Source organism: Pteropus medius, unplaced genomic scaffold, assembly GCF_902729225.1.
Source record: "Pteropus medius unplaced genomic scaffold, Ma_sr-lr_union100, whole genome shotgun sequence".
In the NCBI taxonomy this organism is placed as follows: domain Eukaryota; kingdom Metazoa; phylum Chordata; class Mammalia; order Chiroptera; family Pteropodidae; genus Pteropus; species Pteropus medius.
In genome coordinates, this window is record NW_024346062.1 from 14,559,979 (window position 1) to 14,848,336 (window position 288,358).

At 36.7% G+C, this 288,358-nt stretch overlaps 6 protein-coding genes, 2 long non-coding RNA genes, 1 other non-coding gene and 1 pseudogene across 14 annotated transcripts in view; 6 read left to right on the forward strand and 4 right to left on the reverse strand.

Annotated features, from left to right (window-relative positions):
• The window catches only part of ERAP1 (endoplasmic reticulum aminopeptidase 1), a 31,834-nt gene extending 13,184 nt beyond the window's left edge, over nt 1–18,650 (reverse strand). The window contains exons 1-10 of one of the 2 annotated variants that reach the window (XM_039875151.1): nt 18,522–18,650; nt 12,827–13,367; nt 10,925–11,063; nt 8,239–8,373; nt 5,908–6,028; nt 5,036–5,190; nt 4,575–4,688; nt 3,268–3,399; nt 1,127–1,258; nt 916–987 (exon numbers count right to left, since the gene is read on the reverse strand). In XM_039875151.1, the coding sequence (XP_039731085.1) occupies nt 916–987; nt 1,127–1,258; nt 3,268–3,399; nt 4,575–4,688; nt 5,036–5,190; nt 5,908–6,028; nt 8,239–8,373; nt 10,925–11,063; nt 12,827–13,353 (1,527 nt within the window). In that variant the 5' untranslated portion in view covers nt 13,354–13,367; nt 18,522–18,650. Of the gene's footprint in view, nt 1–915; nt 988–1,126; nt 1,259–3,267; nt 3,400–4,574; nt 4,689–5,035; nt 5,191–5,907; nt 6,029–8,238; nt 8,374–10,924; nt 11,064–12,826; nt 13,368–18,493 lie in introns of both variants that reach the window. The other variant, XM_039875150.1, reaches the window with a different exon arrangement.
• Nucleotides 15,842–21,562, forward strand: LOC120612596 (arf-GAP with GTPase, ANK repeat and PH domain-containing protein 2-like). Its single transcript, XM_039875187.1, has 3 exons — nt 15,842–15,865; nt 18,166–18,778; nt 20,563–21,562. The coding sequence occupies exons 1-3, from the start codon at nt 15,842–15,844 to the stop codon at nt 20,598–20,600; spliced, it is 675 nt and encodes a 224-aa protein (XP_039731121.1). The 3' UTR covers nt 20,601–21,562.
• Nucleotides 21,563–61,215: 39,653 nt separating this feature from the next.
• Nucleotides 61,216–99,085, forward strand: ERAP2 (endoplasmic reticulum aminopeptidase 2). Its single transcript, XM_039875167.1, has 19 exons — nt 61,216–61,446; nt 63,407–64,103; nt 67,612–67,750; nt 71,276–71,410; nt 73,026–73,146; nt 75,052–75,206; nt 78,050–78,163; nt 79,630–79,761; nt 79,990–80,121; nt 83,145–83,213; nt 84,058–84,233; nt 86,613–86,692; nt 86,840–87,023; nt 90,770–90,926; nt 91,406–91,590; nt 94,034–94,195; nt 94,713–94,853; nt 96,612–96,693; nt 97,381–99,085. The coding sequence occupies exons 2-19, from the start codon at nt 63,547–63,549 to the stop codon at nt 97,522–97,524; spliced, it is 2,865 nt and encodes a 954-aa protein (XP_039731101.1). The 5' UTR covers nt 61,216–61,446; nt 63,407–63,546; the 3' UTR covers nt 97,525–99,085.
• Nucleotides 99,086–107,151: 8,066 nt separating this feature from the next.
• On the reverse strand, nt 107,152–109,565 carry LOC120612570 (uncharacterized). The gene is made up of 2 exons (XR_005655492.1): nt 109,431–109,565; nt 107,152–108,385 (listed from the first exon to the last, which is right to left on the reverse strand). It is a non-coding gene; the product is annotated as an uncharacterized LOC120612570 (long non-coding RNA).
• Nucleotides 109,566–109,577: 12 nt separating this feature from the next.
• LNPEP (leucyl and cystinyl aminopeptidase) lies at nt 109,578–197,094 on the forward strand. 2 transcript variants are annotated; one of them, XR_005655490.1, is made up of 19 exons: nt 109,578–109,709; nt 141,570–142,410; nt 146,749–146,887; nt 148,306–148,437; nt 156,449–156,569; nt 157,219–157,373; nt 159,351–159,464; nt 160,909–161,043; nt 166,872–167,003; nt 168,745–168,905; nt 169,146–169,234; nt 175,391–175,574; nt 176,694–176,850; nt 183,613–183,797; nt 185,278–185,439; nt 187,220–187,360; nt 188,040–188,121; nt 188,755–188,965; nt 193,115–197,094. XR_005655490.1 is itself a non-coding variant. In XM_039875166.1 (18 exons), the coding sequence occupies exons 1-18, from the start codon at nt 109,691–109,693 to the stop codon at nt 188,884–188,886; spliced, it is 3,081 nt and encodes a 1,026-aa protein (XP_039731100.1). In that variant the 5' UTR covers nt 109,578–109,690; the 3' UTR covers nt 188,887–197,094. The 2 variants fall into 2 exon arrangements, 1 of the variants encoding a protein (XP_039731100.1); XM_039875166.1 differs by having other exon boundaries at nt 188,755–197,094.
• Nucleotides 144,118–145,152, forward strand: LOC120612569 (uncharacterized). The gene is made up of 2 exons (XR_005655491.1): nt 144,118–144,197; nt 144,306–145,152. It is a non-coding gene; the product is annotated as an uncharacterized LOC120612569 (long non-coding RNA).
• Nucleotides 197,095–201,661: 4,567 nt separating the features above from the next.
• LOC120612671 (uncharacterized) lies at nt 201,662–201,784 on the forward strand (annotated as a pseudogene).
• Nucleotides 201,785–226,321: 24,537 nt separating this feature from the next.
• LOC120612705 (5S ribosomal RNA) lies at nt 226,322–226,440 on the forward strand. The gene has a single exon (XR_005655518.1). It is a non-coding gene; the product is annotated as a 5S ribosomal RNA (ribosomal RNA).
• An 8,286-nt stretch (nt 226,441–234,726) lies between these two features.
• Nucleotides 234,727–286,334, reverse strand: LIX1 (limb and CNS expressed 1). 4 transcript variants are annotated; one of them, XM_039875172.1, is made up of 6 exons: nt 286,257–286,334; nt 262,638–262,801; nt 246,681–246,821; nt 244,456–244,551; nt 237,033–237,110; nt 234,727–235,467 (listed from the first exon to the last, which is right to left on the reverse strand). In XM_039875172.1, exons 2-6 carry the CDS (start codon nt 262,785–262,787, stop codon nt 235,180–235,182), a joined length of 753 nt encoding a protein of 250 aa, XP_039731106.1. In that variant the 5' UTR covers nt 262,788–262,801; nt 286,257–286,334; the 3' UTR covers nt 234,727–235,179. The 4 variants fall into 4 exon arrangements, with proteins under 4 accessions (XP_039731106.1, XP_039731103.1, XP_039731104.1 ...); XM_039875169.1 differs by lacking the exon at nt 286,257–286,334 and adding an exon at nt 279,127–279,429; XM_039875170.1 differs by lacking the exon at nt 286,257–286,334 and adding an exon at nt 272,890–273,372.
• A 1,475-nt stretch (nt 286,335–287,809) lies between these two features.
• Nucleotides 287,810–288,358, reverse strand: part of RIOK2 (RIO kinase 2) — a 20,825-nt gene continuing 20,276 nt past the window's right edge. The window contains exon 11 of the transcript XR_005655493.1: nt 287,810–287,964. The gene's annotated coding sequence lies outside the window, so the exon portion shown is untranslated. The remainder of the gene's footprint in view (nt 287,965–288,358) is intronic.

Sequence of the window (288,358 nt, forward strand, 5' to 3'; positions counted from 1 at the left end):
TAATTATGCTGGCTCGCAGACGAGGAAGGTGGGAAAAAATGTTCAGTCATGAGCCTGTACTTCCAAAGTGATAACACCCAGATGGCCCACCCTCAACTGTCACAAACTCAAAAGAGAATATAGTCTGATACTAAAAAAGCTTTTCGGAAATATTTAAGAACTAGTAAAAGGATGAAATATGCTTGAGAACAAACCTAGAAACTACTGAATAAAACCATCTCTAAAAACAAAAAAAGCCAAGAAAAATATAGAATTCTGTTAAATCTTTAGACAATCCCTTAGCTGCCTATGAAAATATTTGTCCAGATAGACTCAGACTGTTTTGTAACTAAGATGTTATGAATTCTTTACAGCTGATTCATTAAAAACACGAGTTAGATCTAAATTCATATCCCCACTCTGAAATTTACTAACCATATGCCTTTGGATTTCTCATTCTCATCTGTAAAAATAGGGATAACAGTACCCTATTCATAGGTTTATTGTGAAAAGTGGTGGAGATCACACACATAAGTGCTTAGTATGTGCCTGATACATAGTAAGTGCTCAAGAATTCTCACTGTCATTTTTTTTCACAAATAAAGAGCTATGAAAACAATTGACATACCCCGACTGATACAGCCCTAACCTCCCACAGAAACGTGTCATAAATTCACTGCTTTACAGAGAGTGAAGCTGAAGAAACTAGTGTCAATTAGACATGTTACCAAAGAAGGCTGTGCAGCTCCCTTGTGTAGATAATTTTTAAGAAAAATTGATAAAGGTTGTCAGTCTGGCAGAGTTTAAACACAGTCTTATCTAGGGTGAGAGTGATATAATCAAGGACCTCAGAAAGACTGGCACAGAGCCATCCTTCAAAGGTTATGGAGTAAAAGCATGTGCTGAGGGGTAATGTGTACAGATGGAAAAACTTACTGAGGACAAGGATGAACGATGACTTCTAGAGCAAAAGCCATCCATCCTCTGTGCGCTATCTGTAGGGCAAATCTAAAAAGCAAAAATATATACATCACTCTCAATTCTGTAGAAAACATTCATGGTTCTTCTCAGAAGGATTAATACCATGCAGAAAAAAAATCATAAGCCTGTCAATTCCAAACGTAGAAATACACAAAAACATACTCACACTTGCCATACTATTCCACAGGTCCTCGTTTTTTGTGTTTTTATAGCTATACTTCTGGAGGTACTGTATAATACCATTTTTAAATGCCTCGGCACCAAGATAATCCCTTAGCATATTCAAAATACAAGCTCCCTGAAAAGACAATATAAATAAGTATTAGCTATGGCTTAGATTTGATCTAGTCAACCATCACACTCTATTGTGGAATAATTCTTTTAGTGTGAAACATTTTAAATGGCGATTAAAAACAACTAGAGAAAGTGAGTTAAACTTTGTCCTGATGAGCCATGGGAGAGAACATGACTATTTAGTCTTAATCCTCTGAGGACTGCTATTTTCTATCAATAACCAAGCCTTCCTGTGAGACAAACTAACACTGTCTACCAGCTCCCATTATTCACAGGTGAGTGGACCTTGAATCACCACGTGGCCACTCCGGGACGGGAGTCAGGGGAGTTGGTACAAGAAGAGGTGAAAGCAGCGGTGAGTACCGGCTAAGGAATGGTGGAGCCCAGGCAGCCTGGAGCACAGAGGACTGGGAGGGCAAGAGCAGCAATGAAAAAGGGAGCAAGATATTCTGTATTCCAGTGTTAAGAGCTCTTTTCCCCTCTCTCATTACTGTTGATTGTGGGTCACACATTCAAATATCTCCAATGGCCAGAGTGGTGACATAATGAAGTAGTCCAAAGTTAAGAAAATTGCTCTTTGATATTTTCCCCCTATTTAAATTTCTATTTAAATAGAAATTTCTAAGCGTCAGGAATTTCCTTTCTCTTTCCCTCTTCCCCTCTTTTAACATACCACCTTCTTTTAAATCATCTTTTTCTAAGAAATTATGATTCCTTCTTCCTAGAAATCCCTTCCTACTTCTTTTTGAGAAATCCTCAATTTATCTTTTAAGATATAACTTGAAGTCTCCTTTCTGGGGGAATTTCTTAGGTTCCCTCAGGGTAGAGGTAGTCTCTCTCTCTCTCTCTGGCTGCAGAGGATGGTGGGGTCACAAGACAGGCAAAGCCTGGATCCTGAATGTCTACAGGAAGTGCATATACCTGCTAATAAGATTGATACTTTCATTTTATTGAGATATAACTGACATATAACATTAGTTTCAGGTGTACATGATTAAATATTTGTACCTATTGCAAAATGATGACCATACGTCTAGTTCACATCTGTCAACATATACTTACAAATTTTTTCCTTGTGATAAGATCTTAAGATCCTCAAGATCTATTCTCTTAGCAACTTTCAAACATGTCATTCTTCATTAACTAGTCATCATGCTATACATTACAAACCCATGACTTTTATAGTAGGAGTTTGTACCTTCTGATTTCCTTCACCCATTTTGCCTACCTCCCATGACCTGCATCTGGCAACCACCCATCTGTTCTGTGTCTATGAGCTTATTTTTTTTAATAGTCCACATATAAGTGAGATCATAATATTTGTCTCTCACTTATTTCACTTAGCATAATATCCTCAAAGTCCATCCATGTTGTCACAAATGGAAAGGCTTCATTCTTTGTGGCTGAATAATATTCCATTGCGTATATATACACACCATACACCCTTTATCCAGTCACCCATCAATGGACATTTAGGTTGTTTTCATATCTTGGCTATTGTAAGTAACGTTGCAATGTGGAGTTAGTGTCTTCATTTCCTTTGGAAATGAAGTAGAATTGCTGGAACATACGATAGTTCCATTTTTAATTTTTTGAGGAACCCCATACTGTTTTCCACAGTGACTTCGCCCAGGGTCTGGGGACCCAAGTTAAACAATACAAACCATTCCTGAAGGCACTGAAAGATAAGCTACACAAGGGCAAGAATTTTTGCCTAGTATAAAATCAATGCTCAATACAGATTTGTTGAACAATAAATAAAAGGCAGGGTTCTTGTAGGCATGAATTTTCAATTTATGACAGAGTAAATGAAGAATTGACTTTAGATTATGAGCCAAATTGCAAATTAGACCTAAATGAGTGAACTCCAGCCAGCACTGGTCAGAATAGAAGGCATTCCTTCTGGGGTGCTTCTTATGAAGGGAAAGTCACTCCACAACACTGTCTATAACCTCTCTATCCCAGTATTTATAAGTTTAGTGTCCAAACTGCACCCTTATAATCCATTTTTACCTTTTCATAAGAAACATCATCAAACATCTCCCGAATCTGAGCAGGATTCTCTACAGGTGTGGACACAGGGTGTGAGGAATTCAATGCATCTACTTCCATTGCATTAAAACACTTGCCAAAGAAATAATCTTCCTATTGAGACACACAAAAAAAGACAATATCACCTATGATTTATATTTAGATGAAAAACATGAAAGGATAGAGGTTTGATCTAGGGTTATATGTTTATACTTCAAACTTCTGGTCCAATGTATTCCATATTTATAGAATTTACATAATGAAATAAAATTTGTCTTCTAAAGAGCATCCAAGAAACAATGACTTTAGGTAAACATTTTAGGTTTCTTTTATCTTAAATATTTACTACTTTAAATTTCATATTAACTTAAAAACCATTATGCCTATAGATAAACAGCAACAAACCAAGAAACTAAAATGTATAGTGATTTCAACATCTCCAATCATCATTTATACTATTTTAAAGCAAAGGAATTTAGCTTTAAAACTGTGTAGTCAAAGAAAAAAATGGAAGAACAAATTCCAATTATAACCTGTTTAGGGCATATGATTCAACAGAATAATATACTTACATAATCATTTTTAAAGATTATGTAGAGACATAGAAAAATATTTATGATCCATTGTAGTATAATAATTATATGTACATTATAAGTACATATAACTCAATTATGCATACAAGAAGATGAAAGTTGAAAAAATGAATATGCATAAATCAAAGTCATTATAGTAAGGTTTTTTTTTTTACATAGTTTACGCAGTTTTTAGAATTTTACTGCATGTGATTTTCACAAGTTAAATACATGATTTTTAAAATAAACATGTAGAGGTTCCAAAGCATTAAATCTGTGGCCCATATAGATTCTAGGTTCATATACAATCAAATGAGCAGTTACCCTAATTAAGCATAATCCATTTGATTTGGCAAGTAGGATTCTCTACTGAAATAATAAGAATCTGTACCTAATATTTCTTCAGTGAGTAGCCTGGAGGTTGGGAAAATGATATGGAACAGAGAGGCTGTAATTATTTCTATTGCTCTGATTATTAAGGGAGGACAAAATTTAACACTCAATTTGATAACAATCATAGATTCACAATCCAGTTTGGAAATTAGCCTTTGAGATATGTCTTTAAAGTTCTCTAGCATTTTGAAAACAATTCACATCTAAACTCCTAAGGAAGTTATTAATCTACAAATTCTATAATCAAAGATCAGTAAATATTTTCCAGCAACACTGAATAAAACAACGGATTAACCTAAAATGTAAAAAAATACTACTTCTTACAACTTTCAGTTCTGGATGAGTCACACTGACAGATACGAACTCCATAAACTTGGCAAATCCTTCGTTTAGCCAAAGATCATTCCACCATTCCATGGTGACCAGATTCCCAAACCACTGAAAGGAAAACATTACTCAGATTATTCACACGTGTCTATAGAGATTGGATTACATACCCAGCCATAAACGTAAGGCCTTCAGAAGGAAACATTTTTTATGTGTGATATCTGTTATAAAGATGTCAATATATATTTATATAATAGTTTATCAAAGTAAAAAAGAAAAAAAACCTTTCAACATGCATTATAAAACATGGGACTTAATGTTTAAAGAAATAATTTTCCCTACAGAAAAAAGACAGTAGAAATCATCAGTAAAATATTTGAATAGCCTCACATGTCCTGTAAAAGCGGTAACAGATGCAGTAAACAACACTTTTTAAAAAGTGTGATTGAGCTCTATACCTGGTGGGCGAGTTCATGAGACACAATCATCGTGATGCCAAGCTTACTGGATGCAGAAGACTTTTCAGCATCAAACAATAGTGCAGATTCCCTATATGTTGTCAGTCCCCAGTTTTCCATAGCACCAGACTGAAAGTCAGGAATAGCAGCAAGATCTTGGGAAAGAAGCAATAAAAATATAAGCTACACATTGCCAAAACACACTAACTTTCAGAATGAATAGATACAGAGATCAAAAGAAAATCTAAGCTGCATATGCAGAATCATGGAATTCTAGGCTGGAAGAACCTTTCACAATGGAGAAAAGGGGCTTGGTGACTCATTCAGTCACTTTGCTACTGTGTGACAAAGTCAGACTTGGGTCTCCAGACTCCATTTCAAACTCTGACAAGGAGTTTGGGATTGAATAATCTTAACTGCCTCAAGAACCCACCATACTTTGAATGCCCAAGACCCCCATTCACTTAAAAACTTCAAACAATAGTTTTAAGGGGGTCTTATAAGAAAGAAATGCAGATTTTCTTATTCTGTGTAAATTTATTCATTCAAAAAAATTTATTGAGCATCTATGTTCCCACCAAGTATGTGCTGATAATAAAAAAATTGCAGTATAGTTGAGTTTCTCTTTAAAGTCCAAAGGCAAATTATTTCCATGCCTTGTGCCTCAGGAACTGCATCAAGATCTGCTTTTACTATCATAAGTTTATTGTATAAATCAGGGGTGAGTAGGATTGACCCAATGGTTGACACCTGCCAGGATTTTAATGACAAGGTACTGCTGAGATAACCACAGGGATGCCAATTAGGGTGATATAATCAATGACTGGGGTCATTAAATACCAAAATTTATAATATCTGTGCAAAACCTCTACCTTGTTTGGGTAAGGGATATGGAATGCTAAAATAATCCTCGTAAAATTCTAGAAGAGTCACTGCAGCATCCAGTGCATAATCTGCCTGGTTTATCTTGTCTGGCACAGCATACACAGAAACCTGGAGAGTAAGGTACAAGAAAGTTATTCATATATCCCAGTGGCCTCTCTCAACTATATAGAAGACTGATCACACCCTTACTATAAGGGTGAACTAGAAATAACCACCCCCTTCCCCAAAATGACTGCAAGGGAAAAAATCTTATTCAAACCTTGGTCCCATATGGGAAAGAATGGGAGACCTCCTCAGAAAATTTGTAGCTAAAAGTAAAACTTCAGGCCATTTAGCAGCTGGGCTCACAATAACCAGGTGGTCCAAAACCTGGCCAATAATGTAAAGTGGTTCCCAGGCTGGTAAGTGCCCCCAGTCACCTGACAAGAGCAAACAAAATTCTCTGTGAAAGAATCCACCTTCAACTCAGGTACTAAAGTTCACAGACATAAATCACAATATACACAAAGGAACAAGACACCACGACCAAGAGCCAGTAGAAACCAAAGACTAGAACCAGATACACAAACACTTCAGCCATTACTATTACTAGACAGAATATAAAATGTATGTTTAATATGTTTAAAGATATAAAAGGACCAAAAACATTAGTATGTTAAAGGGTTCTGGGACCCAATCCCGATGTGGGTGTGTGTGAAGGAGGTTCCTGCACATCAAACAGTTCAACACCAGCTGGGTACCCTACAATTAAACTCAATTCTGGCACTAACTGGAAATAGCTTCAGATTCCACAGGTTAGGGTTCAGTTCTATAAGACTGTCCCCTCCCCCCACTTCAGATGCCAGTTGCAAGTCCAGGTTGTCACCTGTGCTTCTGAATTAAGCCAATATAAATTGGAGGTTTCAACACCCCCTAGTTGGGTTCGATTAATTTGCTAGAGCAGCTCACAGAACTCAGAAAAATGGTTTACTTACTACATTATTGGTTCACTATAAAAGGATATAACTCAGTAACAGCCACATGGAAGAGATACATAGGACAAGATATGGGGAAGGAGAGCAGAGCCTCAGTGCCCTCTCCTAGTACACCACTCTCGCAGCACCTCCACATGCTGACCAACACAGAAGCTCTCCAGACCATCCTTTTAGGTTTTTATGGAGGCATGGACACAGGCATGATTGATTAAATCATTGACCTTTAGTGGTTGAACTCAATCGTCAGCTAGAGGTAAAGGGGGTGGGACTGAAAGTTCCAACTCTCCAATCATAAGGTTGGTTCCTGGAAACCAGCCCCCAACCTTAAGTTACCTAAGGACTTTCCAAAGATCACCTTAATGACATAACAAGAGACACCTTAATCACTCCCTTAGGAAACTGAGGGTTTTAGCTCTGTGCCGAAATCTGGAGGAAGACCAAATAGGTATTTCTTATTATAAACCTCGATATTACAGTATGAAAAAGACATTACAAAAAGAATCACTCATAAAAGATTCACAATAGTTGGCAAATTGAGTGAGTGTTTTAGCTGAGTTTCACTGCTCAATTTAGACTACGCCCTACATCCAAGCCTCAAGGACCACCTTCAAATCCCCAGGCAAGTAGAGATCTCTCAACAAGCATAAGAAGCCTCAGCCCTACAGGAACAAAAGGCAAGTGAGCATAGAAACCCTAACTATTCGGGCCTTAGTGAAAACCAGCACAAATAAATGAGGTATCTTCAAATAAAGTGTCCTGTCCCTACTCGCCAAAAAGACTTATTTACATTCAGCCCACAGCATACAGTGAATAGGTTGCTCACTACACAATGGTACAAAGACAAGGGACAAGTGCTCCTTGAAATCTTTTTCTCCAGTATTTCCTGGCCCAAAGGCTCCCCCCAGAGCCATTTAATACCCTAAGCAGACTGCTCTATCTTCCTTTCTTCCTTCAGCCAGAAATCTCCTGCTCAGATAGTAGCATTCATTTCCAAATTGCAGAGCCAGAAGCAACTTTGGGACCAGAACCCACTGCAGGATCTAGTCCAATTTATACTTTAAAGAAGTATAAATAAGTTCCAAGGGAGCAGGGCCAAGGTCAGAAAGCCAGTTAGTAGTGGAGCCAGGACCATGGCTCAGGCCAGGCCAAGCCTCTCCATGTGTTTTCATTATTAGAAACTCACCGTATATATGAATGAGCATCTGTGGCAAAAGGATGACCAACTATCCTGGTTTGCCTGGGACTGAGGGGGTTCCCAGGATATAGACTTCCAGTTTTAAAACCAGGACAGTTCCAGGCAGACCAGGACAAGCTGGTCACCCTATATGGCAATCACAGGTTTACCTTGACTCCGCTCTTGGTCATCTTGCTGACAGACTTAAAATCTGAAATAATGAAGGCCACCAGGTAAGTGCTCATCTTCACAGTGACATCAAAATGGTCTTCTATGAGTCCTTCAGCAACAATCACGGATTTAACCTAAAATTAGAATAACTTAAATTATCAACTAATTCAATTATCTAATATATCGAAAACATTTTATAGAGATTTCCTATCTACCAGGTATAATATTAAAAGTATGTGGCATGACATTTGTATAATTATTTTAAAACGTCTCTATCCAATATCTGATTGTAATTTAGGTATCAAGGCCCAACTCTTCAATTGTTTTTTACTGAGATATAATTCATATACCATAAAATTCGCCATTTTAAAGTACACAATTCACAAGCTTTTTATTATATTCACAAAGTTGTGCGACCATTACCACTTAATTTCTTTTAAATAATCCAGATAACTGTAAACTGACTCATATTTGGTACATGGGGATGGAGAATATGAATGGGACAAAGCAAAACTGAGATTGCTGGTTTTGCCAAGATGTAGTCCACTTCCCTTAAATACAAGTATGAGAATTATCTGCAACTGCAATATCTAATTTAATTATGCAGTAACCATATGCAACCTAAAAAGAGCTTCTGTTTTCCAAACAATTGAAAGTAACCCATACCTGGTCCCGACCCTGCAAAGCTCCTCCGAACTTTGATTTGCTTCATTGGAATCAGCTTTTAAGTTCAACCAGGAAGCAGCCTTGCAGAGTAGGGTGGTGGTGATGGAGGTACAATCTAAGAGGTCTGCTCTCAAAGAAGAAAATCCAATACCTCAGCTAACATAAGGCACTGGGGCAGGATCCCTAAGAAAGGACCCTCCAAAACTAGCCTGGGGATCCATTGTTAACACATGCGTATTTCTTGTAATCTAATTTCCACCTCTATTTCTGTACCCTGGTCCTTCTTAATACCCACCAGCTGGTGATCCACTGGTCATTCAAACTCTAACTCTGATAGCCAACCTGAGTTTACACTTGAAGGAGCTAAAATTAACTTTTCTTTTTAAAATGCCCTCTGCCCCCTTTAACCAAAATTTCCATTCCTGAAGTTGTGCTAATTATTAGGAAAGTAAACTAATTAAACTGATTCAAATTTAAGTGTGATCAACTCCTGCCCCAAACACTTATATCTTCCAATCGTATATTTTCTTTTCTGCCTCCAAAAAGATCCTTTGAGAATCCATTGCTCATCCCCTCAACTCCATGTCTGCGGCCTGAGTTCAGGCCACACCTGTTTTGCCAAGGTGAGGGCTTTCCTGTCCAAGGGGCAAGATTATGTTAGAGGTTTTCCTATTCTCAACAAGTACGTCCTGTATATCCATTGAATTAGACTCCAGTAACTTCGTGAAGCCTCTGGAGCTCCTGGCCTTCCCCCTGCAAGCCTATGAATTTCTCCACCGATCTTGTTCCCTCAGTCTCTCCTTGTTCCTTTATTCTCCTAAGACTGTAATTTCCTAATTACAGACTTACTCCCATTCCAGGGAAGCAATACCATAATACTGGGGGAGAGAACCATAATTTAAGAAAGTCTGTTCTCTATCTCGGATTTGTATTAGCAAAATGGCAATTGTTTCTCATCTTTTTACATATAAATACGGTAGTGGGAAGACAAAAGTTCTTGTCTGACAGGAATCTGCAGAAGGACTCTTTTCACAGGGGACGGCCCTCTAGGGGGCCTGTTGGAATCTTGTTTGAGGAAGGGATCCTTAAGGTATTTAGTGGGGGATATCGAGTTTCAAAGGTCGAGAAGTACTAGAGGCCGGTCTGTAGTGCTCTGGGTCCCTTCACGAGAAGATATTGCACGGGGATGAGGCGGAACAGCCTTCAGGACTCTGGGGAAAGCCTAGTCCACCCCGAGCCTCATCCACAGTGAGCCTCTCTGAACAAAGGACGCGTGTGCTTCAAGAGCTGATATGCTTCCATTGCAGAATGAACTCAGCTGATGTTTTTTCTAAGCCACCGCAATCATAAAATAATGGCATTTACTGAGTTTTATTCATTTGGCACAGTCATCTTCTCACCAAATTCAGAGGAAACACTGTCCACAGCTGCTTTGAAATTGGAGAACAATGGTTTCTTTAAAGGAAACTGAGCTACCTATCATTACTTAACCTTTAGTACCATAATATTCTGAAAAGATCAGTTTTTTCCTTTTTCTGTCTGCCCAATTTCATGCAAATGGTTAAATTATATAGTTAATATTAGTATATAGAAATTATAAAACAAAAAAAAACACTATATACTAGAAATATGGCCTTATTCGACAAAGCTTTCTTTTCAAAGTCGTTTTAAAAGATTATATGAGAAAATGAAGGTGAAAGTGTTTCGTGAAGGGTGTTCACATTTAAACCTGACCTGAATTCCTTATAAAAAGTCCCTCCTATCAGCATTGATGGCCTACAATGTCACTCATAACTGAAATTTTGCATGTTTTTAGGGATAATTTTTTCTATGACTACAAATAAATTGTTGCTTGAAACAAAAGCATGAGTTGAAAATGAAAAAGAAAAGTTAGCAATTTGTCAGGCAATAAAACAAACAAAGCAGGTGCCCTGAATGTTGACTATCACTGGGGTAATACAAGTCACAGCCAATCAATGGATTTTTCCTGTGAGTAGATGCACAGGAGTTCAGACTCACCAATGGCATATTGGAGATGGCAAAGTGCCTTGGCTCCCTTCTGATCTTGACTGAAAAACTTGCTTTGAAGGCAGGTTCATCAAAGCAGGGAAAGGCCATTCTGGCTGCAGTAGGTTCAAACTGTGTTGATGCAAGTATCCTAAAATTATAGCAAGTGAAATAAAAATACAGCATGAAGCGCCAAAGACTCTAAAATAGGTGTGTGTGTATGTGTTAATTCTTAAATCTACCATAGATTTATAGATTTCACCAGTAAAGAATATCTTTTCTATGACAAAGCTATCAAAAACAAAGTTAAAATACAAGTAAAAAGCTGGCAAAATTGATCAAAAGTTATTTGACAAAGGGTTAATAGCTTTAACAGATAATGAGCTCTTAAAATGAGTAAGAATATACCCAGCAATCAAGTGGAATAGCAGGCACAGGTCATAAAAAGGCAACTCACAAAAGAAGAATCTTTACAAATAGTAAATATATAAAAAGCTACTCAACTTCCTCAATAATTAATGTTAATTAAAGAAAGATATCCGTTGGCTTTTTGTCTCTAAAAAGATAACAAAAATACACAGAATTGGTTAGAGGTAAGGAATATGTCAAGGGATATCAAATATTTATTTATAGACCCTTCGACTTAGCAATTTTACTTCTAGGCATTTATTCCAAAGAAATGATTTACAAAGATGTTCGCCCAAGTGTTGCAGATGCTGAAAAGTTGAAAACAACCTAATCTCCATCTATGGAGGATTAATTTTAAAAAAATCAGTGAACATATATTTTGATAAAGTCATTAAAATGATGTATAGGGATAGTCATTTATGTAAAACATCTCATTAACATATTTTAAAACTCTCTTATAAAGCAAAAAACCTAACAACTCCAGTTACATAAACTATGCATATTCAGAGAGAAGTCTAGAAGGATGTTCCCCTAAAATACAAGTAGTGGTTACCTTGAGAAGCTATCAGGGATAAATTTTATTTTTTAAAAATTCTTTTTGGTAGCATCTGACTTTTTTTAACCTCAAAAAAAATAATATGAACTCAGAAAAATAAGTAGTGTAATCTATTAACAAATAAAATTATATTTTAAAATTCAGTACAATATCTCCCCAAATAAATTACCTCCTTAAAAACAGAACTAAAGCAAGACAAGTGTGGATCCCTAATAAAGTTTTCACTGTGAGAAAAGTATTTCCTCTATGGAAACTATTTCTTGTTCTGGATTGAATTGTGTCCTCTAAAAAGATATATTGAAATCTTAATCCCTGGTATCTGTGAATGTGAAATATTGGGAAACAGGGTCTTTGCAGATATAATCAACCTAAGATGAAGCCATCAGGTTGGGCCCTAATCCAATATAACTGGGGTCCTTATAAGAAGAGGGCAATTTGGAGAATGGCCATGTGCTAACAGAGGCAGAGACTGGACTGATGTAGCTTCAAGACAAAGAATACCAAGGAACAATGGCTACCACAAGCTAGGAAGAGGCAAGAGAGAATTCTACTCAGAGAAAGCATAGGCCTGCTCACACCTTGATTCTGGGCTTCAAGCCTCCAGAACTGTTAGACAATAAATTTCTGGTGTTTTAAGCCACCCAGTTTATGGTACTTTGTTACAGCAGCCCTAGGAAACTAATACATAGACCAAGAGAATTAAAATTAAATAAACAAATAGGTATTTACTCTGATAGAATTGGAAGCAAGAAAATTGGTTAAACAGAATGAAAAAAGATTGAAAAAACAAGGAAAATAGACTATTGCCATTTCTAACTCCGCAAAGAAGATCCAAAAGGAAAACCAAAGGAAGAATTGAACAACCCACAGAATTCTAAATGAATCCATCTCAAATAATGTAGTGTGGGCGGCAGTTGAAGCTTAAAAAAAGAAGAAGAAAAAAAAAATACCTCACTTCCCCTTCCTTGGTTCTGTAGGTGCTTTTATAAAATCCATGAAAATTCTCAGAAAGATTGCCAGCATAATCAATGACAACTGTGTATGGGAGCCCAACAACCAGAGGCTCGGGAGCCAGAAGTGCGATTTGCTCATGAGGTGGGTATTCCAGGACTCTCAGTGGTTCTTCAGACTGCCTCTCTCCAGCTCCATTCTTGAGGGTGGCCTTAGATATTTGCAGGTGGTTACTATGCAAGATGATGGCACTGGTAGGCTGGTTGACTGTGATTTCTACTGCTGTGGTTCCCTCAAAAGTCAGAGTGGTGAGATTTGCGTGGATCATGAGATTATAATGAACTGGGATGATGTGCTCGGGAAGTCGCATTTTATTCCAAGGAAATGGTGTTCCATTACTAGCCTTTGGAGGTGTAGTTTCAGTCCCCTGACACCAGGAAGAAGTTGATGCAGTTAAGAGAATCAACAGTGAAGAGAATAGATATGACATGGTTCCAAGTGACCATTTCACGGGCAGAAATATCATCTTCTTTGCTCAAACTACCTCAAAAAAAAAAAATAATAATCACTAAAATATTATCAAGACAGCATACTTTCAGAATGTATCCACCCAGAATTAGCAAATATAGATACGAACTTTCAAAGGTACTGGGTCTTTTCCCGAACTTAAAATTACCTTCCCTATGTTATTGATTCACAGAAGAAGTTAGTTCATGGTTAGCAAAAATCATTGGCACTTACTAAAAAGCATCATCAGTTTTCAAAATTAAAATTAATGTTATCAGTAGGGTTCTTGGTTGAAAGTAACAAAGCAAGCTCTGGCTGAGGATCCTGAATAGCTCATTAAATAGGTCACAGAGTTACCAGGACATTTGGGTAACCAGGTCCATAAAAAGGCAAAGATGCACAGCCAGTACCACATCAGAGAAACATCCGACCAGGTGACCACTCCCCACCCACACTGGACCTTAGAGGATGCTGCCCTATTGCCCTGGAGATCAGATGCTGACACCACCACAGGCCCCTCTAGAATGAGTTCTCCACTGGCCCCTGCTAATTTACATTACTTGTTTCAGCGTCAGAGTCCCAACTTTGTACTCTGATTGTCCGAGCCAAGGTAAGGTGTCCATACTACCAGGCAGAGAGGTAGTGAAAGCAAGAATCTGGACTTTGCAGCTTCTGCAGTAGGGAACAAGCCTTGCTTTCCACCCATCAAATCTAGAATTTCTAAAACAAAAGAAGTATACCAAGGTGACAAAGATGCAGAGTAACAATGGGGGGTGGGATGGGGAAGCAAGTATCCATAACGGTAACCTTTAGAAACATCAGTAACTTTGTCAAATTGTCATTCCAAAAGTTAATTTAATATTTATTTAGCTAGGAATTACTTAAACAGTTTATGGTGATTTTCATGATTATGTGTACAAACACAACAGTCACCTGGATTCTCTCTTACAATCAATCTGACAAATGTGTTGAATACCTGCTACATAGGAGGCCATGTGCTGAGCATTGTGCAGGATATAATAATACACAAGACACAAATCCCACAATCAAGAACTTCAAAACCTGGAAGGGCAAAAAACATTCATATACAAATAACGAGACAGAACAGAAAAAGTGTGGGGTGTTTTAAGAAGAATGATAAAAAAGAGTGCGAATGGAATGATATTTCTAAAGGGAGAGCGATTTTGGCTGAAGTGACTCTGGGATGCTACCATGCAAGACCAGCATTTGAGTAGGGTCTGCAAGATTAGGTCAGATCTGGAAACAAAGGGAGAGCACTAAAACCATACTAAGTGGAGCAAAGCTGGGAAAGAGCTTAAGCACAAAGGGAGAAAGTAGGGGGCTGTTCGGGCAACCAATGTGGACAGAAGGGAACCCCAGCAGAACATGACAGAACATGATTCAAAAAGCAAGGAGGCAAGTGACTACAAGACTACGCTCAAAGCATGCTGAGAGTCATGCTGCATACCCTGTTTTGCACTTTATTTTAAAGGCCACAGGACACAAAAGGAATGTGAATTTCAAGAGAGTTGGCAATCCATGCCCCGAGAACCTAGACAACTTCTTTCTCTCTCTTAAGACAAAGACATTTTTCTAATGGGTGTTTTCCAGGACAGGTCCCTGCCAGGTGAGCCCAGGGAATTGTCCCTAATTCCCTCAAGCTCCTCTAGCTCCTGGACATTTGGATCAGATGAGAGGAGTAGTAATGCAATGTGGATCCCTCAAAATAATCGTGGTACATGAGATTCTCCCTCCATGTCAGTGGTTTTCAACTCTGGCTCCATATTGATGTCATCTAGGAAACTTTAAAAATAACTATTGCCTGGATCCCTCTCTAGAACAATTAAACAATAATCTATGAGGATGAGGTCAAAGCATCATAATTTTTTTTTAAAACTTCCCAGAAATTCTATTGAAGAGCCAGATTGAGAACTACTAGGTAATCCTTGCTAAACCCTGGTTTTATCCCTTGAGACCTGCGTGGGGGGATACTAGTTCAAGGTAATTACTGACATGCTTTCCTGACCCCTCATTTTCCATCCTGACCAAACATAGTTAAAGGCACCTACCTCCCCCTCCCCATACAGCAGATCCACAGGCTGAACAGAAAGAATACCAACACAGTAGACACAGGCAACCAGGAAACACCATAATCCCATTTCAAAAGGCACCACCCAAATAAGACAGAAAAGAGACAGGACAGGAAGAACAGGTTTTTTTGTTTTTGAGTTTCTTGCTTGTTTGAATTTTTTTTTTTTTTGGTCTAGGAACCAACTAAAGGATGCTTCCAGCCACAGAAGATTGGAACAATTTGGAAATGAATAAAAATTAAACACCAAAATAGTAAAGAGTTCCTGCCCCTACCTCCTCAGGCAGAATCTCAGGGCAGGGGGAGAATGGTAGGTTTCTCTTGAAGTTGGGGGACCAGACATAAAGAGAACTTGTGTGATGCTTCCATTTGGAATTTCTGATGGCAATAGCTTAGTGGGTGTGGTCCATGCCACAAGATGGTTGAGAGTGCAGTGAAGGTGGTAAGTTCAAGCATGTGAGGATTCTGAAAGTCCCTGAGTGTTCTCCAACAGCCAAGGGGAGATCTAAAAATTCCAACTGGTTCTGAGCTGACAGCAAGGCCCATGGGCTGCTGAAGGGGTTGGCAGTGGGACCTTGCATCGAAGACTTTGCAGGGTTGAGTCCATGGGGGAAGGGGGCCAAAGAGAACATGGTTGCATCTCAAGGAGGATGCAGTGCCAGGAAACCACAATGGAACATGTAATACAGACAGCATAAATGGCAGAATACATATATGCATATACATACATATATAACTACCTTAATTATATATGTGTGTATATAATGCATAACTATATATTATTTGATACACACCTACACGTACAAGGCTTACAGTCAGAAAAGCAAGCCTGGCTTTGAGTTCTTACTCTGCCCTGTATTGTGTGACCTTGGGCAGGTGATTTAATTCCAGTTTCATTTTCTTCATGTGTAATATGAGTTAACAGCTGTCTCACAGATGGTTGGGAAGACTGAGTTAAAATATTTTCAATCACTCATTCCGCAAATATTTATTGAGGGCCAAGAGTTTTGCTGGCCACTAGCAGTACAAGACAGCACAGGTCCATGACCTTGAAGAGCTTACAATATGTGTGTGGGGTGTGGGGTGAGGAAGAGATTTTTAACAAGTTGACACAAATATACACACACATATATAGCTACCAACAATGATTAACTATAAAGGAAAAAGCATACACATATACTGAAAGAGAATAACAGGACACACCAATGTACACTGGGGTTCTCATATATTCAGCTGAGATTTTAAGGACAAATTCATGTTAGCTAAGAAAAGAGTTTCCCAGACAGAGGGAACAGCAATCATATTTGCAGGCTCAGAGGTAGTAGAGAATGCTGGTTATGAAAGCCAATGAACCTGATGCACACAGCATGCAGCAGGAAAGATGCACCTAGAGAGTTAAGCAGGGGTCAGACCACCATGCAGCCTTGAAGGCCAGTGAAGAAGTTTGGATTCTATCCTAAGGGCAATGAGAACCCAGAGGGTTTTGATCTTGGAGATCTTAGGATCTAGTTCACACTTTAAGAAAATCACCCTGGTTGCCGTGTGGAACAAGGAGAACTGGAAAGGAGAAAGAGTGAAGAGTGAAGCCTAAGCGACCAGTTAGAAAGTAGTCTAGACAAAGTAAGTTAGTGGTTTATACTGGGGTGGTGCCAACAGAGAGAAGGAGAGGGGGCTGGGGAGGGGAGAGACACAGAGACACAGAGACACAGGGAGGTGGATGGATTCAACATCTGAAGTGGGAGGTAAGAGAAAAAACGCATCAGGATTGCTGCCAGGTTACTAGAAAGAACATCTGGGTAGTCATAGGTGCCCTTTACATTGATGGCAAAGATCCGACGTGGAAAAGATTTAAAAGGAAAGAGAGGGAATCAGGGGTTCATTTACTAGTATGTTTAATTTGTGCTGATGTCTATGAGATATCCAAGGGGAAATATCAAGAAGGCAGTTGAATACACAGATTTAGAGTACAGACAGGGGTTTAAAGGACTTTCCTGCACTTGACTGTACTTCTTTAAAAAAATTTTTTTTAAATTAAGTTTATTGGGGTAATATTGGTTAATACAATTATATTCCTTTAAAATTTTTAAAAATATTTTTCTTTGGCACCTGATCTTACCAAGGCATCTTTCACAGTCAGTGTTGTCAATGAAAGTGTAATAATAGCAGAGTACCTAAATATACTTACAGTCAGGAAGAGTTCCATTTACTTTAGAAACTTTATTTAGTCTGCCTTTGGTAATTCTGACTTTTCCCACTCACACAGGAAGTGAGGGGCAACTAGTTTTGGGTTAGCTCACCATTCCCTTTATTGGGACACTATGGAATACGAAATCGATCATCGAGAGATAATGGACTTTCTTCCAAAATGTTCTGAACAATGAAATTTAAAAGCACAGATAATAACTTGTCACTGCTGGTAAACAATAGGTAGGAAATATGAATTCGCTCAAACTTGAGAGCTTTATCTCAATAGAACCCGGCTAGGGCCAGAGTGAAATAAAAACAGACAATCGCTGGCAAGAAGTACAGTAGCAAGGAGAGAACTGAAGATTCTTAAGACACGGACGCTGATCTCGCTCCCAACCCCGACCAGCCCAATAATAAACCCAAAGCCATGTTCATCTCTCTGGCAACTATTCGCAAGGTGTCATCCTCTGCTGGACCCCACCACCTACCCAACCCTCCAACTGGCCCTCCTAGGAGTCTGGAGGACGGGGCAGCTGGCAGTAACCCACCCACGAGGCGGAGCGCAGAGGGAGGCTGCTGCTTGTCAGGAAGTGGCGTAGCCAAGAGAGCGCTCGAATTAGGCGCGCCGGCCCTGTGCTCTCTAACTTCTGGTGGAGAGGGACCCCGGCAGGCTGGCTCGGCCGCCAACCCCGCCGCCCTCCCCTTGGACTTGGGCCGAGGCCCCACGACTCCACCCTGACACGCGTTGCAGTTTGCCAGCCCTCCCCCCTGCCCCCGCGCCCCAGGCCTCCCGGGAGGAGACTGGTGGGACGCCGCGGATGCGCCCTTCTCCGGCCAGGCAGCCTCCTCCCCGCTGGGCGCACCGGGCATGGGCACGCAGTACCTGGGGGTCTGGGACCCCGCCGGCTCACCCTCGCTCCACCGCCGCCTGCTTCTTCCGGCCCAGGACCGAAAGTGAAAGTGGAACCGGGGGAGCGGCAGGCGGGCCCTAAGGGCGCGTGGGCCCGACCTCTGGCAGCTGCGCGGGGAGCCCCGCTGAGGTCGGAGCTGGGGAAGGGGAGGCCCAGGAATGGTTCCGCAGGAGGAGACCACCGTTCCCAAGAGGGGAATTCACGAATGAGTGCTGCACACCAGGGAAGCAGTGAGGTTGCAATACAGGGGGGACCAGGTGGGAAGGAGCACCCCTTTCTGAATGTGGATCATTTTCTCTGCGTGTGTCTGTGGGTATTTTTTTCATTAGTGGCCTTTGGTGTGGCAGCGGTTGGAGACTTGAGAGGGCGGGTGTTTTGGAGGAGACCAAGGCCTTACTGGAGCTCGCTTCCCTACCAAGCCAGGACGGGCCCCACCCCCATTGGACACAACTGGTGTCCATCATCTCGTCTTTGCAAATAGGCTGAGAGCTTTAGGCTTGCCTCGGAAAGGCACGCGAACCCAGACAAATGCTTTGATCCTGAAAAATTCTGAACCCTCTGGGCTTTGGGTAAAGGATTTCACTAGGAAACCCCTCAAAGGAAGAAGCATTGTTATAGATGGCCCCCGGAACTTGCCCACCACTCCCCAGGGGGATTTGGACCCCCAAAATTTGCTACTCCCCACATTAAAACGTCTCGTTTTTTCAAATCAAATAACCATTTCTACCCTGCCCCTTGTTTAAAATGTACAAAAAAAGTTTGTCTTTAAACAGTTGAGTGTAAATGAGGTAACAAGCCAAGAAAACAAACGTGCATACTCACCAAATGCTCCAAGTTGGTGAGAGTGCCGTGCGTGGTCCCTCTGGGACTTTCTCCTACTATATCCAGGCTTTCTCCTGTCACTTCCCTCATACCTTCCTTCTCTTTGAGAACTAGTGTTTCAAGTCACTGAAACAGTATTTCTCCATTCTTTTTTCTCTAATCTTATACTTCCTTTCAAAAAACATATTTTGTTCTGCATACTCCCTCCAGTCAAGGACATTTTGTAATATAAAATTAACACCTTGTCTCCAGGCCCAACCAGAGTGGGATCAAAGAAAGTTGTTTTTTGTTTTGTTTTGTTTTGTTTTGTTTTGTTTTGTTTGTTTGTTTGTTTACTAAAATTCAACAAAAACCAGGGCATTGGGATCAGGTAATTTCACAATTGTGACAGGGGTGTCAGTGGTTAGCTATAGCCTCCAAAGCCTCCAGGTGTCAGTGAGTGATCCCAATTTGCTCACATGAGAGCTTCTTATCCAGTAAACTCTTGTATTTCTTTGCTTTTATATTTATATATTTTTAATGCGATAGTTTCCTTTAGTTTTGAATACAGTTTTTAAAAAGATTCCGGATTTTAATCAAGAGGGGTTCAGTTTTGCTCTAATTGATCAAATCAGTTCTGCCTTCATTAGCTTTTAGTCGATTCATATCAGCACTTGGCTTATTTCTTCCCTTTTGCTCCCAAAGCTGCTGCCATTTTGATATTACTATACTCCTTTTTGATATATTATCTTACTTAGAATCATGATACAGAAAACACACAAAAGCAGAGCTGCTCCAATTAAGTGGAACAGCCCTACCCATTCAGTCTTTTCCAGCTGCCTCCCAATGCCCGCCCCCCACACACCCCTACCTCCCCACTCCCTGCCAACATACACTGTGGTCCTTGAGACACCTCCACAGGCTCCTTTGGCCCCAGAACTCAATTTTTTAAATATCAGTTTAAAAAGGAATAGCAATGCCCCTCATACTTGATATTCTTGGTACAGAAGATGACACCTTTTTTTCCTATATGTCAAATTGCAGGACAGCTCTGCTCAATAAAATCTATACTATTTTATTAATAATCAGAAACAGGAAAGACGATATAGATGCCAAGTTAAAAGACAGACTGTTCTAAAACAGACCACTGAGCTTATAACGACTAATAAATTCTAATAAATTATGAAATAAATTTACATAATATTCTTTCTTACTGGATCTTTGCAATGTATTTGTGTAGTTATCTTGGAGCTCAATTTTTCTAGAGTGAGGATTTGAAGATGGAAAGTGACCTACCAGGAGACACCACAGGGAGAGAGCCTGCTCTAAAGTTAAGCTAATTCACAGGAAAGCAGAGGTGACAGAGACAGAGACAGAGACAGAAGGAGTAACCTCACTGAAGTCCTCGGATCCAGCTGTCCTGAGCAAGTCCAACTCTTGGACTTTCCAGTCAAGAGAACCAATGAATTCATTTCTCAATTTAGCCAGTTTGAGTCAGGCTTCGGAAAGAGTCCTGAGTCACCCTTATGGCAAGCACTAAAGAAGGAAGCAATGGGTGCAAGCTTCGTGGAAAAAACTAGATTTCTTACCAAGTGGCCAAACCTGCTGTCAGGCTTTTGGGACTGCTGGGTCCTGCAGAGAATTCTGGGAGACTGGAGGACTGATCACATGTTTCTCGTTTTCCCTCCCTCCTCAGACATCTGTTAGATAAACTGCCACCTAAGGTAACCTGAGCATGTCTCCAGTTCTTGCAGCCTGATAGAATCGAGGGGAGAGTGGGTCCTCTTCCCTCCCTCCTTATCACTCTGTATTCCTATTGCTGTTCCCTTTGCTCATTTCAGTAAGAAGGTAAATCATCATAATAATATATTTTAAAATTGGCATTTCTTTCATTGCTAATGAGACTGATGCAGATTAAACATGTTGATTAGATGTTTTTACTTATTTCCTCTTTTGAGAATTATATGTTTATGCTCATTGCCCATTTATCTACTGGAAAATCATAGCTTAGTTATATAAAAATTATCTATGACACACAAGAGAAAACCATGAATCTATTAAAGATGTAAAGTATCACAGTCAGTAAGGCTCTGTTGTTTCAAAGCAATCTCACAAATGTCTAGATGAATCATGTCAAGTTTTTATAAAATCCAGCCCTGTGCCTATATTATTTGAGATATTAGAGTTTACCTGATATTGTCAAACTAAACATTAAAGCAAATCTTGCTTCAGAAAACCTAGTATTCATGCTTTATCTTGTCTATGTCACCCTCTGCCACAGCAACTGCACAAAGAATGAGTTATCCAGCCAGGAGTGAGTATAATTTTGTATATGCAAAAAGGAATAATTAGAATATTGGGATGAAAAAATAGATTTGTCTCCTGTTTTTTCCTAAAGAACCACAGCCTCATGCTATCAAACAATTCTCATGCTCTCTCACATACTGAGGAAGGATGGAAGATTCTGCCTGCCACATCAGTGTTACTGCGCACTGAAGATATTTCTGTTATTTTAACCAAAGGATGTGAACAGTCTATGTCCTTGAGGCAGAGAAGGATATATAGATCAGGAAAATAATTGATGAAGGAATAATTGAGAAAAAAACTGGAGAGATCCAAAGAACTAACCAGCTCCAGAAGCAGGGCTAACCCAAATCCATCTCAGGATGGAAGTTTGAGAATCTTGGCTGGTATCCATTACTCACCAATATTATGAGGAGGGAAAGCATCTAGGACTGAGCAGGTGGATCAGCCAAAGATGTAAAAATGAAACTCTAGTTAAATTCATGAGAAATCCAGCCCTTCTGTTTCTGTAACATTGTGCTATTTTTTTTTTTTCTCTTTGCTTCCCAGTCCTGGTGGTAGATTGCTAAACATTTATAGAATCCAGTCCAACATTTCCCGCTCTACAGGATAAAAATTATAAAATCATAGTACTGTATAGTAAAATTTTATATTATTCATTTAATCTCTATAGTACACTGCAAAGCAAATAAAATGCCCAAACTATTGAAGGCCTCTCTCTCTATCCCCTTCTCTCTTGTCAGTTACATATTAATAGCTGCAGTGAGTAGAGGCAAAATAATGTACCAAAATAACTTAGTGAACTTGTTTAAAAATATTTATATATTTGTGATCTCCACCCTGAGAAATTCAGATACTATAGATCTTGATTGATATATACTATAAAATTCAAGGGCTAGTATAAGCTTTTGTTGAGGGAAAAAAAAAAGGGGGGCTTGATCACTGCTGCTCTCAAGAGTAAAGGATATTCTTCACACCTTAACCAGAAAAAGTGGGAGGATTCATGAACTCCCTAGGGCTGGCCCTCCAAAGCTGGTGGTATCAGCTGTTGGAGTTCTGGAACCTATAAGGAACTACTGGAGACAGTGCAGATAGAGAAAGGAAGAGAGGAGGACAGAGCCTGGAGTCTGCCATGGTTGTTAACAACTGTCAAGCTCATTCCCTCACACTCTTCTTCTTAACCAGCTAAGAACTTGAGAAGTGCAAGCTTGAAGATCAAAGTAGGGAGACAGTGCAAGGAAAGGACTAGAGAGGCCATTCTGTTTGTGGTATTTGATCTCCTGAATCCTCAGTTTCGAAAGAGACTGAACAGTGAGAAATTAATAAATGTTAACTGTTTAAAGAGTACGAACTCTAAGGAGAAAGATGGCCCATAGATAGGAGAACTATGGGATCCTGCAGCTGTGGAGGGACAGATTACTAGCATAAACCGGGGCTCATAATTAGTAAAGCAGAAGGCAAGGAAGCTCACAGTTGCTGGTCAGTCCAGAGCATGTAATGGGACAGAGAAGGGTGGAGAGTGGGTCTGGAGGGCAAATAGAAGATCTCCAGTATGGACATTTTGAATAATAGCAGGTATTGCCTAGGAATCTAACTAACCACATTTCACTTAGGGACTGTGATCACCTCCCAATTCACCTGTTCATTGAAAGCAATAATTCCAGCTTCACTTCATGTTTTGTATCCATGTAATTACAAAGAAAGCGGGGGGAAATAAAACAACCAAAAGGCCAGTCAGAATTCATTCACAGAGAACAGAATCCATTTAAGCCATTTAATCAGAAAAGGATTTATTCCAGGCTATTACATGACTTTCATAATCATTGGGAAGACTTAAAAAACACATGCTAGAGAGAGCTTCCAGGAACAAATCCCAAAGCCACAATATAGAACTTGGCCACCACTGATGCTGCTTCTTTTGCCATGACCCAGAAGCCATCTGTTAAATTGGGCAGCTGCTATCACAACTGCTGGCTCCAGAACCAGCCATGGATGCTACAGTCTGTCCCAATAAAGTGAATATCTCAAGCCCTGCTTCTCTTCCCACTTAACTAGTTCCAAATTCAAGCTCTTACTAGTGCTTCTGTTTGGCAGAGCCCAACTCACATCCAGAACCTAGGAGCAAGGGAGGCTAGGAAGTGAAGTATTTGCTTTCCAGACTGTGTGGGGTGAGGAATTCTGAAAGGAGTTTAGAAGATGTACTCAGTGAGCTAATCACATAATCACCACAAATGTTAAACTGTATTGAAGCTGAGCAAATAAAAAAAGAAATAAGACAATTATGAGGAGGCCTCAAGTAATTTTGAATGTTTTTATGGACAAGGAATCTTTTGGGGAGAAATCAATTGTAGGTTTAGATTATGAGAGGCCTGGGACACTCGGGAAAGTGATAAATATTTAAATTCGTGATATAACTACATTACGAAGCATCAAGTTATGATTTGGTATCTTTTAAATGTCTCTCTAGGGGCTCTTTGTTTTCCCCCTTTGGTTGTTCAGCACCCCGTCTTTCCCTCCTGGTAAATGCATAGTCACACGACTGAATCTCAGTCTGGGATGAACATGGCACTCCCATGCTCTAGCTACAGTGATCCATCCAAGGATTGGCACATGAGCAAAGCTAGAGCAGAGGCCTTGCTCAGGATTAGTCTGGCTGAAGCTAACAGGGAAGCTTTTTTTTTTTCTTTGTGATCCCAATACTGAAAGAACGTGGCCTTAGAGTTAACCCACTGTTGGACAATGCCTAAGAAAGTGAAACCGACAGCAAAGTGGAAAAGAGAAATGAGAAGGCTGAGTTTGAGACAATTCTTTGTTGTATGAATTTTCAGATTTCACCCTTAGGATCTGGAGCTGTCTTTTTCCTGCGGCTGTTTCTACATTTTGTGAGCCATCCAGTATCCTTCTGATAAATTCGCTCTTTTGGATTAAGATCATTTGGTTGATTTGGTTATCAGTGGCAAGCAATTTTAAGAGTTATAACAAGTGGCAGTCTCAAGTTTATAACCTACTAGTTCCACTAGTCACTTGAAGAAAGGTAGTGTCTTTTGTGTCCCATGGAAAAGTGAGGTGCTTTTTTTTTCTTTGCTTCCCAAACATTGTTTGAGGTTGACCTAAAATTCCAGTGAAGCCTTAACTTGCACTATATTTCTAATCAACAAACTTGACTTAAGTAATTTTGATGTCACTCAATTTTAGATAACCAGCTCCATTTTTAAAAGACTCACTGACCACTGTCGCAGCACAATCACCATGTCTTTACAATCACCAGCTGTGTAATCTAGAGAACCCCAGAAATGTCACTGATGATGGAGAAGAGCCAAAGAAAAACTACTGTGAGAACAGAAAGGAAAGAGAGCCTATGGATCCATGGGGACAGACTTTGTGAGTGTGTGTGTGTGACAGAGAAAAAGAAAGGAATAAACTTTTCCTTCTAATAACACTCAGGTGTGGTTTTTTTACTTGCCTTTATGCTCCTTCGAAGCTCAGTTATATTATAAGTTTGAAATAAGAAAAAATCTGCCCCAGATTTGTCTTTTTGAACACTACAGGACCAAATCAGATCGGCATTAGAAATACGGCACAAAACAATCACTCTTAAGGAGGACTTAAATAGGGATGAGTTCTCAGGATTGACGTGCAGCTTTTCAAGCACCATGCACATTAAGAACAGATTCTGATATTCTGTGGGCAACACTGTCACCTTCCAGGACATCATAAAAAAAGAACATATAGTACACTTTAATCAGTCATGAATTTAATATCCACTGTTTTGACTATTTTGAGGTGACCCGAAAGTCTAGAACTTGAATAGTTTGTAATTTTACTGAGTCATGAATTGGAATTACATGAATTGATGTGACAGAAGGAGCCAGTTGACCCGTGAGTGTGCCTGCCTAACCATTCAAAGTCCACCCCGCAATTCAATTCTGCTGTTGTCCACTCATCATTACAGGCACAGTCAATTTCTGAAGTGATAAAATCTAAACAAAAAAATTGAAGCTGTATTTCTAGAATTTTAGTAAGAATCTTAATTCTTAAGATACCACTTAAAGTTGTAAAATTCACTTGACTGCATTTTATGGGAGAAAATATGTACTTAAGTAGTATTTGAGATTAAAGTCTTGGAAAATTCTTGCAAAAGTCTGCTGTAATCTAAACATTATTAGTTTTTCTTAAGTTGTTAAAGGTAGTATAATATGTGAGTGAGACCATGGAATTTTTTAGAGTGAGTCCTATAAAACTGCTACTAATTCTGAAAATGAGATTTTTTCATTTGTGCTCTGGCATGACTAAGAACTCAGCCTCTGCTGTAGTTCTTAGTCATGCCAGAACTAGTACAAAAATGCCTCTTCTGAAGGCCCTGGAGTTTTGTCTCTACACATAAATCGGATCCTGCTTGCCTGATTAAAAACTGTTAATGGCTTCTCTTGACACTCCCCATGTAATCTAAGGCCCTATGTAATCTAACTGCTGTCCACCCTTATAAATCATCTCGTATCTCTCTTTCCTTCGCTGGGTTTCTACCATAACAACCCTGTTTCATTCCCACAAACATGCTAAGCCGTTTTTTGCCTCACACATGCTATTCTCTGAGCCTAAAACCTTTCCTCTTTTGCCAACGATTAGATTTCAACTTGAATATCATTTTCTCTTGTTGCAGAAAATCAGACCGGCGGGAAAACAAGCACCACTCAGAGAGTTGGAGAACTCAAGTTTATTACACCGGCAGTCCCAGAAGAGCTAGCACTCTGAAGATCTGGGCCCTGAGCTCAAGGGTAACCTTTCTTTTATAGGGCTTATCCACAGAGTTACAGTTGGCATGAACAGATTGGTTAATTTGTCCTTAGGCAGTTACAGAGCACGGGGATTGCTATGGGCTACAGGCAATTAGATAGAACAAGCAAAGGGGATACATCTGTTATCTCAACAGAATAAGCAAAGGGGAGGGTGAGTCTTCAGTTGATCTCGAGATCACCCTGCCCTTCCACCTATGCAGCAAGCATATCTACAGAAGCAGAACAGAGAGCTGCTTACAAGGTTAGCCATTTGAGTGAAAAATTCCTCTTCATTCTGACCATCTTAACAAAAAGTTATCAAATACTCTTTATTCTTTAACATAGCTCTAATCACAATTCTTTATTCTTTAAAAAAAAGTTTTCTGTTTCTTTGGTCTTTGGTCAGTCTCCTCAGCTAGTTTGTAAATTTTATGAGGCCAGAACCTATTTGTTTGTTTGTTTTTCTAAGCACGGCTTTCACTGCATTCTGCAAATTTCGATAGGTTGTATTTTAATTTTTATTTTGTTCAAAATACTTTCTGATTTCTCTTGAGACATCTTCTTTTACTTGTGTGTTATTTAGAAGTGTGTTATTTGGCCTTTAAATATTTTGAGATTTCCAGCTATCTTTCTGTTATTAATTTCTATTTTAATTCTATTGTGGTCTGAGAGCATACTTTGTATGATATTTATTCTTTTAAATTTGGTAATATGTGTTTTATGGTTCAGAATGTGATCTTTCTGGCAAATGTTCCATGTGAGCAGAATGTGAGCAGGATTCTGCTGCTGTATTCTAGAAATGTCAATTAGATCCAGTTGATTATGTCTCTTTTCACCATTAAATTCTCAGAATCTAACAGGGAACTTGGTCTATAAAACGTGCTCCATAAATGCTTTTTGAATGAGAGGTGAGAGAACAAGCAAAAAGAGAAGAATAGATACAGGGATCTCACATGTTTATCCCCAACTAAAAGCTTTCAATAGTTCACTATTATTTGCACAATACATTTTGACTATTGCTCTTCCTACTTAGTAGTAATATGTCAAAATCATTTACTATATTTCTTCTGTTGTAACTCACACAACTATTTTAAGTACCACTGTAAAAGAGAAAAAACACTGCCAATAAGTTGTAAAATGCCATCAATTTCAAAGATGTTTAAATATGAAAAACGTGAGTTACAGAGTTGATGAAATGTTATAGCTATCTACAAATCTGTCTTACATGCTGGCTGAATCCATAGCTTATTTATGTTTGCATCCCCAGCACCAAGCACAGCACATACCATACATAGAATAATGCTTAACAACATTAGCTTAGTTTCTTGATGTGTCATTCACTCCCCACCACTAGCCACCTGGCCATCCTTCATTCCTCAACCCTGATACTTCCTATGCTCTAATGCTGTCAGTGTTCCTGACTGTCCAGAGAGTTTAATTTCTTTTGAAATGCATTTATTGCACAAAAATCTGATGCTTTTTCATTTCTCTCTTGACCTAGCCAAAGGCTGTCAGCTATATTACAGCTAATTATCTGTCAAGTTCACATGTATGCTCTTGAACATACAGTGATAAATTGACGTCCTCTCCTACTCTCTCAGCTCCTTCAACGTAAATGCATTGAGCCTAGCTGACGTTGCCAGTGCCATTGTAGATGCTGTGGCAAACAAGTGAGGAAGAGAATCTGGGCAGGGAAAACTTTTGGAAGCTTCAAATAAGTTGCTAATTACTCCTGTCTATTCTCTGGGCTGGCCTTTCCCTAAGCTTTATTTATTTTTAATATATATTTAGGAAAAGCTAAAAGAAGGGATCATCACCCCAGTCAAATAAACCTTATTCCTTTTAACCTTTTTATATAGGACTTCTTTAAAATAGGATCCCAAGTGGATATCATGGGGGAGTGAATGTAGCCACTCAGTTCAGCCATTGTGGTGTTTTTTATATCATGTGAACTGTCTGTGCAATCTCAAATTGGCCATCACATCATTTTCTAACCATTTTACTGCAGTAGATTCATATATTCCTATTACCCGCTGGACCCTTGAAAATATCTGAATTTTTGACCCCTGCCTAAAATGTGTGGTTTTTCTTCTCTAGGAGGCCCTCCAGTTCATCATGTCCCCTTAATTTTCTTACCCTCATTTCGAGATTAATTGGCCATTAGACATGGGTCAGTTTCTCTAACTGTAGAGAAAATTATACCCTGGAGTTGAAATAAAGTGGTTATAGAAATGTTTATTAGATATACTTATTGGTATAGGGTACTGCTATAAAAATAATCTTTGCCTCTATTCCCACAAATCTCAATTACCCATGGTCTTTACGAGGCAGTATAGGAGAGGCAAGGAGGATTAGAATTTTTTTAAAATGTCATAATGTTAAAATTGCATCAAGAATTTTGGAATCTGAGACCTCCCTCTAACCCTGGCTCTAATTCACACCTTCCAAACAGATATTGCCTGTGTTTTTGCATGGTATTTAATAAGACACAGGCAGAAGAAGAGTGTTGAGTCCTTTTTTAATTCATGGCCACAAAGAATCATGTTCTTTTTTCTCCTTTATTAAGTCAATTTGGTATGGAAGATAAGTGACTGAGAAGTTAAAAACAAAACTGAAATGCTTTCCTCTATTTAAGGAATAAAAATATAAAAATGTTTTCTGGAATTGGCTGCTTTTAATCTCTTATTAGTATTTCCCATTTCACTTTCCCCCTCCTCCTCACCTTTTCCCCTTCCTCCTACCCCCCACAAGGTATTTATCTCCCTGAAAAAAAAAATCGAAGTTTCTAAGTGCTTATCTGGAGAACTCTGAGACCCCTGTATTGGTTGAAAGCCCATCAAGGTACTAGAAAAGTAGTGCATCCTGAAACAACGACCATTATTTTTTCAAATTTATTACATTTAATCATTATTTTTCAAATATGACTTTTTAATTCACAGGCTAAACTATTTAAAGCTACTGTGATAAATTAGGCCTATTAGAAATGAACCACACTCACTTTGTAAATTATTTTAAACTTGAGACTGGAATTATCTTATATTTATATAAAAGTAAAAATTTTCTGCTAAGCATAGAAAGAACAGAACCACTAAAAATATAGACACCATCTCTGCTGCCTTTTGTGATGCATAACACCAAGTACCTTCTATTTTCTATTATAGGGTCAAGACTTTAATTTATAGGTCTTTTTCATTGAGATATAATTGACATGTAACACTGTATAAGTTTAAAGTGTATGACATGTTGATTTGACGCACTTATATATTGCATATTGCCAATGTAGTGTTACCTAACATCTCCAATCTCCATCATGTCACATGATGGGGACATTTTTTATGGTGGGAACATTTAAGATCTAGTAACCTCTTATCAACTTTCAAGTATATAACACACTGTTCTTAACTAGAATCACGCTGGTGTGCATTAGCACTTATTCATTTTCTAATGCAAGTTTGTACACTTTCACCAATATCTACCCCATCCCTCTACCCCTTAGATCCTGATAACCATTATTCTACTCTCTGTTGCTATGAGTTTGGTTTTTGAGATTCCACATATTGGTGAGATCATACAATATTTGTCTTTTCTGTCTGGCTTATTTCACTTAACATAATACTTTCATGGTCCACCTATATTGTCACAAATGGCAGGCGTTCCTTCTTTCTCATAGCTGAATAATATTCCATTGTGTATATGTATGTATATATACATATATATATCACTATCTTAATCCATTCATTTATAGACAGATACTTAGGTTGTTTCCATATCTTGGCTATTGTGAATAATGCTGCAGTAAACATTGGAGTGCATATATATTTTTTATATCCTGTTTTCATTTATTTGAATATATACTCAGAGTGAGATTGCTAGATCATATAGTAGTTCTATTTTTAATATTTTGAGGAAACTCCATACCGTTTTTTATAGTGGCTATTCTAATTTACATTCTACCAACAGTGCGCAGGGGTTCCCTTTTCTCCGTATCCTCAACAACACTTATTATTCCTTTCCTTTTTGATGACAGCCATTCTAACAGATTTGAGATCATATCTCATTGTGGTTTTGATTTGCAATTTTCTTGTGATTAGTGACATTAGTGACGATGAATAGCTTTTCATGTATCTGTTGGCCATCTGTATGTCTTCTTTAGAAAAAATGTTTATTCTATTATTCTGTTCATTTCTTAATCAGTTTGTTTGTTTTTTTTGTTATTGAGTTATATGAGTTCTGTATATATTTTGGATGCTAATCCCTATGATAAATATGGTTTAAAAATATGTAGATTGCTTTTTAATTTTAATTTTTTTTCTGTGCAGGAGCCTTTTAGTTGGATGTAGTCTCATCTGTTGATTTTTGCTTTTTTGGCATTATATAAAAAAGTCATTACCAAAACCTATTTCAAGGAGATTTTTCCCTATGTTTACTCCTCGAAGTTTTATAGTTTCCAGTTTTATGTTTAAGTCTTTAATTTATTTCAGGTTAACTTTTGTGAGTGGTGTAAAATAGGGGTTCAATTTCACTTTTCTGCATGTAATTATCCAGTTTTTTCCACATTGTTTACTGAAGAGACTATCATTTCCCCCAATGGGTATTCTTAGTTCTTTTGTCAAATATCAGTTTACTGTATATGCAAGGATTTATTTCTGGGTTCTTGTTTCTCTTCCATTGGTCTATGTGTCTATTTTTACACCAGTACCATACTCTTTTTTTTAAAGTTTTTTTCAATTTTATTTTATTTTATTAGTTTCAAATATATAGTACATTTGTTAGATATTTATATAGTTTATAAAACGATCTCCCTAATTTCTCTTTCTCTCCTCTGGCTCTTCACCTAGCCATTACATTAATGCTAACTGTATTCCCTATGCTGTGCCCCTCATCTGTGTACTCTTGATTGCTATAGTTTTATCGTATAGTTTGAAATTAGGAAGTGGGATGCCTCCAGCTTTGTTCTTCTTTCTTAGGATTGCTTTGGCTATTGGACTCTTTTATGGTTCCATATAAATTTTATAATTGTTTGTTCTATTTCTGTGAAAAATGCTATTGGAATTTTGATAGAGATTGCATTGAATCTATAGATGGCTGTGGGTGGTATGAACATTTTTAACAATATTAACTCTCTTAATGAACATGCGATATCTTTGAACATGTGATATCTTTCCATTTGTGTCTTCTTCAATTATTTTCATCAAAGTCTTGTAGTTTTTAGTGTACAAATCTTCTGCTTCATTAGTTAAATTCTTAAGTATTTTATTCTTCTTAATGCTATTGTGAATGAGATTATTATATTTTTTCAGATATTTCATTGTTAGTCTATAGAAATACTGTACATCAGTTTTCTATTCTGCAACTTTAATGAATTTGTTGACTAGTGTCAACAGTTTTTTGGTTGAGTCTTATAAGATTTTCAATATATAAGATCGTATCACCTACAAAGACAATTATACTTCTTCCTTTCCAATTTGGTTGCCTTTTACTTTTTTATCTTGCCTGATTGCTCTAGTTAGAAAGTCTAGTACTATGTTAAATAAGAGTGGTAAGAATGAGCACCTGTGTCTTGTTCCTGATTTTGGAGGAGAAGCTTCAAATTTTCACTGTTGAGTATGAGGTGGATTTGTCATATATGGCACTTATGATGTCGAGGTACATTCCTTCTATACCTGATTTGTTGAGGGTTTTTTTTCATGAAAGGATGTTGTATTTTGTTAAATGTTTTTTCTGTGTCTATTCAGATGATCTAATTTATAGATCTTTTTACATCATTACATTTTAATTATTACTACAAAGACTGATATATTTCAAAAAGCTTTTAATCCAAAAATTGAATGTAAATGGGTTACTATGTATATAAAAAACTCTAGATTTAGTATGAATGTATATTAGTCATAATGATACCAACATTTATTGGTCACTTAGTAGGTATCAGTCTTTTTCAATATTAATTCCTCAATTAAAAGCATTACTTAAGTATGTACTAAGAAGAAAAATTAAACCAATAAGTGAGAATTGATGGCATTAATAGTTCATTTCAAAAATGTTATTTATTATAGGGATATCCTCTAATTAAGCAGTTTTGCTACACATCCAATACAGTGGTTCACGCCTCATTTTGGGGGTGGGAGAGCACTTAGATCAGGGTAAAAAGAGATCAAGAGACTTTCAGAGCCATCCTTCTGTGTGAGAAGAGAGTCATATTGACATCGTCCTGGATGAATGGGAATCTATCTTAGTTCCGAACATGTTGCATTCAGCAGTTCTAGCCACCCCAGGTGGGGGAGGGGGAAGGCCAATAAGCTTCAAAATAATCTAGATTTTAAGAAAATATTCACTTGCCGGCAACTGAAATTAGCAGTATTCTTCTTTTTTTAATTTTTTAAAAATGTATAATTTATCTTGACTATATTCTCTGTGCTGTACATTACATGTCCATGACTTATTTATTTTATAACTGGAAGTTTATACCTCTTATTCCCCTTCACCTTTTTCACACTCCCCACCTCTCTGGCAACCATCAGTTTGTTCTCTGTTTCTATGACTCTGTTTCTGCTTTCTTTTATTTGTTCGTCCTCCTCCCCACCCTTAGATTCTACACATAAATGAAATCATATGGTATTTGTCTTTCTCTGTCTGACTTATTACACTTAGTATAATGACCTCTAGGTCCATCCATGTTGTTGCAAATGGCAAGATTTCATTCTTTTTATTGCTGAATAATAATATTTCATTGCGTGTGTGTGTGTGTTTGTTTGTTTGTTTATTGATTTATATACCACATCTTCTTTATCCATTTATCTATTGATGGACCCCTATGTTGCTTCCATATCTTGGCTATTGTAATGCTACAGTGAACATAAGGATGCATATATCTTTTTGAAGTAGTGTCTTTGTTCGCTTCAGATAAATGCCCAGAAGTGGAATTACTGGGTCGTATGGTAGTTCTATTTTTTAATTTTTTGAGGTGGTTCCACACTGTTTTCATAGTGGCTGCAACATTTTGAACCCCACCAACAGTGCGCAAGCGTTCTCATTTCTCCACATCCACGCCAATACTTTTTATTTGTTCACTTTGTGATAGCAGCCATTTTGACACGTATGAAGTAATACGTCAAACTAAAAGGCTTTCGCACAGCAAAGGAAATCATCAACAAAATGAAAAACAACCTACTGAATGGAAGAAGATATTTGCAAATGATATATCTGTTACGGGGTTAATATTCAAAATGTATAAGGAACTCATACAACGTGACATCAAAAAACAACCAATCTGATTAAAAAATGGGCAGAAGACCTGAATAGACATTTCTCTAAAGAAGACAACAGACATAGGAAAAGATGCTCCGTATCACTAATCTTCGGGGAAATGCAAAACAGTATTCTTCTTCATGACATTTTAATTCTTAATTTTCATGACTTTAAACAAACACTGCAGTCTCTAGGGTACCCCCCAACACATGTCCAGATATTACTGCCCTAATAGGAGATTCCATGTTTTTTCATATGATAAATAAAAGACAATGGATTTCCAAAATTTAGTATGAGTTTATTTACAATATTGCATCCTACAGCATTAGTACTACTGGCATACTAACCTGTTTTGCATTTTACTAAATCCAAGAATGCCCTTAATGGGGAAGAAATTGTAAACATAATTTTCCCCATAGCAACAAATGAACTACTCATTTCTCCGATATACATTAAGGCTTCTGATTGAATTTTTCCCATCATGGTGATCTTTTGAACCATTCTAATCCAGCGACACTAACCATTTTAGATTCTGTGAATACAGATATTGTCATTTATAAAAATAAAAAAATAAAAAAAAAATTCCTGGCTGACATAGCCATCAGCTCAATATTGAATTAAGGAAAACAGTAGGGAACAGAGTTAAGCAGTTATACCATGTGGTTTAGTTTCCTTGAGGGCAAACTGTCTCCCAAATTAATGGTGCTTCCCTCTTTTTCTTTTTAATGATTTTATATGTACTTTTTGAATAAGTAATACATGCCCAGAGCACAAAAGGCAGAGAGTACAAAATGATATGCATGGGAAATTAAATATCTCTCATCAGTGGAAATGCCATTCACTGTTAGTGGCATTTTGGACAGTAAATTGACATTAGCTGGTAATGTTGAAAGTGTGAAATTTCTACTTCTGTTAATAAAAAACTAAGTAAATTGAACCAATTCTCTCAAATACAACAACTGAAAATCTTCCAAGTTTTTTAAAGGAATCTTATCAAAGGGTTAACAAGATATTCAGGACGGACATTTGGGATCACTTTGAAAGAAATGTTGAAAAAGTGGGTGTCCAGGGCTGCCCAGAAGTGGGGCCCCTGGAAAACCTATCTCACTATGAAATGGGACCCTAGAGTTTTCAGCCCCCTAGCGTCCCATCCCACAGTGGGAACTTTGAGCTTCTATCAATTCCCATCAGTTAGATACAGCTTAGCATATCCTTTTTTCTCCCAGGATTACCTAGAGCAGCATTTGTCTGGCCAGGGAAATGCTACTATTGCTTCTTCCAGAATCCAGGCTTAGCAAGGGTAGAAGCAAAACATGGAAATGTAGAGAAGAAGCTACCCATGCCCACCCGCTTTCCTACAGCAGAATTCCCTCCTGGAACAGGATCTAGCTGGGGCTGAGGAGAGCTTTATCATCTTTACAAAAATGGACAGAATTCACAAAATGCATTCATTTCTAAAAATGTGCTGCAGTAGTGGATAACTTTGTACATGCAAAGGGAAAATGATGCTATAAATAACTTAGGTTTTAGATTTCTTGATATAAATATTCTTCCATACTGCTTGAATTGCATTCATAATCCCTATAGACTGATAAACTTCTGGACCAATAAAGATTTCAACAGATTTCAAGCTTAATATTGATTGTATTATTTATTCTGTCAAAGGTGAAATATTTAGGATTGCTTTTGTTTAATATATATATTTTTAATGTCCCTTCATGCTTCTCCAGTGAGTGGTGTCCTGAACTTTATGAGTACAAATTTTTATTACTGTGTGCTTTGATCATATAAATATTCCTCAATAACTTATTTTAGAAATGTAGATTTGTTCATTGAAGTTGAAAGTGTTTTTGGTATGTGGCTATTTTTGTAGGTGGTGGCGATAGCAGTAAAATAAAAAGAAATACTTTGAAGGACATATGTGTTCTCAGTTATAAACTCAATTCAAAATGTTGGTTCATCGAGGGCCTACTATATACAGATCACTATTTTAGGTACTGGGAGTATATGAAAATAAAAAGAATGTGGTCATGTGACTCCTGACCTCATCTTGTATAAGAAAGTAGATTGACAGGGTTTTCTTTTTTACAGGTTAAGTCCTCCAAGTATCTTCTATTTTTCCCATCCATATATCTTTGTCTTTGTATTTGTAAATAATATAAGACTCTCCCAACATTAATGTGGTAGTAATAATTCATTGCTGATTGTAACAAAATTCATGTCAATTGGAGTAAAGTTGTTAATGGGGTATAGCACCAAGTAATTAGATTATGAAAAACTGAAATTCAAAATCTTTGCTATAGCTTCACAGAATGAATAAATTGTCTTAAATTGTTAGTGGAGTTTTGGTTCCTCAGTAACTCAAGTACATCCACAATTAAAGTGAGATTTCATTAAAAAATGTTTTTGATTACCTCACTCTATTGAGTCTCCTTCTCTAGTAAATTAGTTTTCTGTTTGCCAAGATATGTGTGTACTTGGTCGACATACTTAACTCCTGGGTTTGCCGTTAACAGACTGGATTTCTATTACAACTCTGCTACTTTCTGTCTATGAAAGACCATTAAGCTTTCTAGCCCGGGTTTTCTAATCTATAAAACAGAAAAAATAACCCCAGTCATAAACAGTGTTGTATATAGTGAGCATATCATTAATGTTGATTCCTTCATTTCAACACAGTTATCAGACCATGTTCAATTTGAGGAATTTTAAATTAGTTGCTAAACTGTGATATGGTAAGTGAAGTCCTAGGTTTGATGTATGTTGACTTACACTGAGACAGAACTTTCACATTTGGCTTGGTTCACAGTAAAATGAACTAGTTGAAGAAGAATAAAGAAAGATGGGAACACAATCAAACTAAAATCAATCCAAATCAGCGGTGGCTGCAATTTGCTGATATTCTTCAGTAAAGAATGTAGAAAATAGACCGGAGAATGTGATCATTGTAAGTGTTTAATGCTGTATGAAGGAATAACTTTTCTATTTCATTGTTATTACTAAATCGTTGCTGCCACATGTTTAACCTATACTGTGTAAATCATTTAATGAGGATTCATTTCTATTTTTTTGTTATGAGGTACGAATGTTGAGAACACCAAGAAATATGAGATAATAATTACCTAGTAATAGGCAGTTTATCAGATCTACTGAATCAAAATCTGATTCAGAGACTATAACTTTATATTTTAAAGAAGCACCCGTATGTTGTTCTTATGCACACAAACAGGTTAGTATCACTAGCATAAGGGCTTTCAGTAAGCACTGTATGTTGAACCCTTCCAGATTTTAAGGAATCCTATGGAGTTCTTAGGAGTAGTCTATTGGTTTAAAAGTTTGCTTTGGTATCAGTGGAAAAGGTAATGGTGTGACATCATTAGTGAATTAAAGTAAAATTATGACATTGCCTATTGAGAAAGGCAAAACCCTTCTGTTGACTGTCATGGAATTCTCAAGAATAGCTGGAGTTGCCAAGTAGGTTATGACAATAGTTGCTTTGGAACCACTTTGGGGCTTGCTCAGTGATTCTTGCCATGTGATAGGGTTCTCAAAGACCTGTCAAGTTCTGTGAGAACAGGACACTGCCTCATTAAATGGCATAAATTGCTACAGAGTCCTGAAAAACACAAATTAAAGCCAGATAGAGGGTCAAACGCTGGTCTCAAACATCAGTCCTGTGGACAGAATTTCCTATCGTACATATCTGAACAAATATACCTAAGTATAGAGAAGTTTATTTGTATGAAATCATGTAAAGGAACATCAGATGTTTTTTAGATGCCTTTTTTTATTGCTGTTTATTTTGTTATTTAGTATCTCTATGTGTATATTTTAAAGTCTAAGTTTATAGTGTGTGATTTTTTCGGTATAATCATGTTTTAAGTGGTACTACGACAGCTAAATTTAATTGTAGAAACATGAGTAAATCCTTCAAAAAGCCTGCAGTAGCAAGGCTCACAAGTAGGGAAGGCTCATTCTACTTGTCAGCTACCACAAACCTCATTAGCTAGGTCAGGGTCTTCAAAAGGAGTAATCAGGCCTCTGGAAACACACCAAGACTTTCCAAGAGGCACCAGGGCCTACAGGTGGTTCTCAGGGAATCAATTTCCAGACCCCAAACTTTAGACCTACCTTACCTAAATTTGATCTGAGAACATTCATGTGGTTAGAGGTCATTCAGGATCTCATTTCCACCTTTGCATTCACTTCACAAAGATGGGCCAACCTCTCTCCGTGGCTAATTCTACTATGAAGCAATTACAGGGTTGAGAAAGCCTCCATGATGCAAATACAGAGAAATGTGAAATATTGCTATTGGTGTTGAGAAAGTGAATTCCTCTAATGACTGGGTAACTAATCCTTTTTCATTTCAAAATGATTTCTAAATCTTTGCTTTCAACAAAATTAAAGGAAGACCTAATAGATAATTAAAAATACTTCTTGTTGATAGATTGCTATGTGATTTTTGACATATAAAGTGGCAAGGGATTTAAAGAACTAAGTGATATTCCTAGAACAAAACTCATTACATTTCTGACTACTAACTTATGTGAACAAGTTACACATTTACATAAAAATAGGAATAAAACTGAGGCTGAATCCTGACTCATTTTAGCAATAAAGAGTTATATACAGATATATCAATTAAAAAATAAAACATTCATTTCCTTCAGAGATACATAATTAAATAATTTAACTGTCAAAATTTGTAACATTTATGTTGTTTTGATCAATTATGTATCAATAATGATTGTAATGATAGCACAAACCATAAGACTTTTTAAATACTAAGCCTTATGGCCACTGGAAATTAAATGTTTATTTCTATTTCCATTTATATATATCATTTTTGTTTCAGGAAATTTTGATAAGGTAAAGACATTAAATCATAAAATATATAAGGTTAAAAATCTGGGGAAGAAGTGAATTTGGGAAGGAGAAATTTCAAACTACTATAAAGAATATGTTCATCTTTTTAGTACAGATATCGCTACCAAATCTTTATGGCATTTACATTCTTATATTATATTACTCTTAAAATGTAATATAAGAGTTTTAAGTGTCAATATTTATAATATGCCAGAAATTATATCATTTGCAACTATTAAAAATATCTAAATATTTTAGATATTTAAAATTTAGGTATTTATTTAAATTTTTTAAATGTTGGAAAGGTACATAGTTTTTCAAAATTACTTTATAGGACACAGCAGCAAAACATTTAAAGACTACTGGTAGACCAGTGGTATTGTGCAAATGTCTGCAAATGCTGTATCTGCAAATCTGCAAATGTCTGGATTACTAAATGGTTGCAATGACTGAAGAAGTCGAGGTCCCAGCCCAGCCAGAGGTTCACAGAGAGTAGCTAGAAGGTAGACCAGATTCCTGAGATGAAACAGGCAGCCCTCAAGGGGATTCTGATGCAACATGAGAATTACACTTTGATCTAGTCTTTCTTTCTCTCCAGTTTTGGGAAACATGGTGGTTCAGAGGTGTAGATTTATCTATGTGCATATGTAAGCAATATAACATTACTTGAGGGATAAAGTTGCCTGTTTTTATGCTTTCTTAAAGCTGTTCATGTATTTCCTCCCAAAGCCCATCCATGACAACAGCTCGATATCATGTAAAATCCATAAAAACTGCTGAAGTTCAGTGAGCAGGGCTTCACCTCTATTGCCTTCCACCTGAACATTCATTCGTTCATTCATTTGAGGCCTAGGATGGAACCTGAGAAAAATCAGAGGAGCTCTCTATCCTCAAGTAGCTCCCACTCAAGTGAGTGGTCCAGCCACATGAACCAAAACTTTGAATATATTAGGCAAACATCAAAACAGAAAAGAACTAAAGGCTTTAGGAACACAGGTAATGAGCTATGAACTGTGCCTTGAAGTTGGAAAGGTTTCACAGAGGAAGCAACAAAGCTAAGCTTGAGCCTGAAACAGCAACACAGGAGAAGAACTGAAAGAATCACTCACAATAAAGCACAAACATACATACCTAGTTCGCAATGCAATTCTTACATTACTAATTGGGGTTAGTGCGGACTTCATAGGTTAAGGGCACAGCTTCTCACAAAATTTCTCTCACTCCAGGTATCAGTCACAGGTTGGGGAATTCTCTACCACCTACACTTCTGACTAACTGATTACAAATTCAGGCATTCTCATGGCTCCCTCAGGTTTGATAATTTGCTAGAATAATGAACACACAAAACTCAGGAAAGCACTATACTTACAATTACAGTTTTATTGTAAAGAATGCAAATCGGGAACAGCCAAACGAAAAAGACACTTGGGCAAGGACTGAGAGGGTCCCAAACATGGAGTTTCCATGTCCTCGGGACACGTCACCATTGTTGGTAATGTGTATCACCAACCAGAAAGCTCACCTGAGCTTTGGGCAGCCAGAGTTTTTATTGGAGTTTTATTATAGAGGCATGATCGCTTAAATCATTGGCCACATGACTGAAGTCAAACTCAGGCCTATCCCCTCTCCCCAGAGGTCCAGCTGATAGCTTGTGACTCAAAGCCCCAAACCTCTAATCACATGGTTGGTCTTTCCAGTGTTACCAGCCCCAATCCTGAGATATCCCACTGGCATAAACTCAGGTGTGGTTAAAGGGGTCCACCATGAATACTGGTTTTTGTTTTGTTTTGTTTTTGTAGCATTTGCCAATGTCCTTGGTATAAATACATCATGGCCAATTTCAAGCGCCTAATGTCATTTCATCTGGTTTGCAAAACTCCTGAAAACTTAACAATGGGCTCTCAAGCCACTGTGAACCATCTCTAACATACCCATGGACATGAGTCACTTTAGTGTCAGCCCCTCAGTTAAGATTCAAGCACACTTCTTGCCATGTTTCCTGCATTTCCCAGGGCTAAGTAGTGCAACTCTTAAATTCTGAGACACCCCTCCCATTCATTTCCTTCCGGACTCTTCTTTTATATATACATATAAAAATTTTTTTTTTTGCTTAAGCTGGTCAGAATCAGGTTTTGATACATATGATAAAAAGAACCTAAAATAATATGATTACTCATTAATGTAGTAACATTTTAGTTTGTATAAGTTTATCAGATGCTCAAGTCCCTGAGAGAAATAGGAAAACATATTAGAGGGCAGGCCTGGTAGAAGAGTCCGGTGAGGAAATGCTGAGCAACCAGATGGCAGCTCAAAGGCATTGTGTGCTAACTGGGAGACAGTGAAAGAGAGGGTCACAGGTGGAGTAGAGGACAATGGTGAGCTAAAAACAAACCTTATTTTCAGAATTCTGCCCAGTGTGGCTTCTGGCACTCTCTACCTCCTTTGGAGAGAATTGCTCAAATATTTTAAAGGGACTATCGATCTACATGCTATGGAAGCCAGGTTTGTTTATTATTTAAAGTACTCATCTTTGATCCTGTAAAGAAGCTGAGATACTGAAGCTTCAAAGAGCAGATAAGAGAGGCAGAGGGGTAAGGACAATGACGTCTGAGCCACCCCTCAGAAAAACCTGGGTGCTAAGGCGCTCTATTCCTCCAAGTTTACGAATCTGTCTACAGAACAGTGTACATATCTAATATGACAAACTGTGTGTTACTGGGGGAAAGACTAAGTTCTACTGCTGATTATGTATAATATAGAGTCAAACTAGGAATAGAAAAATTGATAAAAATAAGGATGTCATTGTAAAAGTAACACTAATTATGGTGATTTATTCAAACTTACTATTTTGGCTTAGCTATGCTGCAATTTATCAATTATATGCACATTAGTGAAAATATTACCTATAAACTTTGTCTTTTTATTTGATTAATTTATTCTCATAATACTCAGCCCACATAGTTTAGGCCAATGTGGCAGGTTTGCCTACTTAAACTTTTAAAAATTATCGGAACTACTGCTCATATTCTACCATTTCTATGTGATCTGCTCATTATCGGAACTACTGCTCATATTCTACCATTTCTGTAATCACTCACACCTTCTGGTCTTCTCTTCCCTCAACTGAAAACCACAAGTAAATTAGGTCATCTCTAAGATCCACTTTAGCTCTAAAAGTCTAGAAATCTAAATTTACACATGCAAATTTTCATGTGTGGTCTGCGAATAGAAGGAAAGAAATTCTATGAATATATGATTTAAAATCTTTGGATTTTTTTCTTTGAAGATCACATATAAAAAAATATTTTTAGTAGTACTAGTCTAGCAATTAGGGTATAATGTAATCCCTGGAAGAATCAGTTCTTGATACATATAAGGTGCTAAAGTAGGAAGGTAATAGAAGGATGGCAGTGATGTTTGTATCAGCATTCTGAATAATAAAAAACAGAACGCAAGGGAGAGCTCTAGGAACTTCAAAGAGGCCCTTAACGCTGCCCGGTGATTACATATACTTTCCTGGCCCAGAGGTTCTTAAAACGTTGGTGTTTGTCAGAATCAGCTGGGAATCGTGGCACATACAATGGCTCAGGGTCTGTCCTACTTCAGTAGTCTGACCCTCTGTGCTGCTTTATTGTTTTATTTGATGGTGATATACAGCAAAGGTTGAGAGACACTACCCTGGTCTGTTTACCCTTCTGCTCTCCTTGACCAGTGGTTCTCAAAGTTTTCTGCATGTTAGAATGACCTGGAGAGCTTTTAAAAATCTTGACATCTAGGCCAGGTCTCATACCAACTGAATCAGAATCTCCACAACGGGAAGCCAGGCATCAGTGTTTTTTATAACTCTGGAGATGATTGCAATGTGCTGCCAAGTTTGAGAACTGATGTCTTCTACCGATTTTTCATAAACTTTAATATGTATATGAACTTCCTAGGAATCTTGTTAATATGAAGATTCTTATTTCGTGGATCTGGGATGGGGCACAAAGATCTGCATTTCTAATGCGCTCCCAGGTCATGTTGCTACTGCTGTCTGGGATCACTCACTGAGTATGCAAGTCGTGATGACAGTTTTATATATCATTCTCTTTTCCAAACCTCCAGCATCTCCTCTTCGATCAAGCCAATGAGTAAATGAATCAAAGTTAGAAACCCAGAAACAGGGAAGCCATGGTAAAAGAACGAGTGCTGCTGGCAATGTAAAGAAATTTGAAACTGGAACAATTGGTTAACTGAAGGTCCTACTTGGATGGTACAATCAGCTGGTGACTGAAATGGCATAATTCATGTCCAGGAAAATGACATTTACAAGTTAAGTCTAAATGAGACAAACCTTTTTAAAAATGTGCTGGACAAAAATAACCTATCAACAAATATTTATAAATAAGAAGAGTTGAGAGAAATAAACGGATGCTAAAATATTGCTTGTGAGAACTATTTTCTGATAAAACTTGGCTATTGTAATAAAGAACTCAAATTTTGGGAAGAGTACCCTATGAAATCTTTAAGCTTAATTTTGTAATTACTATCTATTGGAACAGTGAGATAGAAGTTCTCACAAATCTATTTAAATAAACCCTTAATGGCTTGAACAATAAGAAGAAACTAAACAAGATTGATTTCTATTAAATCTTGCTGATTTTTAAAATAATTCATCTAATTTTTTGCTAAATATGCACTTCAATATTGTATCTTTAGTTTAGCAACCTAAAAACAGTGGCAGGACTGATATATGTATAAATAGATTCTGGTGAAGTCGTATCGAGTATAATTGCTTCACTATAGCTCTTATTTCCTAGTGTTGCTCTGCTATCAATTTTTAACTATCCTTTTAATGTAAGCAACACATTTAAATGTGTCCTGACAATTACTTATATTACTTACATAGTGTAGACTTCCAAGAATGGGTTCCATAGAACCCAAGATAGCATGATCATCTACCATTCTGTTCAAATAACCCTAGGAAATGCTACATGCATTTTCTTTCTCTTTGAGATTTATAGTACATATTAGTATGTGACTAAAGGCTCTTGAAAAAAATTAAAATTCAAAATTAAACTTCTTGACCTTTCTAGGCCACTGCTTTCCCAATTTATTGGTCTACGGAAACCTCCCCTTGGTCTTCCCCACCACCACATATCAGCAAACCAGAGTGCAAATTTTGTAAAATGCTGCTCTATGTCTAGATACATAGACGTAATCGCAGAGGTTGAGGGAGTCAGAAAACATTTTGGTGCGCTCAGTCTCTTTTGCTTTCTTTTCTAATCTCTCAAAACCATCTATTTGAACTTTTTTCACTTTTCTTTCTATTCCCTAAAATAACTACCTGAATATATAAATAGCATCCCTGAAAATTATTTCCAATAAGAAGGGGATTCATGTTATTAAAAGCCCAGGATAATTAAATTATGGTCTAGATTTAATTAATGCTTTATAATAATTAAATAAACTTTTCTTCTAATTGAAGACATGACTTTGAGAGTTGATTATCTGAAGGTGATTTTTAAGCAATAATTCTATTTCTATTGAAGCATCAGTTTGAGAAGTGGGTGAACTCGGTTTCCTTAATCAGACTGCACCGGCCTTGCACCTGTGTCCCCTTTCATTGATGAAAAATAAGCAAGGACACCAGAATCTATGAATTAATTAGATTGTAAACTAAACCCTTAGGAGAAAGAAATCTAGAGCCCTCTGCAAACTTGGAAGAGAGATCAGTGTTTGTCATTGTCTATGACTGTAGTTAGCCTGGACTGGTTGTTTGATATATAGTGTCGAACATTTTTCTGATGCTGTTTTACTTTGGTTTCTTTCTTTTCCCAGCCTGGGTCCTATAGGGTTGTGTCAAACAACCGGCAGGCATGACATAGGAGACCTACACGTAGATGCTGATTTTGTTTTATGTATTTGATCCAGGACAGTGAGTACAATCTCTGTTTTCTGGCAATCTGCCTCTTGAATCTTGGTACTGGAGCGATTACAATGAAAGACATTCCAGTACTGAAGCAGCAGATGCACAGCCAACAGGAGCCAAAGTGCTGGGGCCATGTGCCTTGTGCTGGAGCCAGGAGTGTATGATTACTCTGGCTGAAAGTGCTATGAGCCTTGTGCTGGGGCCAGGCGTGCATGATTACTCTGGCTGAAAATAGCAATGAAATATTAACCTTTTCTCAGGAAAGCTGAGGCACGTGGGAAAAAGGACAAGAACCAGAGGAAACAGAAAAGAAAAAAAAATAGGAAGTGTCAAGAAGACCAATGGCAAGGACAGCACTAATTAGAAATGGTGGTGAGGAGAGCAAGCAGCAAGTCCTCTGACAGCTGAAGAGAAGAGAACAAGCGATGTAGAAACTTAGAGCACTTCTGTCACGTGGAGAGAGAAGAAAAGAGGGTCCTGGCCCTCAGAAGTATAGCAACGAAGGCATTCTCTGATTCATTCACTCAGTCATCCAACAAATATTTATTGAGTTCTCTCTGTGGGAGAAAGCTAAACTTGATTCACTTCGAAACTCCTACTTCTGTTACAATGGTCCAAGGAGATTAGATTCTCTGATTTGCTGCAACAGCAAGAGTGTTGCTAAATTTTTCTGGCCTTGTATACTCAGGAGCATGAAATCTGGCAGAGATAAGACGGGTGAATAGCCCTGCTTTTATGAGAAGGGAATGCAGCAAAGATGAATGCTGACTGAGGACCAGGTCCCTGACTCCAACCTCCCCCATCTGTATGTAACGTAAAGTTCTCTTTCCACCTCCAGGTAGTAGATAAACACTGAAAGAGAAAGCTAGAATCTTAGAATTCACTAAAAAAAAAAAACCCTGTTTCGACTCCTAAATTGCTAAAAGGAAGTCTCCATTATTGGGTGAATTTGGGACTCAAGATAAAAGTCAGTCATAAAAAAAATTAACAGTCAACTTATTTTTGCATAGCTAGGTTTGTACCTCAAGAAAGTTATATTCTTAGGTTTGTTTTTAAAGAAATGTTGAAAAAATTTATTCTTCAAATTTTTTAGTTAAAATTTGAAGACAAAATATAGTACATAGTACCTCTATTTAACAACAAAATGGCATTGGGTTTCCATAAATATAATTTAATGTTTTTACTTTTGAAAATATAACTTATTTTAGGTACAAAATCTCATATTTAAGTCTGACAATTAAAATAGACTTTTCAAAAAGCCGTATTATAATCCCATAGTTTTTAATTTAGTTTTACAATGTTCAGATGGTAATGTGAATGATGAATAGATTCATTTTCTCCTGACAGGGAATTATTATTGCCTTAAATTTAATCTTAGTTCCGCACATGCTGCAGGGACTTTCATGGCAAAACTGTTTTCAATTATCTTATGATTCATTCACCTTGACAAATGACTGCACTCTACCCACAATAAGGCAGAATGATATGTAGTAGACTTTAAATTTGATTTTCTAGAGATAGTTTATTAAAACATTTCTCTTAGGTGGTTAAAAATCATGCTCCTTGATTCATTTCCGGGGCAGGGTTGGAAGACTGGACTGAGTTGGCAGTATGGTGCTTGTTCATACATTCAACAAAGAGAGTTAAATAGGTAAGGCACCATGGCCAGAGGCTCCGCTAAACAAAGACAAGAAAATTGGTTTTCAGAGGAAGGAGGGGCCAATCTTGTACTCTAAGGATGGGACCGTGGCCACTGATTCCAGGTACAATGTTGTTGGCTCTCTGCTTTGGTTTGAAACAACCTGTGGGCAGAAGGTAGAGAACAGGATCTAGACTACAGTAGAAATAAATCAGTAGTCTGCAGGTAAATCTGATTAAATGAAGCCAAGACAGAGAAGCTAAACTTGCCAATTAGCCTCACACATATTAAGAATAGGTATACTACAGAGTTCAAAAGATTATTCAAAAATCAGTATCAATGCCTTGTATACTAATCTCTAGTTAGAAGTGTGTACAGATGGACAAATGCCAAGAACTGGGAAATATAAAGGCACCTGTTAGGTAAGAGGGGCAGCTACAATCAATCTAATTTGGCCCAGGGGGCCCATCTGCCCTTAGCAAGGGTTTGGATAATAAGAGTTGTATTTAATCATGTTGTAAACTAGGGAACAAAATCAGAAGGGCAAAGTTCCTTTTCCATGCAGGCCAGTGCAGATGTAAATTTGGAACGCACAGTAAAATGTGGCTTTGGAAAGATTGTCTTCTCCATGTAGTATTTTAAAATTTGTTTCGTGAGCAGAGTGCCTAAGGGAACAGGAAACAGTGTTACAAGTCTGAAGACAAATCAGCCTCAATGTACTTACAAGTTCTGAGAAAAGATACCTTTCCAGTACCTGAGAAAGGTAAGCAAAGTAGTACAGACTCTTAATAGTAGTTGCAACTGCATTCGTGCCCAAAGGGGAGAGAGTATTTACTTATACAAGACAGTGAAAGATGGGTTTTTGAAGGACATCACCTCAGTGGAAGAAATCTGTAATCATAGCCATTTCTGAGTTCTTCCTGAGTTAAATAATCCTGCCCTAACTATTGGCCCCTCAATCTTGAACACACACACACACACACACACACACACACACACACACATACCACACACACACACACACTTTTGTGTTACCTGAAGTAATTACTTAACCTTCTTAAACTTCACTTTTTCTATCTATAAAATAGAAGTGATTATATCAACCTCTTAGTTCTGTTGTGAGAACAAATAAGATGAACATGAAAAGCACTCAACATAGTGGCTATCCAGCAGGTAGTAAAGGTCTGCAAAAATTGTAGTCATTGACACAGATTAGCACTATGTTTATTATTCAGTAGATACCCCACGTATATAAACAGAGTTTGATGAAGTGGTCTAGGCCCACAGTTTCACTTAGATTTACAAATGAATCAGATTAAGCAGATTTACGCACTCAAATTATTGAGGGCTGATGTTGTAAAAGAACTCTGAGCCCTCGGTTTTATTTTTATCTTTTTTGTTCAAATGATAAATACAGTATAGGCACTTACAATAACAACCATATATGTGTTCTTGAAAAACTTCACCTTTTGCAAAAATTGCACACTAAAAATAATAGGGTCTATGGAAAAAAATAATATTAAAGGCAGAATGTTCAAAGCCAATATGACTTTGATATCAGCACCCTAACAAAACCAGTTAGAATCCTAATAAGAAATTATATGGTATCATTAAATTTCCATGGGCATTTGCCAGAGAATCTGTCGTTCCAACCTTGTGGCCTTTTACTCTAGAATCATGCTTCCTTTTGAAATGAATGTCCTTAAAGACAGGCACTTCCATAGAAACCAGTTTAACCAAAATATAAAATATAATAAAAATCAGCCTTCTTTATCATTAATTTCCCTTTTAACATGGGGTAAATATCCTTAGGCTTCTTCATCTTTACTGGAAAGTCCCAAGAGAGCCTAACATGGTAGAAAATGTAGTGGTTCTTTCTTTTTCTTTCTTTCTTTCTTTCTTTTCTTTTCTTTTTTTTTTTTGCTTTTTATTTCATTTTTTAATTTTTTTAAAATTAAAATTATAAGGTGACATTGGTTAATAAATCAAATAACTTTCTAGTGTACAATTCAACAATGTGTCATTTATATATTGTATTGTGTATTCACCACCCAAAATTAAATTTCCTTCCATCACCAAATGTAAAGATTTTCGAAGCCACCAAACAGGCCACATTTTGCACAAAGAAAAGGCATTTTAGCTTTTCTCTTAAATTCTTAATATACTGTGAAGTTTTTTCTCTATTTTGAGAAAGTTGGGCTCTAATGGCTTTAAAACATTAACATGCTGGGGAAAATTATGTATGAACCCACACAACTTCTGTAATACACTGACCTCATTCTCCAATTTACAAAGCACATATGTTAAATTAATTAAACAAGGAGGTCATTAGCCTGAGGTGGTTCTAATACCTTAGCAGCCAAGGTAAGCAGACCAAAATGTAAGCCCATAAATGCCTCTAGGTTAAATCAAAACTTAAGGACAACCAAAGACTAACAGCCAACTAGGCTTTCCTAGATAATGCAACCACTTACACTATAGCCAATCAAATAATTTCCTTGTTTTGCTCCCTTCTCTATAAAAGTCTTGCCCCAGCTTCTGTTGGAGTGCTCCTAATTACTTCCAATGATTTGATGCTACTGCATTCAAAGTGACTGTTGCTCAAATAAACTATAATATGCCTCAGTTTATCTTTTAACACATGCACAAATCAGCATTAAAGAAACACACAGTGTAAAAGAACAGGCTGCATGCTGCATCATCATTATTGCGATAACAAATGTAGTGATGTTACTAAGCCTTCTTATCTACAGAAAACTATTTTCAATCACTGATGAGGAAAGTTGAATAAATATCAACACTGAGCTGCAAGAATGTAAACAACTCTGTCAAAACTACATTCATAGGATGCATTGTATCTCTCATTCTTGAAACAGTTGTGTATCAGGAAGGCTTTGGAGAAAAAATCAATCCAAATGGGTGGGCAGAGATGTGACCACATCAATATCCCAGTGAGGCTTCCCTAGTAAATCTCACAGTAACCTTTGATTTTAGGGTAAAGACCATCGTTCCCTTCCATGACTCACAGAAACCAGGCACTTTGCTCCAAAAAAAAGTATGTGGGGAGGGGTGGGGATGGGGGAGGTGACATTTTTTAAACCATGGCTCACCACTAGTAGCAGTTACAGCAGAATTTTAGCTGCTCTTGAATTATTTCCACCTCTCTATCACTTACTCAACAGCTTGAGCTACACTTATATCTGCGTTCACAGTTAAGTGAATTTAAGTCCCCAAATATCTCCCTCTTGCTCTTATAGGTAAGAGAGAATAGAAAGACGCAGAGAAAAGGGATTCTTAGTTAACTGGTAATTAGTGCAAATACATGTACACGTGCACACTTGTACACACATATGTGTTTGTGGTATGTTTTCCTTCTCAAGTATAAGCCCAACTTGTCACATGCAGACTACCTATGTGCCTTTCTACTCCTGAACGTCTCTCACCATCACGGAAGTCCAGAGCTGTACTCAGAAATAGGAGAGCTAAGTAGTTTTCCAGATCACTCACCTTTGATGAGTGTCAAAATCTGGGCTGATAGTTAATAGATATACACAGTGTAGTTGTTCCAGTTGCTAAAATGTTAAAATACTTCCATACGGTTTTCCTTAGTCACGAGGCCCTAGACCATCATCTTGGTCTCTCTAGTTTCTCCCCTGGGACTTCCAGAAGTCTCCTACCCCACCTCATGCCAGCCCACTCTGGACTTCTTCACCAACCAGAAACAAAGATTTAATGCCTGGCCCAGCAGTGCATACAGGCCTTGCTCTGCACTAAGGCAGCCGCTATTCCGATTGGTCTGTGGTGTCTGTGCAGTACTCATTATTAAATATTTTTTTATATTACCCTTAACTAAAACATCACTGGAATTGTCACATAATTAAGAAAATTATGTTTGCTGCAACTTCCATCAAGAAGACCACTGTATGGATTCAGAAGGAATAGGATTAAAGTTTCTGAGGTAGAAAATAGGATGAGACCTCAAGGAACATGTTTAACTTGCTGCTATCTAAGAAAGAGTGGGTCTTGTTAAGTGTGGTGTTGGGAATGACTGTGTGTGGCCACAACTGAATTGCTGGAACAATTGAGGGAAAGTGATTCTCCCTTTCTCAGGCAGTAGTCAACTTGCCCTACAAATATATTTTGAACAAATATTTGAAGAATATTAGTTTGAAAAAGGACAGCTTGTATCTGAGATATGAATGTGTTTTAGTCTAATATTGTTCAAGGAATTTGACAGCATCCTCCACCTTTCAGTAAGTTCAAACCCTAACTCTTATCCTGGTGCCCAACCTGCTCTCAGGAACATTTAAAGAGCTAGCTCACTGCTGTAACTACTCATATCAAATTTGCTGCTGCTCCTGTTCTGCTGCCCCCATTCTATTAATTGACCTTTGGTCATACACCTATGTCTGGCCTTTCCAGCCATGCTTGGTCCATTTCACCACTTCTCATCATGGGCATAGTTCTCAGTGGGGCATTGTCTTCACTGGTCTCCTCCATTTTATCATATCAAATGAGTACCACCAGCTTTCTGACACAAAAAAAACCTATTTTATCCATTCCACTCCTCTGCTGGGTTCTCCATCTATTACTTCTTGCTGGATCTTGCAGACACTGATCGTCCACTTCTCTAATCTCCCTTCTCTCTAGATACTCTGATCCCATCTGGTCTTTCTGCATCCTAGCGCCCTTAGTTGGGCTTCTTCCCTCAGACTCTCATCCTAATATATCTATGTCTAGTTTAGGCCCCACCTCAATCACTTCACTGAACTACTTACTGTTCCCCCAAGTGTAATCTATTCTTTCTTCTGCTTCTAGGCCTCTGCACATGTTCTCTTTGCTTAAGATGTGATCTCCACCCTTTGCCTGACTAACTCTTTCTCATCTTTTAGGATTCATGTCATGTCACTTCCTTAAGGGAGCCTTCCCAGATTCCTCAGGGTCGGTTAGGTTAGCCACCAATGTACTTCCAAAGTATCTTGTCTTACTTCTCCTACACACCTTATCACACTGGTTACTGTTGCCTTTTTGTTTGACCGTTTCCCCCACTAGAAGTGAGCACTTTGAGAGAAGAAACTACATCTCGTGATCATTTTATCATCGACATCTAGCACAATATCTGGTATATAGAAAACTCAATAAATTTTAGTGTAATGAACTACAACAATAAAAATGTAATAAAAATGCAATTCTTTGAAGCAGCTATATTATTATCATTCCCATTTTACAGATGAGGGAATGGAATACGGAAATTAAGACACTTTCCCAAAGACAGTCAAGAAATACAGACGTGAATTTCAAATCCAGGTAGTCTGTCTTTAGACCCTACATAATTGCTACTCTACACTTTATGCCTCTTGCTTTTGAGTTAGGGGTAGAACCATAGCAGTTACATTTTCCATCACTTCAAAATAAGCTTAAATTTAAAAGCCACGTGCTGGGTGAGAAATCATGTTTTACACTCAATTTATTTTAATCCTGACTGGTGGAGATATTTTATGTCCAGGCATAGATGGCAAAACTTTAGAGACCAGGGTAGAGAGTAAGGAAGAAAATAAGTGGGGCCAAAGGGAAAATACCAAAAATCACGTCCAAAGGATAAAGCCAAGGTCAGGTGCCAAAATGTGTTCAAATGGGTCAGATAGTGAGCGTTGGGGTGGAAACCTGAGACAGCAAGAACAAGGAAAAGTAGGTGGCAAGGGCAAAGAGGCTTAACTGTACAGAGTCTACTAACATACTTTGGTTGTTAAGCCACAATGGGAGATAGTTTCGTACCTGATCAATTTGGTTATAGCAAACATCAAGCCTACTGGTGCAATTGTAAACGTTCTCTTCACTAAATAGCACCTGATAAATTTGAACTAATAACTTCATAGTCAATTACAGTCATTTGACTTGGGAATTCATGCCAAAGAATATTGAGTATTTCTGAGCTATCTCTGAGCCTTAAGTTTGGGTGACAGTATTTGTCTTCAATAATAAAGTTAAATAGATTTATATTGCATGGCCACCCATGCCAGCATTTCACCTGTTATATATGCTGCCTTAATAGAGCCCAGAAAACCCTCTAACTTAGATTAATTATGGTATATAAATAGTCAATATAGCTAATATTTTATGCCCAGAATAGAAAACTAGCAAGGGAATAAAAGTGAGAAAACAAAGAACAACAATGTGGGAATGATAGCAAGATAATCATCATTTTAAAACTTCCCCAAGTCCTTGGTTCATATGCACACACAAATCAGACAATATCTGCCACAAAAAAATACTAAGAAGCCTGCCTCTGAAGACTGTTCCTTCAAAACATGTTACAGGCTGCTGCACTTAGAAATAAAAAAGGTGAAACTCATGTTAGACCAGCCCCCTCTCAAACATTGTGGGCAACGGATGTGCTCTATTCATCTCTGTATCCCCAGTGACTAGCACAGGGCCTGGCTTATTAGGCATTAGATGTTTGCTAAATTTGGTCTCTGAACCACACAGGAGCATTCTTCTTGTGTCTTGCAGACTATACTTGGGCTCTCTTTCGCATGGGCAAATAACCAATCAGAGACAGGGAACAAGCACACCAGTGAGCCAAGCTCTAGGTTCACATTCCCAACAAGCCGCTCTTCTGCGAGTACATGTTGAGTTGAGGGAACACTTCTGTTGGCTAGAGTGCTGTCTCGGGCTTCCAGACTGCTCTGTGATACAAAATTGGCTAAACCAGGAGGGATGTTCTCTTCTGTAGGTAAAGGGTTCCCTGCTCATATCTTTCCAGAATGGGGACAATCTGTGCCTCAATGTCACTCTAGCTGTGTAGTAACATGGAGAATGCCCTGGACAGAGATGGAAGGCTAGAGCCCATAATTATTTTTTGTGTTTGTTTGCATAACATGGCTATAGCAGAGATGGCTGTCACACAAGCAGGGAGTCCTTTGGCTACTGGGTCTAATTCCTGACTATAATATCCTATAGGTCTATGATGATCTCTGTGTTTTTGAGTTAAAACTCGTAAAGCACTTTCTTTATTTTCATGTATAAAAAGGAATGAAGTTTATTATTAAGATGTCCCAGAGTGGGAGTTGTAGATAATACTTCCTGTAGGCCTTCTTTAGCTTGTTTCTCTTTGTTCTTCTAAATGTTCCTTCCTCTTCTTGATCTGTACTTTTTTCTTTTCAGAATCATCTACTGTCATGACTTTATTGCCATTTTATGTGATTTCCAACCCTGAATTTTTTCATGAATTCCTGCTCATATTTCTAATCATCCACTAATTTCTATGTGGAAATTCTTACCAGTTCTTGAGAGCTTTTTGGAGGTTCTAGCAGGGGAGCGTAACTACTCCCATACCCTTGATGGAAGAACAGTCCTCTCATCTGTAGGGGAAGGTCGTCCTCTTTGACAGAGCATGCAGCTTTGGGCGGGACGCACCTGGAGCGGTGCCTGAGGAAGACACTTGCCTAACCAGCTAGATCAGCCAAATCAACCCTGGCGATCAGTGGGGAGACAGATGTCATAGCCAGGTTGCCCTCACATCCTCTTATCAGTTCTTTAAGTCATGAACGATCAGGATCTAATCACAGCTGTCATTCCTGTCTACTGCAAGCCCCTGATTTGAAGCAGGCAACTTAGAAATCTCATCTAAAAAAAAAAATCTAATCTCAGTCACTTTGGTCCTTTAGTATCATTTCTTCATGTGTCCTCTTCCCCTTTTCGAATTCTCATCATTCTTTAAGGCCCAGTTTTTGTTCTTTCTTCTTCCCAAATCCTTCCTTGATGCCAGGTATACTGTAAATTCTGTACTATAAATTTTAAGGGCAGAGACATGGGTTAGACAACATTATATTTCTCATTGTATTCATCTCCCCTTCCCAATGCCTAACACTTAGTAACCTTTCAAAAATGTTTCTTGAGCATTAAAGGAAGAAATGAATTGAAAATGAGTAAAGAAAGGACTTCAATATTTGGGGAGATAAATAAGAAAATTTAAACTTGGCACATTTCTCCTGGAAATATTTACATAGTCACAATACGTAAGTATACTTATTGATTTTCAACCTTTAGAAATGATCTATAAAGAAACAACAGATTTAAATATTGTTCTATGACATATTATAAATATTATTTATCTTAACACTGTAAAAGCAAAGGTCTGGTTGATAGAAGATAGGAGTGGAAGTAGGGAGGAGACTTAGGGTGATACTAATCCTCCCATTGGGAGGCAGTGGAGTTTTATGGGTCTGGAATCAGACTTTCTGGTCCCTCTGCCACTTAATTGACTTTGTTATCTTAGGCAAGTCATCCCCTACCCCTCGTGCCTTAGTTTTCTCATTTGTAAATTAGAAATGATATCTCATAGTGTTGCTGTAAAGATTAAATAAGGTAATTAATGTGAAAAGCTTAGAACTGTGTTTGGCATATAGTAAATACCCAATAAATTTTAGTCATTGTTATTTTACATATTTAAGCATTAAGATATATTGTCTAAAGTTTATGGAATCAGAAAACAAAGTTTACATGTATTGTATAAAGATAACAGAGGCACTAAAACCATAAAAACTTGGAATAGAAGGGGAAATTGAGGCGAGCAAAAATGAACTGAATCTTCACATTTAAAACCAGGGAGTCAATAGACTCTATTTTATGGTATAGTGGTTCAAAATATTGTTTAGAATTAGGGAAATAACCATCAGAAAACAAAACAGAAAAGCTTACAAATGGTTGCTTCTGGGAGGTGTGACTGGAAGTAGGAAGAAGTTGTTTTCGTTGTAACTTTTCTACTATTTGATATTTTTTACTATGTGCATATATTATGGTGAATTTGAAACGGTGTATACATTCACACACATATTCAAATTTACATGCACAGGAGATGCTTCCAAAAGGGGCAAGAGTTGTGTCATCCTCTGGCAGCATCTAATATGGCAGTTTGCCAAAATGGATACACAGTCGACATCTGTGAAATGAATAATGTTGCCACTTTCACCTATATTTAAGTAAGGTTTGATGGTAATTCAAAACTGTTACCTTCGAAAGCAATAAGATTGTCTTATTATTAATACAATAGCTGAACTGAGTGCTATTTAAATAATGCGAACTATATCAAACCTGTGTGTCTTTATGTTTGCCCTTATGCTATTTAAATTATGTGAACTATGTCAAACCTGTGTCTTTATGTTTGCCCTTAGATTGGCAAACAGATGCTTCCTTTTTCTCTAACAGTAACACTCAATGTTCTGAGCACTTCAAGGAAAATGAATACACATTGAAAATGACATCTTTCTTAGTACAGAAAAGTGATAGTGGAAAAGTCCCAGATTTACTGCATTTATATGCATCAGTTTGGTACAAATTGCACAGAAATGTTCTATCGCATGATAAACAGACATCTTATTTCAGCTGTGGTAGAAGGGTTTAAGTTTCCCCCCTCCCCCCACAAAATATAATTATAAAGCAAATGCTAAGAATCAATTAATTATAAAAGAGACTTATATAAATGCTTGGGGGGAGATACAATGTTTTGAAAAGGAATTCTGTCTTTCTGTCAACTATCTTGTATCTAATACATTGGATCTGCATCTCTTAAATATGGAAGTTCAGTAGTAATTTCCTTAAAACACTGAAAGGATTTGATAGGTTGAACAAGGGAACAATACTGTTTTTTTTCAAAGTGACTTCCTTAAGTGTAGGTTAAACTATAAATATTTTCTTATCAGAGGTTTACCTTATAGAAATATTTATGTGTTCAGAGGGAATTTTATTAATAGACGTATGCAAATCTAAGGAAATTTGAAAGACATTTGGGAATTGAGCAGAGAGCTAAAAACATTAAGAAAAAATCCTGGATTAAAGTTATTATTTTATTTTAGTTTTTTACCTTTTCTGCTCTCTCTTTCTGGAATTCTTTCTATGGACTTTTAGTCAATAATTAACAGGTAAAATTGGCATGATGAGGGTTTGGTCCCTAATGGAATGCTGGTTTTTTTCCCCTTCAACTGATATGTGAAGTCCTCAATGCCCCTTTTATCTTCTAAACAAATAACATTTTTATCCAAATAATGAGAAAGGTCTGTGAATATTCTTACAGACACAGAAAAATCACTCAAAATATGCATCTCGTAGAAATTTTTTTATTTAAAAAATGTGATTAACTTGAAAGCACCCAACCAGGACATGTTTGGAGGGGTGGGGCAATTCCTCCATTTCTAATGTCCCCGCTGACACAGTGAAGGCCATACTTCCAAGGGACAGTTTTCAAGCATCCAAATTAGATTTAGTAATGCAATCCTATGAGTTTGACCCCTAAATTTTACATATCAGACATCTAAGCCTACCTATAAATTGGATTATCTTAGGTCTGGGTTGTGTATTACACGAACGTGTCTAATTGCTTTTGAGATTTGTATGATTTGCCATAGGATGTGTGTTTGCATAAAGGGCTAGTCCTGTGACACATGACTCTTTGCAGTTAAACTTGTCACCACTAGATGAAGCTCCCAATACTTTTGCTCTCCTTTCAGGAGAATTTGTTCTATTCGGTCATCAGATGACACTGGTGTGAAATTTGAAATCCTTATCTTAAGGTTGCTCAAAGTTGCTTTGTTCTGAGAGTAAAGCGACCAGTCTATTTTGCTAATTTCAGTGAAATTCAGAGAGCTAAGTGTTAAAATGCTCATAAATGGCCTTAAGAGTATAACCCATGACTTCTCCTGTTAGTAACTCTTTGTTTAAAAAGATATACCCACCGTCCCCTACTTACACTGACTAGTTTTATAGCAAGTATTGGCTTCAGACAAGAGACATCAGCAGAAAGAGAAAGCCTCTATTTCCTCCTAGGTAAGAGTTAGGGATTAGCTCACTCAACATTTCTCTCTTCAGAGATCGCTGCCTTCAGATGCCTGATTTTCCTGGCCTTACACAGTCTTTTGTCCATTGTTCTGGTTGTTTCAAGTGAGAAGATAAATCCCAATCCCTACCCTATCTTGGCCAGAGTGGAAGTTCTTACAGACTTTTAAGCTAAATCTTACAGTAATGGGAAGCCAAGTAATACCCATTCAGTTTAATCAGCCTGTTTTATCAGTTGGAAGCATAAAAATTTCCCTTCAAGATAAAGTATTTAACAAGTTCAGAATCATTCTGATTTATTTCGTAACCATTTTTTTCTGTTTGAGAAAGTGTCACCAGTTATATAAGTAACCTTTAATTGGAAAATGACAGAAGCTCCAGAATTTTTCATTTAACTATGAAATAAATTTTTTAAATGTGGTAGGTTACAATTTCAGTTGTCTAATGCTAGGTTTGCTTAATATTTTGTCCTACATTAACAATCTGAGATTTTTATTGTTGCATTCATCTGTTTTTATTTTTAGCGAATGTTGTGGAAGCCATGCTGAAGATATCAATGTTTGAAAAACCATCTTCCTGTCAGTTACTGACTTAAAATTCTGACATTATATTGTTTTAACTTTCTGCTGAAACTGAATGAGTTTAAAAGGAGCTATAGAATGCATTTGCTGGGTGAGTTCTACCCCCTGCCATATTTTGCATAGGACCTGGGTCTTTGTACTTTCAGAAATTTACTTTTTTTATTAAAAAAAAATTTAAACCATATTATAGACTCTGCCTCTATTTTATTTGAAAATGTACAGAAGCTTAGCAATAATTCTGTGAAATACTTTTAATAGATTTTTAGAGATCCTTTTGAAAAGGAATGGGAAAAAAAAGAAGAGGAAGTGGTTTCTAAAACTGTAAGCTAGCAGGGTATTCAGAATGATAGCATCTGGCAGGGACAAAGGCAATCATGCTTATATTAAGAGGATAAATTCAATAGCAAAAAGGGAGAAGGAGATTCAGTAATGTTTAATTTGTTAGGAGGCTATTTATCATTTTGTTTATCTTGAAATCTCACCACCTGCAATGCTACCACCACATGCATTAGGAAATAAATTTTAAGGTATCTGAGTGCCTGAAATCTTGTCCAACTAGATTTGTTTGCTAATTTGTCAGCTTGCAGCACATTAGAAGGAACGATCTTAAAAAAGCTCTAGGGTAGTGATTGGGACTAGTTGAGGTAACAGCAGAAAGTAAATACACATTTGATAATAATGGAGAAACTGGAATAAACTTTGTATAGTACCCACGGAATTCAAAAATATACAGTAACATGGGGTTATTTATTATATCTCATATGCCTCAAGAGCAGCATTTTATTACAACGTAGCATAATAATTAGTGATGATTATTCATGTAGAGGAAACCAATACATGTAAACAACTTTAAAGTTTATAATACATTTACAAACTGTTTTCACATATGTAATATCTCAAATTCATTCTGAGATTGATAATAATCCTCTATAATAATTAAAGAAAGTATTATTGCTTCTAATTTAGAGATGAAGAAGTGACCAATATTAAGAAGACAACTTTAAGTTCAATTCTGAACTGTTTGTAATAAAATAAACTTGAGTCACTAAAATTTAAATCTGTAGAGAACACCCAAAGGAGATGAAAATATTTGAGAACTATTTCCATTAAAATTAGTAAAAATCTTTGAACATTTTATCAAATAAGTCAGTTTTAACTTTTTGGAAAATTTATTTTAATTCATTCATTCTTGCCTGTTTGCTCAGGGCCTATGAGGTGCACAACGCTCTGAGAAGTGCCGGAAAGAGGTGAAGGCCTGGTGTTTGGTACCTAGCCTTCAGGAATTGATAATTTAAGGAAGAATATAAAGCATAAACATGTTAGCATAAGGTATGGACCAGGATAAATGACTAAACAAATACCTACAGTTAAGGATTGGAAAGGAAGCACGTGTCATTTCCAAGGTGGCTTCCTGAAGGAGACATTTGCCTTGTGATGGTAGGTTTACACAGGGGGGACACTGAGAGAGATTTATTGCACATAGAGTGGCAACCTCAGTAAAGATGAAGAAATGCGAGGCTCACCTGGAAATGAAAATTGCTCTGATTAGCCTGAAGTATGGAGCAAGTGTAGGAAAATCTAAAAAGAAAAAAAGAAAAAGCTTAAAATATTGAAAATTCATTCACCCATTCAGCAAATATTTTTGAGAGTTCTCTTATATGCCAGGCGCTCCTCTAGGATATAAGCACTTGGTGGTGAGCAAAGCAGACAAATTCCCCACCAGCAAGGAGTTTATGTTCTAGTGGGAGATAGATACATAAATAAAGACATAGTGAAGTATCAGGAATCGGTAAGTGCTAAGAAGTAAAAAACAAAGCAGGCTAAGGAGATAGACACTGGGTGACGGTAGGGGTAGATTTAGGGAAGAGTGCTACTGTTTTAGATGGAAACCAATAAGGGGAGTCTTTCTGAGCCAGAAACAGTTCAGAATACCAGGATGAAGCAAAAGAGTGAGACATGTAAATTCCTTAAGCAATGAACATCTCAAAATTTATTCTCTTATCAGGAAAAAAAAAATTGGAAATCCCTTTGGTGAGAAACAGTTTTAAATAATAAGTTATGAAGTCACCTGGATCCTCTCCTACTTTTTCTGCTATGATTCTATAGCTCAATTCGATCGCTCTGTTTCCTCATTCTCCGCCATCACTTCTGTTCTAAAGGGCAGGAGAGAATTCTGAGAACTCACAAACACACAGACACAGACACACTCACAGCCAGGCTGGGTCTTGTGACAAGGAATGTTGCAGAGCTACACCTAGCTTCCTACACCTCCTTTATCTTTCCCCTCTCCTGCTGCAGAATTAGATTCCTAAGAATTGGCTTCCTCTCCTTTGTCCCCTTTTCCCCACTCACCCATTTCCCATCCACTCCATGGTGCCCCTGTAACTTCACAAAATGCCATTCTAAGGGACCTCACTCAGTCTTGTGTCCCTGGCCATACGTATTGGCTACTTTTCTCCTTTTTGCTACTTCTTCTTTATTGAGTTGTTTATCTAGTTTGAAATAATAAAATATAGAAATAGAAAAGGAATTAAAACTTGAGAATTAACTAAGACCTGATCATGGGAGCATTTGAATGTTGAGCCAAAGCACAGTTTGCAAACTCAAATGGTACAGCAGTGCAAGGCATGTGACACCAGTGTATGAAAAAGAGTCTGTAAAACAATAAAAGCCATGCTTACGAATTTCATTCGAGAACAACATGTGTATGGATGCATTTCCCTTTAAGAAACTAGGATCTAAACAAAACAACAAGATAGAGCATGAGAGGGTTCATGGGGCACATATACTGCCAGTTTGCAGTCCACAGTCTCCACACAGGATCTGCTTCTCTGTGTGCACAGAGGAGACCCTTGGAAAGACTTTGAGCCGGGGAGTGGCATGATCAAGCAGCAGTGGAAAAGATGGATTTGCTGGTACCATGCAAATTACCTGCAGGGTTAAGCCTTGAGAATGCAGCAAGACTTGTTTGAAGGTCATTGTGAGGAGTGATGAGGACTTGGACTACTCTAATGACTATGGGAATTTTTTTAAAGCTGGATAAAAGGAGAATAAAAAAGAACTAACAGGACTTAGTAAGAAACTGGTGCAGAATCGAGTAATTATATGGTCCAATCATAGCTCATGGAGGAAGGCTTGAAGCAGATGAAGTTAAAGCAAAATACGCTGATCTGGGGAAAGAAGACATTGAAATGTCAGCAGCTCATCCATGTAAACACAGTCCATCAGGCTGCTGGAATTGCATCAGCAGTGCCCTGGAAGGAGAAATTAGGAGAGAGAAATGTGGGATAAATGAGGATAAATGAGAAATATCTGCACTTGAACATATTCTTCGAGAGAAAAAGTAAAGAGCAGAGGGCAGAGGTGGAAGGTCCATATTTAAGGTGTGAAAGAAGACACCAACTCAACCTGGTGGATAAAAAGAAATGGAAAGACAGGGGTGAGGTACAATTCCTTTATGTCCAAGATGCAAGAAGTTACAGACATGGAAAAGCTAAGGATGCTCTCCTCTGATAAGCTGTAGAAGCTGACTGGGAGGCCATCGGTAGTCTTGGAGTTACTTTTTCAAGAGTGGATGGACAGAGGTCACACTGAATTGCAATAAGGGCACAGTGTAGTGAAGGATTCAAGACTATGTCTTAAAATAACTTGGCACTAAAACACAAGCTTCTGAGGTTTTACACATGAGGATAAGGAAGGGGAAAGATAGAACATCAGGAGTGGCAGCTACTGAAATGCTGGTCTGGCATTTACTGACTTGCCATGGTGTGGCTTTTACTCTGAAGCCACTTGTTGGTTTCTTGTGCTTCCTCAACTAAACCTTTTGTGCTAAGCTTTATTTATACCTACGTGATAATGAACCAGCTAGTGCTATAATCAGGAAGTATGCAAAGTTCTGAGCCTTACCAAACAGAAAGTGAAAGCAAAAATGCATTCCCCTCCATTCAAAGCTGCAACAGCGTGGATGAAGGTAACACATTAACATTTCTCTTGAATTTATCTTTAAATTAAAAATTTTCGGTGAGAATAATGGCTATAACTTAAGCTGTAAAACTGCTGTATTGAGGAAGTCTGGTAATCGAAAGTGAGGCTCTGGAGAAAGGGAGTGAATCTGACATTACTGTATTAAAAAGTGTGTGCAGTTAAAGATGAGACTTGACTTAAAAATCATTCTGCTTAACCGACTCTCTCTATTTTGGAAATCTTTTAGCCTTTCCCAAATGTTTGCTGCAATTCTTGGGCCTTCAATCCCAGGATGTTTTGTTTATTGCGGTGTCACTGAAGGGACAGTGTAGCATGTTGGAAAAGTCCCCTAGATCAAGGGTCAAAGAACTACATTTTAGTCCCGACTCTGCTTCAAACTTCCTGTGTGATTTTGGGAAAGTTACTCCCCCTCGGTTTCCTTATCTGGCCTTTAAAGTCCTTACTGGTTCTAAAGTTAAAGGCTCTTGTGAATGAATATCAAGGCCTTTACTTTTCATTCTTATAAAAAATATATATATATACACTTTTCTTGGGGTGTGTCTGCTACAAGTTCGGACAGAAATACTTCCAAATTTAGGCAAGAGAATGCAAGTAGTAATAACTACAATAATGTAATATTTAACATTCATTACATGCTTGCTATATGCTAGTTCCTGTTCTGTGCCTAATTCTTCACACGAATTATTTCATTTAAGCCTTTCATTGTGAGAGTGGTATAATTATTACATTATTTTATAGGTCAGAAAACTAATGCTCAAAAAAATCAGGTGTGGATGAGCTAGTATTGGAAACCAGGCACTCTGATTCCCAAGCCCAGGACCTAACAAATAAGCAATTTCATTTTTCAAACCATCAGAAATTCGAGCTAATAGACCAATTTTAGTTTTATGTATCAGAGGTTCCTAAAACATTGAGATTTGGTAGCCATAATTTCATGCTTGTCTAAGAAAGAGGGAAATATCATTATTTAACAATTATTTTATGCTTATTTTTCTGTGGTCCTTTAACAATACCTGTTGATCTGTATTAATATTGCAAATTGGAAAATTGAAGTAATTGTTCAGATAATTAATTCTGAAGAACTTGTTAATGATAAAAAAAAAGAGGAAAGGAAACTATTCATGGGTTTAAGTTGGAGCAGGGAGGAGATAGGTAGAGGCAGGTGGCAGGGTGGGAGTCAGAGTCGACTCACCTATATTAACTATATCATTTGCCCTAATCTCATATGTTTGGTAGCTTTACCTTCTAATAAGAAGAAATCATCTTGGTTCTATTTACAGAGGCAGTGAATTCAGTTTAAGTCATGTTTTCAAAGGTAGCCTAAGGTGAAGAGGACCAAAATAATTTTTTAAATATCCTCAGAAAGTTATAAACACAAATTTTATTTCCATAGCTTTTAATATATTAGAAATAATCTGAAGATAAACATCTAGCTTGACCAGCATCCTTTATACCAGTAGCGATAATAAGGCCATTCAGATGATGTTATTTATTGAAAGAGGTAAAGTTTGATGCCATTAATGATAATAATATCTTGTATACAAAGAATATGGAGTATTATTTGTGACTTATTAAGACAAAAATAGAGATAACTATGCAGTTCACTTTCAGGTGCTCAGGATACTCTTAGAATGATGCAGCCAAATGTTAGAAACATTCAACATGTGATGAATTTACACTCTTTCCTTCTACTCATTGCACAGTAATAGAGGGGATTTGTTACATACAATTTTAAGGCAGAATTCTTTCATTTGAGCTCTAAAGAATTTTTATGTGTAATAACCACATGATAGCTCAATTTCCACTTTATTTTGTGGATATTTGGCCTGATTCTTACAGAGAGCATGTTTTCCCCATTCACATACATCTTATTTTTTTCTTAATTTTATATTTACAAGTTGAAATCTTTTCCTTTATGCAGTAAATGTTTTTTTCTTTTCTTTTAGATTAAATCAGTTCATTAAAACATTGTTCAGATCCTGTGAGACATCGCTGGAGCCAGTACGGTGCTATGAAGAACTATGAGATTTAGCCTGGACAGTAACTTGTTTCCTGGAGAATAGATTAAGTATTCCATTCTTCTGCAATGGTTAATCTACTCAGAAAACAAATGTTTAGTATTCCCATAGGACTTTACTGCTCAGCAATCATCCTGCTTAAAATATGTATTTGTTCTCAGTTCTCAATGCCATCTAGTGACCAGTTCAATAAGGACCCTGGGGCTTTCCCAGTAGCCACGAATGGGGAACCATTTCCTTGGCATGAGCTAAGGCTCCCCAAGATGGTCATTCCCCTCCACTATGACCTTTTAGTCCATCCAAATCTCACCTCCCTGGACTTTGTTGCATCTGAGATGATCGAAGTCTTAGTCAGAGATGCCACTGAATTTATCATCTTGCACAGCAAAGATCTTGAAATCATGAATGCCATCCTTCATTCAGAGGAAGATTTGAGATACAGGAAACCCGGGAAAAAGCTAAATGTTTTGAGTTATCCTGCTTATCAACAAATTGCACTGCTGGTTCCAGAGAAACTCATGGCTGACCTGAGATACCATGTGGCAATTGACTTCCAGGCCAAGCTAGCTGATAATTTTGAAGGGTTTTATAAAAGCACATACAGAACTCTTGGTGGTGAAACAAGGTAAGACATTGTTCCAGCTGTTTACAGTCTCTCGTGATATTTTCCTTATGTGTTACATCTCTTTGCCAGGAGCATGCTTCAGCAGTCGCTTATTAAAAGCCCAATAAACTGTGGCAAACTAGGAAGAAGGAAAAGCTCCATCATTTTTTAGGAAAGTCACAGTCAACCTGGGAAGACAGCATGCAGAGGCATAAACAGCTGAAGGGAGAATAACTTGGAGGAGAGGCCAGTATGTGAGTGTGATAAGACAGACATGTTTGTGTGCTCTAAAAATGGATGGTCAATGCAGAGAGAGCTAAAATAGGGAAGGCTTCTCAAAGGAGATGAGCCTTGATCTGAGACCAGAGAAAATGTGAGATTTGGGTTAAGAGGAAATGAAAGTATGTAGGTGGCCCAGGAAATAGCATCACTCAAATCTAGGAGGCAGGAACAAGTATGTTTGGAGAACTGAGAAACATGGTCTATTAAATCAGCTCACATTTATTGAGCATATACTATGTGCCTGGCACTGTTCTACACTTTGAATGAGTAATGGTGAGATTTGGACAAGGTAAATAATAAATGCTATGAAGGAAATAGAAAAAAGGTGCTGTAATAGAGAGTAAATGTAGCTGGAGATTGGCACTAATTTAGCTGAGATGTCAGTGAAGTCCGTGTCAAGGAGGTGTGTTTAAACTGAGACCTAACTTTTTCTTTTTTAAAGAGACAATCATGAGGACATCTTAGGACAAAGTGTCCCCAGCAAAGGAAGCAGCAAGCGCAAAGGCTGTAAGGCAGGACCAATTGAGATAAAAAGGTCAGTGTGGCTTGAAGAGCATGAGCAAGAGACAGAAGTAGTTTAAAGAGATCAGATCATGCAGAGACTTAAAGCCTCTTGCAAGGAGTGTAGGCTTTTACTCAAGTGCAACGGGAAGTCATTGAAATGCTTTGACCAGATCTGTGTTTATAAAGACCAAGTGTATGTTGAGGATCTGATATACAGAGGAAAAATTAGAAGAGTAATCATTTAGGAATCATTGCAACAGTTCAGACAAGACATGATTATGGCTAGTGTCGCTAGTGGTGGTGCTTGTCGAATGAAGTGATTGAACTTGGCATTTCTTTTGGAGGATAAAACAGGCAGAATTTGCTGACATATTGGTTTTGTGAAGTGAGAGAAAGAGAGGAATCAGAGTGGATGATTTGGTTGTGCAGTGCTAAGGACCATCTGGGAAGGAAGAGAGTCCTGCTTTCAGGGCTATTCCATCTTTTATCAGTTGTATTCAATTGCCAGTTAGAAAAAACCCAAACACGATGGCTTAACACACACGGAGTCATTTTTCTTATGCAACAGCAAGTCCAGGAGCAGGGCAGTGCAGGCTTGCTACAATGCTTCTCAGTGTTATCCAGGACTCAGGCTCTTTGTATCTTTCTGCTCAGCCATGATTTTTTGTACCTCTAGGCATCAAGTTCACATTCCAGGCAAGAAAAAGGGGGAGAGAAAAAGGCAAAAGGAAATATTTCAGCTGAGTCTGACTCCTTGTACAAAGCTTTCCCACCCAATGACTTCAACTAGATCACAACTAGTCCAACACATCAAGCTGCAAGGGAGTTTAAAGAAGTATTTGTTTATCTGGATACATTGTTTTCCTGAACAAAACCAGGATGCCACTGGAACTGCAGAAGGGGAATAAATGTTAGTAGGCAACTTTAGCAGCGCCTGCTACATACCTCCTCTTTCCTTCCCCACCTTAGGTACTGCCGGCTTGGGGCTCACGAACACACCCCTCAGCCCCAGCAGTCCACTTAAAACAGCCCTTCCCCAATCCCATCTCTTTCCCCCTCATTGCAGTTTCAATTCTATGGGGCCTGTTCTCAGGTCCAGCATAGTACTGAATAGAAAACTTTTCAACTTCTTCTCTCTAAGGCACTATGTGACCAGTCCTGACTTTCTTTTCATTTTTTTCAAGTCACAAAGTCTCTACTCAAAGGAAATACTTTTTAAAGACATCGTTTTGGAGATGTGGGAGACTCGAGGGGGAGATTTTTGGGTGTAAGAGCTGGAGGACTTCCAGCATGCCTCTCATGATTAGCTGCAGGCTATTTTTGACTCTTGTTATGATTAATTAGTCAGCTTTCCTCATCCTCATACTAGTAGGTCTAACATGTAGGATTATTTAAGAGACAATATCAACAGAATCTTATCTCTCTCTCTCTCTCTCTCTCTCTCTCTCTCTGCTGCACACACACACACACACACACACACACGGGCAACTAAACCTAAAATACAAAAATAATTAAGTCAACAATAGTTCTTTGAGAAATAGGAAGTCACTACATTGCATGTGGAAATAAAATTAATCATGTTTAAGTAGCAAAGAAAATCTTAATTTTCTTGCTTTTCCATATAGACTTACTATAATCAAAATTTCTTGTTAGTGAAAACTACTCCAGCCACTTGGAATTCCTTTACATTTGCAGCACCTGTTACCAAAATCCAAATAAAACCCTGAGGCCCCAAGCAAATCATTTAGATTCTCAGCCTCGTTTTTCCAGTCTGAATTACAGGAATAAAGCAAATAGAAGAAAAATTATCCTGACAGCTTCTCTTTTTTCCCTCCTGTCTTTTCTCACCCTTTTTCTGACCCTTGAGATTTCCTATTCTCCCCTTCTTCTCCAATCAAAATCTGCTCTCCAGCTGTGCTTTATAATTGAAGTTTTAAATCCAAATGATAAACCTGTAGTTATACTATTTTAGGCAGTAGTAAGGTGATGTGATATAGAGATTTGTCAGAGTATCTATCTACCTCTTATAGTCTAAAGACTGGAGCTGCTGTGCCAGTAGGTAGGGGGAGCTAGAATTGTTTTGGGTCTTAGGTCCCCCATGGAGACCCCTAGCCAACCATGATATAGGAATATGAAAACTCAGTTTCTTGCTTGCAGTAGAGGAAAATTTGAAGATGGGGCTTCTATTCCAGAGCCCCCTGGGAAACAGGCTGAAGCTGGGACCTGATCTGGCTTCCTCCTCTTCCCTGTTTTGCTTCTCTCATTCCCTTTTCTCTTGGTAGCCTGTTCTGAATGAATCAGGGTCTGCTTCCTAGGAACATACCCTAAGACATTTCCCATATACACAATTGTTCAGACATCTGATTGAGGTCCCCACTAATTTCCTGATCAGTTTTGACCTGAAATTGACTGGGCATGCATGCCTACCTCAGCCATACTAGCTAAGGATCCTGGAAAGATCACTCCAATTCTCTGAGCCTTAATATTCACGTCTGTGATGAGTATGACGATCATATAAGTAGAGTGCCCATCGTCGTGCATTATTCCCAGTTGGCAGCTATTAAACAAAATTTTACCTTTTTTATTTTTTTCAAAAAGGAAGCCTGAATTCTCTAAGATTATAGTGTGAGACATCAAGTATGTCACCTCTAGGTTTGATAAGCTGTGTTCTGAAGGTACACATTTATTTCTTTTCTTGGTTTCACTTGTGTATTTTGGCTGGGGGTACTTCTTCTTTTCACAGAACAGTTGCAGTAACAGATTTTGAGCCAACTGATGCACGAATGGCTTTCCCTTGCTTTGATGAACCTTCGTTCAAAGCCAACTTTTCAATCAAGATAAGAAGAGAAAGTGGACACATTGCACTATCCAACATGCCAAAGGTACTGCCACTTTCAGAAACATTGGAGAATCATTCTCCAGTTGAGCTTTGGTCTTCGTTGTGTTATTTTTAAAAATATTTCCTTTGTTTTCAGGACTTAAGCTATTACTTTGTTTTATCTATCTACATAGTATGTAACAAACTTAATCCTTCTAGATTTTTTAACATCACTCTGGGGAATTGTCACACAAGAGGTTTTGTTTTGTTTTGTTTTTTAAAGAGATTTAGAGTTTCTTTGTGTTTATATGGAAACATTATTCTTTTAAATCAGGGGTACTTGGCCAACGATGAAATCATATAGAGCAGCACTTCTCAAACTTTAATGTTTAGATGAGTCATCTTAGGACTCTGTTAAAATTTAGGTTCTGATTCAGTCAGTCTTGGGGTGAGGCCCAAAATTCTGCCTTTTTAACAAGCTCCCAGGTGATGCCACTGCTACGAGTCCAGGGACCAAATTAGGAGGGATAAGGGCCCCCCTGGAATTTCTGATCTGGCCTTCCGTACTGGAAAGAAGAAATCCTTTTTATTTTTTTAAGTTCCATAAGTAGTTCTTAAAATTATTTATAAAAATTATTTATTGTGGTTATATACTTTTTTTTAATTGGAAGAGATCTTTGAACACTTTTATTTGGCTCACATTTATATTCAAAATGCGGAGACTCTGAAAGATACAGTAGACCCTGAACTTCATTTAATATTTCCTCACTAATGATGTGCTTACCATTTGTGCTGTTGAACAAAATGTAAACCATTTCTCCACTGTTGCTTGGAAAGTAGGACAAAAATAGAGTCTCTTCTGAAAGCGCTTCGGTAGGAGGAGCAGCACAGAAAGCAGCCGGGTCACAGTAAGCCGGCAAGTGGCCCTACCTGCTTTTCCTCTCTACCCTGCACAGTGACTTGCCTCCGTGGATGAAAGGGAGAAATGAGTTGATAAGCTAGACACTGAATTCCCTCAGATTTCTGTTTAATGTTAGAAACAATATTTGCTCTGAAACACTGGCAGAGCAGATCAAGGGGGAAAGTGACAACATTCTATGTGACACATATCCCACAGTTTTTCGAATACTGTAAAGATAGCAATTTAATTGTCCCTCTCATTTTTAGGTAAAAACGATCTGCTACCTTAACTCAAAGTCTTCTCTTCAATAGCATGTTCATTTAAGAGTAGTTCAGTCCCTTTCCTGGCAGCTCTTTATTAATAGAATTGTTCATATGAATAATCATGGAGGGTAAAGTGAAAATACAGTTCATAAAGCCTTTTAATTAAAATGAGATGCAAACATAAATTGACATTTTGTTATATTAGAATTTAAATTTCTATCTTTAGAAACCTCCAATACTTCTCATATTTAGAAAAAATAAGTGAACACTTCGCAAATACTTTATACGAACTTTGAATCTTTGTATTGCCTCAGTTGACCAGACCAGTTGTCTGGATCACACTGTTATTAGCAAATACTGGCCTAGCCGTCCGCTTCTCATTTACATACCCAGCCGGGCTTTCAAGGCTGGCCAAAACAGGAAAACTGAACTAATGCTACAATCATGCTCTCTGGATAATAGCTGCAGCACTTAAGATGGGTTATGGACTGGTGGGGTGAAGCAACACATACTAAGTTCTCAATTTTTTAAGTTAAGAATACAAAATTAAGAGAAGTGAGGTGGCCAGCCAAGTACTAGTAGAGACAGCATATCTTTTGGGCACGTCTTTGTCCTCTTAATTCTTTAAAGGAAAATATACCTGCTGGCAACACTTGCTATGTGCAAGTAGAGTCCTGTCAATATTAAGAAAACAGTGAAATCTTTAACTAGCAACAAGTGTTTTATACTTGGACCTTATATCACCATCCTGGATGAACTTACGCTAACAACCTATACACCTCAATTTAAGGCACTGTTAGTCTACAAAGGTTGCTCCAGGTTCCTGAACAAAATTTAGCCTCCAAGGGCTTCATTTTTATCCTGGGCGGTGGGGGGCGAAAGGGGGATGTAGATCAGAGGGAATGCCCATCTGTCTCCTAACCATCTCTGCCACCAGCTGTCTAGTGTCACAGACTCTCATTTCCCCATAATACTACAGCCTTGCCTCTTTTTCCCCTCACCCCTTCACCCACTTGACTAAATGGTTTTGGAGTTTGGTCAGAAGACTGCAACCATAATGCCCTCTCCCCGGGCCCCACCATAACCCTCTCTTCTGCTAGGAGTATGTACCCATAGAACTGTGGTTGAATCAGGCTCATAAATAAAAAGATTATTGTTGGGCAAAATTAATTTGCTGGACAGAGGTAAAATTTACAGCCCTATATATATTGCTAACTTTCTTAGAGTATTTGGTCAGTGTCTTCTGCTTTATTGGAACTTACAAATTGATTTTTTTGATAGAAATCCATATAAATTCTACAGAATTTAATAGCAAAAATATTTGTCATCGAAATAGACTAGGCACTTTATGGTAATATTTCAAACTATTATCTCTCGCCAAAGCAAACTGAAATCTTAACCAAACACATAAAACATGCTCTAGAAACTGTAGTTAGCTCTGCCACAAGCCTGACACCTTGGAAAGGTGGGTAGACAGGGTAGGAGCAAGCTAGTCTAAGAGTTATTATCACTTTGAAGAAAGTGGTATTTTCAGGTTACCATATCTGATCCATTCAGTATTTAGGGGTGTTGTATAATGGTGGAGATCATCTCTGGGACAAGCTATCCAGAGCAAATGAAGATAAAATTCAGTAATTATTCAGTGAATTTGATAGATGCAGCTGACAAGTCTGTAGGCTTAAAATTTTTGCTTCCTCAGAACATAGGCAGAAGCTTAAATTACTAATGACCTCCTTGGCCTGACTGCTTTCATTGCTGAATCAATGAAGCAAAGATAAAAATAAGACTATGACTCAAGCTGTCACACACTGAGTGAAAGAATGAGCAACGTCTTTAGAGTCATATGGTCGCATCCACATCTTGGTCTTGCCATAGAACTCAACGTGTGATCTTGGATAATTCAGTTACCATTTCATAGACTCTGTTTCCTCACCTGTGAAATAACACCTACCTCACATACAAATAATAAGAGGATTAAAAGATAATGCAAAGCATCTAGCACAGTTTTGCTTCTTGTTTCCTTCTGCAACAGAGGTTTGTTTATTATATAACAAAAAGAAAGGAGTTATTGTCTGGTATTTTTTTCCTTAGAAGTGCAGAACTTAAATTTATGCCAATTTGGAAATTATTGCATTTCAAGAAGGTAGAAACATCTAAAATGCTTTTATGCTTTCAAGCAACAAAATAAGATTTGGCATAATTTTTAGATTCCAAAAGTAGTCCATTGTGTCTTCAAGGAAGTCTGGGAATAAAAGAAATCAAGGGAGGAGAGGCTACAGAATATTATGAGAGGCCATTGATCTCCTATAAGGACATCAAGTGTCCTTCAGAATGTCAGGCTTTCCTCTAATGTACCTGGCTTAGGTCATAGGCATTGTTGTAAAATACTCCAGTTTTCAAATACTGATTCTTTTCTTTCCTGTAGGTTAAGACAATTGAACTTGAAGGAGGCCTCTTGGAAGATCATTTTGAAACTACTGTAAAAATGAGTACATACCTTGTAGCCTACATAGTTTGTGATTTCAAGTTTGTGAGTGGGACAACCTCATCAGGGATTAAGGTGAGACTGAGATCTAATTTTGTACATAGCCCAGGATAGCTTCCAGAGGACAATGAGTTTTTCTTTATTTTCTTAAGCTTTTTTCCTTATTATCAAAGTATCATGTTTATTTTACAAACTAATGATAGGTAAAAAATAAAATAGATTACTTGTAATCCTATTACCAAGAAATAATTACTCATAATATTAACATTTATCTTCTAAATATTTTTCTATGCATGTCAGTATGACAGTATTTAAAGAAATGGTATATACTGTATATATATACTTTTTACAAAATAATATATGACTATTTTAACTTAATTTTTACCATAATATGTAATAAAAATCAAATGTCACTAAATATTTTCCTATAATACTATATTAATAATTGTATAACACTATGCTGCATGGAGGTACCATAAGGATTTTTTAATGAGCACCTTATTTTTAGATTTTCACATTGTTTCCAGTTGTTTCCTATAACTTTTTTCCTCAGTGAAAAAAGGTATTCATAATTTCTAGAGTCTCTGTTATTTGAAAAAATTTATAATACCCAGTAATTGTTTTATAAATTTTTGCAAACCGATCAGTAGAGATATTAAAAATAAAAGTAAAAAAAGAACTCCTTACCTTGAGGAACCAAATGATCAACATAAAAGCATAGTCAAAGAACTATAAAATAATGCTTATGAAATATAGCTATAAAATGATTACAGTTTATATACATACTATACCTACAGATATGTAGAGATATATTATGAACAATGTATTTATTTACATATGTGGCATCTCTGCACATAGGTTTATATGTGCATAGATATAAATGTGTGTAAGAGGTCAGATGGCACTTCACTTCAGAGGACAGGTTGCTGTCAGCTTCCTTGGATTCACATCCCAGCTCTACAGTATTTTATATGGGTGCCTTGGATGAAGTTACTTAATCTCCATGAAGATAATAGCAGCTACTTCATAAAGTTGTTGAATGAATTAAATTAGAGTTTACGTGTATGCATTTAGTATGGTGCCTGGTAAGCCACCAAAACACGGTGGCCATTAACATATCTTTCCTATACAAGTTCTAAATGACATCAGTTAATTCAGAACATACAAGCAGATCACAAAAGGAAAGTAGCACTAAACTTTAAGCCCAAGAAAACCAGAATCGAACTTTATTCTTTCCATTTAATGGCTAGTCACTTTGGAGGAAGTCAGTGAACATATTTGGGCATTTTTGAGTAATTATTTAAAGTAAGCTAGATGGGGAAAGGGATGGATCCAGTAAGTTCTTGAAGACGTCCTTACCTCATAAAACTATGTTTTATTTGAATTGTGCTAGTAGTCATGATTTTGGAAAGCTAGTTCTCAAATGTTGGAGTATATGATAGTGATGAGTTCAAGTAGACTCTCATAATATAATGGGCAATATAGTTTGAAATTTACAGATTAGCACCTAGAGAATGAATTGTAACAGAAGATGCAGGATCGTTTACAATTCTCAAGACTGACGTTTGCTTTAATATTTTACGGAATTTCTTGAAAGATGCAGTCTGTCTTTCTTTGGGTAAGTGTTGTTAGGAATGGAGTTGTGCCAAGGAGCTATCATTCAAAAACCACTTCTGATCAACATTTCCAGGTGTCCATCTATGCATCCCCAGACAAGTGGAGTCAAACCCATTATGCTTTGGAAGCATCGTTGAAGCTACTTGATTTTTATGAAAATTACTTTGATATCAACTATCCACTCCCAAAACTGGGTAGGTTAAAACTCCACATCATTGTCTATATGTGATTTAAATGAGCACAGAAGTTTACTTAGCCCCAGAAGCAATAATTTGTACCTCTGAGTTTTTCCTTGAGTGTAGAAAATAAAGAATTATGAGAAGACATAATAGATCATTTCTCTATTATCAGGTTTAATGTTAAAATAGCTACATTGCATATTAGATTTGGTTGAATGAATTTTCTAGAGCATAATTTTTTCTATACCATATTTGTTTATACCAGCAATCTTTATAAAAGTTGCTAAAGCTTTACATAAACAGCTGAAACTGTCCCTTCATCTGTTATCCATAGTGCAATTGAGGTTGGAAGAAAGATTATAGCACAGATTTTTAAAAAAATATTTAGAGGAAATAGATAATTTGAATATGGTAGCAGTAGATCTTTATTTAAGAAAATACACATAGTCTCTCTTGGTTTTAATTTTCTATCTTAAATATTAAAAGTTGTGATTTTTATAATATTGCAGAACACATAAGAACTATGACTTAATTTTATAACTCATATAGATTACTCTTTAGAGCTTCTGACAGTGACAAAACATTTATTTTCCTTTGGGATGTTAGGAAATACTCCTTATTATATCCTTCGTCTCTTTTTCCACCCCCAAACTCCATGTGAATTTTTTAAAGAGAAGGTAAAATGGCCATCAAAAGACATCTCCAGGTGCTTATTCCTATAGTGCCTGAGTCTCACTGTATTATTAGAATGCTAATTCTATATACCCATTAGCACAGATCTACTAAATTCTGTTTACCCATAATCCACTGCTGTCCTACGTCAAAAGTCGAGGAAAGATCAAATAACAGCCATCGATAATTTCATGTTCTTGAAAAATGTGGCCTTGAAGATTAGATGAAAAGTATTTCAAAACTAACTGAAAAGAAGCATGCAGCTTAAGAATAGAGCAGATATAAGCATCTCTAATGGCTATGGGAAATAATCCATAGCATAATCATGGGAAATAATCCAAAACATAAAATCGTCACTGTATTTAGAAAAGGAGTCATTCCAACATTTGAAATGCTAATTAATATTAATATTTATTGGTGCCAATTTAGTATTTTATTTTGTTATAAATGTTTGCTTTTACACACTGGAGTTAACTAGTATTAGTTAGTTAATTAGGCAATGCAATTACAAACCAAGTGACTTGGTTTATTTCAAACTTAAAAAAAAAAAATTACCTTTCCTTTCAGTTGAACAGTACTTCTTCCAAAATGTCCTGGCAGAATAAAAGAAAAAATTCCGAGATTAAATATTAGCCAGAAATTTTTTAACCTATGTGAAGTCATTGGCAAAGGATGTACATGGATATAATATAAATTAATATTTATTATACCTGAGTTCTGTAAAGATAATTAAGTTTTACTTTACTCACCTAAGACTTTGTTAAGAGGTAGAGGAAATATCAATCTTGTTCTCCTGAAACTGAAATCCTGTATCTTTCTCTTTTTGAAGGAATTAGTTCATTTTCCTTTGATGGATCTCAAACATAATTATTCAATACTTTTTATTTTCAAACTTTTCAGTATAATAATATAAAATACAATATTAGTGTTTTTAAATGAATTATTTTCTTAGCGGTAAAACACCCATGGTATTTTCAGAATCTAATACTTAAAAAAAAAAAAGATCGAATATCAAAAGGTTACTTTAGCTACAATCAAAACTGTATAGATAAAATTTATCATACTTGATATGGGTGCTGATTATTTTTACTGCAACTGCAAGACACCATGTCAATGTTAAGATATTCTTGATGTTTTCAGAAAGTCTGTTTATATATACTGAAAGCATCATATGTATTTGAAGAGAAAACAAACCCCAGTTCTGGTGTAGAAGTCATAATGATAAGTGTGATTCTTCTTATTTTTTAGATCTAGTTGCCATTCCTGACTTTGCGTCTGGAGCCATGGAAAACTGGGGCCTCATCACATATAGGGAGACATCACTGCTCTTTGATCCCAAGACCTCTTCTACTTCTGATAAACTGTGGGTCACCAGAGTCATAGCCCATGAACTGGCACACCAGGTACTTGGCACTCGTGACATTCTCTTAGTATCAGTCCTAAAGAGCATTATACAGCACATTACCAATCTTCCTGAAACAACATAAAATCATATCATTTACCTCTAGAAGGGACCTTAGGGATTATCAAACCCAATATAATATGTTAAGTAGCAGAGGGCTCAAGCTGTAGACCATGGGACTCCTAAAGGAATTTTATCACAAAAGAAGCAGTCATTATAGTCTCCACAACTCTTCAAAGTAAAGCCTTCAGATGTCTTTTAGTAAAGAATAGTGTGGACTGTGCATATACATAAAGCACAGAATTGGAAACCCTCCAAATAGAGATTTCTACTAAAAATATTTCTCCTTATATCCCCTAGAACTGTAACATTCCAATCTAGGGCAAAATCAACCTTCCTTCAGCTGGAACCTATGATTATGCAAGTACATAATGCAGTACTTCCAGTCTAAGTATTCACAGGCTGCTGGCCCTGGGCACTATACCTAACTCTCTCAACTTCAGAGTCCTCATCTATAAAATTAAGTTAATAGTAGCTCCTGGTTCTTGAAACTGTTTTGAGGATTACAGAGAGGTGTCTGTGCCTGTCATATAGTAGGCTCACTAAGTATTAGTTATTAATGATGACAACAATAACCACTGCTACTGCTACCATTTCTTGCATGATAAGGTTTCCAAGTGCCATCTATCAACACTGTCTTACATGCAAATATGGAACTGTAAAACTAGCACTATAGATATCAGAGATGATTTCTACTCTATTTCCGTTCTGAAAATCCCCAGTAACAAAGTGAATTATTAAGGGTCCCAGAAATTCTCTTTCACCAGGTAGGTAAATATCATGCCATTGTAGAATCTGGTAATGTCTCTTAATTTTAATTTTTACCTTTCCCATTTATCATCACCATAATAATAAATTCTGTTTTTCTTTTTTGAAACAGTGAACTAAGTACCCAATTACACAGGAGCCATGCTCAGCATTGTACTATAAGAACATATGGGCAGCCTCTTCTGGTTTAGAATCTCCCCACTGGCCCATCTTAGGGGTTTTGATGATTAGTCACTGGTAGATCTAAAGTACTTAACACTGCCTGGGAATTCCTAATCTTTCTACCCAGTGTTCGTCAGGAAATTGGAGAGCTCTACCTCTGAAGCTCCGTGCTGCCTCTGAGCCTTCCTTTAATAGCCTCTCTTTCATAGAGATGTAGAGTATAGGGCTAGAGCAGCAGGCCACAGTGGTTTTTGCCTTGACTGTTTTGTCTCCATATGACCAGGTCACACCTCTGTTAAAAACCCTGACAAAGACACCCAGTGCCAACTGGGTAGGTCAAGGGTCCATTAGCAAGGCATGTGAGGTCCCCATGATGTAGCTTCTCTCCACCTCTCCAGCCTCATCTCTTACTATCACCCTAAGCTTTAGCCATCCAAGACTACCTGCCATTTCCTGAACATGCCAGGTTGTGTTGCTCCTCTATGCTTTTACTCCTACTACGTGATCTGCCTAGAGCACACATCACTCACAACATACTTAAGGACCACTTGCAAGTCTTAGGAAATGAATCATTTCTTAACTAATCTACAAACTCTCCAAGCAGAACTGATTCTTTCCTCCTGGAATCCTCTCTGTCTCTTGTACAGCCATTAATCATGTCATCAATAATGCTTTCTTGCATTTATCTGTCTACTGGTTGACCTCTATCATTTGTATTGAGGCAGGAGCTGTATTATATTCATATATATTTCTAACATATGGCACAGTGCCAGGAACATAATAGGTTCTCGATAGTCCCTGAATGAATGAATGAATGAATGAATGAATAAACCATTCTTGCTAACTGGAAAAGTGACCAGAACCAGCTCAGCCTGTATTTCTCATTTTTATCACTTCTCAATTTGAGGAAACAGCTTCTGTCTCTTCTCATAGATGCCCTTGGGAAGATTGATGTCCACTTGCAAAATAATCTGAGGCTCATCAGAAAAGGAACAGAGCTCAGTTTCTAGAAGCTACAGATACAGCTATTCTGCTCTAAACTGTAACAAGGCTCTTCTGAATCTTATTTTAAGTTTCCTATCCTTCTGGAAATTGCAATCCTATAATAGATAAACTCAATGCATGGTATTGGGCACATGGGCTAAATAAATTAAATGTAAAAGTACATGAAAAAATAGTAATATTTAAAAATGGTGTTATAGAACAAATATAGGTCAAAGGTGAATTTCTATTTAGGTTATCCTTATGCATCCTTTTTATTTTGTTTATTTATATTTAAAATCTTGGACCTTTATTCACTTTAGTGACCAAGTTAATTCCTGGGAATAAATTAGGGCAGAGGTTAACAACAAAATTTGCTCATCAGTAATATTATGTAACAATCTGCAAGTCCTGAATGAATTCTTGTGATTCTCTTAAATACCTGCTACTTAATATAAAGAGATAACTTTACCAAGGATATTTCGGTTTATATTTTGCCTCAGATCACCACCATATATCAAGGATGAGCTGAGATTTTACTTATTGTGCAAGAAAGAAAAGACTACCTCTACAAAATATTTTTATTTGCTTCTTTAATATTAAATCTAGTAGCTAGGAAATCTTTGGAGAATAAAATGGAAGTTGGAGAGTTGAGGGCAATAAGGACACAAAGAAAAGTGAAGCAAGAAAAATGTGGTAAGACGAGAAGGCCAGGACAGCAGCAGGAAGAAGCTGTGCAGAGAAAAGGGTAGCAAAGATAGAGGAAAGGCCTTAACTAAAGGAAAGAGTTAGCATCCATTATACTAATTACTATAATTAACAATTTTCTATTTTTTTTTCAACTTTCAATAACATCGAGTTTTTACCTCCTAGTGGTTTGGCAACCTGGTTACAATGGAATGGTGGAACGACATTTGGCTCAATGAGGGTTTTGCAACATACATGGAACTTATCTCTGTTAATGCTACATATCCAGAGCTACAATTTGTAAGTTCACGGTTTTGTATGTCATACCATATACCCTAAGGAATCACCAATTTGCTGTTAAAATTTTTAATGAGTGTTAAAGAGAAAACAATATAGCATGGTATTTTTGAGCCTGTGGTGTTTTGTTTGATGTATGAAACAGACTGTATTAGTTTGCTAGGGCTGCCATGACAAAATATCACAGACTGGCTAGCTTAAAAAAGAGAAATTTAGAGGTTTGAAATCAAGGTATTGGTAGACTTGGTTTCTTCTGAGGCTTCTCTCCTGGGCTTACAGATAGTCTCTCTCTCTCTCTCTCTCTCTCTCTCTCTCTCTCTCTTTCTCTCTCTCTCTATGTGGTCTCTGATGCTTTTGTCCAAATTTCCTCTTCTTATAAGGGCACCGGCCAGATTGGATTAGAACTCACCCTAACAGCCTCATTTTAACTCAATCCCCTCTTTAAAGGCCTTATCTCCAAATACAGTCATATCCTGATGTGGTGAGGGCTAGGGCTTCAACATATAAGTGGCGGGAGGGAGCACACAATTCAGCTCATAACAGAAATCCCTCACCCAAAAATTTGTGAACAGAGAACTCAAATAGCACATGTATACAGCTGTGTATTGAGAGTGAGAGAAAAGAATGTCACTGTCCTCATACAATAATGTAGGACAAGGCAATGCCCATGTCTATAGGTCCTGTGCAGAGTTTAGGCATGATTAGGGGCACACTCCTCTTGGAGTTCCAAAGGACCTATTTACTTCCCCAAGATGTGTGAAACGATTTCTTCAAACATGCTTTTTTTCACAGGCATAAGTAGGTCGGAACACCACCTAGCAAGGTGGTTAGTACAGGTTAATTAGCTCTTTGAGGTAGGCATTGGTTCAGTACAGTATAGACAGACGTGGATTTAAAGTCAGTGTCATTTTATTTGCTCTGTGTTAAATCTGTGTTTTAATCTCAAAGCTTCATATAGTCTCTCTAGTAAAAGGCATGTGATACATCTATCTCACATGCAGGGTATTGAAAACCTGGTAGATGATGGATGTCAGGTCCTGGCATGTAGCAAGTATTCACTAAATGGGAACCATTAGTTTTAGTTCTGTATCCAAGGCTTGGTACATGGTAAACATTCATGCAGTGCCTAAGGGAATGTGGATTTATACTATTATGAAGGAGAGAATTGGTGAAAGGGGAATATGTAAAGAGAAAGAAACTTATAATCAATTGTAAGAAATATTGATTGAATACTTATTTCTCAGAATATTGGAAGGAGATTTGACTTTGGGTAGTGAATACACAATGCAATATACAGGTGATGTATTATAGAATTATATACTTAAAGCTATATAATTTTATTAACCAATGGCATCCTAATAAATTTAATAAAATTAAATATATATATATCTTATTAAACCTAGCATGTTTTCTATTGTTTTGAGAGTGTCAAATTGAAATTGAAAAAGTAATTCTTCTCCTCTGTTTAGGATGACTACTTTTCGAATGTGTGTTTTGAAGTAATTACAAGAGATTCATTAAATTCATCCCATCCTATCTCCAATCAAGCAGAAACTCCTACTCAGATACAGGAAATGTTTGATACAGTTTCCTACAACAAGGTAGTAAATACTGTGGGCAGTGGAAGCTCTGCTTTCAGTAGAAATATGAGGAGGTCCATAAGATCAACAAGTTAAGTTTTTGCTGCCAGGTTACTGCCACGTGTTTCACTTTTTATTTTATTTGCTTCGTATTTTTCAGACATTATACATGTTCTATAAAATTAAGGTTTCCTGTAAAAACATATCATACTATCTTTTCCTTTAAATTTTTTCTTTTTCTTTTTTTAGGGAGCTTGCATTTTGAATATGCTCAAGGATTTCCTGAATGGGGAGAAATTTCAGAAAGGGATTATTCACTACTTAAAGAAGTTCAGCTATAGAAATGCTAAGAATGATGATTTGTGGAGCAGTCTGTCAAATGTAAGTCATGTGTTGGGTTACAATAGACTGTTGTTAAGCTTATAAGGTGACAGGCTAATTATGAATATTTATAAATTGTTATATTGTCAATCAATAAATATTTATTCCATTGCCTCACTGCCAGGATCCATAGAAGGCAGCACCTACCTTTTTCCTCTCACACCATGATAAACCAGGATGCCACACTAGGTTAGCTGTACGGGTTTGATACTTGACCTCCTTCTCTTTAGTTTTCTTTGTATGATTAACCGTACACTTTATCCTCGATTTTCCAGAATTTGTAATAACTTTATAATTCCTAACACCTAATTACATAACACCAAATCTGCCCAAATTTTAAGGGTAAACTCTACTTGCTCAAATTTATTTCCCAGCTTGTATTCTATACTGAGTGAGACACACCTTCTCCTTCACAGGAAGAAATCCTTCCCAATCTCTGTCATCATATCTTTGCTTCTAATGATCTCACTACCTGAAATGCCCTTTCTTATTTCCAACAATTTAAATGCTATCCATCTTTTGAGATCTAGCTGAGATTTCATTTCCTCTTCACAGATTGCTTCAGCCCTTACTGGTGTGCCTTTCTGCTAAATAACTAGAAATGCATTTATGTGTCTGTTCCACACAGTGACATTTTCTTTTCTTGGTTTATATGGGTCCAATAACAATGCAATAATAACAATAATAATAATAATAATAATAATAATAATATTTGCTTAAGAGCAAGAATCATGCCTATTCTTTCTTTTTACGCCATTGAACTAGCATACTATTGATCCTATAGTCTAACTGTGATTAATAAACAGTTAATGACTGATTAAAGAACACACGGTAACTTTGTCATTGGGATTTATGTAGTATAATAGGTAAGACAAAGCAGAAAACATACAGGAAACTCAGATAAAATGATTCTAATAATTATTAAAATATTCTTGAGGGAGGGGGTAGAAGGGAGGTAGATGGGGTAAAAAGGGTCAAATATGTGGTGACAGAAAGCAATCTAACTATGGGCGGTGAAGACACAGTACAATATATATATGTATCTTACTGTTAAATTGTATACCTGAAACTTACTGGATTTTGTTAACCAATGTCATAAATAAATAAATAAATAGATAGATAGATAAATAAATAAATAAAAACTAAATAAATAAATAAATAAGATAGAATCCCTTTATACACTAAAAAATTCTTAAATTTTCAACTGCAGGATATTTCAAGTATAAAATCTTTTATAAAAGTATTAAGCTGGCAGAGCTTGTGCCTCCAAAGAACCCTGTGCCATTGCACACAGAAGACTTTCTCTTTTCTTTATAAGTACTTATGTCCCAGAGAAAGTAATAATATTGTTCAATATTTGTGTAGCACTTTACAGTTAAAAAAATTCATGTGCATTATCTCATTTGATTTTTTTTGTATGCTTTTGTAAAATCTTGACCCTCATGGTCTCATCTGCATGTCACTTTGTGGTCAAAGAAACAAAGTAAAGAAACTAAAACGTTTTTTGAGGTGGCTCATATCTTTTACTCACATTTCTTGAAAATCATAAAAAGGATCGAATTACTAAGAGTCCTTAGTAATATTTATAAAAATGCTCCTTATCCATTTCCATCACCTCCTGCAGAATATGCAGATGCTCACTCTCTACAAGTCCTCCTACACTTCCCAACAAGGCTCACATTGCTTTTCTCTCCCTTCCCTCTCTTTTCCTCTCTCCTTTGCTATTCATGTATGATTGAGTGCGTGTGTCGTGTGTGTGGGTGTGTGTGTGTGTGTGTGTGTGTGTGTGTGTGTGTGTGTGTGTGTTTAAACATCAACCTGGCCTTTCTTCAACAAGGAAGAAACTGTCTCTGGTGTATGTAGGGGGTGTGTGTGTAGCAGGGAGGGTTAAAGGAGAAATTTGGCCAACAATAAGAGGATTTTTTTAGGCCAACTAAAAAAGTTGAACAGTCCTATGTTAATGTTTGTCACATCATGCTTATAACCACCAAGAAGGTAAGGCAGGCATTCTTACCTCATTTTTACAGATGGAAAAATAATACTAAAGGAGAGATTTGCTCAAAATCATATATTACATGAGTGATAGAGTCAATACTTGAGTCTTCTAACTCTAAATCCAGTATTCATTCTTTCAATTACATCATAGCTTCTTCCTAGTTATCAGGAAAGTCTCCTATCTAACCTTCCCTTAAAGGTCCTAAATTCTAGTTGACCCCCTTCTGATACCAAATGAAACTGGTATGAACATGATAAATTCCTGAAAATATCTTACTCAGCATTGTGTCATATATGTCAATTCCAATACATGTCAATAGCAACTTGGAAATCAAGAAATTCATGTCCATAAAGTCATCTAATAGCACTTGAATGTCTTAGGCAGTGTCTATGTCATTTTTTCCATCTATAGTTCCCCTTAGAGCATTAACTCCTGATTATTCAAGTGTTGATTGCCATCTTGGTGATTTTCTTAGGTCTCATGCCAATTCTGAATTCAAAATTTGTTGTTCATTCATTATATGTTACTGTGATAGTCATTGGGAATAGCTAGGTAAGCAAAAGTGTTTCCTCCACTGTCAAGGAGTTTATGATATGATAGGAGAAAGTTAATACTAGATACAGTTGCCCACAGGGGCATGAGTAACATGCACAATAAAATAATAAAGTAGGACCTTTCCCAGGGGAAAGAAAATAAATGAAAGGAAAATAAAACAAATCGATTCATCCCTAAAAGTTATTCTACCATATTGAACTTCTTTAGCAAACTTTAAATATATATATAAATATTAACTTCATCTAGACAAGATAAGGAGCATGGTAATTCATGAAGTAACTTTTATGTATTTCCTGTGTATCACTGCAAAGATGCCTTTTTTTCATTTCATGAATTGCTATGCTCATTAACACATCTAGATGAATTAAATTTTTATATAGCTATGCTAATAAATGTCTGTATTCATGTCTAATATGCACATTCAGCCAACTATCAATGCCCAAATAGCAGTACTCTTTTTCTTGTTTTATAGGGTTGTTTAGAAGGTGATTTTACATCTGGTGGATTTTGTTATTCTGATTCCAAGACGACAAGCAACACAGTAAGTATAAAGAGGCCTATAGAGTAGAAGAGATCTGGCCCATCACCTGACCCAAGTGTGTAGAGTAGCCCAGTTGTCCTTTTAAATTGCTGGAGAGGAAGAGAGACTCCACAATTTTCTTTGAAACAATGTTGACTAAAGGAGGAATGTTTGGCCATTTAGGGGGATGCTGCTGCTGTTACTACTATATTTTTGTTATAATTCAGCTTTTCCACAAAGCCCGCTGCTAACTAAAAATATTTCAGTGCCAAATTCCCCTGAGTGATTACTGCTGCATTGGCATCCTCTAGGCTCTGAAAAATGTCAAACAAAATATGTTGTTAGTTTTGGAAATAGAGTAAATGGCTTTCTTCAGGCTCTGCCTTTTTGTTTACTTCTGTGAAGTTTTTTTTAGCACTTTAGGAGAGATAAAAGAAGGTCATCAAGAAAAAAAAAACAAAACTCTTTTTTTAAAGAGTATCGGTAATCGCATAAATTATGATTTCTAAAGGAAAATTCAGCATCATCCAGCGATCAGAAATTCATACTAGAAGCTAGGAAGCTAGAGGTTTTGTTCTTTCGAAATATCTCTATCGATACAATATTGTTCTCTTGGAATATTTAAAGCTCTCTCTAAAGACAGACATTTCTCTCCTCAGTCACCCTCCTGGATTTCACCATTATTAAAATGGAGAGGAATTTTTTTCTCTTTGTTTTGAAAGAGAGCAGGCTGGAGGGTCCAGCCTGCATCCACCTGTCCTCCGCCCCCTGCCTTGTTTCTGGCATCCCAGGAGATCTAAGTGTGTCACATCCCTTTGTTTTCTCTCCTCTGCCTCGAGTTAACCACAGTCACTTGTCATTTTAGCTCACCTTTCCAGGGGAAAATATGGAGGTCAAAGAGATGATGACTACGTGGACTCTGCAGAAAGGAATCCCCCTGGTAGTGGTTAGCCAAGAGGGGCGTTCACTCAGACTACGACAGGAGCGCTTCCTGAGCGGGGTGTTCAAAGAGGACCCTGGCTGGAGGGCCCTGCAGGAAAGGTGGCTGCTTTTCTTCTGTTGCTGTAGTTTACCTCATCTCGGTTTGCTTGTTACTGCATTAGCTTTCTTTCCGCTTCTCTGGCAACTGTGGGTTGCTATTTCTCTATACAGGAATCAAAGCCTAAACTAGCAAACTTTAAATATATATATATAAATATTAACTTCATCTAGACAAGATAAGGAGCATGGTAATTCATGAAGTAACTTTTATGTATTTCCTGTGTATCACTGCAAAGATGCCTTTTTTTTCATTTCATGAATTGCTATGCTCATTAACACATCTAGATGAAACCTTGGTAACAGGTTTCAAGAGCTTCAGGTGATCCAGACAGCGTTGCTCCACGGCTGCGTTCTTAGTAATTCTGCAGCAACTTTTAGAACCTTGGTTCTGATGCAGAGGGTGGTTGGTTCTATTTCTATTATGCTGTCCCCAGACTCTTCTCAATACTAGATTTCTAGACTCTAATAAATTGTGTAACTGGCCTATACCTAGGAAGTGTTATGACAGCTGTACATATTATCAAAAGAAAAAAGATATTCTCTATGCGATAAATTGGATTCTAAGACCTCCTGTTGCCTTTTGTTTTTCAGTAATAGACTATAAATGTAATGTCTTAAAACGTGATGTTCTCAGTAATAATAAAAGTAAATCCAATTAACCACACTGTTGCCTTGTTCATGAGCCTATCCTGAGGAAAATTAGAGGCTTTACTGAAATCAAGAAACATAACACTATTTACATTTCTCTGTTTTTTTAGCCCTATTAATAAGATGAATTAGGTTAATTTCTTTTTTCTTTTTTCTTTTTCTTTTTTTTTGAATTAGGTTAATTTCAAATGAAATAATCCAAGTGAATCTGTACTGGTTCTTATGATTATTATTTCCTTTTTCTAAGGATCTAGGTGTCTAATAACAAGTCTAGAATTTTTCTGAGAATCAGAAGTAAATTCAAGGTCTTTAACACATAAAATATACACATAGAAAGAGGATGTTTTCTCTTTTTCATCAGTTACCTATTTCCAATCGAACAGCAGCTCTCATGCCACTTCCGTAGGTGAGGTACATCTTGCCAATTTTTCGTATGTCCTGAAGCTTGAACCTCAGAGAACTTAGACAATTTGTAGCTTGGCAACAATGCCTGGAAAATGTAACGTTTGATTCATTATTGGGAAAACAGGACTCACAGTTTTGTAACTTATCAAAATGTCATGAGAGAGTTCGATAGTGTGGGTGGCCCAGAATAATGGTGGCCCAGATCTATAACGATCTACATTTTCCTCTATTTAAGGCAGCTTTTAGAGTACTATTATAAAATGATTACTTCCTGATTCATGCCTATCCAAACTAATGAAATACTACTCACCCTTTTTTTAAATTCCCAGATATGTTTATCTGGAAAAATCTCCTTCCTTCTAAAGCCAAAATCTACCCGAGAATCCCAATCCATTAAGTTTTGGCAATATCTATTGTCTATTTTTACCTTTTTGTATAAGTATTTCAATTGCTTTGTTAATTATCTGTATTCTGTGAGTTAGCAGGTAGATGATCTTTTCTCATCCTTTACTAGATGGAGTCTGTTTACATTGTTTCTTTCATTCTTTTACATTTTTTGAGAACTCATGGGAATATCTTCCATTACTCTTCTTTCCTTTTTACACCCGTTGGTATTTTCAAGCATATGGTTTTACATGTGCAGGATTACTATAGCTATTATGGCTTGATGTGGTATAGGAAATAAATTCTAGAAGGTGCTAGGAAGTTAGAAAAAAATAGCTAATTTCTGATGTTTACCATAATAGGGCCAATGAGAAGTAACTGAGGCCTTTTGCTCCAGTCCATTCTGCTTCTTTGCTCTCTGGACTGGGCTGACCTGCAAATCCTGGACTTGGCATTGTTGACCACTTACTCACAGTCATTTAACAGCTGAGCAGTTGGATGTGGGTAGCTTTGTTGAACAAAAAAAACCATACTAGAATAAGATCTATACCTGTTAGGCTTTTTTTTCTATAGCTTTCATTCAGTTATTTGAATTAGTATCAGGCTGTCAGAGTGTTTGGAAATGTGAAAGGAAGATTGAATTTTTTTCTCCTAAAGAAAACAGTCAACAAAAATTATTGTGATATGAGATTTAGACAACGAATGGCACAGGTAGTTATGATAGAGTTCAACTAGGTATGTATTGCTGTACCTTCATAATCATCATGGAAGAATTTTTGCATACCCAAGGATCTACTAGTCTTGGCCTATAAAATTTATAAGGCCATTGATAACATAAAGGATGGGTGATTAGGTGCCTTTTGCAATTTGTCTGAGTCTTACAATGTGAAAATTGAAATGGCCATTCATTTAACCTATCACGGTCTTTACTTTCTAACATAGGTACCTTTGGCACATCCCATTGACCTACTCCACGAGTTCCTCTAATGCGGTTCACAGACATATTCTAAAATCAAAGACAGGTAATGAACTAATTGGCTGAACAGGTGTTTCAATTCTGAAATTAAATACGTTCTTTTGTTAATAATGGTATGGAAACTAACAGTTTTGGAGATGTTTTTGGTGTGTATGTTGATAACGAAATGCTTATGCCAATTTCATTCTCTTAGATACACTGGATTTACCTGAAAAGACCAGTTGGGTAAAATTCAATGTGGACTCAAATGGATACTACATCGTTCACTATGAGGGTCATGGATGGGACCAGCTCATTACACAGCTGAATCAGAACCACACGCTTTTCAGACCTAAGGACAGAATAGGTCTGATTCATGATGCATTTCAGCTAGTAAGGTAATGTAAGCTTTCATCTGACTTCATAGGAAATAACTGATCCATAACCAGATATCCTAGATTTCAAAATCAAACATTCAGTCTTGATCATTTACATGATATGGGTCTGAATGAAGGTCAAATACTGGCCACTTGGTCAAAGCCTACTCACTGATAGAGTTATTTTGACCCATGCAGTGTTTAAAAATTTAATCCAACATTTTTAGATGTAAAGATTTTTATATAAAAATTCTGACTTCTGGAATCTCTTTAAAAACAAGAAGATTTGGCAACTGTGAGTCTTTATTCCCACAGGGCAACCATAGAGGAAGGTGCAGTGGGAAGATCCCCCTTAGGCCAGGCTTGCACTCTCCCGTGCACTAAATTCTCAGACAGTACATGTGAGTGGCTTGCTTTACTCACTTAGGGTAGAACATCTAGGTAGTTAAGCTTATTACCTCAGATTTAAAATTTGTTTATACTAGTAGCTTGCTGTTTTACCAAATGCCTATGTAATCTGCTGAACGAAAAAAAATTATAAATACAGTCTTGACTTTTAGAATTTTAAGTGAGTCGTTAGCCTAGTACATAATCCCTTCATTACTTTGCTCACATTGGAGAAATAAATTTGAAATTGTTAGAGATATGAAGGAAGAATTTACTGCTTATGTTTATTCCTCTTTAGACTTTCCTAGAAAGACAAAGTGTTTTCTTTTCTTTCCCATTTATCATCAACAGAATAATATGTAGAATAAATCAGGTCACAAGATCACCAATGGGGGAAAAATGGGATCAGGTAGAGTATTGTGTTTCATCAGCTTTTTCTATTCTGAGAATTACTGTAATGTACTCACTTTATTCAGAGTGACATATTATTTCTTTTCAGATACTTGTTTAGGTCAACTTGAGTCAAAGTAACCAGCAGAACATCTCTCAGGCAAAGCTTCTCCCTACAACTGAATTTCCTATCTAGAGAAGAGAGAGGTTTGAGTGTTTAATTCTCAGCCCCACAGGTCTCAGGCACATCATGGTATCATAGCACACTGGAAGATAGGATTAGAAAAACACCATGCTACATCTGAGTAGATGCATGATAGACTAGCTAAGAAGCAGGCCACTGTTACTTAAAGGTTTATTTGCTCAAAGAAGGAACTCGCAGATTGCAGAGAAGGTAAATTAAAAATTTAAGACTAGGAAGAATGAAGAATATTGATAACTCAGCAAATGAAAGCCAATCTTTCAAGTAGTTGCAAAGTCTTTTTTTTCTGTTTCAAGCCTATAAAATTCTGGGCAGCCTAACTAGCAGAAGGAATCTTACAGTTACTGACACATTAATGGAAAAACAATGATCTTTTCTTCACTAGAGGGACTGGTTAATGAAGTTAATTAAGAGTATAAATTTTGGTTTAAAATAGATGAATTCGAGTACTACCTCTTCATTTATTGTTTGACCTTGGGAAAGTTATTTAACCATTTAAGCCTAAAGTTTCTAGTCTTTAAAACTTTTCCAGTCTTTAAAATTCCAGTTTTAAATAATAATGTCTATCACATAGGTTTGTTCTAGGGTTGCATAAGATAAGGCAGATAAAGCACTTAGCATAGTACCTGCTCAATAAATATCAGCAGTTAGCATTATTAGTATTATCTAATATAAATAGTTTTAAAGATGATGTGTAGGGAGAGGAAGTGATAACATATTTAACTACACTTATTTAACTACAAATAATGTAGTTAAAAAATGCATTTGAAATAATGTTTGTATATTATGTTTGCTACACAGGAAAAAAGTTAAGCATGCAAAAAAAAGGAATATTCTAAAGTGCTATTAGTGAATGTGTAGGGTACTGAGTTATGAGTATTTTCCTCCTCTTTTAATTATTTTGTAATTTGTTTATATTACTTTTATAATAAAAGTAATTGTATAATAAAACAATTTAAAACTCTCATAACCAGTCTAAATATTTTTACTTGCTAAACTCTCAGTAATGTATATATCCTCTTTCTCTGCTTTATGAAATATCTACTTAAGAGTTAAATGAGGTATTCAGTGATTACATTTAGCATGGAGACAAAATTTGACCCAGGAATGGATATTTATTTTAATTGGAGTTTCATACTTACTAAATATAATTTAAGACTTTGATCTCATCTGAGTCGAGTCAAACTAAAAAGACAACTTTAATATCCTTACAGAAAAACTATTTGTTTCTTTTAGTTTCATACCTTAAAAATAAGCCCCAAATTGGTTCCATAGGAATATAGTTTTATTTCATAAAGGTACCATCAGTTAGCTTAAACTGTAAACAAATAAGTAGATACAGATTTTTCCTGTTTGGCTGAACTGTGCTTATATATATATGTGTTTAATCTTTAAGGTAAACAACCATTCAGATAACACTTTGAATTGACTGAAGCAGTGGGCAGGTGGCGAGAAGTTGGATTTTTATTAAATAATTAGTAACTGCATAAAAAGGAAAAGAATTCCTTTAAAATGAATATTAAGATTAAACAATTTTAAAGTAGGCAAATATAAAAGTTTCTAATAATGACATTTGTTTTATTAACAAATGAATTAGTCTAGGCCAAAAAACAAAAACAGGATTAACATTAAGTAATTTTTATGTGTTAAAAATTCTTTTTAAAATTGTGACCATAGAATAATACCCAATTTCTTCTTGTTGTTGATCCTCTAAGGCTTTAACCACACTGCATATTATGATACTTACACATGTAAGACGGAATAGTGATATTTTGTGGATTTGTATTCTAAAAAATAAAGCAGATCATAGACTCAATACAGCATATAGTCCAACCCTCTGCCTTCAGACAAAATTTTTCCCTAAGTCTGTTTAAAGCAGTATGTCATTGTGATTTAGAAAAGTCACAACAAAAGTTGGTTCTTTTAAATTTCACTTCTAGTTTCAGTTCCCTCTTTTTAGATAAGAATTACAAATTTTTAAACCCAAAGGAGGTAAGGAATTATGTTAATAAAAAATTCAGTGGCCACATCCTTTGTTCTGGAATCTGTTTCCATCTCGAACTGTTATGCTCAATCTGGGCGTCAGATGTTGGTTTACAGAAAGGTTTATAGATCATGTGGGGACACAGATCCTCTCAGAAATCGCTTTACAAAAGTGACATTTACAATGGTTTATTTCCTCTAAAGAAGAGACCCAAACATTTTGGTAATCACAATAATAGTTTTGTTGTTTTTCTTATTACAAGAAAATGTAATAAGTAGATTCTAAAAAGAAAAGATAGAAATACTTCTTTTGTCTCACTCACAATAATGACTGCTTCTCTGTTAGGCTCTAGGAGAGACATCAGAAAAAGAAAAGACCTGGCATCTGTCCTTCACTTAGAGGAAGAATTCAAAATCACAAATTAAACAATTAGAGAATGGCATAATAGATGAATACTTTGATATTATTTGGTACTTAATATTAGCTAATATTTATTTTATTTCTAAAGTTCTTGCTGTGTGATAGGCATTATTCTCAGTGATTTACGTATGTTATCTTATTTAATCCTTACAATAGAAGAAGATACTATTATTCTCTCCATTGTATAGGGGGAGGCAAGTAAGGCCCGGAGAGATTAGGTAATTTGTTCAAGGTCACACAGCTAGTAAGTGGTAGAGCTAGTATTTAAACCAAATGGTCTAGCTATAATGAACTTCTATCATTGTTCTCTATATCATAGTTAACATTGAGAATATTAAAACTCTAAGATATGCACAAACCATCAACATTTGTTTTATACCTCAGTGCAAGAAGGCTGACCCTAGACAAAGCCCTCGACCTGACTCACTATCTCCAACATGAAACAAGCATCCTTGTACTTCTCAAAGGTCTGGAGTACTTAGAATCGTTTTACTACATGATGGAGAGAAGGAATATTTCAGATGTCACTGAAAACCTCAAGGTTTGTGTTACTTTCAGAAAATTCATTAAATAAATACAGAGTCTGGAGAATTGGTGAGATTTGATCTGTTTTGCATGGGACTCTCAGGATTAAATATTTGAGAAGCTGAGGAGACTGACTGATGGCATAGTTAACACTGCAGTACCTAATGGCTGGACACTCCTTGTTTCTTGTCATCATCACCCTAAGAGCCCCACCAGGATCATGAGTGAAACATTTCTTCTAAGGCGATTTTATCTTACATCAATCAATAGCCCCTCTCAGGAAACTAAATTATATTTTTAATGAAGAAACTAACTCTGTTTTTTAAACATGGTGAGTTGGGGCCAGAAACAGAGAAGACATATAATGATAAGTAGTTCTGTGTTTTGGAAAAGGTTCATACAGATAGTTTGGAGTTGAGCCTTTGGCTGGGTAAGTAAAGACTGTGTTAAGAACTAAATTTAGCCTCTCTGTAAACCACCTTGTGCTTTCTGCAGCATTACCTTCTCCGATATTTTAAGCCAGTGATTGACACGCAAAGCTGGAGTGACGAGGGCTCTATTCAGGACAAGATGCTCCGCTCAGCCCTCTTGAAGCTGACCTGTCACCTGAACCATGCTCCTTGTATCCAGAAGGCAACTGAACTCTTCTCTCAGTGGACGGAATCCAGCGGAAAATTAAAGTAGATCTAGACTTCTGTCCTATTCTTCATTCCTTTCACTTTAATGTAAAAGTTTTGATCACGCAGGACATTAGAGGTGAAACCTTTTAGAGAGGATAGAAAAAAACGCTGGGAATTGCATACCTTGTTTCATGCTCTTGCATAGTAAGTGCTCAATAGATTTTGTGAGAAGTGAAGTTTAAGCCCCTATAGGGGAGAGTTAAATAAACATTGACATGGTAACAGAAAGATAGCCAGGGGTTGAAGTAGAGGGCACCCATCTCCAAAAGTGGTATCTTTTAAAAATAAAAAGTGGTGTAAAATGTACGTATGATTAAAACACTAGTGCCTTTTTAAAAAATGTGTTTACTTCCTCATTAAACAATACCACAGGCAAAGCCTTGGCCCCAAGTTACAACTTTGATGGGAAACTGATGATCTGGGCCATTTAAAGGATGTACATGGTGGCAAAAGTGATTCTGTGGTTAGTATAATCAGAAAGATGCTCAGTGGTCAAATAGATTATGTTGCAGTTCGGTTTAGCGGCTACAACCCACAGGCACAATCATTTCAAAGTAAGCCTTAATTTCTGTCCAACACATGATTTTATATTGTTATTGTTAAAACTCTGACTCTAGAGTTAAATGTTTTGAGAAATCAAATCTGTACGTAAGTTCGGGAACATTTATTTTTTCAAATTGAAGAAAAAAATTAACTACTTTAGCACCATGTAATGAAATGGTATCAAGTTTTCCTGTGCAAAATCTCTATGATATGCTGTCATAATTTCTCTCCACATAACTAAATATCAGTGAGTTTTTTGAAATCTTTTCTTGAATTCTTCCTTTAAAAAAAGCAATTCCCGTTTCTTTTTCTTTTTGGACTTTTCTGCTCTTTGGGATTTAAGCCTAAAATCACTTTTAGAAAAAATATCTTTTAGCTCTATTTTTCTCTTCTTTTGTTCATGTTTGAATGCGTTATATGAGTAAGGCTAAAATGTAAACATCCTGCTGCTTCATAACACAATAGACTACTATTCTGTCTTTATGCTGGTTACAAGAGGGATGATCTTATGCACAACAGATATGATGGTTTGACATGTTGAATAAGATACTATGGCTGTGAAAATATTCTGCGTAAAGCTCATTTATGCTTGTAATCAAAAATGCATAATTAAATATTGTAGGGTGTTTTTCCTAAATTTCAGGATCATTAGTATTAATCTTAATGAAGAATTTCCTTACATAGATTAATTGATTACTTCATTCATTCATGAATTCAAAATATAATTCTTTTCATGGCGCCTATGTGCCAGGCACTGCTGTGAGTGCTAACGATAAAGCAGTGAACGAAACAACTATGTGTCCTACCTATAAGGAACTTAAAATATATTCATTACCAATTTTTATAAATTTATGCAGTAAAACACACTAAATCTAAACAATGTGGATTATAATTTAATTGCTTAATCTTTGCTTTATTATTCAAATGGAACTTGGAATATTTAAGTACATATAGTATGTGTAGTGGAAATAGCGCAAACATTGGAATCACAGGTTTAAATCCTGTCTCCAAAATGGCTACTTATATCACCTCAGAGCATGTTACTTAACCTTTCTGAGCTTTGTTTCCACTTTTTAAAAATTAGGATAGCACTTATCTCACTGGGCAGCTTTGACAGATAAAATGTATATAGACTAGTACAATCCCTATCATATGATCAATGCACAACAACTGCAACTTTCCTGCCCCATCCCCATTTTTCTGTGTTGTTTTTCCATGCCATCAATATGAATATCAGTTATTATTGATCTAATGATATTTAGGATTAAAAGGAATAGGACAAATTAGAATCGAAACTAGTTAATATCCCATAGGACAATAAAAAACAAATATTGTGGTATTTTCTTTAGGTGGACAGAAAATAATGTTATTGCATCTGACAACTTTTACAGAATTGTAAAATGACTGAATGCTAATCAGTTGTGCTGAATTACAATTCTCTAGACCTAGAGAGTCAGATGAACTTCAGACAAGCCTGTTAGAATATACTCTTAATGTGACTTGAAAGCAGCAAGTAATCATTTTTAAAAATTATACAGCACCAATATAGGCTTTTAATGATAGAATCCTGGGTAAACCAGAGCTTTTAAATTTTAGAAATCATCTCTTTTAGTTATTAATTCCATCAACTTTCTATATTCATCTCTGAGTAGGTTAAAATTTTATGATTATTCTCCTTGCTAACATTTTATCATCAGTAGGAACAAAACACAAATAATTTACAAAGGAAAATTCCATAAAATAATTTTATAAAAGTTTGGCAGAAAAAAGGTTTAATATGCTAGGTAGTGGAAATTGGTCAGGTGTGATTCGGTTATAGCAACTTAAAATTGTAATAAAAAATAAGAGAGTTTCTTCTTTCACATAACTTTTTTCTTTCCTTTTGTGCTTAATATCACAGTCTCCCAACAGATGTTTTAAAGATTGTGTATTCCGTGGGTGCTCAGACAACAGCAGGATGGAATTACCTTTTAGAGCAATATGAGCTTTCAATGTCAGGTGCTGAGAAAAACAAAATTCTGTATGCATTGTCAACGAGCAAACATCAGGAAAAGTTAATGAAGTGAGTGCATTAATTTAATTGTTAAAAGTAAACTGACACAAATTCAGTGAAATCACTAAAATTTTAGCCACCAATTACAAAGGCATATAATTGAATCAGAATTTGAATTGCATCTACTCTACTGCCAAAAAATACATATGTCGGCAAAATACACATAGTGAAAACAGATATTTCTTAGTTCTTAATCATGTGATTGATAGTAAACAAATGGCTAAGCTTCATTTTTCAGAAGCTTGGAGGAAAATTATTGTAAAAATACATTCTTGTGTATAAGAGGCTGTGTAATCTTATCAAAGTTCTTTAAAATAATAAGTGAATAAAATTACTGCTAAAAAAAAGGTAAAAGTTTAACTAGAACATTCAAAATGTTAGCCAGGAGAGAATTTATTACTGTTTTTGGTAAATTATACTTTTATCATGCCTCTTCCTCTTCTATTCTTTTAATATATTGGTAGCCTGAGTTGCTTTCATTACATAACACATGCCGTGAAAAATCATGTGGTTTTTATTTCTTCAGATTAATTGAACTAGGAATGGAAGGAAAGGTTATCAAGACACAGGACTTGGCAGCCCTTCTTCATGCAATTGCCAGAAATCCACAGGGGCAGCAACTGGCCTGGAATTTTGTAAGAGAAAACTGGACCCACCTCCTTAAAAAGTTGGTATTCACTTATGTCCAATGTGTGTTCTTCCACCCAGCTGTCTCAGTTGCCTAAAACCAGTCGTAATCAAGTGTCCCCCAAAGTGTATAAATACCATTTCACCCAAATGTTGCAACAAAGTCTGTCGATTTTAAAACTCATTAGCACAAGTTACTCAGTCTAAGTGTAAGGGAGAGGAATAAGAAGAAGAGGATGGGAAGCAGATTTCTCATTCAGCCCAGGAAAAGAGTTGCTGGAAGCAAGTACTAGTTAAGTTAAATCCAGTCATCAGTTCCATCCCCCTCACTTCTGGCTCTCTCACAAGCCCAGGGGAATTCAACGAACCCACATATACTGATCAAACATATTTGGCTTGCTTTATTAATGCAGTTTTGTTCTGGGGAGGAAACTTTAGGAACTTTGATGAGAGCTAATTCCCACCCCCAGTTATCCTGTGGAGATGGCATAGTGGGGTGCTTAGAGCAGCTGAAGGAATTCCCATCAGAAGTGTTTTGGGAGCTCTTCTCCAGAACTGGATTGGTTCTGAGTCTGTTGTGAAGTTTCAACTTTTGGAAAAACTGGAGCTCATGCTAGTACACTCCTGGGCCTAAAATTTCCTCAGAAAGAACCGATAAAAATTAGATTTCATTGGAATGTACAGGATGGCATTGCTTTCTCTCCCTGTTAAGATGCTCAGTAATTCCCTCAACTAAATCTAAAATGTCACTTATGAACTACTACTATATGGAAAATAACCTGAATGAGAGAACTGTGCAGTTTACTGTTTAATGTCAGTTAGCATCTCTGATGTCAGTCATCCACAGTTCCTCCTTTCTTTCATTTCTTAGCCATAAAGAACTCAAAGTCCTCACAGACAGCTTTGTGTAATCAAAAAGCACCAAGACTTTCAAGGGGTTGGCTCCCACATGAGATCTAACAATGCGAAACTGCTGCTTTTTTTTTTAATGTGTTTCCTTAAAGACCCTACTGAAACCATTGGTTTGATTGTTTGCTTGACTGTTAGTTCGCTTCTTAAATGATCAGACTTTTTCTGCAATGCTTTAGATTTCCCTTGTAACTGGAAATTATCCTCCTACCTGACCATGTGCATAGCCTAGACTTGGAACCATTTCTTAGATGTATCTGTGTTCTGCTTTTCAAAATGAATCCCTCTGACCTATGGCACAAAGTCTCTATTATAAGACTCTGAGGTGAAGAATGCAGTCTGTGGCTGTGAATGAGAGTTTAACCAAGTAACATGGCCCTATAAATACAATGCTTAAACACAGTGGGATGGAGAAGTGTGTGACAATACATTCGAGTATAAAAAGAAAACATTATCACCTATATTATTCCTTGTGTTATGCTATTTAAATTTTCTTTTTTACCTATAATATAATACATATATAATTTATAAATAAAAATGTATTTGGGGAAGTTATTGATCAAAATATCTTACTAGTGGGGTACATAATCAAACAAATGTGGAGAATACTGCTTTAAACATAAACATAAATTTAAATATAAACATTGCTGAATAAAGTAGTCATATTTCCTAAAAGAGCTTTATCTACTTTTTTATCTTATGGTCAAATTTCATCAGTTTCATAGCTTTGAGATTTTACTAGATGAATATGAGTTATTTTATGGTAATTAATACTATCTATTATAATGCACAAGCTTATCATATAATTAATGTTACATATTTTTAAAATATATGATATAATAAAAACATAAGGCCAGTCTTCCTATTTTTAAATCTTTTTCATTTTCAGATTTGACTTGGACTCATTTGCCATGAGAATCATCATTTCTGGCACAACATCTCATTTTTCTTCCAAGGATGAGTTACAAGAGGTTTGTGACTCTCTAGTGATAACAATTAGAGAATAAATGTTCAAGCGGCAGAATCGAAAGAGAAATAGATGTGATCTCGTTTGAAGTTTTCATTTTATTAAAAGAAAATAAATTGTTTGTCCAATGTCACATAGCAAGTAAACAGAAGGCAAAGGACTAGACTATTCTTAAAATACATGTTCATAGCATTCAAAATGAAAATTACCCTTGAGAGATGGTCCTTTTGTGTTATTTTGTTCATATTGTAGCATCATGAGTTATGCTGAAGTTCAGTTCATAAAGGTTTTTAACAAAATTACTGTTATTGGTAATTCTACTTGCTTTTTTAAGGCATTCTAGATGTTTTCATCTTCTTTGATTTTACCCTTTAAACAAATTCAATTCTAAAACTCAAATCTGGCTCACTACTTGCTCTATGACTAGGCTTAACCACAAATTCTTTACCCATAGTGTGCTCACTTTGTAAGATAAAGATTTATTATTCCTGTCTTACTTTATTTATTATTTGAAGATAAAGTAATAATTATGCAAAAAAAAATAGAGGAGAAGAAGAAAATAACCTTTTAGAGGTTGGCAGAGAAATGCTTGCACCTGTGTTTGTATAATTTGCAAGCTGTTTTAGAACCCTTTAGAAGAGAAACTGTTTTATGAACCACATCAGTAATTCTTTTCTGAATTATTTTTCAGGTGAAACTGTTCTTTGAATCTCTTAAGGCCCAAGGATCACATTTAGATATTTTTCAAATTGTTCTGGAAACCATAACCAAAAATATTAAATGGATGGAGAAGAATCTTCCCACACTGAGGACTTGGCTACAGGTTAAGATTTAAATGGTCGGTAGAAAGAGCACATCAGATGTGGGCTACCACTGCATGAAATTGGCAAAGCTCAAGTCAGCCTTACAGATATTTTGTCTAACCAGTAAAAAGCCTCAAGAAATCATCCAGTGCAGCTGTCTGCTCTAAGCTATGGTCTCCAGTTGACCTATGTGTGATGCTGGGAGTGGGGTAAGGTCAGTTAGGGATCCTATTTAAAAGTAAACTTTCTGAATAATGGGGATATGTGGAGATACAGATGTAGACATAGAGATGTAGCTATAGTCGTTTAGCCACAACACAGACTATCTGCATTGTCTCACATTATGCCATTCCTTTGTTATGTTGCTGCTTTTTAACCTTGCTTCGTATCTTGGTGTTTGCCCAGCCAGTTTTACCTCCAAGGAAACATAGCCAATTCATTAAAAAAAAAAAAAAAAAGCTTTCATTTGCATTCTGCCATCTTCTCACTCTCCCTCCTTCTTCAGCTCAGCCTGAATAGTTTAATTATTACCATTCATGGAAAATCTGAATTAAATATGAAGCATAAGAATTAGGAAAAGAGGCAATTTGTCACCAAATCTCAGATTATTAAAAACTATATGTCAGGGTTTATCAAGGAGACCAGGAGGGCCTCTTGGCATGAGACTCACATTCATGAAGAGCCTCAAGATAGCCTTTTGAGGTCATCTCCAAATGAAATAAAATCTGCAGTTACGGAGGTACAGGAAATGTATTGTGCTTATTAGTGTGGTATTTCAAAAGCTTTATGGTGGATGCCACACTTTAATCCACACACTGCTGCATTTTTAATAAATCTTTTGAGAGTTGCAAAATTAGATTATATTGGGATATTTTGGGTTACATCAGGGTTTAATATAAATATTTTAATGTATTACATTTTGTTACCCAGTTTTAGCATTTCTTCATACTTTAAGAGAAAAGGGGGTGTTAATATACTTTCTTCTTGATCTCTGATGCTTTTTTTGATGCTTCTCTTAATTGTTTGAATGAGGTATTTGGAATAAAGAAAACACACATTTAAATACAGGTAGTAAATTTAATAAATTCATAACCCCACATATGAATCAGTATGAAAGTGTAATTAAGTTCTAGATAGATTTGAATCAATACACAAATGACTGATTTATCTGGTAGTTAAGGGAAGGTGGGGATGTCGGAGCAGGGGTGATGTGAGGACGTTATTCATCCCTTTTGGAGAGATATCATGAAGGTCTATAGACCTTTCTCAGTCAGAGACAGAATATGGTTTGGATGAATATTGGCCATGGCCCAACATACATTTTGTTAAGTTTGTTTTCAGATCACTTCTTGGAATCTTTGAAGCATCTTTGGCTTTAGATTTGATCTGGTCAGGGTTCTATCAAAGTTTGTATAACTACTTAGTGATATCACTCTAGAATTATACATACTGTAGCATAAGAAAACTGAAAAAGAATACTTTTTTCCCACCAAGATAATATGTAAATTAAGTAGTAAAATGTGTGTGTTTCGACAGAACTGTAACATCAATATTTTCCTAAATAAATAAAGTTTTCTTTTGTGCAGTACCTTATCTACCAAAAAGTTCCAAGTTTTTAATTCTCTTCCTTTTAGTTCCTTATTTAAATGCGTTTGTACTTTTTTGGATTCTTAAAAATTGAATACAGAAAGAAGCAATTTTATTATTTAATAAAAATGAACATGAAAAATAATGTACCAATAATGTTTTAGGAAATACAGTTTAAAAAAAGAAACATGAGGTATTTCAAAAGCTTTACAGTGGATGCCAGACCCCCAACACTAAGACTTGACTAAAGTTAGTTTTACTTTCTTTTACTCCAAATGAACAAATAAGTTGCAAAAAAGTTAAATACATGATCATCAATAGATGATGGAGTGAGCAGACACAACTTCTCTGGGCCTCCCTGATTCCTCAGAGAGCCCCTGGGAGAATTTTGTGGTTTCCACAGTCCTCTCAGAATGAGAAACTTTTCATATTAGGGAAGCCTAGAACTAGTAGCTTGCTCCTTTTTAGGCTTTGCGTGGGGGAGCTTATCACCATGACAGGAATTTGTCCTGCCTCATGTACATGCTTCTGCATTTTATTCCTTGCTGTGTCATTGGGTCCATTTGAAGTTGCAGAGAACCAAGCCTGATGAGGAACTACTACAAGAAATCCTGATTTTCTGGGGCAAGTTCTTGGGGTTTTTTGTTTTGCTTTGTTTTGTGTTTAGAGTTGGAGAGAGATTTATCAAACTGCAAGAGGGACCTCCAAATAGTCATAGGAGCTAGTTTTCTGCTTGAACGTTAATGTCTACCAAATGCAAAGTTGCTTAAAACGGCTCCATGTTTTATTCTGTAACACTCCTTTACCTATATTCATTATTGACCTTCTTTCTTCCATTTGACGATGTGTCACTATTTTTCATTTTAATACATAATGGTTTATAACTTTTACACTTACAGACTTTAGATCAATCATCTATTATATTGTCTGCTTCCTGAAACCTTAATTTCATCAAAGGCATATCTCCAAATCATAAAGAAGAAAAAGATGAAAGGGATTATGAAAGAAGTAGGTTTGCTGGGCTAAAGCATATGTGTATTATATATAATCCAACATTTTAATCGATAATGCCAGATTATTTTTATGAAAGGGGGTGTTAATATACTTTCTTCTTAGCTCTATATCCTGTACTTGTCAGAATCAAATGTTAATCTCTTATACCTAGTAATATATTCCATGGTAAAGTGCAGTTTCCTCGGATATTTACTTAGCTATGCCACTAGTTTATTTTGATGAGTATCTATTGATAAATTTTTGTATCCTGTTTGAATTTTTCTGTTTGCTTTAGTTTCAGATGAATCTTTTGTAGACAGGCTATACCTGAATTTTGTTTCTTACTATGTTCCCCAACTTGGGCCGGCCCAGGCTTTGTCATCTGATACTCTCCAGTCTCAAGGGCATAAAAACTGAAGCTTCTGATACCCTCAACATGAACGCAGACTTCGGCCTTCTGCTTACTCTTCAGGGTTCCTGAGTTCACTTCATTTTTGACCCATGAGTGATCCTTACTAACTTTCCAGGACATCGATGCATTAATACCATTTTAAAATACACTTTATTCTACATTTTTAGTTATTTTTAGTAAGAAGGTCAGTCAGGGTACCTAGTCTAGCATATTTCAGAAGCCACAATAATTTATTTCCCAGTATGCAAATGCCTGACACTTCTACATATGAGGCTCCTTAGCATGGTAATTGGTTTGCAGTATCGATCATGTAGTATTGATTTCTCACAAATAAGGTTATGGAATGCCTAAGACTGTACCATACTTAGGAAATTAGCAGTATAAACTGATCATTTGTTCAGAACGTAAATCAGGAAAATTTTTCAATATTCTTAGGGAGAAATGGTTGGAAGATCTGAGAAATGCAGACTTAACTAACAAAATGAAAAAGGTTTATGTCTCAATCACTTCTACAAACTTTGCTTTGCAGCTGTAACTTTAAGATATTTTGCTAATGTGTTCTCTTTTCCCCAAAAGTCTTTATCTTCTACCATACTCCCAGATAAGTTTAGGAAACCAGTTTTCTATTTTAATACATGACTCAACAATTCTCACCTTCAGGTATTTTCACATTATTTCCCACATTTTGAAGTTCATGTGTCTGACCCTCTGCTGAATTGTGCCATATTTCTTACTTTCAATACAACATTTCAAGTTCATACCTCTGTAAGGAATTCCCATGTTAATACCATCTGCCATGCCCCTCTGGTCATCTAAAGAAAACCTCGGTTATAATTATAAACTTCATTTTTAAAGTAGGCAGAGTAAATTGTCTCAGACTTAAAACATACAAAGGACATTATTTCTCAGTTTTAAAACCCTATTCCCCTTTAAAAATTGTTTTCTAGTAAACTGAGTTTGAAAATTCTAACTCATCTAATGTTTTAAATAAGAGTTAGAAAAAGGGTAAATAAAACATTCTAAAAACTCAAATATGGAAAAAAGTATGGCAGGGCTACTTTATCTAAAAGAGAAATAAGTTGTTTCCATGGCATAAGGCTTTGGCACATAACTTTATTCTCTTTCTATTTATACCTCCAGATATAGACCCAAAGACAAAAAGTAGAAATCATAGAAGGACAAACAGAACTTTTCAGCTTGTAAGGGGTAAACAGGTGGAGACTAAGAAATAAGGATCAAGGAAAAGTTCTAGTCTGAAACAGCTATGCACAATCTATGTGAACCCGATAGAACCCATAGGAATAATACCCTATGTCCTGGGTGAGTTAATTCAACTCACGTTTAGGGACTGGATTAGGGTCAATTAAGAAGTTATTGGTTAATGAGAGAGGCTGGATAACATTTAAAGGTTTGTATTTGTTTGTTCTTGTAGTAAATTGTGCCTTTTCTATAGTTAACAGTTAAGACATTACTGATCAAAGCACCATTTTAAAAATAATGTTCTATATTCCAGAAAAGCCATTACCAAATAGGGAAAGCATATTATTCTTCTAGTTTCAGAAAACTGTTTCTTTGGGAAGCCTAGCAGTTTGTATTTTGGGATCAAGGGAATATACCAACTGTCAGCTCCTCTGTCTCACTTGAGGACCTAGAAAGAAATAACACCTTCATTTCTGGCCTTGCAAATCCAAATCTAAAAAGTGCTGTCTAAAAAAGGAAACATCGTAGATTTTTTTTTCAAAATACATCTCCTCTTATCCAGGTGTCTTTTCTTCTATAATTCTACCATTACAGATTTATTCCTTTGGGCTGAAAAAGTTAAAATATTAAATTGTAGCTCATTAGTCATGCTTTAGTATGACTGTGTTTTTAAATTAATAGTTATTTCTTTACAGTTAGCTGATAAAAGGACCCTAAGGAGAGAGAGAGGATTGAGGAGTAGGAAGTGGGGGAGGGGAGTTGATTCTGGAATGAGAGTAATACCCCAGGAAGTACTGGTTGGGTAGGAAGCTCTGGAGGGCAGTATCTGTCACTTTCAAGGGTGTTACATACAGATGGCATTTGATAAATATTTGTTGACTGTTTAAAGCAGCACCTAGAAATAAGGAAGGAAAATAAAAAGAAATGAGACCTAAGAGAACTAAGAGACAAGCCTACTTGACAGTTTTGTCTCAGGCTGGTCCTGCTAATATATGGTTATATGCTTCTGTGACATGTATTATGCATTATAGATATATACTTTGTGCTTGTCCTGAGTGTCCCAATGTATTGTAAGTGCATAACTTACAGCTCCTGTTTTGTTTTTTGTTCTCTTTGGTGCTCTGCACGCCATGGGCATATCACAAACGTTGCTAACTGATTGACGGCCTGTGCTGGCAGCTATCAGCCAGAGGGAGGAAAAAAAGCATCTGAGTCAGCCCAGAGACAGCCAAGAATCACAGTCAAGTGTAATTTTCTGCATAAATATTACAGGAACTTCTCATGCTCAAAAACAAACAAAAACGTGAAGGACACATTTTACAGGAATGAACCTCAGACAGGCTCTATTTCAGCATAGCTCTAAGAAATAAAGAGAAATGAAAACCGAATCATTATCTTCAAGATTGTAAACATCTCCCTAGAAAGAGCAAGTCAATCAAAAATTCCAGCTAGATATTATTTCTAAAACCATCTTCTAAATCTTCTAACTTTGTAAGAGAGAGCCTATGACTGGTTTTCATGGCTGGAGCAGGCCCACCATCCCTGCCACTTTCTGACCCAGCTAGGCCCCATCGGACCCAGGGTATAGATGATATCAATTCAATACCAAAAATTTGGTTTCCTCGGGACGTCATTATTTTAAATTATCAGGTTGGAATATGTCAGCATTATAAACACTTCTTTTCTCTAGTATTGTACTTTGTGAATTTAAATTTTTTTTGCACTTAATCTACACAGTATTAAAGTTGCACAATTCGCATTTAATAGTAATAAAATATTCATCTTTAGTGCTTACTTTGTGCTATTCTCTGTTGAAAGCATTTCTGGTGTATTAATTCATCTTGCCCTCACAATAACTCTAAGAGGGAGGTACTTGTCCTCAGTTGATAAAAGAGAAAACTTGTCCCATTCACAGAGGCAATAGTTTTTAGTACATTCACAGAGTTGTGCACCTATCCATGTGCTCAATTTTAGAACATTTCATTACCCTAACCCTGTACTCACTAGCAGTCACTTTCTAGTCCTCCTTCCCTTCGGTCTGAGGCAACCACTAATCTACTTTCCGTCTCTATAGATTTGCCTAGTCTGGACATTTCATATTAATAGAGTAATGCAAAACTATGGTCTTCCATAACTGGCTTCTTTAATGGATAATTGTGTTGTTTATGCTATTTAATGCTGTTATAAACATTCACATACACGTTTTTGTGTGAACATAAATTTTTAATTCTTTCGGGAATATACTAGGAGTGGAATTGCCAGATCCTATGGCAATTCTATGTTTAGCCTTTGGAGGAACTGTCAGACTGTTTTCCCGCACAGTTACACCATTTCATATCCCCACCAGCAGTATATAAATGTTCCGATTTCTCTACATCTTTGACAATATTTCTTATTACATGGCTTTTTTACTCTAGCCATCTTAGGCCTGTACCTAGCCATACCGTGAAGTGGTACCTCATGATTTTAATTTGCACCTCCTTCATGGCTAATGATATTGAACATCCTTTCATGTGTTTATTTGTATATCTTATTTGGAGAAATGTCTTTTTTTGCCCATTTTAACTGGATCATTAGTTTTTTATTATTGAGTTGTATGAGTTCTTTATAAAGTCTAGATTTAAATCCCTTGTGAGGTAAATAATTTGCAAATACTTTCTCCCATTCTGTGGATTGGTTTTTCACTTCTTAATGTATCCATGGATATCAATCTTTCTTGATACTTATCTTCAAACTTATTTATGTTAGGAAGATGCTGTCATGATGAGTCAAATTGTGTCCACCCAAAATTCATGTGTTGAAGTTGTGACCTCCAGTACCTCAGAATGGGACTTTTCTTGGAAATAGGGTTTTTGCAGATGTGATTAGTTAAGACCTCATTGAAGTAGGGTGGACCTCAACCCAGTATGACTAGTGTTCTTATTAGAAGGGGAAATATGAATACAGACATGCGCGCAGGGAGAATGCCATGTGAAGATTGGCATTATGCCAACACAAACCCAGGAAATATTAGAAGCTGGGAGAAATTCCAGGCACATATCTTTCCTTGGTGCCTTCAGAGGGAAGGCGCTGCGGACACCTTGATCTTGGGCTTCTAGCCTTTAGAACTATGAGACAATAAATTTCTGTTGTTTAAGCCACTCAGGGTGTATTAGTTTTTTTACAGCAGTCCTAGAAAACTATATAACTACCTACAATTTAATTTTTCCACTTTAGTAATTACTTTCAGTTCAAAGTTCGAGGTTTAATAATATACCATTTCTTGGTTTATATTCCTAGTTACATCTATCAGTTATATGAAAAATTACATTGAATTGGGCTCTATTTTAATTTTTCCTGTACAGTATCTTAGGGTTTAAAAATATTATCGAAATGTTATTAAAATGTATCACTGTTTATAACCTTTAGTGGACATGTAGGTTGCCTACCTGCCATTTGGGTTGCTTAACTCAAATTTTTCCTTCTGAATAAGAAAAATGATTTTGTCCAAGCTCCCCTCCTCCCCATATGAAAGAAGGGAAGCAACCCTAAACTCAGCATTCATAAACTCTGCTTTGTCTAAGAAACTGATCATGGTAACCCTGTTTTCATTTCCAGTGATTTGCATAGAAACGTATAAAATACAGCTTCAGCAAATAAAACCTAAGGAGAATTCTAATGGAGGATTTCTGAGAAAAGTTTCCTTGCTCTTAAGAAAGAGACACCAGAGAAAACCTTCTTTCTTCCTCCCTTGATGCAGCCTTGTTGACCACAGGGAATACAGTTTTTCAGAAAATTGTTCAGAGTGGGCAGAATGAGAAGTTGAGTTCTTGATGAGATTGGGGAGCTGTGACTGGAGACTGCATCTTTGGACTTGTTATGAGATGATGGATTTCCTTATTGTTTAAACTAGTTTATCAGCGTTTTGCTTTTGTATTTCAAAGCATCTTAACTCATATATAACTGTTCTTTTCTGATAATCTTTCACTTTATTTGGCTGAATCTTTTTGCTAATGTCTAACTGTACAAGAACTCTGTTGGGTAATTATTCTGCTTTTCTTAGTGCTCTAAACATTGCTTAATTTGGTATAACTTCAAAAGTCACTAATTGCTGCCAATTAGTGACGAGATGTTGACTCCTCCAATCTTGGGGTGACTGAGAAGAGTTTGGAGTAGCTGGAAACCTCATGGTGGTCATGTTTGTCCCGGCAGTAAGTAGCATCCTCAATTTATTCAAGAGCACAGCAGAGGAAATGCAGTTAAGCATTAATATGTTGCCTAGGCGGAGGGTCAGGGGAAGGAGGGAGCATTTGGGAAGATCGTTTTATGAACTATATCGATGTCTAACCAGTGTACTGTACACTTGAAACTAATTTAAATAAATTTATTATTTTAAAAAGTATGCCCCTCCAAGAGTGCTGAACAATTTTTTTCAAATGTGTACACTGAATTAATGTATTTTATTGTTCATTTCAAAATAATTGGAATATTTAATAATGCTAAAACTAAAGTTGACATGGACTATCAATAAATTAAATTGGAATATCAATTAAGTAATTAACGGAATAGCCAGCCTTCTAGTAGCCTGAAGTCAGCTATATTTCTCTTTATACCATATCCCTTTCATAGGTTATTGTCATTGACCTTAATTTCTCTGTGGGAATAGGGAAGCAACAGCAAATTCCAGAGCACTGACTTAGAACACGGATCACCTGGGTTCCATACTATGTCCGCCACTGGACTACGAGTAAACCTTCTAACTTCTCTAGCCTTCGGTTCTATCATTTATTAAATTGAAGCTTGGGTTAGCTGATCCATGGCATACCAAGAGCTTTATTTGGATTAAAAAAAAATGTTCCTATATTCATATATTAGTGAAGTTTGTTAAATACATAAATTTTAAATAAATAAATAAATGCTGTTTGCTATTCAGGGAGCTCATTATTTATCCTTTCATGCTATTTGTTATATATTATAATTAGCCCTCCAAATTTCTTGTTTTCAAATATAAATGGTAGAGAGCAAGGATTCTGAAAATAGTAGATGGGAATAGTGCATAATGTCACATACTATGTCCTCTGATAATGAATAGTATCTTCATAATAATTGAAAGTCTTATGCCCTTAAACTAAAGAGGAAATTCTGTGTGAGAGGATAGAAGGTTAAAGACTGAAATATAATGGGTTTCAGTAGTGAATCTGAGAAATTGTGTTCTCTCAAGAAAAGCTTTATAAAGTCAGATGTAAAATGGTAACTCCCAAAAAAACAAATAGCAAAATTCATTATTATCTTTTAGAGGGTGATGAGATCCACAACGTTTTGATACATGCTTTCTTTTTATGCTTCTTCTAAAGCCACAAGTCTTTAAACGATGAAGCAGAGTGAGTGTGTGTGTCTGTGTGTGTGTGTGTGTGTGTGTGTGTGTGTGTGTGTGTGTGTGTGTGTAGGAATGGGAGGAATGAGACACAAGAGGTTGGCAAAGAGAGAATAACGAATTATTTGTTTCTTTATCAAAGAAATCTCAGAAAGACTTGACGATCCACCTATATTTACTAGTGTAACGGTCAAGCATTTCTACAAGTCTCTGCAGAAATGGAGTATTTAAGAAAACACACAAGATAATTTAAAAGCATGACAGACTCTAATTTGCAGGTGAGGTGAAGTGAGAGCATTTAACATCTGTGGAGTTTTAAATGTCTCTGGTATTAAGTGCTACAGCTGCAAAAATAACTCCAAAGGAATATAATATGACTTAGAATACAGGGAAGAGCCTCTTATCTAAGCAATACAATGTGTGGGGTTCTTTTAACAGAAACCAATCCTGCATGTACTATATAATATCTGAACACTGATACACCAGCCCCTGTGGTTCACTTCCTGTTTTTGATTCTTAAGTTCCCTGGGGTGTGGGTGGAGGTGAAGTCTACGGGCTGTTATTATCTTTATTAACACAGTGGGGAGAGAGCAGCTTTGAGGTATCATATGATAGACACCTACTCTGTACTGATAACAAACATACCATTCAATATAGAGATAATCTGGAAAAGTGTTCAACTTTGCAAGTGAACTAGAACTCTAAACACCATGCATCCGTTCACATGAAGCAACAAACCAAAATATGATTTTAGAGAGTGATGAGTGCTGTAAGAAAATTAAGCAGTAGACCATGTTTGTGCCTATTTTAGATTCTGTGGTCAGAGAAGAGCTCTTTGTAGAGGTGACGTTTGAGCTGAGACCTAAAAAACAAGAAGGACTCAGCAGGCAAAGTACCAGGCAGAAGGACGTTTTTGCACAAGAAATATGCAAGACAAATAGTTAACAATGCTGGATGAACTTGGCTACTTCCAGGAACTGCAAGAAGCCCTTTGTAGCCACAGCATCGTGAACACGTGTAGATGAGGTCCCAGAGTTAGGTAGAGTTTCGCTTTTATTCTAAGCTCTATTAGAGGTTTTAAAGTAGAGTGGGAAGTGCGTGACTTAATACAATTGACACTTGAAAATATAATATTGAGCTTCGATTTTTCTTCTTTAAAACCTAATACCTAATTCCCTTGCGGGTCAAATGACCCCCTGCGGTGCGTTCGCCCAGGCGGTTTGCGCTTGCCGAGAACTTGTTTGCCCTCGAGGCCCTGCGTCCTGCTGTTGACAGTCTCCGAGGAGCTTGTGACAGTTGGCAGGCGCCATGAGACACAGCTGGAGCCAAGTTGCTGCAGAGGTCGGAACTGTAGGAGAGGAAAGAGAGGGAGAAGAGGCGGTGGCAGTGCTCTGGGAGGGCCGCGGCCTCCGCGGAGAGTGGCGGCGGTGAGCACGCGGTGCAAGGGATGTGGCAGCGGGGCCGCGAGGAGCCTCCCTGGGGCTCAGAAGGCTCATCCCTAGTTGCTCCATCCCGTAGGTTCCCCAGGTCTGTCCGGATTTGACATTGGAAACAATGGTGGCTCAGGGTTGGAGGCAAAAGCGCGAGTTCTGGGGTTCGCGGATCGCTAAGAGAGTTTCTGCTTCTCTGGCCTAGCTCCACCAGGCCTGGCCAAGAACCCCACCGGCGGCACCCCCTGGAGCCGCAGGTGTTGATTCGGGGCTAGGCTAGGGCCGGCCTCCTGCCCACATTCTGCAGCGCCCGCGGCCCACTGCAAATCCAGCGCCGGGTTTTGCGATTCGCCTGCAAGTGGGGACCGCTAGCCAGAGGACTGGAGCCTTGGGGCTCACGGTTCCGCAGGGGTCCCGGCCGGTCCCTTAGTCTCCCCGCCAACGACCACTGGGGACCACTCTGCTGTGCGCGGGCAGCTCTGCCGAGACGGCCCACAGCGCCTTCTTCTGTGAGCCTTGGTGAAGTGAGCTCCCCGGAGCCCGTCTCCCTAGGGAAACCGAAGCTTCGCAGTCTAGGGAGCAACCCTCGCCCTCAGGCTCTTGCTCTGCCCTCAAATCTCGGCTACAGTGGCACCTCCCAGCGAGGCCTCTCCTCACCGAGCCATCCGAATTAGCGACTCACTCTCCATCACATCACCCCGATTTAATGCTCAGCGGAGCATTATTTCGGCCTCGTGTATCTTCTGTGTTTATTGTCTGTTTCTGGAATGTCCACTCCACGGGGCAATGACCGTGTTTTTCTGCCACGGTGCTGCGTTCCCGGCGCCTAGGACCCAGCCGGGTAGGGACGCAGTGGGCTGTCACTTTTGCCGAACAACTGAACATTGTTCCCGGCGCTGTAAGAGACAAAAAGGCCGGCCTTTCTGAACAAGCCCCGCCCACGGGCCCGTCCCCAGCTCTAACCTGCGCCTATCCCTCCTCTCCCAGGAGTTGGCTTGGGGCGATGCGGTGCTTTTCTCTCTGGCCTCCCTCGCATTTTCTGCAGCTGTCGCGAAAACCCGGAGCGGCGGGACAGCAGAGCGGCGGAGCTGGGCCGCCCCTCGCGGCACCTCCCCAACAGCCCTCGGCGGCCGCGCTGGGCATGCTCAGTCGGCAGGGCCGCTTCAGCTCTCGGAGTAGGAAGCTAGGGTGCTCCGGCTGTAAGGAGCGGCGGCGGGGGGAAAATGGAGCCCTTCACCAGTGGTGAGTGGGTGGCCAGATGTGTCGGGGCTGAGGCTCTTTGGGGCCCAGGGGATCGGGGCCAGTCGTGACACTAGGGATCGGGCTGTCGCCCCCACCGCGGGTTTCCCGCGAGGGTTTGGGGGGCGGGGAAAGGACTGGAGGAGGCGGCCGCAGGCTTGGGGGTTGGGGGTCGGGCGGCGGCCAGCGCAGGGCCGTGGGCTGGTGTGAAGGTCAGCGCCACTGCCTGCCTGGGGTGGGGTGGGGTGGGAGGACATCGGGTGCGGCGGGACCCACGCTCCGCTGCACAGCTAGGTGGGCGAACGGCAAAGTTTAGGCTCGGGTTCGCGGAGGTGGGGGCAGCGGGAAAGTTAGCAGCCCGGGTTTGACCCCGGAGAATGGGTGCCGGCCGCGGCTCTTGGGTAGAAAGGGTTAAGCCGTGGCTCTTGCCAAACCCAACTTCTGTGCTGGGTGCTGGGAGCTGTCTCCTTGTCCTCAGAAGCGAGCCGTCGGTGACTTTCCACAGGATAGTGTGTGTGTGTGTGTGTGTGTGTGTGTGTGTGTGTGTGTGTGTGTGTGTTGGGGAGGGCGGGGCATGGCAGGTTAATTTAGTGGAAGGAAAGGAAACTTGGGGAAAGGCTTGCTTAACCCTTGCTCGGGGCCGAGGAGGTGCCTGCCCGCATTGCCTCCTCCTGTATGGTGATGAGGCACTCCGCAGGGCGTTCAAGCTTCCTTTCCCGGCTCCCGATAACATCACTTTTTCAAACGAAGTCTTATTAAATATCGAGGGTCCGTCACAGTGATATCACAATGTGACTTGAGAGGAGGGTCAGTGTAGGAGCCTGCAGGATGCCCTGCAAACAGCCACAGCCCTTTACTGAATGAAGAGAATAAATCCCACCCTAGTCAAAACGATGGCTTTTGTTTGGAACAGAAGTGCCGGAGTCACAATGTACGGGTGAGATGTCTTACCATTTTGCGGCATTGAGTATATGGATTCCCTTTTGGGATAGAAAGTAGGAAAACTACCTGTAAGGGAGAATTCACAGTTAGAGAATTCGTTCTCTAGTTGATATATGTTTTCCTGCCAGTAGTTAATTAGGTAGTTTGTCATTAATAGAAGCCAGAGTCTACCCCTGTTTGGGTAGGTAAGTTGCCACTCAAGAAACAGAGACAATTGTGCACTGTATATCCCAGACACCATCCAGACTTTGTTGTATGTTGTGCTTCACAAATGGGCCTGCGAACTACTCATTATATTTTCCCAGTCCCTAATTCAGAATGCTTTATTCTACTGCCATCTTCCTGTCTATGCTGTTCAATTAGGCTTAATGATGACAACTTTAATTCTGAATTTTCTTTCTCATTCATGTTCTATTTGTAATTGCTAAGGCTCCAAGCAGAGTCTGGTAAAGTCACTACGAGAATTAAGGAAGATTTAAATGGAAAGGAACCTTAGAGACCATCTAGTACTTTAGTGTAAAATATGTTAAATACAGATGGTGAAATCCTTTCAAATGACTATTCCAAGGCCTTTTCTTTGTTCTAAGTAGAATGCTTGGAGCTTCTATCTTTGTAGGATTTTAAGTGTGAAATTTAATGTAAATTAAAAAAAAAAATCCGCACAAGGCTGAGTCATCCATTGGGTCAAGATCATTGCTAGCTGATTTGGTGAAACTATGCCTACAGAATTAAAGTACATTCTCAAGTCTTAAAATAGGGGTCTTTACTCCCCTCTGAGAATATGCTCCTCTGGATATGAATATTTGTAAATTGTCACATTTAGGAGAGCAGTGGAAAAGTCCTACAGAGGAGAACAAAAAAGAAGCAATCCTTCAACTTTCATGTAGGAAATTGGATTTCTAATCCTTTCCTATCTGTCTTCCAGATTTTCAAAGTCTGTGCTGTAGATATTTTGGCAATGCATCATTTTGGTTAATGTATTAATCACTATTAGAGCCTTATCTGGTGTCCTTTAACAAGGAGAATAGAAACTACAGTGTCTAAAGTCAACAAGAGATTCACTCCTAGCAATTTGAGGTGTTTTCATGTTAAAGGTAGACTGGTTTTTTATTTCAGAACTTTTGAAGGATAGCTGTAGAATTTTCTAGTGTCTTCAAACAGGACATGGTATTGCAGAAAGTATGTTTATCTTTGTACTTAATCCTTTTGAGTACAAAGGATATGTACATTTAATCTTTTGTAGATCTGAGTATTCTGGTATAGAGTATTTCATTATCCACATAATTTATGATTGCAGGAATTATCAAAGTTTGGTATTGGCTTTTGTTACACATTCACATTCTTTTAATAAAATCTTCACCACTTACATTTTCTCATATATTTCTGTACATGGAAAGTGTTGTAACAGCTTAACAAAGACAGTTTTACTAATTCAGGAACACATAGCTTTCAGTTTAAATCTTGTGATTTTACCCTCTGACCTATAAATTTGTAAAGGGGGCAAATTTAGTTTCTGTTTTGTCATTCTGGCTTTCACTACTCATGTATTCTAGCTGTCTTTCTGTATTTTCCCTGTTAAAACTTACTGCTGGCTCATTTTTCTTGGGCCCTCCTCTCTGCCTACTGATAATGGTCTTATTCAATGAACGTCCTATATTAACCTATCCAGGTAACATACTGCTGTAAACCATTTAATATGCACATCTCCAGAAAAGGCTTATAAAGAGGGATCTTAGTGTCAGCAATACACATTTGGCTCAGAAGATATTTTTGGTCTTGCACTTGGGAGGGACTGCTGACTATTATGCTGAAGGCTGGATATCCATTCTGGCTTTGGATCTTTGGTGACATGTGTGTGTGTAGGGAGAGAGATGTGCTGGACCAATACTCAAGAATGATTTAACAGTAACTATTATGTCCTATCCGGCAGGTGGTGATTTATATATTACCAAAAGACAAACAAACAAAAAGTGGTGGCGACTCTTTAGGTCTTTAGATAGATATTACTAGATTAAGGCAAATAATTATTTGATGACTGGCTAGCTTTATTTGTCCTCATGTGGATGCAAGGTTGGGGTATTTCAGAGTAACTTAAACTCTTATTATGGCTCACCCTCAGAATCTGAGTAGATCTGAGGTCGTTGAGCCTAGGAATCTGTGACTTTATTTTGAGGATGTTAGAAGTATTCACCAGGAGGAAGCAAATTCAGGATTTGGAAGCATATTGACAGAGAAGGATCTCTTTTCCTGTGCATGAGTGCACACATGTATATATGTGTGTGTTATGTGTGTGTATATGTATATGTATATGTATATGTATATGTATATGTATATGTATATGTATATGTATATGTATATTTACCTCTGTGCTTTCTAGTTTGTGGTATGGCCGGAAGTAAATCTAGGGTGAAAAAGCATTGATATTTTGAAGTCCTAGAACTGAAAACATAATTTGAACAATTTGTTGATTTTTTCATATGAACAGAAATCACTTTCAATACTACAACTTGGTACATCATCAAACGAGGAGGATTTTCCTGTCTTATAAAACTATTTTTGTTTTTGTTTGCAGATTGGCATCTCATTGAAAGTATTTCCCAACTTCCAAAATGAGAATCCTGAACAATAAATTAGATATTCTTGGATTGTAAGGCAGTATAAAGTTGATTTCATCTTTTTATCTTACAAATAATAATTGTCCTATAGTATGCATTTCTTTAAAAAAAATTTTCTACCTCATCGGTCAAAAATGTGAGCTTACCACATTTTGTTTATATATATTTTTTCTTTTCTATGATGAACTACTGCATTGAGAGAAAACCCTTATAAAATGGAAAAGTGTAGTTTTTCTCCATGTGATGGAATGTAAGTTAAATTCTGTTTTTAATCTTTCTGTCTTAAGTTTTTCATTTCATTTAGGGAAAATAGGAACTATATAGGAATAGAGTGTTAACATCATTTAATAGTTTAAGATTGAGGCTGTAACTAGAAACCAATTCAGTTTTTAACTGGAAAGCAGTGGTGGAAAAGTTCTTTGCTTTACATAACAACCTCTAAGAAAGAGTATCCTGGGACAAGATAAACAGACAGCCTCTATTAGATGTAGTTAAAACCAGTGATTATTATTTATCTATGGATGATCCTTGAAAACTCAGTCTGGAAGATTTATAACCAAGAAAGATTGGTTATGAGGAAATTATTATATAGAAAATTAGCAAGGGCAATTTCCTCAGTAGTTCAGTCAGACACCATTTTTTGAATGCCCACTTACAAGTAGATTTTCTGCTAGACACTGTTAGAAAAGACTTCACAGACCTGTCATCAGATAATGCTAACCTTAATGAGAGAAATGAAATGGAAGAATCTGTTTTATTTTCATGCTAATATAAAAATATAGAAAGATAGAAGAAGTAAAAAAGCAATAAAATTTTAAGACAGTTTTGTAATTATGAAATAAATGTATAGGATTGTCTTTATAACCTATTCATATAACATCTGTTACCAATAAGCTCACATTTCTTCTACTGATTAGTGTAATACACTTGTTAGAAAACAGCAGCATTTTGACCCTCTCTGAAGCTTTAGGAATTTGAGATGTGGAGGACATTAGCCAACATTACCCCAGAAGTTAGAATGGAATTAGATGAGGCCCCTGGTTCTTGGCAGTTGAGGTGAAGAGGACGGTGCAGCCATGTTCTATAAATTAGTTACCTCATGTCTTGAAAACTGTAAGAGGTTGGAGTTGGCACTAACACATAGGCCTTTGCATAATGCTATTGGAGCAACCAGAGAAACCACTCTTTTTTTGTTTTGAATCCCTAAATATGCATTTTTTTCTGAGTATTCACAGGAATTCAAGATTGGGAGTGGTGGGAAATTTTGGAGCTCTTTTGTTCCTTTTATATCTGGTGGCCTTTTTTGAAAAGGCTCCTCATCACCTTAATGTTTCTGTGCAGTAAATGTGACAGAGTCCCCATCTCTGTGGAAGAGTGGTCAGGGTTCCCCTGTAACCTGATTCATTGTTGTGAATTCATTTGTGATTGTTCTGGGAGCTCCCATAGGACTTTGAATCCAAAGATCTTTAGGGAAAATTGGGACTTAGGAGAATTAGTGATAAAGGTGAAAGAAATGTATAGATTTATGTAAAGGAGGAGGCTAATGGGCAGAGATTTTCAAAATGGTCATGCCTTGAGCCTTGCAAGTCTTTGGCTCAGAAATGAGCCTCGTTTGGAGAGCAGGACACTGTGTGTGAAGCTGAAAGATAGACTCAGGGTTGGGAGAGGTAGGTGGATCTGGTTGGACAAAAGAAGTTGAGCAGGAAGGGGACGAATTAGTTAAGGCATTTGAAGGCCTTGGTAGTTAGAAAACATTTGCCACGAGTTCGATCATACTATATGCACTTCTCTCTTTCACAGTTACTTGTAAGTTAGGATTGTTAACTTTCCTGAATGTTTTAGATTTTAAGGAAAAAAAAAATACAAAAGAGGGTTATAGAGCAATTGACTTTGAGGGACCATCATGATAGCAGTCCCTGTTCTTTATAGCCTAGTTTTACTTCACTTTTCTACTGATGCTTGAACAATGAGACAATTAAATTTTTTAAAATTCCAACCTTAGCATCTAAACTATGAGGAAACCAGTTCCTTTTGTTAAATAAAGAAAATTCAGCCCTCCAAGGGATTTTGAAAAAACAGTGGAGAATCAAGTCAACTGTAGAAGATCCTTTGAAGTTCTTTTCCTTTTAGAGTGTTTTCTTAATGAAGATCTTCCTGGGCATTCTTCCCATGTATTTCAAGAATGCAGTCACCAAAACAAAACTCAAGCCAGTTGTCCAGACTTCTGTGGATTGAGGGGCTGGGTGGTCTAAAGCCTTCTCCAGTCCCACTGTGTTATTGGAGGAGACCAAGCCGGTGAGGTGGTTGAAGGTAGTAAAAGAGGACTTCCTGATGTTTCAGGTTAGGGGGTGGGGGAGCTTCATAAGCTAGGAGAACAGGATGATGGGAAATGCAGTGACAGAACCGGTAGGTACCTCTGTGGGTTGGGTGTGCTCTTTTCACAGCAGTGATGATGAGGGCTCTGTGGTAGTGTTTCCCAGACAACTGCCTCAGGTATCATTTGGTGTCGTAGAGGAACTTTCTGGTGGGCAAGGAGGCTTTGGGCTATAGTATTTCTCACAGCTGTAACTTAATTTGTAATATTTAAAACAGACTGTTCATCATTTCAACAGTATTATACCATCCCAAAGTTTTCTTTAGAGGAAGAAATGTATGGAGATTAGTGGGAGTGAGTGATTGAGGAGAGTTATATGTTTAAAAGGTCTTTATTTAAGTTGGTATTGGTAGTGTGATTTGAAGACAGAAGTTGTGTCATACTTGTCTAGTTTCTTCTTGCCCCATAATTGTCAAAAGGACCTCAATGGTTAAGTAAGGGAGGCCTCTGTGGCCCTTGGAGTGGGAGGAACTAGTGTTTCCCAGATTTATCAAGATCATGTCCATGAGTTTGGGATTGTTCCCCCTTGTGCATATTAGCAGTAGTTTCTCTGCTTTTTTAAACTAAATGTTAAGTACCTAACTCTTAGGGCCACTGACGTTGTCTGTGCAGCGTCTAGATTGGGTGGCTAGATTAAGAAAACATCTCAGACTGAGCAGAGTATTTATTGGTTGTTAGTGGGAATAAGAAATGAATTGCTCTTTGGAACAGCAGCCTCACTTTCATTTGCATCAAGGCAGGCTACTGAGGTAACTTTCCAGTTGAAGGAAGCACACAGAAAAATAATTGAATGTAGAAAAGAGGGTCTAGACTGACTTGGGGATTAGATAATAAAAATATGTTTGTGTTTAGTTAGAAATAAACATTCACCAAAATGTGGCTAGCTTTGTTTGAGTCTAGTTGTCCACTGTCATTGAGTACATAGTTCTGTTTTAATTAATTGCCAATTTGGGAAAAGACTTGAAGAATTCATGCATAGAAGCTTTTCTTGGCAGATAATCAGATGACAATGACTACTGGTAGAAAAAAAATGTGGTTACAATCCTAGACTTTTGGATAATCATTACTATTTTTTTTTAAAGTGGGCTGTTGATAAACTGACCCTCAGTAAGTTGTAAATTGATGGCAGAGTTTTTGCTATAGAGATTTAAGACTGTCATTACCTTGTGCTTTATCAATCTGATGAGTCAGATGGAAAAATATTTCAGAGAATTATCAGCAAAATAATTCTTTGTTCAAATCCATCTGAGATCAAGTTTAGCAAATATATTCACCCACTGAGGTATTTTCTAACTCTCAAGCATTGTGTATACATTGAAGGGTTCTTATAAATTTATTTTGCTGATCTCATTCAGTGATATACATTCTCTGTTAAATCACTTTTAGGTGATTTACACCATTTTTAATTTTGAATAAGGAATTATGGCAGGTTAAGATTCTTTTGAAAACTATATCCAGATAATTGATGGAATTAAGAATAAACTCTTCAGCTTTAGATCTTAGAAAGGTGTTTGTCACTTTGTAGATTTGCCTGAGAGATTAATGAGCATAAATATTTAGATATCATTGACAATTTCAGTTGCTTTTTATAGCTGAATCTTTCTAAGGGGTACACTGAGGATTGTCAAGGACTGTGGGAACTGTGTTAAGAGGAAAGATTTTTCAAATATTATATAAGATAAAGATTATAAATTTGGACTGGAGGACAACTTTAATATAAATATAAACATTAGGATAAATAATTTAGCCTAGAAAAGGAAAAGAAAATTGAAAATTAAGCTAAACTAATTTTATTTTTTCCCCACGAGGATATTGGCTAACTTTTAAGTGAATAAAATGGCATATCTTTATGTGAATTCTGATCATTGTCATAATAATAAATAAGGATTAAAGGAAGCAAATGCTCTCAATATTCCATACTGTTTATCTGTATTCTTTAGTCCATGGAATATTATGTTTCATTTGTTAACTTGATGCTTTTTAGGTATCCTCTAGCCAGAATGTTAACTAGAGTATTTTCTTTGTGGAATCTACAATATTTTTGAATGCTGATTGTTTAGTAGGACTAAATGGATATTTTTAGAACTTTGTACATAATTGTAAATTTTATATTTTCTCTTGGTTCTATATTAATTCCATTGTGCATAACAACCAGAGAAAATAAAGATAAATATGTATATATGGACTATATTGTACAAAAATTTTTTTAGAAGATTAATGCCTAGGCTCAATTTTGTTTTATTGAAACCTACTAATACTGTGGTTCATACCTACTTAATTGTTATTTTTCTCTTTTTTGGTTATTTTCCCATTTTTTTCATTTTGAATTTCTTTAGTTTTATACTATGCTAATAGTTTTTCTCCATCTCTTACTTTTATCTTCAAGACTGAAAATAGAACAACCCAAAATCACTTTTCCATGTCTCCTTGCTCTATCCTTCTATTGAGGAGTCAGGAGTAGGAATCAGAGAAGCATAGAGTGAATATTTTAATACAAATTCTTTTTGCATACCATTTTAAACTGCCTCAATTAACAGGTGTTTTTGAAATTTCTTTTTGACGTGTACTTTTTATCTCTTTTTAAAAAGATAATAGTTTTTGAAAAGATAGCCCCCTCAGAGAATAAATACATTTAAATATACCTTCACTGTGTGCTAACTTGTGCCAAGCTTTGTTCTTAGAGTACAAATATGAATACAGCATGGTCTGCCCTTGTGGAGCTTACAATCCAGCAGAATTAATTTTTTAAAAAGGTATACGAACGCACAAAATAGTACATTCTCTTCAAAATCTCTCATGCTTCAAGAAGCACAGGACCCATCCCACACCACTTTCCTTAGATACATTTGATTTTGTACTTTTTTTTCATTTTGGAGATCTATCTATGAATCTATCTCATTTTGTAAGACTACTGTATAGTTTAGTATAATAGAAAAGAGCAGTTCAGACTGCTGCATTCAAATCCTAACTCCTTAGTCGCTAACTCTGGGATTCTTATTCCAGGATAGTACCTAGACTGTCTTTACTTAAAAACTATAATGTGCACAGAAACAGAAACTTTTTCGGATATTAGCTGAGGTTTCCGATACAGGGTGGTTTGACATATTCCAGCCAGGTTTTTAAAATTGGGGAACAAATAATATTTCTTGTGTCTTATTTATTAAAGGCTAGAGGCCAGTATAGGAGGATTCTTTCCATTACTGTTATTATGTATTTATAACACTTTCAGGGAAGTGCCATGTAAGAGTAGAGGAACTATTCATCTCTATATCCAATTTAATTCTGGTGTAGATGTGTTTTTCTGGTTCCTTTAAGCAAATGTAATATGCAACACCTCATTATTCATACAAGTGGAACTTGTTTCAGTCTTAGATCAGGTATTAAATATATTTTGTCTGTCATGTGGGGTCGAAGTAGTTAGGAATTTAAGACCAAAAGGGTTAGTGTTAACATGGAGATATAGAATAAGGGTACTTCATTAACTGGTAACAAGGCCTGTATTTCATTGGTATCAGGAATGTAAACAAACATGTCTCTGTTTAAATTCATACCTATTTTGCTATGTTTCCTTACAGGAAGCCTAATAAGAAGCTAGTTTTAGTGGTGAATTTGTACTTCTGATGGTGACTGTGACATCCTTATTTTATTATTATTATTTTTGCCAAAGGATTGTAACTTGGCAGCAGTTTTTGGCTCTGAGCATGATATGAATCATGGCCATTTACCTCCTTACCTCCACCCTGCTAGGAGTCTCTGGAACTTTTTTCTCCCCTCACAAAGATAATAGTTTGAACTTCTAAAACATAAAGTAGCAATTTTGACCCAATAGCAATACGAATAATGTAAGGAATAATCCTTCAGGTGGCTATTTGGATGGATTGCATGGGAACAGGATAGGGGCATTTCTCATTTGGGGGCCACAATTGTTCCTGGGAAACCTCAGCATTAACAAGATAGTATTTTCGCACAGAAATGAAATATTGGAGCCCGCATTTCTACTCAAGGATGCTCAAAGAAACATAAATGGTATCTTATGAATAGTAGAGGTACCACTTGTTTGCAGGAACTCCATTTACTTGTTCCTGGGAAACCTCAGCATTAACAAGATAGTATTTTCGCACAGAAATGAAATATTGGAGCCCGCATTTCTACTCAAGGATGCTCAAAGAAACATAAATGGTATCTTATGAAAGTAGAGGTACCACTTGTTTAGGACTCCATTTACTAAATGTTTAAAACCACATTTTGAGTTCTATATGAGGAATGTATATACTTGTTTAGCCAGAAACCATCAATTACATATAACAAATAAGCATTCTTTCATATTTGGTTGCTACTAGAGTTGGCACCTAACGTAGTGTCCCACACATATTAGATGTTCAATAAATATATTGGAGATTAGTATTACTTAAAATACCTCCAAAATGAACATTTAAATAACAACTTTGTTTTGTTTGTACTTTTTTTTAATTTAGATATTTTTTTCTATTTTTTCTAAGTAAAGTTGAATTTCAATGCTTTTTTCCTTTTTCTATAGCAAATAGAGTAATTCCAAATCGAATTGTTTTGGGAATATTCTTATCAGTGTTCATTCAGCTTCTCTTTTCACTGAAATGCATTTTGAGTACTTGCTGCATTTCAGACACAGCAAGTGCTTCATACATAGCACTAAATAAAATATGGTCTCAGTGTTTGAGGGGAAGAAGATGATGGTTAAAGGAGGGGAGTCTTTTACTCTGAAGCATTTTCAAAGTCAAAATTAAAGAATGACCCCATATTATCCTCTTCCCTTCATTTATCTTCTGTGCTTATTCCACAGCTAGAGACTGAAGTGATACAATTAAATCAATTTCTTGTCCAGCAGTGGTGTAGGGCCTTCTGGCTGACTTGCTGTTGGGGTAGTTTGCCCTTCATTAGAAAGCCAAAAACAAAAACAAAAAACAATTCCCAAGCCAATTAAATTCAACTTTTAAAAAAGAATTTCCTAATTATCTCAGAATTGATAGAAAGGCACAAGTTGGTCATACGTAGCATTCATGTGGCCTTATGGAAAGAGTAAAGGAAGTGAAGCGACATCATGGCTGTCAATTAAGGAAAGCCACTGAGAGACAGGACTCCCTATTTGATGATATAACAGAATAACTAATTGAGTTAGTATGAGTTAGTTACAGCATGAGCTGGGCTGTGAAACTAGTCGGGAGATGTTTCTATCCTGATGTTAATCCAAGGGTAAAAATTAAATGACATCTGGAGAAGAACAGAACCTATACAACTTCTTAGTGGCCACGTAACGTGAATTATGGTGTGTGAACTGTGAAGACATTTATTCAACACCTCCTTCCCTTTTTTAAAAAAAAAAATACCTCCATTTTGCCCCCCTCTCACTCAGTATATATATGGAGTACTTACATGGAAACAGAATCTACGCAGTGTATTAGTTAGCTCAGGCTGCCATAATAAAATACCACAGACTGGGTGGTTTAATTTTATTTTTCTTACAGTTGTGGTGTGGAGGTTAGTTGTTCAGGTTCAAGATCAAGGTGCCAGGCATGGTTGGTTTCTGGTGAGAGCCTTCTTCTGGGCTTGCAGATGGCCACCTTGCTGTATCCTCACGTGCCGTTCCTGTGTGTTTGTAGAGAGCTCTAGTGTCTCTCCCTCTTCTTATAAGAACACTAATCCTGTCATCCTCACTCTTGTGATCTCATTTAACCTAATTTTGTCCTTAAAGGCCCTGTCCCCAATGTCCCCAGTCACATTGGGAGTAACATAGCAACATATGAATTTTGTGGGAGGGGGACTCAATTGAGTCCATAACATGCAGCCTTTGTTTTGGACAGTTTGTTTACCTCAGGGGAAGATAGATTGTGTTTTTCCACTGGAACAAGTTATTGGAGTCTACATTCCTGCCTGGGGATGCTCAAAGGAGCACATATGGCAAAGTTCAATTACTTTCTTCTGGACCCAGGAATCCAGAATGATCCAAAACTCTTTGTACCTTCCTGCCCTACTATAGAGTGATCCAGATCTTCTATATTTATTTTCCTTACTTTATATGTTTACTATACATGCTTTTTCAAACAGTATACTGAAACTTACATGCTTGAATCAATATGTCTGGAGAGTTTGAGATTTTTTTCTTTGAAATCAGAGTTTTGCTTCTCAAACTTTTTGGTCTCAGAATGCCTTTTATACACTTAAAAATTATTGTGGACCCCTGAAAGTATTCATGTGGGTTATACCTCTAGATATTTACTGTGTTAGAAATTAACACTGAAAAAATTTAAGAATATTAATTTCATAATAACAATAAAAAACTTTTTACATGTTAACATAAATAAAAACTTAATGAAAAATAACTGTTTTCCAAAACAAAAAAAAATTAGAGGCATTATTTTGCATTGTTGCAAATCTCTTCAATGTCTGACTTAATGAAAAACTAGATTTTCAAATTTGCTTCTACATTCAGTCTGATTAGCCTATGGACAGCTCTACTGTTCACTCATGAGAGACTGGGTGTGAAACAGCAGATAACCTCTTATTATTAAAATAGTTTTGATCTCGAAGACCCATGAAAGAGTTTCAGGGTTGCCCAGGGTACCCATACTACATCTTAGTCTAAACAATAAACCTGTCTTTTACAGTGACAGGCAAGGAATACCTTAGGAATCCACAGCAGGTAAAAGTGGAGCCGTTGGAATTGGGCAGCAGGTTTCTTAAGATAGATCTAGGTCACAGGAGAAAGAAATGTTCTAGCCAGGCTCATCTGACAAACCACATATCAGGTGCCTTATTTATTTGAGGATTATACAGTTACTTATTTCAGCTCTGGTTAGTTCTAAACTAGGGAGGACGCAAAATTTTTAAAAACTACTCAACTGCCTTTAAAAAAAAGAGTTGAGTTTTATCTATTTTTTGTTTATATCTGAAGGATTTTAAACATGCTTGTCCTCTTTCCCAAAACCCTCCCTCCAACGTGCACATAATATGGAAACATCATTTAACTTCTTCACCTCTTGGTGGTTTTTTAGGCTTACCTTGATTTTAATAAATTAAAGGCCTACATGGTTAAGTTCAATTATTTTTTTACTGTTTGTCCTGATCTATGAAGTCCAGAATAATACAAAACCATTTTGTCCCATATCTGCCCTGCCATAGAATGATCTAGACCTTTAAGAAAACTAGAATCAACCCTCTTTTTTTTTCCATTGGGGTCTTTAGGGCCATGGATAACTAGGATTGATCTACTTAAAACTGTCTTCCCCTTCAAATGATATCTGCACCTCCATGTTCTTAGCAGCATTATTGCAATAGCCAGACATAGAACCACCCATCGATAGATGAATGGATAAAGAAGTTATACTACATACATACAATGGAATATTACTCAGCCTTAAAAACAAGGAAATCCTACGATTTGTGACAACATGGATGGACCTTGGAGGCATTACTCTAAATGAAATAAGTCAGAAAAAGACAAATACTATATGGTCTCACGTATGGAATCTAAACAAACAAACACACACAATAAACAACAACAACAACAAAACAGAACACACACCAAACAGAAAAACAGAACAGATTTGTGGTGACCAGAGGCAGGATATGGGGGAGGAGGAAATGGAGCAAAGTGGTCAAAAGGCACAAACTTCCAGTTACAAAATAAATTCATACCAGGGATATGATGTGTAACATGATGACTAGTTAACACTGCTGTTTGATACGTAGGAGAGTTGTTAACAGAGTAGATCCTGAGTTCTCATCACAAGGAGCATTTTCTTTTCTTTTTATTGTATCTATCTGAGGTGATGGATGCTAATTAAACCTGTGGTGGTAATGATTTCACAATATGTTATTCAAACTATCGTGCTGTACGTCTTAAACTTACACAGTGATGTAGGTCAATTCTAAGTTCAGCCAACTGAACTAATGTCCCATAAAAGTAGGTCATATACACAACCATCCTAACTCATACAAAGTACCTTGAAATACTGACATTATAGAGAATTAGCTCTTCACTCTGTTGGTGTTTATAGTGTCAGGAATACTTTTAAACAGAATACCATTTATGGTTCTTTTTGTGAGTGAACAAAAAGTAATTGTGGAAGAAAGCCCCGGAGTATGGCATGTGAATGTGCAGTAATTGTTCAAATGAACAAGCCTCTCAGATTGGCTTTTATATAATTAAAATCAGAGTACTGAAGTGTTGCATGTTCCTAAGTCTTGGTGTTACATTTTTTAAACTTAAAATTAAAGCAGAACGAAAAAAAAACACTACAATTTATCCCTTCCTATACTCATATTCCTAGGCAACCACTGACTTGCTATCTGTCACTATAGACAGGTAGTTTATATTTTGTAGAATTTCATTTAAATGGAATTATAGATTTTATATAAATGAAATTAATCATACACTATCTTTTGGGGCCTGACTTTTTTTAATCAGTGTAATTTTATTTTGGGACTCGTCCATGTAATATCAATAGTTTTTTTTTCTTTTTAAAAAATTGCTAAATAGTATTCCATTATATTGATATACCATTATTTGTTTAGCCATTTGTCTCAATGGACATTTGTTTGGAGTTATTGTAAATAAAGCTGCTGTGAACATTCAAATACAAGTCTTTGTTTAGACACTTCGTTTTTATTTTTCTTGAGTAAATACCTAGAAGTTGATTGGTTGGGTTATCTGGTAAGCTCTATGTTTTAAGTTTAAGAAACTGCCAACTTTTCCAAACTAGTTTTACCATTCCACATTTCCATCAGCAGTGTATGATAGAGCTTATTCTCCACATCCTTGCCAAGATTTGGTATGATTTAATCTTTTCAGTTTTAGCCAATTCAGTGGGTATGTAGTCCTATCTCAGTGTGGTTTTAATTTGCATTTCTCTGAGGACTATTGAGCGTCCTTTTTTTGGCCATTAGTTTATCATCTTTTGTGAAGTGGCTGTTCACATTCTTTGTCCATATACTGATTTGTAAGAGTTTTTAATGTATTCTTGATTCACTTTTACCCAAAGATATATTTGTGTAACATATAATATGTATTACATGTATTGCACAGATAGATGTAATAATAGTTCTATATATGTGTATGTAAACACTAGATATGTTGCTTTAGCAACTTCTGGCCTCCATAGTTTTCTGTTAAGAAATCCATGGTAATTTGAATTATTGTTACCCTATATGTAATATGCATTTTTTTTCCTAGCTGGTTTTAAGTTTTTATTTACTTTTGATTTTTAATAGTTTGATTATTTGTGTCTTGGTTTGGCTTTCTTTGGGCTTATTCTTTTTTTAAGGTTCACTTGAATTTCTTGAATTGTATTCGCAAAGTTTTAGACCATTGTTTTTTCAGATAATTTTTCTGCCCTAATATTTTTACATGTACGTCTTGTTGATACTGTCCTACAGGTCCCTGAGGCACTGTTCATTTTTTTCTCAATCTTTTCTCTCTGTTATTCAAAATGAATAATTTCTGTTTATCTTTAAGAAATGATGACTGTCTGATATGTGAATCATAATCAAAATTGACTAGTGGTTGAACTTATAAATCCCCTGAAAAATAACTGGAGTCAACGGCTGCAGTAAAACTTGATTTCAGTGAAACACTGGTTCAATGAATAAATCTGAGCTAAAATTTTTTAAAAATCCCATGCAGTATGATTTGCTGTAAATTTTAAATTCATCAAAATGCATTTTTAAGCAAATCGGCCAGGTTCTGGGGTATGGGTATGGAGATGTTATTTCCTGTATTAGTACTCTCATCAGCCAAGACACTGAGTTCTGTATCCCAGCGAGTAGTTGTGCAGTTATTTTTCCCCCCAATGATGATCATATGTTGAGACAACTTTCTAAGAAGATGGGAAAGTAATAAAATAAAAGTGTTAGAAATATTTGCATCAAAAATGCATTTTAAAAATTAGTAAAGTGTTATCGCTTAGCTAGAAAACTCCTATAGTAATATTTATATAGATCCTCTCATTCCAAGTGTTATATATTACTGTACCAGGATTTAACTAGTAGACAAAAAAAAAGAAGACAGCACGTTTCTTTCCTCAAAAAATCAACTATAGAACAACATGAGAACTTTCTCCAAATATACAATTTTTTCAATCATGTCTCTGTTTTGTCTGAGATCAAGATGGAACCATGTTGCTCAGTCTTGAACTGTCACTTTATTTCTGCACTGATTTTTATTCTTCTGGTTTGGTCTCAAAGTCTTGAGAATTCATTTTATTATAAAATGTAAAAGCTCATTTAAAAAAACAGTTCTTTCCTTTTTTTTTAAAGGAAAAAGGATATATAGAATAGAGTAATAACTTGTAACATCTTATAGATTTGCTGTTTCAGTTAGTGCTTGGATAATGTTAGGATGGTCTATTATCTGAAAAGGACTCATTTTTTTAAAAAAAAATTGTGTACTATGGTGCAAGGACAAATGACTTCTCTGAGGTTACTTAACCATTTCCTGTAAGTCTGAGAAAGTGGTTGTTTTCAAAATTACTGAGCTGAATTTGGGTAGAACTAAACTTAGCGGAGTGGTTCTGTGGGTTCAACTCACTGTTTCACTTCCATCTCCCTGTAGAGAAGTTAAAATTCAAATATTAAAAAAAGAAATCTCCTTGGTTCCAGTCATTTTACTAACCACCCAAATAACTTTGGACAAACGTTAGTTCTTTTATCTGTAAAAAAAAAAAAAAATAGGTTTAGAGGGTCTCTAAAAAAGCTTCTAGTTTTCTAAAATAGCAAAAAATAAAACTTCAGTGAAAGGCACATACTGTGTTGTATTTGATTAATTTCATAATCTTAGAGAGGGAGAAAGTAATACAGTGAATGTAATTGGGCAACATCAAGCAGAACTTTTCGATTATCTACTAAGTGTCTGGCTGAGGGAGTTGTGGAGACCACAGTGTCCGTGTCTGACACATTGTGGTAGCTGTGTTAATGTCTAAGGCCATCCTACACCTCCATACACCTCTTCAGCTCTGACCGAGAGGTAGCTTTATGGCCACCCCAGCTCCAGAGGCTGCAAAGAGGTGAAACATTTCCCTGGCAAGAGGGGCCTAGTTTGACACTCCTGGGCTATTTTAAGTCATATCACATGGTGTTGGAAGGTTTAGCTACTACAGGCAAAAATGTGGGTTTAGAACTTGGCTGTGCCACTTATTAGCAAGTTCTTTAACTTTCAGTTAAAGAACTTTCAGTTCTTCATCTGTAAAGTGTTGTGGAGATTAAATTGAATGAGATGACATATGTAAAATGCTGATTAATAATACAGAAAGCTGATAATTATTGAGTACTTACTATGTGCTGGGCTCTGTTCTAAATGTTTTATATGTATCATTTAATTCTCACAATTCAATGAGGTAGGTGCTCTTATTATCTCCATTTTACAAAGGAGCAGACCGAGCTTAGAAAGATGAAATAACTTGCTTAAGGTTACACAGGAAATGGCAGGGCTGTGTCTTCTTCAAGAGATATTCTGAACTATTCTGCGGTGATAAGCCCATTGTTAGCACATGCCAAAGCCCTCAGTGAATGTTGGTTTTTATCATCATTATTATTAGTGGTGATGTTAAATTGGTGGTGTTGGTGATGATGAACTTGGTTTTAACTTTTTTCAACGTCTAACCTCATTGCTGAGGCAGGGAGAGACTCTGAAGTCATGTACACAAAGCCCCTTGGGCATTGGAGGGAGAAGCCCATAGCTGCACACCAAAGTTTTTGTATGAAGAATGCAAAGTGTTCTGAATGCCAGGTGTTCCGTTCTTTCCTGATGAGTCTGAGTGGGAAGTCCAGAATAACTGGGGCCCTCTCTGCGTGTGTTCCCATTTCAAAGATGTCACAGAATCATAGAACTGATATACATAGCATAACCTCAGTTTTGTCTTAAGGGATAAATTAGTCTATAAGAATAGTACATACACCGAAATAGTGATAGTATACTGTGTGGATGAGGGATAAATGAGTCATCGATTACTGCATAATAAATCACAAAACTTAATGGCTTAGAACGACCACCATTTTATTTGCTAATGATTTTGTAGGTTAGTAATTTGTATTGGTCTCAGCTGGATGTTTCTTCCACTGATCTTGCCTGAGGTTACTTGTAGCAGCAGTCATCTGGCAGCTTAACTTGGAGCTAGAAAAGACTTAAAGATAGCTTCACTTGCATATCTGGCATTTGGTGCTGGTTGTTGGCTGGGCTTGTCTTTCTATGTGGTTCTTCATCCACAAGGAGGCTAACTCAAGATTTCTTCTCACGGAGCTTTCAGGTCAGCAAAAGAGAAATAGTAAAAGCTGCAAGGCTCCTTAAAGCGAAGATTGGAAATATTACAGTGCCACTTCTGCTGAATTCCATTGATTAAAGCAAGTTATAAGGCTGGCACAGATTCAAGGAGTGGAGATAATAGACACCACCTCTTAATAGGAGGTCCTATGGGAAATTAGTTAGCAAATTCTCTGTTGGTATGGAGGTTTCCTGATTTCACTGACCATTTCTGAGACATAGCAACAGTGTCGATAATTTTTCATTAATTTATTAACTTTAGATCTTGACAGATTAAAACATGATCTGTACATGTTTGAGTGTGTTTTCCTACTTTTTACATATAAAAATAGAAAATATAATAAAAACATCCAACATACCCATAACTCCACCTCCCAGAAATAACCACTGTTAACATTTTTATTAACAGTGTGTCCAACTGGATGAATATTTATTTAAAATGTTATAACCTGCCTGTTAATGCTATATTTTGAACACTTTTCTATGATTAAAGTAGATGTAAATAGTTTTTATGTGTGTGTAACATCTCATTGGATATGAACATACCTATCCTTTATTGTTACACATTTAGGTTGTTTCCTTTTTCTTGCTATGTAAACAATACTGCTGTAAACATTCTTATACATATATGTGTGTAGATTCTTTTAGGATAAATTCCTCTTGTGGAGTTACTTGGTCAAGAACATATTTTAGGCTTTTGACATGTATTGATGGGATGTGATTTTAAAAATTGGTTTAAACTGATCAGTGAGTATAACTTTGCAGAGCTAGGTTATGTGTTTTAGTAAAATTGTTCTTTATACATTCCCAAGTAAATGTACACATTATGGTTTGTGTTTAGGGGAACTTAAATGTATGCTCTTGACTGTCAGGATGAACTCTTAGATGTGAGCCTTACACTTACATCAGTTCCCTTTAACATATCTTGAACATAATGAATGACTTTTAAAACCTAGTTAAAAATGGAAACCATAAAGAAAAGTACTTTTCCTCTAGCATTTCAAGTCAAAATGTGTAAACTTAGTTGCTAATATCATCTTATCTACTAAAGCTTTTATTTTCCATATGGGTTTATTGATTAGAGTTCTACATCACATGTGTGATAACGTGCTGTTCATGATGCAACTGAAATTTTGAGGTCCTTTTTTTTTTTCTTCCCAAGTGGTTTGAGAACTTACACACTTCGAAGCCTGGGTGCAAAAATCCTTCTAGGACCTGTCTCCCAGTCTTTTTGTTCTCCTTGCTAATACTTAATTTGGCAGCAGTGTTATTTTGGAGTCTCACTTCTTTCTGATGTATAGGATCTTTCTGATGTATAACTCAGTTTTCATAGAAACTTTTTTTTTGTATTTTTTCATTTAATACAATACTTATAACTACAGTTAGCATTTTAACTAGCATAAATTGGTTTGAGAACAGACAACTAATTATTGGTAAGAATACAACTACTTTGCTGGGAGCATAAGTGCTTGGACCTTCTAGAGAGTAACCCTTTAGCTGTAGGCATTCACTGAGACTTGGCGTCTGAAAATATCTTACAAAGGGGATGGAGAACATTGGTTAATTTGGAGGTTCCTTAAGCGGACATAGGTTAAAAGAACATCCATCCTGTTTGTCAAGGTAAAACATTTCCTTTACTGAAGGAAATGACTGTTCTTTTTTCTTTTCTTTTCTTTTTGTTTTACAAATTAAGGTTTGTTTTTAAAATACAGGTGTTTATTTGTCCTTTCCCTTGATCCTTGACATTAAATTCTGTATCTGAAGCATTTCATGGCAAGATTCTTTATGTGCAAGATAATTCTTGTTTCTGTTTGATACTCTCCTTGGTCATTGGCATTCTCTAGTAGAATGCCTCCTTCAGTGTTCTTCTTGGTAGATATTTAAGATAATGTGCTTCAGTTGCTACAGCATTAAATTAGAAAGTAGTTCATCTTTTTTGCATCTTCCCTTCAGTACTAAAATGTTGATTTGCTCACAGGACTACAAAACTGCATAGAAAATAGCAGCTATGATTAGTAAATATAATGCAGTGTAGAATTTGAGCATGGTGGAAATTTTATTGACTGAATGTTTTACTTTGTGAAAGTAGTATTGATGTCTATGTAATGATGCCTTTTAGGTTATTTCAACCAGAAAATGTTTAGCATTATATAAATTGCCTCCTTACAAATTTTAGCTGTCATTGAATAAGTTTTATTGTGTAAGTGCAATTATAGCAAATAAGTTTAGCTTTTAGATACACTTAACACTTAATTTCTAGGGATATTTTGGGAATAGTTGTAGTGTCTTTATAATCAAGGAGGCCATTTGACAAATGTCTTAGAAATCAGATGACTAAAAACATAAAACCTGTGTGAAACATAGTATTATCTAAAGTTCCTCTGTTCCACGCTGGCTGAAATTCTCCACGGATACTACTGTTGCTTATCATAAAAGAAATCAAGAGGCCAGATTTGTTGCTTGTGTTATCATTGGTATTTATGTCACAAAAGACAAAATGAAGTTTCTGTACTCTTCTTATTTTATGAATTTATCTACTGATAAATCCTGTGAGCAACAATTAAGCATCATATTTTATAGTAAAAGTTGTGAGGGAAGGAATTGTACTGATGAATCTTAAAAAGAAATATTAGTATACTTGGCTGAAATGTAAAAGCTGTGTTTATTTGCTTATGATTTTGAAGCTCCTACCCTAATTATTTAATATATTAGCAACAGAATCTTTTTTAACATAGCACTTCACAGTTTGCAGAGTGTCATGACCCACTTATCTTATTTGACGCCTATGATAGATAATCTAAGCAGATAGGGCAGTTATCCTAATTTTACCAGTGAGAAAACTGAGGTTCCAACACATACTTAAGTGGTAGAGCCTGAACTAGAATACCATTTTCTGTTTACTATGCCTCCTAAACCATAGTGGATTTAAATTACATACTGGCTGTAAGGAGGGAAAAGGAAATGGAGTAAGAAGTGTGAAGAATCAGCGACCAGTAGAAATGAAATGCAGTGGCTCAGAGCCCATAACCACGGGAGTGCTACTGAGCCCTGGCCCAAGAGTAGGTGTTAGAAGGACCTTGGTAACCTCATAGGTAGCTTATTAATTCTCTGTTATAATAAGCTTTAGTAAACCTGGATTCAGCCCTCTAAGAGTTTATGAGCAGACATGGAGGTAACTTTCATTAATTAATACTTCATTTTAGTATATTGGATATTTCTACTTTCAGCATTTATTGCAGGCTTCTTTCCTGCTAGGCACCAGGGATACAAAGAGGAATGAGATAAGAGCCTGTCTGGAGAAGTTATCTAAGTGTCAAGCAAAATTTATAATTGTGGTTTACTTATGTAGAAATTCCCTTCCCTATAGAGTAAATCTGGCCTTGAAATTTTTCTAAACCTTCTCTCCTTCAACTTGTAATTCTTTAATAAACAAAAAGTTACCAGGATTAAATGTGCTCATCATTCTAGAAAAGTATATGCAGCAGGCTTTGGAACTCAGTATTTCATTCTAAAAGTGAAAGCCTGTGTAAGCGTGTGGTAGGCACAACTTGCATTTTCCAGGTTTGAGAGGCTGCCAGTGCTGTGTAGTGTGGAGAGAGTGAGGTGACTCATAATTCGGGAATGATTGTTTTGATCTCTCCCTGTAGTTTCTGTAGAACATTGGCAGGGGGCGGCCAGCATAATTAACACTGTACAGGCTAATTATAAACACAACTCTGGAGAATGGCTACCGAGAAATAACCCTGTACTGGATAATTTTCCAACCGAATTACTTTAGAATGATGACTAGATAATGTCAAGTTTACTATAAATCAAGTTGTTTTTCCTAGATTGTCCAAGGAGTTACCATAGGGGGAAAGATAATATCTGTGGAATTCTCACTGGGTTATTTTTTTCAGGGCCCATCTAAGCATTTCTTTATTGCAGTCCTTCTAACCTTTTCATCCTAAGACAATGACAGGCATCTAAATGTTTATGGAGTACTCTTTTAGAGAGAGTAGGGGAAAGGGCCAGAGTAGGACATTTTTTCCATTAATAGTTGAATTGATTTTAATAAGGTAAAAGAAACAAGGGCTTTGAAAAGATTATGTTGGACTAGTATAATAAAGAGGGAGAAAAGACAAGTATGTGGGTAGAGGAGAGTGAAAAGGGTGGAATAAGGGTACAGTGATGAGGTGGTCATAACAGCCATGCATGCTTGAGAGAAACAGAGATGTTTACAACATGTGTGTGTTCAGAGGCAGAGAAAGCACCGTGCTTGGTTGTGTGTGCTTTAGGGATTTGTGGAAATGTGGCTGAGAGCCAAGGACTGATTTAGTTAGTTTATATATAGGTTTGGCCATTGGGTCACTGAGATTCAGAACAAAGGTGCTAGCTATAGGATTGGTTTCATATAATTGTAACCTGAACTACTGCAAGGTGGTTGTATTTTTGTAAAATGAGCCTCAGAGTTATAAAGTAAGCACTTCAAATCAAATGCTTTAAAATAAAGCCTTTGTTTTTCTTTTGGATTTTTCTATTGAGAATTACTCAGTTAGAATTTGAAATGCACACTTAAAAAAGGGTTTCCCTTTTTAAGAAAAAAATGCAAAAATCTAAATACAGAAATAGATGAGTTAGGTAAAGGCTTTTTGCTTAAGAATACTTTTGAAGAGATCATAAGAAGATTCCTTTATATAGTAGATCTCTGATTCATTTTAAATACTTGAATTTATGAAAAAAACATTTCCCTAGTTTTTTATTTAAGAGTACGAGGAGAACATAAATATTTTCTAAATTTGTGTTTAAACTAGCATTATTACTGGCTAGATGATTTTGTGTTTGCCAGATATTCTTGAAAGAGGGACAGACGTAAGACTATTGGACTTTTTGAAAAGCATCTCTGTCTCTAGCCAGGGACCCAGTTCTGATTTGTCTCTTTAAGGAACCTAACTAGACTTTTGGAGAAGTGAAAAATTGATCTTGGAAATCTGCTAGGATTTTATAGGTGGATTTTTAGGCCAATTTCTAGGAGAATATGATTTAGAGCCAATAACACTGCTTTCCTGCCTTCCAGCAGCATTTTTTACTTTGTTAATTTTCTGTTGTTTCTCTGTTTTCCATTTCATTGATTTTTGTTCTATTCTTTTATTTCTTCTACTCACTTAGGCTTAATTTGCTATTCTTTTCTAGCTTCCTAGGGTGGAAAGTTATATCGTTTATCTTAAGCCTTTTTTCTAATATATACAATTAAAGCAGCAAATTTCTCTCAAATTTTGATATGTTATGCTTTTATTATTATTTATTTCAAATATTTTCTACATCCCTTGTAGTTTGTTCTCTGACTCATGGATTATTTAGAAGTTTATTTTCTATTTCCAAAAATCTAGAGATTGTCTAGATAATTTATTACTATTAGTATTTTAATTGTTTCCATTGTGGTCAAAGAATATAGTCTTTAAAAAAACTATTTCAGTCTTTTGAAGTTTATTGAGTTTATATTATGGCCTAGCATATATGTGTGAATGTTCCATATGTATTCTGCAGTTGTTTGTATAATGTTCTCTCAATTTCAGTTAGGCAAAATTGGTTGATAGTATTTCAGATATTATATGGCTTTACTTATTTGTTGTCTACTTGTTCTATCAATTATGAAGAGAAGGAGGATAAAATCTTCAGTTATAATTGTGTATGTTTCTATTTCTCTCTTGAGTTTTGCCATTTTCTGTTTTATGAATTTTGAAGCTCTCTTATTAGGTACACACATATTTAAGATTGATATCCTGATGAATTTCTTGTTTCATTCTACTTTGTTAACCTATTCGTATATTTAAATTTAAAATATATCTCTTATAGACAGTATATAGTTGAATCTTGCTTTTTTTAATCCAATGTGACAACCTCTACCCTTTAGTTGGAATATTTAATCCACTTACAGTTAATGTAATTATTTGTGCAGTTGGGTTTAAGTCTATAATTTTGCCATTATTTTTATGTGTTCCTTTTTGTTTGTTTCTCTATTCCTCTGAAAGTTCTTTGGGTATTTTTTTAGTATGTCATTTTATTTCCTCTATTGGCTTCTTAGCTATCCATCTTTTAAATTACTTTTTCATTGATTGCTCTAAGGCTAGTAATATGCATTCTTACCTTATTAAAGTCTGTTTATAGTCTGTGTTGTACCATTTCACATTTTACATTTGACCCTTCTCACTTTCTACTTCACACTTCCTACTTCTCACTTTATACTGAACCATTTCCGTCTCAGTTCACAAATATCATTTAATGTAATTTCCCTATTCACTCTCTCCATTCTTTGTTCTTGTTGACATGTCTTTTATTTCTATATATGTTAAAACTGCTTACATTCTCACTTTAAGCAAGTAGTTTTAAAACGTAGCCTTTTAAGGAAATTTTAAGAAGAATAAAGAACACGAACTTTTATTTTTAACAACTTATTTATCATTTCTGATATTCTTCTTTCTTTCCTGAAGATTTGAATTTCTGTCTGCTATCATTTACCCCCAGCCTGAAGAACCTCCTTTGTATATAATTTCTCATAGTGCTCATCGGCTTGAGATTAATTCTGTCAGCTTTTATTTATTTGAAAATGTATTTATCTTGTTTTTGGAAGGATGTTTTCACTAGATATAGAATTCAGAGCTGACAATTTTTTTCTTCCAGCCTCTTAAAAATGTTGCCTCTCATCTTCTGGCCCCCATTGTTGTGATGAGAAGTTAGTGGTTTATTGTTTGTTTTCATTATTTTTTCTCCTATAGATAACATTGTTTTCAGTCCCTTTAAAGATTTTCTCTTTATCTTTGGTCTTCAATGGTTTGACCATGACGTAGCTAGGTATGATTTTCTTTGTATTGTTTTTTGGAGTTTGATGAGCTTTTTAGTTCTGATAAATAGTGTTTTCAACAAACTTAATAAGATTTTAACTATTATTTCTTCAAATATTTTTTTCTGTCTATTCTCAGTCTCCTGAAGCTCTAGTACATATATGTTAGACCATCTCATATTGTCTCACAAATATCTGATGTTGTGATCATTTTTCTTTAATTCTGTTTTTCTCTTTTTTCCTGAAATTGGTAATTGCTAGTGATCTGTCAAGTTCATGGACTCTTTCTTCTGCTATCTCTAGTTTAAATCCATTCAGTGACTTTTTCCATTTTATAGTTATTGAACATTTTGGTCCTAGAATTTCCATGTTTTTCTCCCTTTTGGTTCTTTTTTATAGTTTCAGTTTCTCTGCTGAGATTCCCATCTGTTCATATATTCTCCTTTGTTGTTGTCGTTGTTGTTGTAACACATTTCCTTTACTCTTTGAGACATTTTTATGATAGCTGCTCTAAAGTTTCTACTAAATGCAACATCTGGGTCAACTTAAAGTCAGTTTCTAATGACTTATTTTTTCCTATGGTTCACATTTTCTTGTTTCATTGAGTGTCTAGTAATTTTTTATTGTGTATTGGAGAGTGTTGATGATACATGTTGAGTTTAGTTACTGGCTGTTGCCTTTGTGGGCTTAGATTTATACTTTGCTAGGGCAGATCTGTGGAGAGCTCAAGGTTTTTCCTCAGGCCCCTCTAACTTAGCAAGACCCATAGTTGTATCATTTTAATAATTGTACTAGTGGTCGGGTACCAATTGCTCTGTCATTTTGGAAGTGAAAGTCTCCCACAGCATTTTTATATGTGTCAAAGTGAACTTTAGGAGTTTTGTGAAAGGGAAAAATAAATACATCTTAGTTTCTTTTATAACTAAATAGAGTAAAGTGAGCTTATAGTCATAATCCATATAGAACTGAATCGTTTCTCTCTGATCTTCCCGCTTCCCGCTCCTAGTCATCCATTTACTTCTCTCTTCTCTCTTCACAAGAGAGACAGGTGGGGAGAGGGAAACAGAAGAGAGAAAGACCTTGCTTGGATCCTGCATCCTGGATTATGACTTTGGGCCTGTCAACTGGAAAATTACATGTGAAAAAGCACTGTATATCAGGGGTAAAAGTAGGAATGCACATAGGACTTTGTGTTTGTGTTTTATGATGACACTGCTCATACATTGAGATGTAAGGAAGTAGGATGTGTCAGGGAAAGGGACCACTTAGAACATCTTTAAAACTTGTTCTCTCTTAATTATTGCCTTTTAGATTTAGATATCATTATCAGTTTATATAATGATATCTAAACTTATAACTTAGCATGAACATTGGGATGATGGGGTGGATCATATTTTATCAGATTAGAGCTGTTCAGAAAATCACTTTTTTGTTCTAAATTCTAGTCTTTTCTTTTTAAGCTTAAACATTTTAAAAATAAAATCTTTTTTGATGGAAGAGGATTGCTCATAGGAAAATAGTTACTTTATTTGATAATTAGCCATCACTTCAGACATTTAATGAAGTTTCCATTTGGAAATGATGTAGAAGATGTGCATGCTGTCTCATGCTTGGAGTTTCTAGCTCTGTTTAAATGTGTGATAAGGGCCTCAAAAGAGTAATTCTTCATTTTTAGGGCCTAACTTAAATATAACAAATTGTTATATATTTTCGAATTCACTATATCTCATATCTTCCTAAGAGGCCTTATTTTGATTGGGCCTATTCTTTTAAAGTTGTTACAGCTTGTTGATTTGGAAATACACCCCATTTCATTTCATTTCATTTCCTCAGAAAATGCGATGGTAGTTCAAAGGGATTAAAGTCGGTGTGAAGTTTGTTCCTTTTAATTCGAGTTGTTCACCATGTTTGCCATAGCTTTACTTTTTGTCATTTTTTTAAAAATTGAACTCAGTTAATCATTTCCGCTCTTGCCAACACCCTCTATGCATTTTCCCCTTAGCTTCTCATCACAGCCTCCCTACATATTCAAACCTGGATTAACTATCTGCTTTCTCGACTTTAAAAAAATTTTTTTTCATTTATTTTTTATTTTTAATTGTGGTAAAATACATGTAACATGCTTTCTCTTATTTTAGATCTGGGCTAGTAAGCACTGCTAGACACATGGAAACTAGTGGCCAGACATAATCCACTGGACTTGTTACTAAACTTCTCAGCCATACTTTGTCCTTGGGTCACCCCTCTCTGGTCTTCTTTCATAGCATGTGTTCTTTATTTTTCTCCTAAAGTCACCTATGCCTTCCCCACAATTACCTTCGGCTCTGGACGGGTGGCCTGGCTTTCTCTGTCACAGAGAATATGGAGGCTCTCTGCTGTTCACACCTTGAAAGAATAGTCTATAGCCCTTGCATTCCCATATTAACTTTTCATTCTTTCTTTGGGCCACTAAAGTCAGGCTTCTCTTCCCATTATTCCACCTCATAAAAGTCACTGATTCCCTGGTTGCCAAATCTAGTGGCCTCTCAAGGCCTCGTTTACTTGATCTTTCTAGGACATTAAATGCTGACTACTTCCTTCTTCATAAAATTCTTCCTTTGCTCTCTGGGATGTTATTGTCCTGATTATCCTCCCTCTAGTACATTCTTCTTATTCTCCTTTGCTGCCCCTCTTCCTCTGCCCACCCCTTTTAGTGCTGATGCTCTTGGACCCTTATCTCCTTTTTGGTATTCTCTCACATCTGCGTGATTTTAATTATCATGTACTTAAATAGTCAGTGAATTCGAAATCTGAATCTTCCACCCATATCCCTCTTTTAGGCCCAGACTCACAATATAATCTTTATAACAGTCCTACAAAATGGTAATGTTTTCCACATTTATAGGTGAGGAAATTGAAGCTAAGGCATGTTTGATAACCTGTTTGAGATCAAGCGGTCAGTGGAAGAGCCAGAATGTCAACCTCTGTCTAAATCTTTGTCTAACTTTATAACATGCTATTATTAATCAGACATTTTCACCTGGCTATCTGACAAATATATATTAAATTTGTCATATCTCATACCAAATGCCATCTCATAACTCCATTCTCACTACTCCCCACTCCCCCAAAGAAGAGAGAATATGAAAATATATATTCTCAATCTCAATGAATGGCATTCTTTCTTCCAGTTATCAAAGCCAGAACATATATAGGAAATTGACTTCCCTCTGTCTCTCCATCCTACAGGCCCATCCGCCCAAGGGATCGTCAGTTCCTGTGTATTCTCCCTCTTTAATATGACCTGTAATCCTGCCCTCCTTTTCACTTCCACTGCTACTGTCACAGTTAAGAACTTTGCATCGACCTCCATTGCCATTATAGTGACAATCCAAACATTGCTTTTCACATTATCTGAGATGAAGAATCAACATTTCTTGTTTTTAATTTTTAATTTGTTACAGAAATTTTATAGGAAAAAAATGAATCATTGGAAAATTGAAATAAAAAAACGCAAAACGTAAGCTCAATTTTTTAAATTATTAAGTTTGATAGACATAAAATTACTGTCAAATCTATATAGTAGTTTTTAAATACTAATTTTCTATGTGTATCCTGTCACAGACAAGTAACAAACAGTTTGCAGATTGGCAGTGGTCCACAGACAACATCAAGGAGCACCAGTTCATGTTATCTGATGAAAAGAAATGTCTTTAGTTTTCTTAGATTATAACCACATGGGCCTATGTTATTGAAAACTGAAACATTTCAACTAAGACATTCTTTGCTTTTGACTTACAGATAGCTTGAATATGTGGATTTAAGAGGTTTTAGAAAATTTCCTGTTTCTTTAGGATCCTTTCTTTCGATACAAATAAATCCCATGAGAGCAAGGGGTAGTCATGTATTACATTACAATTTAATGCTAAGATCAAAGTGTACTGACCTGAGAATCCAAAGCAACATTTTCTTAAATAGACTTGAAGTACAATCAATCTTCATGGGCTACCTATAATAAAAATGATATTTCCTGGTTCGATATATTTAACTTGATATGATTGAACACACATATAAAGGTTTGTTTCTGATGTGCAGTGAAATATAGCAGATGGGTCGATGTGTTCCATTTATGAAAGATTAAAATTCTACATAGGTATTAATCTGACTGTGTGATAAATAAAGTAAATTATTTGGATTTTCGCAAGCATCTGCCTAAGCCCTTATCAACGATTTGGTTAATGAATTGCAGACAGGGGATGCAAAAATGGTCAGACTGTAGATTACCCCTTGGCATTCAACATGGCATAGCTGAGGAATCCAAAAACACAAAAACAAAGTTCTAGAGTGATAGAAGTCAAGGATGGGGATGCTCTAAATAATATGCTGAGATCATACCTAGAGTTAGTTTAGAGATTTATTAAATAAAATTATATTGCTCAGACTCCATTGTTGTCTGTATCAGGTCTGACACTGAAGAAAACACATGGGCAAATGCCTAAGAGAACATAATTTTCACGTATGAGATAAAAGTCATAAAAGGCCTTATAGACATTTTAAAATGAAAAAGCAAATTGAGCAACTAATCTGTAGCAGCACTGTACCAGTTATTTAAAAACTACTACAGAAAATTTCTAACCATTAACTCTTCATTAAGAGTTAAAAACATTTTTTAAGTTCAATTACAGCAATATTTACTCTGTTAATGAAGTAAGTGACCCCCAAACACAGTTAACTATCAAAACAAAACAAAACTTTGTCACAAGATGTTGGGGCACTGTAAGAAGTTCAAGAGACTAAATTCCCAAAGCAGGATGTTATAACTATCACCCTTCTTCTATTTCCAGATAAGTCACAGGAGATGGATAGATGGCAGCTTGCTAAACCCACACCTAGGAAGTGATTAAACGTTTTATTCAAAGAAAACTTTTAAAGTAGCATAGCTTTTATGAAATTGAGGATGGAGAAGAAATAGGAAAAAGCAACCTCTTTGGGGGCTCTGTGCTCCCCAAAGCAAAAAGAGGTGAAATGAAGTGGGGAGAAATATTTTTTAAAAGTAATAAAAAAAAATTCTTAATTTACATTGTAGCAAGTTAAGCTGAATTATGGAATAATTCACCATGTGAACTGGGACAGAGGGGAGAAATGATGACATTGCAGGCAGAGGCAGCAGAGAGAAAGTTGGCATGTGGAGGATAGGGTGAAGTAGCCGGGCTTGATCTCAGAAATAGGAGTTTGGAATGGCTGGAGCACACCCAGGAATGGAGTGTCTAGTGCTGACCGTGGAGAAGGCTCAAGCCAGTGCTTCTCAAACTTATGGGCAGGTAAATCACCCAATTCAGTGGAAGGTCCTGAGAGTCTGCTCTTCTAAAAAGCTGCAGTGTTTTGCAGATGCCCTGGTCCACAAAGCACCCTGTGAATAGCAAGACTGTAACTTTTATCTTAATATTTATTGATAATTTAATGGATTATGAGTTGCCACTGTTTAGTTATTTAGTATTTGTTGAATAGCACAAAATACATGGCATTTTTGTTAAACTAGATATTAAGTAATTTAATATAAGTTTTGCTCTGCTGATGGTGAAATAATACTTTTAGCAACTTCATGTCAAGTACAAAAGAAATAAATAATTTAGGTATAAGCTCTCATCTTTTATTGAATTAGCTGATTGGGGGTTGCAATACAATGATGGAAAGAGTCTAAAATTTGGATTCAAATTTTTAGAAGTAGGCTCCAATATCAGTTTTGTGACAATAACTGTGACTCTGTAGAGCTAATTAACCCTTTCTGTTTTTTTCTCTTGTCCAAAATAGTTATACTACTTGCCATTTTATGGAATTGTTGTGAGGGTCAGAAATGATATGTACTATGTAGGGAGAGGTTAATGAGAGTTTCAATTACCAAACTTTTGAGATTCCTTAAAAGTTAAAATTTTATGATTCTTAAATAAAGAACATTGATCTGATCCTATCCATTCACTTTTAAGTCTTTTTTTTCTCAGCGACTCTTAGCAAGTTGGAGAATGTGGTTCTTTGTAGTAAAAGCTCCCACCACTACCCTACCCAAAGATCCACTTATACACATCATATATAATATGATTGTTATAGAGGGGAATATGGTGTACATCTGAATGCTCTGGATATATGAAAAAACAGGTTGGATTATAGTTTTATCTGATTTTTACTGTTCTTTTGTCTTATTTTTTTTATTATTTCTTGTTATGAAAATTTGCTATATAATTTGCCACTTTCAGTTTGCTATGGAACAGGTACATCCCTCTTCCAGAGAGAAAAACATAACCTTGACCATCATTCAAGCCTATAAACGGGCATACCAGTTTGTGGCCCTCCCTAGGGAGAATGAGACTCAGCACAGAGACCCACAAAAGACCTAAAAGCAGGAATTCTGAAGTTCTGGTGTCAGGACCCCAGAAGGGGGACATGGACTATGGGTGGGCACATCTCTTTGATCTTGAGGCCTCACGGTATGGGAACAGGCACGGCTGGAGACAGGCCAAAGCAGGGCCCTCTAAAGCTCAGGGCAGGGGTCTGGATTGTTGGGCAGGAGTGTGTTAAGGAAATTAGTATTTTATCTCAGCTACCTTTTTTTGATACTAGCCTGTTTACTTAGCTTTCTTGTTTCATGATGGTAGTACACTTTTATTTATGCCTGAGTTTTTAATGGGTACAAGAAAATTATAAACATTTAATTCATTAGCTCTGAGATGGAAATAAATCTTGGTGATAAAAAAAATTCTTAGATTAAATGTGGTCTTGCTAGTAGTTATTTTATTATGCGCTTTTCTTTCTAATTCTGTGCCTCGTCCTTATGTTTTGTTTTTTTTAGATCGGCTTCAGCTCCCCCGGAATATGATTGAAAACAGCATGTTTGAGGAAGAACCAGATGTAGTGGATTTAGCCAAAGAGCCATGTTTACATCCTCTAGAGCCTGATGAGGTGGAATATGAACCCCGAGGTTCACGGCTGCTGGTGCGGGGTCTTGGTGAGCACGAGATGGATGAGGACGAAGAGGATTATGAGTCATCTGCAAAACTGCTGGGCATGTCCTTCATGAACAGAAGCTCAGGCCTTCGGAACAGTGCAGCCGGCTACAGGCAGAGCCCAGATGGGACTTGTTCAGTACCATCTATAAGGACCATGATGGTCTGTGCTTTTATCATTTTGGTTGCCATTTCTATAATCATGGTGATTTATCTACTACCCAGATGTACCTTTACCAAAGAAGGCTGCCATAAGAAAAACCAATCAATGGGACTAATCCAGCCAGTTGCAACAAATGGGAAGTTGTTTCCATGGGCACAAATCAGGCTTCCCACTGCCATTATGCCACTACGCTATGAACTTAACCTCCACCCAAACCTAACCTCAATGACATTCAAGGGTTCTGTGACGATTTCACTTCAGGCTCTTCAGGCCACTTGGAATATCATTCTTCACAGCACAGGCCATAATATTTCAAAAGTGACCTTTATGTCAGCAGTTTCGAGCCAAGAAAAACAAGTTGAAGTCCTGGAATATCCGTTTCATGAACAAATCGCCATTGTTGCCCCTGAAGCCCTCCTTGAAGGACACAATTATACCTTGAAGATAGAGTACTCGGCAAATATATCTAGCTCTTACTATGGGTTTTATGGCACTTCCTACACAGATGAACATAATGAGAAAAAGTATGTAGCCCTCTTAAATGATTCTCCTTCTTTACTCTGTGATGACTTCTGCAATATGGATTCCTTTGCCCATATTTTTTTAACTGCAATTTAAAAAAATTTAGGCCAATATGTGTAAAATAGTAGAATGGTGATTTGGAAGAATGTGCTATTTATTTCTTCCTCAAAGCCTTGAGCATATATCATATTATCATGGTGGGGTTGGGGTGTGCTGATGGAAGGAAATGGATAAAGATTATATCGATTACAGTCTCCATCACAAAAATGTGTGTTATCTTGAGCTTTTTATATCTTATAAAGTGAATTTAGTTTTCTTTCACCTTACGAGGTCTCTATAGGAAGCAGAGTGAGGAAGGGTATGGATTATTCTTTTAAGACCTGTCTTCCTAATGTGTGCAACTTTTAGGAGGTACTTAGTGAGATGGAGAAAGAGGTGTGAAAAAGAGGGTGTGATGTATGTATGCTTACATATATCATTTTTAGTATCCTTAAACTTTGCTGGTTTATTTTTTTAAATGCCACTCTATTTTGAATTTCTGATGGAAATTTAAAAAAAAATCTAGGAGAGACTTAAATTGATTTTTTTAAAAAAGCGACTCAAACATAAAGTATTCAGCTCCCTATTCAGACCATGTATTTTGTACTTTAATCTTAGTATTAATAGCACGTAGTTCGAATTTCTGGAAAGATGGAGTGCACGCTGCTTACAGGTTATTCTTAAGTAGCAGTGATGTCAGTTCTTTTGTGTGCACAGAGCCCTTGTTAGACGTGTTTAGTGCGAATTCTCTCATATTACTTTGTAAACCAGTATGTGAATTACTGATGCTGGCCATTTGGCTAATGTGCGTTGGCATATTGAGAAAAATAGAAGCGAATATTTTAAATCTTTTTGAAGTTTTTGAACCATTTCAAATAGAGAAAAAGACAAAAGCAGGATCTGTAGTCCTATTCAGATAAATAATTTTTCTCTTTTCTCTTTTATGTAATACTTTTAAAATAAATGGCATGCTGGCTTTTCATGAGATCTAACATTAAAAGTAAATTTATAATTGCAATAGTAGCTCAGGCTTCTTGGCTTTTTACCTCTCCTTCCAAAATCTCTACCATCTCTAGAAATTATAGGATATATATAAAAACTGTTCTTAGTATGCAAAGCTTTAAGACAAATATTTTATCATCTCTTTAAAATGTTATGTGGCAGAATAAGGCAATTTTGGTATGGTCTCTTGTTGACTCTTGCCATGGGCTGAATTGAGTTGTGGAAAATTTTGGAAAAATGGAAGACAGTGTCTTAAAATTAATAAATAGAGTATCAAAAGTAGTATTTTAAAATCTATTAGAATAAATTTGTGAAACTCTGCTGTTACAAAAAATACGTAAATTCATGAGCCTGTCTAATATGGTAAAATGAATACCTCATATGAATGTATGTCTCGATGCAAGATAACAGTTTAGAAGATTATTTATACCTTTTAAGATGTCTGAAAACTATAATTCAAAGCAAATTTTTGGTCTTTTTTCCACTTTTAATTTAGCTTAGTCCTATTAGAGAAGTTTTTTATACCCTTTTTATTTATATTTATTCTTATTATACCCTTCCCCCAGGCATAATAAGAATAAATATTTAAACAGGTAGGTAAAGTAATTAAGACATATATTTTTATTTTCCATTCAATAAGGAATATATTCCTTATTCCTTATTGAATGGAAAATAAAAATATATGTAAATGCCAAACATGTATTGACACTTCTTGTGGTAAGGGAATGTTAGGGATGTCATCTAAGAGGTGGAGATGGTCAGTGACCTTTAAATATTTAAATATTTAAACAGGTAGGTAAAGTAATTAAGACATATATTTTTATTTTCCATTCAATAAGGAATATATTCCTAAGAGGTGGAGATGGTCAGTGACCTTGCAATTAAATCTAGAAGCTGTTGATGATTGACTTTAAGGTTCTAGATGACAGACTGATATGAAAGGAAATAGTAAACAAATTTAGGATGAGGATGTGTTTTATTTCTTTGTCTTTAAATCCTCAGTGTATTTTTTTTGAGCTCTTAAAGCATTCTCTTTCACTGATCTCCTGGCTTCTAATCTTACCACATTTCCCCCTCCTCTTGCCCCTACCTTTCACACTGCCGCCAAACTCGTATTTCTAGAAGTACAGATCTAATCTTGCTGGTCTTTGGTTTACAACAGTTCCTTATTTCCAACAGGATTTAGTTCAGGATCTTTGAAGATCAGGCCCTTGTTTTTTTCACAGCCCTCACTTGCCAGGATGAACTTCATGGGCACTTTCCTGAATTCTAGCGATAGTAATAGCCCATATTTACTGAAAACTGAAGTTCTAAAAACTGTTTCAAGTATTTTATATGTTTACTTGTTTATTCTATCAAACCTGCTAAAAGTTGGATATTAATATTCATTTTACAGATGAGGAGGCAGAGGCACATAAAGTAATTCATTCAGTATCTTATGGCTAGCAGGTAGCAGAGAGAGACTCAAACCCAAGGTTATTTTAACTAGCAGGCCACATTCTTAACCACTGTGGTGTATGGTCTTCCTAGTTCATACTTCTTTCCCATTACCCATTGTATCATCAGTGCTTTGAATTCTCTTACTTGACTCCCAGCTAATTCATAATTATCTTCAGTACTACTGGCAGTAGTACTCAGACTGCAACTAGCATTTTTCTGAAAGCAAATGCAGTCACTAATGCAAGAATAAGCTTCAAGGTATTCAACATAGGTAGGATAGATTATAAATTATCATCAAGCAGCCCACTTCTAAAAAGGACTTTTATGTGGGCTAGTTATTATTGCATCTCTTTTAACAATAATTTAAGATATTACTTGTCTTAGAACATCACAATGCTGTTTTTATACAAAGTGATGGTCCAAGTAAACTCTTTTTTTTGAATAGTATGGATGTTATCAGATTTTATTCCCTGGTCCCTAGTGGCCCTCTTCTAAAATCTTCTGTTAACTGGGTAAATATTTGGGAGTAGGGTGAAGAAATGGAATGTTAGAAATGTAATATGTTTACATTGTTTTGTGTATGTTGATTGTTATCTTTCTTGCAGTTTACCCAATAGAAACAGTTATTTGAGCAAGTCCTTACCAGGAAAAAGTATAAAAATTCTAAGTGTGAAAGAGGAATTATGACTATCTAGTGTTTATAATAAACATCTATGTAGGACTTGATAGCATACAAGTAGTTTTTATTAGGAATAGTTTTATTTGATTCTAACAAAAGCCCTAGGTGTTTGTCAGGGGATCCTACCTCAATCCTAATATAATAAATAAGGAAACTGAGACTTAGGTCACTGATTTGCCTGAAGTCATATGGCTGGTAAATTGCTGAGTTTATATCTTCTGACTCCAAATCCCATGCTCTTTTGTATTTCTCTTTTAAAAGTAGAAACTAAGCCCTAAGCAAGTGAGGCTGTCATGTCCAATGTGGTCGGCATATATGTACCATATTGACTGGTACCTGAAATATGCACATCAGGGCTGCATTTGCCCTTATCACTCTATAGCCATGTTTTCGGATGATTTATCAAGTACAAATCTGTTTTATTCCTCTGCTTAATTGAACATCTGCATTTCTCCTCTTTTGCTTTTTACGCTTTTCTCCCTACCTTTAATTGAGGACTTTTATATGAATCAAATTCTCACGTGTTATTGCTGTACTGTGGGTGGGGAGGGGGATGTTTGATTCTTTTCTAAGGAGCATAAAGGAAACCAGCGTACTACAGGACACCTAACTTTTTCTATCTTCATGAAAGGGCATTTGAAGTTTAGGTTGCGAAGCTGGAGTCTGCACAGATGAGTAATGGCAACTAGTGACCACCCTTCATACTGATCTTCTATCAGAAGCCTTTTAAAGACCCCATTGGCCAGACACAGTCTACCTTTGTGGCTTCATCTCCAGCAACACTGGATAGCCACCTCCAGTCCCTGAACATGCACTGCTCCCTCCTCGTTCTTCCCACTCTTCCTAGAATGTACTCGCTTCCCTTCTCTACCTTTTCAAACAGTCCTCATTTTTTAAGGCTCTCTTCAGATTTTGTCAGCCAGTTTCCTTACTGTATCTCAGGTGCTAGTCAGCATTTGTTTCCTATTCTTTGTTCCCAATGCTTTGGTTTCACCATTATGATGTGATTTGCATCCTGACAAGTTTCTGTCATTTGGATAAACTTTGCCTCTCCCAGTCGATTGTGGATTCTTTAATGATTGGAATTATATGATGTTTATCTTAGTACCCCTACTATTTGGCAAGGTGCCTTGAATAGTAGGTGCTCAATAACCTTTGGATAAATTTGCATTTGTTTTAGGTACTTTGCAGCAACTCAATTTGAACCCTTGGCAGCAAGATCTGCATTTCCTTGTTTTGATGAACCAGCCTTTAAAGCCACATTTATCATCAGGATCATGAGAGAGGAACACTACACTGCTTTATCAAATATGCCTAAGGTACTGTTCTGTTCCTTGATTATAAAATCTTTGAACGGGTCTCTTTCTTTGTTACAGATACTTGAATTCCTCTTTGCCATATTGCTGAGAATGATTTAAATCTTATACATTCTTCTTCTTTCTTAAAATACATAAATAAAAGTTAAAATATATGTTGAAATCAGTTGGGAAGTCAGCCTGAGACACACTTAAGAGGAAGACCTGCTGGATGTGGAACGTATGGTCAGGAAATGTGAAGTCTGTGCTGTATATTAAAGTTATACAAAATTATTTATACTATGAATGAGTACTGAAGATCACAGTGATGTTTTCTGAGACACGGTGAATTTGCTGGTCTAAACAGTGACATTTGATACTGTTAAATCAGATTGACCTTGGTGTTTTATTGTTTATTGAAAAATGAGAGTTGTAATGTGGAGATTTAATAAGAACACAAAGGTCCTTCTTGGATATGAGCTGTGCATGAGAGGCAGGGAGGGTGAAATCAAGCAGAGTTGTTTTTGTGGTAAATAGAACTTGAGGGTCCTTTTGTTGACACCTTAGGGGCTGTAAGCAGCCCAACAGGAGCCTCTCAGAACACAAGCGACTAGGGAAGAGGAGCAGCCACATCTGACAGAGTGCGGAGCTGACCCTGGCAGACAGGAGAGGACAAGATCTGCCCTTCTTTAATGATTCCTGGTAACAGCTTTATGAAGGAAATGTGTAGGGAAATATAATCAGGACTTCAAAGAGATATCTGCATTTCCTTGTTCAGGGCAGCATTATTCACAATAGGCAACAGCTCCACTCCCAGCCACATTCTTCACTTTAATCTTCCTCTGAAAGAGAAGGAATGCCTACTTGCCTACTGTCACAAAACATGTCTTAATTCATGGTCAGAAAATCCTGTAAGGTTGACTGTATTCCCTCATCTTCTGTCCATTATTGCAGACTTCTATATTGACTTATTGCCTTTGCTCCCACTAAACCTTTTGGGGGCTAAACCTTTCCGTAGCTGTTTCAGATCATTTGGAGGGATATCCCCACTGTAGCTCCTTCTTCTATGAATGTATTTGTAGTAGTAAGGAGGAGCACTCCTAGGTCATTAAGGAAGGACTTGGGTTTTGATGATGTTTTAAAGGGGAGAAACAGAACCACTGTTACTTACTACCTCTAACTAATATTTACTTAAAGCCATCTTTTGAGACTCAAAACTCCTTAAGGATTTTCTCTGTAAGTTATATATCCTCATGATGAGGAATAGTAGAACGGACTGAGGCTAAAGACCTTGCTCTGTTTAGATACTAGTGCCGAGAGATTAAAATATGCCAGCATCTTTACTACTTATTTCCTCTTTGAATTTTCAGTTTCTTGGTTTATTTTTCACTGCTCTTTATTCTCATAGTTACAGAACTGTCATCTTTTTCCTTTGCTTACAGAAGTTATCAGTCACTATGGAAGATGGACTTGTCCAGGATGAGTTTTCTGAGAGTGTGAAGATGAGCACTTACCTGGTTGCTTTCGTTGTGGGGGAATTGAAGAACTTGAGTCAGGACATAAATGGGACCCTGGTATGTTGTTCTGGTATTTATCTAGAAAGAGGTTATGAGGAATTCTTTAATGATTTCTGGTAACTGCTTTATGAAGGAAAACAAGCTCTTGGATCACAGCTCTCACACTTTATGACAGAAATGTTACTTTTTGCTTAGTTGTTATTTACTGTTATAAAAAGTCAATATTTCTCAAGTTTCTTTTAAAGTTACTTTTAGAAGTGAATTCCAGTAAGACTATATATATATATATATATATATATATATATACACATCATAAAACTTCTAGAACTGTGGTGTATGCTGTGGTAGTCACTAGTTTAGTACAACTATTTAGATTTAAATTAAAATTCAACAGCAGTATCATGGCTAAATAAGATGTCCCTCATTCATGTCTCCCTACCCTAACAACAACAATTTGGCATCTATACATGTACAAAAATGCCTTTGTGAAAGCTGTGGGATCCAGCGCCATATGAGGAGGAGTCTTGAGAAAGAGCATAGCTAGAGTTATCACACTTCCTTATTTCAAACTATACTACAAAGCTATAGTAATGAAAACAGTATATATGACCATCAAAAGAGTATGGTACTGGCATAAAAATAGACACATAGACCAATGGAACAGAATTAAGGACCAAGAAATAAACTCCCTCATATATGGTCAGTTAATATTTGACAAGGGAGCTAAGACTCCCCAGTGGGGAAAGGATCATGTCTTCAGTAAGTGGTACTGGGAAAACTGGATAATCACATGCAGAAAAAAGAAATTGGACCTTTCTCTTACACCTATCACAAAAGTTAACTTGAAATGAATTAAAGACTTAAAGATAAGATCTGCAACTATAAAACTACTAGAAGAAAACACAGGGGAAACCTCCTTAAGATTGGTCTTAGCAATATTTGGGGGTTTTTTTGTATATAACATTAAAAGCGCAAGCAACAAAAGGAAAGACAACAAGGGACTACATCAAACTAAAGCTTCTACACAGCAAAAGAAACAGTCAACAAAATAAAGGCAACCCGCAGAATGGGAGAAAATATTTGTAAATCATTTCCGATAAAGGATTAATAACTAAAATATATAAAGAACTCATACAACTCCATAGCAAAAACACAATCTAATTAAAAAATGGGCAGAGGAACTGAATAGAACTTTCTCCAAAGAAGACGTACAAATGGCCAACAGGTGCATGAAAAGGTGCTCTACATCAAGAGAAATGCAAATCAAAGCCTCAGTGAGATACTACCTCACACCTGTCAGAATGATTATCATCAAAAGAAGAAGAGATAACAAGTGTTTGTGAGGATGTGGAGAAAAAGGAAGCCTTTATGCACTGTTAGTGGGATTGTAAATTGGTGTAGTCACCACGGAAAACATGGCGGTTTCTCAAAATATTAAAAATGTAACTACCATATGATCCAGTAATTTCACTTCTGGAGATTTGATGTCTAAATCATTTATATATATATATATATATATATATATATATATATATATATATATATATATATATATATATATATATATATATATATGTATATATATGTGTATATATACATATATATGTATATAATCATATACATATATACACTCACACGTACACACATATTTATATATACATAATTACATTTATATATAAAATCAGAAATGTGTAGGGAAATATAATGAGAACTTCAAAGAGATATCTGCATTTCCTTGTTCAGTGCAGCATTATTCACAATAGACAAGATTTTGAAATAACCTAGATTTCTGTCTATGGATGAATGAGTAAAGAAGATGTGGTATATATATGTACCATATAAATAATAATATATAGAATATTATTCGGCCTTGAGAAAGATGGAAATCCTGCCATTTACAACAGCATGGATGGACCTTGAGGGCATTATGCTAAATGACATAAATAGAGAAGAAAGACAAAAACTCACTTATATGTGGAATCTAAAAGAAACCAAACTCATAGAAACAGAGTAGAATGGTGGTTGAGAGGAGCTGAGGGCTAGGGGACATGGGGAGATGTTGGTCAAAGGGCACAGACTTCCAGTTATAAGATGGACACATTCTGGGGACCTAAAGTACAGCATGATGATAGTTGTTAATAACACTATTTATCATACAATGTGAAAGTTAAGGGAATAAATCTTAACTATTCTCACCATAAGAAGGAAAAGGTAATTATATGAGGTAATGGAGGCATTAACTAATGCTTCCGAGGTTCAACATGTTGTACACCTTAAACTCACACGTTATATATTACATCATTAAAGTTGAAAAAAACTTAAATTTAAAATTTACTTCCTTAATTTCAGTAGCCACATTTTTTAGTGTTCTTGTGACTTAGTGGCTACCATACTGGGTAGCACCAATACTAAATATTTCCACCAATACAGAAAATTTTATTGGGCAGCATTAAATCTAGAACCTTGTGCAGACTTAAAAAATAGCGTAAAAACATACTTAAAAGAAAAACTCCAGGTTGTAAAACTTAGTCGAATCTTCCTTTTTTTAAAAAGGAAGTCCTGATTGAGTTTTTTCATTTTAGAGTAATGAGCAAGATTGTTTAAGGGTCTGGAATATCTGTCATTTTTCAAAATTGATTATTTGGTCTAATTAGGCTCCTCTGCTTTTTTTTTTGTCATTAGTACCTGTCTGTAAATGATTTTTGATAGATTTTATGCTTTACTTTTATAGTAGAGACCTAATGAAGCTAATATTTTCACATACTGACAGTATAGAAGAAAACGGTCTTTTAAAGCTAATACTGATTATTCTTTATGATAGAAATATGATGGAATTCTTTTTTAAATATATTGTTTACCCTTTGAACACATGCAATTGGATTTAGGTTTTCTTTCTAAAGAGCTTTATTTTAATCACAATATATTTGTATCATTATTGTGCTAATTAAAAAAATATATACTTCTGTTAAAAAGATTATCATGTCTACCCCATAACTCTTAGAAATAGGGACAGAGATAATGACTGTCTGGCTGTATATTGGCAATAATACTGTATGCCTTTATGCCCAATGTAAAGGATGAACTATTCAAGAAGTAAAGTAAGTGATCAAGGGTAAGCATAGACTACATATTGAATATATTCAATATGATTTACTCACTTTTGGATCGAAAGAGATTTTGTCAAGTCTAAACCAAAAAATTTTTCAGAAACTTTTCAAAAGGTTATTAAGATTGATTTAAATCTGAAAAAAAAAAAAAAGAATTAATTTCTCTTTAAGCATTGCACCACAAATTTAGCCCTTGATTTAGATGTTGCAGCCTTGATGAAATCTAAAAAGCTCATCTAGAAAGTTAGGTTTGCTTCTCCCATGCCAGCGAAGACCTCTCTTTCCTTGAAGTGTTTCATTTTTTCCACAGCTGGGGTTAATCATCCCTCTGATCTTTCATAGCACTTTAGTTACATTTCTGTTGTAATTCTTATCACAGTCTTTGATATAAAACCCCCAGCACTTTTTACTGTATCCCAAAATGTGTACAGACTTGGCTTTTTCTTTTCCCTCGGTCCCTGCATCTCGCTCTCCTTCCCTCTCCCTTCTCTCCCTTTCTCCCTCCCTCTGTCCCATACTCCATCCCACTGTTTTTCTTTCAGCTTTTATGTTGGCTTCTTACTGCCTGGAGGATTACATTCAAATACATCATTGTGATATTCAAGGCCTTCTTATAAATTAGATTATATTTCCAATTGCCCTAGTGTGGATTCTTCCATGTAGGCAAGTGGAATTATCCATTACTCAGATATTATACCTCATTCTGATAGGTAGGTAGGTAGGTAGGTAGATAGATAGATAGATAGATAGATAGATAGATAGATAGATAGATAATTGAGAGAGAGAAATTTCAGGTGACTTTTTTTACTTGTTATTTATGTGTATTAGGAAGCAACACGGTTACTCATGGAATCTGGAGTCTACCTCAAGAGGAAAGGTTCAGGTCCTTCCTCTGTAGCTTATTAGCTATATGTCGTTGGGCAGACTCCTTTGTAATCCTCCCTAAACTCACCTTCTACAACTCTAGTACTATATTGCCTATATTGGCCTGCCGTCTCAAAGATTAAATTTTTTAAATTCCTGTAAAATGATCAGATAGTAATATACACACACAGAGAGTACACTCTTTTCCATATGCAAATATATCATAAACTGCCTTGTATGTCTGTAAATATAAAAATCTTTATCATTTTTAATGCTACCTAGTAGTAAATATGTTTTGAAAAAGTTAATGTTATACAAATAAACAATTATTTTATTAATTTTACCTTTTTTCAGTAGGAAATATGGATGATCCTACCATACACAGAGTTATACTCTGTGCTGGCACCGGTCTTAGGCACTCATTTATAAACATCTTTTCATTTTATAAACCAAATAAGGGGGAGGTATTAGCCCAATATTGTTGATCAATAAACAGTGTCTCAGAGAAGTTAAGTAGTTGACCCAAGGTTATATAACCAGTAAATGATAGTGAGAATTGTACTATTCACCACAATATGATGTGTCTTATACCAAATGATATAAATAACTTATGTAGGTATGGTGACCAGAAATTCAGACTTGGAATCTATCAAGGATTTTTGTCATGTTAAAATGTGGTAATCTCTAGGATGGGTTCTATTTTGTAATATTTGACATTAGGCCTATTTCACAAGATTCAGGGATAAGGCAGTAGGGCTTTACTTACTATTGTCTTTCTTACCAAACAACTTCAGATGTCACAGTTGACTAGTGATTGTTAAACTTGTCATGTTCAGTGGTAAAGACTACTAAGTTGTCAAAGGCCTGAAGAAAGAGGAACATTTGTTATTTCTGGCCATTCTTCAGTATTCCTTTAACCTCTCTCTGCCTTTAGTAATATCAGACTTAGAAAATTCTAAGCTGATTTTGAAATGCACTGCTTTTATCTGTTGTCTCGAGGTTTTTGTTTCGTTTTGTTTTTGTCATTACCTGATTTTTTTTTTTTTTTACCATAGGTAGAATCAGAATCCATTGGTGTTTAGTCACATGTGGACACTATGTCTTTTTAACATTCAAACAGAACCTTCAACAGAATAATCCATGTCTTTATAATTTTAATTTATTCATATTCAGTCAGGAACATGGCTTATTTCCAAATTTCTACTAACAACATTTCTGCCTCAACTCTCTTTCCACCAGCCAGGGACATTGTGCATAGTTTATATTGTTCTCTTAAAGTCCCATCAGTTCTTTTGGATAGACTTGATACTGGTGGATTTCTTTTTCTTTTTTTTATCTTTTTTTTTTTTTTTTTTTTTTTTTAAAGACTTCCTGCTTTTTTGTGTGTTCAGCTGTCTGTTTAGGAAAGCTGGTGTTTTTGAAGAGCAGACTATATTATTATCCTTTGAGAGGGAGATCTGATTTAGTTCTGTTTTTACTTTTGTTTTATCTAGTTTTTGCTCTTATTAAATTAAGGAACACATTAAGTTAAAGCTAACAAATCTGTTACTCCTGAATCTTAAAGAACGCTTTGCTCTGAGAGTTGACCAGGACTCTTTTGTTGTATCTTTTAGAAATCTTCCAAAGGTCTTAGCAAGAGATCTTGCAAGAAAAATTTTAAGTCTCAAGGCGTGGGTGCCAGCTAAGAGCAGTGTTTAGAGTGCTCTTACCAAGAGCAAAAAGTCAGTCAAGACTTTCTTTGTTAAATTAGATTGCTCTCTTCGTTTATTTCTTATTGCTTCTGTTGCTCTTTAAACAAGCTCAATAATAGTTATAACAACCAGGCGATTTATCTCTAGTGACGACTCATAGCACATGTTCTTTTAAGGAAAAAGAAGTAGAGGAAAGAGAAAATACCACAGTACCTTTTTTCCCTAATTATTGTATTCCAGAAATGGGACTAAGTGGATCTTCGGTCAGATTTCAGTTTCATGTGAACTTCTTTTCTTTCTTTTTGCTTCTGAGGAAAGGTGCTTTCACACACAGCGATGGGAGTGGCCAAATGGTATGCCTGGCAGAAGGATGTTTGAGGGAGAATCTGGAGAATATAGGTGGTGTTTCTATTGGGATAGCATTTTCAGGATGATTGCATCAGCTATAACATAAAATATGTATGTCTGGAAAGAACAGGCAGATATAATAATGGCATCTCAAATTCCAAGTGATCTTGGTACAGTCATTTATAATGGCAGTTAGAGATTTAAAAGGAGTATGTCAGGTTTTTTATTATTATTATTTTAGTGCTAACACTAATTTCAGAGGGAGAAGGGTACAGGAAGTGCATGTCAGCAGGATGAGCTTGTGGTTCCCTTGGCAGGTGGTGGCTGAATTCAGTAAGCTGTGGTCACAGCCATGTACCAAGGGCTGCATATGGTAGAATGTTGGGCTGGTCCAGTACATGCGGCCACGTGATGTGGGAGATTACATTTCTTCCATAGTTACTTAAGAATGCAACATATTTTTAATTGACTGACTCTGGTTCTAGATACTTCATTCTTCTACTAACTGTTGCTACAAATGCTCTATTCACACATTTTGCCTACTTCTGATGGGACTCTTGTTGGTAGTAATGATAATAACTACCATTTATTGAACCCCACTATTCTAAGTTCATTTAATCCTCACAGCAGCCATGTGAGGGTAGGAGCTACTTTTATCATCATTTTATAAAGAGACTGAGTTTAACTAATCTGCTCCAGATTACACAGCTAGCTGAGATTTGAACCCGGCACTCTTAACTACAGAGCATATACATTTAATTTTGTTCTTTATTTACTAAAAACTTTTATGCCATGTTTCCCCCATGTTTCCATGATTAATGCATATGTTCTGTAGACTAAAGCCCCACCTAAAGGCAATTATGGCTGACATATATTTGGTCTCTTAGAAATTGTTAACAGTCTTTCAGCCCTTTAATGGGAGACTAAAATTAATTTAAAGTTAGAGTACACCAAAATGTTTTGTCCAAATGATGAATTATTCAATAAGTCCCCGTACCCCACCTGTTGAAATCATTATTTTGAGGTTTTTATTTTCTGCTATGTCTTGTCCACATTCTATTTTCCAGGTGACTATAGAGGGCTTATTTTTCAATCAATTAAAAAACAATAAATAATAAATATTGTTTTTTTAAAATCCATTGCTTTTAACATAATTGCATAAATTTTGCCTTTTGATACTTATCAAATAAGACATTTATGGTTAGTCACATCATAAATGTTTAACTTATGCAGTTAGCAAAAGAGAAAAGAATAACAATTTAAATAATGTGGGTGATTGCATCTGCCTTCGTCCCAAGCAAGCATGTGTACTAGAGTGAATGGGCAGTGGAGACATTAATTACCATCTCCTTAAGTTGAATTTAGTTATAGTTACAGTGTGTCACTCACTGAGTATGATCATTTTTTATACAGTATGGTTCATAAAAGCAAGCCAACAACTGGGAAAAAGTAAACTGTCCCAAGGCTGGAAGAAAAACTAGCTGTGTCAGACTTATTGAAAGGGAATGTATTGGAATCTAGTAGGGTTTTCAGGGTGATTTCCACCCATGTGCAATTTCTGCCTAATGCATTTACTTTAGAACTAACTCCCTCTTAAGTTGTGATTTTTCTCTGTTGAGTGCCTGCTCGATACCAGGCACTGTGATGGATCTTAAAAGAATGAAAATCTAGTTTTGTCCTTCAAGTAATTCACAATCTTCATAGCTCAGATGCAAGGAGGGGCAACTGTAGGTAATGGAGAGGAAGAAAAGAGTATTATAAAATTAAATAGGCAAATGCTTATAAATTGCTATAGAGTGACCCAAAATAGTTTATTTTGGAGGTCATGTTAACTTTAAAAAAAAAAGGAATTCTCAAGTTTTTTAAACACTGTTTATGTATGGAAGTGACTTGCTAAACTCTGCAGGAGCTAAAAGAACTATAAGCAAGAGTTTCTGTCTTGAAAATTCTCACAACTCTGCACAGTTCTGACACATGCTAATCTTGACACTGTTCACCTGAATATCATGACATTTGAATTATACCGGTCCTTACATCATGCATAATGTTTTCTTTTAGGTTTCTATATATGCTGTACCAGAAAAGATTGATCAAGTTCACCATGCTTTGGAAACAACTGTGAAGCTTCTTGAGTTTTATCAAAACTACTTTGAAATTCAATACCCCCTTAAGAAATTGGGTAAGAATCAAACAGTGCCTCTGATTTTTGTTACCATCGTAATCTAGATTCATTTTGCAAATGTTTTTTAGAAAGAACTCTTGCCAGAGTTATTATAAAAGAAAACCGAGAAACACTGTTAATGTTTTAAAACTGTATTTGTTAAGATTATTTCGATTTTATGAATGTATCTGAACATGGAGCTTAAAACACTTAGAAGTTTATGGGGCAGTTACAAATGTGCCATGTAAGTGAGAACTGGCATAGGGTTAGTCTGGACTTTTGACTAATTCTAACTTTCTAAGAAATTCCTGACTCAAATAGTGAAAACTGAGCAATGGAAGCTTAGGAAAGCAAGTATTGTTCAACATGGAGCTGGCCCTGGATAGGAGAGAGTTGGCCCTGCACACTGTGAAGGAGTTAGGTGTCTCTTCCTTTGGGCAAGGGGCAGAGGAACAGTGACGCTCCAGGGGTTCGGTCAGATCTTCCTCAGCCGATGGGTCGGTGAGGTGCATGCAGGACTAGAGTGAGGAGGGCTCCTTTCCTTAGTATAAAACGAACTCACTGTCTCCCGATCCACAGTGATAAAATAATAGGTGAAATATTTTTATTTAACCAGAGTGTGCCTTAGATGAGGAAAAGTCGATCACTTTTTTCCTGTTATGTCCAGATTTGGTGGCTATTCCTGACTTTGAAGCAGGAGCAATGGAAAATTGGGGTTTGCTCACCTTCCGAGAAGAGACACTCCTGTATGACAATAATACTTCTTCGGTGGCGGACAGAAAACTGGTTACTAAAATCATTGCTCATGAGCTGGCCCATCAGGTATTATAAGCCAAGACTATTATCTCTTAACTGTGGTCTTTTTCATATCCTAGGTCATTAGAATAGATTTAGATGCTAATAATAAGTCACCTTTGTATTATTTCCTTCTTTCATAATAAAATGATGCATTTTAACACAATTTTCAAATGAAAATGCTATCTAATGTTTGTATAGAACTTTACAGTTTATAAAGCATCTTCACATCTGTTATCTCACTTTTTATAACTGCTTTAAGGTAGGTGATAATCCCATTTACAGATGTGGAAATGATTCAGCTTAAGTAAATGACTTGCTGCTCAAAGTCACACTGCGAATGAGTGGCAGCACTGGGCCCTGAAGAACCACACTGTCTCATCAAGTTCTCAATCTCTCTTTCCCCCCCAATAATACAAAGCTGTTTTGCCTCTGACAAATGACAGCTGCTCAGTATAACTTTGTGGTGAAAAAATCTTTTTCCTAAATTGTATTCTCACAACTCTTGGACTGTAATTGTCAGGATTAAATTATTTTTTCCTCTCCTGCTAGAACTGGATTTTTATTATTATTATTAATTTGAGAGAGAGAAGTACTCTTTGTATGACATGGAAAAAAAAGAAAGAAAATTATATAGGTACGTGTCTTCCACAGCACCTTGTCTCTCCTGTGCCCTTGATGAGATGCTTTTCAGTGTTGGGCATGGTTTGAGGTTTTTGTGAAGGTGGGAGGACATGGAAGAAGAGTAGGATATGCTCTGGGCAGTTTACTCCCTATCTGAAACTCAATCTGAAAGACTCTATATCCCTTGTGAAGACTTCATGACATGCTGGCACATGAAACACATACTTATTTACTGTTATTGTTATAGTGTTAGGCATGTAGACAAGGCATGTAGGCACAGCAGTTTCTAAACTTTTTGGCACTAGGGACCAGTGCTCCTATAAGAATCTAATGCCTGATGATCTGAGATGGAGATGCTAGCACTGGGGAGCAGCTGCAAATACAGATGAAGCTTCGCTGACTCACCTGCCACTCACCTCCTGCTGTGCGGCCAGGTTTCTAACAGGCCACGGACAGTACCAGTCCGAGGCCTGGGGGTTGGGGACCCCTGATGTTGGGAATATCCTCTAGGTCCGTTATTTCTGGAGCCGCCCATCACTACTTGGGGAGTATTTCTCTGTCGCTTCTTCTTTAGGATTTATAAATCATCTTCATCTGAAATAAGTTTTAAAATATCTTTGAAAAATATGCTCTTGTAATTTCAGTGTTTTGTAACTTTATTGTTTTGCTGCTGGTTTGAGACAAGCCCTAGGCCACACTGACTAAATTTAATACTCTGTTACCTCTCCTTACTTCAGGGGTTTTTTAGATACATTTTTTAGGACAGTCTCTTATCATTTTCTCCTTCTTACTATCTCATAGAAGAACACATTTAAGATCCTCCTGATTTCATTTATTTATATGCATGCCAACTTTCTTAAGGAATGTTGTTTGAATTCTGTCTTGAATCATGTAAATACCGTCTTCAACTTGGGTAACTGAAGAGAAACATGAAGTATGGGCTCTCTGATTGTAGGAAAAACTCTCAGAAGTTTATTTAATTGTCATGGATGGTCGTAGATACAATGGAAAATAATCTTACTAATTTGATATTAGAAGGTAGAAGAATTCATCATCTAAATTTCATTTTTAATGAGATGTCTAAAAACTAGGGTATTTTTCGTACCTAGTATATAATATAACATGCTAAATTGATAAATATGCTAATTGTCTGTCTTGCTTTTTTCCCATTCAGTTAAGGTGAAATGTTAAAATTTTTATTTTACTTTGAAAGTATATACAGCTTTTGTAAGTCTTTAATTTGAATATGGTTTTAACTATAATAGCTGTATTTTAAGTAATTGCAATCTAGTTTTAGGTAATTAATCTAACAATTCAATTATTAGAAAATTCTCGTGAATGTAAATATTGTGTTGGTTAGTAGTTTGTTTTTTCCTACAGTGGTTTGGTAATCTGGTAACAATGCAGTGGTGGAATGATCTGTGGCTAAATGAAGGTTTTGCTACTTTCATGGAATACTTCTCTTTGGAAAAAATATTTGAAGAGCTCTCCAGTGTAAGTATCATGTTTGTTAGGCCTACTATGAGTGCCAGGGGGAAAAATAGTCAAATTATATTAGCCATGTATTTTCTATGAATTTGAAGTAATAAAAATATTTCTAGAAAGATACAATAAAATTGACCCCTGTTGCTGATGTCTGTATCTTGTGAGATTTGACAATGAAAATTACGCTTTTATTTACTGACATATTCCATTGAAAGCTGAAAGTATGTGGAACTATTTTACATTTTGTTAAGATGAACGTTTTACATTGATTTGCTGCATTTTATTTTTAATAAATGTGGCCCTTCTGCTTGGAGGAATTTAAAGTCAAAAAGCCTTTTTTTGCAAAACAAAACTTTTTATCCTGTGCATAAAGAGAAAAAAATCAAGATATTTTGTTGCAATGTTGTCTCTATTATCACTGTGATCATGCTTATAACAGTGATACATAGTGATAGGTTGATACAGACAAATAATTTGCCCTTTTTAGGTACAAACCATATTTTGTCTCTTTTCAAAGACTTGGAACACTATTCTGTTGTAGAGGGTATGATAATGTCATTATATTACTAGACTCTCTGGAGATGTTTCCTATCCTTAGATATATTTGGATACACTAGGCCATGATATAACTGATATTGCCAAATAATTCAAGCAATAGATGGGAAAATATAAAGATCCCTTTCAACCCTAAAATTCTGAGACTTTTTGTTAAACTACCTGGATATATGATCCAAGACTGCTTCAAAACAAGAATACTCTTAGAGCTTTCAATTCGAAATTTTTGTGTAGGGCTTGTTCAAAAATTTCAAGTGGTAGAACTCATTTTTAGCTAGAAGACTAAACAGGTATTTTAAATCGGTGTATGCTATTTAATTAAGCAGTGAGTTATACAGTTTCACCACTTGGTGGTGCCCAGAATGTTTAGAAGCTTCTAATATATATTCTAGGGGAGCTCATCTGCTGAGCTCTCAAGAATTCTTTCTAAGAGTTATATTTTATTTCAAATGAACTTCAATTAAGGGAAATGTATATTAATAGAAAAACTGAACTATATGTAAGAAATCAGCTTAATGTCCAGTTTTTATTTTTTAATTTCAGATTTTATTTTAAAAATATCTACTAGCCTTTTTAGATTATTCATCTCAAATATCAGGATTTGACATTTGGTTGCTTTAGTAATGGATTCTTAACTTATTCTTATGCCATTGTTTAGGAACCAGTGTTTTTCATGTGTCCAGGATGTTATAATTTTATTTTTAAATGTAAGGAACATGCATGAATATCACACTCTTCCTATACCTTCAAAAACTTATGTTCTGAAGTTTAGTGAAGCTGGTTATTTTTTCATAATGACTTTAAGCAGTAAATAGTCTAATTCATATAAATAATTACTATATTTGCCTTTGCCTTGGATACTGTTCATGATTTCCTAATCTGTTTCATTTTTTGTTAGTATGAAGATTTCTTAGATGCTCGACTTAAAACCATGAAGAAAGATTCCTTGAATTCGTCTCATCCAATATCATCATCATCTGTTCAATCTTCAGAACAGATTGAAGAAATGTTTGATTCTCTTTCCTATTTTAAGGTATTGCTATGTACAAAAAAAAGTACTCAGAATAGGTCTAAAATTAATTTCATATGTGAGCAAGTTGCATGATTTTGATTACTTTAAAGATAAAATGAGTATTATTTTCAGATATCCTGTTTAACATGTTTGCCTCTGTTTCAGTCTTGTTCTTAACTTTTTCTGAGTTATTCTTTCTCTGTCTCTCGTTTAAGTTCTCTGACCAGTATTCTGGGCAGTTAACCAGACCTTATAGCAATGTATCTTTTAAAGTTGGTTCACTCTTTAGATCTGCAGGTAGAATATGTCCAGAGAGGGTTCTAAGCAAGCCCTTGGCTGTGTTATTCAAGATTGAGGCATATTCCAAGAATTGCCGAAACGAGTAAGCAAAAAGGTTTTAAGAAGCGAAGGTTAGATTGTAGGATCAGAAACACACACTTCAGGCTTGGTAGTGGAGCAAAAAACAGAAAAATTGACACCTGATTTCACGATCGCCATACGTCAGAAGAATAGAGATATCAGTGCCATTCACGTTTGTGTTGGGGGAGAGTGGTGAGTTTTATGCCCTCATTGCCTCCTTACTCTGGCTGTCACATTAATTGGTTAGTAAATTGAATTCCTGTCTTAGAGAAGAAAATACACAAAACATGTGAGATACAGTCCATATCATCAAGAAATTCAAAGTTTAGGTGGTGGGTACTTGTGAATAAGAAATAATAAGAAATAATTAATAAGAAATAATGTGTGCTAAATAAGAAATAATATGTGTTAAATAAATGGTACAGAGTATTTTCACCTGAGATTATGAAGAGCAACTTTTTGGAGGAAAATGGAAATTGAAATAAACAAGAAGAATATAGGTTAAGAAATGGGAAAAATAGATGGGAAGAGGGATGGAATACTAATGGGCTAGGAATTTTTGTTTAGTCAGTAATGTTTGATTGCAGGGGAAGTGCATGTGGAGTAGGGGAAAGATGAGAAAGGTAGGTTAGGGCCCAATTGTGGAAGGTCTTGAATGCCATTAGTAAGCAACAGGAAGCTTTAGAAGATTTTCAAACAGAGGAATGACTTAATTAAAGTTACCATTTGTTTCAGTTTATAAAATGGATTTAAGTGAAGTTAGCAAATTGCTGCTGAAGTCCAAGCATAAAATGGTAGGAGTTTGAAATTAGGAGTGGTAGTGAGAGTGGAAGGAAAGTGATGGGTGTAAAAAACACTGGGTAGAGGGAAGTACTTAAAGGCAGGTAAAGAAGGAGGAGAAATGATTTTTAAGATCAAGCCTGACTAGCAGGGAGAATGGTAATACTGTTAACCAATAAGGAAATCAGGAGTTTAATGAGCAATATTAAATATGTTCCAATTAGAGCTACTGCTGGGATTTCCCCCCCTCTTTAATTCCCCCTCCCCCCATTTCCACCCCTCACCTACGGATGTTGCCGTCTCCCCTTAAGAACTGGATCTCTGAAGGCCGGGCATCTACTCTCACATGCTCACTGCATGCACCCGGGGCCTGGCACACCCAGGGGGCCTGGCTCACTTGGGGCCTGGAGCACCCGGTGTATGGTTCATGGCTCCACCTCGGGTGCGAACCCACGACCTTACTCGTGTAAAGCAGATGTGCTAACTACTACACTATGGAGCCACTCCTGCTGGGATTTGTAAAGGCCATACTGGACCTGTCAATTAAGAAAATTTTAAAACTTGTGGTTTTAAAATTTGTGGTTTTAAAACTAGGAGAATCATATAGAACAGTTATTTCAGGATTCGTTGTTACAGAGCTCTGTCTTCCTCCAACTCCCACCCTCTAAACCCAGAATTCAGTGTCTTCTGATCATGTGGTCTTCACAGCATACATAACCCCTGTTAATATGGTGACTGCTTATTTCAGAATTGAGAATCTGGCAAATATCCCACATAATTGAGAAAAGTAGGACACTGGATAATTTACTAATATTATGTGCAAGAAGAAGTAAGTGCCAGTAGGGAAAATGTTTGACAGACATATTCAGTTTGGTCTTCATAATCTTTAAACCTAATTCTGATGCAGGTTGTCATGTGAGCATTCGTTCATTTAGCAATCTTACAAGTACCAGTCATGTGCCTGGCATTGTCCTAGGTGCTGGGGATACATCATGGAACAAAGGGGACTATGTTGCTTCTACCATGGGGCTTCCATTTCAGGTGTCAGAGACAGAGGCAGACACTGTACAAATGAGTGAATAAAAAAGTAGATACTGTGTTAGGTGGTAAGTGCTAATATGAAAATAAAGCATGGTAAGAGAAATGAGAGTGACATGTTTTATGTAAGATGGTGGGAAGACCACTGATAGGTGATATTTGATACCATCTGGAGGATAGGAGGGAATGAAACATGGATTTCTGGGGAAAGAATGTTCCAGGCAGAGGAAATAGCCAATGTGTAAGACTTTTGTGTAGAAACTAGTTCATGTAGTAGACCTAGGACTGCAAGGCTGGCTCTTGGCTGGTTTCTGAGAACTTGCATTTTGGGAGTTTCCATCATTTCCTGATAAAAGTGACTCACTGTGCCTCAATTGTTTGTACAAACAACATGGCTTATGCTAAATATCTGTTTTTCTTGTGGAAGTCTGGAATTTTGGTACATGCCAGGCAGGGGATACCTCTATGACTAGCCCCTAATATAAATACTGGGCACCGAGTCTCTAACAAAGTTTCCTGGTAGACAACATTTCATATGTGTTGTCACAACTTATTGCTAGGAGAATTAAGTGTATCCTGTCTGACTCTACTGGAAAGGACTCTTGGACGCTTTTATCTGGTCTCCCATGCACCTTTTCCATTAGCTGATTTAGCGTTGTATCATTACACAGGAGTAAATTATAGTGGTGAGTATTACTACATACTAAATTCTGTGAGTCCTCCTAACACATCAACAAACCTGGGACTTGTCTTGGTGACCCTCACACAGCTTGAGATAAGAGATTGCTTGGCATGTTCAAGCACCAGCAAGGAACCAATGTGTCTGGAGCGGAATAAACGAAAGAGAAAGTAGTCAGCGAAGTCATAGGGATTATAGAAGGCCAGATCATTTTGTTTGGTCTAATAGGAAATGGTAAGGACCTTGATTTTATGGTAAGTGAAAGGAAACGCCATTTGGGTAAGGAAGTACTATAGTATGACTTTTTTTTTAGAAGATCATCACTGAGCCTTTAATATCACATGGAGTCAAGATAACTAGTTAGGAGGTTATTGTAATAGAGCAGTGGTAAGATGATGTTGACATGGACTAGAGTGATAGTAGTCTCAGTGATGATCTGTGAGTAGTTTTGGACTATATTGTACAGGTCAATCCAGTAGACTTTGCTAATGGATTATTTGTGGAATGTAAGAGAGGAGTCAAGGATGACTTCAAGATTTTTGCCCAGACAAATAGAAAAATGGAATTGTTATTTGATGCAATGGAGAACACTATTGGAGGAGCAGATTTGGGGAAAGAAGAGAACAAAAAGTTCACTTTTTGAGTGAGTTTAAGATGCACAAATGGAGATACCAAGCAAGTAGTTGTTACTAAACTCAAGGAGTTTGTTTTGCCTGCACACATCAGAGCCAAAGAAGACATGGACAGGAGTTAGCAGCAAAGAAAGCAGAAGTTTATATAAGGAAATGGCACCAGTCGAGATACACAGGTGCGCAAGTGCTCTTAAGACCTGGTTCCCCAGTGGCCTCTAGGGGATAGGTTATATAGAGGAAAAATCATTAGTCATGGTAGCTAAGGGAGTTGGGTCATAGATTCTATTGATTGGAGTAGGAGGAAGTTGATCACTGCATCAGGTCCTGTGTCAGTCAGGCGCCATTCTGTCTGTTTTCGAGGGAATACCAGTAGGGTTGTTCCTCCTCCGTGGGTCTGGGCTGAAACACAACTGAGGTCAAGATATTATCTTTAGTTTGACCAAATCTCTGTGGTCAACAGATCTGAGGCTTTGTTCCTAAGACTTTTTGATGCTGACTTGAGAGCTTAATGAGTAAAGGAGTGGTCATGCAGCAGTATGTGGAAGGATAAGGAAAGAAAAGAAGCAGGTGCATACAGAACCAGTTGGAATCAAGGAGAAGGAGAAGAGAAAAAGTCCTTTTAAAGAAGTGAATATTTGTACGGTTACACAGTTGGATATGAGTCTGGAATTCAGAGAGGAAGTATGGTTAAATATAATAATTTGGGAGTCATTTAAAACCCCTGGAGTTGAGGAGATCAACTGGGAAGAAAATTTAGAGTGAAGAAAAGAGGTCTGAATATTAAATGCCAGGGAACGTCAAAGTTTAGTCCTTGGGAAGATGAAAAAGATCTAGCAAAGGAGACTAAGAGGGATGGCCAATGGATAGGGGGAGAATCAAGAGTGGTGTCTCAAGGCCAAATGCAAAAAGACTTTCAAGGAGGAGTGTCTGATCAATTAGCCTAAATGCTACTTACTAGTAGACTGATTAGATGAGTCTAAGAATTTATATTGGTTTGACACCACGAAGTTCACTTTGAAGTAACCTTGATAAAAGCATTTCGAATAGAAGGATGGTTGGAAGATGGCTGAAGAAAAAATGGAAAGAGAGCAAATGGAGATGGCAAATGCAGAAAACTCTTTTGAGGAGTTTACTACAAAGGGGAACAAGAAATAGGGTGACAACTGGAGGAGTCATAGGATTAAAGAAAGGAAGGGCATCTCTTATTTGTTTAAAATGAAGACCGTTACATAGTTTTTGTTTGTTAATGGGAATGTTACAGTAGACAGAGGAAGTTGGTGATGCTGGAGAGAAGGGCAACTGTTGGGAAAAGAATGAGTACTTAAATTTATAGAACAAGTAACACTGTAAAGTGTCTTATAGAAATAAGAGAGTAATAGATATTAAATTTAGTTATGTATATATGATAATCTCAATGACTTAACATTGCTGCATTTTTATCAGAAGTGAAATTCATTCAAAAAGCATTTGAATCCTTACTGTGGACTAGAGGCATTCTTTTAGTCATCGGAGTTGAGTTTTTCAATTTTTCCCTTAACTAGCATATAGTCTGGAAAAGGAAATAAATGTATATCTATAGCAGATTCAGGAAGTGATATATTGCTTTTGATGATGGAGAAATATAATTTCTGTCTTGAATCACAGAAGACTTTATAGAAGAGGTGGTTCTTTCTCAAGATTGGAAATGATGCCATGTGCATCAGTGAATATATGCCTAATTCAGAATCAGGCATATAGTTTCATGCCTGATTCTGAATTATTAGTATGTGCTATTGCCTTATACATTAGTTCTAAACATATTTTAAGCAACTCTGCAGGAAAAAAAGAGAGATCTTAGTTACTTCAGCAACATGATATACTAAAATTGGAAATTAATGTACTCCCCAGCAGAGAGACTTTTGAGAACTCTGCTGGTTTATTGTCTACAACAGTGTGCCCATGAATTCACCTGGCACTTTAAACATTGAGGACAGGAGCCTGGATGCCACACAAAAGTTGGCACGTTTTTCTATTAAAAACGTATTAACAAACACTTAGCTTTTTCACACTAACACTGAAACAGTGAGTAACTGATAGACCACACAAAATAGCTCATAGTAGAATTAGTTAACTTGAGAATCTACTCCATTAATTTTTTTTCAAATTCCCTAAAATAATTTTTAACACAATTTAAACATAGTCCACATCTGGTTATACTAGACTAAATAACAGTGTGTTATAACTAGGTTCTGTATATGAAAATATATGCTTATAGTGATTATATTTTGAATTATAGTTCTCAATTCTATAAACCTATTGTATTGTATTATTGTCGTCCCTTTCTCCCTTTCTCACTTTTTCTTTTCTTTTTTTTGAAATAGGGAGCTTCTCTCTTGTTGATGCTGCAGACTTATCTTAGTGAAGATGTATTTCAACGTGCTATAATTCTTTATCTGCATAATCACAGCTATTCATCCATTCAAAGTGATGATCTGTGGGATAGTTTTAATGAGGTAAGCAACTCGGGTATTTTATTTAGCTTTTACAGTAAGAAGAGAGGAGTTCTTCTATTTATATTTTTATCAAGTACGTAATTAAGCTGTGGTACCAAAGATAGTTATACAAGAGAGGAAAATGGAGCTTAGAATATAAATATTTATGAATAGAGCACAGAAATAAAGGTCAAGAAATGCAAGTACTAGTCTTAACTGCTGAAAAATTGTGTGTAGCCTTGTGAATAAACCATTTTTCTCCTATACTTTAATCTCCATTTCTACTTTGTAGGGAAGTTTTGTTTTCTGAATCAGTGTATAATACTGTATTTTCACTATTTGATTTTTTTTCTTAAAACATCTTTTTCTGTTCTTATGCCTTTGCCGTTTTTCCACCTCCCATTCATGATTTTTTTTTCTATACTCTGGCCTATGAATCCTCCTGTCTTTTGGGGCCATGTTCCTCTAGAGAAGATTATATATTCATAAGCTGGCTACCATGGGCTCCATACTACCCTTCCATTGTTCTGCTGTTTTGATTTTGTTGTGCCTGCAAATATTCTAAAAAGCAGTGTAATTAGGTACAAGTTATGCTTCACAGCAGTGAATGAACCCAGCTTGTATTGTGCATGTAGGCTCACGGTATTACCCTTTCGGGCATTTGAGTTTGTTACCCTGATCTAGATAAAGTTCTTAATGTTTAGATCACAGACATATTTGAAAATCTGATGAACGTTCTGGACATATTTTCCAGAAAAATTGCATATATGCACAATATCACACACAATTTCAAAGTTTATGGACCCTAGGTTAAGAACCCCACTCTGGGTCTTTTCCATACACAATTCTTGCTTCCTTGCTTCATCTGAAAACCTGCTGTTTTCTAGTTGTTAACCTTTTGCCTAGAAGGTATACCTTACAGTCCTTATTACCTAAGAGTTACTTGCAAGTTATTCTTTTTCCTTTTATCATGCAATAGCATTTCAATTGAAAGCCACATTATTGCCTTTATACTCATTATATTATCTCCTCACATTTGGAATATGTTGCTCCCTTCCTCACTGACTTCAGCTTTCGCATCATGGTGTTTTTCTGTCCCAACCTGTTCCCTCACGTTACCCTTGGGTTTTTCAGCACCCACATCAAATTATGCCCTGACCTCTTCATTTCAGTTCTGTTTCAAAGACACAAAAGTACCTTGTTTGGGGAAAGGTTTGTTTTCTTCTCAATCCCTTGTCCAGAAATAAATAGATCCAAGCCATGAGAAATGTGAGATTAATATCACAGAGAATTTAGGAAGATTCCAAATTCTCCATCCTTTTCTGCTTTAAATATATAGAGGTATGGCAATTGAGGTAAGGCCCACCATAGTGCAGTGATATTACTAAACATTTTAAGTACTCAATGATTTTAGTTGCTTGAAATTCAAATCCTTTGTAATCTAGAAAACTAATTTGAGTCATAAGCTGATATCGGTTGATATCATATCTGCCGCTTTTTCAACATATAGTGCCTCTCGCGCTCTCTTTGGTTATCACTTAGTTATGTTCCAGTTATCGCTTAAACTACTAGTTATCACTTATTACTTTTCTCTTAGCTCATTTACCTAGATTAGAAATGTAAATTCAGCTCAACATTCATACTTTTTTTATATTAATATTAAATGTAGCCTTCATAGAATGTTGTGAGGAAAGGTACAGACAAACTGTAAAGTTTATAAACTTTATCTTTAAGGAAAAATAATTTATTCTTTTATTGATAGGTCACAAACAGAACCCTAGATGTAAAGAAAATGATGAAAACCTGGACCCTGCAGAAAGGGTTTCCTTTAGTGACTGTTCACAGAAAAGGAAAGGAACTTCTTGTCCAACAAGAAAGATTCTTTTTAAATATGAAGCCTGAAATTCAGCCTTCGGATGCAAGGTACGTGCCTTCTTTCCCTCTGTGTCATATCTTTCATACTCTCAATTTAAAGAATTGATAAATGTTTTATAATCTTAGGTTCTTATGGAACCTAACAAGATTATCCCTTTCTAGGAATATCTTGAAAATTTTCACCTTCCTGCCAAAACAACAACAACAACACAACAACAATAAATTATGTGTAACTGACTGACTAAAATTTGGAAAGAGTAGTAATCTTTCAATATTTTCTTTTTACAGCTATCTGTGGCATATTCCACTGTCCTATGTCACTGAGGGAAGAAATTATTCAAAATATTCATCAGTGTTATTACTGGACAAGAAATCAGGTTTGACTATAATTAATACTTTTCTGATTAGAAATTGGAAACAGCTTATTTTAAAACGTCTGACCAAGCATCAGAAGAAGTTTATTCTTTCCAGTGTGCATACTCTCTGGGCTGGTTTTCTGAGTCACCAATGTATGATGTGACTAAAGTGAGATTAAGTCTATGTATCATGCATAAAATTGGTCTGTCTTAGTCATGTAATATAAGTATAAAAAGCTGCACTGAATCTGCTAGCAGTCCTATATTTTTATATCCTAGATAAATATTTTATGTTACAAAGTAAGAAGTAGAGCAGTTTCTTAAAGTATGCTCTGCTCTCTGCTTTCTAGGGGTGGACTGGGGCAATGGCATTTTAACAAGCACCCTAGATGATTCTAATGCATAATCTAGGCCTCTTGATTCATGTCCTAGATCCATAGTAAATAATTATTACAAAATGTCCATAGCCATAGTATATATTGTTTTAGTAATGATAAAATGGGGCAAGAAATTATAATTGCGAGGAGGGAGATAACAAAATGTAAAGATTGTATATGCTGACCCACAGGAATCTGTAAAACACAAATGAAATGTAGTTTTGACCATCTGTTAAATTCCTCTATGAATGTGATACTATGTAGCCTCTTAATTTACATCCTGAAAGAACATAAGATTCTTGGATTCTGTAGGAACCATTAGTGGTACTTTAGATTTATAGAAAGGGAAAATTTCTTGTTTGAATTTGCATCTAGTGATCAATCCTGTATTTTTGAGAGGGTAGTGTAGCTTAGTGGTTAAGGGACCAGACTCAAGCCAGAGTGCCTGATTGAGTTGTATAATTTTAGGTGAGTTATATGACCTCTCTGAGTTTCATTCCCTTATAGCGTTATGATGAGGATTAATTGAGTTCATTTATATGAAACACCCTAGAACGACTTACATATATTGTGTGCTATATAAGTGTTAGCTATTGTTATTACTGTTATTAATGAAAAAATCTTTAAATATATCTACATTACATAAAATCTAGAAAATGGAGAACAAATCTTATCACCCTGTCGTAACTACACTCATGATTATTTCTTTCTAGTCATTTTTAAAAATATTTTTTACTTAGATGATATCATTGTGTACATGTGATTTTGTATCTTGTTTTTTTAAAGGAACTTTATATATACAGTAATTGACTTAATCTTTTCTTACTGTTGGACACTTGATTCGCCACTTGTATCTCTAAAAAAAAATTGAGGTCTTAAATGTTTTCTCATTATTTTAACTTTTTCAAAGGAATGCTTCTCAAAATGAAGACTGTGTTACAGTCTGTGATTTAATGCATGTTTCTAAATTGCTTTTTTGTTGTGTGGTAACAACATATAATGCCAACTGAAATATGTGGATACCAGTTGCATTATAGTTAACTAGAGTGGAATGTTACAACAACAATCTCATTATTTAAAACACTAAGAACAGTGATGATGACAATACATTTTTTATTAACATAGCATAGCTAGAGGTACAAGGAAGTGCTGTCTAACAAAAACAAAACTCCATACATCAAATGGGCCCTGGAAGGATAGTCTCTGACCTAAGAGAAAACAAATAATCTCATCTCCCTATTTGAAAGAGACCAATAAGGAAATTTTGCAAACCTCCCTAGGGTATGTAAGACTTGGTGATATTAGAAGTAATTGGACAATAAAAAAACTGCTTTTATTAGCCCTTTACTTTTAGCTCAGTTTATATGTGAACTTCTTAAACTCTTTTTGAGATTCACACCCCAAAGTCTAGCTCATATTTTTCTGCTAAGCCTTTTCTAAGTCCTTACCTGGCACTCTATACCTCTGCTGCACAAAAATTTTCATAGCAACTCAGAGATGCCATTCTTCATGTTTCTGGGCCTTTGCATATGCTGTTTTCTCTCCTAGAAAAACACTCTTGCTCCCTACTCCCTTGATTTACTCCTATTCATTTCTCAGATCTCAAGTCACCCATTGCTTGCTCTAGGAAGCCTTCTCTCACCCTAAGACAGGTTAGATGCCCTATTTATGTGCTTTAATAACATTCTCTACTTCTCTATTTTTAATATACTGTAAGTACTGTTTCATTTATATTGATTCCCACATTAGATATATCCCCTACTGAAGGTAGATATCACGGCTGTATGAATCCATTTTGCAACCTTAGCACCCAGTAGGCACACAAAAAATTATTGCACGATGAATAAATTTTAGTCTATAAAGAAGTGACTCAATTTTAAATCTCAGTGTAAAAAGTCCTAGGAAAAGCATTCAAAGCCTGATGAAATGATATCTTCTGTTTTCTTTCATTTGAAAATATTTTTGGTAAACGAGAGTATACAAAATGCACTAATATACAATTGGTTTAATCTAGAGCTGGAACTGAGCCAGTGTATGATGAAAGCAGTGTCTGTTACTTCCTCTTTTCAACTGTGTTATTTACCATGCTGCCGCTGCTGCTGTTTTCATTCCTGGCAGTTCAGGCTTTGAGAGTCTGCACTGAAAATGTTCTGTCCTCAACAAGAACTGTTTGACCCTAAGGACAGTTGGGTCATCTTGGTTCCTGATGCTCCAGTGAGAATCACTTTTATTTTAATTGCATTTTATTTTATTCCATTCTCAAAAGGAGTATAGTAGAGGCTGTGACTACAGAGTCTTATTTTATGCCATATGACTTTAGTACAGTGTGTTATCTTGGTGGTTTGTTAACTGTAGTATATTCCACATGTTCTAATGCCAGGGTTGCTGGGTCATTCCATTAATTCAGTCAGATATAGGAGTTCTATTTGGTCATTATCTTTGTCACTATTCCCCACATATGTGAATTTTGAACAGTTAATACTTGTTGTGCAGAAGAAGGGCTGAAAGGGGCCATTTTTTCAAGCTACTTATGGAGGAAATTATGTTAAAAAAGCGAGTGTCTCCTCCTCCCTTCTCTACCTTTCTTTCTCCCCATTTCCTCCCTCCCTCCTCTTCCCCCACCCCCGCCTCTTATCCGCATCTTACTCAGACCTAAGCTCTTTATAAGAATTTTCATATTAAATCCAACTTGAAACATTAATGTTTCTGAAGGATATATCTGAAACTAAAAGACATGTCATTAGAGCGAAAGGCAATTGGAAGAAAGGACAAGCATATAGTTAAGATATTTACCATGTGCTGCTCTCTGCTCTTGCCTTCTTTACCCCACCCCCAACAAAATAAAGGTGAAGAAATGGGGTATTGCAGAAAGGAATGCTTTTGAACAAGAGGGAATGCAGTTCAACTGCATGTCTCATGGTAGCTCTCTGGAGCAAACTACGCACAATCGTTTCTCAGCCTTTTGGCTAAGCTCAAGTGTGGAGCAAACTACACAGAAAATTTTGCAGCTTTGTAGTAGAAACATGATTTTTTTTCTATGCTTTAATGTTTCTTTATAAAACAGTAGTCGATCTTCATAACTCATTGACAAATGGCTTTTTAAAATCAATATTAGATTACTTCATCTGGGCTTCTGCCATTTAAGATTGGAGTTGCTCATTCTTTTTTACTAAATGGACTGTGAAAATTGAACTGTTAATCTGTTAATGATTATAATAAATTGAAAACATATGAAGGTGGCCTCATCCACATTTGAGCTGCAGAATGTAGTAAGCTCCCCTGTGAACAAAGCTATTATTTTTTGATACCTGTGGTTTTAAGGTTCTCTATTCTGGATCATTCAGAAGACCTGAAAGAGACTAACGTGTTGACTCTTTAAATGATAACTCTCCTCTATATGCTGTTGGCTGCAATGCTTTATATTCTGTCATCGAAATGACAGTAATAATTTCAAGTACATTCCCAGCTGCGTTCTTCCTCTCTACCATCTGGACTTGGCTAGGTTTACAACATGGCAAGTATCTAGGTTTATCAGCCAAGATACTCTGTATTTCAATATTTTCCTGCATCTAACCAGGGGAAAAATTGTCATACTTATCATTCTTTGCCTCCTTTTATGGGGAAGGGAGATTTTGAGCTATTTAGTCCCTCTTCCCAATGTCCTTTCGTAATAAAAGCTCCTTAGGAAATTGTGTTCGGTGACCTGGAGAGTGCTGATATTTTTGCATGAGCTAATGATAGTTAATTTCCTTAGTCATAGGTTTGTTGAAAATGTCTCCAACTTGGAGCAACTACTGTTGCCATCACAATTATTCCTTAGAACTTTGCTCTAGAGAAAGGTATAAACTATATTCATGTAATTGATCTTTCCCATCTGTTTCTAAGTCAGCAAAAAACGGAAATTAGTATTGGATTTTTTAATGAAAACAACATTATCTGATATGTCATGTTAAGACATCAGAATGTCTTTTCCATCTTAAAAATCTTTTACAGTTTCAGTAGAATTGGAGTAAATAAGGTTATTAAGAGAATCTGATAAATTTTAATAATTAATGCTTTTGAAGTTGATAGACCCTAAGACTACAGGTTTAAATGTGTTTCTAAAACATATGTGCAAAAGCCTTCATACAGAATTATTATTATGAGAGTGAAAATTTAAAACAGCCTAAACGTTTTCAAATAGGAGTTTGGTTAAATTGTTGTAGGTCATGAAATAAAATATTATGAAGATATATGAACACTGCATATGAAGACAACGGAAAAATGGTGGGGGTAGTATCTCAGAGGTAAAAAGGCAGTATTAAAATGAATGCATATAGATCCACTGTATGGAATATTACATTGATTAAAATGTATAGGAAAAATCTTGGGAAATACACCCCACAATGTATGCTATCATTGTCTTGAGTTTAGATTTTGTTCTTATCTCTACTCCTCTTTCTCTTATAATTTTAAGAATTGGTATTCTTTATTTTAAAATGGGGAACCAAACTTCATAAACATTTATAAATCTTATTTAGATTTGCTTCAAAACCATTTATAGTAGTTGTTTTGTTCATTCTTTAATTCATGAAAGTTTTTTTTGAGTACCTACTAGGAACATTGTGCTAAGGGATTAACATTTAACAAAATAGTAAGCTCATGGAGTTTATATCCAAATAAATAGTAAACACTAAGAAGCTTAGAAGCATACACTTAACTATTATATTCACATTTTTGTTGCCAACTTTAAAGAACGCTTATTGATTAGTAGTTTAAAGGATTTTAAAAATTCCTACATATATTTCATAGTCAGCTTTTGTAGTAATATAGTTTTTGTAGTCATATATCTTGTAGCTCCTTATTAATTGTACATTAATTGAAATCATTCCATATAAATTTCTAACAATTCTCTCAGCATTTATATATGTAATGGTAGGGCCCAAAACAGTACATATCATTTTTCTATTATTTTAACTGAATTATTTCTTATTTGTGCCAAATGGGAATTTAATTCTACTCTGATGTTTATTTTGCTAGCTTTTTGTTATGTGACTTTTCTAAGTGGTCTTGTTCTTCCTTTGCTAACATAATGAAATCCAAAAGCTGAGTGGAATACAATTTATGGAGTTCTGTCATGATCTTCCTCTCCTGCCTCACCCGACACGTTTTCCCTTTCTCCCCGTTTCTCTCCTCTAGCCACAATGAAACTGGGAGCCAGTTCAGTGCACGGACACTTTCTCTTTGGGCCTTGAACATTTAGGGTCCCTCTTCACCTGACTAAGACCTATATATACCTTGAAGTTTCAACTTAGGTGTCATTTTTTTTTTTTTCCAAGAGACCTCTCTTAACCTCCCCTAGTGGGTGAAGCAGTTCTTATATGTGCTTCCATAGAATATCATATTTCTTTTTCAATAAATAACATTTATATGATATTCTTCTTGCCTGGTTACATTAGACTTTAAGACCTCTGAGAGAAGGGAAATATCTACCTTGTTCACCAATAAATAGATAGATAGATAGATAGATAGATAGATAGATAGATAGATAGATAGATAAATAGATAGATAGATAGATAGATAGTGGTCTTTGTTAAAATGAAAATAACTGCTGAAAGATAGAGATTTAGTTTCATAGTAGAATAATTAAATATAAAAATAAACCATATTAACTTTGAAACAAAGCATCATTTAATATTTTTTCTTGCCCTATTATCTCTCCTGTCTCTCTCCCACCTCTGCTTCTCCCCGCACTCCCCCCCCACCTCGCCCCCACTCTCCCTCTCCCTCTCTCTCTTTCTCATTTTTTGATCTGTATCAGATGTCATCAATCTTACAGAAGAAGTGCAGTGGATCAAAGTCAATACAAACATGACTGGCTATTATATTGTACACTATGCGGATGATGATTGGGAAGCACTAATCAAACAGTTGAAAATCAATCCTTATGTCCTGAGTGACAGAGACCGAGCCCACCTCATCAACAACATCTTTGAACTTGCAGGGTAGAGTATGCTTGGTTTGGGGTGCTTTTAAAATAAAAAAAAAGAGTGGTATTGAGGAAAACATTTTAGAAAACCAGTTTAAAAGAACTAGCATATATTGCCTGTTAGGTATGATTTATTTTTGAGGATTGGGAAAATGTAAGACATATTCCTGGCCTTCAGGGCTTTATAATCTATATGGAAATATCAGCTACAAACATTGAACAGTTAAATAACAAGGTTTAAATAATATTTCAAGATTGTACATGCCAAAAATCAAGACACGGTTGCTGAGTAAATTGATGGAGTTCAGGCTTTGTTTTATTTCTTGAGACAGTTCTTTCCCAGTAGCATTTAGTTTAAGCGTGATGCACAGTACTTACTCACTGGTTTGAGGGGCATCTGTGATAGGTGGAGCCTCATTTGGGTACTACTTACCTCCCTAACAGCCCTGTGCATTACAGAATTCCACTGCCAAAATGGCAATGACTTGTTATAGATATCTTCTGAATAGGAAGATTACCAGTGTAGGTTGTTGTTAATGGGTCGAGAGACACAAGGAATATTTAAAAGGGTTCCTTCTGACTGCTCTTGACCTTCTTATTTTGCTTCATTTTTTATGAAGTGACCTTATATCATCTCAGCCATCATTGTTATGATTTCTATAAAATGGTTAATTTTTAAAATGTACTCACCATAAATTTACAGTGGGCCTCGCCTTAAGTTTGACAAATTCCCATACAAATAACTAAATTTCTTTCTGATTCAGATCTTTATGCCACCTGTTCTCACTTGATAATTATAAGTAATTAAAAATAAATAAAATTAGTACTCTTCATTTTTTCTCACCTAAGACATTGTAATACTTTTCCTAATTCAGTAGCAATTTATAAGTGACTTATGGAGTAAAAACAGAGCTATTGTTTGTCTTTCTTTTGAAATGTGTCTTTAACCTTGGGGCACACATATGAACTTAATCAAAGATAATAATATTTAGTCTAACTTTACAGAATGACACTCTAAACTTAAATTTTAGTCTTCAAGACTTACCACCTGGCCATAAAATTTCTCTCTCAGCATGCATAGAGTTCATCTGCCTTTCTCGGCATATTTACTTTTACTGTTCTTTTAACACTTTAGCCTAGGCAAAGTGCCTCTTCAGAGAGCCTTTGATTTAATTGGTTACCTTGGAAATGAGACCTATACTGCACCCATCACTGAAGCCCTGTTCCAGACAAGCCTCATCTTCAACCTTCTTGACAAACTGGGATACATGGATCTGGCCTCAAGACTAGTGGTAAGTCTGCCATTTACCAGCTTCTCTTTGTTGCTTGCCTTTAATTGTGTTACTAATAATTTCATTCAACAGTAGTAGCCTGTAAAAGCAACTAGTTAAATTCTGTTTTCTTCACTTTCCTAGTTGTGAAATCTTTGAGTCAAAATGTCATTGCTTACCATGGAAAGTTGATAAAGGCTCAGGATGATGTGGTCTTGTTTGATTATCAAAATATAGACTTCTGATACTGCTGTCACATGAAAAGAAAATCTCTCAATTCAAATCCTGATTTTCTTTTTATATAATAAATGCTTGAAGTAGGCCTTTTTTGTGAAGTAGTGCTCCCCGTTGACTTCATAGTGGTTAATATAAAGTGTTAATATATGTATGTTCACATTGAGAATATTGTTTTAGAAGGCCTTTCGCCTGTCTTATAGATGATGATTGGTGGATATAAGTTTCTCTGCAAAGCAGTAAAGGAGTCTTGGTATTTGGAGACTGTCTTACTTTTTTAAAAAACAGTTGCCTGATCTTAACAGTTGTTATTTTAGACACTTTCAGTATTAAACTGTCAACAAAGTCTTTAAAAGCTTAAGAGAAAGTGATGAATTCTTTGTTTTATCCAGTTCTCTGAATCAGCACATTCCGACAATAGGGGTTTGCTTTATAAACTAGTCACGTTTTCCAGGGCCCAGGCAAAAGGCAGCTTTCAGGAAAAGGAAGAAACTATCGGACCAGAAATTAGAATAAGTCTTTTAGGGTTTTGGTATCCTCACTGGTAAAAGGAAGGGTTTGGATTATATCTTAAAAAAAAAAAAAATCTCCTTTCTGCCTCTCTTACTGTCCTACTTTGCTTCTCTTCTGATGAATTCTTTCATCACATGCATGATTGTCAGTGGGGGAAGGGAACGCAGGGCAGATCAGTCAGACAGAGCTTGGAAAGCACCTTTCCTCACAAGTTTCTGATCTGACCCCAAAGGAACCACCCCTGTTCCTACCCATAAGTGAGATGCTTAAGTTAGATGATTTCTGAAGTCTCTTCTAGTTGATAGATTTTTGTCATTCTTCTATTTTACAAGGCTTTTTATTCCCAGCCTTAATAAAAACCAGTGCCTGGAATGTGACCCAGCCCATAGTGACATTCAGTGAATGTTAAATGACTAAATGAGTGAAACACACCAGAAACAAGTACATTTCAGTGCTTACTATATTCTGTACACCGTACTTGGTACTTGATGTAGAGTGCCTCATTAAATATTTACACAGTATTAAATAGATACTTCTACCCTCATTAGATAAATGAGGAGACTAAATAACTTCCCCAAAGTCACTTACCTAAACTAATAAATTAAAAAGCTGAGATTAAAACCCAGATTAGTTTCACTCCAAAAGCCTATTCTTTGTATGTTGCTATATTTTAAATTAATTTGTATTCTAGCAATGTTGTCTTTCCAAGGATACCTTTTTGTTGGAAAAATCAGTTATTTCTTTCTTGCTATTTTTTTTTTTTGTTTTTTAAACTAAGATTTTAAAATCAAACAGTTTGAAAAGCTTGTTGACCGTGTGTTTAAGGTTTAAGATGACAGACCCATATCTAGTTGCTTTGCCGAAAATGAAGTTTTCCACTTACTGTTTGAGATTTCTTTTATATCTAAAATGTTACTAACAGTAATTTTTATAGTATTTATATACATTTCCAAGAAGTATGCAAATGACATATTGGTCTCTCTCTCTCTCTTTTTTTTTTTTGGTACAGCATCTTTTTATTTTTCTTACCATTGCTTTCATGCACTTTAAAATTTACCTACATTCATCGGGAACAAAGAAACAAAACTTATTGGTCTCTTTAGAGAAAACTTAGAATACAACACAGACTTGCTACTGTTAGTATATTAAAGTGAAGGCCGTTTGTTAGCCAGTTCAGCTACTATGAATGGACATTTGGGTTGTTTTCAGTTTGGAGCTGTTACAAATAGTGTTGCTGAGTATTCTTATACATGTCTTTGGTGAATATTTACATGCATTTCTTTGAGGTATGTGTCTGGAAGTGGAACTGCTGAGTCATAACATATGTATGCTTAATACTGTACTACCAAATTGTTTTTCAAAGTTATACCAATTTAATGCTCCATCAGCAGTGTATGAGAATTCAAGTTCTATTCTGGCTCTCTATATAGCCTTGCCAACAGTTAATATTAATAGTAAATCTTTTTCCTTTTAACCCTTCAGATGGGTGCCTAGTGGTATTGCAATTTTAGCTTTTCCACAATGACTAGGGAAGATTAGTTCTTTTTGATGTTTATTGACCATTGGATGTTCTCTTTTGGGAAGTACCCAAGTCTCTCATTTGTTTTTCTATGGGATTATTTGTGTTGTTCTTATTGACTTATAAGAGTTCTTTATATTCTATTTATGAGTCCTTTGTTGTACATGTGTATTTTCAAATATCTTCTTCCCCTCTGGCTTACTTTTTCACTCTTTTAATGACATTCTTTGATTAGTGTAAAGTTTTGATTTTAATGTATGAAATCTGCCTAACCCAAGATATTCTCCTGTGTTCTCTTCTGAAAACTTTATTAGTTTACCTTTTATATTTAGATCTACGCTCCACCTGGAAATGATTTTATATACTGTGCAAAGTAGACATAAAGATTTATATTTATTCAATATAGATATTAGTTGATCCAGTACTAATGTGCTTCAATGTATACATATTTTTTTTATTACAGAATTGCTATAATTATTTTGGGGTTATTAGGGCCATGCCAGATCAACGTCATTTGGGGTAGTATATTAGTTACCTAGAGCCACCATAATAAATTATTACAAATTTGGTGTCTTAAAACAACAGAAATTTATTCTCTCACAGTTCTGGAAGCCTTAAATCAAGGCGTTGGCAGGGTAGGGTTGGTTTCTTCTAAGAGAGAATCTGTTCAATGCATCTCTCAGCTTCAGAGGGTTGCCAGTAATCCTTCGCATGCCTTAGTCTGTGGATTGCATCACTATCTCCATTGGCATTCTACCTGTGTTTCCTTGCCAAATTTTCTTATAAGGGCACCAGTCGTTGGATTTGGGCCCGCCGTAATCCAATATGACCTCATCTTAACTTGATTACATCTGCAAAAATCCTGTTCCCAAATATGGTCACATTCATAGGTTCCAGGCAGATATGAGTTTTGGGGAGACACTATTCAACACAGTATATATAGCAGTAAATAACATCAGTACATATCACTCACTTCCTTTCACTATTAAAGGACAGTGTTGGAACTAAATGTACCCTAAGAGGAAGCAGAATATCTGTCTACTCTGAAGCTACGCAACTAGTTGAATTCCATGATGGCAGAAGCCACTCTTCCTCCTGCTTCTCTACATTAACTCTGTTGAGGCCCAGTGTCAGGAAGCACTTGACACCTCAAACTATTCCCATGCTGAGAATATATATACTAAACTCAATTCAAGGAGTTAAACCTTTTGTATATTTTCCTGCCGTAACATTCAAGTGACTACGCATCTTCATTCCAGATGATGATTTCGAGTTATCTGGCAGATGTGTGTTTATTCAGAACATGCTTCCAGGTGGAGTCCAGGGGACTGATGATTAGAGAGCAAGGGCTGGGGGCTTAGTGTGCATGTGGAAGACCATGGCCCTTTTACTGCGATGGATCTTCATTCATACACTCGATTGTTAGTTAAAAGTCAGATTAGCTTCAGTTCGTCAGGAGGGAGATTTTTTTTTTTTAATTCTTATTCTAATCTCACAGCGTTCTGATACATCAAAACTCTCATGATATGAAATCTGACCCACTATAGTCAGAGATTGGAATGGCCAACATTTCTGAGTCCTTAGATCCAATCTTCAAATAGTATTTGTGATTAAGACTGGTGTCTTAATTCATTATGTCATTGTCACCAGAGCAGTGTGTATATTTATTGGTCATTTTGTTTGGTAGGCTGTACATACCTACATAACGTATATTCATGTGTCACATTTTGTAATGTTTACAGTGATGTTTCTGTGGGTAGGGTCTGGAGGCACATTTGAATTGTGTCAAATCGTTCACATCTGATGTTAACATCTGATCCCAACCACATTCCTATTTCATCACTTATAAGCCTGTCATTCTTTTACATATGCAGGATTGGTGGGATAAACCTTTTGCAATAAAAGCTGACACTTCACTTTTAAGAAGCTCAGTTGACCCAAGAAAGAACTCCCTGGGCATATCAGTATAAAATTAAAGCAGTAAATCAAAATGTAATATATAACATAAGTGCCAACATCTATCCCTGTTTTATTTTTTAAGTCATTTTGTTATTGTTGTTGCATTTTATTTTTATTGCATATCCAATGTTCGTAGCTAGTATAACCCACCAATTCATTTTCTCTCCTACTTGTTTTTTTCACTTTATGAAATCCTTTGATTTCATAAAGTGAAATCCAATCCAGAGGATTATATTCTATTGTTTAGTGAGTTTAAATTTCGCAAAATTAATTGAGAACCATGTAACAATAGGTTTAATTTTATTTCTAAAAATAGGTTTAATTTTATTTCTAAAAGCGCTTGCTATGGTTTATTAATATTAAAAATATAACCTGGATTACTTATAAAAATGATATTTTATAATAGCAGGGATTTTCTAAATAGAATTATTATTTTTTAAATAAAATATTTTACTCTATTATGTTATCATTTGAAATATATTTAAAGCTAACTATTTGGGGAATTCCTCTTGACTGTTTGGTACAGGGAATAACTAGTAAGATTGCACCTGTAATTCCAATGGGCTAACTGCTCAGGAATTAGCCTTAGCATTTTCATGTGTCAGGTTATCCTTGCTTCCGGTACTTTCAAGTGCCATTTTTTCATCCTGGCTTCTTTATGTTTCAGTAAACTGTCAAGGAGCATTGCCATTTTTCTCCACTGAGTTTTTTAAAATAATATTTTAAGATGTAACTTTTTTCCTCATTCTTCTTTTGTTTCTATTTGACAGTTATAAGTAGCTTTTAAATTTCTTTTATTTTTCTCACATTTGGTATGGTTTGCGATTGTGATGCCATTGAGAAGGTCAGGCCAGTAGGAGACAGCATGTACCAGTGCAGTCATGTGTATCCAGTAGGATCTCCTGCATTGCTGTTATGTTGCTTGCATTACCAGCCAACATGGCAAGTGTTTTTCCACTTCATGTCCTCCATGTGACTCACACATTCCACAAGGTGTATGTTCTCTATTCCTTTTGAAGCAAACAAACAAAAGTGAGTTGACATGTCATCACAAACTTTGAGTCTTTCTCCTTGTACAGATTCTTTTTTCTCTCCTTGTCATCAGCTTCACAAGAGCTTTATTCAGAGAAGATCTTCTGAGAAAATGGCCTCAGCATTTTAAAACTCTCCAACTAGGAATCATTTTAGGTATTGACAGTGGTATTCTCGAAGAATATAAGAACTTGAGCTAATTTTCTGGGGTCGAGCGTTTTTGTATGTGGTCATCTATGGGACTTGACTACTTGAAATGAGACATGATAAGGGTGGTGGTGTTAAAGAAACAGTGGGAAGACATACCCTGTGCCGAGAACCCTGTGGGCGGGGTATGCCTGTAGATATTTTTCATTTTGCTTCACCTTATTTATAGCCATGAAGGTTTTCTAAAATATACATGTAAGCATTTTTATATTTGAATTTTTGTTCCTTTTAGTGGCATATTTTATGCGATAATTTTTTAAAATCCCACATGTTCTCACCCTTCCCTGTATACCATAGCTTGAAATATAGAAATACTTCCATTTTGCTATGAATAGCTTCTGTGCTTTTGTGTTGGGGAGATATGAAAAGGAAATGAGATTTGTTGATTTCTTAATACCATAAGTATACATTTAAGAATGACATCTTATTCAGAAGTGACTATAACAATGGACTGTATAGCATATGATTTTACTGAATAACTATTAATTTCCTTAAGTGTGATAAGGTATTGTGATTATATAGGAGAATGTCCTTATTTCTGGGAGTTGGATGCTAAAGTATACATAGATGAAATATCATGATATCTGTAACTTACTTTCATATGGTTCACTTAAAACCAGAGAAACAAATGTGTATGTATGCGTGTTATATATACATAGAAACAAAGCAGTTGAAAAAAAAAAAAACAGTGATTCTAGCATATGCGTGTTCATTGGGCTACTCTTATAGCTTTTCTGTAGGTTCAAAACATTTTTAAATAAAAAGTTGGGTTGGGGGATAAATATAAATAACTATGCTTTCCTGCAGTCCCCATTTTCTTGGTAATTTGATTACATTAATTTGTTGCAGCATCAAACTAGTTATTTAAAATATTTTTTTAAATATTGGATTCAGAAACATTTAAGCATCTTCCCATGAGTAAAGAAATATATTTTTTTCTCATTGCTTTATAGATTTATGGATTCTAAAGTCACGAGGTCAGAAAGTTCCAACCTACTTCTAGCAATGGTTTTAAGTGATACTTTTTGGCAGGAAAATAACTTCTAGCTGAGTACACACAGAAGAAAGGTTCCCTACTGCACAGAAGTCATTAATTCTTTCTGTGATATGTCATGTAAAGTCCCCTTTGGCTATAGCAGCCTTACATATAGCCTTTGTTATTGAATGGTCTTATCTCAGCTGTATGTGGGCAGTTGATTTTAATGATGTCTACCCCTCCCCTTTTTTTTTTCTCTCTTCGGGTAAACATTGGGAAAAAGAGATCTACTTGTCCTTTTTCTGGTTGTCCTACTCCCTTGTAATCCATTTTGTCTCTGTAGGCCAGGATATTTAAATTGCTTCAAAGCCAAATTCAACAGCAAACTTGGACTGATGAGGGCACCCCATCTACTCGAGAGCTACGGTCAGTCCTGCTAGAATTTGCTTGCACCCACAGCCTAGATAACTGCAGCACTACTGCCATGAAGCTGTTTGATGATTGGGTGGCATCCAATGGAACTCTAAGGTGACGTGTGCTTCTACTCAAATGATCTCTCTCTTCTTTACCTCATATCGTATACTGAAACCAGGATCTTCTGATCTTGGGTCATAAATGTTATAAAACTAGGTGTTAATATAAGTGAACTCTATGAACTTGTCAAATAAAACTGTTTTTTTTTTTTCAATTGTGGTAAAATACAGATAACATAAAATTTACTATCTTAACAATTTTTAAGTATACAGTTTAGTAGTGTCAGTATATTCACATTGTTGTGCAACAAATCTCCAGAACTTTTTTATCTTGCAAAACTGAATTTTTTACCCAAACAACTCCCCCCTAGCCCTGGTCTACTTTCTATTTTATGAGTTTTATTGCTCTAAAGACCTCATGTAAGTGAAGCCATACAGTATTTGTCTTTTCATAAGTGGCTTATTTCACTTAACATAATATGATTATGGTTCAAGTATATGATCAAGGTTCACCCATGTTGTAGCATGTGGCAGAATTTTCTTCCTTTTTAAGGCTGAATAATCCATTATACAAATGTATATACCACATTTCCTTATCTATTCATCCATTGATGGACATTTGGGTTGTTTCAACCTTTTAGTTCTTACAAATAATGCTACCATGAACATGGCTGTACAGATATCTCTTCAAAACCCTGATTTCAGTTCTTTCAGATATGTAACTGGAAGTGGAATTGCTAGATCACATGGTAGTTCTGTTTTTAATTTTTCAAAAAACCTCCATATTGTTTCCCATAGTGGTTCTACCATTTTACATTCTCACCAATAGTGCACAAGGGTTCCAGTTTCTCTACATTCTCACCAATACTTGTTTTCTGGTTTTTTTTTTTTTTTAATAGCAGCCATCTTAATGAGTGTGAGGTGTCAAAAAAGTCTCTTTTAATTTATTTAGGAATAAAACATAACAGGTGGAGTTAGCAATTAGAAATTTTTGGTTCTCTTCAAGTTCCTCATTGGGCGTTATGGAAAACAATTCAAGCATCAGATAAAGAGTTGGGATTTGGGGCAGGGGTTGGGATAATCTTATTGAGGTTCCTTTCAGCTTTGAGATCTTAATGAAGGCAGAAAACCATGCTTCTTCACCTCTTCTCATCCATCTCCTCATATTTCTACGATGGAACTCACCACACTGTGTTGTAATACACATATTTATTGTTCTGTACCGCATGTTCCTAAAGGGCAGAGACCATGTCTCACTCTCCCTCTCTGCAGCATCCAGCCAGTTGCCTGCCTGGTTCTTTATGGATGCTCAGCAAATAATTATTGTGTCAAATTGAATTTATATTCCTTATAGTCCCACCACGAGGAAAGTAGCAGCCACTAAATTAACCATTTTCTTAACTATTAGTTGTACAGTAAAGACTCTTCTAATTGTTACCTGCTCTGACCCCCAAAATACCGCCATTAGTCAACTTCTTGCCTATGTACTCAGGATTTTTTCTTGTTCTTCTCATATTTGACCTCCTCTCTTACAGCCTACCTACTGATATCATGACTACTGTGTTCAAAGTGGGAGCAAAAACTGAAAAAGGCTGGTCATTCCTCTTAAGCAAGTACATCTCGATAGGCTCTGAAGCAGAGAAGAATAAAATACTTGAAGCTCTTGCCAGCTCAGAGGATGTATGGAAACTTTACTGGTATGAAACCACCCAAGGAATATGATACATAGAAACCAAAAGCATAAAAGCATTGTGCTCTCTGGGATCTCCCTTTTCTTCTCTTTACTCACAGTTCAGACCTGACGGGGACAGTGTGGTGAGGAGCTCGCGTGTGCTGGGCTTCACACATGTGAAGACTGGACATATAGGCAGGAGATGCTTTGCCCCAAAGAGATTGGGAGACGCTAGGAATCACAGCCCCCTTCTAACTTTCTTCTTAAACACTTCTTTATCGCCTTAGCATGCTGTCTTTAATTCCATAGTTAGTCCTTCTTTCTTTTTAATCAAGGCGTTATTCTCTCCAAGCTGTCATTTTGAAAATGCAAACACTTCAGATAAAGGTAGCATGTAAAAGCTTATAGGCTCACCTTCATGTGAATCCGTCAGCCCTTTTTTAATATTCAGCTGATGAAGACCTGGAAATGAGAGTTACACATGGGGAAAGAAGGGCAGTCAGTGAGTAGGGCCTCCTGACAGGAAGAACAGTCAGTGGCAAGGTAGAGGAGCTCTGAGGAGCCAAGGGAAATATATAGGTATCTTAAAAGTCAACACCAGGAAGGACTTAGGTCTCATTGCTTCTCTTGGATAATTTTGCTCAGATAAAGTTTAATAGTGTCCCGGACATGACCTCAGCACCTGCCCAGACCCACTTTCCAAAGGATATACTGTAAATAATCATGTTCTCTAAAGTAGTAGCCTGCCTCTGACCCAAGCAAATAAAGCTTTTGTTTTTAAACTAGTAATGATTTTGTTTTAAACTAGCAATACACTACAAATTCCCATTAGAAAGTATTTAAACAAAACTTAAGGAAATGGAATATTGTGAAAGTATCTCTCATATGCTTCTTTACTCCCATTCTTACTCCCTCTGTTAACACCGTCAGTCCTGGATGGTGTATTTATATACATCGACATAAGTTTATACTATATCCAGTGTTTTGTGAAGGTCCTTTTGGTGAATGATCAGTCTCTGAGATTTGCCATATCAGTTCATAAGGCCTACTTCATTGGTTTTTCAGACTGCCTAGTATTCCATAGTACGGCTTTAACCTGTCATTTATTCAATCCATCACATTTGATGGACGCTTGGGTTTTTCTTCCTATTAAAACTACTGCTGCATTCTTTTGGGGGTATGTGTTTTCTCACTATACATAAATTTTATAACATAGTAAGTGAGAGCTGCTTATGTTCAAATGCTAGGCTTTAGTATTTACTAGCTGTGTAACTGGAACAATTACGTAATCTCAATTAACCTATGAAATGGGGACGGGTAATAGTTATCTATTTTAAGCTTTGTTGTATCTAGGATTTAGAACATTATTATGTATGAAGTATCAATAAATATTAAGTATTAATATCAAGTATAATCTGAAATGTATCTTCATTTTCACATTCAAACAGCCCGTTTTTTAAGAGTAATAATATACCTGCCTACTCAAATCAAGTACAGTTTTTAACTGAAAAAATACTTCTTCAGAATTATAATAAATTCTACCAGAATTTATTTCTCAAATGCCCTTACTACCTCAAGAACTATTTATTATTATGTGACAGTATATTTAAGTGCTTATCTCATTGGTGAGTTATTTCTTCATTTTAAAAAATGACAAGCTTTCAATCAATTGATCAATCTTAGAGTAACCCGAACCTTATACCCCTTGACTTGCTACAGAGCTAGGAGACCAGTGCTAATTTAAGTTTAGTCATCACTTCATCATGAACAATTATTTCGGAAGCTAAATCTGCTTTGCTCTTCAGGTTAATGAAAACTAGCCTCAACGGAGACATCATCCGGACACAAAAGCTGTCGTTTGTCATTAGGACAGTGGGCCGACGTTTTCCTGGACACTTATTGGCGTGGGATTTTGTCAAAGAGAACTGGAATAAGCTTGTACAGAAGTAAGTTTCTCCGAGATTTTCTGGCTTTTAGTGTTTTCAGGCTCTGCATTTGAAAAATGTTCCCAGCGTTGTCATGGTTTATGGGAGTTATGATTTGCTATGAGAGGAAAAATGCTTCAGTGACAGTTTAACTGAAACACCCAGAAATTTTCACATTTGTAAACACAGTTCCATAATGCGAGTCAAGTAACAGTGGCGTTCCACGTGAATATTAATCAAGCCCAACCATGTTGACACCAGGTCGCTTAGCTGAGCGTGGCCACAGACTGTTTCAGAATAGCTGTCTAGTATGTGTGTTGAAAAATGCCTCTTCATTGCCAAGGGATCAGTGAAAGGATTCACACCCAGCTAGATAGCACATGTAGGTTTTTTTCTTTTAAAGTAATACTGACATTTCTGGATGTTTGATATGATTTTTGAATAGATCAAATGGATTAACAGTTTCTCTGGTTATCCCTAACTCCTGCCTTTTCCTGCCCACCTTTCGTTCCCACTGGCGGTAAATGTGTCTAGGACGACTCCCAACGTACCGAGCTGTGGTTCCCAGCAGCAGGGCTCTGCTCTGCCTTTGGCATGTGTAGCTTATAGTAAAGCATTGCCTTTGCACTCAGAAACGTGGCTTACCAACAGCTGCCTCATTTTTTTTGCTCTTTATGCCCTTCTGTTTGTCTTTCTTCAGGTTCCATCTGGGGTCCTATACCATACAAAGTATTGTTGCGGGATCAACTCACCTGTTTTCAACGAAGGCTCATTTGTCTGAGGTTGGTATAAAATGCTAGTAGGGAGACTAAGTAACCCTCTCCCCTTAGGCTGCTCAGTTAGTCACATGGTGGCTTCTCATGCCAATTCCTGTCCTCCCTCTCCGTCTGCCTTCAAGAATGCTAAAGATTCTGCATTGGGATTACTTCTAAAGGGTAGATATACAGCAATGAGAAAAAAATCTGATGAAAAATTCTGATTCTATTCTCAGTAATATTCCCTTGTCTCCCTGATATAAATAATTTTTTAATTAAGACCAATATATGCCAAGTTTCCTTTTAAGTGGTAATAAAATCGTTTTGAAGAATTGCCCAAAGGTGAAATTGGGCACCAAGCCTAACTTTAGACTGTACCTCGTTTGCTGTTACGTGGCCATTTTATCTTTCTATTTTAAATTTGAAAAAGTCATCATTGTAGGAGTGAGGAGAATTAATTTTTAAAATCACTTCATATTTCACTGTACTTGATCAGTAACTTGATGTAAATACCTCGAATATTAAAGTACTTCTTGTCGCTGCTGCTTTTGGACATCATCGTAGCTGTCTCTAAGTGAAAGCTTATTTAGAAAAGATAGTCAGAGTTACCTGAGATTTGCTGTTCTGTTCTTTTGAAATACTTCTTTGTGCAACTTACAGGTCCAGGCATTCTTTGAAAATCAGTCAGAGGCAACGTTTCAGCTTCGTTGTGTCCGGGAGGCTTTGGAAGTCATTCAGTTGAATATCCAGTGGATGGAGAAGAACCTTAAAACTCTGACATGGTGGTTGTAGCATGCACAACTGCACCTCATTTTGTTGCCCACTCAGAGAGCTTGTTAATTTGGGCTCTGCTGCTTTTGCAAAAGCCAAGGTGAAGCCAAGGATCGCTGCCGAGTTGTTTGCACTCTTAGGAGTTCTAGTTAGCTCAGGGCCTGTCTGTATTTTTCATCTGTCTTTTCTGAAATGTCTTTGGGCGGTGTGTAATTATTTATTACAAAATGATAATCACTTAAATGCCAACCATCTACAAAAACAATGAGTACTTTTTCTACTTTGAAGATACACAAATGGGGAAAAAAATCCGTTTTGGAATTCTCTTCTACTTCTCAATATCTGGAAAGTACTGACGCAGTGAAACAAGGAAAGATCTACCACAGGAGCCTTTGCAGGCTGCTGGTTTGTCAGCTCTGTGTTGCTTCTTGTTGATAGATGTTATTTGAATGTGGTACAAAGTTAGCTTCAAAAAGTATGGCAGTGAAGTTGATGAGGCATGTGACTGTGGAGAACTGATCTCAGGTGTGCAGATCTACTTTGATTTGGGCTTGGATTAATCCTTTATTTCCTGCAAAAGGTTGAAATAAGATCTATAACTATTGTATTTTTTTCTGCAGAATAGCCAGGTGCTACAGAATTTTTTAATTTTTGTTATATTGAAAAGCTAAATAATAAGGCCAAAAGATTAACTTTTCCAAATATTTAACACTTCTTTTTTCATCTTTTAGGAAAATGTTTCAAACCAAGTTAGCTCTAATTATACTTAATTTATTCATAAATTTCAGTATTCTCCAAATCTGTACACCTTTATCACTCCCTGCCATAGATATATCTTATGTTATAAATAAGTATTTCTACATTTATGGCAAGCATTTTGTTAATATTGATGTCTTTTATCATGACTTTATCACTGTTACTAAGATGCCTTTTGGCACGATAGATTATAGATACTCTCTGACTCATACCCATGGGTAGATTTTCATTTTATATGATAGAGTAGCACATTAGAAACATATTTTAAAATAAGGCCTTTGAGAAATTGAACATTTTTATTTGAAGTTCACCATAGTACCTTAAAGGGATAAAGAGAATGTGGGACAGGAGTACCTTGATTCAGGTTTAATATGGTGGGCTTTGAATTTTTTCTATTATCAAAAACAGTACTTTTCTTTAGTTGATAAATTGTAGTTTTCTTTTGTCATGGCCAAACTAACAGATTGAAAGGAGTGGCCAAGGAATGAGAGAAAGAAAGAAAAATGAGGAGGATATCCAAAATTATATGGCATTTTTACTCCTTCTAAAGGAGAAATATTGTACTTGAATTTTTGAGCTATGCAGACTTATATCTAGATTGTTGTGTTTTTTGATTCTTCGGAGAAAAGCTTTCTTCCTAATAATTCTTCAATACTTCATATTTTGTTTGAAAACATCATCTATGTACATAAAAAGGGTAGTTTACCCATTTACAAGCACTTAAAAAGACTCCACAGAATCAGACAATGGGAAAGGTCACCTTTTTTTATTCAGCAGGTGTAAAGTGAAAATATGTGGGATTGTGTATAAAATTATATTTTATTTTATGAAAATATTTTTATATAACAAAATTTAAAAGGCTGGCAAGCTAAAAGATAGCTTTCTTTAATCCTAGTGTGTTTTTTGCCCAATTTAGTCTTTTCTAAACATTTATCTCTCTGTTTTAGAGTAGAAAATATTATATCCTGAGAATCACAGAATTATCTAAAGATGTCTTATTGAAACTGGGGTAATCGTAGGTCTTTTTTCCTCCTGTGCTTTAGTAAATGAATGATAATTTAGTTGATACTGAAAGTTAGTGTGTTTTTATATTTCTAGAGTGGGGAAAAATACTAAACTTTTGAGGGGTTTTTTTCGTTGCTGTTTTTTTTACCATATTACTAAATTCCACTTTGATACAGAGTTTAAATTTTGCTACTTCTCGAAATCAGTTAATATTCTTCAGTTATCCCTGCCCATCTTTACATTGCTCCTGTAACATATGTTAACTCTGCATATGGCAAATCTTGTCTTGAATTACAGCATTTTTTCCTGTTGAGTGAGTATATGTGGTGTGGGGGGTATTATTATAGGTAAAACCTTATCAAAACATTGGCTCAAAAAGATCACTCATAATCCATTGCTCTCTTTGTTCTCAAATGCCGTTCATTCCCATGAGACCAGATCTATACTATTTGTAGTTTTATTTGTGGGCCTCACCTCAATTGTTTGTAGTTTTAGTAGGCCTCACTGATCTTCCCACAGAATTTCATACTTTTTAATGTTATGCTAACCCATATATATGGGACTTCTAAATACTAACTCTAAGTCGGGAATATAGGGTTAAGTAATAGGTAGAACATGTAGTATAATAATTGTACCTTTTAAATTTTTTTCCCCAAAACTTTATCTTAGCCTCTGTATTTCTAAGAACTCAAATAGATTGAAGCACAGCAGTCACGGTATGCTTTTTTCATATAAGCACATAGATCCATGACACAATTGAGTACTTGTTTGACAATATTCATTGTAGAGAGACAGTCTACTCAAATGTAATAATAAAAGACATTACACTTGGTTATTAGAAAAGTTAAAACTGGAAATCTGGAATTGTAGAAGAAAAACATATGCTTTGGAGACCTGAAAGGCTATGAAAATAGAAATCTAAAGAGTCCAGTTTGTTTTGTTAATATCAAGTGATTGGATATATTAAACTACAAGTAGTGTCAGCTTCCACCATAGACTTGTGCCTTCCTCCATCTCACTGTTTTATATAACTCTCTTTAAGTGAAATTGTGTTGCTTGCCATTGTTTCAGTGTTCATGAACTTTCTTACTATCACAGGTTCTACTTAACTCTAATGTCCTTTGCCATTCTTGTTTTAATTTTGTTGTACTTTAGCCACTGTGGGGAAAAGAGAGCTGGCGGAAGAGCTCTGGGTATGTACATCAGTCTTACTGGGTACAGAACAGAATTCTTTCTGAATATTGGAAAATAAGAAATGAAACTTAAATGCTGAGTTTGCTGGATTACTGATAGCCTGTTACTGAGTTTGATTTTAAATGAGTCTACTCAGACTAAAGCACCTGGAACCATAATCTACAGTCAGATGGCTGAACATTCACATAATCCCTGTGCATTTCATGAGGCTGCAGGGAAGGTGCGTGCATCTCAGGAGATGTATCATCACCAAGGACAGCAGTTCCTGGCCTGAGTTTGCAAAACAAGCCTCCCCTTTACCTTTGTTATCTGTTTTTATTGGAATTAACTCTCTTTTTAAAGAGCTCCCTCTACGCCCATTTGTACTTTAAAAAAATGATGTATATATTTTTGATGGATTTTTTTTTTTTGCATTCTTTTATTTTGTTCTTCATTCTCTACATTGGCAAGTAAGTACCAAATGAACAGTAGAGGTCCGAAAGTATGAAAAATCTCCTCGTCTCCCTTTCCCTTCTTGCAAGCATGGGTAATAGCTAATAGAATAGTTGGTTGATTTCTTTGAGTGGTTTTTGGGGGGGTGTATACTTAATAAAAATACATAAGTATTTATGTATTTTTGATGTGTTTTTATATTCCTTCATTTTATGTATTTTGTCCTGATGAAAAGTGAAACATTGTCCTGTGAAAAATCTCTTTTGCCTCCCCGTATTGCCTGTGTGGGCAACAGCTATAGAGCAGTTATCTGTGATTGCCTTTTTTAGAAGGAGATGGTGATATTAGGAGGAGACCAGAGTATCTTCTTTTAAAAATGTGTACAAATGTTTTTGCTGCTATTTTGTGGGTGTCGTTTCATTTTATATCTTATTCATCCTTCTCATAGATATGTAGATATCTAATAAACCGCGAGGTCCAAAAGTATAACAAATGTCCCATTTACCCCTCTCCTTGTTGCTTGCATAAACAAGAACCTAGTTGTTGTAGTTGCTGTTGTTTAGATCTGGCCTTAGGGGAATGGGGGGAGGGGTTATATATCATCCTTTCAAGTGTAAATACATATTCTGCTACTTATTTATATTTCATTTTATATGTTTTCTTCTGCATGGATGCATATGTACTTAATGAAACGAGGTTCAGTGTGAATAAATTCCCTTTTCTTTATTGCCTCTTTGGACAGTAGCTAATAGAGTAATTTGTTTGATGGTGTGGGGGAGAATGGGATATGTATTTAATGTATATAAATACATTCGCTCCTACTTTGTATTACTAATTCATTTGTACTCTGTCCTTCTCATAGGACATGAAAGTACCTGATGAGACGTGGAAGTCCGGATGTATGACAATCTCCTCTGGTCCCCTTCTTTTTTTGCCTGCATGGGCAATGGCTAGTAGAGTAGTTGATCATTTTCAGGAGTTCTTTTGTGGGTATTGGGAAAAATGCTTTTTTAAATATATGTAGATGTTTTTACTTTCACACTATAGTATTTTATTGAGTACCCAGTCCTTCCCTTGGATATGTAGGTTCCTATTGAACCATGGAGTTCTGATTGTATAACAATCTCCTCTTTTCTCTTTCCCTTTTTATCTCTGTAGGCAATAATTTTAAAGTAGTTTGAGTTTTTTGAAGTTTTGGGGGGTCGGAAGGGACTAAGAGTAGGACTTATACTTTTGAAAACTGTATATACAGTATTTATTACTATGTCGTATTATTCCATTTTGTACCCCGTCCCTTGCTTGGACATGTAGGTACCTAATGAAATGTGGAGGTCCGGATGTATGAAAATCTCCTCTTCTCCCCTTTCCTTATTGCCTCTGGAGGCAATAGTCTTAGAGTAGTCTAGATTTTTTTTTTCTTTTTACTCTACCACTCCTTCTCCTAGGAGGGTGGGGATGTGTACTTTTTAAAATGTATATAAACGTTTTTGTTTCTTTTATCTGTTACTTCATTTTGTACCTAGACCTTTCCATGGATACTTAGGTAACATGATGAAAATTAAGGTTCATTCTATGAAAAAAATCTCCCCTTTTCCCCTTCCCTTGTGGCCTGTCTGGGCAATGACTAGTGGCATAGTTGTTTAGAAGGATTTTGTTTTTGTTTTTGTTTTTCAGCAGGGTGGTAGAGGATTTCTGGGTTTGCATTTTTAAAATTGTATATAAGTGTTTGCTACTTTTTTTGTTCTTTTACTCCAAACCCAGTTTTCAGTTTGGACTTGTAGATATCAAATGTAATGCAGAGGCCTAGATACAGAGGTGTGGTAAATCTTTTCTCCCCGCCACCTATAACCAGTGTTCAAAGGCAATAGTACTTTAGGGCTTGGTTTTTGTTTTAGTTTGTTTGTTTTTGAGGTTTTTAATGGGGAATGGGCTTGTTAAGCAAGATATGTAATTTTTTAATTGTATATAAATGTTTTTACCTCATTTTGTTGTTCACTTCGTTTTAACTCTAGTCTTTGCATGACTATTTAGGTACTTAATGAAAGTTGAGATTGATTCTATGAAATATCTCCCATATTCCCTTTCCCTCATTGCCTGGTGGGCAATCGTAGAATAGATGTTTGGTTGCTGTGTTTGGAAGAGTGGGGTGGGTGGGGGGAGGTCTGTGTGTGTGTGTGTGTGTGTGTGTGTGTGTGTATGTGTATATATTTCTAATGTATATAAATGTTTGCTACATTTGTGTATTATTTCATTTAGTACCCAGTACTTCGCTGGGACTTATAGGTACATAGTAAAACATGGAGGTCCAGATGTATGATAAATCTCCTCTGTTCCCCTTCCCTCTCTGCCTGCATGGGCAATAGTTTTATAATTTGGGTTTCTTTTTCTGGGGGGCCGGATTATTTGGGTGAGTAGTAGTTAAGGGAAAAGCACAGGATATGAACTTTTAAAATATATGTATATAAATGTTTTCTTGTTACTGATTTTGTACCTAGTTCTTTGCATGGGTGTATATGTACCTAATGAAAATCGAGGATCAGTGTATGACAGATCTCCTCTCACCCTTCCCCTTATTGCCTGTGTAGGCAACAGTGAGTAGAATAGTTGTGTGTTGTTCACTGAGTTTGTTTGGGAGGGATTTATATTTTTGGTAAGGGAATATTTTTAATACATATAAATACGTTTTTATTTCTTTGTTATTTCATTTGTATTAGTCTTTTGCATGACTACGTAGGGACCTAATGAAAATTGAGTTTCATAAATTGAAAGATCATTTCTTCCTTTCCCACATATTTCCTCATTTAGCAGTAGCTAGCATAGTTGTTGTTTTGTAGTCATTTTGTTTTATTCTCTAGGATATAGGCCTTTAAAGATGTAAATATATATGCACATACATAATTTGCTTTTTTCCCATTACTTTTCTTTAATACTAGTCCCTTGCAGGGCTCTTAATATAGCTAACAAATAAAGTCTCACCAAATCCCTGCCATCTGACTTGAAAGTATAGCATTGTGATGGTGTCACTAATGGCAGTGGGCATGTAGCCAGTAAGATGAGAGAAGACACTTGGATATGATTGAGTTGTGAAAGCTAATCAGATCCAGCATTTCCTGTGTCCATTCAAACTGAATGAAATGACGAAAAGGGACCTATGCTTTGGAAGCTCCAGAAAGGCAAGAGGACAGTACTAAGTAAAACAGTGTTTGAAGTTTACTGCTAACTAATCTTTTAGTGACTGGTAAGCCAGTGAAAGACCCTTACGTGTAGCTTCTGTTGAGTCTTGGAATTCCAATTCATCTATAGAAGTCTGTTGCAGTTCCATCAATAGCATGTTCTTGTGTACTTGGTAGAAATTATTTTGCCATTTGTAATGAATCTTTTGAGTTATTGCTGTGGTTCCAGTGAATCATAATATCGGCCCATAAACTAATCCCAAAAGAATTTGGGGACAAGACCTTTCTATCTTATGGTATGGACAAGTGAGTCCTTTCCTACCCAGAGCTCTTCTATGTGGCTGCATCTCTCTCCTCAGTTCTCCATTAGCTGGACCATTTTTGTTTTGTTTTCTTTTCTTTTCTTTTCTTTTCTTTTTTTCTTCAGTGCCTGCACTGCTAGATGTTATTTTCAAGTGCACTCAAAAATGTAAGCCATTGTTACCTCATTAGTTGTATGTTTTTGCATTCATTTCATACATCCAGACCTGTATGTTTGCTTTCGGCATTCTCAAATCATGTGTCGTATTGACTCTTCATCCACCACATGGCAAATAATATGACTCCACATGTGTCCGTATCAAAGAATGCATGTGTAAAATCCATCCCTCTGTTCTTCTCTTCCTCCTCCCTTCCTTCCTTCCTTCCTTGCTTCCTTTCTTTGAGCTTCTGAACATTATTGGTTTGTTCTGCAATTTATAATGAATATAATGCTGAAGATTTGCCATATTCTTATTTTTTTTGGAAACATTGAGTGATAAGACTCTAAAAAATTTGCAGAGATGTTATTTACCATATCAAATTCTCAGGTTCTAGTGTTGAAAAGTTAGCCTATACATTGCTGTTACTTATACTTGCTGCTGTACAAAAAAATAAAAGTTGTATTCATGACACATCTAACTTTGATCATAAATAAAAGAGAAGGGGGCACCTTTTTGGAGTTAGTCACTGTAGTCAGTGATATTTCTGAACAGTTCTTAATTTGAAATACTTCAAAAGAAGTAAAGGTCATGGTTTAGTTGAATGAAATGCTCCAGAAGTTGAACTGTATAAGCCATCAGTACAATAATACACTTGTGTGTATATCTTGAAAGATCATTTCTTCCTTTGTGTGTGTGTGTGTGCGCAGGCAAGTGCACTCACATTTATAAAATGAGAACTACATCATAATTGGAGCTTTTGCATTAATCAGCAAACTCACATTGAGACAAAACTTAATTTTACAGCTATTTCATTTCAAGCCAAGTGTTCCATGTTGCTGTGAAGAATAGTCTCTTTCAAACACTTTGAAAAGTAATTACTTGGAAGCTTGTAATGGTGTTACATTTTTGCATTTAAACACCTATAGAGATCTCCAATTCTTTGAATCTGAGCTCGAGGGTGGAATTCTAAATTTGTATCATAATCTGTCTCTTGTGGAAGACTTTGGAAATAGTATGTATATATATAATACTATGTATGCAAATTTTGTGTTGTGTCACTCGTAAAGGGAAAAGGCTTATTTTTCTTTATACTCCTGATAACTTGTTTTGCATATGACCAGCACTGACTGAAAGGCATGTGTAATTGCAAACACTGTTGCTTTTGTGTGTGTGTGTGTGAAATGAAAATAAAAGTATTTAAATATAAATACTGTGTGAACTATTTGGATGGAAAAAATTACATATGTAAAGTGGTGTATCTTCTCAGATTACAAATAACCATATTTCACTGTTTTTCATAACTTATTTACTACCTCACCAGTACCGCAGTATCCTTACTGCCGATTAACTCAGGGTTTCTCAAACTCACACTATTGCCATTTCGGCTGTCCTGATCATTGTATAATAATTACCATACCTGGCCTCTAATGCATATAACAACTGGATGCCAGTAGAAACTCCCCCACCTCCAGTGTGACAACCAAAAATGTCTCCGGACATTGCCAAATGTCCTCTGGGGCAGAGGGCGGAGGGTGGCAGGAGTGATTAAAACTTTCAGTGGGTGCATGGTTGCAGGGAGCTCAGCAACAGATGAACTCTGTCTGGGGCAATTATTTACTTTTGAGACTGAAGTGATTCTTTTAAACCCTGGGTCACCTGAGTAGCCAGTTGATACTGTAATAATTCAGTACCTAAATCAGTATAAGACATGTAACTTCTTGTGCCAGTGAAACCAAGGAACACTCACTATCTAAATTTGAAGGTGAAAGGACCTTAGCTGTTACCAGGGAACACCCCTGGCCTTGATTCACATCTGATTGGCGTGCGAGTGCATGGGTTTTTTTTAAGGGACACTGCCAATTACACTCCTAGTCAGGTCTACAAAAGGTGCTTCTTTGTTCTGTCCCTATGAGTAGTCCTGAGGCAGAATTGAGAATTTCTTAGGGTTCCAAATGTGGAACTAGAACCACTATTCTTTTATAGTAATAATTAGGGCTTAATGTGGGCAGTTTAGGGCAAACACAGTGTCTCTTAATCCCCTTACCCAAACCCTATTTCCTGGTACACAAAATAACCTTTAAAAATCTCTTATGGAGGTCATTAACAGTATAGTGTGGAAAATGCTCTTAGGAATTGCAAAGATTTTGATCAAAAGCTTTTCATTAAATTTTTGATACTTTTTTATTTAGGATATCTGCAGTAAACAATTAGACTAAAAACTACAATAATGTAGAGTAGAACACTTTGATTCCAATGGACTTTTTGGATGGAGAGTAATAAGCCATTTTCTATTTTTCAAAATTATTTTTAGAGCTCATGGTGCAGAAGGGTTTGATCTGGTTATATTTTCTTTTTGCTTTACTTACCATAAGGCCTTCCCCTGATCCCCAACAAAAACACACACAAAAGTATACAGTGCTTACTACAACTTGTGTGCGAGTTGAACAGTTGACTTACATGCACGTGGCCAAGTGCATCAGGAGCTCAATGAGAGTAATAGCCTGTAGTTAGCCGCTGGCCCCGTGATTTAGAGGACCGGTCTGTGGCCTTTTGCTATTTGGACATACTCCTTGGAGTCTCATCCCTTCAGGCAACATATCAATTATTTCAAATAATTAATTGTTCTAAAAGGAAACTTTGTGTACCTCTTTAGACTGGCAACCGTCTTCTTCCTAAGTATGTTTTTCTAAGCTAATATGAAAATTGGCTTATAATATCTGAGCACATACTGGCTTTAGATGAGAGAAACAGCCATAAATTGAAGCAGTGGAAGAAGAAAGCCATGCCATACTTTTTAAATGTTTTTCGTGGGCCATTCATTCAGTAAATATTTGTAATCATCCACTATGCACCAGGCCCTGTGCTAGCTAGGTGGGTACATGAGGCTTGACTCTATAATATGAGCAGCTGGCTCCAGCTGGGAAAATGCCACCTGGGTTTTATAAACACTGCCGGCATGGTGGGTGGTAGATCGTCGAGGGCATTTGGTTTATGAGGAACAGAAGTAAAGGGTGTCACAGTGGGAGGTTTTAAGCTATGAGGCTGGTAGTGCTGCAGCCACTTCATAACAGTATCTGCCTTGAGTGGGCCGGGGTTGCAGACACTCATTCCCCAGCCAGAATTCTCCCTCTGCTCATCTGGGAGTGCAATGTAACGTGAGAAATGGAGACCGTGCAACAGATGCTGCTTAAGTGCCCACATTTAATACCTGTGTCACTGAGAACTAGAGGTGCTTTGAACCGCGCCCATAACCACACAGGTATTCCTTCTTAAGAGTGTTCTAATGACAGGAGGCGGCAAGTTAATTGCCTGTTTCAGTTTCACTCCAGGTTTCCCCTAACTTCTAATTAGCAATAAATGCGCCTAGCTCCCCTTGACCTGAGCTGTAAGTGATTTCTTGTCCGAGTCTCTCAGTGTGCCTAAGCAAGCATAAGGAGAGTGTTTCATGATAAACTTAATAAAGTATGGGGTCTTGACTTACACCGAAATTCAATAAAAGTTGGAGGGTCTGTAGCTCCTTGTATGTTGAAAACCCATAGGTGACGTAATGAATTAAACGTGTCATACAGAGCATAATGAATTAAATGTGTCATACAGGAAATGCACTGTTTGTCTGCTTGGCTTCTAAATGACAAGCACCCGCCTCAATTATTTCAATTATTGCCCTCTAGCCTTAGTAATCAGAGCAGGATTTCTGATCTTTGACCTTGCCAGCATCCTGGCCTTAAATTGTGATCAGTCTGCGGAAGTCTTTGAGAATGTGCTTGAGATGCAGTGTCAGCTGGGATGTGGCAGAAAAACCCTGGTGGCCTCTTTTCTTGCCCAGTGCTCACCAGGAGAGGCAAAGAACAGCTGGGAAGACTTGTCTGCCCTGAGATGACTTAGAGTCCACACAGCCTTCGTTGGAGGCACCCCAGACTCACAGTTGGGGAAAGTTGGATGAAATTGAAGGAATCCTGGGAAATGTGTGCCTTGTGAGGGGACATTAAAGAAAAATAGTTTTAGATAGAGTGGCTATAAGCAGAAGATTTCCCTGTGTATTTTGAAAGAGATGATTAGCTAGCTCTAAAAGGTACATACAACTTCCTGAAAATTGGGCAGAGCCGTGGTTCGACTTAGGCAGCCCAGAAATCTCCAATGACCAGGAAGGAAGTTGAGATGTGATGAGCAAGATTTGCTTTAGCAGGAGCTCTGGACGGTGGTGCTTTTCCAGGGCAGCCAGAATCCTCTCCAGGAGGAGACATGGGCCTGGCCGGAGGCCACCTCATCGCAGGGGTGGGAAAATACTACCAGGTCCCCGCAGGCAAGGGATCTTTTCTAGGATCTGTGGAACAAGGGTCCTCGCGGGGTAGGAAGGAAGAGCGCTGATCCTCCGAGGTGTTCCTTGGTTACCTAGCAGATGGTTGTCCCAAGTTAGCCCACAAGTCTGCTGCTGGTTTGCCATAAAACATGGTTTTAAGTGACATCATCCCAGGTATACAGAAGAGAAATACAGCTAAGGCACTTCAGCTTACAGCTGCTCCAAGATGTCATCTTTCATGCTGTACCAACACAGCTCTTCAAACTATTGGCAGAAAAATATAGAAAGAACATTCAGACCAGACTAATCTAATAAGAAGGATGGGTATTTGAAGGCATTGGGCACTGGACTTCATGGGAGAAAGCCGTCTGGCAAATATTCTTCGTATGATTTTTTGCAGCTCCAGTCTTCATAAGTGTTTGTTCAAGGCGATGCTATTTCGAGTCAGGTGCTTCATGATTTAGAGTACTGTGCTTATTGATGCTCTATACACACTAATGATCCACTTGTGCAGATCCTCTTGGGAAAGCAAGAAGCATCCCTAGAGCAGTGCAGCCTCTCCCTTGCTACATGCAGGCCCGCCAGTGTCTGAGGATGGGATGGAGAGAAGCAGGTAGGTCAAGGTTTCTAACATCTCAAGTATATGGAGCTGCTTAGTTCTTCAAACCCTTGTATATTACCTTTATCCCCTTGCTTACTACCGATAAGAACTAAGTTCTGGCCCTAGCAAAATAGAGGTGGAATACATCGCAAGAAAAAGAAAAACTGCAAACAAATATTTTATAACTATTGGTGCAAAAATCTTCAACTAAATACTAGCAAACTGAATCCAACAACATATATAAAGGATTATTCATCATAACCAAGTGGGATTCATCGCAGGAATGCAAGCGAGATTGGTTTAATATAAAAAATCAATTAATGTAAAATATCATATCAATAACATCATAGAATAAAAAATAAAAAGATGATCATCTCACAGATGCAGAAAAATATCTGACAAAAAAACCCAATACACTTTTATGATAAAAAACACAACAGACTAGGAATAGAACTTTCTCAATCTGTTAAAGGGCATCTATGAGAAACCCATAGCTAATAGCATCACACTTAATGGTGAAAGACTGGAACATTTTCTTAAGATGAAGAACAAGATGAAGGTGTCTACTCTTGCTACTTCTATGCAACATTGTAGTGGAGATTCTAATAAGACAATTTGGTTAAAATAAAATAATAATAATAGCAACAACAATAATAATAAATAAGCATCCAGATTAGACAGGAATAAGTAAAACTATTTCTATTTGCCCCATTCTCTTATACATAGAAAGCCCTAAAGTATATTTAAAAAAACTATTAGAGCTAATAAATGAGTTTAAAAGTTTGCAGAAGACAAAGATCAATATTCAAAAGTCAGTTGTGCTTCTAAACTCTAACAATGAACAATCCAAAAATGAAGTTAAGAAATCAATTTTATCTACAGCCATGCTACCCTGAACAAGCCCGATCCCGTCTGATTTTGGAAGATAAGCAGGGTCGGGGCTGGTTAGTACTTGGATGGGAGACCGACCACCTAGGAAGACTAGGTGCTGTAGGCATAAAAAATAAAAAAATAAGGGACTATAAGCTGAGAACGTCCTTGCAATCTCTGAGGTCAACCAAGGGTTGCCTCGCCTAGGAAAAAGAAAAAAAAAGAAATCAATTCGATATACGATAGCATCAAAAAATTAAAATACTTAGGAATAAATTTTTAAAAAGTTCAAGATTTATACACTGAAAACTATAAAATATTGCTGAAAGAAATTAAGATTTTAATAAATGGAAAGACATCCTGTGTTCATAGACTGTAACACTTAATATTATTAAGATGACAATACTCTTCAAATTAATTTAGAGATTCAACATAATTTCTATCAGAATCCCAGCTGGCTTCTTTGTAGAAATTTATAAACTGATTTTAAAATTCCATAGAAATGCAAAGAACCCAGAATAGCCAAAAACGATCTTGAAAGGAGAACAAAATTGGAGGACTCACACTACACAATTTTAAAACCTATACAAAGCTACAGTAGTCAAGACAATGTGGTATAGATATAAGGACAGACATATAGATCAATGTAATAGAATTGAGAGGCTAGAAATAAACCCATACATTTATGGTCAGTTGATTTTTGACAAGGGTGCCAAGACAATTCAAGGTGGGGGTGGGGGGAGATGGGAATAGTCTCTTCAACAACCAATACTCTGACAACTGGGTATCTACATGAAAAAGGATGAATTTGGACCACTACCTCACATCATATACAAAAAATTAACAATTAATAAAAATGGATCGAAGACCTACATGTAAGGGCTAAAACAATTAAACTCTTAGGAGAAACATAGGTATAAATCTTCATAACCTTGGATTAGGCAATTTTTTTTTAAGAGGACACCAAAAATATAAATGGATAAATTTGAGTTCATCAGAATTTAAAACTTTTGTGCATCAAAGGACACTATCAAGAAAATGAAGGGACTCATTACAGATGGCACAAAATATTTTTAAATCATATATCTGATAAGAGTTTAATATCCAGAATATATAAAGAACTCATACAACTCAACAATAAAAAGACAAACAACCCAATTAAAAAACGTGCAAAGGATCTGAATAGACATTTCTCCAAAAGAGATATACAAATAGTTAGTAAGCATATGAAAAGATACTCAACATCATGAGTCATTAGGAAATACAAATCAAAACTCAACCAGATACTACTTTATACTCATTAAGATGGTCATAATGAAAAAGTGGAAAATAATGGTGAGTATGCAGAGGAATTGGAACCCTCATACATTGGCTGGTGTAAATATAAAATGTGGAACAGTTTGGTTATTCCTCAAAGAGTTATACATAGAGTTACCACAGGACCCAAAAATCTCAGTTTGAGGAATACACTATTCTCCTCATTCCTTCACCCTTCTTATCCTGGCTGGACAGCTCATGCTGGGAACCTCTGAATGACGTGCTAGGTCATTTCTGTGAACTATAACTGCCCAACATTGCTTCAACATCCCTTTCTTAGAGAACTTGATACAATAAGATTTGGATGAGTTATGTGCCTGCCTGTCCCCTTTACTGTATCTCAGTCAAGGTTCATTGGACCAGGGGAAACAAATCATAGTTTCGACTGATCCAATGAAGTTCTCCAAACTTCACGACATTTGTTCATGGAGGAACTCAATCCATTAATTCAAAGGAGTTTCAAGGCTAGATTTATGAAGCTGATTTTTAATGTGACTTCTAAGCCAATATAGGGTGACCAATTCATTCCAGTCTGCCTAAGACATTCCTGGTTTTAGCATTTAAAGGCCTGTGTCAGGGAACTCCCTCGATTCCAGACAAACTGGGTGACTGCTCACCCTAGAAGGGCACCATTGTAGAGCAAGTATACACATCCATGCAGAAACAGACAAGGAAAGCAGACACATGTAAGCAGAGATGTAAAATCATGGAGCCAAACCTGAGTCACTGAGAGCAACTGCCTTGATTCCTAATGATTTTCTGGTTCCTTAGACACATGCCTTGACTGGAGAAAACTTTCAGTGTTGTTCTAGGAGTTCCTCAATGAAACCTGGATGCACCAGGATGTACTAGACCAGAGGCTTTCAAACATTTTTGACTTCTACCCAGAGAAAGACATATAATGTAGTAGATACCACCACGGATTACTCAGCAGTAATTAAAAAGATTAGTATCATTTTAATTTGTTTAATTGTACATAAATTATAAAACATGCATCCACAGTAAGGTACATTTGCGAGAACATATGTATAACAAAAAGGAATATATTAAACACATTATAAAGGCTGCTTGGGAACAAAGAAGTGAATAGACGTGGAGAATAGGGAAAAGGGAAATAAAACATGACAAGGAATTATGCTGACCAAGGTAAAGATATGTAATAAACCTATTAGTGTAATTGAGATTTTTTTAAAAATGCACTTTACCTTACAACCCAGTACACACTTACACATACACACACACATACACATGTTTAGCTGTAACAAAATGTTTCACAGAGCATTATTTACCTTTATTATGTTTGATATTCTCTAGTTTTGTTGTATTTAATTGTTTAAAATTCTAGTCACCACCCACTAAATTGCTTTCACATCTTCCTAATGTGACAGGACCTAAAATTGGAGAATGATTGCACACCTCAGTGAAAAGTACATATGCTCAGTAGCAGATTATCCAGCAACCCTAAATTTGTTTGAAAAAAAAAAAACTCCAAAGCCAATTACACAGACGTTTTTTGCAAAAGTGAAACAGTTTGCCTTTCTTATATTCTATACAGATACATTTTGGATTCATTTCTATTTCTGACTGAAGTTTAGAACTACAATGTGGTAGGCAAAAAAAAAAAAAAAAAAAGGTCCCTCAAAGATGTCCATGTCCGAATCTCTGGAACCTTTGAATTTGTTACCTTTCATCACAAAGGAACATTAAGTTTATAGATAGCATTATGGTTGTCAATTAGCTGACCTTAAAATTAGAAGATTATTCTGGATGTCCGATTAGGCCCAATAGAGTCACTGGGGTCCTTAAAAGTGCAAGAGGGAGACAGAAGAAGTCAGAGTGATGCGAGGTGAGCAGGCTTCCATTTACTTTTGCTGGCTTTGAAGATGAGGGTCACCAGCCAGCGAATACACGTTGCCTCTAGAAGCTGGAAAAAGCAAGGAAGAGAGTTGTTCCAGTCTATAGAAAGAAACGCAGCCTTGCCAAGGCTTTGTTTGGCCTGGTGAGACCCATGTGAGACCCTTGTGAGACTTCTGATCCACACAGTTTAAGATAATGATTTTTTTGTGTTTCAGCCTCTAAAGTTTGTAGTAATTTTTTACAGCAGCAGATGCAAAATAACCTGTGAATGCAGTTAGAAAAACTGAATCTAATCACTTGCTAAGAAACTGGTGACTACAAATTCCATAATTCTTACCTCTGAGGAAGAAGGTCTAAGCTTTAGACAAGTTATTACAAATGCAGGTGGAGTTACTTGGCAACAAGAAAAATAAACAGTTTCAGAAGCAGCCAGCTGGAGATTAGAATTGCCAACATCTTCCAGAATCAGTCTCTTGATACAAACTTATTCATTTTTTGTCTTAACTGCTTTACTTAAAAAAAAAAAAATATATATATATATATATATATATATATATATATATATATCCAGAGAGGATAAAAATTGAAGAAATAATGGCTCTCGGAGAATCCGTAAGTAAAGCTAATATCTAAATCAGCAGGTATCATCTGTGGGATCTCAGACCCATTTGAAGCTCTGTTTAGAAAAATTTATATACATGCCTACACACACAATTTTACATTTGTTTTTATTGGTTTTACAGCCTCCCTAATGTTTATAAACCCAAGTTAGAAGCAGCTGATCTAAATGGATATTTTCATGATGTCGTATTTGATTTTAGAGAGGGATAAATTTCTTAGAAAACATTCATGTGGTGGAGCACAGGTTAGTACTTTAGAAATAATATTATTTTCATTCTAGTTAACTGAGAAACTACATTTTCTTCAAAGGGCTTATGGTTTTTGCTTTTGTCATCAATAGATCTAAATCCAATACTTCATTGGAAAGGATGTGGGCTCTTTAATCCTATAACCGTGACCACTGTGGGAGCAATTTTGCCAGTCTCATGGCTCTGAAGTGTCACTTTTGACAGAAGCATGTTGGAAAAGCTCACTCTGAAAAAAGTGGCCAAGAAGTCCTGGGGGAGAAGCTCCAAAATTACAGTAAGGTAAAGGTAGGTGAAAATTTTGGGTTTTTCTGCACGTTTTCAAAAACACCCATGTTTTTGTTTGTTGGTTTTGTTTTTTAATTCTCTTTGTGGAAATTTATTAACAGAAAAATGAAAATAAAACAAAATTGGTGGCCCTAAGACAAGCAGTGGGATGCAGTGGTTAAAGCTCTGTGTCTCCTCAGCTATAAAGTGCCCATCTTGTAGGGTTGCAATGGAGGACACAGAGCAGAATTCCCTGGACACACGCATCACATCCAGGGTAGGTGCTATGATTGTAATTATTATTCCAAAGTGCTTGTGTAGTGATAGGATTCTTACAATTCTAGAATTTTCTACTTACAAGGAGATTTGGGAGGCAGATTAATGTAGTCTCTCCTTCCTGCTCCTCATTTTAGAAATGAGGGAACAAAGACTCAGCTAAGTTAAGTGATTTGCCAAAGGCCTTGCAAAAAGAACTAGGATCTCATTCTCCTGATTTTTACAAAACAAAACCTAGGGCTTTTTAAAAAAATGTTTTATTCAGCACTGTGCTTTATTAAGCAACAACAGTTTTCCATCTGTATCAAAAGGACTAATGGACTTTTCTATGAATAAGAATTATCTGTGCTCATGAATGAGAGCACGTAGTGAGAGGCCTAATGAAGACCAGCAGATCTTTTAAATAACTCTTGTAATTCCTGGGTTAAGTATTTACTTTTTCTCAGTCTGTACATGACCAGTCAACCGCGGAGACATGCCAACTAAACTGGGAAATTTAGAAGATAGGAATATAAAACGTATGGCTATAAAAATATAAAAATCCTGTGGGATGGGTTCTAGGCACTTTGGAACAGTCCTTAGTCATGAGAACCACGAAATACAGAGCATCCCTTCACAGCCAGTAAAAGAGGCACGGAGGTCCCCGGCACCTTTTCTCTGTGGATGTTCACTCAACATTGAACCGTGCTTTGGTTTTCCCTCGGTGCCAGGCATTGTGGGACAGGAAATACAGAAGGAAGAGAATAAAACCAGGAGGTAGCTTGAGACTACTCACTCTGGGGGTGGCAGGGGCAGAGGATAGTTCTGCAGAGCCACATTTGAGGAGGAGCCTGGGAAATCCAGGCATTGTTCAAAGAGACAATGCCATTAGAAGCACAATTCTCAGGGCTTCCAGTCAGAAGTGAGGCAGAGTGTCTGAAAGTTAGGTTATGATCTGTCCGAGTCAATAATAACCATAAAACTAAGATATTATACCTTTTGCCCTCATATTTATGGTCTGTCTTCTAAACTCCCTGGTTGTTACTCTTTGAAGTTCTTTTAATAAATTAATTTTTTTATTGGAAACAATAATTGACTCTGGATACAAAGTATGTCACTGAAAAATGATCAAATTTTGATAAACTGTCTCTAGAGAAACTAATATATAAGTTGACTATTATGTTTCAAACAAAAGATTCAGTATCGAAAAAAAAAACTCTCCAATCTGTTAATTTACAAAAATTAATTGATAAAAATTAAATAAGGGGCTGTGTATCCCCTGAGTGTCGATGTAAAGTTTCTTATTAATGTTTAGTTCTGAGTATGTTCTGATTTCTATTATGATTTCTTCTGTGATCCATGACTTATTTAAAGTATATGTTTTTAAAATTTCTAAAAGTATGAGATGTTTTTAGTTATTTTGTTTCTAATTTCTCATTTAATTGCATGGTGGTCAGGGAATATAATCTGTGTGATATCTGTTCTCTGACATATGTTGAGTTTTATCTATAGCTGAGTATACATTCAATTTTTGCGAATGTTCCATATGTGCTTGAAAAGGAAGATGCAGTTGAAAGTTTATTTCCAGAGAAAATTAGTAAATTCTTCTTCAAGTTACTTGAGCTCTCTTATAGCCTGAGGTCACTCTAAAATTAATTCTCAGCGATATTTTTTTTTTTTTTCCTGTAAGTCTGAATGAGGGCCACTTTCTGATTATAGATTCTCAGGGATTTTTTCTTCCTAATCCATCGAATGCAAAAATTACGGCAGTTTCTTTGCTGTTGAAGGGGATCCAGATATGCCACCCCCCAAAAAATGCCGATTTGGCATATTGATCATTTTGAGCTGAAGGCAATTGAGAAATAGCAGGTATAAGAACTCTCTGCCCTCCCACTTTCTTCCTAAAAGTAGGCCATGAATTCCCCTCCCCTGCTGTGCCAGCCTGAGAAAGCGATCCTTATCACTGGAGACAGAGCGGCACATGAGTCTCATAAACAAACCTTACTAAAGTAACCTTTACTTCCATTAGTTCTCTCTCCATATTTCCTAGTCACATTCCCACAATTTATTGGCCTTAGACATCCCAAACCTCTTTCCTTTCTCTAGTCACTTTTTTTTGTCCTCTGTTAAAATGTTATAAGCCCCCGAGTCTAACTGCTCCTTTGAGTTTTCATCTCTTTTCCGTGAAGAACCCTATGCACATAAAAAATAAAAAAATATATTAACATCAGTAAAATCTGTATGCCTTTTCTCTCGTTAATCTATTCTCAGTTTAGTTCATGTGCCTGATTCACTGAACATAGCAATTCATTTATTCAGTTTCTTCCTGTGAAGAGTGTGGTCAGTCTTGTTAGTTCTTCTGGCTTAAAACAAACAGATACCTCTGAAGTCTTCATTTTTAAAGAATGTACTATCTCCTGATTTCTAGATGCTGGCTCAGTTTTTTCTTTTTGAAAGCACTATGCAGACCAAACTAAACATTCTGCAGGCAGAATATGGCCCATGAGCTGACAGTTTGAGACCTATAGAACAGATGGCTTACCTTGGAATTATTTACCCTGGGATAATTTTATTAAAACTTGTTAACATATATGTTTTTTCATTTAGAAACTTAAAATAGTCTAGTAAATTGGAGCAAAGATTTTTTTCTGACACAAGAATGTCTGACTATCTCATTTTTCTAAGAAATTCAGCCATTTCTCTATAGAGACCCAGGATTAAAATGTCAGCTAAGTGTGGAGGGAGTGAAGTGTGCTGGTTCACCTGATGCTGTACCAGCAGAGAGAGTCTGTCTCCCTATTATCAAAACAAGGCAGTCCTGGTGATTATCCCATTGCATACAAAATTATGTTCTTGCCTTACACCCCACCCCCACCCCGCCACACACACACACATACATACACACACAGAGTTATATCTGTGCAGTGAATATCAAATACTGATCATTTCCCTGTGAACCCCAAGTGTCCACAGGATTTTCACCTCATAACATGTTGGGAGTGTAAAAGTCCTCAAGAGCTACAGAGATTTGCAGAGGAAAAACCCTTCCCTGCCTCAGATCCTCCCAGCACTGCTTGTGTGGCTGAAATCAGCACCCTGCTCTCGCTGATCCAGGGTTGATTTCCTGTGTTAGCCTCTTGAGCGATCCAGGTAATCTGAGCCCTCAGCCCCCTGGCTGGGCCATGCAGCCATAAGGAAGCCATTCCTTTCTCTTGGAGGTAATGTACATCAACCACACAGGGCCACATGTTCAAAGGCCAGCTTTGCCTTCTGCATGGGGTGACACAGCTTGCTAAGCCTGCTAAGAGTCCTTTGAAATACCAGGGCAGCCTGCAGGCTGGTGGAGCAAGCACTCAACCGGGAAACAGCTGCAACCCATTAAGGTTGGCAATTTTTGCCCAAGGGACGAAAGTGCCTTTTCATTGGCAGGGCCAAGGACTTGGCTCACACTCCACCGATATTTGTAAACGCTTAAGGGAATTTCAGGCAAAGGAGGTGAGCCTGTCCCCAGGGCTGTTTCATGCCTGAGCAACCTGCCTGTAGAAGTAATTAGGTGCTGTGTTGATGGACTCACAATCAATTTAAAGACAATTCATTGTGTCCAGGAATTGTGGTCCACAGAGCACAGAACCATTCTACAAAAAGTTCCTTGAAAGAAAATGGCCTGAAAACAGGAAAAGTATCTAAATAAAAATAATGGTGTGTTTCCCTCCTATTATTATTATTATTAATATCAATACCATCACTACATACTATCTAATCAGTGTTTAGAAAAAAATATATGAGACATAATTCTGAGGACATTTTATTTTGATAATTGTTCCATTCCTTTATTTAAAAATGCACACACGATTGTGATAAAATCATTTTAAGCCTTAAGTTTATCTAAAAGCAAAATTTATCTTAAATGTAAATGGCAAATGTGATTTATGAGTATGACTAAATTCTAGCTAAGATAGCTATGGTAAAAGCCTCTATATGATACATATTTTCTTCTGCAGAATACGGTGTGGTCACAGAGCCAGAAATTGGGAGTCAGAGTTCTAGTCCAGTCCTGAAATGTGCTCCCTGAAAACAAGGGCCAATGATTGATTAAGTTGTGGGATTGCTGTGCCCTGTGTTCCATCCTTGGAGACTGATGATACACATTGGCCATATTTAGAACTTTCATATTAAGGAAGCTAAAAACTACATTTCCCATATTCCCTTGCCACTATTATTTCTAATGGGAAGTAGGTTTCATCAATTAATTTCAAGACTGAGTCCAGAACTGAGTTAAGTCAGGCAAGAGGCAGCGGGGCATGAGATATCCATTTATCCATTTAGTGGATACAGAATGACTTTGGAGCCAAGAGTTCTAGTGATGACTTATAGACCTTGGATTTATAGTAGGGCAGGGTGTTTCTGGGATGCACAATTTCAGAGGCAGCCTCTTGATTCTTAGATCTCAATTAAGTCTGTCTGGTCCTGGAGCCAGCAGTTGCCATGACAGCATTCAGATCCCCAAGTCTCTGATTGTAGCTGGGGCAATGGGTCCCTTAGCAATGTTATTCTGAAAGTCCTTCCTGAAAGCCCAGCCTATAATCTATCCTTCTAGTGTTTTCAATGATTCCTTAAGTTAAATCTCTTTCTGCTTGAAGTAACAGGAATGATTTTTCTTACCTGCAACCGAAACTCATTGGTACATGGTGGCTCTCCCTCTTGGAAGTGTTGCTCCAAAGTGTGACCCTGTGATATGGGAGACATTCACATGCCCTTTCCCCTTGACCTACCCAGCTCTCCTTGGTAGGTGGTATTTGTTCTCTTATCTTCTTTAGTAGTAAATATTTTTCACAGTCTATGACCTCTCTCTCCCTTCTGGCCTAGCTGCCATGTTTGAGACTCCTCCCAGAGCAGGATAGGGAAGTGCCAAGAATAAAAATGCACATTCTTGCTTACTTCAGCACCCTGCACACTGCCTGGCTGAATGGGCTATTGGAAATCTACACGATATTAACATACAATAAGTGATGGAGGGTTCAGAGCTCTGGAATGTTTTCTACAGGTGAAATTGCATTGAAACTTCATGTGTCACAATCTACCTTTGACAGATTTCATTTGCCTTATGGATATGATGGTTCCCAAATCATAGGTAACTTTTTTTTAACCGCTAAAGAGCCTCCCCTTGCAACCTAAAGTTGTCCTTGAGTGCCAGAGAAGGTAAAGACGTAAAAGTTTTGACTTTTATAAAATTATATTTAGCATTTGATTTGAAGTAAATTCTCATTAAATAGAATTATAAAAAGCTTTATTAAAATTATTTGTGATCTATTTAGAAACATGGCAAACTAACATCCACCAGAAACATCAGTCCCTTATGGTTCTAACTCTCACAAGTACAGTTTGTGTGAGGGCATCTCTGCCCAGGGCTGCTTGTTCAGGTGTTCACTGAGGGCTGCCATGTGTGCGTGGGTCTTGGGCTGACTTCTGGGTCTATGGTGGTGAATTTAATTCCTGCCCTTGTGGATTCTTCACAGTCTAGTGGCTTTTGAGCAGAAAGAGTCTAAGAACTTTTAGCTATAACTCTTTATAAGGATTTTCAGGATTTTTCTGCAAATCATGTTTTCTTTTTTACAACTGGACCTGAATTTTCAGTAGACAGTGATAGATTACTTTCTCCTTCTCCTGTCTTTTTTGGGGGGAGGGGAGTGGTGAGAGGGATAAACTAGTACATATTTAAGCTTTTCCACAATGTTAATCGATCCTAAAAATACTACAACTTGAAAGCTATGCTTCTCTCAAAATTAGTTCAGATTTTCTCCACGTTATATCCTTTGTCTTAACGGGGCGATTCCTATATAAAAGGGACTGACATCAGAGGATAATCTGAGATTGATAACGTGATGTTCAGTGATGTGTTTACCAATGTGAACCATTGCAAGAGAGAAGCATTCAATACTCTAAGAGAAAACTTGAAGCAAACTTCACATGGGAACAGGTCTGGGTGAATATGTTTCTATGAATTCTATTCCACAGGTAGAGAAGACTGCTAAAGGAAATTCTGAGCTTGGAGCAAAAAGCAATATTGAGTAATAATTACTCGTGCATGCTAATGTTAAATTCTTGGGGAACAAACTCAAAGAAGTTGCCCCAGAGGCATTTTTAAAAGACTTCTAGCTAAACTTTCAATGAAATTTCACGAATTTGAGATCCTATGATTTAAGGACTAATTACATCTCCTCCAATGCACCTTTATTTAATTTCCATCCCCTTAGCTGAAATTGGACTCCAAGGAATGCAAACAGGAAGGGGTGGGAAAGGTGCCTCCAAGTATGAGAATTTTTGAGACACATCTGTCTGATAAACATTACATTCAGTAGATTCCCTGGTCTCTTGCTAATGTGACTTTGCTGACATTACACACATTGTCTGTCTCTTTGCCTCCAAATATTGAACTGATCAGGCCTGTTTTTTTACTTTTTATTTTTTTTGGTGAGTTCAAAAAAAAAAGAGAGAAAAAAAAGAAAAGATTTAACATGTCGATATTTATTTTCCTATTTCATTTTTAATCTCCTGCTATTTTTTTCCAGTCTAGTGAATTGTGGATGAAGAAAAATGCAAATAACTATGTTGTAAAGTGAATAAAACATTTTTCTTAAGAAAAATAGACCAGGCCGTGTTTCATTTTAATTCTAAAATAAGATCAATGTTTTAAAACAATGTCCCAGAACTGTTTATTAATTTAAATAATAGATTCATTACCAACCCCTTACTTCAACTGAGTAAAGAGAACCAGCTTGAATGTGTCTTTTAATGAAAAACACTACCTTCAGAACAACCAAACACCTACTAAATTGTGGTAGTTAGTGAAAGACGTCAGATGAATGGCATGATGGCGACTATAATGAAGCGCGTTGGGGCTGGAAAGGCACGGGGGAAGTGATGGAGTTTCACATACAATTACACTTTGGACGGGGAAAGACCACCTTTAAGAAAAAAAAAAAAGAAAGAAGAAAGGAGAGAATCTGTTTTTCATTTTTACCCATTACTTCTTCCAAATTTTCTCCATTAAATTAGTCAACTATAAGGTACATTATACCATTGTTATTATTATTTATCAAAACAGGACAGTTAATGTACTCAAAATGCACATTAAAAAATAAGAGGTATATCTTTTCCATAGTGATCTTATTTGGAATTAAAATCTTCGTTCTTCATTCATTGTTATGTCCTTTTTTAATACTCCTAGCCCACCCAATTTCAAAGAACCTTATATGTACACTCTCCCTAATTCTTTTACCCCTCCTGTGTATCTCTGGCCCTTCTTGTAGAAAAAAGCTGTGCTTGAAAGTTTTATTTTGTTAGATTTCCAGAATAAATTTTGAAGTAGAACTCATGAAAAATAACAGCGCCGAAAACCTGGGTTCATTTGTTCTTATCGTTCCTGATTAAAATAAGTAGACTCATTTTCTAACCTATGATCCTTCTGTTCTTTCAAGTCATTAAATAATTAAATTGAAAAGCCTTTAAAGTCGAACTGGATTCCCAGGTAACCAGCATCCTTTTTCCTTTGCGCCTATTAAATGCCTGTTCCCTTTCTCTTCCTCAGAGTGATTTTTCAAGGGGCTAATGTTTTTAATTCATCCCAGAATATATTTTATCCCATATAATGTTTTGCCGAATGGTTCCTGTTGCAGAAAAGGGAGTGTAATTGCAGAAGAATGAGACTTCAAGGCAGACTAAGAGGGGAGGATTGTGCAGTCATGGAAGGAGGCAAATTATCCAAGGGTGTTTCCTTGTACTGGTATCTGTATGCAGCGGTCCCTTTTTCTGGTTTCTCTGCTATTCGGAGCAACCAAGACCATGCCATGATTCATTTGAAGATAAAATCGAATTAAAAATGGAAAAGAAGCAGATATGTGAGTCTGACAGTTGGTTTTGACTCCCACCCACTGAGAGAGTAAAGAAGTTTATTGTTTCAGTTGATACCTGGGTTTTGGTGATACACTGTTGCTGTTATTTTTAAAATTATTCAGTTACTTTATTTTGAAAGATGAGTGTGAGAAAAGGCTTTCTTTTTCTTTGGAACTAGTCTACATCTTAACCTACCAGAAATAGCAATTGTTCTGTATCAGTCATTTTTTTGGTCCCTGCTTGTGAATGAAATCTCAGGAGACTTACCCAATAAGCTCAAGGTACTGGAATCATCTAAATGCCAGGGGCACTGTGCTCCTCTCTTTACATACCAGTGTGTTTGTTATTGAAAAGCACAATGGAAACACATTCTGAGCTTTGAAGGACACAGTGCTGTAAATACGTATCATGCCTATAACGGTTATTGTTATAATTGGGATTTCTGCCCATTATCTCTTATTTTCTATTGCTTCAATTTAGAGATCTTGAAAACAAGAACCTCTCTGTTTCTTTATATTATCAAATCAGATAATCTGAAGGCTCTCCTCTGATAAATAGTCCTTTAAAACCACAGTGAAGGACATGGAGTTGTCCTAATAAGACATGGACAAAATAAGTCCATGGACTGGGCTGACAAGAAATAGGAAGTGGTGAATAATATCACCTGAGGACTCATGACCAAGCAGTGCTAGAACCCATGCCCCATTTCCACTTATAATAATAGCAAAAATCGTTTGAGATACTCATTAGACAGTAAGGTTTATGTAAGTTAGCTTAGGAGAGTACTGAGATTCTCATTAATCTTGACCCAATTCTAGAAGGGACCAGAACTTCCCAATTGATTCAATGCCTCGTTCAAGCCCTCTGGTATTCACAACTGTAAACTTCACCCCACTCCCCAAGGGCCACGTCTCCCAAAACACAGCTACCATGTTGAGCCAAACAAGATCTGCCTCCAAATGGTGACAGGAATAGTAGCCTACTGATTTATTTAACTACTTCTTACTCTCCCTGACTCAGAGAGAGGGATAGACTCATAAGAAAAGTAAGGTAAGGTAATTTAATAATTTTTTAATATACTCCTTTTGTTGTACAGAGAGCCAATTAGAACTTCAGTCTTGGCATTAAAAAGAATGTACATGGGAATTATAAATTTTCAGAAACTTCTGTCCAATTTAAATGAAAGATTAGATATATATTTTTGCCCCTTCCCAATTTTGATGATGCCTATTAGCCCATATGATAGTTCACTAATTCTCTCTCTGCTATATCCAATCTTTTGTTAAATTTATCTATAAAGTTCTTAAGTTCAATTATTATATTTTTGGTTCTAGAATTTCCATTCAATTTTTTTATGTGTATATAAATCCAACTCTGATTTAATTTTGCATCTTTTTATCTACTTTTACTGTATATTACTCTATTCTACTGAACAGATTAGTCAGTTAAAATCCTTATATTCTTATGCCAATATTTGAATTATCTACAGGGTCTATTTCTATGGTTTATTTTTTCTCTTATTTTTAAATCTTATAGCCCTGTATTTGGAATTTTTCATGGTTTTAAATATTAAAACCAAGACACTGTGCATAAAAATATCTTAGATGCTTCAGCTGATGATCTCTTTTTCCGGAGAAGGTGTATACTTTCCTCAACAAATTATTACTCAGGTCTCACCTCGTCCCCATTAAATACAAAGGTCTCTGCCTGAGATCCAGTTTCCCCGCTACAGTATCCCGCTCTGCATGTACCGTTGAGTGTGCAGCTGGAGCAGAATACCCTCATTTGTAGGAATCTAGTGATGCCTCTTGCCTCAGGGAAACGTTTCTTTGATGGGGAGATTTTTTTCTTGTTTATGCTTTTTTTGTGGTAACGAAGGAGTGAATGACTTAAACAGCCATGGCAAGGCAAATCTACAGGCAGGGTGGGCTCCAGGCCTGGGGGCTGCAGCGCTGCGGGGCTTGGGGCTTTCCTTGGCAGCCGTTTCTTAGGTGTGAAAGGGGCTGTGGCTTTGGCGCAGCCAATAGGTTGGTGTTGGGAGTGGTGTGGAAATTGTTAATCTTGTATAAAGCAACTTAATAAATTGTTTCAAAGTTTCAAAAAAAAAAAGTATAGATATCAAGACATCCATACCTTTTAAGAATCCCAATGTTATTCCAAGATGCGGCAAAGCTGAGGAACCACGGGTATAGCCTAGTTTGTTCACCGAGGACTTTCTCCTAATCTTCATCTCCTAAGCCCCTGAGACTAAACCCTAATCTATGCTACCCCAGCTAGGCAAAACTCAAAAATTCCACTCAAACTCTCCAAGACGTTATGATTCATTTTTTAACCATACTTGTCTCAAGCATTTTCTGACTTCAGCAAATGTTTAGAGGAAAAGGCAGGTCATATTTCAGGTTAAATTCTCTACCATCCCCTTTCACCAGGATCATGGCCTCTAACATCGCTTCAGCCTTATGAGCCTGACACAGTTCTTCTGGTTTCTTTAACCACAGAGTCTATATTTTCAGCCTCTTGTGTATTCTTGAAATCAGCATATGGCCCCCAGGGAAAATACAACAGACTCACAGTCCACCTCCTCACGATCTTCTGCCCCCACCCCTCACTAAATCTTGAACTTTCTAACTTCAGCAACTCTCCAATGCCTCTAAAACACTAGTAGACATGATTTTTTAAATCCAACTTCCTAATTGTTCTTAGTGAACATTGACCTGCTATAAACTACTCCATTACACCAGAAGTCTTACTTCTTTTAAAATATTTTACTTAATTATATTTATAATTAACAGCGCCTTGTGCTGCATTCGATATTCAGACAATAACTCATTTAAAAAACATCAGATTTCATTGACCCATGTCACCATAAAAAATAAATTAATTAATTTTAAAAAATTTATAAATCACTTACTCTGTGTCAGATACTAGGGACAGAGCAGTGCACCTAACACCACAGTGTGAGAGGAACAAGCAAATAGTATTATGCCAAGTGGCAATTAAATGCTGTGAAGAAACATAGAGCAGGATAAGGCGACAGGGAATAAGGAAGGAGCTCGAGTTTTAAAAGGTGGCCAAGAAAGGCCAAAGGTGCAGCAGAAGCCAAGAATCAAGCCATGTGAATTATCTGAGATAAATGTATCCCAGGCATCAGGAATAGCACTGCAAAGGTCCTGAGAAGGGAACCCTCCTGGAATGTTCAAGAAATAGCCGAGAGAGCAGCAGGGCTAGAGTAGGAGGAAAGATGGTTGACAACAATCCAATGTTTTCTGTTTTTCTCTTTCTATTATCTCTCATATCATGTCATGCTCCTTTTAGAAGAATACTAATGGGGAAGAGAGCATTCTTTTCTTTAAGATTCAATTTGTTATGTATTGAAAGACTTCAGAGTCATTCTTTTAAGATCATGGCCTTCTATGATGTCCTGGGGCCTACACCTGCCACAGGTAAAATTTATTTGTTTTGTTTCACGGGAAGCCTTGAAAATGGCTGCTCATTTAATGTGTATTTATAGAGGAGTGGCTATAAGAAGACACAGTGTTAAGCTAAGCATACAGAACCAGGCTGCTTGCAATATACCTGAAACAGTGTTTTTAGGAGTCTCTTTCTTTCCCATACACTGTTATGCCACCAGTTTTTAATAGAAGAAGTATGATCAAGTATCAGCTATTTATCCAGTATAATGGAGTGGAGAAAGAGCGCAAAAGAAGTATGGACTTGGCCTGTAAGGAGCTTCTTGCAGCAGAAATCCCAACCTCGGCCTAAGTTGAGTTTGCACCAGGATTCAGCCACAGTCTGGCTGGCTCAGGAGGATGAATTAGTCTCTTCTAATAGAATAGAGGAGAGGAACAGAGCTTTGGTCCCAAGTCAACAGGTCAGTGTTGAAGAGAGAGGTGTTTAATACTTAATATCAGTGGACCCATGCCTCTGTCTTTGGGAGAAAGACTTCGGAAAAATTGAGTAAAAACCAGGAGGGCTATTTCTTGGATGTCTAGTAAGGCAGCTGGAACTCAAATTGTCACAGCTTTGCAGCCTGATTGGTAAAGAGTAGCTCTGGAGGTGCTGTATGAGCAGGGAAGGGGCCCAGAGTGTCTGAGCAGCCAAGCGGACCACTCTCATTTTAAATTGAGAAGACACAGGAACAGGCCTGTCTCTTTGGTGGTCTTTGTTCTCTGGCATTGGCAGAAGTAGTCGTGCCATTGGCAGGCATGGCCACTACTGGTGGCATTACTATTTTTGGTGGGACCATCATTGCTTTTGTTATCAGCAGCCACAGAAGACATCGAACGCAGCACAACAGAGCAGGATAAGAAGATAAGGGCGGATGCCACATAACACAGATAGAAAGAGTCCGCAAGCACATTTGAGATAGTCCCTGGGGGTATCTAAAGTAGGGAGTTGAAATTCCCAAAAGAAGAGGAAAGTGATAAGAACAGAGTCATAGAATGACATTGCAATGCTTACCATGTCATTGTGATGTTATTTTTTTCCCCAAAATGTTGTGATATCTATAGTGAGATATGAAATATAAAATCTAATCATACTAGTGTAAAGGGATAAAGTATCTCCAATTTTCAGCAAGAAAATGAAAGCCCTGTTACGAACTGAATTTTTAGATCTCCCCAAATTTATATGTTGAAGCCCTTGACCCCAATGTGATGGTTCTAGGAGGTGAGGTCTTTGGGCAGTAATTAGGTCATGGGGTGAGGCCCCATGATGGGATTATTGTTCTTATAAGAAGAGGAAGAGACACCAGAGCTTCCTCTGTTGGCCATGTGAGGATACAGCAAGAAGGCGGTCATCTACAAGCCGGGAAGAGGGCCCTCTCCAGGAATGGGATCTACCAGCACTTTGACTTTGGACATCTCAGCTTCCAGAACTGTGAGAAAGTAAATTTCTGTTTCTTAAGCCATCTAGTCTATGGTATTGTGTTATCATAGTCCAAGCAGAGGCCAGATAACTAAGTGATTTACGTAGATGTAAATGTATTCTCCAGAGAACTTGGGCGTTGAGTTTATGCTTCTGCTTGACTTAAAACATTGAAAACCTCATAGGAACTTATGACCCAATACATGACCAGCGATCCTGCTCTAGTTTAGCTATAGGTGTTAAATATTTTCATTTATCTATTCGTTTATTTATTTCATTGACTATTATTTCTGGACTACCCATCATGTGCCATTAAATACTTACAATAGATTAGGTAAGAGATTCAAGATTTTTGCTGTTTGGGGGCTCACATTTGGTAGGGAGATTCGTGAGCCAGTAACCCTGAAATATTTGTTATCTCCTGAAGCTCCATGCTCTCTTGTTGCTATGTCTTTGCACAATATTTCCATTAATCACTTTTCTTAACCTGCTCCATCCTATATTCAGCCTTGAAAGTTCACACTTACCCTTCAAGACTCAGCTCAGCTTCAGCTGAACTTCTTTCCCTAATCCTTCCTAGACCTGCCTCTTTGCTTTCCCATTGAATCCTTCCTGTACCACTCTGTCTTGTATTGCCACTGTGCACAAGTTTGTCTTCTCACTGTGTTTTGAGCTCTTTGAAGATAAGGTTTGTCTTTGTGCCTAGCACTGTATTATTCAATAAATATTTACTGAATAAAGGGAATGAATGACCATAACATTGGTCCTACCCTCTCTCAGCCAGACTCCAGAGGAACATGTTGACTTTCTTGAGTTGGTTCTTTTACTTATCAGCGCTATTGGGCAATGTGCTGCTCATATTAAAATTCTCTTTCATTGTGCTATAATTTGTCAATACACATGCATTGCAAGCCTACTATGTTCTAAGAACTGTGATAGGACTGTGGATAAGACATGCTGGGTTTTATAGTCTGGAGGAGGAAACAGACATATGGATAGGTCATTTCAGTAAAACATCATCTATATTAAGACAGAGGTATGGAGACCTCTGAGATAAGCTAAGATACTAGGAAGGAGAGTATGCTCTCTTAGCCCAGCCCGAGGTTTTAGTAAGTCTTCTTAGCCCTGATAATTTTGATAAGCCTATAAGATTTTTTTAGATGCTGTGATTTGTCCAGCACCTGTTGTGTGTCATGCATAATTCTCATTTCCTAAAATTAATCTGATTAAATAAATCCCATTTGATCTGTACAACAAATCTGAAAGGAAGATATTATCCACAGGGTGAATATTAAAAAACTGAGCCTCAGAAAATGTAAGCAGCTTGCCCCTGGTTATGTAGCCAGTAAGTGTGAGAACTGGGATACAAATCCAGGTCAATCTGACAGCGTGGGTCCTGGGTAGACTGATATGACATCCAAGTTATATAGTGAAGAGAACACACTGGGCTTGAAGCCAAATCCCAGGTCTATTTTATATTATCTGTATGACCTTGGGTAAGTCATGGAAAACTCTCAAACTCATATTTTTCATCTATAAAACAGGGATAAGAAAGTTACCTTGCAGAGTAGTTGTGAGAATTAAAATATGAGATTTAATTTGAAATCACGTAGCAGAGTGCTTAGCTCAATGAGCATTTTTTAAGAAAAGGTATTTTAGTGTCCTGAGGTTTGACTACAGGCCCATGAAGTTCTTGCGTTTTTACAAAATGCTTTCTTTCTCTCATGTGCAAATGTCAAAAGTGCAATTGTTAGCCAATAGCAGCTCCTGGGTAATTGTCTGGAGGATCTGAGGACATATCAGTAGCTTTTGAGCTAAAATGTCTCCCAGAGGAGCAGAAGGATATTTTTACACTGGCTAAGTCCCCTTAGTTCATGTGCACAGCTGTGTGAAATCAATTGAAAAAGACTAAAGTTATTATGTAACTCTGCTTCTCTCCACCAATGATGGAAATGGCTTTGACAGGAGACCAGCAACTCACACAAGTCCTGAGGTTCTAAGGAATTTTAATGGGCCACTAAATTGCTAATAATTGTCAGAGTAAGACTCAGATGATCACATAAAATCTTCACAGGCATCTTAATGTTATTCCCTGCTCATCTTACATTTATGCTAGGCAACTAATATCATGGCCCATGTGCCACAATGCAGCCCAGAGCCATGAGATTTGACAAGGACATGGTTGAAAATATTCCTACTCCAAACATGATTCTCAGATCAGCATTGTCAGCATCATGTGGGAACTTGTCAGAAATTAAGAATTCTGGGTTCTACTCCAGACTTACTAAATCAGAAACTGCATTGCAAAAGATCTTCAGGTGATTCTTGGGCTCATTACATCCTGAGTTAGCCACTAAGGAGGAAGCATTTGGGCTCAGATCTAACCTTCAATGGAGGTCAGTAGAGTGACAATAGATAGTTTTAAATTCCCAGCCCTGCGACTTTGGGCAACCCAGTTAACCTCTATTTTCTCATTTGTAAACTAGAGATAATAACAGTTCCTAGATCACAGGGCTGTTAAAGAGTATATATATTAATAAATATAAAGTACTTAGACTAGAATACTTGATTCATAGCAAGGGAGCTAAGTATTCTTGTTTTACGAATGATGATGATGATGATAATAATAAAGCTTAATAAACTCACCTCAGTCACACAGAGTAGAAACAGGAAATTATAAGCATCACAATAATTTAACTTAAAGACCACCCACTTGAGGCCCTGTCAGTGAAGAACCTTGAAGGAGGGAAAATGTCGATACAGAGGTGGCTTTAAAAACATAATTTCTAGGTCAGCCATGACACCTTATCAGATAGATAGGGATAGGTCCCCAAATATCTGACATACCTATTGTATACCAACATTTGAGTTAAATTATTGTTTCTTCTATCTTTTATTATCATAAATCTGAGTTTCTATTGTTTGCTAAGAAGGGCAGAGGAGCCTCCTGGTAAAACTGAAAGGTCTATTTTAGTATTTATAATGACGGTTGCTTATAAGATTGGGACTAGAATATGTCTTTAATAACAGCATTTATGATGCTATTTACCATAGACAACTCTACTTGCACCTATGTTTGTCAGAGAAATTTGATTTTACTCTCTAACATGTTGATAAGCAACCTAGTATAACTCTGATTTGGACCTAAACACTGGACCAGTATAAAACAACTGTATAGATACAGTTAAATTAGGAATCGAAATAAAGGCACATATGTATTTTTTGTTGGTAAAATGTACTTTGCAAGTAAAATAAAGTTAATTGCCAATTAACTTTAAAATATGTATTGTAGAATCTAAATTTGCCATGGTTAACAAGTGTGTCATCATGTGACAATTTAGTTGGGCAGAAGAACAGGTACACATAAAGGGTATACAAAATAGATTCATATTCGATTCTCTAATTGTGTTGAGTTGGGAAAATTTAAGCAGATTAAGATAAAAGACCCTAAATATTTCTATATCATACATTTAGAATGAGCATAACTTGAGTTAATGATGTTTTGTGAGATTGTAGTACTAAGCTATAGATGATTATTTGATTATTCTTGCAATTTAATCTAATTTTCCTCGTACATTAATCTATCATTAACTGAAGTATATTATTTGGTTTCAATTTGACCTAAATATGTCTTTTAAAATCCTCTCCATCTTATAAATGTAATTAATTCCTTTCAGCGTTCAGGTAGTAGAGATTCCTCTACAAGTTCATACATATACAATTTAGATGTTTAAGGGGAGATTGTATAGGTTATTGTGCAGACACTTAATGAATTTAGTTTATATGCTAGCTACTATTTGCATGAGGTAACAACATCAGCTGAGAAATAAATGTCCTTTGCTGATAAGAAATCTCTGACAGATTTTCTTACACCAGGGTTTGCTCAAATTGAACTGCTCAGGCAGCTTTCTCTTTTAATTATTTGGGTAAACTGGAATGACTCTCCTAAATACAGAAAACGGTTTTGTTTTAAATGCTTGAGGTCTAATTAATCAGAATAACATAGCTCATTTGTACCAGGGGAAACCAGGAGAGGAGAGAGGGGAGGAAATTCTCACAGTTTCCTTTGTTCCTTGGTGTTAACAGATTTAAAACTTCACCTTTACTGCAAACTGTACCTCTGTGTTGACAGTGACGAGGTACAGCTGTGTGCCTTGGCCCTCCTGCCATACCAAGTGGATTTTGTCAAGACATCTGTCATGAGGGTGAAGGAGCTCATTTGTTTAATGATACATTGATTCAAGACAACATTTGCCAACCCCAGGGAGGAAAATAAGTATGTAACCAGCACATGGGGACCATGTGAGCCTCTCTCTTTTCATGTCTCTTTCTTTATACTTTATTCTTTTGGGCCCCACCTCTTTCCTTGGTAGGCAGAGGGAAGGAGGGAGGGAGGGAGGAAGAGAGGAAGAGAGGGGAGAATGAGAGAGAGAGAGAGAACACACGTATGGAACATCTGTATTACATGATGCCAAAACATAACATAATAGTTTGGTAGGAACCAAAGAATAGAAACAAAAACACCCAGTGGAATAAACAAGTGGATTAGTGTAAGGAAGAAAGGCACAGAAAAAGAAAAAGAGAAATTCCTATAATTATTTGAATGGGACATTTACAAGCTTCAAGTGTTCCTTTTGCAGTAGCCAGTTCTAACAGAGGCAGAGCTGTTCTCCAGAGGAGGGGATCCTCAGTAGTCGACATGTACATGTTTTAGTATCTTCCTTCCCTATGGTAGCAATATGCTCTTGTTCTAGTGTATGGTGAAGGGATGTGAGGGAGATTCATTGACTGGTTTGAATATTTTAACATAATCTTTTGATAAACAGAGAACTAGAATATGTTTGTATGAATTCTGCATTTGGCAGAAATAGCTCAGACACCGGGATTTATTATTACGTATTTATATAGCCATTTTATTCAAGGACTATGCCTTCTTTGTGTTTGTATAGAGTTACTAATAATCTTGATTCATTAATCTGAATCACACACTCTCTTTATTCTGTATATTTTTGTGTTTAACATTGATGACATTAGTCATCTTGTAAAAATATACATTACTTCTGTATAATTGCCTCCTATCTCTAAGCATGTCTAAAATTTTATGTTCTTTTGTATTTGATAGAGTAAAATTTATTAGTGAAAATAAAAAAACAGAAGAACAAAGAAATAAAGCTTCTTACCTGAGTAGATCTTTGGTTAGATGACAGGCCTGGTTTTGAAATCTAACACCTAAATTTTTTTTATTTTTTTTAGTAATGGGAGCATATATAGGTCTGTAAGAAGAAATGTCTATTAATGTAGCAGAACAATAATTGTAATATTAAAAAGGTGGTAGGTGATATTGTGCAGAAATTGTACCATATATGTTACAATATAGTAACTGGTTTTCTATTTTTCAAGAGTAATCTGGTAATATATATTAAGTATTTTTTATGTGTTAAGGATTTTAAAATATTCAGACAATTTTTCAAGTCAATTCCCTTCTAAGTAAAAAATAAAATAAATAAAACAAAGTAAAAAGTAAAAAATGTTTATCACTTGGTTTCAGAAAAAGAATTGAGAACATATATTTAAAATTTCTCATAAAAGTACTCAGAATAAAGATTTTTTTAAAGATTCAGAAATACTTAAAGGAACTACCCTTAGAGAAAATAAAATTACATTTAAAAGTTAATTTATAAAAGTATGTTCACAATAGTGCTACTAAAGATAATGAAAATTCCCCTGAAGAGCAAATAAACTTGTCATATAAATATGCTGAAATCATGACAAGTTTGGGAGACATGAATTTACATGAAACAATGTTAAATGACTAAAATAGAACACAAAATAATATGAACATGTATGAGAGCTATATAAATATATACCTAAACATCCAATAAAATGTGAGGTAAACTAGTTTAATGTTTATTAAGTCTTTTCCTCCCTCTAAATTTAGTTTCATAAAATGTGAAGAACATCTCCTGCCTGCGTAATTTTCAACCATGGCTTCCTTTTAGTACTTGAAGCATCAGATGGTTAAGATGGAGATGGATTTTAAGTCTTTGTCCCTTGTTGTCAGCCCCTGAGGGAATTGAGTTATTGAAACTGAAATCGTGTTTGCTGTTCATTACCAGGACAAGAAATTTCATCTGCTTTTAGTTTTTTCTATTTCCTTTGCTGAGGTAAAAATAACTAATAGTAATAGTATAAACAAAAAAAGTCACCATTTCTATTTGGGAAAAAAATTGCATGATTTTGTAATATATCATCAAAAGAGAGTTCCATAGATAATAAATGCCAAGTCAACAAAACACATTAACCAACATGAAATCCTGAAACTATCATGTTTTTTTCTCCCTTGACTTTGTTCTTAATCTTTAGCTCTAATTTTAATTTTTTCCTTGATATACATAAACTGCAATTTAAAATACTTAACGTAAAAAGTTTTCCTTCTTTACTCCCAACCCTTACCTCCCCAACAGTGTTTAGGGCATATTCCTCTAAATTTGTTTTTTACATATGCTTAATTAAAAAAAAGTAAAAACAAATGAGTAAAACAAAGTAAAAATAAAACAAAGTAAAAAGTAAAAAATATTTATCACTTGGTTTCAGAAACATATGTATGTATTTATGCATTTATGCAATTTATGTATTGATTTGAAAGTTATTTTTCAATTACTCTGTATTGTACCTTTTATAGTGGTACATAGAGATCTACATTTTAATGACTGCATTATGTCAATTGACTGCATATGTCAATGCTGTCTGAGAGAAACATAATGTGAGGTTTAAATATGAGCCACATATTCGATATTATATATTCTAGTAGCCACATTAAAAAGGTAAAAAGCGATAGGCAAAATTAATTTTAATAATATATTTAGCCCAATAATCCAAAATGTTATCTTTTCAACATACATTCAATATAAAAATTTTTAATGAGACACTTCACTTTTTTTAATATAAATTTTCAAATTCCAGTGTGTGTACTCAAATCAGATTAGCCACATGTCAAGTGCTCAATAGCCACATGTAGCTAGTGGCTACTGTATTGAATAATGCAGTAAGAGATGTATCATGAAACTAATTGGTCTTCTATTGATGAACATTCCAAAGTTTACTAATAGAAATAATGAAATAAAGAACATCCTTTTGAATATATTTTTGAGTATTCGTAGAATTGTTTCTACAGAATGAATTCGTAGCATTGAAAAATGCTGGTTCAGAGGGACAGAACACATCAAATTTTAATAGAGTAGACTCCAAAAAGACTGTATTGATTTACATTCCCATCGACAGGGTATGAGAGTGTTCATTTCCTCACAAACTCACCAATGTTGGATATTATAATTATTTCTTGAGTCTACAGCCATGCTACCCTGAATAAGCCCGATCCTGTCTGATCTCGGAAACTAAGCAGGGCCAGGCCTGGTTAGTACTTGGATGGGAGACCACCTAGGAAGACCAGGTGCTGTAGGCATAAAAAATAAAATGATAATAATAGTTATTATTATTATTTGCCAGTCTGCTTGGTGAAAATATTATTGTTTGGTAAGCAATGAGACTGAAAATAGAATTTCTTCCTCTGTAAATTGCCTGCTGAGCTTGAATCTTTCTCATAACTGAATAAACTGTCTTCATTTTCTGGGTTAATGGAGGTAAGACCAATCCTTCATTCTGTGAGTCTAGATTCTAGAGACTTCCCTCCTCTTACACAGTGGGGTACCTCACAACTTGCATCTGGGAACCTGTGGAAAAGCCCATTCTGCAGCTTGGTGGAGGGAACGAGGCGGCCCTCATACTGCTGGTGTCTTATACAGAAGTTGACGTTGTTTGGCCCAGATGCTGCCAACCCCAATTCTCCATTTTTGTAAAGGTTAACCAGAATACACCAGGTAGCTTTTTTTTTTTATGCCATTAGCATATAAGAAGCCTGCTTATTATAAAGAAAGAAAGTCTGGAACCAAAAGTAGCTTTATTGGGATTCAATATAAATGAGAAGAACTTAATTACTACAAAGTCAATTCCTTTTGATTACTTCTCACAGAACTTTAATTCTCAAGTGTGAATTAAGAATAATTTGAGTAAAATGAATCAGTGCAGATATAGACAAGAAATAAGGGGGAATTGAAGACTGAATCTAAGGAGGAAATGCCTCCTCAGGTGAAAAAGGAAAACGAGGAGGAATTAGAGAAGGAGGGGCAGGTGCAAGGTGCTGTTTGCTAATAGGTATGATTAGTCCTCCGTGGACTTGCTCCCACCTTTTCCAGAGAGTCATTTTCTCAACTGAGTTTCATCTGTAACTCTGACATTCTCCTCTTCTAACTATACAGCAAACTGAAATTGGGCTTAGAAATGGATAGGTTGATAGTTTTTCCTTTAGGTCGTTTATTTTAGGCCCCGTAAATCCTACTGTCAACGTGGGTGACACCTGCCGCCCCTGGGACAAAGTCGCCCATGTGGCAAGATGCAGCCTGTCCAAGCTTCTTTTTAGCAGACTGAGAGCTGAGCCTCCGTGGCTTTTCACAAATAACTGGTAAATGGGACAAAGAGATACTTTCCTTGGATTTTTATGAAGAAAATATAAAGGATGAAAAACGTGTTGTGAATAAGACTGCTCTGGGTGGAAGGCAGCATGAAGAAAACCTGTCTAAATTAAATTCATGACTTTAATGAACTCAACTATCATTTACGATTAAAGGATCTATGTTTCAACTTTTAGGAGAATTGATATCCCCTCCCCCATTCTTTGGACTTATTTACTTTGGTGGCCTTGTGACCAACAAACATTTTTAAAATTCTAAGTAGCTACAGTAAATAAGTAGATATACAAAATTCCCAGATCCTTTGAGAACAGATTAACTGAAGGATAAAATAGTTTCTACTTTTTTATTTCAATTTATTATGGTTTCAGGTTGGCATTTCAATTCTTCTGGTATTTCATTGGGTCACCTGTGTTTTCAATATTTCCCTATGAATTTTACACCAAGTACTGCCTATTTACTTCCGGACAGCATATAACAAATCACTACATGGAAACATGAAAATATCTGGGAGATACACAATGGATTGACTCAGAATAAATAAATTTACAAAATCATTTTAAGACTGCCTCTGTCATGACTCATGGATCAGGGTGGAGATATAGTTAAGGTTTGTGAGTTGCTCAGTCACATAAGTAGGGATAAATAAATTACCCAAGCTATTGAATGGTCGGTCCACTTTTGCTACAACTGTTTTCAATTGTTGGGTTCAAGTGTTTTCTTTTCTATTAAGGAGCATTAGCAGCCACTGATAATGAAAGCCAGGGCCCACCAGAAATAGACCAGAGGAAGTTTCCTGACTGACTTGCATAGCAGCCATTCATCAGCACTGCGGATATATGAAGTGTGGCTGCAGAGTAATGTGCGTGATTAGGCTTCTCCACACAGCAGACCTCTTACATATAAGTGAGTGTTATCCCTTCACACAGGTCCTCAGAGAACCTATGTACTCATTCCATTGATGTGATTGGTCTGGAAACACTTTTGGATTTTCCCATAGGAAAAAATTTTTTTGAACATCCTTAATGGCGACAAAATTTGTCCTTTGGTGAATGTGATTTAGAGAGACTGCATTTCTTCTATTGTTGATTCTGTTTCTGAAGGCCTTTAAGGAGAAGTAGTTTCAAAAATGTCTTGGGAAATTGTCACATTTTCCCCATTTTGGTAACTGGACCCATATTTACCTGAGGTGTCTACTTCTCCTCCAACAGGTCTAAATTGTTTAGGTGGGCTGACTTGACAACCAGTTCCAGCGGGAGAGACATACGACTCTGGCCTGGCACAGTGATTGATTCAAATAAAACACCACTATGGCACTCGGTTCTAGAATTTGGATTTGAACTGTTGGGAAGAGAATTTCTTATCCTGCTATGATGTAAGCATAAAACTGCTGGCCACAGTCTTATTACTCCAGGGGAGAGCCTGACTAAAAATGGGTCCAATGCAAAAGAAAGCAGATTTAATAAGCACTGATACACGTGTACGTGTACATAAGTATGCATCTGTACAATAAGAGTGATTGAGTCCTGGTTTGCGCTTCTAGATCCAGATGTGCTTAGAGCAAAAACTATCCTGTGGTTCTTTTGTGTCACAAGTCAATAAACTCTCTTTGCCAGTAAGTGATCTGCTTTTCTGCTTTACAACCAAGTGAGATGTAAGTTAGTTCTCCTAACTAATCCAGTAGAACAGAGTCAGGTGTGATGAATGAATTAACTCATCAAGCAAGGAGTAAGGAAGGCACCAAGACAATAATGATAAATTTCCACTCAAATATTCATTGAGTGAGGGCTAAGTATTAAGCCTAATAGTCAAGGTGCTGAAATAAACTAGTCAGTTCAGGATGGCAAAGTGCTTTCAGCCCACATTTTCTTCCTTTATTTATTTGGACTCAGAGGGCCATTTCCAAGAAGTTTATGACAAAAATGCCTTTGGCAAAGATAGCACTCTTCAGCATTGTCAGGATGTTATCAGTTTCCCAAGGTGACTAATTTTTTAGGACAGCAGTTATTTGAGGTTCTGATTTCTATCTTTTTTTAAAAAATAGAATCCTATTTTCCCTCTGTGGTCAAACCTCCTGTGGAACATGAGAACAGAAGAATTTCTACATAGGGGAGCAGGAACACGATGGTTAGCATATGATACATACATTTTTTCAGAGTTGGGAAGGACTCCTGGCTGGTGTGAGACCTTACATTGGAGTGGGAAGGGCAGTGAGAGGGGAAAAAGCTAACTCTGTCACCAGTCCTCAGTCTAGTTTTCTTAGCAGCATTGCTATCACTTCAGTTCTTTATGTCAGTATTTTTGGTCTATTCTTAGGATGAAAAGTCCAGAATGATCAATTGTGACTTTGCTCTGAAATGAGTAAGGTGAGAGTTCTTTGGTTGAAAGGTGTGTGGTCCACTTAGATAAAGAACAAATGATTTATTGCAGGATACTTGGGCCTGTAGTTCTTACCATCCCCTTATGGACCTCATGCTTTCACCTTCTTCTTGTGCCTCAGCCTTTCTCTGCATCTGTATTGATTAGCTTCTCTTACTACCAACCAGCTTTGTCTGCTGACCCATGGTTCCTACTTCCTCCTCACTTCAGCCTGCACAAACACACTCTCATAGACATGACTCTTTCCACTTCATGTCCCTACTGGAACTGGCAAATTCCTTCCAGATTTCTTAGTTCCCATTCTTGAGAGGGACAGACCGATCAGTCCAGTTTGTAGTTTTGTGCCATATTATCCAGAATCACTGGCTAGCTAAGGGGCAGCTGTGATCAGGATGGGGTGATGCCACACAGAACCAAATGAGAACACCAAAGAAGCAGGAAACCTTAGGGAGTGGGTGAGCGGAACAGCTTCCATGGCCAGCTCTTCCAAGGCCTGCTTCATGTGCCCGTGAATTTCCCCACAGGCCCTAGTGAAAACAGACTCTGCAGAGAGGCTTAGTAGCTGCCATTTGTAGGTCACACAAATGTTCCTATTTCTAGTGATACTAGCTCTTAGAAACTTTCAAATGTTGTAGGAAAGGCAGAAGAAAAGTTACTTCTTCAGTAAGTCAGCAGGTAGAAGAAACCATGGTCAGAAAAAGCAACAAGTGATGGCACTGGCAAGCTAATCTATGGGGGACTACCTGGAAAACCAGTTTCAGACTGAGAAATGTGCCCCAAGGAGGTCTTTCAATACTATGCCCTAGACCTACAGCTGCCCCTTGTTCTACCCTCCTCTGCCCACCTGCAACCTAGAGCTGTATGAGGTCCCGAAGATCAATACTTTAGGTACCCTATTGCCTATATAGGCTAGTCTGGAAATTTACCACCACTTATGGCCTTGTTCCAATAGAAAAACGCATCCCCAGGGTTGAACAACTAACTGACTTACAAATGAACTTGTGGAATACAATTACTACTAAATTTGAGAACTGCCTATAAATAGATAGCAATCTGGGACTTTCACTTGGGAACCAATAATCACTAGAGAATCAACAGCTCTCAGCAAGAAGCTTCTGCTTGCATTTCCCACAACCTATTTTGCTCCAAGGAAGAACGTACTAACAGGGTTTACAGTCTGGTTTAAAAGTGACTTAAGCCATAAGCTAATAGAGATTTTCACGGTTTCTTGTAAAGGGATAAAAGTAATTCCAGATATTGGGGCCAAAATGATAAAAGAGCGGGAGCTGCTCTTTTGGGAGAGAAATGGTGGCCATATCTCTTTGCCCCTTCCGTTTCTCTCTAGCTTCCAGGGGGATTAGAAAGGCAACCTTCCTTCCCCTCCCACCTTTATTCCTTTCTGTGCTCGACCCCTGACAAGAGGCTGGTTATGTAAGAAAAGCCAGGGCTGTGTTGCCTAGAAAAGAATGTGTTAGGTAGTTTTAGGCCAAAAGAACTAAAATTTAAGTATGATCAGAAACACCTGGTGAAGTGGTAACTAATCCAGACCCTCCCTTGGAATTTGGTCCGCAGGTCTGGGGTGTATGCCTAGGACTTGTATTTTTAAACAAGTGGCCCCAAATGATTCTGGTACAGATAGTTCATGTATCATATTCGAGAAAGAAAGCCTGGACTCTGGGGAAATCTGGCTTTCTTGCTAAAATAAGGTGTGTGTGTGTGTGTGTGTGTGTGTGTGTACACTTGCCTTGCTTTAATTCTGGGCTCCAGGAGAATCTCTTGCCCAAGCCAAAGAATTTGCTCCTACCTTGCTCAGAAGAGCTCAACATTTGAATTTGGGGCCATGAGCAAGTGAGTCATAGCTCCCACTAGTTAAGCTATAGATCTCTGAACCAGAACTTCCTGCGTAAGAGCAGTGGTTCTCCACCTTATTGCATCTTGGAACTACCTGGGGAGCTTTAAAAAATGCTGGTACCTGGGGCCCACTTCCAGAGAGTCTGATTTTACTGGTTTAGGTATAGTATGAACATTTAGGATTTTTTTTTTAAAGCTCCTCAGGTATTTCTAATGTGCAGTCAAAGTTGAGAGTTGCTGTGGGAGGGAAAATGACTCTTGTTTTTTTGGAGCCCTGGCTAAAAACAATCTTAATATTACCTTTTTAACATGATGGACACCACAGAAGAAATCTTGATATTTGCATTTCTTCAAGGCAAAACAAAACAAAACAAAATCAACAATATATTAAGGGTAGTATTTTAAATAGTGGTTACCTGTGAACATAGTCAAGGGTACTGAAAACAGTCTTAGTATGGCTTCTTTCATCTTTTGGCAAGAACGAAAGGCAAGGCATGATATAACAGAACTCTTTAAAGCATTTCAGAGATAAAGTCAACCACAACAATACTCATGGCTCTAAAAGCTTTCCCTAAAGAAACAGGGGTATGTTGAACCTTTATGCTTTCTTTCCTTTTTTTCCTGAGACCTAGCTGAGCAGATTCACAGTTGATGTAGGTGCAGTATTTTAAGAATATTATTGCTTTACTTATTTTTTCTTTTCTAGAAATAGGTGAATGAATTTAACAGCAAATATATCTTTTGAACAAATGGACAACTGAATTCTGATCACTCAAGGAAAAATGACTTTATTAAATCTGTGATATTCTGACATGTTCACACAAATTCAGTTTGCTTTAAAGCTTTTTTTTTTTTTCATAGTAATCTGGTGTATTTGGATTTTGTGAAAATTAAACATCTCCTATCTAAATACAGTACAATTCTGTATTTAAGGATGATGACATTCATCTTAGAAATAGGTTCCGTGGGGTATGTCTGAACTAGGTTAGATCCCTATTGAAAAGTTTAAGAGACTATAAGCATGTGCTCAAAATTAAGAGTTCTAAAATGGGTGTGGGGGGCGGCGGGGTGGCGGGGTGGGGGGTCGGTCTTGGACAGAGCAATCCATGGAATTTGTGGAGATTCACATACTCTCTGAAACTTTGTAAAATTTTAAATGTATATGCTTAGTTCTATTTTCCTAGACAAAGTCCATAGTTTTTATTAGATTCTCAAAGGGTTTATAACCACAGAAGGTTAGGACCCAGAGCTCCATATATTTAAATAGAGATTCCTTCACTCTAGCCCCCTTCAACACAGTAAGTTTTTGAGAACAAGATATAGGAAAGGAAAAATAATAATACTCAACTTTGCTCTTCAACACTCCTCTTCTCTGGGACAGAATTATAGGTGTTTATGTGATGTTTTGAGGCATTATGTCTTAGCTCAAATTGGTTTGCTATAAATGAGCATCAAAGGGACCAGCAGTGGTCAAGGTTCTGACTTCTGTTTCTTTTTTTGTAGATTTCATGCCATTCCAGGAAGAGTGGGCAGTTTTGACTAGCCAGAAAACACTGATAGTGGCCAAGGGAGAACTTCTATTTTCCATTTCCAGAATGATTGCAGTTTTCTAATTATAAGGCAAAGAGTAAATGTGATATTTTTCCTAGCTGATTCCTGTTCCTGCTTCTGATTAGATGTGTCAGCCTGAGGTGGTCCTTGACAAAGTCTGAAAATGCAGTAATGGTGGTCCTACCTTTAATTATACTCGACATGGGAAATTGTGGCTTTTTTGAAATAATAAAGAGTAATGATTTTATGAAAAAAGTTACTTTAAATAGAAAGTTTCCTCAAATTTTATTGAAGTTACAAATATTAATTCTGATTCCTTTTTGGGAATATAAGGGAATAAAGATTTCTTCTAGGTGACATTTAGCCTCATTTTGAGGAGGAATTTGATTTTTGTTAAAACTATATTTTTAAATACAATAAATCTAATATTGTACAGTATTACTTTTCAAAACATTAGAGTAGGGCAGCTATGTAGCTAAATATTTCCCCTAGTGTGAGAAATGTAATATGTGAAGGCAATTTTTTATTATTAAGGCTAATTCCAAAATATATAATCAGTACAAAGTAGTTTTTATGGGGATTTAAGGAGTGACAAATACTTTTGTACATATTTATATATAAGGCTAACGTATCATATTTTCGTAAACTTTAATGTAATTATAATCGTTTTAGCTTTCAAGAAATTTAGTTTGCATTTACCTAAACAAGAAGAAAAAGAAATCTTATATAAAATTGAGAAAATTGTTTTCTTTAATTTGAATTATTGGACTAAATGTAGAATAATCCCTTTCATGTTATAGATATAGAAATACATATAAGTGTTTAAAATTGTCATTGCCGCCATTCTTAAATCTGAGTGAACAGGAACCATCTAAAGATTAGTGTGTATTTGCTTTTGGTTTGCTAATCAGTTGTTTGACATGGGCCATGTTCAAAGAGAGATTGATTTGAGCTGCTGGTGGCTTATGTTCTTAAACAACAACAAAAGACAGCTAAAGATTCCTTCTCACTAATGAATGAGAAACTAGTCAAATGCAAGCACTGCTAAATGCTAATGATTTTTCAAAATGTTTTAACCTTTACAATACCAGTAACTATATCTATTTGCAAATAGATATCAATGAATAAGACTGACTGACTGCAGGATATCCAATAAATATCCAATAAAAACTGGATATTAAATCTTCCTGAAGAATTTGAGGGTTCTATTGTAGGTGACATTTATCCCCATATGGAAGAGTGTGGATTTAAAAAAAAAAATATTATCACAAAAGCATTTTAAGCCACATTAAATTTTTCTAGTATTTTCATACTATTACCAATTCAAGATATTTGATAATGAGATGTCCAGATAAAATTCCCATTATTGTCTGGATTATGGCTAGTAGAGTATAAGTTATCTCCTAGGTTAAAAAGCTTAAGAAGAAACGCTGACCCTTGGATATTTTCAAAAACAATCTATATTGTTTATTTAATCCCAAGTATTTTTTAAAAGTTTGCCATCATGCTACTTTCCACAGTCCTGGCTGATGTTCTTCTGAGAGATGCTACACTGATCCATTCTTTCCAACAACACACATAATCTAGCAAGGCACATGTCAACTGGGCATTAGGTTGAAGCCAGGCCTGGAAAATATTTTTCAGATCATTCTGTCTCCATCCTTTTATTCTATTGAGAGCATGATGGGAAAACTACATTGAGTGGGATATTGGATCCCGTAAGGGTCCTACTACTCTCAGATTCTATGAATGAAACGGGTGGGGAGAGTTAGTATAGCCTTCAGGTATTAATTAGCTAGATAGGTGCTAAAGCCTCCAAAGATTTCCTTTAAAGAGCTTTCTAATGTTAGAATCTGGCCTCTGCTGTTCCCAGGGATAGTTGGAACCTGGCCTTGCTAGTGATAACCACAAAGGGCCGTGAGACTGAGCTGATCATCACTGGGTGAGGAAGGGTCAGGATCGCTATAGATCTGAGTCAGGGCTAAACTCAGGATTTCTTTCTTCTCTTTGTAAAATCGTAGTTCTTGTCCTGCTTTCCTGGCTTCTTCCAACTCCCTCAGGGCCATTCGTAGCTCTTGAGAGAGAATTCCTGGAAACTCCCGTTCCTTCATAATCCAGTCCAGGGCCATGTGGCTGCGCATCTTTTCATCTAGGGAATACTGGGAATAGTAGGAGATGACTTCCTGGGAGCCAAGAAACAAAGCCCAGAGTGTCAGTGAAGAGCAAAAAGGCACCTGTGGCATTTCCAACACATCGTTTCCTTTGCCTCTGCCACCCCCATATCCATGGGAGTTTTACCTACAAATGAGCCTTTCTGATGTTCACAAATTTAAGTCAAATCCCATAACATACTTCTTAAAGGATATGAAGGGTTATACTGGTATAGCAAAGCAAATTCACTCCAGGTTGAGTCAAAACACTAATACCAGGAAGACTCAAAAATGTTCACAAAACAGAACTCTGACCCACTAGAAAATGTGTTGTTAACATAAGAAATATGACAGTCCAAATGGCTCGCAGAAACTACAGGAAGAACTTAAAAAATTTATTATGAAATATAGGCATTATTATTGATATCATAATGGTAGCTTCATGTACATTGTCTCTTCTGCAAATAATTAAAAATTAGTCACTATCTGTCAATTCTCATCTGAAAAATTGCCAGTACATTGTAACATCATGTGTAGGTTTGATGGAGACACTTTAAGAAGATCTTATGAAGTAGATGCATTGCTTGTTTTTATTTTCAAGAACATACGGTATTTATTTATGACCTTAACAAATTAAAAACAATCATGGACCAGTGTTTATAACCAACCCGGCATATTTCAAAGGCCTTTTATAAAATCAAAGGAAAAGAAAAAATAACCAAAGCCATTGTCAGCTACCCATTTCTTTTCCATCTTTGACATTTTGAAAGCCAGACTTTCTAAGCAAAGACCAACTAGAAACTCCTGGGGCTGCAGTGCATGGAAAACTCTTACATTCACCTTCATCTTGCTGACTAAAAGAGGCTTTGTTCCTCATTCAAATTCCTGTTAGCAAATTCTCAAAAATAAACTACCATCTTTCAAAGTCTAATAGTGGGTAAAAGAAGGATAAATATTGGAGGACAGGTGAAAACCATTACATACACAGAAGGGGGTTTGCCTTTGCCATTAAAAAAGGGGAAGGGTGCTTCTCATAGGTAGCAAAGAGATAGTGAGACCCTGTCTCTGAAAAATAAGGAAGAAAATTCCAACCCCCCAAATTGGGGTGACTGAATGTCAGCTTGCCCACCTTTATGATCACTTCTGTTGTCCTTTGGGGACTTTTGATAGGAGTGAGAAGAATCCTCCCACTATAACTAGCTTTAGCTCCCTCAGTGAAGAGGTTCTCAAGCAGTGCATTCTCAAGTTTCTCTCCATATTGGATAGTGGAGGAGGGCACAGATTCTAAGCATAGAATATATTCAGCATTTGCCTTACAAAGTCTGTCTTCATGATCCCTCCATTTTGGCATTCAGTACAAGAATCTAAATCAGTACTCTGCCTAGCCAACATTCTTCTTAGTGTACATATTTGGTCAGTCCCTGACTCAATTGGACAGTTATACATATTTTTTTGTGTGTGTTCTCTGCTCTTACTCAATAAATACAGTACCAAATTTAAAAAGAAAAAAAATCCAAGTAAAGAAAATTTCTTCAGAAGATGACAAGCCATCTGCTCATTCCACACAACACAAACACATTCCAGATTGGAAATCTCACCTGTCGCGAACACTTTGTTTCACGAAGAGCTTTCAGGCTTCCATTCCAGTGTAAGAGTTGGAAAATGGTCATCAGCTCCTAAAAAAAAAAAAAAAAACAACTAAATATCTGTCATTAGTCTCAAAGAAAGTGCCTCAGTGATAGCTGAGCAGGGCATAACTCTGATCTTCAACTATATCAGGGAAATAGAATATATGATATTGTCAGAAAACTTTGAGACTTTTCAAACACCAGAGTCCCAGGTTTCTGGAGCATTCTTCCTTTCCTCCTCTGCTGTAGCCATCTTTGCACACTAAATGACTATATAATTGATAAATCTTTCAACATTAAATATAGATATGCCCTAACAATTCTACACCCAAGTCGTTATCTAAATATACCAGTGTATTTCAGAATAATGTATAGGCAATGCATTGCATCATTTTTGAAACTGTCTGAGAGTGACAATATTTTAAATGTTCATATTTAAAGGAATGGTTAAATGAAAGGCAGCAAAATATGCCACACCAAAATACGAGTTTAGGACATGCCACCCCAAAATATGCCACTTTGGTATATTGATTATTTTGAGCAGGAAGCACTTGAAAAATGGCAAATGCGGGGAGAGGCTTTCTTGGAACCCCTTTTATCTGTCTGAAGACAGGTCCTCCAAAAGGAACTCAATTGTCATAAGTCCCCTCCTGGGGAATTTCATCAACCAGCAATGATTGACTCATCATAGAAAAAGAAACTGGAAATCCATACTATACCCAGGCAAACTTTGTCACAAATGATCATATTTCCCATTCATCTTTCCTTAAAATCATTTATTCTCTCTTAAGAGGCTGACATCCCTCCTCCCTTTTCCCTATTAAAATGGTATTTAATTCTGAATTCTAAGCCACCTTAGGAGTTAACTCATTCTTCCCTAGGTATCTCTCATGTATACATTAAGTATACATGTGGGTAAACTTAGGTTTTTCTCTTCTTAATCTGTCTCTTATTACAGGGATCTCAACTAAGAACCAGAAGGGTAGAGGGAAAATTACTTTTCCTTCCCTACAATACATTTATACAACTGAATACGTTGCTGTCATAAAGAAAGGATGAGAAAGTTCTCTAGGTTCTACTATAAAGAATCTCTGTGATGTGTTGTTAAAATAAAATAAAAGCAAAGTGCACAACATGAATACCGTCTGCTACTATTTGATTTAAAAAAAAAAAAATAGACAGTCCCTATAAATGTTTGCTTGTAAATGCCTAGAAGAGTTCTGGCAAGACACAAAAGAATTGGGTAACATTAGTTGCCCCTGGAGAGAGAAAAAGAAGGCCTTGGGGACGGGAGTTGGAGGGAGACCCTCCTCTGACATTCTTTTGCACCTTCTGAGTTTTAAATCATGTGATAATTTTCCATATTAAAGAAAAATTTTTAAATTTTTAAAAATTTAGGCCCCAAATAAATATAAAACATAATGGGAAAACTATAAAAATCATAAAATACTTCTCGATTTATAAATTCAGTCAAGAAAATGCCTTAAATTATATACAATAAAGTTAAATTGATATTAAAACCCACCCATAGTTTCCACATCCAATGGTTAGGGCTGAGCATAGCCTTAAGGCTTTCTATCTGCATTGCCCTCTCCCTGCCTGATATCAAGGGCCAGCTAAAGTGTATCAATATACTGAAGATTTTATTTTTCTAATGTGATTAGAATTAGCAGTCTTCCATTGAAGTTGTCTGCATTTCTTTTTTTCTTTCTTTTTTTCTTTTTTGGTCAGAGAGACATTTATTGTGGATTAATAACATGAACCGCAACCATATAATTATTAGAAAATAACAATACAATTAGGGAACTTCCTGGTCATGAAACTATTTATGAAAACCTTACATTTAGACAATTGTCTTACTGCCCACTTAAAAAGATGACTTTTCTTGTCTCTACCTCTGCTTGCTCAGGAAAAAGTTTTCATTATGGAAATCAGGAGACACAAAGTTATTCTGATATTTTAGACATCTTAAAATTATTAGGTGAATTTTAAAGCTATAAGATGATCAGAAGAGAAAATAGCACTATTCTCATGTTGAAAATTCCCATTAAAAAGTAATGTTTTTCATTTTAGTTTGGGATCCAGTTTGGGATTTTGTCTATGTTCAACTACACAGTAAGCACCCCCAAGAGGCCACAGAGACCTCGGTAAAAGCAAAACCATCTGTTTCCATTAATTAAATACAACGTGGAAACCAGCTGAATTACTCTTGCCGCAAACAGAGACCCCACCATCTGCCTAGGGTCCTGGGTCCAGTGGCCAGGGACTCCACCCCTCTCATGCCTGCTCTCCGTCACATCTCCCCATCTAGATTTTTGTTCTGTCACATCACTATGTTAATTTGGAAAAGTGAGAGCGGTTTGTTCTATAACTAAATCTTGCCTAATCTGGCTCTCACCACTCTGCTTATCTAAGCAACCCAAGTGACAGAGGAGAGTAATTTTGTGCTGCCCTTCTCACCTTACCTTCAAGCCTACTCACTGAATACTTTGCAGCCATAAAAATGAATAAGAACACTCTTTATGTCCTGATACGAAACAGTCTCTTGTGTTACAGGAAGGCCAATATTTACAAATTGGATATTTACTTTCGTTTCTTAACTCTGCTTGAATTTTGTATCCTATTGTATATATCTATTAAAAAAAAATACCACTTCCACTCCTCCACCTACCCCCCATGAAATCTTCATGTAAAGCTGACAACCCAGAAGCTATACTGAATTTATTCTGTGCTTCCAATAGCCCCCTTGGCATTGTCCTTACACACCTGTGGCCCAGTTTGGGAAACAGCTTACTGCTAACAGGGCTCTGAATTCCATCCTCTGACAACTGTTGCCTCAGTGACATATTCTTCCTCCAAGGACTTCTAGGCTCTCATTCTCATCTATACACAAAACCTCCTCTCCAGGTAAATGCCTGTCATTCTATCCAGCAATTCCCCTAGACTTTAGAAACCACAATTCTGCGGTGAACAGAACCAGAAATCTTTCTCATGTCCCTTGGCAAACTACATCTCTCAAAAGCTTCCCCACAGAAACGTGGACTGTGTTAGCCTGACGAAGGAGGGTCATCATCCTCACTCACGCTGGGTTATCTAAACTTCTATTCCATCACCAAGCACTGTCTTCCATAGTAACACAATGACCTCTTCTGAGAATTATTTTTGTTCCTAAAATCCCCCAGGGAAGATGGCCTTCTTTCTGCTTTCTTCCATTATGTCCTGAGCTAGTTCTTGCTCTCCTCTGTAAAGATAGTAATCTTACCATCATCATATAAAATATATTGAAATATTTCCACATTCTTCCTGTCCCCTCATAAGACCAAATTCAACAACTTCAGATCTTCCCAAACTGTATGAAGCTTAGTCTCAACCCCAGGAAATCCACTGAGTCCATCGGAGATCCTTGCATTACTGCAGACTGGCAAGGAGAGGGCATCTGTGGACTTCTGTAAGGATGCACTTCCTGGTTTCACCATGATTCCTTGCTGCCTGTCTTTCTAGTCTTGTTTTCTACCTGTCGAAGTCTCGTTACATTAAAGGAAGTCCGTTAAATGAGCTATCTGTCCTGCTCCTCACTGGAGTCTTTGTGCTGTGTTGTTTGTTATGTGAGTTGATCTAGAAGCCTGGGGAGTCTGGGTACACTGAAAGATAAACAAGAAGCTGGCCTATAGGTTGAGTTAGGACTACGGTGACATGAGTGAAACAAAGTCTAAGGTGAGTCATGCACATTCAGGGTTTCATTTAAAATTCTGCCCTTATTTAAAATTTTGATATTTTGTTTGTCATGAAAATTTACATATTAATTTTGAGTTTTTACAATATTGTATTATAATATTATTTATTTTGATCACTAAGTTTTTTGACAGTCCTTTAAATTTTGTACCTGAGGTGAATGCCTAATACTCCTTACCCTAGTCTGGGCCCTTCTTATGAACCTGTCTCAGAGACAAGGCCAGTTTCATGAGCTTGTCATCTGTGCATCACACAGGAACCCGAGCTTGATTTAATGTTCCACTGTCGAAATTCTTAGTGATTTCTTAACAAAAAGCTCTGCATTTTCATTTTGCAATGGCCCCCACAAATTATGTAGCTAGTTCTGATAGCAAGTAATTTAAAATCAAATGGAAAATCAAGCCCTGGGTTTTCTTTCTCATCAGAGAAAATTGCAGTTGCAGCTTTCATTCCACAGCTTTCTTGGTTCATTCGTTCAGTTTAAACCAATAACTGGGCTCTGTCCTCACAGTGCTTCTTGGTGTTGCCTCCTACTAGAAACAATGTTTGGCCTTTCAGCTACTTTGTAGGGAGAAAATGCACACTGCTTTTCTCTGGAACTATGTCTGGGAAAGTGGCTTGGTTCTGTGATTCATCAGAAATAAGAAAAACAAACACTGTAAATGGAGAACTTGAAAAACAGGTGGGCACCATCTCCCCACCCAAGAGAATGGATTTAAAAGGAAATCTGTTTATGAGATGAGGTTTTAAAAGGCGACCTGGAGAATTTAGCAAAGATGTAAATAAACAACTCGTCCTTAGATTGCATTAGGCTTCAGAATAAATATATTAACCAGCTTCAGTCAAAGTGCCTTGAATATGACCTTGACAAGACCCAGTGGCTAGTGCTGTCACTATCCCTCCCCCCAAACATCAAGCAGTTTTCTCTAAGGCAAGGCTACCTCAAAACAGGCTTCCCTCCCACGAAGTGAAGGTAAGCAGAAGCCTATCATGTTTCCTCTGAGCTCTGACTCCTTGAGGGCCCCCCTGGAAAGCCTGCCTGCAGTCAGGAGACACCAGTCTTGTTTTTATATGTTATAGGCACCCATAGATACAAACATACATCTATTATCCACTAGGGGTAGGTACTGAATTGCTGTCAGCTGCAAACAGACAAGATCTGTGGTCAATTCCCATTATGTGCAGAAACTAGCTGATGCATTTAATCCAGGCCACCCAAAAATGTGGTAGACCCTGGACTCCATAGGCAAACTAAAGCTGGCAAAAGGAAAAGGGATGTGCTCCAAGGCTCTCCTCCTAGACTGCCAGCATCTCTACTGGGGTGAAGGAGTTTGGATTTTTCCTGCCCTCACATCTTCCTCTTCCTTTGTCCCCCATCCTTCATCCAGCCTCCTCTATAAGAATTTATGAAGCATTTCCATAGTATGATTTAAATTATTATTTCACATATTTAAATATCTTATTACATAGACCACACAGAAAACATACAGCCCATATTAACACAATTAAAGTATTAGTAAGTACAGCCTTTCATAGTACTGAGATGGAATTTTAAGATTTTAAAAAAAATCTTGCCTTCTCCTTCTTTGGCAGACTAACCCAATTGCCTTAAAAAAATTATTCTTGATTTTCTGAAAATCGCTACTAAATCACATACAAGCTACTATGTAGTGGGGCAGGCAACATTCTTTTTATAATAAAAGAAGTATAATATTCTTTTGTCAGAGTTGAGAGGGGAGAAATCTTAAAAAATGAGGTTCTTTGGGGAAATCACTATGCTAGATGCTTTATAAACATATTATGAGAGTCCCACAAAATTCCTACACAATAGGCATTACTATTTTTATTTTATAAATGGAAACAATGAGTCTCAGAATGCTTAAGTTCACAGGTGGCAAGTGGTAGAGCAGGCTTCGCACACAGGTCTGTATGATTTTTAAAAGTTTGTGTTCTTTCTCTTGTGTTACGTTCCTCGTTTTATTTATTTATTTTTTATCTGTTTGACTTTAGATTGTTATGGGGGGGAAAGGACCCTTTTATAAGTTTCACCTTTTTGTTCTACAGCAAGGGCCCTGAAATGTTTAGTGCAGGGAGCTACCCTGTCCTCATCTGAAACCTTTAGTTAGATAACGTTGTCAAGGGAATTCATTCAGTAGCCTCAGGCATTATAGGTAAAGCAGTCTTTTTTCAGAAATACATATAACAGTTAACCTTCACTGAGCATTTACCACATGCCAGAAACTGTCCTGGACTCTTTCTGTTTTATCCCATTTAACCCTCACAATGGTGCTGTGGGGTTAAGCCACCACTATTATTCTCCCTGATTTATACACAAACGAGAAAACAGATTTAGTAGTGAGGAGAAGAGCCATGCGGAAAGGGACCGGCCCACTCCAAAGCCTGGGCCCAGAACCGCTGAGCTGACGCATGTCCCTGCCATCTCCGGAGGGAACGCTTTAAGGATACCTGGTCTCTTCCAAACCAGACAAGCAACATCAAAGTCAGTGAGACCATTGCCAATTAAAGAGAAAACTGGATGACTGAGATCTTCCTGGGTGAAGAAAGAATATTTTTGCCTCAATCAAACAAGGGACTGAGGAGGAAAAATATTATTTTAAAAAATGGGCAGGAGGGACATATCTACATGAGAAGTGACTATGTCATGTAGTCAGGAAAAGAGTTTGAAAGCTACCAAAGGAGGTATTTGAAAGTTGGTGACTTCAAAGCTCAGTTGTAACACCATTGTAAATTGTTTTGTGATGCATAGTTTTGTAAATAAAACTTTATACCTCTGATTGCTTCTTGGAATCTAACCTAAAAAAATAGAAATATTAGGGGTAAGTCTATTCATTATAACATTGCATATGGATTTCTACTAGCACTGCATGTATATAGATGTTCAACTGCATTCAAATTTAGTTTATTATATGGCTAAGACTTTATAACTAATTACTACTGAATTTTCATCTGCCGAGGCCAGTGTAGGATAACAGTCAAGAGCATGAGCTCAAAAATCAGATTGCCCAGGTCTGAACTGTGGCTCTGCCATTTGCTAGGTTATATGGCATACTTCCTTCAGTGATGACATGGAGATAATAAATACTCAGATGTTCATTGTGAGGGTTAAATTATGATAATATTTGTTAAATACTTAGCACAGTGCCAGAAAAAGTAAGCATCCAATAAGCATCAGCTATTATTGTTCTTCTTATTATTGATATAATTATTTAGTTTAGAAATAGATAATATAGTTCCTCAGCTCTATTATTGCTTGTCTGCAGTGAATGAAAAAAGGGTCGTAGCCTGCTAAATGGTCACAACCAACACTTCACTGTTTGATTTGGTTTAAGGGGGAAATTTATACTGAAAAGCTGGTGGAAAATTATAATAATAAGACAGTGGTGTTCCCTGTTTCTTAGACGTAAGTCTGTCACTTCCCTTTAAGAAAGCAAAGATTGTGCCTTGTTTGCTTGTTTATTTTAGCCTACTGAAGTGTGGCTAAGATGGAGCTATCATGCTGGATTCTAAGAGGGTTAGATTAAATGACCAAAACAAACAAACGAAAAGCAGATTTTGGGGACAGATGTTAATGATAAGAGTGTCATTCTCCCAGGCATCTGAATTGTGTAGCAAAATACACAAGTGGCAAGAAGTCAGGTACCTGAAATTCCAGCATGGTCTTCCCCATATTTGACTCCAACATGTAGTGGTAGGCTCCGATGCTGGTGCTGGGATCGTCCGCATCATCCAAAGTGCCCTAGAGAAGGAAGCAAAAAAGGAAAATATTATGGTTTTTCCTCCTCTTCTTTGGGTGGTCACAAATAAACACTGCGGTCCCACAGATGTCCTTCTATTATTGCCCTAACCCTTCCGACGTGCATTCTACAACCAAGTCAGTCTCCATTTGATTTGGGATAAAACCTTTAACCTCACCATGACTCAGAGTAAAGAGGTTTTGTGATCAATTTGAATCTGGCTTTTGATTAGAATGTTAACTGATTATATACTCATTGAAAGAATAATTATCCCAAAGTAGAAATTCCTGTACCCTTGCACAAGGTTTTTGTTGTGGTGGCGTTAATGTCAGAATAGTTGCCTTTTGAGGATGCTTTCATGTGTTATTGAAATTTTGGAATGACAACCTTGCTCTGATTCTGATGATAACCAGGCAGGATGATGTAACTGACAGGGCAAGAATTCTCCAGCTGTATGGACCATTCATATTCTGCTGCTATGATTCCTAATGGGAACTTTTCATAATATGCTGGTGTTTGGATTGGAGACACGGATCTTGGTTTATATTTTTTCACTTCTGAACCAGTTAACCTTTAGCAAACAAGGTGGATGGGTGATGGGTAGAAATGAGATTCTCCTTTAATTTGTTTAGGGAGACTGGCAGTAAAAAAGCTAACACAAGCTCTGGAATGGGACTGGGGCCTGCCCTTCAACATCCCATGGCCTTAGATTGCTGGGAAAGTTGGCAATGGCTTTGTGATACTGAACATACAACTACCAGTCAGATAGCAGCAAATTTATAGCTTTTAAATGCAATAACATTAACACACTGCTGCTGAAATATTTATGTTGGCTTTTAAATATCCCAGAGGAAATCCACCCAGAAGCCTGCAAATCTTATATATTCTTTTTCCTTAGAAATTTTCATAAAAAAATGATAAATTACATTTACACTAAGGCCCCCTCCCTGCTCCTGAGTAAATGCCATACGTAGAAACCAGGCATCATTTTCCTAAGTTCTCTTTCTCAAAGGCACTCAAAATTTATAGAATAGGAAAGCAGGTTATCTTTCATCCTCAGAGCAGATATAGAACAGAGGTCCCTGACGTCTCCAAGCCAGGTCAACCACTCTCTAACCCTTCCCCTAACTCTCTTCTGCATGATAAGAGCATTCATGAGAGGAAAAAGAGCAAAAAGGTAACTGCTAGTGTGATAATGTCTCCTTCATTATCAGCGGCTTCTCTAGAATGACAGAACTTTTAGATTAAGGGAATCAGAGAATGAAAATGTCAGATGGGGTTTATCCATGCTAAAGGCAAGCCAGGCATTGACGAAATCCTCTGATAATGCCAAGTTCCTGCCCTTGGAGGACCCACAGAGAGACACCTGCCACAGTGGGGACCCAAGGCTTCCTCCCCGGTTGATAGTTTGGAGATAACAAGGATCAGGAGCTATACATAATTCTTGGGGCAAATCATCTACCCCTGGACTGCCGAGAAAAATCCTATCTTAGTTTCCAAGCCAAATTTTTTGCTCTTAAAGCACTTTACATTTAAGTATGTCCATTACAAAAATTTTCAAAGCTCCCTGAAGAAGTAATTGATATTAAGCATAATACTTATAATAGTTAACAAGTATTGGGCATATGGCTTTTCCCATATTTAAGCAGTCAGGGTTTTCTTAAAAAAAAATTGCAGCACCCACGCTAGCTGGGAAACTGGCACTTTTAATAAACACTTCAGAAAATTTTTAAGATCAGTCAAGGTTAGGAAAAAATAAGATAGCTTATCTCTAGATTAAAGCAGCATTCAATTGCATGTGTTCTCAGGCCCTAAAAGAATCAATACTCTTCAAACAGCAAACATTCAAATAAACAAATCAAGGTGGATCGGATTATCTACCTTGATTTAAAATTTGATTAATTGTGATCCAGGAAAGTTAAAGAATATAACTGAGATGAGGAATAGAGAGTCAGCTTCAATTTTGTGATTTCCAATCCAAGTGCTGTTTTTGCCGAAAATTAATGATTTAGTGGGTAAAAATTAAACCTGCACAATTCTTAAAGAATGTGCTCACTTTGCATCTCCCAAGATTCAAAAGCCTCAGTATTCTGAGTGCAGCCAGCCCCTCCCTTCCCTGGTGGGTACTCACGCTGGTGGAAGCTACCGCTTCCTGCACACTCTCCATAATGAATTCCTTGGTGATCCTGCGAGAGGGCAGCTCATTGAAAAGGGAGTTGATTAGGGCCACTTTAGCTGCATCCCGTCTGGCCTCAGCTCTACTTAAGCAGTACTTGAGAAGGGAAGGAGAGGAGTCATTAAAGGATTTACCATCTCACCATTTTGTCCCTGCCTCAATGGGTCTCCAGGCCTTTCTATTCATACATTTACTGTCTGTATCTATTCTTTTATATCCATTGCTAATCCCCCGACGATCATGTAGATTTTCTTTCAGCTCTAGATCACATGTGAATGTCCTGGTTGTTCTTCAAATGCTTTTCGTTTTATTTCATAGTCATTGAATGTCTACTATGCACCAGAGGTTTTGCATACTCTGTTAATAAACAGTAACAAAAGTAATAATGGCTACTCTTGTGTGTAGGTGATTACATTCATTATCAGGGCCTTCCTTAGATCCCTATTTCAGAAGAAAACAATGTAATGAAAGAAGGAAAGTGGGAGATACATTTAACACAATAATTCAAAAACACAGCTTCTGGAGTCAGAGTGCGTGGCTTCAGATGCCAGCTCTGGCACGTGCCAGCTGAAAGATCTTGGGCGTTAGTCTTTCTGTGACTCAATTCCCTCCTCTGTAAATGAGAATAATAGTAGTCCCTGTGTCACAGGTTTGAGGACAGGCTCAAACTATATTAGTTAATATAAAGCAGTGAGAATGCCTTGCACATGTAACACTCCATGAGAACATTCTAGTCCTATACTTTTGTACCTCCAGGTTAGAATGAGAGGGATGCTGTCAATATCTGTTGTTTTTGCTTTTCCAGCATTTATCCCTCACCTTCCTTCTAATAACAATTTCCTAATTTTCTTGAGGACCCTTCCATCTTGCTGTCAGTCTGTGCAGTTTGGGTGAGACATACTCCATTTGTCTTTTCTGAAGTTAGGGGCCACAGGAGGCCTATGATTAGTAACTCATAAAAAAAAAAAAAGTCATTTATCCCAAATGTAACATTGCTACCAATCCTCCTAGCCTGGCTTTCTCATGGCTCACACAGCTCTGCTCATTGTATCCTGATTCTTTTCTGTCCTCTTTTGTCTCTTTTCTTATAAACAACAACTCCTCTTATTCAAGTTCTGGCTTGCCATGGATCTCAGCAGCCCAGATAAGCAGGGATGAAGCCCTATGAGAACTACACTGTCCCTGGAGTCCACTCCTGTTGGAGGACCCCAGACTGTGATGGCATCTCTCTTCCACAGCTCCTGTGAACTCTCTAGGGTCCTAGGCTCTACTCCAGAACTCCTAGAGGGAAACAAGCCCTAGGAAGAGAAGCCCAGGCCCAGGTCCTGGTCAGCAGGGCTGCCAAAACCCCTGGCTCAGCCGCTGACTGCGAGACCTGGGCTGCCTGAAATTTGGAGCTGGACAAATGGGAGGTGAGGCTCTCTGATCTTCAAGGCTTCTACTTACCTAAAATGCATGATTCTCAGAATCAGTAGTACTTGGTGACTGAAGTGAAAGAACAGGGGAAGTACCAAAGATCCTACTTCACTGGACAGTTCCTCAGTCTCGGTGGCTTGTTAGCACCACTGGGTGGGCAAAAGCCAAATCCCTCCAGTTTTCTTTCAGCACATCCTGCCCCTACCTCACCTGCCCAGTGCTAACCATTCCTGCACTGTCCTAAGAACACTCCAAATCCATGCTCTTGTGTCCTCTGGAAGCCAATCTTGCCTCCTCACTCCACAAACCCAGAATGAGTCTCCTGAGGTCAAGCCCCAGGCCCCTCTGATTCCCCTTCTGCAACCTCCCTCCTAGAACAGTCGTGACTGCTATTGTAATAATCCTATACTTGACTACAGCTTACTTCTTCCCGCCCCTCTCCCAACCTCCAGGTCTGGGAAAGGCCCCTTATATTCCTCTTGAGCATCCTCCAGAGTGCCTGATAGTGCTCATACATGGTTAGTCCACGGACGAAGTAATGACAAGACTTCTGAAATGGTAGAAACATGATACCAAGGAGGACTGGAAATAAAATGTCAGGAGCGTAACAAAACAGAACGATTAAAAGCAGTTATTTTAACTTGCAGCACAAAGATATTTCCAATATCCCCTGCAAATAAAGAACTGAGCTAAAATGTAAGTGAAAAGTAGTTTGGGGTTTTTCTCCCTAGTGTTGAATGATGACCAAGAAGGCTTTGGGATAACTTCAGAAAGCAGCAAAGCCAGTTAAGGTTTAGACCTCTCTCAAGGTTTAGGCTACCTGTATTAAACTGGGGGAAAAAAGGGGGTGTCTGGGCAGATACGTTTGCCTTGCATTGTGGACTTGGCTTTGCATTGTGGACTTGGCTGGGATTTTATGGGACACTAAATTCTGAGTCAGCAGTATTTCACTGGGCGTGGGCGCCACCTCTTCTAGGAAGCCTTTCCTGATCACTCCCAAGGCCAAGCTGAGAGGACCACTGTCCATGAGAGGCACACTGCCATGTAATTGTTTGCTAGGCTTTGCCCCCCAGACCCCGGGCCGTGAGCAAGCTAAGGGCAGAGTCTGTGACTCAGTCATTTTTCTGTCTCTGCACCTGCAATATGTTTTGTTGAATGAATAACTGAATGCAGCCTAGGAAATTCAAATACAAGTCACTAATGCACCTGATAAAATGCTCAAGAAATCCTCTTAAGAGGAAAATTAAAGCTATGTACTTATTATTTTTAAAAAGTCCCATTTCAATATACCCTGTATAGTATGCCTAACCCAGTAATATAAAAATATATTAATACCTGAATTTCAGAGGGATAATTGGCCATTAAGTTCAAACATTCTGAGATTACCACTTTTGCCTGAATGTAGAATATGTTTATTATACTTTGGAAAATCAGTTTCTCATTAAAAAGCAAACAGAGTTTTTGCAAGTATTACCTGACATCTATAGGAGAGGCTCATTTTAATAGGAATTTGCTTTATAAAATCTGTAATAGAGACATTGGGGTTTTAGAATTTAGAGAATTAGATTCAGATCTAGGTACTTTTAGGAAACTTTAACTTTCTATCTAAATGATATCAATTTATATCATCTTTCACAGGGAGAGACCTAGTAAACACTACTTAGATAAAAGAAACTATCTACTTTAAATAAGACCAGCTAAGTACCAGATCAAAGGAGCCACATACATTTACAACCAAATGGCATTGCTTCTGAGATCAAAGTGCTGCCTGGCTGAGAGAACAGAAAGAGCCTTTACCCAGAAAGCATGAAAAAGAACTACGGAGACTTAAGCAATATCGAAATTTTAAAGCAGACACATGTCTTTACTTATTTTATTGTTTCAATGTACAGAATATTTGGTTAAAACAGGGGAGAAAGTATACCAATTAATAAGTACATAAAATAAAATAAATTCTGAGCCATCAAAGGGCTTTTCTTGCTATTGTTCTCCGTATTTCTGAAAGACAAGTACTTCAAAATGTTTATAATATTAACCAGCTGCTTTCTTCTAAATTTTGGACCTACAAATCCAAGCCAGTAAAAGCTGCGTATTTTTCTTTAGGGATCTTTTAATAGGACTTCTCAAGCCATAGGACTTGTGTTTGGGCAAGAAATTTAGCCAAAAGCAATCCACTTGGCAAATCTAAATCAGAGTGTGGATTCTTCTGTAAGAACAGGCACTGTTAGTGTTACCACCAAACAGCGGGAAACGCTGCAAGAAAATAAAATATAGTAAATGACAGGACATTTTATTAATGTGTCCAAACTGGTCATCAAAGACATCGGTTGGGGAGTGAGTGAAGTATGATGTTATTTCAAAGCAACTTCCTGCTAGAATTAGACTTCTCAGATTGTATGGTTTATTCTTGCTGTTTTTCAGCCAGACCCCAATCATAAATACAGATTTGTAAACCGTGCCTTTTCCACTAACCATTTTTACTTGTTAATATAGAGAGACAGCTTCTGTCCTTTGCACTTTGTGAAAGTGCAGAGCTGGAATATTTAATAGTTGAGGTTTTACTAATGTCAGCTGTGGATTTCTTAGGCATGTGGAGCCACATGCTTTCCAAGTGGCTAGCAGACCCCACTCAGACATTTATCTTGATGCTCAGATGCCTTTCATTTGCTGGTAGATTATAAACCACTATAATCATTTCAAAGCCTCCTGGCTCTAATCTAAAATTAAAGAAAAAAAAAATTAAGCGCATCTGTGGCACGACTCAGGAAAACTGTGTAAAGGCCATGGTGGCCAGCCTCTGTTACGGCCCCCAGTGACCACTGCCTCCTGCACTCTAGTGCAGTCTCTTCTCACAATGTACCAGAGTTGGTCTGTGTAACCAGCAGAATATGGCACAAGTTATGCTATGTCACTTTTGATATCAAGCTATAAAAGACACTGTGGCTCCTGTGTTGGTCAAACTTGCTTTCTTTGTTTGATCACTTGCTCTGGGAAAAGTCAGCTGCCATGTTGTGAGCAGCTCTACAGAAAGGCATGCATGGTAAAGAACTACTGCCTTCTCCCAACAGCCATCTGAGGGACACTGAAAATTGATCCTGTAGACCCGAACAAGCCTTCAGATGACTACAGCTCCAACCAACAGCGTGACTGAAATTTTCAGGAGGCCCTTACGGTTTGAGAGGTCCCATGGCTCGAGAACTACCCAATTCAACTGCTTCCAGATTCTCGATCCTCAGAAACGCTGTGAGACCATTAGAGTTTTGAGGCAATTTGTTACCCAGCCATAGATAACTAATATAAAGACTTTGCTCACATCAAGTAATTAGGAACTCTTTCAGCCCACCCTTGAAGGAGAGTCTGATAATAGTCATCCTCACTGCTGACACTACATGCTCGGTGCTAAACTAAGCACTTCACGTTTATCATCACCTTCAGTTATTACCACAATCTTATGAGGTTGGTTTTGTTGTTACTCTTATTTTGCAAATAAAGAAAGAGAGATTACATATTCCAAGGTCATAAAACTTAAAAAGCGACCAAAACGAGATTCAACTCCGAGTCTGTCTGACTTGAGAGTCCAGATTTTAACCACTATACTATTCTTCTTCTCACAGAAATGGTCACTTACGTTGGGAAGGAAAGAATATATAATTTGGCTAAAGTCTTAGAGTTCCCCAAATCAGTGATTACTTTAACCAAAGCTTCAACTTTGATGCTCCATAGATCATTCTGACATAAGATTCTAGCAGTATCTCCTCACACCCCGGCATGATGAACTCAAGTTCATTTAGGAGGAACTGTGCTCAATGAGGAGGGGAATGTGCTGACTGTAATATCTCCTTCCCTCCTACTGTCTTTTTCATGCTTTTTGCTACCTAGACTGTTGGAAGAGGGAACATTGAGAGGTCCCATGGCTCAAGAACTACCAATTCAGCTGCTTCCAGTCTTCATGACTAGACCAGAAGATCAAATGTCATCTTCTGTAGGAAGTTTCTCATGCTGGCTGGAAGTGACCCTTGATTAAATATGAAGCCAAGAGAATTTGGGATTTTACCACATAAGATTGCTCAAAAAAAAAAAAAGTATTTCATAACTCTTCAAGAGCAAAAGTGATTAAAATTAAACGTCGCAATTCCAGTGGATAAGAAATTCTCCCAAGACCAGCCCATTTGGCCTTTTATTTTATTTTGGATGACAGATCATCGAACAAGTGACTAGGAGTCCATTGGGTACACTATGAAGATCACTGCTAAGCCTAGTCCGGGATTCTGAAACAACAGTTCAAAAACTTTAGTATTCATAGTAAGACTGCCAAGTTGTTAAAAATGTACGTTCCTAGGTCCCAATCTGACCTACGGAATCAGTCTCCTCAGATGGATTGTGGTGGGGGGATCTGCATTTTAACAAGCTTTTTGGGTGATTCTAAGGCAGGCAAACCCAGGACTATTCTTAGAGGAATGTTGTTCTACCTTCTGTCCCTTCCATCTCATTTCTAATTTGGCCGTGACAGAACCAGTTTTTGTGGGATCTGAAGCTTATACAATTTGGGATATCTTGTTTATGAAAAATAATATGAAATTACAAATAAAAAATGACATTGTGATTTGGAAAGAGCATATGCAGAAGCTTTATTGGCCTCATGGTTGAAAAGGAAAACTCTGCTATACTATTACGCTTGAATTTTTTATGCTATGATCACCAATTATTTCAGGGAAAACCCACTTCTCTGACATGAGCTGGGTGTCTTACAGTTTAACTCAATTCTGAAACTATCTGCCTGGAGATAGCATCAGATCCCATAAACTACTGGCTCTGTCCTATAAGACTGCTCCAATTGCAGACACTAATTATATGTCCAGGTTGTCACCTATGTTTCTGATCAACCAGTTGAAAATGAGAGGTTCCTGCAACCCCCTCCTCTGGTTCCATCATTTGCTAGAATGGTTCACAATTCAGGAAAACAGTTTACTTACTTGATTTATTATAAAAGAAACAGAGGAAGAAATCATGAGGCAAGGAATATGGGAAGGGGCTCAGAACTTCCATTCCCTCTCTGAGCCCCTGCCAGCCCCTGAGAGTGAAGGCGTATCACCCTCCCAGCACCTCCACATGTACACCAACTTAGAAGCTCTCCAAATCCCATCATTTTTTTATGGAGGCTTTATAATGTAGGTATGATTGATTAAATCTTTGACCATTGGTGATTAAGTTAATCTTCACTCCCTCTCCCCTCCCAGGAAGTCCCAGGGTTGATTCCTCTAGCAACCCATCCCCATCTTTAGGGGTTTCCCGAAAGTCACTTTATTGACATAAACTGAGGTGTGGTAGAAAAGGGTTTTGTTATGAATAACAAAAGATATCTTTATTACTCTTATCAGTTAGGAAATTCCAAGGGTGTTAGGAACTTTGTGCCAGGAAACAGGATAAAGGCCAAATATATATTTCTTATTATAAATCACAATAGCACAATGGTAAACCCGCCTCCGTGAACATCAAATATGCTAATTTCTTATTAGAGAAATCGCTTCTACACAAGTCAAGAAAAAGCAGTCTTAGGGCTAAAAATAAAAAATCCTTTATGACAGTTCTATAATTAGGCCTTTAGGACTTATATAAACATTGCTGTCTTAACTGAGGTCTAAATGTTATTTTTCTGCTCAGTAGTTTTTATGTCTTCCATGACAATTTTCCAAAGTGTCACGCCATGCAACATAAAATTAATCAACCAAGATTAATTTGTGGGCCAGTAGGCTGTCCCAAAATAGAATAATGGCTAGTCAGCTTTTTAGGATGTATAGAAGTTATTACATTAATAAAAATTTGGTAGCCATGTACATGTTATAAAAATAGAAATGCCTAATAAGAAACTAATTTTATTGTTAATTAATTATTTATTTTTAAGCCAAGAATTTATTAACTTTTTAAAGATTCTTATTAAAACATAGCTAATACATCATAATGTGTGTTCACAGGAAACCTTATAGGCAGGCTGACACAATTTATACTCTGAACAATTACCTCCCTGGTAGTCTTCATTAGATTAATATTTTTTTCTCATGCTTTGTATTAGAAAATGGGCAGGATACATGTGTGGTGTAGCTGTTTCTGAATATCAAGATTTTACTGTACATACCTCCCAACTACAGTGCTTTTAAAAGAGGAAAGCACATAGAAAGACATTTATATAAGTAACTTCTCTCCATTTTGAACGTACAACAGACTTTTTAGAATTATTCATATTTATATTTTAAAGAATCAAGAAAAAAGTAGATCTGCAGATCCAAAATGTATAAAACCAAGTTAGACATACTTTACTCAGTGCCTACCTAGGGTAGCCAAGGAGTTGAAAAATGGTCTACGAGGAGTGAAGTTTTTGAATAAGAACAGCAATGTAATAGCAAATGTGACAGATTGTATCTACATGCAAACTCAAAGCTGAAGATGTCCTTCCTGGGGTCAAGAGTAGGTCAGTGTTATTTAGGTGGCATTTGCTCAGCAGCACATGGTACCCAAGGGGATCTCCTGAGCTATGCAGGTGGCAAAAACAAATAAACTGACTCTATGAAAGGTGAGAATTCTTGCCCAAATCCTTTAGACTGTCAAGTCTGTCATTCAGGTGGTTGGGAATGTTTTGCTTTTGTGACTTAGGTCCAAGTCTCAGCAAGTGACTTGCAGAGTTTGTGTCTATGGCTGCCTGCTCTGGTCAGTGTCACCAACGCCTCAGTTTCATCCAGACAGCAAACCATCAGCACAAAGAATGCCACAAACCAGGCTCTGCTGCTAAGGACCCTTTCAGTTCTTTAAGACCTCGACTGCTCTGGTCTAAGCATGAACATTTGCATGTGTTCCAATTTATCTAATTGTTAATATATTAGCATTTTTTCCCCTCTTCCAGATGGCGATGTGTAAAGGGCAACTGCTGGAACTCAAGTCACCCAAATTGATATCGTGTCTCTTTCTCCATAGGTCAGGCTGGCTGTAAATACATTGAGAACAATTTGGAGCTCTGTGTGTGCTGGGAATGGGGGTCTTTGCTTGGTATGGGGGAGGGGAGTGGTCTGGGAGTCCAATTTTCAGAGAAAACTCAGCAGTTCCTGTCAACTGAAAGAAATGTTTCATGCACATGGTGGGTCAGAATGTTATTTTTATAATATAAACCACCTGGCCTCCTCCTCATGTACCTCTGCCGCAAATGCTATTCTATACACATACCTAGACCAAGGTCCCTGGTAACTATTACAAAACCATGTTGTGTTTTTTTGCCCTTGAGGTTTTTTTTTTCTTTTCCCTTTTTTCTTTCCTTTTTCTTTTTTCAAGTTAAGGTGCAGACAAGATGAATTGATCAGGGCTCAAAATTTTGGTTTATTTTTACAGTTGCTTTGATGTAAAAGGACTTGGCTCTGATTGCACCGAGAGGCATGGAGCGGGGTTGGGGAAAATAGAGTCAGCCTTTCTTCCTCACTCAGCAACTCCTGAGACAGTGAGCATCTTCCTCTAATTCGGGCCTGGGAGACTCCTGCGGAGGTAGTGCCAAGTCTTTATTTACCTCGGAGCCTTTCCCTTTCACTACACTGTTATTCTATTTGGAGGCCAAGCCCTTTATTCACTTTGCTTGATAAGAAAAGAGACAGAGTCAAGGTCTGGGGAATAAATATGAGGTCTCATTAAAATAATATGCACTCCCAGTTTCATGGGCAAGTCTTCAGAGTCTGATCATTAGCCGACATAAGACTTTCAAATGGGAAGGGGTTATAACTAATCTTCCTATCTTTAGGTCTTATTAGTTACAAAATCGAATGCTTTCCTGTGGAGATTTCTAACAGGAAATACCTGCTTTAGAAGTTAAATTGTATTGCATAGTGGGTCATGCATCTGAGTCAACTCTAGAGGCAGAGAAGAAAAAGGTCAAGGCTGATTTAAAATAGAAATACTTAACATTAAAACAGCATTAGTGCAGGGCAATAGTCTCAATTTTTTTTGCAGAAACTCTCTATTTTGGGTATGGAATGTTAAGGCTAGATCTTATTTAATAATCAGTAAAAAGAAAGCACTACAATTCCATTTAGTCAAGTCAATGAATTAATCAAATTTTCTTTTAGTCCTTCTCTCCTGGGAAAAACTTAATTTTATAAACTTAGTTTATAGTGATTTAAATATACTTTTAATTCCCTTGATTTAAAAAAGAATCATTCGGTGCAGAAAGTATAAAACATGTGTTTTATATCTGATAATCTAAGTGAAGTGTGCTTACTGCCTTAAGTAACTAAAACAAAGCAAAATTAAAAACTCTTACTCTTCTTTTAGCCAGAATGTACACTTGAAAAGTAGTTTTCTAAGTATCATTATAGGCAAAGGCTTTGGTTTGAAAATTAAGTGACATAAAAATTAAAGGCCCTTTAGAAACAGAGCTTTGCAAGCAACTCATCTGCTGTTAAGTATCCATCTCATAGCTCCCAACTGTGAAGCCCTGTTACGCAACACCAAACATTGGTTGGAAACAAAACAAAATAAATCAATCGACAGCTTATCTATGGAAATATTACATATCTCAATTTCATGTGGTGCCTGGCATTGTACAAAAAGCCTAAGTACCTGACTTCAGTGTTTAACACTGTATTTATTTGTCTATGAAGCAATTTTAATGACAAAATATTTATATGAAAAAGACATAATACCCCAATGAATTAGTGTCCTACACTTCAAATAAATTGAGTTATTGCATCAATTTTAGCCAAGGGATACATTTTTTGTTCGACATAACTCATGCACCTAAATAATCTCATGGTCTAGTACTATACCCAAGGGAAGTTCTCTTTTTTCAAATAAGAATAAAATTCATTAATCCAAATCACTCTAGATGACTATATAGAAGACCATGTCACAGCTTGAAAATGAAATTTGAATCACAAACCTTTTAATTAAATTTTTTAAATTAAAATATATAATAAGAAAATATTCAATTAAGTTCTTCTTTTGGATTTGGAAACAAAAACAGCTGCTGATACAATGAGTGGCTTTCCTTCTGAGTTTATCAAGAGGGGAGCCAGACATTGATCTGATGGAACTTGTGTTGCTCTTATTATAAAAAATGGAAATTACTGCAAGTTTTCATAGTCATAATATGTGGCCAGGCATAGATTAATTGGCTAGACAAAAATGGCATAAAGAAAATATGTCTAAAATCCATGAATTTCTACTTAATAGCAGATAGTTTCTTTCATAAAAGGCACAATAAGTACCAATGTGTTTCAATATAATTTTCTAAAAGAAAAATAATTTAGCATTGACAGATCATTTTATTTATTGTTTAGAAATTAAAAAATGAATCATATTTTGACTTCTCTTTTCCTATACTATAGTAGTTTATGAAGGCATGGTTTAAAGGCAGGACTATGGCTGCTTTCTTTCCCTCCGGTTCTTTGTGTTTTGTGGGTTGTAGTGTCAAGATTAACTGAAAATTCTTTAGTCTTCTTGGACACGGCCTCCCATTTATTTCAGTAGGAGGTTTCTTTGCCTGAAACCAGTGGTTTATGTCCATCAGAGCCTTTTGACTGCTTTCCTTTGATTAATCAGAAAACTAAAACTCAGTCTGAATACCACTTTTCTAAAGAATGAATGAGCATAATCTCTTACAGTTTCCATGAAACCAGAGGGATTAATCCTGCAATCCAGTCCCATACTCCACTTCAAGTATTTTTAATTACTTGGCACCATTGGAGGTGACATCCAGGGCTCAGTAAGAAGGCTACTGCTGGCATAATGGTTTCTCCATGTCTGAGCACATAGTGTGGGCATTAATAATCCATCGTGAAATGATTTGCAATGCACGAAGGTGACATTTGATTATGTGAAAGGCATTGCAAGAATGAGCATGTAGGCTCTCACAGGCCAACCGCTGGTAAAAACATGATAAAATGTTACATGGTGAAAATAGCATTTAAGATGGTTTCTGAACTGATAAAGAATAGTGCAAGGATATTGCTTTAGGGAAAGTTTTCTTTTTTCTTTTTACTTTCTGGTTTTCCTTTCTAAAATCATACTTTGGAGGGCCAAAAGGTTAAGGGGCCAGATTTGGCAGCCAATCATCCAAACACATTTTCAAAACATATTTGATTCAGGAAATTCCGAATCTTTTAAAACAAGGATGTTAACAATCCTCTTGAGAACCTTAAAATATGATGATTTAAACATAAGGAAAAAGAGACCCTGAAATGATCAGAGAGATCCCCAAGAGGCCTCCTTGTTGAAGAGTTTCATTTTTGCATTTCGTTTTCTATTTTTTAAAGATCACAGAGGATGTTTCATGTACTACCTAAGGGAAGCCTTATCATTTTGGGTAGGAATTTATGAGAGAATTGGGAAATTCATAATTCTCAAGATAGCAAAAACAAAAACAAGAATTCTAGAATTTCTTAGATTCATATCCTCTAGATTCATTCACTGATCTGTCAAATACATTATATTCTAAATAGATTATAATAAATGTATTTATTAATATGAACAAATACATGCATACCTGGATGTGAGTATGGCCAAATCTTGGGTATGATCATGGATATAGAGTGGAGGTAAAGTTCCTAATGCATAAATTAAATGCAGGGAGAATTAAAAGGTTTTGAAAATCAACACTTTCATATTAATCTACTTCCAAAACTTTAAGCACAGATAGGAACATAATATCAGATGATTTTAATGTTACTGACTTTTCCTTCCCAGCCCACTACTTTTCAGTTAAGTGAAATATCTTAGTTTCTATATCATATTGTTATAATAGTATATACTATTTTATATATCAATCAATAGTGGTCATATACAAAAAAGGACAAATATAAATTTCATTAATTCTTGGGATTTGTTAATTTCATTAATTTCATTAATTCTTGAGATTCATTCATTTAGCTAGTCATTCAACAAAATCTATTGAACACTTATATGTACAGCACAGTGCTGTGCATATAAGAACACAGACCCTGTCCCTGAGTCACTTACATTTTATTATAGAGACAGAACACGTACGTAAGTAGCTGTAGCATAAGGCAAAAATACAAAAATACTAGGAGAGAAACAGAGATAACTGCTTTGGGAAATAAGAGGCAGAGATATCTAGCAGGGAGAATCAGGGGAAATTCATGGAGAGTATGACATTTTGAGCGGAATCCTGGAAGATAGGCAATATTTAGGCATGCAGAGAAAGTGGCAACAGAACTTCATGATTAGGTCACAGTGTGAGTATGGGAGTAGCTAGAAGAGGTCAAGGCAAAGAGGAAGAACTGTTAGGCTGAAGTGCTGAGTGTCTTAAGTGGAATTCAGGTAGATAAAGAAGGAAGGAAAAGTTGGAGCCAACTGTATAATCTTTGTTGCCAGAATAAGTCATTAAGACTAATAAGAAGGTAATAAATAGGTAGCCATTGAAGCTTTTTTTTTTTAAACAACAACAAAACAAATAAAACGTTTTATTTTGAAATAAACTTAGACTCACAGAAGAGTTTCAAAGGTAATACAGAGGGTTCCCACGAAGTAGTCAACATCATCTAACTTTTCATGTTTTAAAAATATAACTGTTTATGTAGCATTCTTATAGTACACTCCTATATTTGGATCCCCTTTCTCATGCTTAGTATAGTATATGTCTTGGTTTTTTTTCTTACTCAGAAATGTCAAAGATTTTTTTTCTTATTTATCTTTTCGAAGAAATAGTTTTTGATTTTGTTGACACGTTTGTTAGTTTTTGCTATATTTCATCAACTCCCCCGAAGCTACGCTACATATACATTCAATGTGGATTAAAAAACAAAAGCAAAAACAAAAAACTGAGATCAATATACAAATGTTGTATTTTAAAAAAAGTCTCTTTATCCATCTTTTAAGCAGAATGCTATCTGTAAGTTCCACACAGCTTCAGAGCTGTGTGATTCTTTTATCATGATCCTGCTTGGAATATGGTGTGCCATTTCAATATAAAAAATTGTGCTTTTCTTTAACTCAAAGAAAAATTATTCTGTTATTTATTTTCTCCCATTTCTTTGTCTCTTTCTAGAACTTACATTAATATTTACCTCCAGGATTTATTCCCACATCTCCTGTACTGTTTTTTGTCCATCTGTCTTTCGCTCTAAGTTTTAGAAAATTTACTTTACTGCTTATTTTTTAACTTTGTTATCCTTACTAAATTGGCTGAGATCTATGTCCACTCATCTGTTTATTTCTCTTTCATTTATTTATTTTTATTGTTTTAATTTGACAATCATATTTTAAATTTCTTGTTTCCAGCTTGCTTCTATTTTCTATAGCTATTTTAGGGATAAATGTCCTCCCATAATTTTTTGAGGATACTCATTGTAATACTCTCTTATGTCCTCTGCTGCATGGATCATTTCTCTTCTTTTGTTTGCTTGCCTTGACCTTTTCTCTTTTGCGTTTAGCTTTCCTCACATGTTTGGTGATCTTTAGCCCACTGACATTCATGGGCAAAAAAAATAGATTCATTCAGGTGGCTGGTAAGACCGTGCTCTGTGGCTGAGTAGTTCTGTTTCACCTGGAATGGGAAGTCTGCTCCATCTGAGTGGGCAGACTTTCCCTTAGGATGCTCAGTAATGGAATGCAGGTTCATGTAGATTAGGGAATGGCTTCCTCAGTTGCTGTCTTTCTTCCTTACCTGCTCCTCATCCTGTTTTAAGTGTCTGGGCTTACATTAAGCCCTGTACGAAGGCTTCTAGACCCACTTTCAAATCATCCTCATTAGGCAATTCACTTTCATTAGTCAAAAGTCAAAATCTACTGGTGACCATTGCTCAGGGTAGGAGAAGGCAGGACCTTCTTAGCTGGCTGGGTCAGACGTTTTGAAGAGAATATTTTGATTAGCCTTAAAATTACCCCTCGCTACTGCCAGAGTAATCTTTCTGAAACTCATTTGAATATATCACTCTCCTGCTCAGAACCCTTTGGGGCTTCTGATTTTATATAGAATAAAACCTGTTCTCCTTTGCAAAGCATGAAGATCCCTTATGGTTTGATGTGAGTGCTTAACCATCATCTCCTACCACTTCTCTGCCACAGACACAATTTTGCTACCAGCATTCTGAAAGTGCTGGTGGTTTTCCTTTGTTCCATGCCTTTGCACATGCTGTTCTCTAAGAACGTCATCTTCCCTTTACCAATTGGCAAAGATATCCTCTACTGCACCTCAGATTGTGATTGCATTCCCCTTGAACCTTTTGATTTCCTCTGGGCAGACATAGGTTTGTGGGTCTATTTATTCAACTATATCCAACCCTCACTTCCCAAAAAAGCTGAAATAACATAAAACAGATACATGGTAACAGGATAACATAAATGAGTGAGACACACTACATTCAAAGGGAGAGTAAAGGTAGAAATATAAATAATAGTGAGTATGAGGTTAGTTCTAAAAACTGTATGCATGACATTAAGTTCTGTAGACTTATACTACAAAGAGATACACTGAAAATTTGCCTCTCAGCTTCCTAGTTGTCAAAGCTAAGAGAGAAATTTTAATGCTTGTGATTTCACATTGTCTATAAACTATAAATAAAGGATTTTGTCTTATAAGGCAATTATAGTTATTGAAAATTGAGAGATGATTTACTGTACTAAAGGGGTACTTATAAAGGTGACTGGTAAATTGAGAAGTTCCTTCCTTTATACTTTCATTGACCCTCAAATATAATTCTATATAATTACTATAATATTTTTATACATAGATTTCCTCAAGATATGCACCATATCCTCATTACTTGGCCCAATGCTTGATATTTCCTAGTCACTCAATGAGTATTTGTTACACACACTTGGATAACCAGATGTTGATAGTTAATGTAGGCAAATGTTTTTGTGTGAGTAGGTATACAACTAGAAATGCATCATCATTTACACCCATTATAAACATAAGAGATATTTAACCAACTAGGAGAGTATAATAATTATCAAAACAACAGTTGGAATACTTGCTATGTACCAAATAAACACATTGCATGTATATCTCCCATGGGTATTATTCCCCATCTCAAAGTTGGGGAAATCAAAAAGGTAAATTAGTTTCTCAAAAGTATACAGTTATTCAGAGGCAGAACTGCGGCTTAGCACAGGTGCTTGAACCCAGTCCTGTGAGTTTCAATCTTTGTTGTTGGTTCATGCTTTGGTGTATATTATATTGATTAGTATTTGATTACAAAATTCATGAAATTGAAGACTTTCTACTGATAAAAGGGCCATGATGGGAGGACTGAGCCAAAGTTCCCTTGTTTTTTAAGGTATATTCCAAAATATTTTGAGGGAAAAGGCAGCAGATATCAAGCAAATAAAATGCTATAAAGTTCATTTTCCATGAAGAGGTATCAGGGGATACTCTAATATAAAATAATTCCACAACTTTTTTCACTGCAATTAAGAAAACTTATGATGTTACCATTTTATAAAAGGGCTTCCTCTGTTTTAACCCAATTACCTTTCACTTACCAGTTTATGGTCACTTCTTACCTGAAAGTTGCCAAAACAGCTTCCCCCAGGGAGGGTCACATAACTCACAAAAGGAGGGCCGGGAGAGGGCAGGGACTCATAGACCACCACGCCTTCACTTGGGGACGCAGCCCTCTGTTGCTGCTTGCTTTCCCAAAATTCCTGTAACATTGACACAACATTCACTGAAAAAGACAAGGAATATAATCAGTTATTAAGGATGGACACACTCTGGCAAAACAAAATTTTATTTGCTGGATGCTTTTAGTTTTGAAAGAAGCAAATACTATTTAACACCAATGTATTTATTTCTTCAAGAGTATGGCTCAGGTGGCTTGGTACCCTAATTCCAACAACATTGCAGTATATTAAATTTACTTTATAAATTAATTTTAATATCAAATTTAAAAATCTCACTCCTTCTTCTTTGAAAATTTGCATTAATAAACTTTGTCCAGAGCTATAATTATCCATGGCCTCCGCTCCCATTTCTCTTAGATTCTAAAACCTGCAAAGTGAAAGCTGAATTTGGAGGTAAAGTTGTAAGCAATGTAATTTTAATTGGGACTCGCCTATTATAAGATTTAAGAGGAAAAAGGAAGAAAGAAGAAAACTCTTTCATGCTCCTCTCCACCCCAACCTAAAGGGGAATGAAAGGCAATTGTGTAATAAGCAGGAGGCTGGAAAAAGCCATAAGTGAAACTAATAACATGGAGGCCTTGTTAAGGACCACGTCTGTTAGATGACTTCAGAAAACATAATAATGGCTATAGCCATGTGTTTTAGATTAAATAACCTGTGATAGCCTGCAGAATTTCCAGATCAAATTAGGTTGGTTTGTTTATCCTGTACTGCAAATTGAATTGTGGAAATTAACAAGGATAATAGAATTGTAGACCCTACAGGTCATGCAGGCAACACTCTGCCTAATGCAGGAATTCCCAGCAAATACTACTGAAAGCTGCCCATCTGGCCTGTGCCTGAACATGTGGAAGGACTTGGTACATAGCTTACCTTGAGGCAGCCCATTTCAACTGCTAATGGTTCTGATTGTCAAAAGGTCCTTTTTCGAGGTGAGCTGAAATCTGCTTTTCTATAAGGTTCATACAAGTAGTCCACTTCCCATTTCTGGGGCCTCATAGAAATTTATTCACATGAAAGCCCACCACATAACTTGACGGCAGTGTAGGATATTTACTATTTTTGCCTGCTTGGCTTTTGCTTCTTTCCCCTCTTTGTGGGAATAGTATAAGAGTTTTCCTTAAAGAACCACTTTTCCTTTGACTGTATCTTCTTCAGGGCTGAGAGTGGGGATTTAACCAAAACCAAATCATTCAAAGCCAATGAATCCAAGAATTCCATAGGAAATGTTGGAAGACTAAATTCTCCTTTTTCACTAGTGTTGCCAGGGGGATAGGAGATAAATGTGGTGCTGCCCGAGGAAGGGGGAAACATGGATGGCAAGAAAGCCAACATAGAGAAGTGTAGAACCAAAAGACGAAGAAAGAAAGACTAAGTTCTGATGACATAGTTTGAGTCCCTGAACCAACACATCTGCTTTTTTCTTAAACCATTTTGCATTAGTATCTCTCACTTGCATATGAAAGTATAATAGTACGAACAACTCTCAAGTTTCCTCAAATTCTAGATTAAATAGTTTTTGTTCTTTCAAACATTCTTTGTGTAAAATAGTGTCTATACCCTTTGACATTCTCTGGAATACATTCCTGGATGGATGCTTCAAAATACTGGGCTTTGATATTTTTCAGAGAGTCAAGAGAGTCACACAGTTTGACCTGGAAGGAAAAACATTGCACAACCCCCTTTAAGTTGTTGGCTAGAGCACCTGGCTCCTTTATCCCTGGTCACCTATCAGCTTCAGTGTGTAGTTCAGGCAAATTCTCAAGGCACTTAAGGACTTGGAAGCCTGTGTATATTTAAAAACTGCAGTGCTTAGTTTTTAAGAAGTTGTTTAGAAAGAAACTGGGACCATGTAAGACTATCAGAGGGGGCACTTGAATTAACAAATAAAATGCATGTTGAATGGTCAAGATGAGATTGGTCAATATAGAGATTTTTCATTCATTCAAAGATATTTACAATAATATTTTTTACCAGTTGATTTAACTCAAAATAGCATTAGAACATTTATTCCCTAAACTGTATTTCTGCTCCTCATCCTCCCCTGCCTCCCATTTCCAAGAAAATAAGGATTTTTTTGAGCGGGTTGATTTGTGTCTCTACTTGCATTTGACCTCCAGAATTCAGCAGAGATGTCTTGAAAATTGAAGCCTAAACCAAAGCCAGTGGCCTGTTGCTCAGATAGTCAACAAAGCATATTAACCTACTATTTTGATTAAGTTCATTGTTGAATGATGTTCAGCTGAGAATTGGAGTAAGATAAAGACTCATGATTATTTAGGTAAATGAACACAAGAATTTTGACATGTAAAGTTATGTGGACTAAAGAGTTTGAAGGCGTGTACTAAGTAAAATTTCTGCATGAATAAAAGTAGCAGTTTTCATATTTTTCATTCTGCAACCTTGGAAGATTGCTTTGATGGTTCTATGTATGTCATCACTTCTAAAGAGTACAACATATGTTCAGGCACGCACACAATCCATCTTTCTATCTCTATCTCTTCTTGACGACTGAAAAACCAGATGAATGTAGTGCAGAGGGAAGAAGGCCAGCTTGCTATTTGGAATTCCATTCCAAAGACCGGCAAATCAGAGGATACTCTATTTATGAAAAACATGCTCCTCAATTTTTTGAAGTAGCAACAACAAGGTTCATGGACAGTATCAAAGAAAATGCAAGCAGAGGGTCAAGCACTGCTGAAGAAATCCATTCAAGTTTGATAGACCTCACTACACAGTTTAGTCTCTAGATGCAGTTGCTCCATCAGTGCTCAGCCGTTGATCCTGCCTTCCATGTTACAAACAAACTTGGACTACCAAGCATGTGATGTCCATTCCTACCTCTATCTAGTGACTCATCTGCACAAGTACCCAGTTCCACCTTATTTCCTACACTCTCAGATGAATTTGTGTTGCTTCTCCTGGGTATTGATATGTTAGTCATTCTCTTGACTTCCTGTTTTTAAATGTTTCCTCTTTATACGCTCCTTCTCAACTGCCAAAAGTATGCTTACGGAGATAGATGAATGAATGAATGAACCAATCAATCAATCAATGACATGAAACAGTCAACCTTGGGACTATTTCTGGCTACTAGTTATTAAAATTTTCCCATTATAGTTAAGCTGCTAGAAAGAATACTCTACATTAGTATTTCTGTTTCCTTATCTTCCATTCATTTTTAACCCCTCACAATCTGGCTTTCCTCTACATTATTCCACTGAAACTACTCTGACAAATATCATCAGTTCCTATTTTTAGTCCTTATTTACTTAACCCTGAACTGCTTTTGATAGAGCTGATCAATTTCTTTTAGAAACTCTCATGTCCCTAGGCTTTTCTGATGGTTTCTTCATGATTCTGCTTCTCTATTTCTAATAATTTCTTCTCAGTCTCTTTTGTGTGCTTCTCTCCTTTTGCTCATCCCTCATGTTGATTTGCACGAGCATCTTGTCCTTGTCTTTGCTTTCTTCTCTCCCTACTGTTATCCTTGAATGGCAAAACCTATCTCCATGACTGCACCTACCATAACATACACTGACAGTTCCCAAATATTCTCCTGTAACTCCGACTTTGTTAATAGATACTTCCATTTGGTGTTGCACGAATTCAACATATTCCCAAACTCAGCTCATTTTTCTCCTCATTAACTCTTCTCTTTTTCCTGAATTACTTAGAAAGTAATGTGATCATCTACCCAATCACTGAAATCAGAAACCTGACAAGAACCTTAATCTTAATATTCTCTTTCTATATCTAGTAAATGCCCAAGTTTCATAAATTTCATATCCTGATATCTCCCATTGTCATCACTTATTCTCAGCTTATACTATGGTTGCTGCATTGGCTTCTATCTCACCAAGTATATCATAATACCCTCCTGACTCCAATTATCCTCCCGTCCAACCTATCCTCCAATTGTTTCTAGGGTAATCTTTCTGAATCTCATAGCTGATCAAATCATTCACACCTTCTTAAAATTTTTTTGTGAGTCCTTCATTACCTACAGGATAAATAATTCCTTGGCAAGGCATAGAAAACCCTATGTCTTGATACTCTCTGTTATTCCAAACTTTTCTCTTCAAGTCACCTTTCAGGCCCCTCACACTCTCATGCTTCTTATTTCACTGGCAAGCTCCACATTTTCATTCTCCTCTTGGAATGCCTTCTTTCTACTGTCCATTTTCTCCCTTGATAGGACCTACTAATTTTTAAAGATTCACTTCCAGCATCAGCTCCTTAGAAATAAAACCAAAACTAAAATAAGCAATAAATCTTTGATATGAAAATTGCAGTCCTCTGAGAAATAGCATAGATATAACTCTGGATATGTTAGAAATATAGGATCTTGGGATGCACCCCGGGCCTACTGAACCAGAATCTGCATTTATTAACAAGATTCTCAGGCAATCTGATGCACGTGAAAGTTTGAGAAGCCCTCTGTAGGAAGAAGTTGCTATTCTCATCTCCCTTATCATGTAACTATTATATGCCAGCCACTAAATAATTTCTCATTTAATCCTTGCAATGTCCCCTAGAGATTTTATCATTCAGAACTTAGAAGATAAGAAAAAATGCTCAGGGCACAATCATACAACTACTATGTCTCAGACCTGGGATTTTAAACCTGGTTCTATCTGAGAGTATAGTCTATGCTCTTTGTTCATCCTGAGACACTCCCTAATTATGATGGAATTTAAGTCGTTTTCATGCATGTCTATTTACCTCTACTAGAGTTAGTGTTCCTCAGACAAAGAATTGTATCATTTTTTCCACAATGTCTGGAACATAGCAGGAGCATAAATGTTAGCTGAGTACTGGAATGTCATCAGAGATAGGGAAGATGTGCTGCATTTGCAATGCTGTTGGTAAGGGAGGCATAGGTGTCTCCTCATAAGAATCGCTTCACTTATCTTTTCCCAGGGGCCATGTTTTTCTGACACCTGTTCTTGACATAGTCGAATAAAGAAAAGGCCAATATTTTTAATACAAGTGATATGACATGTTTCCAGCTTGGAACTGTCACACTGAATGAGCAATCTGTGTTCTTGTGAGCAGGTATCCTGATGCTCAGTCTTCAGCCAACACTTCACTCTGGTGTAAATAACCACGGGTTGCATTCCTCAAAGAGGCTGTGATTAGGCCTTCCATTCCAATCTGTTCTTTCAAGGAAAGATAGCTAAAGGAGAAACCAGAAGAGGAATAAGAGATAATGACAAAAGACTGAGGAGGGCTTTGAACAGGCTTCCTGGGCAGATGGACATGAGCAAAAGTCAAAGGCAAGTCTTGGCCAGATGGTGACTTGCACCTCAGGGTTAGGAAGCTGTAGTCTGGAACACATTATTTTGGCCATGCATGACTTCTTCCAAAGTTTAGTAAATTTATTTTTAAAAAGTTTCTACTTTATTTTAATGGACACTGAAGGAAATGGTCTTTATCCTAGGATAATAGCATAAAACCAGTTCCTATTTGTGACTTCTTTAATGCCCTTATAAGAACAGAAAGATACCAGAGCTTCCTCTCTCAGCCATATGAGGATGTAGCAAGAAGGCAGTTCTACAAGCCAGGAAGAGGGCTCTCAACAAGAACCAAATCTTCCAGAAACTTGATCTTAGAGTTCCCAGTCTCAAAAACTGTGAGAAAAAAATTTCTGTTGTTTAAGCCACTCATTCCATGGCATTTTGTTACAGCAGCCTGAAATGACTAAGACAAATCTCTTCAGCAGTTTTGAATATTTTATGTGTCCAATAGATAATTTGCTTGTAGTTTACAGACACTAGTGTGGCTATTTTCTTTTTTTACTGTGTTTTGAAATTTGAACATGACAGAGTTTTCAGAGTGTTAATTAGATCCCCAAGTGAGTCTCTCATAAATGTGTTTTTCATTTTCCCCTTCCTAAAGCTTTCTTTTTGACTATAAAGTTCAGCATTGAAGTTTTCACAGAAGACAGATGACCAATGAAGGCATCCTACAATGTATAACACCTAGAGTGAATCTTTGACTCACTCTAGCAGAAATCCTCAATCAGCTTCAGCAAAGGCAGTGACTTTACTTGTCCTTGAACATATAATGCTTACTTTCTACCCACGCCTTGGTTCAAGTTCTCTCTTCTGCCTTGAGTGTTGTTTCTGCCCCTACTCTCTATTCATCCAATTTATTCCCATACTTCAGAGGAAATACCACCTCCTCCATCATGCCTTACTCACTGGTTTGCAGTCCACATGAATCTTCTTTTCTGAGCTCTTATATTCCATAAATGGTCCTGTGTATCAGCACTAAATCTCCTGTTAAACATGCTAATAAAATGGATGTGGTGCTCCTGGATAAATTTATCAAGTCAGACTTGGCTGGACTTCCTTCTGGTCAGAGGAATAAAATGCCTCGTGATAACAATTCATTTTATAGAATACGGGTTTGTGTTATTTAACTCACAGAAGATTGTAAGATTCTAGAGAGCAGGACTCTGGTTTATTCTCTGTAGCCTCCCTGGTATCCAGCACAGGGCTATTTATCTAGAGGTAGTTGTTGAATTCATTTGGAATCTAAGAAAACTACATATCTGAGCAGTTTGAGTGCAGCTGAATGAAAGTATGGAAGGTAAATGAAGTCACTAAGACTCATGGAGAGGTCAATACTTCCTTCTGGAATAGCAGGTTTTATGTATAAACCACCATGTGGCCCAGACAACATGGACGTGGTGGTGATAGCCATGCCTCGGCTGGAGATGGTGGAGTAGGAGCAGAAAGATGGAGCTCAGTCAGAATAGACAAGTGATTGTTAGTCACTTGATAGCTGGGGCTTTACCTTCATAAAAAGCAGAGTGTAGAAGAACCCTCAATGGGGGATGATGAGTACTTTTGTCTTAGAGTGCCATTTATGTTGACTGCCTGGAGCACTCTGTTGAAAGGATTAAAAAGTAGCTTGTGAAACAGAACACCAGAATAAACCAGCAGTGTGGCACTGGCATAGTCTATCTGGTAATATTGACTTTGACAGTATGGAGTAAAAAAGTTCAAAACAGACCTCTGCCTATAAAGATTTACAGTTTGATTACAGAAATAATACAGTTATAATATAATTAGTGAACACAATATTAAGAGTACTACATTGTAGAACAGAGATGATTTTAAAATAATATTTAAAACAAAAATTTATGGCACCATAATTAACAATTAAATCAATAGAAAGTGAAAAATAGATGAATGTGGGCTGAAAAGGTCAGAGAAAATTTATATTTAAGGAGGGCCTAAACTGAGCCACTTCAGAGGAATAAGATTTAGACTGGGATTGGAGAAGGGAGAGAAGTTGTGTTCCCAAAGTAGTGAGCGGGTATTTGACAAAGAATAAGAAAAAGAACAATGCCTCAGCTGAGGAATTATGTAGGAGGCCAATAGGAAAGGGTGCCAGCAGGAAAGGGATATGATTGGGCAAGAGACAAGGTAAGGGAACTTAACTTCTTTTAGTAATTGAACATCAGTTATTGTCCTGGTGTCCCAGCTTTGCCTGAGTGGGAGAGAAAGGCAGAGGCACAGAGTCCTTTGTCCTTTGTCCTTGCTAAAGTGCTGTGCTGCCTGTGGTGGCTTCAACCATGAAGAAGAAAGGCCTGGACACTTGGAGAGAATGTGCAGCTGCTCTTGGTTAGCAGGGTGAGCCCCAGGAGAGTGGCTCTCTGCGAGGAGCTCAGCAAAAAATCTAGAAGTGGGTAGGAGATGAAGCAAGCAAGAGAGTGCTCTTTTGGCATCCTGGAGGAAGCACAAAATCTCTTCTGAGAAGGAAATCGATAACTGGACACTCAGAAGATTTTTATTCTAAAAATGCAGAACTTGTCATTTTCACAGATTAGATACGATGCAGATGCTGGAAGGGACATATTATCTATGTTTTCATATGGGAATTCTGAGATCTAGATGATGTAAGTGCCCCGTGGATTATAAAGTATATTATAGGAGAGTCCTCAAATACAGGCACTGGTTGGAAAACATTAAAATGCATTCTGCTGCATCTTGTCTTTGCACATTTTATCAGCAGGCAGGCGGTTTACTTAGAAGGTAAAATTATAGACTCTGGAGCCAGAATGCCTGGATTTGATTCCTGTCTCCACTACTGTAGGACACCTACCTAACTGCTCCAGCTCTGTAAAATGTAGTACTTACAGGGTTGCTATAAGGCTTAACATGGAGAATGCTCACAATAGATCTTTGACATCGTAAGCACTAGAGTGTTAGTTTAGCTATTATTTGTGGTTAGAGAAGGTGAAGGAAGAAAGGAAAAGGGATGATTATATGCTTGCATATTGCATCTTTGAAACTGACTGTGCCTGGATTGGAAACCATATCATTAAATATTCTAAAAATAGTATGCAAGTCTGAAAATTCTCTCATTGTATACATTGTGCTATTTATTTCCAAAGTATCTGAAGAGTTCAGAGATGTAAAAGAGAAAGTTCTTTTGATGCTATTCATTAGTAAAGCCAAAACTTCATTATAGCCAGAAAATAAATGGATGAAACGGTACATATCTCAAAATCTGGAAATTTGGATGTTTGTCTCAATTATTTACTTTCTAATGGATGTTAAAGGTAATAGACCTGCTCTTAGCAAAAACCACAGAGAGGATCTAACTTTTAAGTTAATGTTTAATGACTGCTTATGCTTCAGGAACGTAGAAATATTACAGTTGATTGCCTAGTTCGATTATCTAAGTCCTGCATGGAAGACAATCATTTGTCTGCAAAAAGGAATCTTAAAAGTATATTATAAATCCATTAGAAAAAATTTCTTTATGCTGTACATGAGAAAAATTTCTAGCTGGGTGAAATTTACCTTTCCAAGATGATTAATATATTTTCAAATTGATTCATTGCCTCCAAACAGGTGACTATATGTTTTGTAATATTTTAATATAGTCTTTAAATTAGCCTTAGCAGATAATATTTTAAAATAAAGTTTATTAGTATTTTCTATTATTGTAATTCAATCATGTACAACTTATTTTTGTCAATGTGATTTCCTACTTTGGTTGAGGAAAAACAGGAAAAGGACACCCAAATAATTTGAGAGGTAAGGTCAAGGCGCGATGCAATCTGCCATTCATGCAAAATGGGTTGCAAAATGGGGGTGCCTTTGGTTCTGGTGCTTGGCTCGGTGAACTCCAGGACACCGACCAACAGAACTGGCTGTTTAATCATTTATAACCACCCTCAGGCTCTGCCAAGTTTTAATACAGCTAAATGGAATCTTGCTGACACAGCTCCTGTGTTGGGTACAACATGTAGGAAGGGGTCTTGGGCCCCTTTTTCTTTTGTGTAGACATTCTTTCAAAGGTAGCCACAGCCACACAGCAGGACTGAGACAGCTTTGGAGTCTTTCTTTGTTTGTAGCAGAGGAATTTTCTTTTTAGTAATGCTGGAGAGTCAATGCCTAACTCCTTCAGCAGCTGGAAAGCTGGTTGTGTTTCTTCTTTTGTTTGAGTTTTCTTTTCTTCTGGTCTGGTCCCCATCTTCTACCCTGAACACTTTTCCCATGGGAATTATAATCTTGTTGGTGTTTTCTTGGGAATTATCTAACATATACAAAAAGTGTATCATTCTTTTTGGTTTAATTTTCACCTTTAGGATTTAAAATTGCTGGACTGTAAATCATTTGGGGAGAAATTTAAATAACACTTTTTTTTTTATATCTTTGAAAGTACAGAGTGATTTTTTTTTAAGAAGGCAGAGGGGAGAGAATAGGAAAAAGCAGGAGAGACTCACAAAGACATATTGAAATAAAAAGTCATTAAGTATGTCAGAATTAAAACAGCAGCAGCATGCTTAAGTTCTCATGTGTGATTTATATGTGCACCATGGGTCAGATGATGTCACACAATCACAAAAGCCACATAAAATAAAAACCTGATGTAATCTAGTTAACCAATCAGGAAGTATATATCTTCCCATGTTCCATCAGGCACTGACATTGCCCTGTATTTAAGAAACTTTGTAGGACTATTGATTTTAGATAACCAACCCAGGCTCCAAAAAAATTCCAAAAGCAAAACAAAACAAAAAAACAGGTTGCTTTGCTGACCAGTTAGTTCTGTTTAGTTAAAATGGTCAAATCTGTGCAAATGTGGCTTTAGGCATGTAACATACCTTCGCTGGGAACAGTATTATAAGAAAGCTCTTCACATTCCCTCCACAGCTATCTCATCAGGGTTTATGTTCAAGGCACAGAGTTTGGCCCAACAGAGCATAGTGTAGGGCCTCTGTTGACCCACAGTCGAGGGTAGAACCTGAAGGTGAATATAAGGATTGTCAATCTAAGTCACAATGCCAATGTGGTTGTATGAGATCATTTAGGCTGCTCTACCAAGACAAACCCAAAGCAGTACTCTGGAGAAGTTGCCTGAGATGGCTGTGTTTATCTGAGCCCCTTCTTCCTCCATGCTCCATCCTGTCTCAACTGGTTGTCAACTTAACCCTCCAAGCAATTAGGTTGTGATTAAGGTGTCAGTAGATGAGGACTTAGAGGGTCTCAATACGTCTATTTCATTATAAAGAACACCTGACAATGGGAAAAACTTTTCCCCTTTTGTGATGTAGAAAACCAACCAAACCAACAATCAAAACAGGTCTGCTCTGGTCCTGGTAGGTCCCTGGCCCCATGGGAGGCACCCTGGGGGTTACATACGAGTGTAAGCTATGGCTTTGCCCTCCTGGGATTTCCAAGTTAGGTGTGGACAAAAATATACCAGTGAAGCTGTAACTTATAATGCATGAGAGAAATGTAAACTACATAGTATAGGCCCTAAGTGTCAAAGGAGTGGTGAGCAAATGATGGGTTCCCACAGCTGCCTAACGGGATGAGATCAAAATAGGGATCAACTGATTATCATCGCAGCAGGAAAAAAAAACAAAACACAAAAAAAACAACGTAATTCAAACAGCATTCCATGAACACCAGAGAGAGAATAGAAATACAAGGAGTGTAACAATTGCCTATTTTGTCAATATTAAACTTTCAGTAGGATTCTTTTTATTCCGTTTCTTTTAAAATAGGATTGTTTTAACTACCTTGACAGAGTCTTTGGGGTTAAAACTTCAATATGAAATGTATTAAATAAAGAAGATTCTTTTATGAAAGGCTTCTAAAGTTGTCTTACTTTTCTTAAATCAATCTGTAGCACATAATCAGTAAAACCGTATCATTTAAACAGAAAATTCATAGCTTAGAAACTCACCCTTGTGCAGCTGTATCCTATTATGGGCTGTAACTTAACACATGAGTTTCAGAAGTTGTTAAAGTTGAGTTCAGGCTAACAAATCTTAACTGTTAAAAAAAAAAAGCCTATGGTGAAAGAGACAGTAGACCATGAAGAGGCACCAGATTTGGTCACAGGATGTGTCAGTCATATTTTATTTTGATTTATTAAATCTTACATATTAAGAAATAAATGTATTAGGACAGATATGGCCAAAAAGTAATGAAGAAGCCACTTTTTTTTTTTCATTTTTAAAAGTTTTCTTCTGAGTCTGAGACTTTTAGGATTTAACTTCTGCCAAATGTATACTTACTGAAAAAAGAAGAGAAAAGTGCTTATCCCAGTGGTATCTGAACTGAAATCTGCATTTTCTCTTAGTATAAATTCAAATAAAAATAGTTGGTATTATCTCTTAGTACAAATTTTTTAAAAAATAAAATTAGTATTTGAACAAACTTCAGTAGAGGAGATATTCGCAGTTCAAATTATTGTAATTAAGATACAATCATTAATCCAAAATGAGCTAGCAAGCAGTGGAGGTTTTTCATTTTTTTTTTAATCATGTTCTTTCAGGCATATTTTACATGGTAGAATGCAATATGTGTAGAGATTTTACTGCACAAGTACCTTCAACCCTTACATCCTACTCTATTCCTTTCTGTGAAATGTAAAAACCATAAATGTACCATCAAATTTATAGATTTCAGATAACTACACTAAAAAGTATGGGATGAAAAAGTACTTGACTTGAGGATTTTTGCTCTCTCACAATGCATACAGTCAGAGTCATGATTACTAAGATGTTTTTAATAGCTCTGTAGTCTGGTTTAATTTTTCGAAAGGGTAAAAATGCACTTTTTGATGTAATGTATTCACCTATCTGATATAAATAAAACTTTTCACGCAGAAAAATGTTTCCCCAAATGGAAGATTAATGCACCTTAAATATAGCAATTTGCTTCTAATAGCACAATGTTTCGTGAAAGTTCCATCTCATTTTCCATATAATTTGGGGAAACATATTGGTGAAATTGAACATGTCACTTTATAAGTCAATGCTAGACATCAACACCTTTTCAGCTTCAATGACAACTGAGATAGCTTTTGAACAATCTGTTAGAGAAAGTTTGCTTTGATTTTGGCCTTCAGTTAGTCAATGTGGTTTCTCCCATGTTTAGATTCACAAATCTTACATCTTGCCTAAGTGGACAAAAGGATTCTTTCTGTGAAAAAGCTGTAATTGTCTCCCAACTTGATATCAGAAAGTGTTCCTCCAACAGATGTCAGTATAATCTTATCCCCAATGCAACATAAGGCCATAAACTTCCAGAACTAATCTAGGATCACTGTTAACGCCAATGGCTCCCTATTGCCTGCACTTCAGAGTGACTCCACCTGCCTTCTCAGCCTTGTCTCCACCTCTCCCAATGCATTGTTCTTGCATTGCCTGATCTGCTTTTGGACAAGCTGTTCTCTCCTCAAAAATGCCTTTCCCCCACTCAATCTCCTGTCACATTCCTGTTCAGATATGCCTATTTAATGAGTTCTCTCCACACTCCCAGAATTAACTTCAATCTCCCTTCTGTTTTCCTAACAGATATTGCCATGACATGGTAATGTAACACCTCTGGGAAGCAATGTCTTGTAGTGGCTAAAAGTGAGGAGTTGGAAAACAGAATTTGAATCCTGGCTCTATCACTTACTAGCTATGTAACCTTGGAAAAGTTACCTTAATCTCCACGAGCCTCAGTTCCCTCACCTATAAATAACAATAGTACCTACATTACTGTCTTGCTGTGAAGAATAAATGTTCTTAGCACAGTGCCTGTCATCACACAATGAGTACTTGACATTACTATGAGTGGATGAAGAGCTCAAACATGGCAGATAAGAATACTGTGGTCTTGTAATTTGAAGAGTTAACCCTCAGAGTAGGACCTGAAAGTGTAGCCATCTTAAAGTCATGTGGTGACTTCCTTTGAAAAGGCATGTGTGGAACTGTCAAATAGTGGAAAGCAAATAGTAGGCTCACACACACCTTCATTGAAAGAGCTGACAGGGGCTGCTTTTAGGATAGCTCATCTTTGGTTGTGACATATGACACACAAAAAGAAACTGGATGTTGCACAAAGGCAAGACTGGAAGGCAACATGGAGATAGGCCTTAATTTCTTTGCAAAGAAAATCTGTCTGGTGATGTGGAGACTTCCAGTACTACTTGTTATAAAATGGAGACATTTAGGTAGTGAAGGACAATTCAGCTTAAATGAACAAACTTCAAATTGAGAGCCCGCCTTATTTAAAAGGAACAAATTTCCTCTACTTATTTAAACTTACTTAAAAGGAACAAACTTCCTCTATTGAAGTTTGTTCAAATACTCTTTCCACTATTTTACATTTGAGTTATAACACTGGGAAAAGGTAAAAACAACAACAACAACAACAACAAAAAACTGTTATGGAATTCATTTCCTTACAGGAAAAAAAAAACACAAAACAAATTACAGCTACTGCCAGATGAACATTATGTCTAAAACAAATGAGGGATTTAATGCATTGCAAAATGCCACTTGGAGGGCTTTGGCTGAGAAAAGCATTCAAACTTTATTCCTTCACATGAATGTAACTATCCCCATGTGCATTGGTCTCAGGCTAGAAAGCTCTGGGTGCTTTTCCTAACCAACTTAATGAGAAAATTTAATTTTCTATTGCTAGTTTTTTAAAAAATCAAAAGCTGACTAAACACAACAAATTAGTCGAAAAATCATTTACATATCCTGAATTATGTTTCTAAAGAATAATAAAAAAAAAACTGCCTTTGCATTTATAGAAATTTAGAAAAACACTTTTATAGTATTTTTTTTTTATGCTCTTTTGATCATCTGTGCTGGGTTTTAAAAATTCTTGGATTGACTTCATCATGCAGGAAAGCAAGGTAGCAACTTTTTTTAAGGAACTGGCAGTGATGTACTTAAGGGCTCAGCCCTTTCCTTCTGGCGGGAAGAGACTGGATCTCATGGGGAAAGAGGAGCCAAGAGTGACTAGGAGGGGAGGAGGCTGCTCAGAACTTGCTGCTCAGGGCTGACAGCAGCTTTTTATAGGCTGTGTAAAACGGGTGTATGGTGGCAGCAACATATAGGTGTGCCAAAGAAAACGAGTCTGCGTGTTAAACTCTGGCATGTGCACCACAGGCTGCCAAGGCACAGCACGGTCCTCAGGCTAATTTTTGATGTCCTGCCCCAGAAAGTAAGTAAGCCTGTTTCCATTTATTCCATGAAGATGGTGAGTGGTTGAATGTTTTGATGTTATAAAAACTCCTGGTACAGAAATCTGCCATTTGGGTTACTTTCATTTAGACTTTTTTTTCAGATTAGACACATCTGAAAAAGAGCATCAGCAATTCAATATTCACATCTATTAATGCAAACAGTTGCAGAGTGGCAGCCCATTCTAGGGTAAGCAGGCAATGCTATCTGATCAAATTTAGGTTATATGTTAATGAATGAAATACATAAAATGGGACATTTCTTTGTTTTTCAATGTAAAAAACTCCTGCCAAGTCTGGATGACAAGACATAATGTTTTACTTTAACCCTTTTTCCATTTTATTCTCTGTACTAAATTGTAAACAATTTCTGAGATTTAGTTCATCTTAAAATATGGGTCATACGATTTAAGATTAAATTTCTTAAATTCACAATGAACTCAGTAAAAAATTTCTCCTTTATTTCTTTTTATTGTTTCCACTATCTTAACCCTCAGCATAAGACCCCTGGTCCTACATAATTGACTCAAAGCCTTGGGCAGGTCAAGAGCCCTTTACCCTTCACTAGTAATTCAATGCTATTGTAGGAGAGAGACATTCTTTTCTTTCCTTTTCACTTGCAGAAACATACCAAACCTGAATTGAGTCCAGGCTAGACTGGGGGAAAGAGTAATTTTTATTGGTTCTAACATAGCTATTGACACATACTTCAAGACAATATTTAAGAGAGAGAGAGAGAGAGAGAGAGAGAGATACAGAGAGAGAGAGAGACAGAGAAAGGGCTTTCATTTTATGTCATAAAGGGCAGAGTGGTTACAATTTAATTTCTAAGAAAAATTTTATAGAATAAAATGGCCTAACATTTCTTTTTCTTCGTTACACACATATGAGAAATATAAACTAAAAGGACATCTGGAAACTAACATTATTCAGCAATCAGAAAGGAATAATCCAAACCATTGAAGTTTTGGTGGAGACAAACTTAATGAGATTTACAAAAAAGAAAGCTGTAACCTATTGAAATAAAAAAAAAAAAAAATCCATATGCATTTTACCTTTCGGGCAGTTCCATAGCAAAGTTCTATTTCAGAAGCTCTTTGTAATATGAAACCCACTGTAGATAAGATACAACAGGAAGATAGTCTGTTTTGCAGCATCAGGAAATCAAATTGGTTCCAGAAACTAAGTTACATGACAAATGGTTTAATAGAATTGCTAGAATTGAAAAGCTTGATTGAATTATTTTTCATAATCATTAAAAGAAGATTTTGAAATAACTTTGCCAGAGCTGTTTAGATTTTTTGGAGGGAAGGGTGTTGCAGATGTGGGAAGACATCTAATTTTATTGGCCTTTTAAATAAAGTGTTATGATTTGTTATCAAAATTTAAGAGCTCAGTGGTGATGTATTAACTTTTGTTTGTAACAAAAAATTTCAGACAAAACAAAACTCGATTTAACATAACTAATATATGTTAGGGAGGATTAAACAGGTTAGCAAATATACATTTTATTATCATATTCAGGGTATTTTTAATTTTAATCTTAGTAGCAATCAGCCTGTTTTATTTTCCTAAAAAGCATCTACAAAAGTTCATTAAGTCTTAAACGAGTCTTAGATTTTAGGAGAGACTTCTAAATGGTTAGCAAGATGTATCACTGACAAAATAACCCGGCTACTAGTACCCGTAGGTGAAATGAAATGAAATCATTCTCCTGACTCAAGTCAGGAACAAGTTAAATATCATTTAGATCACAGCACACAGACTACAGAGATTTAGAAGAAATCATGCTTAAATAGGATGTGACTGGACGTTTAGACTATTTTCTAAGAGTCAAAAAACCTTTTTCCCTTTCAGTACTTACAATCTTTGAAGACTAGAGCCGGGTCTCTGTGAGGCAAGACTTGGGCAATGATGTGTCTCAGGGATTCCAAGGTTCTGTCCATCTTGGGTCTGCCTGTGTAAGCCTGCTGCACAGTGTCCTCATGCCTGAATTCTTGCAGTCCTGGACTGAATTTGTGCAGCTCATTGATGCACAGGATTACCAAAGAATCCCTTTTAACATCTGCCAATCAGACATTTCCCAGAATCTAAAGACCCTTCAGGGGGCCCTCCTCCCAGGCTCACTTATCTTTGTTGTGTGCTGAGCTAATTAGCTCTAAAGGCTGGCTGACAGGCTGGTTCCCATTGCTTCCTTCTGTTAAACACACCCACCTACAGGCCAGCTGGGGAAGCTCCCTCATCATGGGAACAGCTTTCCTCTCCAGCCAGATTTTGCCTGAATGGTGTGGAACTTCCTAACTTAGATATTTCTTTTTGGTCCCCATCTTCAAATGTGCTGTCCCCAGGTATACAGAATAAAGAAGATTACTTCTCAAGGAAATTTCCTTGGTAACCAAGTTGTTTCTAGCTTAAGACTTATAGCTCAGAATCAGTATAATCTATATTGTTCTCTGGTAAAGAAGTGCTACAAAGATTGTGAATGTAGCCACGCATCAGATTATGCCTTCTGTTTGAATTCAGCAACATCTCTTTGGGAGCCAACTTTTTAATTCCCTCCCTGCACCCCTACCCCCACCCGCAGCCCAAATTATAGTCACTTCTGATGAACAGTGGCAAGTAAAACCTCACAGACTGACTTTCAGCTTGCCTGGGAACATCTGTTTCCCTATTTATCCTTCAAAGCAAATCATTTCCAAGATTGTCTTTAATGAAGTCTACTATCACTTCCTTTCATTTCATGGTGTTTTTCTACTGAAAATTTTAGAAGCAAAAAAAAATTTTTGAAAAGAATATAAGTAGTTATTAAAAGATCTTAAGAAAACAGAGATTCTTTTTCTACTTATATCCTTGACTACTTAAAACATCTTTCCATAGGAGACATAAATATAAGTCATGGAATTCCATTGCAGTGATAAGGATTTGTAACAGATGTAAAAGAACTGAGTTTAATGGCTATAACCTGCGTTAGTTGTTGAAGATTTGTTGAGGACTTCTTTACTTTTATTTAAAATATTTTTCTAGGGTAGGCACAAGAGATTGCTTTCCAATTTTCAGATTTCAAAATTATGTTGTATTATATGATTAACTGAAACCACTCCTTTAAAGTCTATATAAAAAGAAAATGTTTTCCATGTGATCAGCTTTTTCACCTAGTTGGTAGAAGGATGGGCTTTATAAAAAGAAACAGGAGGAATGGGGCCATAATTATAATTCTTATTATAATGACTATAGCAAATGCCCACAGGGATTATATGCCACACACAACAGAGACTTGGGGCTGTCCCAGAGAGCAAAGATATTATTATAAAAAAGAACTTGAAAGAAGCAGTACTTCACATTAAGATACTTATTTAGTGTCCCAAAGTGTACTTTACATGAGCTGTACTAAACAGGATATCATTAATATCCTTGCCGTCTAGGAGTTTGTCATTTAAAAGAGAAACTGGAAGGTTTATAGACAAAAAACTATTATATATTAATTGGTCACAAAGTATAAATGAATGCAGTTACTTTCAGTGCGATATCGAATTGGAAATGAAGATATTTCAGGTTCCAATTAGAGAAACGAAAAATAATATGGAATTCTCAAAGGAGTGAGACTGATGAAAATAAAAAAATTAGAAATGATTGATGCTGGGATTTCAACCAACAAATAGACTTTTTATGGGCTTAAATTTAATTCCAGTAGTACATAAAAATATTTTGGTTGTGTAGTGTGGTGGAAGAACACTGAATCTTGGATTAGTAAAATCTAGGATTGATTTTTGTTATCTATATAACTTTAAAGAAGTCGCTCATCTTTTCTGGGTTCAGAGTCCTTACCTATAAAATTAGGGGTTTGAACTGGATGCTCTCTTTCAGATCTAACATCTATGATTCCATGACTATATTGCAAGCAAACACAAATATCATCACACATTTTATAGCCTTCTGGAAAGGTATGTATTTATTTCTTAAAAGCTGGACTGGTCTTCAAACAACTCACTTTTACTCCCACAGTCAACCTCATATCCATTCACCAATATGAGAGACACAAATTAATTGGGTGAATTCAAAGATACCTGTAATGCTAACTAAATTAAAAGCAAGAATTTGTTAAGAAAATTAATCTTCAACTTCCACAAGACTTTTCTAAAGAAAGTAAACTAGAGAACCCCAAAACAGCTTTGCAAAGATAATGTCATAAAAATATCATATTTTAATGTTATATTTTAAGAAATGAAAAAAGAATTCTAGAAAGGTAGATTATACAACATTCCAGTTAGTATAGTTTCTTCTTTCTCATTAGGCCCTACCATTCAGCAGTTTTCTGGAACCTTTGCTTACTTATGTACTTCTTCCTTGCCTGCCATAAGGACATTTCGCCTTAAAGTGCTATTGTAAGACAGTCTAGAAAAACAACTTTGTGGTTTCTTACCATTATAATGTGGAAAGCACTTGATAGAGATAGAAGAGCCTGAGAAATCCCTGTGCAATGTGTCTATCTTAGCACAGATTCTACATACAGTTCACATGTTAGATTTCACTGTCAATCTTAACCATTTGTACAGGGATAGACCAAAAGCAAAATCAAAGTATTGGAACAAGGGTAGATGACTACAGTGAAAACCAAAATGATGTTTTCACAAAACCTGTTAGAGTACTACTCAGAAGTATGAGAAATGACATCGAACTGACATATTCAGTGATCAAAACTTATCAACCAATATTAGAAGAGGAAGACTCAATGCAATGGCACACTTACCAAGCTCTCAGCAAGTATAGAACCCTTTCAGAAGATGAGATATCAAGGTGGTATATTTTGCACAAATTCATGCACAATGTAACAAAAAAGTCTATGGAAACAATATTATTTTGCTAGTAAGGAAAAGGAAATGCATTCCTATCATTCCAGTAATATTTTTGTTGTTCAATAGCTCATTTCAGGTATAAAAATTATAAGGAGGCAGGGGCCACTAATTGAAATAACATTCAGAAAGTTAGAAAACATAATAAACGCATCAAAGAATCATCTTTAGTCAAAAACAGGAAGGAATCCCCACCATACTTCTTGCTTCCCACTTCATAATCTGCTCTGCCGTGGAGAAGACTGGGGTAAGTGAAGCAGAACAGTGGCCGGTAGGTGAGGCTGCAGTAAAGTTGGAGAGTCTACAAGTCTTGAAAATTTCAGCACAAGGCACGCAGACTCCAAAGAATAGGTCCACAGTAACCGAACCTGAGCCAATTTATAACTACTTATCTCTAAGGAATCATGTGACTGAGGGAAGGAGAGGCTGCTGATTGAGATTTAGGAAGGTTATGGTCTCTGAAATAATTTCTTAGTTTACATGCTAATACTGCCTTGATTCTTAAAAATTTACAATTTAAGATATATAAAATGAAAAAGAATTGGGGTCATGCGGTTAAATAAAGACAACAGAAATTTACAAAAGCAATGAGAAATGACTGACAGCAGCTCCTTCCAGATTTCAGTGGGATATGGGTAGGGCCTAAACGCTGGATTGGCAAAAGAGGGTTAGAGCTGTGTGTGTGCTTTTAGGGGTGTGTGGGAGGGTGAAAGAGGGCAAGGGCCAGGAAGAAAATAACTTTGCAGAGGTAATGGCTAATGACTGGTAAGTATCAGCTTTGTTTAGCCTCAACTAGGAAATGACCAGTAGGAGGAATAAATGGCTTGTTAGCATCAACTTTATTTTTTTTTTCACCTGAGAAGGAACAAGTAAAGGGAATGAAATGGTTGCTCAGTGTTAATTTTACTCTCAATTGAGAAGGGACCAATTAGGTATTTGAATCAAGCTATTAATGAGAGGGACAGTTAGTAAGGGAACTTCAGATTACTAGATAAAACGAGTTTAAAATCACCGGCAACATGAAAGAACTTAATCTCGGACTTTTTTTCATTAATATATATCACATTTAGGAAATCATCAATAAGTATTAATCTGTTGAACTACATGAATTAGAAAATTGATTAATACTCTACCTACAGATTAAAGAAATATACATTTCCTCATTTTTATAGAAAACTATGAAAGTGCTTTCCTGAAATAATTATCCTCTGCACCAGATAAAACCAGTAGTGAACTGTCCTTTTTCCTTGCCAGGGCAGTCAGTCAACACTATTAACCAGAAAGCACAACGAAAGTAAACTTCTTGTTTATGTGAGCTTCCGTTTTTTATATATATATATATGTATGTATGTATGTGTATATATATATATACATATATACACATACACACACACAGACATTACATATGCAAAATATATAATGTATATTGATATATGATTATATAATGTGTGTATATTTATTTGTGGATCCCGAATGAGCCCATGTCATCTTGTCTTATGTAACCAGTTACCCAGGCCTGTCTTGGTATTTTGTTTCCAATTAATTCTTCAAGCAATACTTTGGAGGCCAAAGATATCATTGGGGGAGGCTTTGCTAGTTCATAGGTTAACACTTTAAGGATAAACTCAGAGTTATTTAAACATAGAATTTAAATGTTCAAATTTACCAGATTGGAGATAATGATGCCAAGCCCTTGGGTCAATAGCTATGTTTGGTGAAAACTGACTACCTTAACTCTGGCTGGCTGACTTCTAGCTTAATATCTATTTTGAAAAGGAGTTTAAAATTTTTTGGTTTGTTTTTGGAGTGGATTTTACCAGTAGCCTTTCTTTTTCATAAAAATTTATCTAATTATTGGTCCCACACCCCCTGCATTTTCTTGCAACCCGCCTCCCGCCCCTGCCCCTACACACAAACACACCGGATCTCACTGTTCAGGACAGTAATTTATTTTGTTAGCTGTTCAGGAAAAACCTTTATACGAGTTGTGGCTATAAAGTGATGATATTGGTTCTAAAAGAGGTGTCTGAACTCCAGCTGAGTCTTGAGCCACTCTTCAAATAAAAAGAGATGATGTCTTCTATAAGGGGCATGCTGAGGGATGATACCCCCAGCTGACATGGGCTAACTGGAGCTACTTTTACTTTCTTTAGATAAAATCATGTTTTGGGGGTAGTTGTGTGGAATGTTTAAATATTTGCAATCAATAGTGAGAATATTAAAATGAAAATCTGGACTATGAAAAATTAATATTAGAATAAAACAAACATAGGCAGAATGTTTATTGGTTATAAACAAATGACTTAAACCTGAGATTAGTTAATGGAGATGTTAAATTCAAGCAAGCCAGTAATTTCATAGCTCCATATATTTTAGATGAAGCTTCCTGTAAAGACTGCATGATTAGAATGCTCTTAATTCAATTCAGGCTACACTTATGGATATGCTTACATTAAGATAAAAGCCTTGTGCCCATCCATTTCACACTGTAAGTTATAATTTCCATTTTACTTCCTATGCAGTCACTACTAGAGCACTGCACTTAGCATACAGACTGCTGACACAGAAGAAATATTTTTCAAACTTTGTTTAAAGGAGGAGGAATAGGAAACTGTACAGAAAGGGGACCTAATTTTCTATATACTGAAAACTGGAGAAAGGCCAAGTAGAGAATAATGTATTCGGATCCTCTCAAGGTACCTCAGTAGCCTTGAGCTCAAAGCAAAAGAACTACTCCCCCAGTACCACCCTGCTCCTCTCCCACCTCCCCATGAAAAAACAGAAATATCTGACTTAGGCTTCGGTCTACTGAAATGGGGTTTCTTGGGCTTGTGAGAAGATAAGAAGGCTTATATGGAAAACAACAACAAACTCCCTCAACTTTGTTTTCTGAAAAGGAAGGAAACTTTCTGGAGGATTCAACCTGGACGTGGTTGAGGACTGTCCCCTCTCCTACCTTCACAGGACCAGGAAGGCAAGTTGTGGATCTTACTAATTCTGCAGAAGACACCTCAGGGCTTGATACAAAGCTCTAAACTGCCTGAGTATGATGGTTTTCCTCCCAGTCACCTTTCTGGTACTTAGCAATTCCATTTTTCCCTCCCACTCACTCTCAACCTTATTTACTCTATCTGAGCTTGGGCAAGTAAATTTACAAATATATGTTCTCATCGCTAAAATAAAAACAAGGTCATAAAGAACCTCCATAACTCTAGCATAATAGGATTCTGTTTTACATTGTCTTAACCTTAGTACTTAGGCCGACTGAGCAACCGTTCAGATTCTCTTCCAGACCCTCTCCAACCCACCGTTTAACAGTAACAATACTCCCTTAGTTCTCCTCCCTCCTCTCCCCAATCAAATCATTGCACGGCTCAAAATCTACAATTGCTTTTTCCTAATACATCAAATTAAACCTAAAAATTCAAAATTGTCTTTAATTTGGCTCTTTGTAGCACAACACCCATTTCCTAACTGCAGCATAACAAGCATACCACATTCGTCTTCTGGATTTTCTGTGTGATTTCCTCTTTGCAAGCTCTTTTTCAGTCTTCCTACTCAAAAATCCCTTTTTCAAAATGACTCACCAAATTACTCTGGCCTTTCACTTCAAAACTGTCCCCTCAGCAGTAGTCAGTGGTACCAGGCTCTTTAGTATAGTCAACTTTGTTCTACCATGTAGTTGTGTTTCTTCTTGTCTTTAAAAGCAGTGGAGGCTTTCAGCCAACAAAAAGTTATCTTAAAAATGTGTACTTTCTTCTAATATCACTTTGTACACCAAACACTTAGAAAACTGATGTGCGAACATATTTTTCTTACTAATGTAGACCAAACTTCGTCTACAAATAGAAAGATATAGTAAGAAAAATTTATCTCCAGTGGTTATTTAAAAAAAATGGAAGCACATAAAATAACATTTGTATTAAGCCATATTCCTTATAGAATTAAGCCTACAATAATCTGATTCTAATGTTATATAAAATATTAATTTTAATGTCATTATTTACAATATTAAGGTAAAAAGAAAAACCTGCGGTCTTTAAAATCTAACATTAGTCTTTCTAAGTGTTGTAGGTTTTGGGGTTATCCCCACACTCCTGGTTATTATACAACTGTGTTAGCTCATGGCTATTCTGAACTTTACCTCATCCTCAGTCTTATGCAGATGAATGAGATGGTTCCAGTACTTCATTAAGCAAATCAAGGTCAAACTGAGATATGGTCTGATGCTCTTCGGGATGTTCTGAGGAGGGATGAACGATGAATATGGTGAGCTTGAGTCCACCCAGAGTACGAAATCTGTGACATGGAATAAACCTACACCTCGGGAAGTGCTCTCCTGAGAACCTTATGGACTCATCCTTCTATCCTGTGGAAGTAGCTGATAAAACTATAGGGCAGCAAGTTTACCAGCTGAGTTCTTGAAGTAGGCAACTATGTGTTTTGCCAGAAAATTTATCAAGTACTTGACTAAGAGAATGATTATCTTGAGCTGCACTAACCCTCTGGTTAGCACTTTTTAAAGATCTTTATGGTTCTAGGGAAAGTTCAAAGACAGCCAGATGTGTGCTAAAGAACAGACCAATAGCAACCAGCATGACAAAGTCAGCAGAAGTATAAACTGCGTATATTATAGCAAAAGCTTATCTAATGGAAATAGCAAGGTGATGATGCAAGGCTACAAAGCATCTGTGCATCTTGATAAAAACAGAACACCAAAAGGATCTAAGTTGAAATATCAGTGACCTTGAAAATAGGAAAGATTTCTCTGGAATCTTTCTTTTGATAACCTTAGGTCATTTGAGCAATGCTTAAACATATAGTATGTATCCAGCACTGTGCTAAACTCCTTACAAGTGTTATTTAATCTTCACAACAACCCTGAGACAGACACTATTAAATGTCCTCTATTTTACAAATCAAGTTAGGTTAGAGATGCTACAGATAATATTTGAGGTTTGGGAAGTGGCAGAACAAGATTTAAACTTGGAACTCCCAGATTCAAACAAATGTTTTGTTAAGAATCTCAATACACAACTTAATATTAAAATTAAGCTTAATTGTTGTTTTTGCTCACAGTTCACTATGAGTATTTTAAAATGTGAGGATTGCATCTTATCTGATAGGGCAAATTCTCTAATTTCTAATTGCTAGCTAGCTACTCACAAACATCTTTTAAAAACAATTGTTATGATTGAACTCTGAATCATCTGTTTATGTTTGTGCATTTGACTGATTTGTTCTGTGACCCACAGGAAATCCTTAGCTATTAAGGTTAAGATCTATGTTTGTCTTCTTAGTTCCCTAAATAGTAATTTTATGCAGTAGGTATCCAAAAGTGTTCCAAGTCAACTGAGTAGGATGAAGTCACATTTTATTCTCAATTTGCTTTTGACACTGAATTTAAGAAAATGTATTTTAAAATAAACGTTCTGTGGTTCTAGTAAGCTGTCTTCAATACTATTTTATGTTGTTAAAATGTTTTATAATAGACAGATTATAAAAAAAAATACATGAATTTAAAGACACATCTAAAATTCAAAGCTATGTACTTTCAGAAAAAGTATAAATTTTCAAGGGAAGTGGGTTTGATATTTTCTTGTACTTATATTATTAAAATGAATTTATTAATTCATTTAAATAAATTCATTAATAAATTTAATAGGAATTACACATAGCCAAAAAAATTTTCCAAAGTTGAAAGGTAATCTTTATTAATCTTGGAAAACTTATTTCCCCTGGTAGATCATCACAGATGCAAGTAATTTAAGGTCATCTTGTCCAAGAACTGTGGGGTCACATTGCCATCTAGTGGTCATTTTCTGCTGCAGGCACTGTCCCTTTCTGGCCTACTGGAGAGATGTTGAAGGGATTTGAGTATCATCAGGTACATATACTTACTTAATCACTCATTTCACAACTTACTGATTATAAAGTCTCTGAGGGAGGAACCATGTTTTATGTATTTCTTTCTTTCTTGTACTCAGTATTTGTTAATGTTGAAGTGAAAACACGTTCTGGAATCACCCAGCTAAGAATGTTAACAAACTTTTTCATTTCTCTCTTTACCTCCCACACCCCTAACTTTTCCACTCCTACTGAGGCCTGAAGAAAAACTGACTGTAAAAACTGTGGTGGGACTATCACAAGTTTCTGTTCCCATGACCATATTACCAATTTAAATAGCAGAAAATAAAAATTATGCATTACTGGCTTATTCTTAATACTAGAGAATAAAAAAATAGA

Excerpts from the sequence above, each read along its gene's own strand:
- LOC120612596 (XM_039875187.1), top strand. The coding sequence starts at position 15,842 with ATGGTTGAGAGTGCAGTGAAGGTG. Across the intron at positions 15,866-18,165 it reads TTGAGAGTGCAGTGAAGGTG|GCGGAGCGCAGAGGGAGGCT; the intron begins GTAAGTTCAAGC and ends CCCACCCACGAG. Across the intron at positions 18,779-20,562 it reads TGCAATACAGGGGGGACCAG|TTATCTTGGAGCTCAATTTT; the intron begins GTGGGAAGGAGC and ends GTATTTGTGTAG.
- LIX1 (XM_039875169.1), bottom strand. The coding sequence starts at position 279,208 with ATGGACAGAACCTTGGAATCCCTGAGACACATCATTGCCCAAGTCTTG. Across the intron at positions 262,802-279,126 it reads GGCTCTAGTCTTCAAAGATT|TGAATGTTGTGTCAATGTTA; the intron begins GTAAGTACTGAA and ends TGTCTTTTTCAG. Across the intron at positions 235,468-237,032 it reads AAACAAAGTGTTCGCGACAG|GAAGTCATCTCCTACTATTC; the intron begins GTGAGATTTCCA and ends CTTGGCTCCCAG.
- LNPEP (XM_039875166.1), top strand. Across the intron at positions 148,438-156,448 it reads AGGACATAAATGGGACCCTG|GTTTCTATATATGCTGTACC; the intron begins GTATGTTGTTCT and ends GTTTTCTTTTAG. Across the intron at positions 175,575-176,693 it reads AACATCTTTGAACTTGCAGG|CCTAGGCAAAGTGCCTCTTC; the intron begins GTAGAGTATGCT and ends TTAACACTTTAG.
- ERAP2 (XM_039875167.1), top strand. The coding sequence starts at position 63,547 with ATGGTTAATCTACTCAGAAAACAAATGTTTAGTATTCCCATAGGACTT. Across the intron at positions 71,411-73,025 it reads CAACCTCATCAGGGATTAAG|GTGTCCATCTATGCATCCCC; the intron begins GTGAGACTGAGA and ends CAACATTTCCAG. Across the intron at positions 91,591-94,033 it reads GAATCCAGCGGAAAATTAAA|TCTCCCAACAGATGTTTTAA; the intron begins GTAGATCTAGAC and ends TTAATATCACAG.